Source organism: Gorilla gorilla, chromosome 19 (assembly GCF_029281585.2).
Source record: "Gorilla gorilla gorilla isolate KB3781 chromosome 19, NHGRI_mGorGor1-v2.1_pri, whole genome shotgun sequence".
Taxonomy (NCBI): Eukaryota; Metazoa; Chordata; class Mammalia; order Primates; family Hominidae; genus Gorilla; species Gorilla gorilla.
The window spans coordinates 22438880-22683799 of record NC_073243.2 but is presented as its reverse complement, the minus strand read 5'-3'; the positions used below and the strand labels follow the sequence as shown (position 1 = coordinate 22683799).

Below are 244920 nucleotides of genomic sequence, written 5' to 3'. Positions count from 1 at the left end.
CCCCAGGATTGAGGATCTTGTTATTTCCTTGTTGGCCTCACTTGCCCTCAAACCAAAGTCTGAGGGGAGTTGGTTCCCCAGCTTATCCTTGGTCACAGGCTCCTGATCAGCTGCAAGGGATGCTGGGAAAGTACAGTTCCGGCTTTGGGGCCCCTGCAGAGGGTGGAAGCCTCTACCCGCCTGCAAACATGCATACGACTTGTAGGGACCAAGGGAAACTTCCCCTTCGCCCTCTGAAGGTTTGCTGAAAAATCGACTCACAAAAGGTAGATTAATTGGAGAAAAGGTGTATAAATGTTATTAAAGTGTACTTGGGGGAGAACCACAGAATGATTGCCCACCTCCCAGTGTGGTTGTGAAGCTTACATACCCTACTGGCAAAACAGGTTATGGGAGGAGGGAGAAGAGGAGTTCTGTTGAGGGGACTACTAGGAAGAATGAATGGATCGGGGAACAGAGATGAACTTGTACATTATTTTGTGAAAGAGTTTGTTCAGGTGAGGTTACATTCTTGGTTTACAGAAAAGGGAAGAAAAAAACAATTGTTACTTCTGGTGGGTCTGGATTTTAGGCCGATAAAGGAACTTCACTTTGGGAGAGATGGTGGTGAGCAGGCAAGGTCAGAGAGATCTTGTGGCTCCTTGAGTTCTGTGTGTCAAAGCACCATATGCTGGTCTGAGTGCATTGGTGTTTACAACTAATTGATCACAACCGGTTACAGATTTCTTTGTACCTTCTTCACTCCCACTGCTTCACTGACCAGCCTTAAAAAATAAAAAATAGGCCAGGCACGGTGGCTCATGCCTGTAATCCCAGCATTTTGGGAGGCTGGGGTGGGCGGATCACGAGGTCAGGAGATAGAGACCATCCTGGCTAACACAGTGAAACCCCGTCTCTACTAAAAATGCAAAAAATTAGCCGGGTGTGGTGGCAGGCGCCTGTAGTCCCAGCTACTCTGGAGGCTGAGACAGGAGAATGGCGTGAACCCAGGAGGCGGAGCTTGCAGTGAGCCGAGATTGCACCACTGTACTCCAGCCTGGGCGACAGAGCGAGACTCCGTCTCAAAAACAAAAAAAGACAGGGTTTTGCCATGTTGGCCAGGCTGGTCTCAAACTCCTAACCTCAACTGATCTGCCTACCTCAGCCTCCCAAACTGCTGGGATTATAGGCGTGAGCCACAGAGTAGGCCCTAGGCCATCTTAATTACAATAGTTTGAAAATAAATCTTGGCCGGGTGTGGTGACTCATGCCTGTAATCCCAGCACTTTGGGAGGCCGAGGCAGGCAGATCACCTGAGGTCAGGAGTTCAAGACCAGCCTGACCAACACGGTAAAACCCCATCTCTACTAAAAATACAAAGTTAACCGGGCATGATGGCGCATGCCTGTAATCCCAGCTACTCAGGAGGCTGAGGCAGGAGAATGGCCTGAACCTGGGAGGCAGAGGTTGCGGTGAGCCGAGCTTGTGCCACTGCATTCCAGCCTGGGCAACAAGAGTGAAACTCCATCTCCAAAAAAAAAAAAAAGAGAGAGAATGAGAGATTTCTGCGTATGGTTGGAGGCTCCTACTACCTTAGTATAAAGGCACTGATAAAACAAAAACAAAACACATTTCACAGAAGGAAGCAGCAAGAAAGCTTGCCTGTATTAACCTTGGATGGAAGAAAAAAAAATCTCCCCTGAGAATTTGAAATCAGTCCTCCCATAGTTTGTGCTCAAATGAACATATGCTGCGTGAGTAGCCCAAGAAAATGCCAACGATAGAATCGAAAGGGTTTCTGGGTTGGTGGCACACCCAGGTGCCAAGCAGAAGCAAATACAAATTCTCTCTAGAGGAATGTCACTTCAATCAAAGACTCAAAATTCTCCCACAGATAAAGTTCCAAGGAAAAAGAAAGCAGTTTATGACCCAGCGCGGTGGTTCACGCCTGTAATCCCAGCACTTTGGGAGGCTGAGGCGGGTGAGTCACGAGGTCAGGAGTTCAAGATCAGCTTGGCTAACACGGTGAAACCCCGTCTCTACTAAAAAAAAATACAAAAAATTAGCTAAGCGTGGTGGCTCGCGCCTATAGTCCCAGCTACTCGGGAGGCTGAGGCAGGAGAATCGCTTGAACCCGGGACAGTGAGGTTGCAGTGAGCTGAGATCACGCCACTGCACTCCAGCCTGGGCGACAGAGTGAGACTCCGTATCAAAAAAAAAAAAAAAGGGCGGGAGTGGTGGCTCACGCCCGTAATCCCAGCACTTTGGGAGGCTGAGGTGAGCAGATCACCTGAGGTCAGGAGTTCGAGACCATCCTGACTAACACGGCGAAACCCTGTCTCTACTAAAAATACAAAAAAATTAGCTGGGCATGGTGGCACATGCCTGTAGTCCCAGCTACTCGGGAGTCTAAGGCAGGAGAATCGCTTGAACCCGGGAGATGGAGGTTGCAGTGAGCCGAGATGGTGCCACTGTACTCCAGCCTGGGCGACAGAGTGAGATTCCGTGTCCAAGAAAAAAAAACTTGTTAAGAACAGTGAGAGGCTGGAACTTGCTCCGTAAGTTACTCTCTATCCACACCCCACACTCCCACTAAGCTCTGTCTGATGGAAGTTCCAGTCTGCCCAGGTGTGAGTAAAAAGATAGGGCTGCCTCTCCCCTCAACTCCCAATCAGGGAATACAGTGGACAGAGGCTTCGCCCCACCTATGGTGGGCCAAGAATACTGGAACCCTGATTGTCCTCACCCCAGCTCACTCATTGGGCAGAGGCTCTATGCCAAGGAAAGGCAAGCTGAGAAGATCATGGCTACCACCCCTGCCCAACATCCAGAGTAGTGGCTCAGAAATTTTGCCTAGGGGGAGAGGCAGTGCATAAGAACGTGAAGATCTGACAGTGTCTACAAACAAACTGACTTTATTTGAAATAGAGTGGAGGGAAGATCAAGTCTATGGACGCATGCTAAAATAATGGAGATTTTGGTGATAAACAAATAAGAGAAGGCTGGTAGAATTGGCCCTTGAACAACATGGATTTAAACTGCACAAGTCCACTTATATGTGGATTTTTTTTTTTTTTTTTGAGCTGGAGTCTCGCTCTGTCACCCAGGCTAGAGTGCAGTGGCGCAATCTTGGCTCATTGCAACCTCCACCTCCCGAGTTCAAGCGATTCTCCTGCCTTAGCTTCCCAAGTAGCTGGGATTACAGGTGCACACCACCATGCCTGGCTAATTTTTTTTGTATTTTTAGTAGAGATGGGGCTTCACCGTGTTGGCCATGGTGGTCTTGATCTTCTGACCTTGTGATCTGCCCACCATGGCCTCCCAAAGTGCTGAGATTACAGGTGTGAGCCACTGCGCCCAGCTATATGTGGATTTTCTTCTGCCTCTGCCACCCTAAGACAGCAAGATCAACCCCTCTTCTTCCTCCTCTTCCTCCTCAGCCTACTTACTGTGAAGATATGGATGAAGATCTTTGTGATGATCCACGTGCACTCGATGAATAGTAAATATATTCTCACTTTCTTGTGATACCAGTGGGCTGGAGGAGATTGCCAAATGGCGGTGGGACCTTGACCCCAGCCAGTGTCCAGGCTCTTGACATCGTTGAATTCTAGGATGAGTCAGAAAATAGTGAAACTAAGGAGATGTACCTGCTCAAGAAAGGGGAATACAGGCGTATTCACACGGAGTCTTGAGTAACCAAGTTGGGGACTGCCACCTTTACGGATTTCTTTAACCAAGGGGTGCAATATTCATGAAAATTTCAAAAACAGGTGGAGATTTCTCAGAAATGTGGCGCTACACATTTGTATACGAAATATGGGTGTTCTCAGAACTGTCCCAGCGCTGGTGGGTATGTGTTTAGCATGTTAATGAGCATATAATGAGGTCCTAGGTGAAACCTAGGTTGAACCCAGCACCATGTTGGGCCCAGTCTGTCTTAGCCAGTTTGGCCCACGCCCTGTTTTTTAGGGTCTTATCAGCCCATAGCCCCTAGTCATGTGAAAATGCTGCCTGGAATTTTTTTTTTTTTTTTTGAGACGGAGTCTCCCTCTGTCACTCAGGTTGGAGTGCAGTGGCGCAATCTTGGCTGACTGCAACCTCTGCCTCCCAGGTTCAAGCGATTCCCTGCCTCAGCCTCCCGAGTAGCTGGGATTACAGGCTTCCACCACCACACCCTGCTAATTTTTGTATTTTTGTATTTTTTTTTTTTAGTAGAGACAGGGTTTCACCATCTTGGCCAGCCAGGCTGGTCTTGAACTCCTGACCCTGTGATCCGTCTGCCTTGGACTCCCAAAGTGCTGGGATTACAGGTGTCAGCCACCATGCCCATCCTGCCTGAAATTTTTATTCTCCTGTGACCACCTTGTACTATTCCTGTCTCTTTTATACTTTTGTCTTTTTAATTATACGCACACACACACACACACACACGTATCTATGTTTCTGTTTGTTTAAGAGACAGGGTCTCACTATGTTACCAAAGCTGGTGTCAAACTTCTGGGCTCAAACAATCCTCCTGCCTTAGCCTCTTGAATAGCTGGGATTATAAACATGTACTGTTGTTCCTAGACCAAACTGAGGGTTGGGCTGCTATTTCTTGTGGCCCAGTAATGAGATGCAGATGAACTGGGGAGGAATAGAGTTTTTATTTGTGCAACCGGTTACAGGGAGATGGTCTGGAAATTATCACCAGACAAACTCAAAATTATAAAGTTTTCCAGAGCTTATATACCTTCTGAGCTATATGTCTATGTGTAAGTGTGCATTCCTCTAAAGACATACGTGATTAACTTCTTTATATATATATTTTTTGAGACAGAGTTTCACTCTGTCGCCCAGGCTGGAGTGCAGTGGCACGATCTCGGCTCACTGCAACCTCCACCTCCTGGGTTCAAGGAATTCTCCTGGCTTAGCCTCCCAAGCAGCTGGGACTACAGACATGTGCCACCATGCCCAGCTAATTTTTTTTGTATTTTTAGTAGAGACGGGGTTTCGCCATGTTGGTCAGGCTGGTCTCGAACTCCTGACCTCAAATGATTTGCCCATCTCAGCCTCCCAAAGTGCTGGGATTACAGGCATGAGCCACCGTGCCGAGCTGGTCAACTTCTTTTAATCTGTAACTAAGGTCTGAGTCCTGAAGACCTTCCTCTGGAGCCTCAGTAAATTTACTTAATCTAAATGGGTCCAGGTGCTGGGGTGATTACCCTTATCTTGTTTCCTGCTAAATCATGGAGGTTTGGGGAGTTCCTTCAGACCCCCAGTAAACTTGTTTGTGGAGGCCTGGAGAGTTTCTTCAGACCCACAGTAAAATTTATTGAATCCTAAATGGGTCTTGTTAAGAATTCCTTCATTATTTTGTCATGCTTTAAGGCCCAGGAAAGGCCTAGGCAAAACTCTTGGTGGGCTTTTCTTACGTTCCAGCCTTTGTATAAAGGCACTGGCTTTTAATATTTAACTTAACTACTCAATCAGTACTGAAACAGTTGTTATGGAGGCCTGCATTAGTAAGACCTGGCCTGCCACAGTACCACCACGCCCAGCCCTTATGATTTTATCTGTCACACAGGCTGGAGCTTGGTGGCACCAACATATCCTACTGCAGCCTTGAACTCCTGGACTCAAGTGGTCCTCCTGCTTCAGCCTTCAGAGTAGCTGGGACTACAGGCGCGTGACACCATGCCTGGCAAATTTTTAAATTATTTATAGAGATGGGGTCTTGCTATGTTGCCTAGGCTGGTCTCTAACTCCTAGGCTTGAGCGATCCTCCAACCTTGACCTCCAAAAGTGTTGGGATTACAGGCACGAACTACCATGCCTACCCCATGATTTTCTTAATAGCATTTTCTTTTCTCTAGCTTACTTAATTTTAACAATATAGTATATATATAAAACATAAAAAATACATGTTAGTCTACTATGTGATTCGTAAGTCTTCCAGTCAATAGGAAGCTATTAGTAGTTAAGTTTTTGGGGAGTCAAAAAATTTTTTTCTTTTTCTTTGCTTTTTTAAAATTGAGACAGGGTCTCACCGGGCGCGGTGGCTCACACCTGTAATCCCAGCACTTTGGGAAGCTGAGGCAGGTAGATCACCTGACGTCAGGAGTTTAAGACCAGCCTGACCAACATGGAGAAACCCTGCCTCTATTAAAAGTACGAAATTAGCCAGGCATGGTGACGCATGCCTGTAATTCCAGCTACTTGGGAGGCTGAGGCAGGAGAATCACTTGAACCCAGGAGGCCGAGGTTGTGGTGACCCAAGATCGTGCCATTGCACTCTAGCCTGGGCAATAAGAGTGAAACGCCATCTCAAAAAAAAAAAAAAAGAGAGACAGGGTCTCACTCTGTCACCCAGGCTGGAGTGCAGCAATGGAAACATGGCTCACTGCAGCCCTGACCACCTTGGCTCAAGCAATCTTCCTGCCTCAGTCTCCTGAGTAGTTGGGACCACAGGTGCATGCCATCATGCTGAGCTAATTTTGTATTTTCATAGAGACGGAGTTGTGCCTTGTTGCCCAGGCTGGACTCAAACTCCTGAGACCAGGCAGTGCACCTGCCTCAGCCTCCCAAAGTGCTGGGATTATAGGCACGAGCCACCACGCACAGCCTTTTTCTTTGTTTGTTTGTGTTTTGTTTGCTTTTTTTTTTTTTGAAAAGGGGTCTCACTCTGTTGCCCAGGCTAGAGTGCAGTGGCGTGATCTCAGCTCACCACAACCTCCGCCTCCTGGGTTCAAGCAATTCTCGTGCTTCAGCCTCCCGAGTAAGTGGGACTACAGGCATGCGCCACCATGCCTGGCTAATTTTTGTATTTTTAGTAGAGACAGGGTTTCACTATGTTGGCCAGGCTGGTCTCGAACTCCTGACCTCGTGATCCACCCACCTTGCCCTCCCAAAGTGCTGGGATTACAAGCAGGAGCCACCGCACCCAGTTCTTTGTTTTTTTCATTCTGTTTTTTTTTTTTTTTTTTTTTTTTTTTTTTTTTTGCGGGGTTGGGGAGAGGGAGTAAAAAAGTATACATGCGGTTTTGACTCTGCAGAGGGGTCAGTGTCTCTAATCCTTAGAGACACTGGTTCTTCAAGGGTCAACTCTAGTTTCTCTTAAGAGCAACAAGTTAAGCCATAAGCCAGCTAGATCACCAGAGGGAACTTAACTGATTGAGTGGTTAAGTTAAATATTAAAAGCCAGTGCCTTTTATATTTAAAGATATAAAATAGGGGAAAGATCCTAAGAAGAGCACTCTTGAGGTCAGAACAAAACTCAAAGACTTGCCTCAAAAACCATCCCTGCCAGAAATTAATTGAATCAGATTGTGGAGGAATTTATGCCTCAGGACATTGTCAAAAATAATAGAGCAATCAGCTTGCAGTTAGTGGAGCTTAACAGCTGGGTGTGGGGAAAGAGACAAAGAGAGCCCTGCTAAAACCACTATTATCTTACTGTGACTATAGGTACACTCAAGGCTACATCTTCTGAAGAATGACACCAAAGACTTCACAATGTGGGGGAAATAGACTTCACTAAAATAATCTAGTCAAGTCACTAAGCAAACAAGCAAAAAAACAACAGAAACAAGCCCTACAGAGAGGAAAGAGGAATTAGAGTTGCTAATATATTATTATCATTATTTTGAGATGAAGTCTCACTCTGTTGCCCAAGTTGGAGTGCAGTGATGCAATCTCAGCTCACTGCAACCTCAGCCTCCTGGATTTCAGTGATTCTCCTGCCTCAGTCTCCCTAGTAGCTGGCATTACAGGCACCTACCCACCTTGCCCAGCTAATTTTTGTATTTTTGGTAGAGATGAGGTTTCCCCTTGTTGGCCAGGCTGGTCTTTAACTCCTGACCTCAGGTGATCTGTCCACCGTGGCCTCCCAAAGTGCTGGGATTACAGGCGTGAGCCACCATGCCCAGCCTAATATACTATTTTAAATATCCAGTTTTAGGCCAAAAAAATTATTAAGATTTGCAAAGAAAAAAGAAAGCGTGACATATACACAGGAGCAAAAAAGTAGGCAACAAAAACTGCCTGTGAGAGAGCTCAGACATTTGATTTAATGGAAAAGATTTCAAAGCACTTATTATAAATATGTTCAAATAACTAAGGAAACCATGCTTCAAGAAGTAATGAAAACTAGGCACAGTGGCTCATGCCTATAATCCCAGCACTTTGGGAGGTTGAGGCAGGAGGATCACTTGAGCCCAGGAGTTTGAGAACAGCCTGGTCAACATAATGAGACTCTGTCTCAAAATAATAATAATAATAATAATTAATTAATTAATAAAAATTAAAATTGGCTGGGTGCAGTGGCTCATGCCTGTAATCCCAGCAATTTGGGAGACTGAGGCAGGCAGATCACCTGAGGTCAGGAGTTCGAGACCAGCCTGGCCAACATGGCAAAACCCCATCTCTACTAAAATACAAAAATTATCTGGGTGTGGTGGTGCACGCCTGTAATCCCAGCTACTCGAGAGGCTGAGGTGGGAGGATTGCTTGAACCCAGAAGGTGGAGGTTGCAGTGAGCTGAGATCACACCACCGCACTCCAGCCTGGGTGACAGAGTGAGACTCTGTCTCCAAACAAAACAAAACAAAACAAAACAAAAACAGAAATTCTATGTGTGAAGTGTGAACATATTGACTAAATTCAAAAGGGTGTTATATGGTTTTTCTGTAAGTTGAGCATTGAAATAAAAGCACAACAAGACACTCATAAGGCACTAATCTGCTCTTTAACAAAATTTGTAAAGGGTTATAAAAGGTTTTTGCTCTTTTAAATTTCTGAGTCATTTTAGCAAAATAAATAACTTGTGGTAATTTGGAATTCTATTTCATAACATCAAGTGTTTTAAACCTCTAACATATTTAACAGGCTTCCAGAAATTAAACTTCCATTACAAAATTGCCTTTCCTGATGGCTGGCTTTTGGATGCTGCAGAGGGCCCCTGCAGTATCCAAAAGAGAGGTAAACAGTATTATTTGACAAGTTTAGTTACATGGGATTGCCAAAATGGTGTTCAATCTTCTTTAGGTTATATTCTGGTGAATAATACTAATGTATGTTCCAAAATTGTGTGGGATTTCTAAAATTCTAATGTCTAAAGTATATGCTATCAGTCATAATTAAGGTTGTTAAGTTATTGTAAACCACAGAGATAACCGAAGTTCTTTGTCAATTGTGTTTCTAACTGTAACTACCCTGGACATTTTGTTATTCACAGACAATTGTTGTCTTGTTTTGATCCTTTTCATAAGCTACAGGACTCTGCAGCCATAAAAAAGAATGGGTTCATGTCCTCTCCAGGGACATGGATGAAGCTGGAAACCATCATTGTCAGCAAACTAACACAGGAACAGAAAACCAAACACCACATGTTCTTACTCATAAGTGAGAGTTGAACAATGAGAGCACATGGACACAGGGAGGGGAACATCACACACTAAGGCCTGTCAGGGAGTGGGGGACAAGGGGAGGGAGAGCATTAGGACAAATACCTAATGCATGTGGGGCTAAAAACCTAGATGATAGGCTGGGTGCGGTGGCTCACGCCCGTAATCCCTGCACTTTGGGGGGCTGAGGCGAGCAGATCACCTGAGGTCAGGAGTTTGTGACCAGGCTGACCAACATGGAGAAACCCCATCTCTACTAAAAGTACAAAATTAGCCGGGTATGGTGGCACATGCCTGGAATCCCAGCTACTTGGGAGGCTGAGGCAGGAGAATCACTTGAACCCGGGAGGTGGAGCTTGTGGTGAGCCAAGATCACATGCCATTGCACTCCAGCATGGGCAACAAGAGTGAAATTCCGTCTCTCTCTCTCTCTCTCTCTCTCTCTCTCTCACACACACACACACACACACACACACACACACACCAAAAAACAAAAAAACCTAGATGACAGGTTGACAGGTGTAGCAAACCACCATGGCACATGTATACCTATGTAACAAACCTGCATGTTCTGCACATGTATCCAAGAACTTAAAGCAAAATTAAAAAAAAATAAGCTATAGGACTCTGACAAGTATGCTCAAATATCAGTTTCTGATAACTTTGGAGATTGTGACATTGGCACACAGGAAAAATGTACAGGACTCATGAAGAGCTGAAATGTTCATGAATATCAAGCAAAACAAGAGTTAACTGAATGGACTGAACTAATAGAAAACTGAAGTAATCTTTTGGACTTTTGCTTGGAACATTGCTGATCCTTGTTTCATTTTTCAGAGCCGAGGAAAATTATTAGGAATTATTTACAGCCTTTAATAATTGAGTAGGGTGGCCAGGCGCGGTGGCTCATGCCTGTAGTCCCAGCACTTTGGGAGGCCAAGGCAGGTGGATCACGAGGTCAGGAGATTGAGACCATCCTGGCTAACACGGTGAAACCGTGTCTCTACTAAAAATACAAAAAATTATCAGGGCATGGTGGCGGGCACCTGTAGTCCCAGCTACTCGGGAGGCTGAGGCAGGAGAATGGCATGAACCCGGGAGGCGGAGCTTGCAGTGAGCTGAGATCACGCCACTGCACTCCCACCTGGGCCACAAAGCGAGACTCCATCTCAAAAAAAAAAAAATTGAGTAGGGTATACTCCTGTGAACAAAATTTGGAGCATGTTTGTTTCTCTCTGCCTGGTTCCTCTAGAATTTAGAAACTATCTATGAGTATTCATAACTTATGACAATATAGTTGTTTGTATCAGTGCAGTAAGAATCCACTTTCTTTTGCAACAGGATGCAATTGGAGAAACTGGTTGTTTTACCAAGGCTTTGACTGGAATGGTATGCTTCCCTTTAAGGAGTCAATCTCAATTTGCAGAGCCAATAAAAGTCCCTTGGTAAAACTGGCTTCATGCCCTTGTCTACACAGTCTCCGTACAGGGTTCCTAACCTGCAATGAGTAAAGAATGTCACTTTCCAACAGGCCCAGAAAACACATTCTCTTGGGACCTCAAGAAGAGAGGAGTTTACCCAACTCACAGGTATTTGAGGATACAAACTCATGGCTGGCCTGAGCTTTAAAAGGTCTTATCTGAAATTCCTTGTGGAACAGAGTTCCATCAAAGTCAATCTAAAAGGCCTATGTAGAAATAATTATTTTTGCTGCACTTTATGCAAATAATCAGGCCAAGTATAAGATTAAAGTCGATTTTGCAAACAACTGAGTTCTAACTTGATTTGTTTTTAACAGAAATGAGGACTAGAAGGCTGGGCATGGTGGCTCATGCCTGTAAACCCACCACTTTGGGAGGCCAAAGTGGGTGGATCACCTGGTATCAGGAGTTCAAGACCAGCCTGGCCAACATGGTGAAACCCCGTCTCTACTGAAAATATTAAAAATTAGCCAGGTGTGGTGGTGTGCGCCTGTAGTCCCAGCTACTCGGGAGCCTGAGGAACGAGAATCTCTTGAACCGAGGAGGCGGAGGTTGTGGTGAGCCAAAATTGTGCCACTGCACTCCAGCCTGGGTAACAGAGCAATACTCTGTAAGGAAGAAGGAGAGGAGAGGAGAGGGGAGGGGAGGGAAGGGGAGGTGAGGGGAGAAAGAAGGGAGATGGAAAGAGGGGAGGGAGTGAAGCTGAGCGTGGGGGCTCACACCTGTAATCCCAGCACTTTGGGAGGCCGAGGTGGGTGGAATGCCTGAGGTCGGGAGTTCAAGACCAGTCTGACCAACATGGAGAAATGCTGCCTCTACTAAAAATACAAAATTAGCTGGGCGTGGTAGCGCATGCCTGTAATGCGAGCTACATGGGAGGCTGAGACAGGAGAATCGCTTGAACCTGGTAGGCAAGATTGTGCCATTGCACTCCAACCTGGGTAACAAGAGTGAAACTCCATCTCAAAAAAAAAAAAGATTAAAAAATATATAGAGAGAAATTATATTTCAAAACTTATATATTTGTCATTAAAGTTTAGACTCATTAGTTGTTTCTAAGTTTTTGCCTAAATTTTAAACTAACCCTGTTTATTCCTGTAAACCAACCAGGGATCTCTGGCTACAGCTCAGAAAGAACAAGAGGGATGGGTAATGTAAAAATCTGGATCAATATTCTAGTTCTGAGCAATTATCCTGCAAATCCTTCCAGGTGATGGGAATAAATACAGTGCCCATAACCCAGAAGTTTCCTTTGTAGGAAAGTAAGACCAAGGGAGCTAACCAAAGCCAAGCCTCATGCACCCAAATCCCAGGAAGCATAACTATAGCCACCAGTTATCTGGCCATGTCACAAGACATCTTTTTCTCTCCTTTGTTGGAGGAAGACTCAATCCCACATCTTCACCCTAGCATTCAGCTTATGATAAGGAGTCCACGCAACCCCCCCAAAAAACATTTTTGTCACAAACTCAATTTCAAGCTTCAGGTCAAAGCCCTAGAAAGAAAACTGGATCTGAGGGATCCAGAGGCAGGTGATAATGGAAGGTAAAATGCACAGTGCAGGCGAGCATAATTAATTCCTGCTGATTAAGCCAAGCTTCCCATTCCATGGATAAAGATCATGCTAGTATCTGTGGCATAAATGAGGTCTAGGGAATTTAAAAGCTACTGACAGCAGGGGAGATAGGGCGTATGTGGGTAAGAGTAGATACTCCCACCCCCTAGAACCCCGTTAATATGAGTGAAAACCACTTTGACACCCATGGGTGGGAACCTGTCATGGTTGCTGGGACTCAGGGATACAAGGACAGAAGAGAGAAGGAGTGACACCTCACTTTCTCTCCCTCACGTACTCTGGGTATTTGCTAGGAAGGGAAAGGAACCAGGGACAGACCTGTTCCCCTCTTTCTAGATGAGTAGCCATTCATCTTCAGTCTGTGCCCCTTTCTTTCTTTTTCTTTTTCTTTTTCTTTTTTTTGAGACGGAGTTTCACTCTTGTCGCTGCACTCCAGGCTGGCAGGCTGGAGTACAGTGGAGCAATCTCAGCTCACTGCAACCTCCACCTCCCAGGTTCAAGTGATTCTCCTGCCTCAGCCTCCTGAGTAGCTGGGATTACAGGCGTGAGCCACGGTGCCCAGCTAATTTTTTTGTATTTTTAGTAGAGACGGGGTTTCACCATGTTGGCTAGGCTGGTCTCCAACTCCTGATCTCAGGTGATCCGGCCGCCTCAGCCTCCCAAGGTGCTGGGATTACAGGCGTGAGCCACTGGCCCAGCTGTCTGTGCTCCTTTCGAATGCGTCCTGAACCCTTGGGACTCCTCTGAGGAAAACACCTTCTTTTTTTCCTTTTTTCTCCTCTGTCCTCTCTTCACCGATAGGTAATTGTGTCTCCATACTATGGGACATTCTCCTCAGATGCATCCTCCAAACTGAGAAGAGTTAATTTCCCAAACCTGCTGGGCACGGTGGCTCACGCCTGTAATCCCAGCATTTTGGGAGTCCGAGATGGGCGGATCACGAGGTCAGGAGATCGAGACCATCCTGGCTAACACGGTGAAACCCCCTCTCTACTAAAAAATACAAAAAATTAGCTGAGCGTGGTGGTGGGCGCCTGTAGTCCCAGCTATTCAGGAGGCTGAGGTGGGAGAATGGCGTGAACCTGGGAGGTGGAGCTTGCAGTGAGCCGAGATCGCGCCACCGCACTCCAGCCTGGGCGACAGAGCAAGACTCTATCTCAAAAAAAAAAAAAAAAGAAAAAATATTTCCCAAACCTTAGACTGGTTGGCTTAGGATGGGGCTCAGGGGAGGGGAACCCAGAAGCCTGACATGCTGGTGAAAGGGTAAAAAGGGTAAAGTGGATTTTTTATAAGTCAGGCTTTTGGCCTTCGACTCCTTGTGCAAACCAGTAAAAGGCCTCAGGATTTTTTTTTTTTTTTTTTTTTTTTTTTTTTTGAGACGGAGTTTCTGTCTTGTCATCCAGGCTGGAGTGCAATGGCACAGTCTTGGCTCACTGCAACCTCCACCTGGGTTCAAGCGATTCTCCTGCCTCAGCCTCCCGAGTCGCTGGGATTACAGGCACCTGCCACTGTGCCCAGCTATTTTTTTTTTTTTTTTTTTTTTTTGTATTTTTAGAAGAGATGGGGTTTCACCATGTTGGCCAGGCTGCTCTCGAACTCTTGACCTCCGGTTATCCACCTGCTTGGGCCTCCCAAAGTGCTTGAGCCACCGCACCTGGCCGTTTCTTTTCTTTTTTTTTTTGAGACGGAGTCTTGCTCTGTCACCCAGGCTGGAGTGCAGTGGCACAATCTTGGCTCACTGCAATCTCTGCCTCCCCGGGTTCAAGCAATTCTCCTGCTGGGATTACAGGCACGTGCCACTATGCCCAGTTAATTTTTGTATTTTTAGTAGAGACAGGCTTTCTCCATGTTGGTCAGGCTGGTCTTGAACTCCTAACCTCAGGTGATCCACCCGCCTCGGCCTCCCAAAATGCTGGGATTATAGGCGTGAGCCACCACTCCCAGCCAAGGCCTCAGGATTTTTAAGCTGTCCTTACCCCCACCTTATTTTGCCTTGATACAAGTTTTCTAACAACCTGGTTTGTCTCTTCTCGGCTTCAGGCCATCAAACTCCAAATGGTCATGCAACTGGAGCCTCAGATGATGGCAGCCCCTTTTGCCAGGGACCCTTAGATAGGCCTCTAAGGGAGCTCCGACAGCCATCTTCCCAAAACAGCACCCCCTGTCAGCAGGAAGCAGTTAAGACTGGTCTTGGTCTTTATCCTTATCCTTGTTCTAACAGCAGTTAGATGGACTTCTTTTTTTTTTTTTTCTTGAGCAAAAATATTTATTTATTTATTTATTTATTTTTTATTGATCATTCTTGGGTGTTTCTCGCAGAGGGGGATTTGGCAGGGTCATAGGACAATAGTGGAGGGAAGGTCAGCAGATAAACAAGTGAACAAAGGTCTCTGGTTTTCCTAGGCAGAGGACCCTGTGGCCTTCCGCAGTGTTTGTGTCCCTGGGTACTTGAGATTAGGGAGTGGTGATGACTCTTAACGAGCATGCTGCCTTCAAGCATCTGTTTAACAAAGCACATCTTGCACCGCCCTTAATCCATTTAACCCTGAGTGGACACAGCACATGTTTCAGAGAGCATAGGGTTGGGGGTAAGGTCATAGATCAACAGGATCCCAAGGCAGAAGAATTTTTCTTAGTACAGAACAAAATGAAAAGTCTCCCATGTCTACTTCTTTCTACACAGACACAGCAACCACCCGATTTCTCAATCTTTTCCCCACCTTTCCCCCTTTTCTATTCCACAAAACCGCCATTGTCATCATGGCCCATTCTCAATGAGCTGTTGGGTACACCTCCCAGACGGGGTGGTGGACGGGCAGAGGGGCTCCTCACTTCCCAGTAGGGGCGGCCGGGCAGAGGCGCCCCTCACCTCCCGGACGGGGCGGCTGGCCGGGCGGGGGGCTGACCCCCCCCTCCCGGATGGGGCGGCTGGCCGGGCGGGGGGCTGACCCCACACCTCCCTCCCGGATGGGGCGGCTGGCCTGGCAGGTGCTGACCCCCACCTCCCTCCCGGATGGGGTGGCTGCCGGGCGGAGACGCTCCTCACTTCCCAGACGGGGTGGCTGCCGGGCGGAGGGGCTCCTCACTTCTCAGATGGGGTGGCTGCCGGGCGGAGGGGCTCCTCACTTCTCAGATGGGGTGGCTGCTGGGCGGAGGGTCTCCTCACTTCTCAGACGGGGTGGCCAGACGGGGTCGCGGCCGGGCAGAGGCGCTCCTCACATCCCAGACGGGGTGGCAGGGCAGAGGCGCTCCTCACTTCCTAGATGGGATGGTGGCCGGGCAGAGACGCTCCTCACTTCCCAGACGGGGTGGCTGCCGGGCGGAGGGGCTCCTCACTTCTCAGATGGGGTGGCTGCCGGGCGGAGGGTCTCCTCACTTCTCAGACGGGGTGGCCAGACGGGGTCGCGGCCGGGCAGAGGCGCTCCTCACATCCCAGACGGGGTGGCAGGGCAGAGGCGCTCCTCACTTCCTAGATGGGATGGTGGCCGGGCAGAGACGCTCCTCACTTCCCAGACGGGGTGGCTGCCGGGCGGAGGGGCTCCTCACTTCTCAGATGGGGCGGCCAGGCAGAGACCCTCCTCACCTCCCAGACGGGGTCGCGGCTGGGCAGAGGCGCTCCTCACATCCCAGACGGGGCGGCGGGGCAGAGGCGCTCCCCACATCTCAGACGATGGGCGGCCGGGCAGAGACGCTCCTCACTTCCTAGATGGGATGGCGGCTGGGCAGAGACGCTCCTCACTTTCCAGACTGGGCAGCCAGGCAGAGGGGCTCCTCACATCCCAGACGATGGGCGGCCAGGCAGAGACGCTCCTCACTTCCCAGACGGGGTGGCGGCCGGGCAGAGGCTGCAATCTTGGCACTTTGGGAGGCCAAGGCAGGTGGCTGGGAGGTGGAGGTTGTAGTGAGCCGAGATCACACCACTGCACTCCAGCCTGGGCACCATTGAGCACTGAGTTAACGAGACTCCGTCTGCAATCCCGGCACCTCGGGAGGCCGAGGCTGGCGGATCACTCGCAGTTAGGAGCTGGAGACCAGCCCGGCCAACACAGCGAAACCCCGTCTCCACCAAAAAAATACGAAAACCAGTCAGGCGTGGCGGCGCCCGCCTGCAATCGCAGGCACTCGGTAGGCTGAGGCAGGAGAATCAGGCAGGGAGGTTGCAGTGAGCCGAGATGGCAGCAGTACAGTCCAGCTTCTGCTAGGCATCAGAGGGAGACAGTGGAAAGAGAGGGAGAGGGAGACCGTGGGGAGAGGGAGAGGGAGACCGTGGGGAGAGGGAGAGGCAGAGGGAGGGGGAGGGGGAGGGAGAGGGGGAGGGGGGGAGAGAGAGAGAGAGAGAGATGATGGACTTCTTTAGAGGCGGGAATAACAATGATAGATGCAGGAGGCAGATAAGGGGGTGGGTCCCCAGAGAATCTCCGACCAGCCTACGTACTAGAAGAATGTGGTGGAGCCATGGAAGTTCACGCCGTTTGCATCCAGGTGGAGCCTGGCCTCTTCAGTTCCTGTTTGGTGGCCTGGGATTCAATCTGTAAGGTGGGGGCCTGCTCGCAGGACTGCCCTCTCACTTTGCTGAGAGTTTCTTTCTTTTTTTTTCCTTTTCACCCAATAAACCCCGCTCTACCCACTGTTCAGTGTGTCCGTGTGCGTAAATTTTCCTGGTCGTGTGATAAGAACCTGGTTTTTCTGCAACAGTATCACCTAACAGAAGAAAGAATTACAATCTGAAGATAGATCATAATATTATGCACTCCAAAGAATAGAAATAAAAATAATGAAGAAAAGTCTCGGCACGTTGGCTCACACCTGTAATCCCAGCACTTTGGGAAGCCAAGGTGGGCAGATCACCTGAGGTCAGGAGTTCGAGACCAGCCTGACCAATATGATGAAACCCCATCTATACTAAAAATACAAAAAAAAATTAGCTGGGCATGGTGGCATGCCCGGTGGCACCTGTAATCCCAGCTACTCAGGAGGTTGAGACAGGAGAATCACTTGAACCCAGGAGGCAGAGGTTGCAGTGAGCCGAGATTGCGCCACTGCACTCCAGCCTGGGCAACAGAGTGAGACTCTGTCTCAAAAAAAAAAAAAATGAAGAAAAATAAACAGAGCATCAAAGAAACGTGAGACACCATTAAGCACACCACCATACATGTAAGGGAAATACCAGAAGCAGAGCAGAGAACGAGCAAATAAAAGTCAAAGAAATAATTGGCTGGAAACTTCTCAAACTTACTGAAAAACATTAATGTACAAATCCAAAGAGCTCAACAAACTCTACGCAGAATAGACACAAAGAGATCCACAATTATACATATTAGTTAAAAAAAAAAACTAGGCCAGGCGCGGTGGCTCATGCCTGTAATTCCAGCACTTTGGGAAGGCCGAGGCAGGTGGATCACCTGAGGTCAGGAGTTTGAGACCCGCCTGGCCGACATGGTGAAACCTGTCTCCACTAAAAATACAAAAAATTAGCTGGGAGTGGTGGCACACGCCTGTAATCCCAGCTACTCGGGAGGTTGAAGCAGGAGAATTGCTTGAATATGGGAGGCCGAGGTTGCAGTGAGCTGAGATTGCACTACTACACTCCAGCATGGGTGACAGAGCAACACTGTCTCAAAAAAAAAAAAAAAAAAAAAAAAAGAAGAAACAACCCAAAGTCCATGAAGAAAGAAAATGTGGTATATTCACATACAATGGAATACATGACAACAAAAAGTGATTAATTACTGATATAGGCTACAAAATGTATGAATGTTGAAATTATATAAGTGAAAGAAGCCAATCACAAAATACCACATATTCTACAATGCCATGAATATGAAGTGACCAGAATAAGCAAATATAAAGAGACAGAACACAGGTTCGTGATCACCTAGTGCAGGGCTTGGGGGCTAAACAAAATGAAGAGTTACTGCTAATGTATATGCGGTTTCTTTTTTTTTTTTTTTTTTTTTTTTGAGACGGAGTCTTCCTCTGTCACCCACCCAGGCTGGAGTGCAGTGGCATAATCTTGGCTCACTGCAACCTCCACCTCCCAGGTTCAAGCAATTCTCCTGCCTCAGCCTCCCAAGTAGCTGGGATTACAGATGCCCACTGCCACGCCCAGCTAATTTCTGTATTTTTACTAGAGATGTGGTTTCACCATGTTGGCCAGGCTGGTCTCGAACTCTTGACATCGTGATCCACCCACCTCGGCCTCCCAAAGTGCTGGGATTACAGGCACGAGCCACCGCGCCTGGCTTTTCTTTTTTTCTTTTTTGTTTTGAGATGGAGTTTCACTCTTGTTGCCCAGCCTGGAGTGCAGTGACACGATCTTAGTTCACTGCAACTTCTGCCTTCCAGTTTCAAGTGATTGTCCTGTCTTAGCCTCCTGAGTAGCTGGGATTACAGGCATGCGCCAGCATGCCTGGCTAATTTTTGTATTTTTAGTAGAGACAGGGTTTCACCATGTTGGCCAGGCTGGTCGAACTCCTGACCTCATAATCCACCTGCCCGGCCCCCCAAAGTGCTGGGAGAATTGCAGGTGTGAGCCACTAAGCCCGGCCAGTATATGGAGTTTCTTTTGGGGTGATTAAGCTGTTCTAAAACAGATTGTGGTTGTCATACAAGTCTGAATATGTTAAAAAACCATTGAAATCTACACTTTAGGTGAATTGTATCATATATTAGTTATATCTGAATAAAGCTGTTAGGAAAAGAGAATGAGAGTGAAATAAATATATCATTGGATAAACAAAAGCTGAAAAAGATTAAGACCAACATAACTCATTAAAGGAAATTGTTCGACATGCATCAGACAGAAGAAACATGATCTCAGATGAAAGAAAATTTGAGATGCAAGAAGGAATTAAGAGAAAAGATATTGAAGCCAGGCACGGTGGCTCAGGCCTGTAATCCCAGCACTTTGGGAGGCTGAGGCGGGCAGATCACCCGAGGTCGGGAGTTCGAGACCAGCCTGACCAACATGGAGAAACCCCATCTCTACTAAAAAATACAAAATTAGCTGGGCATGGTGGCTCATGCCTGTAATCCCAGCTACTTGGGAGGCTGAGGCAGGAGAATTGCTTGAACCTGGGAGGCGGAGGTTGCGATGAGCCGAGATCTCGCTGCTACACTCCAGCCTGGGCAACAAGAGTGAAACTCCATCTCAAAAAGAAAAAAAGATATTGATAGATATCTAAGGAAATCTAAACTAACTTTAATAGTAAAATATAATAATATCTTATTTATGAGAATTGTCATAGTACAAATACTAGACAGTAGTTGCATTTAAATGAAAGAAGGGTTCAGAATTGAAGCATTGTAAGATCCTAGTATGATTCAGCAAGAGAGTAACTGTGTTTTTTAACTATATTTTATCTTTTTATTTATTTATTTGATTTGATTGTGATTGATTAGAGACAGCGTTCACCCTGTCACCCAGGCTGGAGTGCAGTGGCATTATTTTGGCTCCCTGCAGCCTCGACCTCCTGGACTCAAGTGATCCTCCTGCCTCAACCTCCCAAAGTGCTGGGATTACAGGCATGAGTCACTGCATCCAGCCTATATTTCTAACTTTAGACTTCAACTTATATAGCTTAAAATAATTTTGGTAAATTTTTAAAAAATAAAATACAAAAAAGAAAAATAATAATTTGGGTAGTCACACACAAAAAATAGACATAAAGCATAGATTTTAAACATATAGTGAGAAAACAATGAAATGAGAAAAAACATTAACCCTCTGAAAGGCATGAGAGGAAAGGAGGAAAAGTGAAAAAGATAACTGTGAAGTAAATAAGAGAGTAGGAAGAAAATCCAAATGTATTAGTCGTCATACTAAATGCAAATAGGCTAAATTCTCCAATAAAAGGACAATTGATTGTAAGAAGGTATAAAAAACAAAAGCCCATGATATACTATTTATAAGAGGCTTAAATGTAAAGATACAGAAAGATGGAAGAATAATATACTTGAAAAATCCCAACTGAAAGAAAAACTGGTGTAGCTATCTCAGATAAAATTGACCCTAAGTTGGCCAGGCATGGTGGCTCACGCCTGTAATCCCAGCACTTTGGGAGGCTGAGGTGGGTGGATCATCTGAGGTCAGGAGTTCAAGACCAGCCTGGCCAACAAGGTGAAACCCTGTCTCCACTAAATATACAAAAATTACCCGGGCATGGTGGCAGGCACCTGTAATCCCAGCTACTTGGGAGGCTGAGGCAGGAGAATTGCTTGAACCTGAGGGATGGAGGTTGCAGTGAGCCAAGATTGCACCACCACACTCCAGCCTGGGTGACAGAGCGAGACTTCATCTCAAAACAAAAACAAACAAATAAAAATTGACCCTAAATTAAAAAGCACTTCTTAAGATAAAGAGGATTGCTACAATGATAAAAGAGTCAATTCACCAGAAAAGTATTAGAATTTTAAGCTGGAATGAACTAAAAACATTAAGCATACAAAGTAAGACAAGTAAGATGAAATTGAAAAATTCGTCAGGCCCAGTGTCTCATGCCTGTAATCCCAGCACTTTGGGAGGCCAAGGTGAGTGGATCACCCTGAGGTCAGGAGTTCGAGACCAGCCTGGCCAACATGGTAAAACCCTGTCTCTACTAAAAATACAAAAAAATTAGCTGGGCGTGGTGGCGTGCGCCTGTAATTCCAGCTACTCAGGAGGCTGAGGCAGTAGAGGCAGTAGAATCATGGGAACCTGGGAGGTGGAGGTTGCTGTGAGCTGGGATTGCACCACTGCACTCCAAACCTGGGTGACAGAGTGAGACTCTGTCTCGAAAAACAGAAAAGAAAAAAAAATATGTATATATATATATATATGTACAAAATAAATCACTCACAGATCAAACATATCAAAATGGAAATTAGAAAATGATTTGGAATAATGATGAGAGAGTTCCATGTATCATAAAAACCTATGGCTTGAGGCTGGGCACAGTGGCTCATGCCTGTAATCCCAGTGCTTTGGGAGGCCGAGGCAGGTGGATCACGAGGTCAGGAAATCGAGACCATCCTGGCTAACACGCTGAAACCCAGTCTCTACTAAAAAATTAGCTGGGTGTGGTGGCACGCACCTGTAGTTCCAGCTACTCGGGAGGCTGAGGCAGGAGAATCGCTTGAACCCAGGAAGCAAAGGTTGAGGTGAGCCGAAATTGCGTCCTTGCACTCCAGCCTTGGCGACAGGAGCGAAACTCCATCTCAAAAATAAATAAATAAATAAAAACAAAAATGAACCTAGCTGGGTGCGGTGGCACATGCCTGTAATTCCAGCACTTCGGGAGGCCAAGGAGGGAGGATCGCTTGAGTCCAGGAGTTCAAGACCAGCCTAGGCAACATAGTGAGACTTTGTCTCTACAAAAAATAAAATTAGCCAGGCGTGGTAACTCACACCTGTAGTTCTACCTACTCAGGAGCCTGAGTGGGAAGATCGCTTGAGCCTGGGAGGTTGAGGCTGCAGGGAGCCAAGATGGCGCCACTGCACTCCAGTCTGGGCAACAGAGTGAAAACCTATCTCAAAAAAATTATATATATTCTCAGGATGAATGAAAAAATGGAGCGAGGGAGAGAAAAAGAGAAGACACATACATACAGTTGATTCTTATTGTTTGTGGATTTAATATTTGCAAATTCACCTACTTCCTAAAATTTATAACTTTAAAATCAATAATTGTGGCCATTTGCAGACATGAGCAAACTGGTGAAAAATTTGAGTCACCCAACGCACACGTTCACCGAGGTTAAACAAGGCAGTGCTCTGCCTTCTAGTTTTCTATTTTCAATCTACTTAATGACATGTTTTTCATAGCTTGAAGGTTTTTGTTATTTTGCCGATTAAAATGTGCCCCCCAAGCCAGGCACGGTGGCTCACGCCTGTAATCCCAGCACTTTGGGAGGCCGAGGCGGGCGGATCATGAGGTCAGGAGATCGAGACCATCCTGGCTAACATGGTGAAATCTTGTCTCTACTAAAAATACAAAAAATTAGCCGGGCTTGGTGGCGGGCGCCTGTAGTCCCAGCTACTCGGGAGGCTGAGGCAGGAGAATGGCGAGAACCCAGGAGGCAGAGCTTGCAGTGAGCCGAGATGGCGCCACTGCACTCCAGCCTGGGCGACAGAGCAAGACTCCGTCTCAAAATAAATAACATAACAAACATAACATAACATAATATAACATACATAACATAAAACATACCATATGAAATAAAAAATAAAATAAAATAAAATGTGCCCCCCAGACCGGGCGTAGTGGTTCACACCTGTAATCCCCAGCACTCTGGGAGGCCGAGGCGGCTGGATCACCTGAGGTCAGGAGTTCAAGACCAGTCTGACCAACATGGTGAAACCCCGTCTCTACTAAAAAAAAAAAAAAAAATACAAAATTAGCTGGGTGTGGTGGCGCATGCCTGCAGTCCCAGCTACTCGGGAGGCTGAGGCAGGAGACTTATTTGAACCCAGGAGGCGGAGGTGGCAGTGAGCCGAGATGGCACCATTGTACTCCAGCCTGGGCAAGAGTGAAACTCCATCTCGAAAAAAGAATGAGAGAAAAATTTGCAAAAATGATTAAGAGCCTCAAAAACCTGTGGGGGGAAAATCAAAAAGTCTAGTAGGCATGCTACTGAATTCTCAGAAGGAAAGAATAGGACAGAAAAAAAGTATTTGAAAGAATGTCTAAGCCAGGCGCGGTGGCTCACGCCTGTAATCCCAGCACTTTGGGAGGCTGAGGCAGGTGGATCACAAAGTCAGGAGATCGAGACCATCCTGGCTAACATGGTGAAACCCCGTCTCTACTAAAATTACAAAAAATTAGCCGGGTGTGGTGGCAGGCGCCTGTAGTCCCAGGTACTTGGGAGGCTGAGGCAGGAGAATCGCTTGAACCCAGGAGTCAGAGGTTGCAGTGAGCCAATATCACGCCACTGCACTCCAGCCTGGGCAATAGACCGAGACGCCATCTTAAAAAAAAAAAAAAAAAAAAAAAAAGTCTAAAAACTTCCCAAGTACGCTAAAAGACAATTTTACAGAATCAAAAATCTCAGGGAAACTCAAACGGGATAAATGAGAAAACTATGCCTGGGCACACAGTGATGGTTAATGTTACGCGTCAACTTGACTGAGTTAAGGAACGCCCAGAGAGCTGGAAAAACATTCTTTCTGGGTGGGTTGGTGAGAGTGTTTCTTGAAGAGATCGGCATTTTAATCGGTAGACTGAGTAAGGTTCTCTTGCACCACCGTAGGTGGGCATTGTCCAATCAAGTGAGGGCTTGGAAAGAACAAAAAGGTAGAGGAAGGGTGAGTCCTCTCCTTGAGCTCAGACATCCAACTTCTCCTGCCTTTGGACCTAGGAGCTCCCAATTCTTGGGTCTTTAGACTCCAGGACTTACACCAGCGCCACCACTGCCACCACCACCACCACCCCACCTCCAGTTCTCAGGCCTTTGGACTCAAGACTGAATTACACCACCAGCTTCCTGGTTCTCCAGATTACAGATGGCAGATTGTGAAACTTCTTGGTCCCTGTAATCGTTTGAGCGAATTCCCATGACAAAACCCCTCATTTTTGCTGTGGGGAAGCTCAAGTAAATAGAAATATATATATATGTATATATATAATCACATATAAAAGTAATGTGATTATTAGCACAGGAAGATATATATCTGTCTCTCCCAGTGGTTCTGCTTCTCTGGAGAACTCCAATATACACACCAAAGCTAAACTGTCAAAAACCAAAGAACCAGAGATAAAAAGAAAATCTTGAAAGCATTTAGAGAAAAATAACACAAGAAATATGATCCCAAAGACTGTGAACTTCTCACTAGAAACTGTGAGGGCCGGAAGATAGGATATCTTAGGGACTTCTCTTTCAGAAGCCCCTCTCCCCCACAAGAGAGCGAGCTGTTCTCTTTCTCTATCTTTTGCATTTAAACCTCTGCTCCTAAAAAAAAAAAAAAAAAAAGTGCTAAAACCAAAAAATGAATCTGTCACACCAGAATCCTATCTCTAGCAAAGATATTCTTTAGGAATGAAGGCAAAATAGACATTTCTAGATAATAGGCCAGGTGCAGTGGCTCACGCCTGTAATCCCAGCACTTTGGGAGGCCAAAGTGGGCAGATCACCTGAAATCAGGAGTTTGAGACCAGCCTGGCCAACACTGTGAAATCCCTTCTCTATTAAAAATACCAAAGTAGCTGGGCATGGTGACGGGCATCTGCAATGGCAGCTACTTGGAAGGCTGAGGCAGTGAGAATTGCTTGAACCCAAGAGGCAGAGGTTGCAGTGAGCCAAGACTGCGCCATTGCACTCCAGCCTGGGCAACAGAGCGAGACTGTCTCAAAAAAAATAAAATAAAAATAAAAATACCTCAAGTAAATCAGAAATGACTTGCAGAGGATGTAGAACATTGATACCACATTAAGGTGCTAATGAAAGGGGGAAAAATAGCCAGCTAAAACTAGCATATTACCAAGTCCTTTTACTTCAGCTTCTGTATTACAACATCTATATAATCTTTTCATTCTTGGTTTGAGGCCAAAATCAAAGTACATTTTTGTTCACTTGTTAGTGACTCAAGAAAAGTGTAGGAAAAAATACCAGAAGAAAGTATGCCTCCTAGTGGTGGGATTATGGGTGATCATTTTTCTCCCTCTGCATTATACTTTTCTACACTTTTCCAAATTATCTATGACAATCAGTAAAACAAGTTAAAAAGCTGTTATGGTCAATATCACCTTAACAGAGGACAAGAGCTGCATCTGTTGACTACAACAAACTCAGTACAGAGCAGTGCCTGGCACAGAGCAGGGGCTGTGCGTGGGTTGACTGTAAGGTACCCTCCCATTTTCCTGGTCCCCTCCCCCTAACAGATCAAGCAGCAGCCCAGGTAGGAGGCAGGGGCCTGGGGGTCCCCTGAACCCCAATGAAGCACTCGATGTACATACTTTTGGTCAAAATTAGTAAACTTTATTTAAACTTCAAAAAAATAAAATAACAGACAAAAGGCAGCTTTAGCTTTGTTCTTCCCGAGGATCAGCTGTAACCACTCACAGCAGGAACTACCCCTAAGTTAAAATACCCTTTACCCGCCCCGCATCAAGCCACAGGCAAGGAAGGATCTTCAATTTGGGGACAGGCAGGGGGTGGGTGGGGTAGGAATGAGAACACCACTGGGCCAGTGAGTTCTGACAGCACGAGTGGAGAACAAGACAAGAGTCTGCATCAGAAACGGGATCCAGAAGTTCACCGGGAGCTCTGCCACAAGGCATTTATGTACAACGGAGCTGGGCTGGGGGTGACGCCCCGTGAGGGAGGCAACAACTGCACAGCAGCACAGGCAAGCTGCCCTGGGCCCTAGCCCGCTGCCGCACCCCACGTGCCCTCAGTTCTCCTCGTCACTGTCATCCGGGCTGATAGCCGGGCTGGTGAGACTGTAGGTGGGGCTGGTGGGCGAGTAACCAGGGGAAGTGGGAGAGTAGGTTGAGCCTTTGGGGGAGGTGGGCGAGTAGGTGGGGCTGGTGGGCGAGTACTTGGGGGAAGTGGGCGAGTAAGTGGGGCTAGTAGGTGAGTACTTGGGAGAGGTTGGGGTGTAGACTGGAGAGGTTGGGGAATAAGTAGGAGATGTTGGGGAGTATTTCGGGGTGGTGGGTGAATAGGTGGGACTGGTAGGCGAGTACTTGGGAGAGGTGGGTGAATATTTGGGACTGGTAGGTGAGTACTTGGGAGAGGTTGGGGTATACTCTGGAGAGCTGGGACTGTAAGAAGGACTGGTTGGGGTGTACTTGGGTGAGGTTGGGCTGTAGCTGGGCGAGCTGGGGCTGTAGCTGGGTGAGCTTGGGGTATAGGTTGGAGACTGTGGTGTGTATCGTGGGCTGGAAGGGGAGTAACTTGGTGAGGTCGGGGAATAGCTGGGTGATGTTGGAGAGTAGCTTGGAGAGGTTGGGCTGTAGTTAGGGCTGGTAGGCGTGTAGTTGGGACTAGTAGGTGAATAGCTGGGTGATGTCGGGCTGTAGCTGGGTGATGTTGGGGTGTAATTGGGACTGGTTGGAGAATAGTTCGGGCTGGTGGGTGAGTAACTTGGGGAAGTGGGTGAGTAGCTGGGGGAGGTGGGTGAATAGCTTGGAGAGGTAGGTGAGTAGCTGGGGGAAGTGGGAGAATAGCTGGGTGAAGTTGGCGAGTAGCTGGGAGATGTCGGCGAGTAGCTGGGAGATGTTGGCGAGTAGCTGGGAGATGTTGGCGAGTAGCTAGGGGAAGTGGGTGAGTAGCTGGGAGAGGTGGGCGAGTAGCTGGGAGAGGTGGGCGAGTAGCTGGGAGAGGTGGGCGAGTAGCTGGGAGAGGTGGGTGAGTAGCTGGGAGAAGTCGGTGAGTAGCTGGGTGATGTGGGACTATAGTTGGGACTGGTTGGAGAATAGGATGGAGAGGTAGGGGAGTAGGAGGGTGAAGTGGGGGAATAAGAGGGACTCTGGGGTGTGTAGCCCCCAGGAGAGCGGGGCTCGTAGGCAGGTGACGTTGGCGAGTAGCTGGGAGACATGGCACCACCTGTGGGGAAGGAGCCAACAAAGGAGATGAGCAATGGACACACTCACCCAGAACTGCGGAGGAAACAAACCTGGCCTGACAGATGGTGACAACTCACCTGGTGAAGGGATGTAGGGGCTTGAGGGACCTGGGGACCCCGGGGAGCCCGGTGTGGGAGACCAGGCAGGGGAGTAACCTGGGCTGAAGCCGCTGGCATCTGACGCAGCGCTGGGAGAGAAGCCGGCTGCCCCTGGGGTCATTCCACTCCCTACAGAGTGAGAGAAGCAAGTTAAGGCCAGAGCTGGAGACCAAAGTCCCCCAATTCTCCCTGCCCCACCTTTCACTAGCCCTCTGCGGCCTTCAGAGTTCCAACAATGGCTACCGTTCACGATCCCAGCTTATCCACCTCCGAACCACCTGGAGGGCCCTCTTCCTGGATCAGGTTACTCACCAACACTGGGGGACCAGGCGCCATAGGCAGGGGTTGCACCCTGGTTCCAAGGTGTCATGGCAGGAGAGATTCCACCCATGGGACTGGGTGCTGAACCAAAGAACATGCCGGTGGCTGCAAAGAGGAACACAGGAAATCGTGATGAGCAAGAACAGCAACCATGGACTGGTGACACCCTCGCACCCACAGCCTGCCCCACCGCCTCGCCGACGCAAGCAGGTACCGCAGTTGGGGCCTCATACTCACGTCCAGCAGCCCCCAGGCCGGGGATATTGGTGGGGATCTCCATGCCATACTTGCACTTCTCTGCATCAAGCAGGAGGTCAAAGCAGCCGGTGCCGGCCGGAGCCAGCTGGCCCAGCATGATATTCTCAGAGACCCCCTTCATGGGGTCACTCTCACCGTGTGCGGCTGCTTCCATAAGCACGTCCACCTGAACAGAGCAGACCAGCCCCATGAGACCCCTCCACACACAGCACCTGACTGTCCCATCACCACAGCCCAGCTGCCCAAAGTGTGTGCCCTTCTTCTCACACTACTCCCTCCTGCCCTATTCAGAAATTCCACTGTTACCGTTTCCTCAAAGGAACACTTCATGAGTGGTCCTGTGTCCTGGCGGTTGACTCCGTGTCGGGTGATGGCCATCAAGTGGCCACGACAGGTCATGGTATCACACAAGAGAGCCAAGTGTCGGTAATTGACATAGGAGCCATCAAAGGAGATGACGTGGTACAGCTCCCGCTCCAGGGCCTTCCGCACGGCTTCAATGCCTAGCACCTGGCACAGGGGAGGGAAGCGGAGGGGAGGGCCAGGACTGAGCAACTCTGCTCTCTTCCCTGCTTCTGTCGCCACCCAGATCCAGGGAGGGTGTCAGGAGCCAGGATATCCCACACTCAGAAATGGAATCAGGCAGAAAAAGTCCTGAGTGGACAGCACAGAATGAGGGGCCTGAGAGCCAGAGATCCACGAAAGGCAGCTAGGCAGCACACACGGGCTCACCGTGAAGATCTCCACAATGTCATTGGACGTGGTGCGTACGGGGTCCACATCCTTCTCACTCAGCACCCGCATCAAGCTCACGCCGTCTGTCTCCAGGATCCACTCCTGCAGGGCCTTGAATTCCCCATCCTCCGTGATGATGATCTTCTTCTTGTTGTCTGTCTGTGGCAAGTGCATGTACACCTGTGGGAAGACAGCGTGCTCAGAGTAGGCAGGGAGGGGAGTGTGGGAGTGGGAGGAGGAAGGCGGTGGCAGAGGGGATGGCTGACCTTGCTGATCTGCTCGATGCCCTGCAGCGTCATATCTGTCAGCATGTTGGACTCGATGCAGCGCAGGAAGACATCATCATCCATCTTGTCCACCACCTCTTCCTCCTGCAGTGAGAGTGAGGTCAGCACTTGGCATCCTCTGGTCTCTTCCCCGGCTCTCTCCTCCAACTACAGCCTCTTTGAGGGCCAAACGAGTCAGTCACCAGGCTCTGCCCCTCACAGTTCCAGTGAGACTTTTTTTTTTTTTTTGAGATGGAGTCTCGCTGTTATCAGCCTGGGCTGGAGTGCAATGGCACGATCTCAGCTCACTGCAACCTCTACCTCCCACGTTCCAGCAATTCTCCAGTGAGACTTTTAATCCTGATTTTACAATATTAAAAGAAGCCTAAAGAAAGGCACCCAAATCCCACCACCCCGTCACAACTTCCACTCTCGTGCAGTCCTGCGCCTAGCGAAGAGGCGGGCTCCACGTACATGTCATATCTTCCCAACTGCTGTACCCGAGCACACACCATTCCCTGCTCTGGCACTTCACTGCGTGTTCATCTAGGCTGCTGCTGGCATGACAGTGATCTCTTCTAATGGCCATATACTGTATTCCATCAAGACCTATCAACGCTTTTATAACTGTTCTCTGACAGCAGTTCAGCAGTTAGTGAGTTCTTCAGTTTTTTGTTTTTGTTTTTTTAGAGATGGAGTTTCGCTTATTGCCTAGGCTGGAGTGCAACGGTGTGATCTTGCCTCACCACAAACTCTGCCTCCCATGTTCAAGCATTTCTCCTGCCTCAGCCTCCTGAGTAACTGAGATTACAGGCATGCGCCACCACGCCCAGCTAATTTTGTATTTTTAGTAGAGACGGGGTTTCTCCATGTCGGTCAGGCTGGTCTCGAACTCCCGACCTCAGGTAATCTGCCCGCCTCGGCCTCCCAAAGTGCTGGGATTACAAGTGTGAGCCACCATGCCCAGGCTGAGTTCTTCAGTTTTTATTACTAAAGCACCAGGTACCAACATGTGCCCAACAAGTATCTCAGGAGCCATGCCCAGGAGTGAAGTCACTGATCCAGCCTTTTCATGGGTCTTGTTATGGCTGTCACACGACTTCCCCTAGGACATAGCAATTCCTACTGCCCAACCTGCCCCCAAGTCTGGCCCCTGCCTCAGGGCTGGGGCTTGTATTCCCTAAGCAAAGCAAGCTGCAGGAGCCTTGGGGGAGGAGAGCCAAGTGACAGCGCGACAGGGAGGCACTCCTATCTCCTATTTCAACACCACCTGTTTTATCTACTCGGCCGGTGCTGTGGATTTTGAAAATCGTTGCTAATCACCATTCCCTATCCCTAAATTAGGTGGGTATGACTGGCCCCTCAATGTTTTTTTTAATTTTTTTTTTTTTTTTTTTTTTTTTTTTTGAGACGGAGTCTTGCTTTGTCGCCCAGGCTGGAGTGCAGTGGCGCGATCTCGGCTCACTGCAAGCTCCACCTCCCGGGTTCACGCCATTCTCCTGCCTCAGCCTCCCGAGTAGCTGGGACTACAGGCGCCCACTACCACGCCCGGCTAATTTTTTGTATTTTTAGTAGAGACGGGGTTTCACTGTGTTAGCCAGGATGGTCTCAATCTCCTGACCTCGTGATCCGCCCGCCTCGGCCTCCCAAAGTGCTGGGATTACAGGCGTGAGCCACCGCGCCCGGCCTTTTTTAATTTTTTGAGATAGTTTCACTCTTGTTGCCTCAGCCTCCCAAGTAGCTAGGATTACAGGCACATACCACCATGCCCGGCTAATTTTTATTTTTAGTAGAGATGGGGTTACTCCATGTTGGTCAGGCTGGTCTCGAACTCCCGAGCTCAGGTGATCCACCCACCTCAGCCTCCCAAAGTGCTGGGATTACAGGCGTGAGCCACCACGCCTGGCCGCCCCTCAATGTTGATTGCATCTTCTTTTCTTTGGTCTCTAACATGATTCATGAGTTTTATGCATGTGACACACTGACTTCTTCTAGGACCCCCATTACCTCTTGCATCTTGTTCTCATCGCTGTTCATGATGCGAATACGGAGCACCAGCTTCTCTGCATTGTCATCATTAAAGATGCAATTCAAGTCGTCACCAAAACCTGGTGGGGTGAGGAGCCATGAGAAAGGCTGCAGCTAAGGGGACTGGCCCCAGCCACTGTCCACTCGCAGCTCTCTCTGAGCAAGGCTCTCTTTTGGCTCCCCGCTCCTCACAGAAACTTTCTTTTCATAGAACCCCTTGGAAAGGTGAAGGGAGAACATTGAGAAGAGAAAGGGAGTGCAGAGGGGACCTGGAGAATTGGAGGATGCCTCGGGGGGGCGGAACTGGTACATGCATGGGGGTGAGGGTGGGTAGCTCTTTGGGGGCTCAAGTGCGGTGAACACGATAGGTGGTAGCCCAGAGAGCGGGGCTCCTGAGCCAGGCCAGCCCTCTTAGGCTTACCAGCATTGATCTTTTCAGCAATCTGCTCCATGGTGAGCTTCCGGTCAGTCATGTGCTTCCGATCCAGCTCCACCCGCAACAGCCAGGGGGAGATTCGGGCCACATCAAAGTCAGGCATTTCATAGTAGACATTCACCCATTCCTGATCCTCTGCCACCACCGTGCTCTGGGGGTTGGGGTCATAGTAGATGGCTGTGTTGGCAGTCACCTTCCTCAACGTTGTATGCTCCAGACGGCACAGAATATCCTGGGAAGAGGCAGAAGTCCATGACACAGGGAACTGAGTAGCTCTAAACGCCTCTTCTAACCCTCCTTATCAAGGGAATCCAAAACCCTTTATTCAAGGGGAAAAGTTCTCCTTTTTTTTCTTTTTTTTTTTTTTTCAGATAGAGTCTCGCTCTTGTTGCCCAGGCTGGAGTGCAGTGGCACAATCTCGGCTCACTGCAACCTCTGCCCCCCAGGTTCAAGCGATTCTCCTGTCTCAGCCCCAACTAGCAGCTGGGATTACAGGCACACACCACCATGCCCGGCTAATTTTTCTATTTTTAGTAGAGATGGGGTTTCACCATGTTGGCCAGGTTAGTCTTGAACTCCTGACCTCAGGTGATCCACCTGCCTTGGCCTCCCAAAGTGCTGGGATTACAGACATGAGCCACCACACCCAGTTGAGTTCTCCTTCTTTTCTTCCGGCCAAAAAGCCCAGCAGTCCTGATCCCTACCTTGGCTCTCTCAGCATCTCGAGCGGACTGGCCCAACAGGAAGACAGTAAGCGAAGGGGTCTTTGGCTTCTTGGAAATGTTGATGAGCTCCTTAAGTCGGGGCACACCCAGCGTCACATTCTTGGCAGACACACCAGCATAGTGGAAGGTATTCAAGGTCATCTGGGTGGCAGGTTCTCCAAGGGACTGCGCAGCCAGAGCCCCCACCATTTCCCCGGGATGCGCCTAAGAAAAAGCTAGCATCAGACAAAGCCAACGCCTCTCTTTCAGTGAATGAGTACGATGCGGATCTGCATCTGGCTTATCACAGGGCCAGGACTGTAATCTTAAAGGACATGGGTAGATGAGTTCGGAAAAGGCAGACAGACTCTAACAAAAACAAAACTCTTATTTGATCATCCCCTTCCTCACACAAGAGCTTCCATTTATAGGACGCCATTTGGCACCTGGTATGCAGCACATCCAAAGAAAGCTACTATACCATCTGAGATCCAAATTTTTTCTTTTCTGTTTTTTTTTTTTTGAGACGGAGTCTCACCGTTGCCTAGGCTGGAGTGCAATGGCACAATCTCGGTTCACTGCAACTTCCGCCTCCCAGGTTCAAGCGATTCTCCTGCCTCAGCCTCCCAAGTAGCTGGAATTACAGACGCGTGCCACCACACCCAGCTAATATTTTTTTGTATCTTTAGTAGAGACGGGGTTTCACCATGTTGGTTAGGCTGGTCTCAAACTCCCGACCTCAGGTGATCCACCCGCCTTGGCCTCCCAAAGTGCTGGGATTACAGGTGTGGGCCTCTTCGCCCGGCCAAGATCCAAATTTCTAAACCTATGTTAAAATTACTCCGTAAATATTCATTTTATAACAGTTAGCTAAATAGGAAGCTCCCCATATGTGTTATGAGATAGTCACATACGAAATTAAACTTAACTGGAATCACAGTATCTAACTTTTTCAGACTAATTTCTTCCATTAAGCAAGTATACATTTAAGGTTCATCACTGGCAAAGACAGAATTTCGTTATGCTGCCCAGGCTGGTCTCAAACTCCTGGGCTCTCGTGAGCCTCCTGCCTCGGCCTCCCAAAGTGTTGAGATTAGAGTTATGAGCCAGTGCATCTGGCTTATCACTGTCTTTTTGTGGCTTGACAGATTTTTTTTTTTTTTTTTTTTTTTTTGAGATAGAGTCTCACTCTGTTGCCCAGGCTGAAGTACAGTAGCATGATCTCAGCTCACTATTGCAGTTTCAACCTCCTGGCCTCAGGTATCCTCCCACCTCAGCCTCCCAAGTAGCTGGGATTACAGGTGCACTCCACCACACCTGGCTAAATTTTTTGTAGAGATGGGGTTTTGCCATGTTGCCCAAGGGTGGTCTTGAACTTCTGGGCTCAAGCAATCTTCCCACCTCAGCCTCCCAAAGTGCTAGGATTATAGACATCAGCCACTGTGCTTGGCTGTCCGTTACTTTTTTTTTGAGATGGTCTCCCTCTGTCGCCCAGGCTGGAGTGCGATGGTGCAGTCTCAGCTCACTGCAACCTCTGTTGCCTGGGTTCAAGTGATCCTCCTGCCTTACCCTCCCAAGTAGCTGGGATAGCAAACATGTACCACCACACCTAATTTTTCTATTTTTGGTAGAGTTGGGGGTTTCACCATGTTGGGCAGGCTGCTGGTCTGGAACTCAAGTCATCTACCTGCCTTGGCCTCCCAAAGTGCTGGGATTACAGGCGTGAGCCACCACGTAGGCCCAGCCTGTTCATTACTTTTTATTGCTGAATGATGTTCCCTCGTATGGACATACCACATTTTGCCTATCCATTCATCAGTGGATAGACACTTGTTTTCACTGCTTAGCTACTGTGACACTGATACGAACATTTGTGTATAAATGTTTGTGTGGCCATGTTTTCTGTTCTCTTGTGTGTGTGTGTGTGTGTGTATAATCTCTCTAGGAATGAAACTGCTGGGCCATATGGTAACTGCTTTAACTTCCTAAAGCAGTTGTACCTTTTCTACTAGCAATGTTTGAGGGTTCTAATTTTTCCACATCCTTGTCAACACTTGTTATTATCTGTGTTTTGGATTACAGTCATCCTAGTGCATGTGAAGTGGCACATCACTCTGGTTTCATTTGCATTTCCCTGATGGCTAATGATGTTGAGTATCTTTTCATGCACTTACTGATCATTTACATGAATAGTACTCTTCTTTGGGGAAACATGTTTATTATTTATTTATTTATGTATTTTTTAGTAGAGATGGGGTTTCACCGTGTTAGCCAGGATGGTCTCAATCTCCTGACCTCGTGATCTGCCCGCCTCGGCCTCCCAAAGTGCTGGGATTACAGGCGTGAGCCACCGCGCCCAGCCTGTTTTTTTATTTTATTACTATTTTTGAGACAGAGTCTCACTCTTATTGCCCACGCTGGAGTGCAATGGCACTATCTCGGCTGATCGCAACCTCCACCTCCCGGGTTCAAGCGATTCTCCTGCCTCAGCCTCGCGAGTAACTGGGATTACAGGCATGGGCCGACATGCCCAGCTAATTCTGTATTTTTAGTACAGACGGGGTTTCTCCATGTTGATCAGGCTGGTCTCAAACTCCCAACCTCAGGTGATCCACCCGCCTCAGCCTCCCAAAGTGTTAGGATTACAGGCGTAAGCCACCACGCCCAGCCAGGAAACATTTGTTGAAATCCTTTGAGACTTTTTATTGTTGACTTTTTATTGTTATAGTCCTTTATATATTCTTTATGTATGGCCCTTATCAGATGATTTCCAAATATTTTCTCCCATTCTGTGTTATCTTTTTACTTTCTTGATAGTGTCCTACGAAGCATTAAGTTTTAAATTTTGATGAAGTCCAATTCATCTATTTTTTCCTTTGGATGCTTATGCTTTTGGTGTCATACCTAAGAATTCACTGCTAAGCCACAGTCATGAAGATTTATTCAAGTTTCCTTATAAGAGTTTTATAGTGTTAGCTCTTCAATTTAGGCATTCTGAGAGTTTTTGTACATGGTATGAGGTAGGAATCCAACTTCATTCTCTTGCATGTGGATATCTAGTTGCCCTAGCACCATTTGCTAAAAAGAGTATTCTCACCCCATTTAATTAAATTGGGACTCTTGCAAAAAAATCAAGTGACCATAAATGTGAGGGTTTATTTCTGGACTCTCAATTCTACTCTATCAGTCTTTATATGTATCCTCATGACAGAAGCACAGTCTTGCTTATTGTAGCTCTGTAGTAAGTTTTGAAATCAGGGAATGTGAGTTCTCCAAACTTTTGCTACTTTTAAATATTGTTTTGGCTATTCTATATCCCTTGCATTTCCATATGAATTTTAACATCAGCTTAATAAATTTCTGAGAAAAAGCCAGTTGGAATTTTGATAGGGATTATATTGGATCTATAGCTTATTTTGGGAAGTATATTAACAATATTAATATTAATATTCAACAATATTAAGTCTTCCAATCCATGAATATGAGAGGTCTTTCATTTAGGGTTTTTTTTTTTTTTTTTTTTTGATACAGTCTCACTCTTGTTGCCCAGGCTGGAGTGCAATGGTGCAATCTTGGGTCACCGCAACCTCCATCCCCGGGTTCAGGTGATTCTCCTGTCTCAGCTTCCAGAGTAGCTGGGATTACAGGGATGTGCCACTATACCCGGCTAATTTTGTATTTTTAGTAAAGGTGGGGTTTCTTCCTGTTGGTAAGGCTGGTCTTGAACTCCTGACCTCAGGTGATCTGCCCACCTCGGCCTCCCAAAGTGCTGGGATTACAGGCATAAGCCACTGCACCCGGCCTCATTTAGGTCTTTTACAATTTCTTTCAGCCATGTTCTATGGTGTTCCCTAATACATTTGTAATTATTTAATTTATAAAAACTGACTTACAGTAAACAGGTTCAGAGGTATGCCTGTAACAGTGCTTTACCCTCTTACTATCCTATACAATCCTTAAAGCCGGTGAAAGCACATTCCAATATCCATAAATCTTTTTTTCTATTTACTCTCTCCAACTCCATTTTTGAGACAGAGTCTTGCTCTGTTGCCCAGGCTGGAGTGCAAAGGAGCACCCTTGGCTCACTGCAACCTCTGCCTCCTGGGTTCAAGCAATTCTCCTGCCTCAGCGTCCTGAGTAGCTGGGATTATAGGCACACGCCACCACGCCCGGCTAATTTTTGTATTTCACCCTTGTTTCACCATGTTGGTCAGGCTGGTCTCGAACTCCTGACCTTGTGATCTGCCCGCCTCGGCCTCCCAAAGTGCTGGGATTATAGGTGTGAGCCACCACACCTAGCCCCAATTCCCTATCTTTATCTAAATTAGACCCTGCACACAGCAGAGAGGGTAGAGAAAAAAAAAAAGAACAATTCTATGTCATATCCCAGTCATGCCACTTACTTCCTATATGACCATCACACAATCCAGTCACTCTCTCCAAGCCTCAGTTTTTGTCTCTGCAACATGGGACTAACAAACCCTCCCCTACTAGGAGTGTATTAAAGCCATGACGGTATAAAGCGATAATGGCCCAAACACAGGACTTGGTAAGGTACAAGCAGTCTCTCCATGAATGAGAGCTATTATTAGGTGGGACAGAACCTACAGAACCTATTCTGTAGGTTGTGGACAGAAGTGGGCTGCTCTTGGAAACCACAGAAGTCAACAGGTAAAAGGAGGAAAAGAAGACTGCTGTGAAGAGCACAACACTCACAATGGCTTGGTTGAACTTGGACTCAATCTCCCCAAGCAGCCAGTCGAAGGCCTCCCCACTGAGCCGAAACTCTTCTGCCATGCGGCGGGAACACAACGTGGACCGCAGGTGGATGTTGAAGAGCAGCGTGGCATTTTCCTGGGCCTGTCGACTTAGTGGGTCATCCCCATTCACAATCACCAGCTTCTTGCTCAATTCCTTGACTCCTGGGGACCAATTAAAGGTGAGGAGATCATTAGACCAGGGCCCAGCAGTCTTCTATCCCCTAGCCTGGCTTGGAGACCCCTAAGCAGGTACTTACCCTCCACCACTTTGATGGGGTGCAGGTCGGAGGGAAGGCGTGGGTTGATGTGGAAGATTTTCTGAGCATTCCAGATCATCCGCAGCAGGTTACAGGGGAGGACGACCTGAGAGAGGGGGGAATGGAGGGAGGGCTGTTTCTGGGGACAGCCATCCAGGGAGGCACATCTCTAGCATCAGCACTTCGACCCACACGCACCTTGCTGTCTCCAGTTGGGAAGATGACCCTGAGCACCTCCCGATCCTCCCGCATCCGCTCAAATTCCCGCTCCAACTCGTTCTGGATGTGTGCGTTGCTCAGCACGTCCTTCACCAGGTCCTCCTGCAGAGTGCGCCGCAGAGCCCTCTCATTGGTATAATCAAAGCGGAACCTGGAAGTGCAAGGGGTAGCTAGTGGACAGGTGGGCTCTGGGACCTTGGTCCCCACAAAACGCACTGTAAGGTTCCCAAAGGTGCACAGCCGACCAGGTACAGTGGCTTGGAGGCAAGAATCCTGGACAGAGAAAAATTCAGGCCCAAGGACTGCCACTGGGACCTGAGTACAGGCCCACCCCTCTGCATCTGCTTTATAATATCAGCAGGGACGAAGTGGTGACCAATCTTAAATCCACCTCCATCCACCACCTCCCCCATGTCACATAGCTGTTTCAGATAGGTGGGGAAAGGATGCTGAAAGGTAAGCTCTAGTGCAAGACACATACCAGGCTATCTCTCTGGAATAGGTATGGGAATACTACTACTCAGGCCCTGAGCCCCAGGGGCGAGAACCACCCGCCTGCCCGCCTCCTCACTTCTTCTCAAAAGCCTTGTTGGAAGGCTTAAGCGTAGCCAGGTTCTGGAACTCAACGCTCTCGCCTGCCAGGCCGTCTTCGCCGTAGCGCAGCTGCACCACCTGGTTGATGGAGTTCCGCACAGTCGCATCGTACTTCACCATCACTGACTCCATGGACTTGATCAGCCGCCGCTGGATGTATCCTGGAGGGAAGTAAGGCAAAAAGGGGATGATAAAGCCCAAAGACCCAGGCTGGGGCCTTAACCTACCTGTCAGAAGAGTCAGCTAGTACTCTCTTTGTCTGAGGCCTTTGAATGCAAACTCAGTGTCTACCACTAGATGGACAAAAAGCCCAGCAGGAACCACTCCCATGGGACAGGCCGGCAGAGCCCCGGAAGCTCTGTCCCTGCACTGTGCAATGCTGCACAGCAATCCAAACAAGGGTGTTTGCCTACTCTTGAGTCTCTATTCTTTCCACAAGGGCCAGAATTATACCCTGGGAATAGGAGCCTGAGCATTTCCACTCCCCACCTGTTAGGGGTTTCTCAGCCTGCAGCAGTCCCTGCTAACAGCCCAAGGAAGACCCCTGAGGAAGGCCTCACCAGTCTCAGCAGTCTTGACAGCCGTGTCAATGAGCCCCTCACGACCCCCCATGGCGTGGAAAAAGAACTCAGTGGGTGTGAGGCCGGCTAGGTAGGAGTTCTCCACAAAGCCACGGCTCTCAGGCCCGTAGTCATCCTTGATGAAGTGAGGCAGAGTCCGGTGCTTGAAGCCAAATGGAATCCGCTTGCCCTCGACGTTCTGCTGGCCGACGACAGCAATGACCTGGGAAACAGAAAGGTGGGGTATACTGAATTCCCTCTGCCTTAAGAATAACAGTTCCCAAAATGTCCCCCAACTCCCGTGATCCTCCTGACCCTAATACATACAAACAAACACCTTCCTTCCTCCTCCCAAACTTCAGAGCGGCCCCGTATGTGGAAAAACAAGGCTTCTCACCTGGGAGATGTTAATCTTGGAACCTTTAGCTCCGGACACGACCATAGACTTGAAGTTGTTGTATTCAGACAGGGATTTCTGAGCAGAGGAGCCAGTCTTGTCTCGGGCATCGTTAAGAATGCGGTTCACCTGATTCTCAAACGTCTGCCGCAGAGTGTTCCCTGGGGTGGGCTCCAGCTCATTGTTGTGTGCCTTCTCGATGACCTGGAGGCAGAGTTCTTGGTGAGACATCAATCCCTACTCTCTGCCCCTTCCCTCTAACCTTACACTCCCTTTGCTCTTGATGATGCTAACTTCAAAGTCCCTGGAAACCCCTTATTCCGTCTCTGGTGGCCTCCCCTCTTACCTCTATTACGTCCTGCTTGGCCTTCTTAATAGTGTTCTGAATGTCCTGGTAAGTCTTAGAATCAGCAATGGAGTCCCCAATGCCAATAGTATGACCTAGAGACAGGGAAAAGCATCAGCAAACCCCTTTGGACCTCTAAGAAACATGGAATGGAATTATAGCCAACAGAGTAGAAGCAGGGGGCACCAAATCCAAGGAGGAAAGAAAGGGATGGAAGGACAGTAAGAAGTGAGAGAATTCACAGAGAGGTCTTGGTACCACGCCTCCATGCTCACCCTCGATGAGGAGCCAGTTGTTAATGACAGTCTGAATGTTGGAGTAGAAGAGGCGAGTGATGTCATGACCCATCTCTAGGTAGGAGATGTGGACCAGGGAGCCAGCTGACGTGCCCAGAGACTTCTTACACAGGATGCCCATGATCAGCTCCCCATTCTCCACCACCACCTAAGGACAAAGCACCCACTCAAGGCCCCTGCTCTGGTCCTGGCTCCCATGTCCAAATTCTGTCCTCACATATCCAGAAGCCAAGCCCTACCTTGGTGTCCCCAGGAGAGATGTGCTTGTAAGGGCCACTGTCTTCATCATCGGGATGGGTGCTGTGGGTACGGATACAATTGATGTGACCAGGTATGATGAGGGAGAAGATCTGCTTGCCTGTCCACAGGGGCCGGGGCTTTAGGATGGCCGGCTGTGGGACCTTCCCATCCCACGTCGACAGGAACATCAGGAGGTTCATCACTTCACCCTGTAAGACAAAGAGTAAGGCAGACAGAAGTCAGAGTGCAGGCCCCACATCTCAGGGATGAGAGAGAAATGTTGGGGAGGTTTCCCTGCCCAAGGGAGAAAGCCAGATTTTGGAGGCAAAGATGGCAGGAAAAGTTTTTTCCAAACTTTAATTTTTTTTTGAGACAGGGTCTTGCTGTTTACCCAGGCTGGAGTGCAATGGTGCAATCAGGGCTCACTGCAACCTCCGCCTCCTGGGGTCAAGCAATTCTCCTGCCACAGCCTCTCAAGTAGCTGGGATTACAGGCACCTGCCACCATGTCCGGCTAATTTTTGTATTTTTGGTAGAGATGGGGTTTCTCCATGCTGGCCAGGGTTGTCTCCAACTCCTGGCCTCAAATGATGTGCCTGCCTCGGCCTCCCAAAGTGCTAGAATTACAGGTGAGAGTCACCATGCCCAGTCCCAAAAACTTTTTTTTTTTTTTTTTTGAGACGGAATCTCGCTCTGTCGCCCAGGCTGGAGTGCAGTGATGTGATCTCGGCTCACTGCAAGCTCCACCTCCCGAGTTCACGCCATTCTCCTGCCTCAGCCTCCCGAGTAGCTGGGACTACAAGCTCATGCCACTACGCCCGGCTAATTTTTTCTATTTTTCAGTAGAGATGGGGTTTCACTGTGTTAGCCAGGATGGTCTTGATCTCCTGACCTCGTGATCCACCCGCCTTGGCCTCCCAAAGTGCTGGGATTACAGGCGTGAGCCACTGCGCCCGGCCCCAAAAACTTTTAATTAAAAATTCATTGTAATACTGAAATTTTTGTTTTTGTTCTTAACAATAAGCATAAATTTCTTTTAACAATTAGGAAATAAGTGAAGGTTAAAATAAAAAAATAAAATTTTAACAAGGTCTTACTTATTTTTCCCTTTATCTTTCCTTTACAGGCAATACCTGGTATTACATGAAATTTTAAGGAATTAAATGGGGAATTAACGCCTTACACCTTTTTGGCCTGAGTTTTCCTAACCCCCTTTTTGTTCGCCCACCAGAAAAGACAATCTCACAGACCACTGCTGGGTAAGTCAGGAAAAAAAACACAGCTCTTCCTCTCTAGCCTCCACCTTGCACCCCAGAGCCCCACTGCCCACTTAAGCCAGGTTTCCATTTGGACCACACACCCGCTCCAGGAAGACGTCTCTCTTGGTGAATTTGCGCACTGCTGTGAGTGTGTCCTGCACAATACCCATGACAGGCCGATTGCTCTGGGGGGTGACAATCATGCGAGGAACCATGGCCAGCTCCTGGATCTCTGCTCGCGTCTCCAGAGACTGTGGCAGGTGCAAGTTCATCTCATCCCCGTCAAAGTCTGCATTGTACGGAGTTGTCACACTACAGTTAAAGAGAAAAGTCAGGGTTGGGAAGATGTCTGCAGCGAAACCTTGAGGAGCCACCCAGCCTGCCCGCCTCCCACCAATTCCAGCCTGCTTCCCTCAGCCAGGGACTGACCTAAGATTCAAGCGAAAGGTAGACCAGGGGAGAATGCGGACCCGATGCCCCATCATGGACATTTTGTGCAGAGTTGGCTGCCGGTTGAAGATAACAATGTCCCCATCACACATGTGTCGTTCCACCTAGAGAGGTGAGAAGGTCTCAGTGAAGGAGGTATCTAAGAATGAAAGGACAATGGACCTAAACTCCTTTGCAAGTCCGGTGCAGTGGCTCACACCTATAATCCAAGCACTTTGGGAGGCTGAGGCGGGCACGTCACTTAAAGTCAGGAGTTTGAGACCAGCCTGGTCAACATGGTGAAACCCCATCTCTACTGAAAATACAAAAACAAGCTGGGTGTGGTGGCGCGCGCCTGTAATCCTAGCTACTCGGGAGGCTGAGGCAGAAGAATCGCTTGAGCCTGGGAGGTAGAGGTTGCAGTGAGCCAAGATCACAGCACTGCATTCTACACTCCAGCCTGGGTGATAGAGCGAGACTGTCTTCTTTAAAAAAAAAAAAAAAAAGTCCTTTGCAAACTGAAAAGAGATGACATCGTGGTGCTAATTCACTTGAAACACTTATTAAACACTCCTCTGGACAAGGCCCTGGGCCAAACACCAGGTTATCAGGGATGAATAACACACAGCATTCACCAATCTCAAGGAACTCAGTCTAGAAGAAAAGCAAGAGAGATTCTGAACATAAAGCCTTCTGCACTGTTCCTCCACAGATCCCTCTTCCCTGCCATATGCAAGCTGCCCCGGGTTTATACCATCCCCACCCTGAATGCCAGAGGCCAACAGCTCCCTGCACACCTGGGCAGCAACAGCCTTTAACAAGACAGTCAAGTCGGGATCCCAATGAACGAGACAGACTCAGATGGCCTATCCCAGCCTGCCCTATCTTGGAAAGCTTTCTGCTCAGGTGGCTGAGAGAGGCCCTGGCGTGCTACGTGCCTTATAGCCGGTCTGCAGGTGAAGGTCACTGGGCTTGGGGTGGAAACGCAAGTCAATGCGATCACCATTGTCTCGGATGATGTACTTGGCGCCTGGGTACTGGCTGTTCCCCCTGCGCACTAGTTCTTGAAGTCTAGGAGGAAAGAGGTGCAATGAACTCAATGCTTCCTAAAATACCCCTGCAGCCACCCTCACCCCAGAGCCCTGAGTGGAAGTTAAACTTCAGAACTTCAATTCCTCCTTGCTCCAAGCCCACGCCCGAGGTAGGAGGAGCAGACTCTCGAAGCCTTGCCACTGAGGCCATGTCTTCCCTAGCCATTCCAGGAAGGGCTTTCCAACGGAGGCACACCTGTCAATGTTGAAGGGGGTGACAATCTCCGCAAAGGTCATGTTGGCAGCAATGGAGCGGGGCACGCCAACCTGGTCAATGGAGAGGTTGGGGTCGGGGGTGATGACAGTACGGGCCGAGAAGTCCACTCTTTTGCCCATCAGGTTCCCTCGCACCCGGCCTTCCTTGCCCTTCAACCGCTGCTTCAGGGACTTGAGGGGACGCCCAGACTTCTGCATGGCCTGTGAGGAAAAAACACAGGGTGGGGGCAATCCAGAAAGTCAGCACTGGGCCCTCTTCCAGAGCTCTGAAGCCTCATGCTAGCCCCCACCCTGGCTCCAATACACAGAGGGGTGGGGAGCATGCTGACTCACACGGGGCAAGCCAGGCAGCTCATTGTCCACCATGGTGGCCACATGGAACTGGAGGAGCTTCACATCCTCTGCAATGACATGGGCCGCTGCGCCATTCTGCTCATTGCGCCGCAGCTGATTGTTGATCTTCACGATGTCAGCCAGTTTGTGAGTCAGGTCATCCTGAGGCAGGAAGTCAGAATCATCATGGTCCAGCCACCACTGCCAGCGCTCAGCAGGAACGTACCAGGCACACAGCACAGCTCTCATCCTCACACCACCCCAGGAGGCATGACTGCCCACTATCATTTATAGATTCAGAAACATGTTTGTGGCCTTTAACCATGTGAAAGGACTCATTAAAGATCATACAGCTAGTAAGTGGCAGGGGAATTTTCAAACCCAGGTCCATCCATCCATCCCCACCTACAAGGCTTCCTCCCTTTAGACACCTCGCCCTCCAGCTAAGAGGCAGAGCCCTGGAGCCACTGACCTGGTTACGGGCAGAACCCTGCATCACAACAGCAGGCCGCACGGAGAGCGGGGGCACAGGCAGCACTGTGACAATCATCCACTCTGGCCGTGCATAGCGGGGCTCCATGCCCAGCACAAAACATTCCTCATCTGAGATGCGTTTGAAGATCTCATGCACTCGCTCTGGACTCAGCAGGATCTTCTTCTCCTGAGAGTCCTCATTAACGTGCTTCCATTCCGCATACAGCTCTAGGCCAGAACGCCGGATCCTGGGCTGGTACCGCCCACAGCCACCATGGCCCTTCCAAGGAGAGACATGGGCCATCAGAGCCCAGAGGGTGGGCCATTTCCCTCTACACCAGGCCAGCCCCTCCTGTTTCCTTCCCTTCCAGTTTCCTCCCTCCAGGCCTCTGACCCCTCCTTCCCAAAAGTCTCCGCCAGCCCCAGCCACCTTTTCTTTGGTCAGATCCTCGTCACCCTCAGGTTGTTCCACACCGAACTTGTTGTCCATCTCCTCCCCACCCTCGCATATGTTTTTGCCCTTGCAAAGGTCGTAGACATGTGTGAGCCGCTTCTTGGGCTGTCCCTTGGACTTAGCCAGGATGTCCTTGATCTTTGGGTTGTTCTGGGGACAGGGCAGAGCAGGGTCAGTTGAAGCTGTCTCCCTGCCCCCTACCAAGCAACCCCCCTCCCAGACCAGAGCCTGTTCCCCACTCACAGAGTCCACAAGCAGTTTGGAGCAGAAGAAGCAGACACAGCGCAAAACTTTCATTGTCTTCACCAGGAAGCCCACGTGAAACACAGGCTTGGCCAGTTCAATGTGGCCAAAGTGGCCAGGACACTCTGTCATGTTTCCTGTGGGACACACACCCAGTGCTTTCCTCCCAGCTCCCACTCATCTCAGAGGCCTCCAGGTGTCGACCGTCAGCCCTAGTTTTGAGGACCCAACCCACCTCCCCTTTGGGATCCCACCTGGCCCCCCAGCACTTACCTGCACATGTTTGGCAGCGGCCAGTCCGCTCAATCACCCCCTGCCTCGGGTCCATCAGCCCCCCAAGCTTGGGGCGGCCTCCCTCAGTCGTCTCTGGGTATTTGATGCCACCCTCCGTCACAGACATTCGCTTCTGCAAAGAAAGAAAGGCCAACAACTGAACAGCGTTCCTAGTTTCTAGCCTTTGTGGCTGGGGAGCTCTGGACTAAGGTCTGGGAAAACCCTGAACTACTTACAGAAGAACTAAGTTTAGCCTGGAGTGAGGGGAATGGGGGATTGGTGTGTGTACACTTCTGAAAAGGCCAAAGTTGAATATCCCAAGTCAGAGGCTTATTCCAGTCACTGAGGCAGGAAAAGCACTCACACTAGATAACGGTCGATCCTGGGTTCCATACAAATCACCTGCTACTGGGACATGAACCCCAGACTTCCATCTGGGTTGAATTCTAGGTCTCTGACATCCATAGGATTTAGCCACAAAAAGAAATCAAAGTTGCTTCAGGAAAAACAAAAAAACAAAACAATGCTTTATTTGTTCCTCCCAAGCAGAAATCAAGCTCATGAATCTGAGATCCTGGCAGAAGCCTCTCTGTACCTGTACCCTTGCCATGACAGCCCAGGTGTTCTGCACCAAGACATGCCCCGCCAACTCAAGCCCCTGATAAGAAACGAGGCACTCAGAGATGCAGTCCTGTTTCTTTTCCCTCATCTTTGTCATGCCCTCCTTCTCAAGGCCTGAACTGCTTGAACCCTTTCGTGTCCAGATGGAGATTTTATTATTGGTTTTGTTTTGTTGTGAGATGGAGTCTCGCTCTGTCGCCAGGCTGCAGTGGCGCAATCTCAGCTCACTGCAACCTCTGCCTCCCGGGTTCAAGCGATTCTCCTGCCTCAGCCTCCCAAGTAGCTGGGACTACAGGTGAACGCCACCACATCGAGCTAATTTTTGTATTTTTAGTAGAGACAGGGTTTCACCAGGGTGGCCAGGATGGTCTCTTGACCTCATGATCCACCCGCCTCGGCCTCCCAAAGTACTGGGATTACAGGTCTTGAGCCACTGCGCCAGGCCAGAGATTTTATTAAAAGACTGGAGAAACAGGTGCTAGAAAAACAGGTTGGTGGAAATGATTTGAAGCAAAAGTGAATAGCTGGAATCCCAAGAAAGGAAGAGCCAGGACTTGATGGGGACATTTCAATGAAGGAAAGGAGGAAACAGAAGAACTCAGAAGTAGATGGGCCGGGTGCGGTGGCTCACACCTGTAATCCCCAGCACTTTGGGAGGCTGAGACGGGTGGATCACCTGAAGTCAGGAGTTTGAGACCAGCCTGGCCAACATAGTGAAACCCCATCTCTACTAAAAATACAAAAAAATTAGCTGGGTGTGGTGGCGGGCACCTGTAATCCCAGCTACTCGGGAGGCTGAGGCAGGAGAATCACTTGAACCCCAGGAGGCGGAGGTTGCAGTGAGCTGAGATCGCACCACTGCACTTCAGCCTGAGTGACAGAGCAAGACTCCGTCTCAAAAAAAAAAAACAATTGTAATGCTATTGTACACTTAGACTTAGTAGACTACAGCATGGTGCACAAGGGCAACCAAAAAACTGCATGTGACTTGCTTTATTGCGGTGGGCTGGAACCAAACTCACAGTATCTCCAAGGTATGCTTGGATACTCATTCTCAACTCTCTAATTCCAGGCCTTACTTTTCTTCTGGACTTTGGGTTCACATATGTAACTACCTACTGAACCCCCTGCAAACATCCCACCAAAAAATCAAATTAAACATGTTTAAAAGCAAACTCCCTTTTCCACAAAAGCTTCTTTTTCCTTTAGTCTCTATCCCAGATTCAGAAACCTATGCTTACCTTTCCTTACCTTCAAGCACAAAACAGTCCAAAGAACATGGACTTAGCTGTCGGGCACCCTTGCTTTGGAATTCTGCCTGTATTACTTATGAACTATGTAACCATTAAGGACTTAATTAGCTTGCTTAAGTCCAGGATGTAATTGGCGCTTTATGAATGGACATTATTATTATTCAGTCATTGACCAGGTACTGGTCACTTTTACCCCCCCTTTTTTTTTTTAAGAAGTCTCGCTCTGTCACCCAGGCTGGAGCGCAGTGGCGGGAATCTCAGCTGGGTTTACACACATAAGCCACCACGCCTGGCCTCCTAAGTGTTTCTTGAATCTTGCCTCTCTTCTCCATCCCCACCACCATTGCCCTAGTTCAGGCCCTTCCTTTGTAGTCTCCAACAGAGCGTTCCTATGGGTCACCGGCCTGTCTCTCTCCAATCCTTCTACATTACAACTGGGGTGCTCATTCTAAAATAAAAACGTGTGCTAAAAATAAATAAAATAAAAATTAATAATAAAATAAAAATGTAATCATTCATACCCTCTTGTCCTCAGACTGACATCCAAACTCAGCAGGACCGCTTCCCAAAAGGATTTTATGATGTTCTCAACCTTCATTTCCCTGATGCTCCACACCTTCCTGTTCACTCCTCAGTAACAATTCCCTGGAGTCGCCTATCACATCCAGCGCAACACGTGCTGCGTTCCTCTGGGGTTTTCTATATGCTAGTGTCTCTCTGCTTGGAATGCTCTTCCCCCTGCAAAACTCCTATTTCAAGACTCGGCTCAGGCACTGCTTCCTCCAGGAAGCCTTTCCACAGCCTCCCCAAAGTAGACAGGCATCCCTCCTCTGTGCTTCCACAGCCCTCTATCACTGCACATACAACAATGCAATAAAATGACCTACGGGGGTCTGTCTTCCCTATAACTATAAGCACCTCTCAGGCAGGCAGAATGCCTCAACCATCCTGAATCCCATGTGCCTGCCTGAAACATGGTGGGCTCCTAACAAATGTCTGTTAAATTGACCTACTGCTTAGGACTCTCCACTGGAGGGAGGTACCCTCAAAAAACTTGGAAAAAGAGAGGTTACCCTCTGACAGTCAAACCAGTAATCCCCTCATAATAGGTCTGATTGGCCACTGCTGGGTAGAAACCAAAATGGTCTACAGATGCAAAGCTGAAGAAGCTCTGCACACCTCTCAGCCTCAAACAGGTTCAAAACTCTCATCAACATGACCTGATGAAATCTCAGGGAGACAGTCCTCATGGATGACTACATTTGCAAAGCTGGAACCTCATCAGCTGCATTGTGTCTGGTGAGAAACATGAAGGGGATTTGCTCACCTTGAATGAGACCAAAAAAAGCAGAAGCAGTTACGTATCTGGCCTCCAGAACAGACACTGCAGAGGGGCCTAAGAGAAATCAGGCTCAACATTTTGAACCTCTTTCTGCTCAAAGTCTATGCCGACCAAGCCAACCACCCTTCTAATGACTAATTCTGCTTTCAGGCTTTCTGAGACCGGGTCAGGGGGTGTCCTAGACAGCAGACACGCATATCCTTGTTAATGAGAAGAGCTATCCCTCCACCACCAAGTTCACGAACTCTCATTTTTTATTTTATTTTATTTTATTGAGACAGGGTCTTGCTCTGTCACCCCGGCTGGAGTGCAGTGGCACAATCTCGGCTCACTGCCACCTCTGCCTCTCAGGTTCAAGTGATTCTTGTGCCTCAGCCTCCCAAGTAGCTGGAATTACAGGTGCTCACCACACTTGGCTAATTTTTGTATTTTTAGTAGAGACAGGGCTTCACCATGTTGGCCAGGATGGTCTCAAACTCCTGGCCTCAAGTGATCCACTCACCTTAGCCTCCCAAAGTGTTGGGACTACAGTCGTGAGCCACCGCACCAGGCCTCAAACTGTCATTTTAAATGAGCCCCCAACCCTTCGGCCAACACTGCTTCTCACTGCCTACAGGATAAAGGTTAAACACTTGAGGGGGTGGCCAGTCAGGCTGGGCTCTCTTTGGGTTCTGCCCCTGAGGCCACAAAACAAAAGGGCTGTCACTGAATCTCAGTAAGTACTCGTTCTCTTTCCTCTGCTTTAGCAAAGCTAACAAGGTCCTTATTACAATTTGGCTTCAAGTTGCTTTTACAGCTTTATTTGGTACCACATTCTCCTACCCACCTCCCACATTTATGTTCTAAATACAATAGATTTCTCAAATTTCCTTTTGCTTCACACACCCCCTTGGGAGTAAACTTCTATTTATTCTTTAAGACCCAGTTCAGAGGTCACCGCCTTATGAAGTCTTCTCTAACTCTTCCTAGTCTTACGCACACCCCAGCAAGGTTCTCAGCCCAATCTTAATTACTTGGTGACGCATCTGTCTCTCTCATTGGACTGTAATCCTTGAGGGCAAGGGTCATGTTTTCTCTTCATATCCTCAGCACCTAGCACAGTAACCAACATATGGTTGAGGCTCAGTAACTATTTGCTGCATACATAGGAAATCCCTCACAAGATTATAAGTAACTTGAAAACAAGGATCATCTTCTGACTCATCAATGTAGCCCACACTCTACCTAAAAGAATACATTACTGACCAGGCGCAGTGGCTCAAGCCTGTAATCCCAGCACTTTGGGAGGCCAATGCAGGCAGATCACCTGAGGTCAGGAGTTCGAGACCAGCCTGGCCAACATGGTAAAACCCTGTCTCTAATAAAAATACAAAAACTAGGCCGGGTGCGGTGGCTCATGCCTGTAATCCCAGCACTTTGGGAGGCCAAGGTGGGTGGATCACAAGGTCAGGAGTTCGAGACCAGTCTGGACAACACAGTAAAATCCCGTCTCTACTAAAAATACAAAAAAGAAATTAGCTGGGTGTGGTGGCGTGCTCCTGTAGTTCCTGCTACTCGGGAGGCTGAGGCAGAAGAATCACTTGAATTCAGGAGGCAGAGGTTGCAGTGAGCACAGACTGTGCCACTATACTCCAGCCTGGGCAACAAAGCTGGAGTCCATATCAAAAAAAAAAAAAAAAAAAAAAAGAACAGATTACTGCTTTAAATCCTCATTTAAATAAGTCAGGGTATAAATAAGTTATGCATTCCATGGTAGACAGTTGTTTTTAATGAATAGGGGTCAACTACTGTGAAAGAAATCCAACACCCTCTTTCCCCAAAATTTTGTGCACACGCTGGTACAAAGCTCTAGTACCAACCCGCCTTGTAACCTTCCCCTCACCTAGCAACATCTAAATCCATCTTCTAACAGCAAGGACAACAGCTCTATCTCAAAGCCAATTCAAACAGCCCTCTGTACCTCCACACACTCTGACCCCTAAGACTTCTGTAAAACACTTTAGCCTAAAATACCACCTGTTTCACAACAGGAGGCCCCTTACTCACCCTTGCCCATCCTTCTACCCAAAACGGAACCATCTGTTGGTCCCTCAAAACACAGACATCGTATAAACCGCAAGACATGCAGAGCACTATCAAAGCCCAACAATCCTACACCCCAGAGATGACTGTGGTAGAGCTTTGTCAACAGTGCCCCATACTTTTATTTGTTGTTATTATTCCATCTTGGGTCAGTACAACCTCCGCCTACCAGGTTCAAGTGGTTCATATGCCTCAGCCTCCCAAGTAGCTGGGATTACAGGCACCCACGACTACACCCAGCTAATTTTTATATTTTTAGTACAGACGGGGTTTCACTAGGCTGGACAGGATGGTCTTGAACTCTTGACCCTCGGTGATTTGCCCGCCTTGGCCTCCCGAAGTGCTGTGATTACAGGAGTGAGCCACCGTGCTCAGCCCATTTGTTATTATTATTTTTTAATTGAGATAGGGTCTTGTTGTGTTGCCCAGGCTGGTCCTGAACTCCTGGCCTCAAGTGATCCTCCTGCCTCAGGCTCCCAAAGTGCTGGGATTACAGGCATGAGCCACGGCACGCATTTTTCTTTTCATGCTTTAAAAAAAACGTAAATACGTTCCCACTTTAATATAAGGCCTTCACTCTGCATACTTTTGAGTAACTTTTTCATTTATCCATAGATTCCCTAACATTATCAACAGCCCACAGTCCCCTTACCATTTCAGTAACTCTCACAGCACTTACTAGGTCAAAAGAGAGCCACAGCCGAGCGCGGTGGCTCACACCTGTAATCCCAGCACTTTGGGAGGCCAAGGTGGGCATATTACTTGAGGTCAGAAGTTTGAGACCGGTCTGGCCAATGTGGCGAAACCCTGTCTCTACCAAAAATACAAAAATTGCCGGGCATGGTGGCGGATGCCTGTGATCCCAGCTGCTTGAGAGGCTGAGGGAGGAGACTAGCTTGAACCCAGGAGGCAGAGGTTACAGTGAGCTGAGATCTCACCTCTGCATTCCAGCCTAGGCAACAGAGCAAGACTCCATCTTTCAAAGAAAAGACAGCAATTTATTAAGCACCTAGACCCAAACAACTTAAGCATTTATGTCCTAGGAACTTACTAGCCATTTGAGAAAATACACACAAGTTGAAAATACTATTAATATATTAAAACAAAATAACATTTTTATTTCTTTACCAAATAACCATCTCACTCACTTATGGCGCCTGTTAGGCACTGCACCTCTCAAACCTTGGAATCAGACTAAACAGCACCACCTTTATTTCTTCTACAAACTGATTTTTGCCTGTACTTAGCAACTGCTAAAAACCCAGTTTCACAAAAATATGACATTATAGAAAGGGATTTGGCACCATCTAATGTTGAAACAGAACTACCAGGAACTAGGAGTTCCAGGGTATCTGACAAATGTACCTGTGTTTCTCTTGGAAATTTAAAATACCTCACTGTGCCCACCGTGTGCCACGGTGTCTCAGGGCATCAGCACAGTGTGGGACCCTATTGGGAAGTTCCTCTCTTACACTGTAAGAATACACCCTAAGTTATTCAACAGGATTCCTATTAGTAAATACCGAGTAATTTATAATTGTCACTTTCAAACAATGTTGCAATAAAAGTCCTTCTACATCATCTATGCATATTTGTCCAATTATTTCATTCACTTGTTTATTCAACTAATTTTTATTACATGTCTATCATGTGCCAGGCACTACCTGAGATACAAAGGGAACATGAATAACACAAAGTCCCTCATGAAATTCATTCTCTAGCAAGGAAGCAAGAAACAGAAAAACTAATCCTTTCTGGAGTGACAGGCTGTGAAGGAAAATATAGCAGAGAATGATCAGAGACAACAAGGGCAGGGCGGGGGATGCTATTTAAACAGAATGGTCAGGGAAGCGCTCCTAAAGGTATGACATCGGCCAGGCGCAGTGGCTCATGCCTGGAATCCCAGCACTTTGGGAGGCAGAGGAGGGGGATCGCTTGAGCCCAGTTCACCAGCCTGGGTAACATAGTGAGAACCCATCTCTACAACAAATTTAAAAATTAGGCATAGTGGTATGAGCCTGTTGTCCCAGCTACTGAGGTGGGGGTTGGGGGTCTGTCTGAGGTGGGAGCATTTTTTTTTTTTGAGACGGAGTCTCGCTCTGTTGCCCAGGCTGGAATGCAGGGGCGCAATCTCGGCTCACTGCAAGCTCCACCTCCCGGGTTCACGCCATTCTCCGGCCTCAGCCTCCCAAGTAGCTGGGACTACATGCGCCTGCCACCACGCCCTGCTAATTTTTTGTATTTTTAGGGGAGACGGGGTTTCACCGTGTTAGCCAGGACGGTCTCGATCTCCTGACCTCGTGATCCGCCCGCCTCAGCCTCCCAAAGTGCTGGGATTACAGGTGTGAGCCACCGCGCCTGGCCTTTTTTTTTTTTTTTGAGACAGAGTCTCACTCCGTCACGCAGGCTGGAGTGCAATGGCACAGTATCGGCTCACTGCAACCTCCACCTCCCAGGTTAAAGCGATTCTCCTACCTCAGCTTCCCTAGTAGCTGGGACTACAAGGGCGTGCCACCACACCTAGCTAATTTTTGTATTTTTAGTAAAGACAGAGTTTCACTATTTTGGCCAGGCTGGTCTCAAACTCCTGACCTCGTTATCTGCCCACCTTGGCCTCCCAAAGTGCTGGGATTATAGACGTGATTGAGCCTGGCCAGGGAGCATCTCTTGAGCCCAAGAGGCTGCAGTGAGCTGTGATCGAGCCACTGCACTCCTGCCTGGGGGACAGAGGGAGACCCTGTGTCCAAAAAAAAAAAAAAAAGATATGCCATTTCAACACAGAACATACAGACATAAAGGAACAGGCATGCAGAGCAGAGGTCTGAGCAATGTTGTTCCAAGCAGGAGGAATAGTGAATAATAAAGTCCTTGAGGTGGGAATAAGCTTGCAGTGTTAGAGGAGCAAGCAGTCAGCGTGGTTCAAGAAAAGCAAAGAGGAGACTAGTAATGAGATGGAGAAGCAAGCAGGAGCCAGATAAAACAGCACTTTATAGGTCAGAGTAAGGAGTCCTGAAACCTCTGGAAAGGATTCTATGAAGGGAAGGGATGAAGAGATCTCTCTAGCCTGTTCTAGCTGTTCTTACAAACTGTAGGAAGACCAATTAGGGCTCTATAGCACCCCACAGGAAAGATAACAATAGGGTGGAATATGGTGGGACATGGTGGTGGAGATGGTCATAAATGGCTGGATTCCAGGCATATTTTGAAAGGTAGAACTGACACTCTGGCAGATGGACTAAGTGGAGATTGTGAGAAAGAGAATCAAAGATGGCTTTTAGATTTTCGGCCTGAGCAAATGGATGAATGGAGAAACTATTTAATGAACCATGCAAGACTGGGAAAGGGGCATCATTGAGAGGAGAATTAAGCTTTTTAAACCTAAGGATGAATTTTTATAAGTGGTAATGCTTGATCAAATGATTTACATATTAAAAGGTTGATAAAATTGTTAGACCAGAGGCCGGGCATGGTGGCTCATGCCTGTAATCCCAGCACTTTGGGAGGCCAAGGCGGGCGGGTCCTCTGAGGTCAGGAGTTCAAGACCAGCCTGGGCAACACGGCAAAACCCCATCTCTACTAAAATACAAAAATAGCCAGGCATCGTGGCACACGCCTGTAATCCCAGATACTTGGGAGGCTAAGGCAGGAAAATCGCTTGAACTCGAGAGGTGGAGGTTGCAGTGTGCCAAGATCGTGCCACTGCACTCCAGTCTGGGCAACAAGAGTGAGATTCCATCTCGAAAAAAAAAAAAATTGTCAGACTATCCTCCAAAAAGATTATACCAATCTGTCTTTCTACCAACAATGTATAAGCATGTCTATTTCCCAATATTTTTGCCAGCAGGGAAAAAAAATCAGATGAGAAATAATTTTATTTTAACCTGGATTTCTTTTATTAGAAAGTCTACTCTTTGTTGGCCATTTGCACTATTTCTGTGAACTGCCTATTCATCTCCTTTACCCATTTTTCTAGTAGATAGGTACTCTCCTTACTGATTTGTAAGTGTTCCTTGTACATCAATAAATTTAACCTTGTCTGCGTAATTGCAAATACTGTTTCCTGATCTGTTTTTCAGCTTTGCCACAGTGCCTCTATAAATAGAAGTGGCTCTTATTTTTATGTAGTGAAATCTGCCTTGGTCTTCCTTATGTATAACCTTTAGCTCATTTTAGGCACTCCATAAAATTTGCCTATAATTAATCCACTACTATTAAGGACTTCTGTCTCTGGTATCAGCCCTGCAAAAGCCTTCTATTTTTTTTCTAGTGCTTTATGGGTTTTTTTAGGTTTAAGTCTTAACTTCATCTGGAACTGATTCTGTGGAATGGTGTGAGGTCAGGACGTTCTGACTCCTGACATAGCTGAACTTTCTCCCAGCAAAAATGGTCTCTATCCACAAACAGCCAATTAACTCCATTCTTTCCAGCCAGTGGGCTCCTCTACTTAGCGCCACAAGGGAAAAAGTCCAAGTCACCAATAGGTCTCCCCTAGGGCTGCCCTCCTCTCTCTGGTCTCTCCTCCTCTCGCATCAATTCTTCATAGAGCAACTACAGCAGTAGTTTTTTCAAATGTGCTGTCACTCTGTTTATAATTGTCAACGACTACCTACTGAAAATGGAATTAAGTCCTGACTCCGTACCATAATATACAATATCCCATGCTTCTCCAGCCTATTTCTGTAACACTCTTCTCTCATCCACTAAACCTCAGCCACACCGGCCGCCTTTCACCCTGGAGGACAAGCCCAAGTTCATTTCTCCCTCAGGCCCTTTGCACTTGCTATTTCCTCTGCCGGAAAAGCTCTCGCCATCCAAACTATGGCTTCGATGACTGGCTGCCTCTCATCATTTGGGTAATGTCTTCTAAGACAGGCCTTCCCAGACCCTGACACCATCCCATCTAAAGTAGCCCCACCTCGACGGGTGCGGTAGCTCACGCCTGTAATCCCAGCACTTTGAGAGGCCGAGGCGGGTGGATCACCTGAAGTCAGGAGTTCAGCCATTGCACTCTGGCCTGGGGAACAAGAGCGAAACTCCGTCTCAAAAAAAAAAAAAAAAAAAAAAAAAGGACGGGGGAGAATCACCTCAGGGCAGGCGTTCGAGACCACCCTGGCCAACATGGCGAAACCCCTCCTCTACTAAAAATACAAAAATTAGCGGGGCATGGTGGCGCATGCCTGTAATCCCAGCTACTCAGGAGGCTAAGGCAGGAGAATCGCTTGAACCCGGGAGGTGGAGATTGCAGTGAGCCGAGATCGTGCCATTGCACTCCAGCCTGGGCGACAGAGCAAGACTCCGTCTCAAAAAATAAAATAAAATAAAAATAAAAAAATAAAGTAGCCCCAGCTCAGTGACTCTCCATGGGATTACCCCTTTTCACTCTATTCGAGACAACTGCCATTAACTGAATTATCTCCTTCATTGATTGTATTCATGTTTACTGCTTGCCCTTTCCCACAGACAGTGCTCTTGAAGGTGGGGCCCTGGTCTGTCGTGTTCACCTCTGTAACCCGAGTCTCCTGTGTCTTCAACAGAGCAGGTGCTCAGTTAACATTTGTATTAACAGAAGAGGAGGAAGCTACCCGGGTTTGGCTTCTTAACCAAACTTGTAAAGACTCCCTAGGATTCGTCTGATCGCCTTTAACGTCGGTAACTCTGGAGTGTGAAATCAGTCATCCTTCTCTCCCTCCTTCTCACCCTCCAGCCAGCCCCCCATCTCGGACAAAGCGCTAAGCCTGCTCAACTCTTTGCAAAATATAACTCTGGGAGGCCCGAGACTGGCGCCTACACGGCCTTGGCGCTGCTGAGCCATGCTCCTGGCCCGTCACCCATAAGCAGCGAGAAAGCGCCAAGTTTCCGCAGCCCCCGTCCAGCCCCGCCCGCCAGGGGAGGAGGGAGGAAGGGGAGGACAGAGCCGCTTACCAGTTCATCCGGACTCAGGACTCCGAACTGGACTCTCTTGATGGTGCGCAGCGGGCATGCGCTGTCCCCCGAGGGGGGGCCACCCCCGTGCATGGCGGAGGCAGGCGCGCTGCGCAGGCGCAAACCTCACTACAAAAAGCCTGCGCCGCCTCCGCCTAGGTGCTCAGACCTCGTCAGGGCGGCCACCGGGAAGGACCTCCCCGAGTTGGGAGGAAAAAGCCGGAGGAGGGGAAGGTGGGGGAGGGAAGGAGGCGGGGAAATAAGGAGCGAAAGGAGCCCTTCTTTCCCTTACCGGAAATTTTTCAGCTCCCAAAAAGGAAAAAAAAAGAAGGGGAAAGGAAAAGGTTTTTGGGGGAGGAAGAAGAAAAAGGGTAACGAATAAATAAGTAACCGGGCTCCTGAACGGCAGAGGTTACGGCAGTTTGTCTCTCCCCCTTCCGGGAGCCGCCTTCTTCTCCAACCGTCCCGGCCGCGCTCTCGGCGCTTCTGAGCAGCGAACTGGCTGAACGACGCTTCTTATAGATTCGCCCTTGCGTCCCCGCCCCTTCCTTTCCCGCCCTCCCTTGCGCTACGGGGCCGCCTGCGCAGGCCCGCAAGGGGTGCGAGCCAGAGTCGTGGGTCAACCCCCCGCTCGCTGGTTGGGCGACCTTTTGAAGTGACAGGGAGAGAAGAATTTTTTTCTTTAATCCCACCGCCTCTCCTCGCTGCTCCCTTCTGCACTGAGGCTTAAGGTTTGAAGACTCGAGGGTAAAATTGGGCCGCTTTCATTCTAGTTTGGACAACGGTTTCATCTTCAGCAAAAGCCTCTCATTCGTAGCCCCCCCCAGCTGGAAAATGGTCTGCTCTGCGAATCGGTAATGGCGGCGGGGCGGGGCGGGTCCTCCCGGGGAAGGGCGGTTGCTCATGAATATGCAGTTCTCTTGCTGAATATGCATGAACAAACCAAGATGGCGGGACCAGTGGCTTGTCCGGAAGTAGCCGATGTTTGTCAAACGGCCCCCGGAGACGGGTGGGCATCTCCTGGCCTGTAATGCCGCGCTGTACCGAGCCATGATTCTAGATCCATGGCCTGAGCCTCTCGAAAAGACTTCAGCTGGGAGGCCTGCTCTAGAAGGAGGGTGGCCACTGTCCGGGAGAGATCACGGGACCGCGACAATCCGAGAAAAGCAGATTAGCCATGGGGCGGGCCACGAAAGTCCTGGGGGATTTGGGGTCAAGGCATCTGAACATTAGGAAATCCTCCACTTTGTAGAATATTTCAGGAATAAAATGGGGGGCGGGGATCCCAAGGGGTTCTCCAATGAGAACGGTCGTAGGACTTTCCACTCTCCCTCCAAAGCAGAGACGACACCACTGCAAGCCACATTCAGAGTAATCCTTGTTTGATGTCAATGTCACGTCACCACCCCAAGGGGGGGGCACAAGCACGAGGAAAGGAAACCTTCGCCGTGAGGGGAGGGGTGGGGAGGCACGCTCCCCTCCCCCAGCGCAGCTGCTGGCTCTGTCTTTGCCGGAACACTCCAGCCCCAATGCTCTTCTCTTTGCTGCTGAGTGAAGTCCTCCCCGTGGCCCACGGCCTCCCTGCCTCAGCCCTTTGGATCTGCTCCTCAGACTTTACCCCTTAGTTATGCCCTGATTCCAGGACCCAGCCTGGACTCCACATCCCTTGGTCCCAGGCTGGCCCCAGGTCTTCCAGGTAGTCCCTCTCCACCAAGTCCCCAAGTCACCCTTGACTCTGAGAGGTATCCCTCTCCCACACCAGTTCTTTTCCAGTCACTTCTCCCATGTTTGTCTTCAGTCTTTGCCTCTATTTATCCCTGTCCCTCCCAACCCCCGGGCTCCCAAGTTCTATCTCACTCCTCCACCTTCCCTTCCCTCTCACAGCTGAGGTTCTGGGCTGTGATGATGGCAATGCTGCCCAGCATAACCCCTGCCCCCACGATGTCAGAAGGTGCCACAGTCTCATGGAGCATATAATACTGCAGTATAAGGGCCACCACCACCTCGGAATGCAGGACAGTGCACACCAGGGCAGGGTGGGCCTTGGTGACCGCATAGCCCACACATGTGAAGGAGACCAAGGCGAGGATCCCCACTGCCCCCACACAACTCCAACTCAGGAGGTCACTGGGCAACACGGGGGTCTGCAGCACAAAGAGGCCTGGCACAGAGCCCAGCAGCCCCACCAAGCCAGATAGGAAGGCCACTGTTGGGAGGCAGGAGGGAAAGTGCAAAGAACGATAGACCAGAAGCCCCAGGGACAGCGCCAGGCCTCCCACGAAAGCCTGCACATAGCCCAGGGCAGTGTAGACACCCGTGATCCCCTCCTGTAGTGTCCAGAGTCCAGGTCCCACAATGATGATTAGTCCTAGGATGCTGCCCAACAGTCCACACCAGTCGTAGCCACTGAGACCCTGGCTCTCAAGGCAGAGGGTGAGGACGGCGGAGCAGACGGTGGAAGAACCTTTGCGAACAGTGGCAGCGTTGCCAGCGGGCACCACCTGAACCGCACTGTAGGCACATCCAATGCTGAGGACGTTGAGCAGGGCATAGACGCAGGCCCGGCCTCGGATGTCAGGAGGTCCCAGAAGGGGGTCGCCACGCAATTTAAGTAGCAGGGCAATAGGGAGGTGGAAGAGGCATCGAGAGATGAGCAGCTCCAGCGAGGGCAGGTTGGAAGCCTGGTAAGCCATACGAGAAAGGGGGCCCACGAAGCCAGCAGGCAGGCCCCCACCCAGCAGGGCCACCAGCAGGCCATTGGTGGCATCAGAGGGCTGGCAGCGCTGGTGCCAGCGGAGGCTGGGTGGAGCGGAGGGCGGCGATGGGTGTATGGAGTCAGGCGGGTTCAAGTAGGGGTGACTGCCAGCCTGTTAGGGAGAAAGGAGCTCAGGGTAGACAGCAGCCACAGCCCAGGCGACCTGGGGCAGGGCAGATGCCAGGATGGGGTCTGGGACCCTGTGGGACTGTACAGTGTTGGGCTATTTTGCTGAGGAACTCTTGGGAGCTAGAAAGGGCCTAAAAGATGAGTGAGATGTTATAATGTGGGCCTGGAGCAGGAAGCAAGGAGTGAGCAGTCCTGGAGCATCGTTTCCCTGGGTAAGTTGTTCCTGGGAGGAGAAAAAGGACCCAGGATGCTCTCTTGGATTGAGGAAGGGGAGGAAGCCTCAGATGCTATGCATCTGTATGATGCCACAGGTTCCAGAGACATCTGGGTACACCATTATGAATTCTATTTGTGGGTATCTCTGAGACAGCTAAGTTTTAGGAAAGGAGGGGAAATGGAGCAACCAGGAGCTATAGGGAGGGAGTACTGGGCCCCTGGCCCCCACACTCACCATCTTTCCTTGGACTTTCTCCTCTCCTCCTGGCTCAGGGAGCCTGGGCCCCTCAGAGCTCCAGCCACTGTGACCTGGTTGGAGTGGGGGTGGGGTTCTTCCCTGGAACTCTCCTGAGGTGGTAGCACGCCTATTTTCCCACTGAGTCCAACTCTGCTTCTTTTCTTTCTTTCTTTCTTTTTTTGTTTGCGACGAAGTTTCCACTCTTGTTGTCCAGGCTGGAGTGCAATGGTGTGACTCATCTCACTGCAACCTCCACCTCCCAGATTCAAGCGATTCTCCTGCCTCAGCCTCCCAAGTAGCTGGGATTACAAGAATGCGCCACCACACCTGGCGAATTTTTTTTTTTTTTTTTTTTTTTTTGAGACGGAGTTTTGCTCTTCTTGCCCAGGCTGGAGTGCAGTGGTGCAATCTCGGCTCACCGCAACCTCCACCTCCCGGGTTCAAGCAATTCTCCTACCTCATCCTCCCAAGTACCTGGGATTACAGGCATGTGCCACCACACCCCGCTAATTTTTTATTTTTCATAGAGATGGGGTTTCTCCATGTTGGCCATGCTGGTCTTGAACTCCTTACCTCAAGTGATCCACCCCACCACCCCCCGCCTCCCAAAGTGGTGGAATTGCAGGCATGAGCCACCGTGCCCAGCCCAACTCTGCTTCTTTTCTATTTATGTCTCCATGACTCCAAAGTTTGTCTGATTCTTTTATTCTTTTTATGGCTAGCTCTGTGGCTTTACATTAATTTGTTTATTTATATCTTGCATGGTTTCAGAGAGGTTTTTTGTTTGTTTGTTTGTTTGTTTTTGAGACGGAGTCTGTCTCTGTCGCCCAGGCTGGAGTGCAGTGGCGAGATCTCGGCTCACTGCAAGCTCCGCCTCCCAGGTTCAGGCCATTCTCCTGCCTCAGCCTCCCGAGTAGCTGGGACCACAGGCGCCCGCCACCACGCCCGGCTAATTTTTTTGTATTTTTAGTAGAGACAGGGTTTCACCGTGTTAACCAGGATGGTCTCGATCTCCTGACCTCGTGATCCGCCCACCTCGGCCTCCCAAAGTGCTGGGATTACAGGCGTGAGCCACAGCGCCCAGCCTCAGAGAGGTTTTAAGGCAAGGAGCTGTGAAGCCTGGCTCCTCCATCTCCTTAGTTTTTAATTTTCCAGCACCAGGGAGGAGTTCTTGGGATTGTCCCTGTGGAGTTTCAGGAATGTGTTTTTCCTGTGTGTGCTTCCACCTGGTGTTTTGTTGATACTGTCCCCAGAGGCCGACACCAAGGCCTCTGCATTTATGTTCATGTATACAGATGTGGATCTATCTGCTGGTAGGGACAAAGTACCCAGCCAGCTTCATGTGTTCATTTGCGCTGGTGGTCGTTCATGTGTGCCCCGTATGCAGGGCCAGGGCCTTCCTTTTCCGCGGCCTGCTGAGCTTTCCTGCGCATTCCTGGAGAGGGTGTGTGTGTGTGTGTCCAGGGCTGGTCCTCTTTGAGTGTGCCGACCCTGGGTCTGTGAGTCCCACCGGGCCTGATTATGAGTCTGCCATGTCATGTCTGCACCCTGAGAGCCTGTGTGTTATGCTTTCAGGCAGTGTGCACCGCTGAGTGAAGGGCGTGCAGGAGGAAGGGCGGAGGGAGCCCTTTCCCTGGGGGTCGGTGGTCTTGCGCCCCTGCCGGGATGCTGCAGCCCGGCCCGCGCCCCGCTCGGTGTCCACCCGCCCGGTGGCCCAGCGCGGCGCAGTGTCCTGCCGCGGGGATCAGTCCTGGGGAAGGCCGTCGGGCGCTCGGAGCTTTGTGTCGGTGTCGGCTGTGCTGCGCCGGCCTCCTCTCGGCGGCGGCGGCGGCGGCGCTGGGGGGGGACTGTTTCCGGGGGTGGGGGTGGGGGTAGGACCGGGGCGGGGGGAGCGGATGATGTCAGCGGCGGCGGCGGCGGCGGCAGCGGGGCCGGGCCGGGGCCAGGCGCTGGGGGGGCCAGGGCCGGAGCTGGAGCCGGAGCCGGAGCTGGAGGCGGGCGAAACCGGAGCGGCCGGGGGCGGCCACGGTGATGAGCCGGGCCTGGCGGACGCGGCGCCATCGCAGTCAGGTGGGCCCCGGGGCGAACTGGGCAGGGCCAGGGCGGACCGGAGCCAACTGCCAGGCCCCCTCTCCGCTGCCCGGCGCCGCGGGAGCCCCGACCGCGCCCCGCGCCCAGACCGCTCTCCTTTGGGGTTGACCTGGGGGCGCAGGGGTCGGGGGCTGAGCCTGGCCCCGCCCCCGGGCGCGCACGACGCTGGGGGGCGACTAAGGGGGCCCTGGTATGGCGTCCGAGCGAGGGGCAGCCGTGGGACGCGATCGCCTGGGGCCGTGGAAGGGGAGGCGCTCACTCCCTCTTTGAAGGGTTAATTCTGCAGCCTAATGGCCCCCTCCCCCCGTGGGGCAGATTGGGGGTGGGGTGGGGCGGGTGTGAGCCCGGGCAAGCGCTGCAAGCTGCTGGGAGGGTGATGGCGTAGGAGCCAGGCAGAGAGGGGGAGGGGTGGGCCGCCGAGCGCCCCAGAGTTGGGGTGTGCGGGGTGCGCAGGGCGAGCTGGGGCCCCGGAACCGCCGCGCCGTCGGGGCAGGGTTGTGGCTGTGAGTCTTGGAGATCGTGTGTCTTGTGCTGTGTGGTGGGGCAAGGTAAACCTCTCCTGGGCACCACCGTTTGCTGGCAGCCAGGGGTCTGGGTAGGGCCCTCCCTGGGCCATGGAGATAGAAAGCCAGGAGGGGTGTCCGGTGTTGTGGGGCAGAGTTACAAGACGAGCCCTGTGGGTTTGGGTGACAGATGGGTATTCTGAGCAGGGCACAGCATGCTGGGTGCAGAGTTTGTTCGATGTGGGGCTGTATGTTTTCTACAGCATGTGTTTTCTCGCATGTGTGTCTTGTGCTGCACCTATGACCTGTTTATGAACTGTTTTCTGCAGAGCTGGCATGCTGTATGTGTTGCGGAGGGTGCCAGGATGCAGTGTATGTGCCCTTTTGGAGGGGGCGGTTGTGGGCCTTTGAGTCAGAAGGCGTCACGTCTGGGTCCCATTTCTGTGGCCCTGCTGAGGTGTGGTCCAGTGGTGAAGAGGGCGATGGATGGGTTTGCGTGTCTGTGATGAGCGCGTTGCATGGGGACTGCGCGTCTAGAACTCAGATCCCAAAGATCATGAGAGGAGCGAGGAACCCCGGGGTGTGTCTCAGGGGCCCGTGGGTCAGTTGGCACTGGTGTGAGGGGCTCGAGGTGGAATGCGCCAGTTGTGTTTATGGGATCATGGGCAGCCAAGCGAGGGGAAGGTTGTGTGTTTGCAACATTCTCCACAGGATTCTTTTGTGACGTTGTTTGTAGGAGCCTGTCCGGGCTGCTGAGCTGGGAGGCAAACTGGTCAGAAAACACATGTGGGGAGGGAGGTGGCGTGACAAGGGCAGTGTGGGCCTCAGACCCAAGAGGCCAGCCGCAAGCAGGCTGTGTGTGCGTGCCTGCCGTCTGTGTGCTTAAGTGGCGGTGGGGCTGCGGAGGGGATTTGGTATGAGGAAGGCGGGAGATAAATGCAGGGTAGCCCATGGAGGCCGGCGGGAGGCATGGGGGTTGTCAGATGGCCCAGCTAATCTTTGCAGGGTCTGTATGTTTGCCCCTCACGAGCCTGCCCAGCGTGTCAGGGTCACTCGGAGGAGAGGCTGGGCGGCCACAAGGGAAGTAAGCTTAGACAGAGAGGCTCCTTGGCCATGTTTATGTAAAGGCTGGGTGTGACTCTTGTCACTAAAATGGAAAAAAGAAACGTGAAGTTTTCAGCCTCCTCCTGCTTCACCCTCTCCCTCTCTCTGCCCCCCTTGTGGGTATCTCTGACGCACACTGGGCCCCACTCCTGCGACGGTGGAAGGGCCTCAGAACGGAATTCGCTCACTAGGCAGATTCCTCAGAACAGGTTTTCCTCACCTTTGGGGACTGGGCCCTTCTAGGGGTGTGTGTGCAAGTGCATTCCAAGCCTGCACACCACTGTCTACTGTGCCCGGCCCCACTGGAAGGATGTGTGTACGTGGGGGAAGGGAGGGTGCTGCGGACAGGCCCTCCGGCATGGGGGGCTGGGAAGGGGTGGCCGCCGCGGGAGCCTGCACAACAGGTGCACAGTGACGGTCTGGTGAAGAGAAAGGAGCCATGGTCCAGGGCTGAGGAGCTCTGGCGTCTTTACCGTTCCCTCACTGGCACTTGATCTGAAGGAAGCTCAGTTCCTCATCTGCAGAATGGGGCTGATTACCTGCCCTGCGTATCTTCCAAAAGCACATGGGAAACGGACCCGGAAAGTGGCTATAGTCTGGGGGCTGTGCCTATGCCAGCGCCTGTCAGCCCTCCCCCAGGACTGGGAATTCCCTTCTTGGGGCTTCGCTGATGATAATGGCAGCACACACTTGCTTAGCACTGACCGTGCACCAGCCTGTTCTCAGGGCACTTATATGTGGCCACTCTGTCCTCAGAAGAACACCCTGAAATAGGCACTCTAATTACCTCCCTTTTTCAAGTGAGGCAGCTGAGGTCCAGAGAAGTTAAGTCATCTGCCCCAAGTCACTTAGCTAGTAAGAGGTGAAGCTGTATTTGAACCCGGGCAATCAGGTTGAAGATCTTGTACTCTTAACCACTGTACTCTGCTGCCTTCTGGAACATTCAGTGGATGGTCCTTTCTGTGCAGCTCCCTCCAACACTCTTCTCCCCAGTTGCTGCAGAACTTAGCATTTGCAGCAGTCCATTTCAGAAGACCCGGAGGCTCAGGGATCCCCAGCTGAGGGCATGAGAACCTGAGTCTCTGCTGCTGTATAAGGTGGATGCTGGCCATAGGAGCACAAAAGGTTGATGAGTCAGAGGAAGGAGTGATCGTTCTCATCCTGTGGATCAGGGAGGGCCAAGAAGGAGGTGGCCTTGGAGTTAGATCTTAACGTTTTGGAGGGATTTTGACAAGCTTGGGGAAAGAGCATTTCTGGCAGAACAAGCCAGCACAGGCAAAGGCGTGAAGGTATGGGTCATGTAGAAGCTGGAGAGCACACTGGGTGTCTGGGGTTTTGTTCATTTGTTTACAGACGGGGTCTCAATATCTTGCCCAGGCTGGACTCAAACTCCTGGGCTCAAGCAATCCTCTAGCCGCAGCCTCCTGAGTAGCTGGGACTATGGGTATCTGCCATCACGCCTGGCTCACACTGAGTACTGTGTGTTTGAAGAGGATAACACAAGGCAAGATTAAAAAGGAAGATTGGAGCTAGACCAGAGCCCTTGACTGCCTGGTAGAAGAATTTGAACTTTCTTCTAGAGTCAGTGGGGACCAGTGGAGGTTTTGAGCCCAGGAGTGATAGTCCTGAACTGTGGTTAGGGATGTTGACCCTCAGGGGGAGGAGGGCTGGATGGAGGAAGGTAAGCCTGGAGGCCAGGGGATAGCTGGGAGGCCATAACCTTGGACCATGTGAGTGTTAACAAGGACCTGAGCTATCAAAGGGAAGATTTCCAGAGCCATTCCCAAGCTCGGCGGCGATTTCAGCCACACTTGATGACTGCTGGATGTGGAAGTGAGGGAAAGGGTGGAGTCAGACATGACACATTTAGCACTTAGCACGTGAGACCTTGTGCGGTGGTTTATGTAACCAGTTGGCGGGCCATAGGCCTCTTCAGGGCCAGGTCTAGCAGTATGGCAGAGGGAAAGATTGAGCATCTGGGGTCAGCTGGGCCTGGATTCGAATCTTGACTGCTGCTTACAAGCTATGCGACCTCGAGTAAGGTATATCCCTCTCTGAGCCTCGGTTTCCTCTTCTGTAAAATTAGAATAATATGGCCGGGCGCAGTGACCCATGCCTGTAATCCCAGAACTTTGGGAAGCCAAGGCAGATGGATCACCTGAGGTCAGGAGTTCAAGACCAGCCTGGCCAACATGGAGAAACCCTGTCTCTACTAAAAATAAAAAAACTAGCTGGGCGTGGAATCCCAGCTACTCTGGAGGCTGAGGCAGGAGAATTGCTTGAACCCAGGAGACGGAGGTTGCAGTGAGCCGAGATCACGCCACTGCACTCCAGCCTGGGCAACAGGATAATATAAAACCTATTGTGGGTGGCTGTACTGAGAATATCATTAAATGAGGTAATGTGTGTGAGGCCCCAAGAAGAGTATGAGGCAAATTGTGAGGACTCCAGAGTGGTCAACTTATTTATGGTTTCTTTTAATTTTTTTTTGAGACGGAATTTCTCTCTTGTTGCCCAGGCTGGAATGCAATGGCATGATCTTGGCTCACTGCAACCTCCGCCTTCCGGGTTCAGGTGATTCTCCTGCCTCAGCCTCCCGGGTAGCTGGGGTTACAGGCGCCCGCCACTACGCCCAGCTAATTTTTTATTTTCAGTAGAGACCGAGTTTCACCATGTTGGCCAGGCTGGTCTCACCATGTTGGCTAGGCGGGTGGTCAATCCCTGACCTCAGGTGATCCACCTGCCTTGGCCTCCCAAAGTGCTGGGATTACAGGCGTGAGTTGGCCATACCTGGCCTTTTTTTTTTTTTTTTTTTTTTTGAGGCAGAGTCTCACTCTGTCGCCCAGGCTGGAATGCAGTGGCGCAATCTCTGCTCGCTGCAACCGCCACCTCCCCGGTTCAAGCAATTCTCCTGCCTCAGCCACCTGAGTAGCTGGGGTTACAAGCATGCACCACCACACCCAGCTAATTTTTGTATTTTTAGTACAGATGGGGTTTCATCATGTTGGCCAGGCTGGTCTGGAACTCCTGACCTCAAGTGATCTGCCCGCCTCAGCCTCCCAAAGTGCTGGGATTACAGGTGTGCGCCACTGTGCCTGGCCCAGAAGTGGTCAAGTTATAATTGTCATCCCTATCTCCAGGCCAACTCAGTCCAGCGTGGATGATGGCTTCCGTCCTGGAGGATGGACTTTGAGGACAGGTTCATTCATTTACCAGTTTTTTTGTTTTGTTTTTACCACCTATTACGTGCTAGGCCCTATTCTAAGGACTTCAGATACGGCAATGAACAAAGCAGACAAAATTCCCTACCCTTGGCCGGGCGCTGTGGCTCACACCTGTAATTCCAACACTTTGGGTGTCCGAGGCGGTGAATTCCTTGATCCCAGGAGTTCGAGACCAACCTGGGCAACATGGTGAAGCCCTATCTCTACTAAAAATACAAAAAATTTGCTGGGCGTGGTGGCATATGCCCGTAGTCTCAGCTACTTGGGAGGCTGTAATGAGAGAATCACCTGAGCCTAGGGGAGGTCAAGGCTGCAGGGAGCTGTGGTAACACCACTGCACTACGGCCTGGGTGACAAAGCAAGACCTCATGTCAAAAAAAAAAAGTCTGGCCATGGTGGCTCATGCCTGTAATTCCAGCGCTTTGGGAGGGAGGCCAAGGCAGGTGGATCACCTGAGGTGAGGAGTTCGAGACCAGCCTGGCCAACATGGTGAAACCCTGTCTCTACTAAAAATACAAAAATTAGCCGGGTGTGGTGGCATATGCCTGTAGTTCCAGGTTTTTGGGAGGCTGAGACAGGAAAATTGCTTGAACCCAGGAGGCAGAGGTTGCAGTGAGCCGAGAGAGATCGTGCCATTGCACTCCAGCCTGGGCAACAGAGCAAGATGCCATCCATCTCAAAAACAAAACAAAACAAAAAACATTCCTACCTTTTACCCCTTGGAGCTTATGTTCCAGAGATAAATAAGAAATAGGAGCTGGGCGCGGTGGCTTTCCACTATGATCCCAGCACTTTGGGAGGCTGAGCTGGGCAGATTGCTTGAGACCAGGATTTCAATACCAGCCCTGGGGAACATGGTGAAACCTCATCTCCACAGAAAATACAAAAATTAGCTGGGCATGGTGGCAGGTACCTGTAGTCCCAGCTACTCAGAAGGCTGACAGGTGAGAGGATCATTTGAGCCCAGGAGGTTAAGGCTGCAGTGAGCCTCAATCTCACCACTGTAATGCAGCCTGGGCAACAGAGCAAGATCCTGTCTCAAAAAAAGATAAATAATTGACCAGGCTCTGTAATCCCAGTACTTTGGGAGGCTGAGGCGGGCAGATCACCTGAGGTCAGGAGTTCAAGACCAGCCAGGCCAACATGATGAAACCCCATCTTTACTAAAAATACAAAAATTAGCCAGGCCTGGACAGGCGCGGTGGCTCATGCCTGTAATCCCTGCACTTTGGGATGCCGAAGTGGGCAGATCACAAGGTCAGGAGATGGAGACCATCCTGGCTAACATGGTGAAACCTCGTCTCTACTAAAAATACAAAAAATAATTAGCCGGGAGTGGTGGTGGGTGCCTGTAGTCCCAGCTACTCCGGAGGCTGAGGCAGGAGAATGGCGTGAACCTGGGAGGCAGAGCTTGCAGTGAGCCAAGATCGCACCACTGCACTCCAGACTGGGCGACAGAGCGAGACTCAGTCTCAAAAAAAAAAAAAAAAAAAAACGTGGTGGCACGCGCCTGTAGTCCCAGTGACTCGTGAGGTTGAGGCAGGAGAATCGCTTGAACCCGGGAGGCGGAGGTTGCAGTGAGCCGAGATTGTGCCACTGCACTCCAGCCTGGGCGACAGAGCTAGACTCTGTACCCCGCCGCAAAAAAAAAAGAGAAGCAGTTGGGCCAGTTTCAGTGGCTCGTGCATGTCATCCCAGCACTTTGGGAGGCCGAGGCAGAAGGATCACTTGAGCCCAGGAGTTCGAGACCAGCCTGGCCAACATAGAGAGATCCAATCTCTACTAAAAATAAAAAATAAATTAACTGGGCATTGTGGTGTGCACCTGTGGTGCCAGCTACTAGGGATGTTGAGGTGGGAGGTCATGAGAGCCTGGGAGGTTGAGGCTGCAATGAACCATGATTGTGCCACTGCACTCCAACCTGGGCAACGGAGTGAGACCTCATCTAAAAAAAAAAAAAAAAAAAAAAAAGAATGGCCAGGTGCAGTGGCTCACTCCTATAATCCTGGCACTTGGAGAGGCAGAGGCGGGCAGATCACTTAAGGTCAGGAGTTCAAAACCAGCCTGGCCAGCATGGTGAAACCCCACCTCTACTAAAAATACAAAAAAATTAGCCAGGCTGGGCGCGGTGGCTCATGCCTGTAATCCCAGCCCTTTGGGAGGCCAAGGCAGGTGGATCACGAGGTTGGGATTTCAAGAACAGCCTGGCCAAGATGGTGAAACCTCGTCTCTACTAAAAATACAAAAATTAGCCGGACGTGGTGGCAGGCGCCTGTAATCCCAGCTACTCGGGAGGCTGAGGCAGGAGAATCGCTTGAACCCAGGAGGCAGAGGTTGCAGTGAGCCCAGATCGCACCACTGCACTCCAGCCTGGGTGACAGAGCTGGACTGTGTCTCAAAAAAAAAAAAAAAAAAAAGTGTTACTAAGTGCCAACGAGCAAAATAAGGTAGGGTTGGGAGATAGGAAGTTTTAGAAGGTGGGGAGTGGCCAGGGAAGGCCTCAGGAAGGTGGCTTCTAAGTCAAGGCTTAAAGGAAGTTGGGGTTCACTGCATCAGGCTATCTGGAGGAAAGAACATTCCAGCCAGAGGGAACCGCAAGATGTAGGGCGTGTCTGGTGTCCATGCTCAGATCCCCACCTCAGTGGCACATCTGAGGTCACACAGGCACTGAAGAGTAGAGAAATGGTAAGAACAAACAAATAAAAAACTCTAAAACCACAGAGCCACCAAACCTACCAGGAAGCCCAATTTGTGCCTTTTTTTCTTCACTACTTCTCCCCACCATTTTCCAGGACTGAGTTCTACAAACTAAATATTGCCAGTTGTTAGCTCATTTAATCTTTACAACAACCCCACAAGGAACTATTAATTGTCCCCACCGTATGGACAAAGAAACAGATACAGAGAGGTTAAGTAACCTGCCTGGGGTCACATAGCTAGTCTTTTCCACTTCCTACAAGGCCTTGCAGGGCAGTAGCCAGGATAGGGCAGTTTAACTCAAGCTGCGTCCAAACGCTGGGTTGGCTAGCACCAAAACCAGAGGCAAATAACCCCATCACTACCTTCCTTCTACCTGAAAGGGAGGAGTTTAGAGTATTTGATTTCTCTAAACCTGTTGTCTCACTGGCCATTTTGAGTGTTGAAATGAGATGATACAGATAAAATGCTTAGCATTATACTTTGCACATCATAAGTATTTCAAGCCTGGGCAACATGGCAAGACCCCATCTCTACAAAAGTAAATAAATAAATTAGCCAGGCATTGTGACATAAGCCTATGGTCCCAGATACTCAGGAGGCTGAGGCAGGAGGATCATTTGATTCCAGGAGGTCCAGGCTGCAGTGAGCAACGTTCACACCAGTGCACTCCAGCTTGGGCAACAGAATGAGACCGTGTCTCAAAAAAAAAAAAATTTTTCATAAATGGCAGCTACAGAGACCATGATGACAGTGATTGTGTGTGATCTCTAAGGGCCAGTCCAGCATTGGGTGTCTCTAGTTCTAAGAAGCCCTGACAGGTCTCGTCCAAGTACTGCGATAGTCAGCACACGGTCACACATGCATAGCCCACCACATATGGTTGTGCAGGTTGGCAGGCCCAGCCAATGGGGTGAATGGGGACTGGAGGCAAAGCTTGACTCTGCCCACCTACACAGGGCTGCTACCTCCTGGAGGAAAGAACCTTGCTTCTAATTTTCAGAAAGGCACCCAGGTAGGATATTTGTGCCCTAGTGGGTGCCATAAACACGTCCTTCGTTAATATATGGTGAAGTCATCAGGAACACAGGCTTTGGAGCCAAACTTCCTGGGATCAGATCCCAGCCCTGCTACTAGCTGGTCATACGTCCTTGGGCCAGCTACCTAGCATCTATAAGCCATAATCTGACATTTTATTTATTTATTTTGAGACGTTTCATTCTTGTTGCCCAAGCTGGAGTGCAATGGTGCAATCTCGGCTCACTGCAACCTTTGCCTCCTGGGTTCAAGTGATTCTCCTGCCTCAGCCTCCTGAGTAGCTGGGATTACAGGTGCCCATCTCCATGCCCTGCTAATTTTTTATATTTTAAGTAGAGACGGTGTTTCACCATGTTGGCCAGGCTGGTCTCGAGCTCCTGAACTTCAGGTGATCCATCCACCTCGGCCTCCCAAAGTGCTGGAATTACAGGCATGAGCCACCATGCCCAGCCTATTTTATTTTTTTGAGACAGGGTCTTGTTCTGTCACTCAGGCTGGAGTGCAGTGGCATAATCATAACTCACTGCAGCCTTGAACTCCTGGGCTTAAGGGATGCTCCCACCTCAGCCTCCTGAGTAGCTGGGACTATAGGTGCACACCACCACACCTGGCTAATTTTTGTATTTTTTGTAGAGACCAGGTTTCTCCATCTTGCCCAGGCTGGTCTCGAACTCCTGAGCTCAAGGGATCCACCTGCCTCAGCCTTCCAAAGTGCTGGGATTACAAGTGTGAGCCACTGCACCCAGCCCATGGTCTGTCATTTTATTTATTTATTTATTTTTTGAGACAGAGTCTCGTTCTGTCAACAGGCTGGAGTGCAGTGACGCAATCTCAGCTCACTGCAACCTCCGCCTCCCTGATTCAAGTGATTCTCCTGCCCCAGCCTCCCGAGTAGCTGGGACTACAGGTACCTGCCACCACGTCCGGCTAATTTTTGTATTTTCAGTAGAGAGAGGATTTCACCATGTTTTTCAGGATGGTCTCAATCTCTTGACCTCGCGATCCACCCGCCTCTGCCTCCCAAACTGCTGGGATTACAGGTGTGAGCCACCGTGCCCGGCCTATTTTTTATTTATTTTTATTTTTATTTTTTGAGACAGAGTCTCACTCTGTCACCCACGCTGGATTGATCTCCATCCAGCGTGATCTCGGCTCACTGCAGCCTCTACTTCCTGGGTTCCAGCGATTCTCCTACCTCAGCCTCCCAAGTATCTGGGATTACAGGTACCCACCACCATGCCTGGCTAATTTTTTTTTTTTTTTTTTTTTTTAGTAGAGATCACCACATTGGCCAGGCTGGTCTAGAACTCCTGACCTCAGATGATCCGCCCGCCTTGGCCTCCCAAAGTGCTGGGATTACGGGCGTGAGCCACCGTGCCCGGCCTTAAAGAGGGAAAGTGGCCAGGCATGGAGGCTCACGCCCATAATCCCAGCACTTTGGGAGGCCTAGGTAGGCAGGTCACAAGGTCAGGAGATCAAGATTACCCTGGCTAACACGGTGAAACCCTGTCTCTATTAAAAATACAAAAAATTAGCCAGGCATGGTGGCGGACGCCTGTAATCCCAGCTACTCAAGAGGCTGAGGCTGGAGAATCGCTTGAACCTAGGAGGCGGAGGGTGCAGTGAGCTGAGATTGCACCACTGCATTCCAGTCTGGGCGCAGAGCGAGACTCCATCTCAAAACAAATAAATAAAATGTAAAAAGAGGGAAAGCTAACTGCTACCTTTCAGGGTAGTGATAAGGAACAAATGAGGTAATCCAAATAAAACACTGACTCTTGGGGTCCCAGTGAGCCAGTGGTTATCATGGAAGCAAGTGGGAGGCCTGAGCATCAGCCCATGAATGCAGTGAGGCCCCTTCCTCAGGATGCCTGACCTATCTGAAATTCACCAACTGACAGGGTAACACTTGACCTAGAACCTGATCAGTCCCTGGCAGACAGGGTTGTTAAAACTTTGGAATATCATCCCTGTTTACCATCTTCCTTCTTCCCATCCAGGAGAGGTGTCAGGAAAATATTTTGGGGAATGTGAAATGGGGTATATGTGGGGAAAAGGCCTTTGAGTCCAGATAGTATGAGTGATAAATGAGAAAGAACATTTTTCAGGGGATGGGAATTGTATGAGGAACTCCTGATGCCGGACACCTCTGAAGACACGTGGCCCACGGCATACGGAAGGACACCCTCAAAGATGGGTGACAGCTCCCACGCTTTGTGGAGGGCAGAGGAGAGGGTCCAGAGAGCTCTGCTCTCAAGTCTGCGGGCCTGGATCTCTAAATAGGTGCCGCCTGTCATTACCAGCGCTGTGTGACTTTGGATAAGTCTGGCTTTTGAACTCAAACCTTCAATTGAAAAGAGTCTTCAAGGCCCTGATGGTGCCTGCAGGGGAAGGTGGCTGCGCGGTGCTTTCTGTGCTGCTGACTGCCTGAGCTTGCGTTTCAGTTGTCTGCTCTTCCCTTTGTTTTTTGGGGTTTTTTTTTTTTTGAGACGGAGTTTTGCTCTTGTTGCCCAGGCTGGAGTGCAGTGGCGTGACCTCGTCTCACTGCAACCTCCAGCTCCCAGGTTCAAGTGATTCTCCTGCCTCAGCCTCCCAAGTAGCTGGGATTACAGGCACGTGCCACCACGCCCGGCTAATTTTTTTGTATTTTTAGTAGAGATGTGGGTTTCACCATGTTGGTCAGGCTGGTCTTGAACTCCTGACCTCAGGTGATCCACCCCTCTTGGCCTCCCAAACTGCTGGGATTACAGGCGTGAGCCCCCGCGCCCGGCCTTGCTCTTCCCTCTGGACGAGTCTCCCAGCAAGAGGTGAGGTAGGAGTTGTGATTCTGCCGCTTTTTAAGTCCAGATCCCTAGGGCATCAGGTCTCTGAGTAAGGCGTGGGACCAGGCCTCCTGGTCTTGTGGCCTTTCCAGTGCCCTCCAGAGGCTGGAGCAAGCTGGCAGTTGTGTATGGGTCAGTGGTCTTCAATGGTTGCCTGGCAGCTGCGCCAGAAACCCCCTTCTAAGATTTATGGGGCTGGAAGGATGTGAGGGTGTCCTCTCCTAATTTGAATATCTACCAGCTTAGGTCCAATTTTTAAAAACTCACAAATTATTTTGATATGTAAATGAGACCATTGTGATAAATGACAACATGCAAATCTTTGACTTCCTCTGAGCCCTGGAGATTGGGCCAAAGGGACTTGAGAGTGCTGTGACAGGTTTCCCTGAACCTATGGACTGGACCTGTGCTACTATATTGTTTGGAGGTGAATTGGGAATATGCAAATTATCTTGTCACTGTACTTCTCTGGGCCCGCAGAACAAGGCTTTGCAATAATCTGCGTGACCTCCCAGGTTTGACTGGACACAGCTAAACAAATAACCTGGCAGAGGCTCCGGGGAGGGGTCTGGGCTCACCCAGGTGTCCTCTCTGGCCACAGTACTGCACCCCTCCCTACTTCCTGGGGGCTTTTCCTCTCACTTCCCTCCCTGAGGACCCTCTCCTGCTCCTCCTCTAGGTTCCCCTGACATAATTTCTGTTTTTCCGCAGAAGGAAGAGGCCCAGGAGAAGGGACTCGCTGAGCCACCCCCCGCCCCACTCCATGTTGGCTGTGCTCTCAGGTGAGAAGGTACCCAGAGGCCTACAGTGAGGAAAAAGTAGACCCAAGGCAGCAGGCCAGCAGGGGCGGCCATTTTGTCTAGGCTGGGGAGTTCTGTGAAATGGCTATCAGGAGTTGTGGAGCTTCCTCCTCCTTCCCATGAGAGAGGTTTGCCTCACTTACATCTCTAGTCTGTGACTTCAGAGGTCATGACCCCTTGACCTTCACCATGACCTGAGGTATCTCTGGCCTCTTCCAGCCTCAGAAGTGAGTTAGACATACTGGTCTTGGATGCTGGCCAGACTTGGGTGGCTAAGGGCCAACCCCTGACTTCTGTGACCAGAAGTGATTCAGCCTTCCACTAGTTTCTGACCAGCAGCTCCTGATCCTCTCTCTGCCTGATTTTAGAAGCCCCTGCCCTCTGCCCAGCCTCTGAGACTCTACCCGGCCTCTTCTCCCACTGTCTAGGCTGGCACCATGCCCCCCCCTGCAGAGGTGACGGACCCGTCCCATGCCCCCGCCGTCCTGCGCCAGCTCAATGAACAGCGGCTCCGTGGCCTCTTCTGTGACGTCACCCTCATAGCCGGAGACACCAAGTTCCCTGCTCACCGCAGCGTCCTGGCTGCTTCAAGTCCCTTCTTCCGAGAAGCCCTGCTCACTTCAGCCCCACTGCCCCTCCCACCAGCTACTGGGGGCGCCGCACCCAACCCTGCCACCACCACAGCTGCCTCTTCCTCCTCCTCCTCTTCCTCGTCTTCTTCCTCTTCTTCCTCCTCTGCTTCTTCTTCTTCTTCCTCTTCCTCTTCCTCTCCCCCTCCAGCCTCTCCCCCTGCTTCTTCCCCACCCCGGGTCCTGGAGTTGCCAGGAGTCCCAGCAGCTGCGTTTTCTGATGTCCTCAACTTCATCTATAGCGCCCGGCTCGCACTGCCTGGTGGTGGAGGGGACGGGGCAGCTGTAGCAGAGATTGGAGCTTTGGGGCGCCGTCTGGGCATCTCCCGCCTTCAGGGCCTGGGGGAGGGAGGTGATGCCTGGGTACCTCCTACCCCAGCCCCCATGGCCACCTCGCAGCCTGAAGAGGACAGCTTTGGGCCCGGGCCCAGGCCAGCTGGGGAGTGGGAGGGTGACAGGGCTGAGGCCCAGGGCCCTGACTTGCAGTGCTCCCTGCCCCGGCGGCCCCTCCCCTGCCCCCAATGTGGAAAAAGCTTCATCCATCCCAAACGGCTGCAGACCCATGAGGCCCAGTGCCGACGAGGGGCCAGCACTCGGGGGTCTACAGGGCTGGGAGCTGGGGGCGCTGGCCCTGGTGGTCCTGCAGGGGTGGACGCCTCAGCCCTGCCTCCACCAGTGGGCTTCCGAGGGGGCCCCGAGCACGTGGTGAAGGTGGTGGGCGGCCACGTGCTGTATGTGTGCGCGGCCTGCGAGCGTTCCTACGTGACCCTGTCCAGTCTGAAGAGACACAGCAATGTACACTCGTGGCGGAGGAAGTACCCCTGCCGCTATTGTGAGAAAGTGTTTGCTCTGGCGGAGTACCGCACGAAGCATGAAGTGTGGCACACGGGGGAGCGCAGGTGAGTGATCCAGGCTGGCGGGTGAGTGGCTGGAGGCTGGCACTCAGCGATCATAGGAACAAGGGCGGCAATGGGTGGGGCTTGGGGCCTAGAAAGTTATCCTGAAACTAGGCTAGCTGCAGTAATCCCAGCACTTTGGTTAGCTGAGGTGGGAGGATCGCTTGAGGCCAGGAGCCTGGGACGAGCCTGGACAACATAGAGACCCCATCTCTGCAAACAATTTTTTTTCTTTTTTTTTTTTTTTGAGACAGAGCCTCTCTCTGTAGCCCAGGCTGGAGTGCAGTGGTGCCCTCTCGGCTCACTGCCACCTCCGCCTCCCAGGTCCCAGTTCAAGCAATTCTGCCTCAGCCTCCCGAATAGCTGGGATTACAGGCATGCGCCACCATGCCCAGCTAATTTTTTTTTGTATTTTTAGTAGAGTCAGGGTTTCATCATGTTGGTCAGGATGGTCTTGAACTCCTGACCTCGTCATCTGCCCACCTTGGCCTCCCAAAGTGCTGGGATTACAGGCGTGAGCCACTGCACCTGGCATTTTTTTTTTTTTTTTGAGACAGAGTCTCGCTCTGTTGCCCAGGCTGGAGTGCAGTGGCGTGATCTCGGCTCACTGCAAGCTCCACCTCCCAGGTTCACGCCATTCTCCTGCCTCAGCCTCCTGAGTAGCTGGGACTACAGGCGCCCGCCATCACGCCCGGCTAATTTTTTGTATTTTTAGTAGAGACGGGGTTTCACCACGTTAGCCAGGATGGTCTCAATCTCCTGACCTTGTGATCTGCCCGCCTTGGCCTCCCAAAGTGCTGAGATTACAGGCATGAGCCACCGCGCCCGGCGGCATTTTTTTTTTTAAGACGGCATTTTTTTTTTTAAGACCGAGTCTCGCTCTGTCCCCCAGGCTGGAGTGCAGTGGCGCAATCTCAGCTCAGTGCAACCTCTACCTCCTGGGTTCAAGCGATTCTCCTGCCTCAGCTTCCCGAGTATCTGGGATTACAGGCGCGCGCCACCACGCCCAGCTAATTTTTGTATTTTTAGTAGAGACAGGGTTTCACCATGTTGGCCAGGCTGAACTCCTGACCTCAGGTGATTCGCCAACCTCGGCCTCCCAAAGTGCTGGGAGTACAGGGATGAGCCACTGCGCTCAGCCTCTACAAGCAATTTGAGAATTAAAAAAAAAAAGCCATCCTGAGGCCCCTGCTCACCACCACTCACCGGTCTGCTTCCCTCCAGCCCCAGTTCCTTCAGCTGAGGTTTTGTTTTTTTTTTTTTCTTGTTTTGACAGAGTCTCACTCTGTCGCCCAGGCGGGAGTGCAGTGGTGCAATCTTGGCTCACTGCAACCTCGCCTCCAGGGTTCATCAGCTGAGGTTTGTTAGGGCCTCTTTGTGCCATGTCCTGGCTTGCTGCTGTGGGGAAGGCCTAGAAGGAAAGAGAAAGCTCCCCTCACCAGAAAGGACTGTGGCAGCACAGGCATGTCCGGGAGTCATTACACTATTCCGAGCAGGGCCTTGTGTTTCCACGTGGTGTCCCTGTTCGTAAGTCGTTTCCCCATTCTGCCATTTGGGCTTGAGAAGAAGGCTCCGTGAGTTAGGCTGCGTCCCAGATGGAATAGCTGAGGCCTAGAGTCTCACAGCCAGTGGAGGCACTGAGCTCAGACGGGCACCCTGCACTGAGGCTGGCCTGGTGAGGGAGGCAGCACAAGGCTACGGGAGTCACAGGTTTGAGTGCAGGGTGTAGGAGGACCTGGGAGGCTTCAGGGCCCTTGACTCAAGTGGCCGTGTTCCTGCCCTATTCCATGCTGTCCTGACCCAGGTACCAGTGCATCTTCTGTTGGGAGACCTTTGTCACTTACTATAACCTGAAGACCCACCAGCGAGCCTTCCACGGCATTAGCCCGGGCCTCCTTGCCAGTGAGAAGACACCCAATGGAGGCTACAAGCCCAAGCTCAATACACTCAAGCTCTACCGCCTGCTCCCCATGCGGGCAGCCAAGCGGCCCTACAAGACCTACAGCCAGGGAGCCCCGGAGGCCCCCCTTTCTCCAAGCCTCAACACACCGGCCCCTGTGGCAATGCCAGCCAGCCCACCACCTGGGCCTCCACCTGCCCCAGAGCCTGGCCCTCCACCCTCTGTCATCACTTTTGCCCACCCAGCCCCCTCTGTCATTGTCCATGGGGGCAGTAGCAGTGGTGGAGGGGGGAGTGGGACGGCCAGCACAGGAGGGTCCCAAGCCGCCTCGGTTATCACTTACACTGCTCCCCCGAGGCCACCCAAGAAACGAGAATACCCACCTCCTCCCCCTGAGCCTGCAGCCACACCCACCAGCCCAGCCACAGCAGTCAGCCCAGCCACCGCTGCAGGGCCAGCCACGGCCACCGCCACGGAGGAGGCCAAGGGCCGGAATCCACGGGCTGGAAGGACTCTGACTTACACAGCCAAACCAGTGGGCGGGATTGGTGGAGGTGGGGGTCCCCCCACGGGGGCTGGCCGGGGCCCCTCTCAGCTGCAGGCTCCACCTCCACTGTGTCAGATCACTGTGCGAATAGGGGAAGAGGCCATCGTCAAACGCCGCATCTCAGAGACTGACCTGCGTCCTGGGGAGCTGAGCGGAGAGGAGATGGAGGAGAGTGAGGAGGATGAAGAGGAGGAGGACGAAGAGGAGGAGGAGGAGGAGGAGGAATCAAAGGCTGGTGGGGAGGACCAGCTCTGGAGGCCCTACTACTCCTACAAGCCTAAGCGCAAGGCTGGAGCTGCTGGAGGTGCCAGTGTGGGGGGCAGTGGGCTGCCCCGAGGCCGCCGGCCACCACGTTGGAGGCAGAAGCTGGAACAGAGGAGCTGGGAGGAAACCCCAGCGGCCGAGAGCCCAGCGGGACGTGCCCGCACAGAGCGGAGGCACCGATGCGGGGACTGTGCCCAGACCTTCACCACCCTGAGAAAGCTGCGGAAGCACCAAGAGGCCCACGGTGGGGGCTCCCACAGCTCCCGGGCCGGACGGAGGCCCTCCACCCGCTTTACCTGCCCCCACTGCGCCAAGGTGTGCAAGACCGCAGCTGCCCTGAGCCGCCACGGGCAGAGGCATGCTGCTGAGCGGCCCGGGGGCACCCCAACCCCTGTCATTGCCTATTCCAAGGGCAGCGCTGGCACCAGGCCCGGGGATGTCAAGGAGGAAGCCCCCCAAGAGATGCAAGTCTCCTCATCCAGCGGTGAGGCAGGTGGCGGGAGCACTGCTGCTGAGGAAGCTTCCGAGACCGCCTCACTCCAGGACCCTGTCATCTCAGGGGGTGAGGAGCCCCCAGTAGTGGCAAGCGGGGGCAGCTATGTATACCCACCTGTGCAGGAATTTCCACTGGCCTTGATTGGGGGCGGCCGGGAACCTGGTGGTGGCAGGGGAAAATCTGGGAGTGAAGGGCCAGTGGGGGCTGGTGAGGGGGACCGGATGGAGGGGATAGGGGCTGCCAAAGTCACTTTCTACCCTGAGCCCTACCCGCTTGTCTATGGCCCCCAGCTCCTTGCCGCCTACCCTTACAACTTCAGTAACTTGGCCGCTCTCCCGGTTGCTCTCAACATGGTCCTACCTGATGAGAAGGGTGCGGGGGCCCTTCCCTTCCTACCAGGGGTCTTTGGCTACACAGTGAATCCTCAAGCAGCACCCCCTGCCCCACCAACACCACCTCCCCCAACTCTTCCTCCACCAATTCCCCCTAAGGGAGAAGGGGAAAGGGCAGGGGTTGAGAGAACCCAGAAGGGCGATGTGGGGTGAACCCTGGGGCTCAATCCCCCTTTCACCAGATGCCACCCTCCCTGAACCCCCCACCACTACCAGCTCCCTGGCCTCCCTGCCCCTTGGGAGCCCCTTCACACTCTTGTGCAGGGACTTGGGGGCCCCTGGAGCTCAGGGGTCAGGCTGCTTTGTGTGAGATTGTAGTTTTCCCATCTCCTGGGAGGGGATCTTTCGAGGTTCCCCTCTCAATCTTCCTCCAGGGAATGGCCTCCATGAGGGGCAGGGCCAGCTTCCATCCCTTCTCCAGCCCTTGGGGCAACTGAGCAATATACTTAACCTGAATCTCTACTCACAGCCCCCACCAGCTCTGAATGTCTAACCTGCTCCCCTGATTCGTAAACCTAGGGGAAACCATCTCTCTCACCTAATGACCCCCCTTGTTCTGAAGCTTTCTCTAAGCCCTTCCCAGTTGCTTCCTAGCACATTCCATTCTTTGTGGCCCAGGGCCTGGACCAGACCATTGTGATACCTGACCCCGCCCACCTGGGAGTGTGGCTTTGGGTTTCATCCTTCCCCAGCGTGGGTCTCTACGTCCCCGTTTCCCTTGCATCAAGACACCTTCCTCGGCTTCCATGCCTTTGGATCTTCCATGTTCCTCCCCATATTCCTGGACTTCGGAGATGGCCTCTCCCAAGCCAGGTCAAGGAGGTTTGGGGGAGGGTTGCCCCTCTGCCCCTCTGCCCCTCTGTTCTGTGGCTGAGCACTTTCCCAGTCCAGGGCAGGGAAATACTGGCCCTATCTTGACCCCCAAATCCAGTGAGCTCCAGATTCTTCCAAGGCAAAAGAGGTAAGCAGATCACACCTCTTTCTGCCTCTACATATGGCCTATTCTGGGCTAAACCAGATTTGGGGGCCAAGAGGGAAGAACTCCATATGGGATGGAGAAGGGAATCTACTTTCTCCCTGTTTTTTTTTCCTGATGGTTTCTCCCAGACTAGACCAAATAGCCAGAAAAATGATAGGGGTCGGATGGGTGGGTAAGCCCAGGATTTGCACATGACCTTCCATCCTTACCTGTATTCCCATCTCCCCAGTGTCACTCCCCTCACCAATCACTCCAGATGGTTTTGGGGGAACCATTCTACTCTTCTGGTGGGCTTTGGGGTATCCCCACCAACTTTCCCTTCAAAATAGCACCTTACACCCCATCTTTGACTCAGTTCCCCACACCCAAAGATCCCAGCCTAGGGATGGGGTACAGGGACTTTAAATAGTCCCTAATCCCTAATTTGCACTAGTTAACCCTGGTCAGGGTCCCTGTATTTCCTTCCAGTGGGGGAGATAAAGAAATGTTTGCTCCTAGTTCTCTTTGAAAACTGGGCCTCCCTGCTCTGTGATTGGATAAATATTTCCCATCCCACCCACCTCCCCCCAAAAAATAGCTCACAAGGGGAGAGCCAGTCTGGGGGAGCAAATTTGACAAATGGGAATTAGAGGAGTGCAGTTTTAAAAGGAAAAGTTGCTGTCATCAAAATGGCAGCCTTTTCCCCAGCTACTGTTTTTGGGGCCAAGATGGCTGCCCTAGCAGCAATCACTGCCAAGGGCAAGATCATGGCTTTTGGAGGGAGGTGAGTTTAGGGAGGGCCAGGACCATCCTCCTACCCCTCATACCCTCCCAGCATATACAAAAGGGGAGGTTTTAGACAGGCTCCCTGAATGTTAACCACAGAGGAGTCACTCCTTCATTCCTCCTCTGTCTCTTTGCACTTTTCTTGGTCTTGGCCACAGCCTGAGTGACGAATTTCCTACTGAATGTACCAAGTTCCAATTTTTAAGGGGGGGAAAGGTTTCAAATGGGGAAAAACACACACAAAAAAATCACTAAAAATTCCCACAAATCTTGTTTCTGGCACTTTAGAAAAACTGCAAAAAATACATAATAAAGAATACATATATATATATCTACACACAAATTATATATCTATCTGTCTATACAGCGGAACCACAAGAGAGACTGAGGAAGGCCTGGAGGCAGGGGCAGAGGTGATGACAGTGCCCCTATATCCTTAACCCCTACTCCTCTGAGGCAAACAGGCATGGGAAAATGGAAGGGTTGAGGATGGACCGGAGAATTGGAACTTTAGAATAGGTCAAAATTCCAAAACCATGGACATTTTTTTTTGGGAGAATTGAGATTGTAGACATTTTTTTTTTTCTTAAATATGATCAAGGAAAATAGCTTCCAGAATGTGGTGGTTCTGGGCAACAAATGAGATTGTGGCGACGTGGAGATTAAAATATATGTATTTGAGCTGGGGAATTTGAATATTGTGAGTTTCAGATGTTGGAAATTTGGGATTTTGCAGTTTTGTCTTTTGAAAATGATCAAGTCTTGTCAGTTCGTGCCCTCTTTCCCCATGTTCCCTGGGAAGACGGGTGGTGGCAGAGTGAGAAGGCCACTGGTTCTGTGCCGCAGCACGCAAAATTTAGAATTCTACAGACTAGCTCTATACGTAGTGAGGACCCAGATTTAGAGAAACTGACCAATATTTATCTCCGCATTTGTGTGTGTGTCCAACTCTGTAGGCCAATAAACCAACAAGACAAATGAACTGTGCTCCACAGTGGGATGCCAGGTGCAATTATTTGCGTGGCTGGTGGGTCTGGGGGAAAGGAACGTGCTAACTTTGTCCCACAGGGATCCCTGCGAGTTGTGGCCCAATGCTCCCTGTTTGGACAGCAACTTCCAGCAGTTGAGTAGTTGAGTGAGGGCTTGTTGACTGTAGGCTCAAGCTGACTTTGGCCCAACATCCAGCCAGAAATATTAACAGTCTAGTTCGTACAACCTGCTGGGCGTGAGATCTCTATGTCCAAAATGGCCCTGCCTTAAACCAGGTCTAACCTTCCTTCCAAATTGAAAGAAAACTGAGGCATAAAATGTGTGATGGCCATAAGAGACACAACCTTTCTTTTTCCACTTGTAGCTTCCCCATTGGCTTCAATTTGTTGCCCCCTGTATCTTTTCTAGTGTTATGGAGGGATGGGCAGGTAAACTAAGTGACGTGGGTCAGGTGTACAGGGGCTTTGAGGAATTATGGTATGAATAACTTGACCAGAGTGGCAGCCACTAAGCTCTAGCCAAGTTGTTGCCAACAGGGGAATCAGGCCTGGTGTTACTATAGTTTGTTGTTGTTGTTGTTGTTCGAGATGGAGTTTTGCTCTTGTTGCCCAGGCTGGAGTGCAGTGGCACAATCTTGGCTCGCTGCAACCTCTACCTCCCAGGTTCAAGCGATTCTCCTGCCTCAGGTTCCTGAGTAGCTGGGATTACAGGTGCACGCCACCACATCCAGCTAATTTTTGTATTTTTAGTAGAGACGGGGTTTCAGCATGTTGGTCAGGCTGGTTTCGAACTCCTGACTTCGTGATCTACCTGCCTCAGCCTCCCAAAGTGCTGGGATTACAGGCATAAACCACCACGCCCGGACTACTATAGTTTTTAAAATTATCTTTGAGGCTGGGTGTGATGGCTCATACCTGTAATCCTAGCATTTTGGGAGGCCGAGGCATGTGGATCACTTGAGCTCAGAAGTTCAAGACCAGCCAGGGCAACATAGTGAAACCCTGTCTCTATAGTTTTTTTTTAAATAAGATTATTTTCAAGAGAAGCCAAATTTCTCATGAAATATTCACATTTTAAAAGCAGTGAACTAGTAGCCAGGCATGGTGGCTCACGCCTGTAATCCCAGCACTTTGGGAGGCCGAGGCGGGCAGATCACGAGGTCAGGAGTTCGAGACCAGCCTGGCCAACATAGTGAAACCCCATCTCTACTAAAAGTACAAAAATTAGCTGGGCATGGTGGTGTGTGTCTGTAGTCCCAGGTACTCAGGAGGCTGAGCCAGGAGAATCACTTGAACCCGGGAGGCAGAGGTTGTGGTGAGCCGAGGTCGTGCCACTGCACTCCAGCCTGGGCAACACAGCGAGACTCTGTCTCGAAAAAAAATAAAAAATAAAAGTAGTGAACTAGTTCAAATTTAAAACTGTGCAGGCCAAACAAAAAACACACCGTTGCAACCTCTGATACATATCGCATAGTGCTTTTTTCCCATCTCCTGTGATCCCCAGACAATCCTATAGGGCATATGCTATCATTAGTTTCATTTTACAGATGTGGAAACAAGTACAGAGCAAGCTAGTGGCCTGTGTGAGCACCAAGGCTGGAACTTGAATGAAGGCCTTCAAAACGCTTGTTTTTTCTCATTACCAATGCATGCTTGTAGAAATAACTTTTTTTAATCCCAGAGATAGTACACATTACAAAACAAAATAAATTACAGAAAGGTAAAAAGAAAACGACCACAAGACCCAACATGCAAACAATAAGCGCTACTTTATTTCTACTTTTATTTTTTTAGAGACAGGGTCTCACTATGTTGCCCAGGCTGGTCTCAAACTGTGGGTTTCAAGTAATCCTCCCACCTCAGCCTCCTAAGTCACTGGGATTACTGGCCTGACCGACCATGCCCAGCTTATAAACATTATTAATTGCTGTATTTACTTCCGGAAATTTCTTTCCCCTATTCAACAAATGTTAAGCACTTACTATAGGTCAGCACCTGTGCATGGCACTGGGGATGCTGCAGTGAACAAGACACTTTTTTTTTTTTGAGATGGAGTTTCACTCTTGTTGCCCAGGCTGGAGTGCAATGGCGTGATCTTGACTCACTGCAACCTCTGCCTCCCGGGTTCGAGTGATTCTCCTGCCTCAGCCTCCCTAGTAGCTGGGATTACAGGCATGTACCACCACACCTGGCTAATTTTGTATTTTTAGTAGAGACGGGGTTTCTCCATGTTGGTCAGGCTGGTCTCAAACTCCCGACCTCAGGTGATCCGCCCGCCTTGGCCTCCCAAAGTGCTGGGATTACAGGCGTGAGCCACCGCGCCCGGCCAAGACACATTTCTTGACCTCATAAGGCTTATAATCTAGTTCCTGTTCTTTGTTCTATTTCACTGGCGACCTAGGTGTTGATACCCAAAAGAGCTGCTTCAAGATCCCAAAGAGTAAATCAGATGATACTGCATTTCAGGTGGGTCCAAGACACCTGCCTACCCAGCCCTCAGTCCAATGCAGTCCCCAGAAACGAAATAAGAGGCCCAGATTCCTCGTGAAGGAGTTAAGAGGCAGAGAAGGATAGGGCTTGACAGTATCACCAAACTCTCACTTCAACTGGCAGAGGGCCTGGGTCTCGACCCTCCAGTCTTCAAGGAAAGGGGTCTGGAGGGGGCAAGTGGTACGTGGCGTCCAGGAAGATGACTAGGGTCCCAACGCTGGTGAAGATGATGAAAGTCCACAGGAAGAGGCGGTCCACTACCATGGCCACAAACTGCCAGTCCTCCTTCAGCTGTGGGTAGGCAAAGGAAACTTCCTGAGCTCTGGGCCCAGACCCCCAGGGAAACCCCCCCATTTCCCCGCCCGGTACCCGCCTGAGTCCTCCTACCACTGGTTTGAGGCAACAGCCGGGAGCGCCAACAGGAGGGCGAGACTGCAGGCGATGCATGGGCGTAAAGAACCAGTAGGTAAGCAGGGGGTGGGACCAAATGAGGGAGAGGTCCAATCAGAAACGAAAGCGAGGCCGGGCGCGGTGGGTCACGCCTGTAATCCCAGCACTTTGGGAGGCCAAGGCGAGCGGATCACCTGAGGTCAGGAGTTTCAGACCAGCCTGGCCAACATGGTGAAGCCACGTGTCTACTAAAAATACAAAAATTAGCCGGGCGTGGTGGCGCGCCCCTGTCGTCCCAGCTACTCGGCAGGCTGAGGCAGGACAATCGCTTGAACCCGTAGGCGGAGGTTGCAGTGAGCCGAGATCGAACCACTGCACTCCAGCCTGGGCGACAGAGAGAGACTCTGTCTCAAAAAAAAAAAAAAAAAACCAAAAAAAAAAAAAAAACCACAAAAAAAAAAAAAAAACAACGAAAGCGAGTGCTGGTGCGGAATTTGGGGGTGGGGCCAAGGTCGCCTAGGCCTGGCCTTGTTCCACCCCCGTTGGACATACCGCATCGTGGTCCTCCTGTTCCTGCAGCTGTCGAGCGATGTAGCTGATAGAGGAGACGACCTCCCGTAGCTCCGGAAGCAGGGCCACAGCCCGGTTTGGACCATCGATAAATCGCCGCAGATCAGGGGCAGGCAGTTCAGGCTGGAACCTGGAAGAGGAGTGACTGGCCACGCCCAAACGCAAAGACAGCCAGTGCCGGCGACCCAGGCCCCGCTCCAGCTGCCTCCAACAACTTGCCAGTTCTCAAAACCCGAGAGCCCTTCATGCTTTTCCCTCCAGCAGTGATCTCTCTAGCCTTGTGCAACTTCTTCCACCGCCTCTGTTTTAGTTCCCACCTCCCCTCAAAGTGAGCAGCAGGAGTACTACAACTCCCATGATGCTCAACCACAGCGTCTTCCGGGAGCATGGGCCGCTTCTTCCGCACACTCTTCTGGGAACTGTAGTTCTCCCTCTCCCTTTTATGTGGGTAACGGGCGTAGTCCTACCTATTGGGTTTGGGGAAGAGAAAATCACTTGGCGGCTTCCGGATGAAATATTCATCTGTTCCCCGACCCCAGTCACTTCCTGGAGAAGAACAGTGAGGGGGCTCCGGCATCAGGTCTCTCTCGGGTTTGGGCCTTTTTAGACGCAGGTACAGCGGAAGTTTGTGAATGAAGATCTGCAGAGTAGAAGAGGCGTATTGGTGGGGGCTTTCATGCTTTCAGACCAGAAGGGAAACAGCCAACCAACCCACTCCACATGCCCATTCCCGCGCGTGAGTATGTGCGTGCATATTCTTCCACAAACGAGCTACACAAGGAAATGCAGCCACACAGACCTAAGAGCTCTTTAGTGGGTTGGGCCTGTCGCGGTGGCTCACGCCTGTAATCGCAGCACTTTGGGAGGCCGAGGCAGGTGGATCACCTGAGGTCAGGAGTTCAAGACCAGCCTGGCCAACATGGTGAAACCCTCTCTCTACTAAAAATACAAAAATTAGCTGGGCGTGGTGGCGGGTGCCTGTAATCCCAGCTACTTGGGAGGCTCAGGCAAGAGAATCGCTTGAACCTGGGAGGTGAAGGTTGCAGTGAGCTGAGATTGTGCCATTGCACTCCAGCCTGGCCACAGGAACAAAACTCCATCTCAAAAAAAAAAAAAAAAAAAGCTCTTTAGTGGGTTGGGAGGTATCCCAACTGGAAAGAGAGGGCTTCCAATCTGATAGTACCTAACCCTAAGAATATTTCCCTGGGACCCGAGATGGGCAGTATTGATGAAGAGAGTATGGGATCTGCGAAATGATAATGATGGGGGCCAGCTTAACTGTGCAACATTTCAACACTCAACAAGCTTGGACACTTCAACACTCTGCCACATAGCTATAGTTCTCCCTATGGTCTGTAAAAGGAAAATTGGGGTTGGAGGAGGAGATCTTTCTTACCTGACGGACCCAAAGGGGCATTTGGTGGGTGTGGGGTGAGCGGTGGTGCAGGTTGAGAACCACGACACTAAGGATGACTGAGAAGGTGACGAGGACCATGGTAAACATGAGGTACTTGATAATAATGGGTACTGATAGTGAGGTCTCAGGTACTTTGTCAGCCAGCAGCAGCAGGAACACAGTAAGGGTCAGCAGGGCAAAGATTGAGAGCCCCATCTTCTCTCCTTGGAGGGCAGAGGGGAAGAGAGAAGGATTAGACTTGCCTGAAGGAAAGCTCTATGGCATAATCAGTGATCATGTTTCCAGGCCATTCAAAGACAGATTTCTACAGCCAGGCACAGTGGTTCACACCTGTAGTCCTGGCACTTTGGGAGGCCAAGGTGGGAGGATTGCTTGAGCCCAGGAGTTTCAGACCAGCCTGAGCAACATAGGGAGACCTCTTTTCTACAAAAACAAATTTGAGGCTGGGTCTTGCTCTGTCACCCAGGCTGGAGTGCAGTGGCATGATAATGGCTCATTGAAACCTCCACTTCCCAGGCTCAAGTGGTCTTCCCACCTCGGCCTCCTGAGTAGCTAGGACTGCAGGTGCACGCCACCATGCCCAGCTAATTTTTGTACTTTTTGTAGAGACAGGATTTCACCATGTTACCCAGGCTGGTCTCAAACTCCTGAGCTCAAGTGATCCACCCACCTTGGCCTCCCAAACTGTTGGGATTACAGGCGTGAGCCACTGTGCCCAACCTCTACAAAAAGAAAAAAAAAAAAATTAGCCAGGCACAATGGCGCATGCTTGTGGTCCCAACTATTTGAGAGGCTGAGTTGGGAGGACTGCTTGAGTGTGGAAGATGGAGGCTGCAGTGAGCTGTGATGGCACCACTGAATTCCAGCCTGAGCAACAGAGCAAAACTCCATCTGAAAAAAAAAAAAAAAAAAAAAAAGACAGGCTTTTGGAAGGGCCATCTGCATGTAAATCATTCCTACATCTGTATGTCCACCCTGGACTTCTCCCCTGAATGCCAGATATATATCCATCTGCCTACTCAACCTCTCTTGGATAGTTGGATGTCTAATAAATATTTCAAGCTTAACATGTCCAAAACTGAGCCGGGTGCAGTGGCTCACACCCGTAATCCCAGCACTTTGCGAGGCCGAGGCAGGCGAATCACCTGAGGTCAGGGGTTCGAGACCAGCCTGGCCAACATAGTGAAACCCCATCTCTACTAAAAATACAAAAAATTAGCTGGGCATGGTGGTGGGTGCCTGTAGTCCCAGCTACTAGGGAGGCTGAGGCAGGAGAATCTCTCGAACCCAGGAGGCAGAGGTTGCAGTGAGTCGAGATCGTGCCATTGCACTCCAGCCTGGGCATCAAGAGCAAAACTCCATCTCAAAAAACAAAAGCAAAAACAAAATGAAACAAAATGTCCAAAACTAAATTATCTTACTACCAAAGCTACTCCTCCCATAGTCTTCCCTATCTCTTATGTATTTATTTATTTTTAGACAGAGTCTCACTCTGTCACCCAGGCTGGAGTTCAGTGGCGTGATTGCGGCTCACTGCAACCTCTGCCTCTTGGGTTGAAGCAGTTCTCCTGTCTTAGCCTCCTGAGTAGGTGGGATTACAGGTGCATGGCACCACACTTGGCTAACTTTTTGTATTTTTAGTAGAGACAGGGTTTCACCATGTTGGCCAGGCTGGTCTTGAACTCCTGACCTTAAGGGATCTGCCCACCTTAGCCTCCCAAAGTGCTGGGATTACAGGCGTGAGCCACCGCGCCTGGCCTATACCTACTTTTAATTGCATGCAGATTAAGCAATGGATTAGGCAGAAATTTCTAGGGAAAGGGCAGTAACTTCTGTGTCATCAGGTGATTGCCAAAGGGGTGGTAACTCCCAGGTGTTTCCACGGCAATGGTAAACTGACATGGCACACTCGTGAGTATGTCTTATGGAAAGCTGCATCTGCCCTGTTCCTGTTCTAGCTGGTCCTCAATTTGGTCTGGAGTCGAGTCCCACCTCCTACATCACCACCTTGCTCTAAAGCACATTACCTTAGGTCTGAATTATTGTAAAGCCCTCCTAACTGGTCTCTTTGCTCCATCCTTTTCTCCCATGCTGACTGTTCTCAACCGAGCAGCCAGACTGATTTTGTTAAAATATAAATCAAGCTGGGTGCGGTGGCTCACGCCTGTAATCCTAGCATTTTGGGAGGCCGAGGCGGGCAGATCACCTGAGGTCAGAAGTTCGAGACCAGCCTGGCCAACATAGCGAAACCCCATCTCTACTTAAATTACAAAAAATTTAGCTGGGCATCGTGGTATGTGACTGGAATCCCAGCTACTCGGGAGGCTGAGGCAGAATAATCGCTTGAACCCGGGAGGCGGAGGTTGCAGTGAGCCAAGATCGTGCCACTGCACTCCAGCCTGGGTGACAGACAGGGACTGCATCTAAAAAAAAAAAAAAAAAAAAAAAGAAAGAAATAGAATCAGATCATATCATTCCTCTTTCCAGAACCTTCCATCTCCTGCATGAAAGCAGGGGTTGAGGGGGCTTCCAGGGCTGGGGTGGCCCTCTAGGACAGCCTGGTGTGGGTGGCGGCGGGGCTGTGGCCTCAGTGGCCCTGACTGCTGAGCATGTGGCTGAGCTTGCTGGAGTGAGGATGTCCTTGGGTGGGGGCATGGAGGACTGGCCCTGGAAGCTGCTCCAGGCCCTGGAGGGCCCAAGATTAAACAGCACCTGGCAAGAGAACCTTGCATAGCTGTCTCCAGGTTGGACAGGTGGGGCTTCAGGCCTGGAGATAAGGGCACACCAGGCCATGGTGTCCTGGACCAGAGAGCCCTGGACACCTGGGCTGCACCTGACAGAGCTGTGCGTGTGGCCTTCCTGGGCTCTTGGTGGCCGAAAGACCAACGTTAAAAAACATGACAGGCTGGGCGGGGTGGCTTACACCTGTAATCCCAGCACTGTGGGAAGCCAAGGCGGGTGGATCATTTTAGGTCAGGAGTTTGAGACTAGCCTGGCCAACATGGAGAAATCCCATCTCTACTAAAAATACAAAAATTACTCAGGCATGGTGGCGCATGTCTGTAATCCCAGCTACCGGGGAGGGAGGCTGAGGCAGGAGAATTGCTTGAACCTGGGAGGTGGAGGTTGCAGTGAGCCGAGATCGCACCACTGCATGCCAGCCTGGGAGACAGAGCAAGACTCTGTCTCAAAAAAAAAAAAAAAGAAAGAAAGAAAAGAAAAGAACCTGAAACATCCACCCAACACATGCCCCAGTGAAACTCACTTGCCTGTTCTAGCATGCCCAAGGCCATAGCAACTCAGACCAGAAGGCCAAGGGTGTTACTCAGCATCAGTGGTTCTGGGCCTTCCTGGGTCTAGAGTCCCTTAGAAACGCAGCTGGTTATGGTCTATAGGTCCTTCCCATGAGCTCCTTGACTTCATCTCCTACTGCTTTCCCCTCTGCTTACTTCATTCAGTTCTACTGGCCTCCTTTCTGTTTCTTGAGTACTCCTGACCTCAGGTGATCCGCCAGCCCCAGCCTCCCAAAGTGCTGGGATTACAGGTGTGAGCCACCACGCCCAGCCTGCTTTCCTTCTTTAGACCAAGGATTTGATGGCAGAGAGGAGGAAAGCATGTTTTGAATACCAGAGTTAAGGATATCAGGTCTCTGAATTAGACTGCCACTGACCCAGGTTGGAATTGCAACACTGCCCCTCTCTAACTGTGTAATGATTTCAGGCAAATGACTTAAACTCTTTCAGCCTCTTTATCCTCCACTGTAAAATGAGAATGACAATTCGTTACTTACCTCACAGGATTGTTGTAAAGTTTAGAATTAGTACATGTACCATGTTAAATGAATTACCTTATAGCAAGTGTTCAAAAAAGAAAAACAAAAAACAACCCAAAACCCAGTGCTTACATAGAACTTACTGGGTGCCAGGCATAGTTCTATTAACTCTGTCAATCCTCAAAATAATTCTAGGCGGTAGGGACAATGGTTGGCCCACTTCCAGATCAGGAAACTGAGACACATAGGGATTAAGGAATTTGGCCAGGTGTGGTGGCTGACACCTATAATCCTAGCACTTTGGGAGGCTGAGGCAGGTGGATCACCTGAGGTCAGAAGTTCAAGACCAGTCTGGCCAACATGGTGAAACCCCATCTCTACTAAAACTACAAAAATTAGGCAGGCATGTTGGTGGGCACCTGTAATCCCAGCTACTCAGGAGGCTGAAGCAGGAGAATCGCTTGAACCCAGGAGGTGGAGGTTGCAGTGAGCCAAGATCACGCCACTGCATTCCAGCCTGGGCAACGGGGCAAAACTCTGTCTCGAAAAAAAAAAAAGATTAAGGAATTTGCCAAAAGTTATCCTATTTTGCTGCCTCCTAAAGAAATGTTGACTATTACTATTATTTATTTATTTATTTATTTTTTGAGAGAGTGTCTGTCTCCCAGGCTGGAGTTCAGTGGCGCAATGTCGGCTCACTGCAAGCTCCGCCTCCCAGGTTCATGCCATTCTCCTGCCTCAGCCTCCCGAGTAGCTGGGACTACAGGCGCCCGCCACCACGCCCGGCTAATTTTTTGTGTTTTTAGTAGACATAGGGTATCACCATGTTAGCAGGATGGTCTTAATCTCCTGACCTCGTGATCCGCCCGCCTTGGCCTCCCAAAGTGCTGGGATTACAGGCGTGAGCCACCGCGCCCGGTGGCTATTACTATTATATATTGCCCAGGGAGATAGGAGGTTAAAGAACTAGTGGGGGCCGGGCGTGGTGGCTCATGCCTATAAGCCCAGTACGTTGGGAGGCTGAGGAGGACAGATCGCTTGAGTTCAGGAGTTGCAGACCAGGCTGGGCAACATGGTGAAACCCTTTCTCTACCAAAAATACAAAAAAATCAGCTGGGCATGATTGTGGGCGCCTGTGGTCTCAGTTACACAGGAGGCTGAGGTGGGAGGATTGTTTGAGCCCAAGAGTTTGAGGCTGTAGCAAGCCATGATCACACCACTGCACTCCAGCCTGGGCAAAAGAGCAAGACTCTGTCTCAAAAAAAAAAAAAAAAAGAAAAGAAAAAAAAAGGCCGGGCGCTGTGGCTCACGACTGTAATCCCAGCACTTTGGGAGGCCGAGGCGGGCGGATCATGAGGTCAGGAGATCGAGACAATTCTGGCTAACACGATGAAACTCCATCTCCACTAAAAACACAAAAAATTAGCCGGGCGTGGTGGCAGGCACCTGTAGTCCCAGCTACTCGGGAGGCTGAGGCAGGAGAATGGCGTGAACCCGGGAGGCAGAGCTTGCAGTGAGCCGAGATTGCACCACTGCACTCCAGCCTGGGTGACAGAGTGAGACTCCATCTCAAAAAAAAAAAAAAAAAAAAAATTAAAGGAGTAGTGGGAGTCTGAAAGTGGGCAGGGAATGTTGGGAAAGGGAATGGGAGAGCTATCTAAGCCTGGAGGTTTGTGGTTCAGAGGAGTAAAGGCTTTATGGATTAGAGGCTAGGACTCCTATTAGGAAAGAGTTCCAGTTTCACTGAGCGGAGGAAAGGTGGCAGTCAACGGGAGGCAGAGCCTGGGCGGGATTGCTGAAGCCCAATCTATGATGCTTTGGATTGGCAGGAAAACCCTGCCTGGATTAAGGATGAAGAGGAAGAAGCTGAGCCAATGACAAAAGAGTAAGGAGCCCCTTCCCCCATTACCTGCATCTGGTGGCAGGTAGAAGACGAAGATGGCCAGAAGAGTGATGAGGATGCATGGGGCAATGACGTTGACCAGGTAGAAGAGAGGCTTGCGGCGGATGATGAGGTAGAAGATGACTTCCTGGCGCTGTCCTTCCCTCCCTCCCCTAGGATCGCCTGGAGGCTGGATTAGCCGAGAGGGCTTGTGGATAATCTCCCATTGGCCATTCTCTGGGGATGAGCAGAAGGAGGGGAACACAGATGTGGGAGCTGTCCTGGTTAGTGCCAGGTATGGCTTGCTCTGCCACAGCCTAGACCTGAGAGGGCTGACTTTGATGAAACTAGCTGTGAAAACTGGGCTGAGTAGCCCATCTCTAATAAACTTGGGCAAGTCTCAATTTCCATATTTTTATTTATTTATTTTGAGACAGAGTTTCGCTCTTGTTGCCCAGGTTGGAGTGCAGTGGCGTGATCTCGGCTCACTGCAACCTCCGCCTCCCAGGTTCAAGTGATTCTCCTGCCTCAGCCTCCCAAGTAGCTGGGATTACAGGTGTCCGCCACCACACGTGGCTAATTTTTTGTATTTTTAGTAGAGACGGGGTTTCACCATGTTGGCCAGGGTGGTCTCGAACTCCTGACCTCAGGTGATTTGCCCGCCTCCACCTCCCAAAATACTGAGATTAAGTCGTGAGCCACTGCGCCAGGCCCTTTTTTTTTTTTTTTTTTTTTTTTTTTTGAGACAAACTTTCACTCTGTTACCCAAGCTGGAGTGCAGTGGCGCCATCTCGGCTCACCGCAACCTCTGACTCCCAGGTTCAAGCGATTCTCCTGCCTCAACCTCCCAAGTAGCTGGGATTACAGGCGTCTGCCATCATGACTGGCTAATTTTTTGTATTTTTAGTAGAGACGGGGTTTCACCACGTTAGGCTGGTCACGAACTCCAGACCTCAAATGATCCGCCCGCCTCGGCTTCCCAAAGTACTGGGATTGCAGGCATGAGCCACTACCCCCGGCAATTTCCATACTTTTAAAATGTAGATAGCCATACCCATCCTGCTGACCCCACAGGGCTATATTGGGCATCACTGACAGTATATTTATGAGTCCGTTAGAAGCTGGAAATGATAGAGCCCATGGATGTAGGAGCCATGCCTACTCACCAATGAAAGTCCCTTCATGAATGTGGATTTCCTGATGCCCTTGCCCGTCAGGACCCAGGCATGTCTGCAGGCTGACCTCCGAGCTGTCATAGCTGTAGGAGCTGAACACCATAGTGCAATTCTGCCAGTCGAAGGGGAAGTAGGTGACCTGGATGGAGGAGAGAGTCACTAGAGCTGCCAGAGAACCAGTCAGCGCTGGTGGAGTTTGGGAGGTCTTTGGGGAGGGCACAGAGAAGGGGAATCATGGAGGAATTGGAGCGTTATGAAGGGAAGCCATTAATGGGGGAGGGGTGGGGAGGGCGGTCACTGAGTAAGACTAGAAGTCAAAGAAAGTGTACAGAACACTCAACGGAAAACCAGGAGGGTAGACGAGGTGAGGGTCATGGGGATTAGATAATGGGGGAAGGATGAAGGATGGGAGTCGCTGGGGAGTCAGGATGTCTAAGGAAAGGGAGGATTTGTAAGAGCTCCTTCAGCTTCCAATGTGGAGGCCGGAAACCTGGATGCTGCAGCTGCTGCGATAGATGCCCGGGGGTTGCCAACGCACGGAGCCGTCGGAGGACACCACGACGCTAATGTCCAGAGCCACGTCAAAATTTCCATCATTGCTGCAGAGAAGGGATCTCATCTGGGATCAGGCCCCGCGCCCGGAGGCCCCGCCCCCCGAGGCCCCGCGCCACCTCCCGGGCTTTGGAAGTTCTCCTACTTGTTCAGTAGCACCACGTCAGGGAGCCACACGGATTCCGCCGTGATGCGGAGCAAATCGATGCCGTCGTGCTCCGCAGGGTCCCAGCTCAGCCTGTAGTCAGTCCACTCCTAGTGAAGCAGAGGCTGAGGGGCTGCCCCGGGTTGGAGGCCGGGAGGGATTTGGGATTTCCAAAGGAAGCCCAGGAAGGGAGTGCAAGGAAGGGGAGCAGGACAGGCATAAACTGTGGGTCAAGGGGCCGGGGTTCTGGCTCTGGCTCCGCCTTCACTCGCTGGGATCCACATCAGCTAATTTCCCTTCCCCCGCACCGGGTTTCAATATTTTACTCTGTAAAAATGAGGAGGCTGCAGTAGCTAGCCTCTAAAACGGTTTTCAAACTGCAGTTTGCAATCCTTTAGTGGATGGGGAATGAAATTAGCGGCCCCAAACCAGTGTTTCAAAAATTAGAATGGGCCAGGTGCAGTGGCTCACGGCTGTAATCTCAGCACTTGTGGAGGTTCCCCCCGAGGCTGGTGGATGGCTCGAGCCCCCGCGTTCAAGAACAGCCTGTGCAACATAGTGAGACCGCATCACACACACACAGACACACACACACACACACACACAAAATTGGAATTAAAAATGCATGGGGTGCAACTCCTGTAGTAAAGTTAAGTGTTGTTTCCTCGAGCTTTTGCTTTAGTTATAAACGTGTTATTTAAAGTCATGATGTAAAAAATATTCTTACTGGGCTGGATATTCAAGGAAATTGTCAAGGCAGAGGGAAGCCCTTTCCCACCCCGCGGGGTCTCCATACCAGGTCTAAGTACACCTTTGTGCTCATCTCTTCATCCTTCTCGTTCTAGAAGGGAAAAATTTAAGGGGTAAAGGTGAAGTAGGGTGGAGAGAAATGAGGGGGCTCGGGGGGCCAACCTCTCTCCTGGGAACACCGCCCCCTTTTTCTGAGCCCCACCCTCTCGGGTCCAAGTCCACCTCCCAGAAGCGGCGTTAGTTTAAGACCTGCCTCTATCTCAGAAACACCTCTTCCTGCCGTCTACACTCCCAGCCTATCAACCTACCAGACCCGCCCCTGCCTAGCCCTCCGCCTAGCTCTGTCCCGGGCCCTGCCTTCAGCTCATAATCCACCCAGCCCCGAACCTCCACCCGCTGCCATTTATTGACCCCTGAGCACCAAGCTCCGCCCCACCCTGGGCACTCAGGACTCCTGTGGCCCTACTTCGAGGTCCGTCCCCCAGCCCCTGCCTCGTCCCCAGCTCCACTTTAAGGTCCGATCACAGGTCCGTCCTTCACCCTACCCGGTTCTACTCCAGGCCCGTCCACCACCCACGGCCAGAGCTTGTCCATTGGTCTGATTTCGATCCAATCTTCACCAAAGGCTGGTCCATCTCAGCCTGGTCTCGTCCCAGGCCCCGCCCCCAGCCAGTCCCCGGTCCGGCCTTGCCTAAAGCCACGCCCCCGGCCGGTCGGCTGGCCTGACCTCCACCCCCCGCGCGCCCTCACCAGGCTGATGAGTTGCGCCAGGATGAGACCAACGCTGACCCTGACACGGTCTCCCACCTCCCGCGCTGGCCGCACGGAGCTATCATAGCCAGAGAAAAGTTTCTCCCGGAGTCGACCCTCCGCCTCCGAGCCGCGGACGCCTGGGGAAGGAGAGAATAAGTGCAGCCCTGGTGCCTGGCCACGACCGCTGGCCCCGTCACTGCCCCTTCGGGGCCTACACTTACCTGGGGCGAGCGGCGCCCCCAGCGCCCCCAGCAGCATCAGCAGAGCCCCTGGGGTCATAGCCTGGCGGCTCGCTCAGTGACTTCACTCAGAGAGTCGCTGGGACCGCCAGCACAGGGGAAGTGACGAGGAGCCCGGGAATGTGCACCTGTTGCTGGGGGACAGCCGCCAGCCCACCCGCCCCGCCCCCGGGACTTGATCCTGCCTCGAGCAACTGCCAAGCCCGCCACCGACAGATGACAGACAGCACTTCAGTTGTATAAATCGTCTTTAATTGAGAAAGCTGGAGTAGAGACCCGATCCCCTGGGAGCAGTGCCAGGAGTTGGGTGGAGACTAAGCGGGGTTTGTGTGGGTGAGGGGCATCTACTCCTCTTGCAACAAGCCAGAAGTAGAACAGCCTAAGGAAAAGTGACCTGCCTTGGAGCCTTAGTCCCTCCCTTAGGGCCCCCTCAGCCTACCCTATCCAAGTCTGAGGCTATGGAAGTCTCCCTCCTAGTTCACTAGCAGGTTCCCCATCTTTTCCAGGCTGCCCCTAGCACTCCACGTTTTTCTGAAAAAATCTAGACAGGCCCTTTTTGGGTACCTAAAACCCAGCTGAGGTTGTGAGCTGTAAGGTAAAGCAAGTTCTATCCAATTAGAAGCTGTTGGGGCGTATGAGGTCTGGAGTGCAAGAGGCCTTCACCCTTCTTGGCCTGACCTGTAGGGGAGAAGGGTGAGACTTATTGCTGAATTGGGGTCTCCTCACTGGGAGGGTCAAGGCTGTATCCATTTGTCCCTTTTATTCAGGACATATTACTCTAAGGACCTCAGCTTTAAAGGGGACCTGGAAGGGATTCCTGCTGAGGTAGCTAAGTATTCATGTCCACCCAACACAGATGCAGGTTCAATCATGCCATAATTTTGACCCCTCCCCCATCCCAGCTTCCCTACTATGAGCCAGGGATCCTTCCAAAATTCCTCTGCCCTTCTCCAGACTCTGTCTCCCTGGCACGACCTCAGCTGGGTTGAAGGAGCTAGAAACTGCATGTAAAAATAAGCTTAGCATTCTACATGGAAGAATCATATTTTTAGAGAATTATCTAGGAAAAACAAGAAATGGTTCTTGATTCATCCAGAACTGTTTTTATGAATCATAGCTGGGTCTTTTCCAGAACTCATCCGTAATAGGTATCACTCAAGAAGGTGGGAGGGTGGGGCTAGAACTTACTTAGAACAATAATATGGCTATACAGGCCCCAGCTCCATCCTGGGTAAAAGGGCTGAGAGTCATGATCTATGTCCTAGAGCTAGGATTCAGGGGGAAGTATGGCTCCATAAAGCTCTAGAATTGGGTGTCTCTGGGATAAGAAGGTTAAACCCGTGGTCATCTGAGACTGGTTCCAGTTCAGGCCAAAGCCAACAGCTAGACAAGGCCCAAATCTAGCCTCTTTCTACTTGGAAACCAGGGGTCCATCTGAGTCAAGGACAGAAGCCTGACGGATCCACAGAAAAGGCTGGCAGCATGCCTGGGTTCCGGCACAGAGCCCTAGTGCAGAAGTGGCCCTGGCGAGGGTGTCCAGTGTTCCAGAATGTGTCCAGACCAAGGTAGAAGGTAGAGTAGGGAAAGAAGGACACATGAATCCTGAGCTCCAGTGAATCTAGAAATGGCTCAGTGGCAATAAAAAGGGGCACAGGACTCCAGGAACTGGCTGAGCCGGGGTGGGAAGTGTTTATGCCCTGGCTGTCCATGTGGGAACTCCCAGCGCCATCTCGGGAAAAGGCATGGGGTTGTGTGAGTGTGGAAAGAAAGAAGTGATCAGCCAGGACCATCTTCAGACATCCCCCTCTCTGACTCCCTCCTAGGCCCAAAGATCTAAGGGTCTCAGCAGCCTCGGAAGTCACAGCCAGCCCCTAGGCTCCCTCAGGGTAGAGCATCTAGTGGGACCTGGCTGCTCAGGGCATGTGTGTGGCAGCAGGGGTGAGAGCAGGACTGGGAGACAGGTTGTGGTGGTGGCTGGCTCACTGGGAGTACAGGGAACCTCCAGTCCAGGGACTACATTTCAGGGGGCAGGGGGACTGAAGGGGAGGCCTCGGGGACACTGTGGAGAGAAGGCTCCCGGTACACGGCCACTGTGAAGGGGAGAAAGAGAGGAGCAGGGAAGGAGAGTTAGGCACAGAGGGACCCAGGCAGAACCAGTGCTCCGAAAGGGCTCCCTTCCCGTACATTCAACCTCCAAGAACCCCAACCCCACAGGAGGACCGCACCCAAACCCCCAAAGGGCAAAGCCTTCCTGGCTTGATCTGTCACAAAGCGTCCTCTTATCACTTGTAGCCTGAGCTGTCTGTCCCTAAATGTCCATATCAAGGTCAATACCCTCTCCTGTGGCCCACATTTTCTTGAGTCTATACCCACCCTCCAGGAGCTTGGGCAGAAAGTGGGCAGCTGCCTTGGTCTTCTTAACTCGGTTTCCCTTCATGACCTGGCCCTCCTTGTCCAGGCCGAGGTACCAGGCCCGGCCAGAACGACGCTGGCGGTAGAGAGCAGAGGCGTACAGGACGTAGTAATTCTCAAAGACACACTCCTTAAAGCGACACTCAGCTGTGAAATGCGGCTAAGGAGACAAAGACCCAGAAAGGTGCACAAAGACAGAGAGATAAAAAGACACATCACTGGGCAGAAAGGAGCTCATGGAAAGCACAAATCCGTACGTTTTTTGGGGGAGGGGGAGGACAACTTCTGAGTCCATGTAGGACCTGGGAGCAAAGGGAGGACAAGGAAGAGGGCTGAGGGCTAAGAACTAGGCTCTGGGCCAAGCACAGTGGCTCATGCCTATAATCCCAACACTTTGGGAGGCCGAGGTGGGTGGATCACCTGAGGTCAGGAGTTCGAGACCAGCCTGGCCAACATAGCAAGACCCTGTCACTATTTAAAAAAAAAAAAAAAGAACTAGACTTTTAGGGGTCTTGCAATAAGATTCCTTCTCTCCACTGTACTCCCAGTCTCTCACTATCCCCTATCCTGGATGACTCTAGGGAAGTGAGTAATGACAAAATCTGGAGGAGGTGGGATAAGAAATAGGGGCCCTAAAAGGCAGAAAGAGTTGGACATTCAAAGAACCTGGGGCTGTTTTGGGGGTGTGCAAGGAGTGGGGACTGCAGAGACCCTAGAGGAGCTGGTCTGGAATGGGCAGCGATGACAGGCCATCAGCAAAGCTGGAGGGAGGAGTCCCGGGCAAAATGTCTGTAGTTGAGGAAGGTTGTCATTCCCTCAAGGGACAAATTGAGGAAGGGGAGTCCCCAGTATTTCCCAGCCACTCAGCCTCATTGTCTCACCGAACTGTAGAGCAGTCCCTCAGCATTCATGGCCATGTAGTGACCCAGCTTGGCGCTCTGGATGGTGACCACACGGAGGCCCACAGGGATCAGGTTGAAGTGGGCTGCAGGTGGAGAGAGGGAGCATCAATACCCAGGCCTCTGACCCTCACCTGAGCTCCCCTCATCCCAGCTCCACTTTTTCCCTTAGAGGTCAGGAAGACGATCAATGGCAACAGAAGCTGAAGAGGGAATAGGATTGTCATCTCCTGTCCCCATTCTCCCCCTTCCCACCCTGTGGCCAGCTTCCCCTCTCACTGAAGGAGCTGGTATCCTCTGGGGTGCCCTGGATGCTTCCGTCGGGATTCGCCTGGAGGTAGAAACCCTGGCGGCAGAACAGTTTGGTGACGATGCCTTTGAGCTGAGGCTCTGGAGAGAGAGACATTCATCTTTGAAAATGACATCTCTGTTCCCAGAAACATTCCTACACTTGGCAGGATTAGAGGGAAGAAAGGAGAATGAAAGGAAGGAAGAGGATCCCAGGGCCCCAGCTCTCTTATCCTCCAAGCACGCTCTCTCCCACCTCTCTTTCACTCCTGGGAAAACTGGTGTGGGTCCCTTCTGTTTCCTATAACCAGGAGCTTTCAGTGTAATTTATTGAAATTTATTTAAATGCCTTAATTCCTACCCTACAGCTCAACCAGAAGAGGGAAGGAGTGGGGGAGGAGGGAGGGGAGAGATATATCAAAAGGCAGGGACAGAGGGAGACCAGCAGGGGTACTGAAGGGGCAGCGTGTTTGCGAAGGTGGGGGATCTTGGCAGCAGCAAATTGACCACAGGGTAGGGGCTCTCCCTCAGGAGTGGGGGTGGGACTGGGCCTGACGCTGACTCAGCACCTGCTGCGGCTGCCGCTAGCTTGGCGAGAGCCTTGCGTTGGCCCAGCGCCGGCCTGTCTGACACTGACCCATCTGTCTGTCTGTCTGTCTGTCTGTCAGTCTGCTGGCTCCCGGGGGCCCAGTTCTCCCTGAGGCTCAGCCTCTCCCCTTCGGCCAGGTAACTCGCCTGGGGTAAGGGGGACCTTACCAAGGATATGGGGGGTGGGAGCTGAGGAGATGGAGAGGCAGGCTGAGTCACGTGGGGGCCCGGTCCTACTCAGAGGGTGGGCTGCGGATTGTACCACTATGGGCAGCCGGTGGCGCGGGGAGGAGGGCGCGAGGTGGCTACCCTTAGGGGAGCTGGGAGCGGGCGGGAGCAGAGCCAGAGGGACTCCCTGACTGTCGTACATGGACGGGGACCACATTCTAACTCTCACAACTCTCCTCCCCCATCGCTTGCTCTCTGCCGACTTCCCTGTCCCCCCTTGTAGGTGGTACGACCCCCGAGTCGGCGCCCATCTCTAGCCGTGAACTGTGTCTGAGTTCCTGCCAGCGTAGGGTCCCCTGAGCCTACGGGACCCGATTTCGGAGTGGCGCGGGGTTATGGGAGGGGTGCCCAGCTCCGTTCTTGAAGCGCAGGTCACAGGAGGAGGGCGCATAGAGGGCTGGCTGGCGAGGTAGCTGCAAGGACACCCGAGGGAGAGCTGGGGAGATTGGCTCGGAGCCAGCAGAGCTCGACCAAGAGGAACCGAGCCCAGGCGTGGAGGAGCGGGAGAACCGGGGCGGGCGGGGACTGGGGGGGCGTGCGGCTGGAGCTGCAGAAATCCTTGGGGTGACCCAGGCATCTGGAAACCCCCGGGCCCCTCCGCTCCAGATTGAAAGAATCGCGAGAACCGGCACGTAGGCGGAGGACGATGGGGGTGGGGACTGCTGTGTTGGGAAGGGGGGACGAGCAGGAACTGCGAGGCTTTCGGGGGGCCTCAAGCCTTCCCCTTGACCTCGAAAATAAGGAGACTCCGGGTTATGGACAAAAGAGAAGGGAAACTGAGGCACGGTCTGGCAGGGACTTTGTCGTCCTGGCCCACCCCCTTCCACTTTCGGGGAGCCCCTCAGCCGGGCCCTATTCTTCAGAGTCCCTGGCCTCAATCTCCCAGGCAGAGAAACCTCTGGCCGGGAGACCCCGCCCCAGCCGCACTCACCCGGGCCGCGGTCCGGCCGCGCGGGCCGCCCCCTGCACAGTCGCACCTTGGACAGCAGGATGAGGAGCTGCTTCTGGCAAAGGGACTTGGTGCCGCGGGGACACACGCGCCGCTGCGCCGACACCGGCCGGCTGCCCCCGGGCTCGCGGACCTCCCGCTTCTGCCGGATCAGGCTACTGGCCAGCGCCGCCATAGCGCCCCGGGAGGAGACACCCCCAAACCGGCAGGCGCCCGGAGCGCGCTGGGCTCCCCCAGAGGAGCCCGCTCACTAGGGCATGCTCTTGACGCTCAGGCCCCGACTCGCTGCCCCACCCACAGGACCTGAGGATAAGCCCCAGACCCTCCCCACGTACCCCCCTCCACAGCAGCCAGTTACCACCCGTGGGCCCAGTGCTGGCTCCACCAGATCCAGCAGCCTATGTACTCCTCAGTGGATCCCACCCTCGAGTTTTGCCTCCTATTGAAAACGTCCGCTTTCCCTCCTCTCCAGTGTCTGTCCTCACTTCACCTATCCCAAAGCCAAGACCCACTAAATTTCCAAGACGTGGTTTAAATTTCTTCAGGCACCTTTCCACTGTATTTTGGGGCACACTCCTGCCAAATCCACTCTTGTAATCTACAGGGTGTGGGACTTTAGCTTTGGGGATATTCCCTCATCCCACCCCTACTGGGGCACTGCCAATGTCAGGAAGGAACCCAACCTTGGTGTTTTTTCCTTTGCTACACTCTAAATGGAGGGGATCCCCCGCTTTTTTCACTGAAATCCCCCCAAAATATGTCTCAGAATATCCAGGTTGCCCAGGTTCGGTAAGACAGGGCTCCCAGACCCTCTGGCTGGATAATACCTTTTTCACCAAGTCCCCCCCATGTCTAGTAGCATAGAATTCTAGCGGCCAAGACCCTTTCTTCACCTTCACACCCTCCGCTCCTTTTGAAGTCACCTCCAAATCCACCCTTCCTAGTGGATACACCAGGTAGTTGTCTGGAGGGCCTTCCGCCACCTCAAAATGAGGAGCATCCGTGTTTGTTTTTGTTTTTGTTTTTTTCTCCCCTGGCTGCCCCTTAAATTTTCTTGGGAACAGCTGGTGCTGTTTAGATCCCACGCCCTCCAATCTAACCAGCCCCCCAAGAGAGGAGTGCACCCACGTTGTCACCAGTCCCCAAATGTGAACAGGCCCCCTACAAGTCAGAGCGGATCACAGCTTCCTGCTACAGGGATTCCTCGTCCTCCCCGGGATTGCCTATAGCACCCCCTCTTCCTTTCCCCGACGCCCCTCAACCTGTCCTGTCCTGTTGATCCGGCGACGGGTGGCGCTGGCTTCGGCTCCAGGCTCCTCCCTCCCTCTCCCCCGCAAACGGAGTTTCCCCCCACGCCCGGCTAGGCGTCCTGGACCCTCGGGAAGGAGTGAGGGTGTCTCTGCAGAGCTCCCCGGTCCGGCGAAGTCAGAGCACTGGGCCGGTGGCTGGACCAGGCAGAGCGGCGGCAGCGGCAGCGGCTGTGGGAAGCTGAGGCGGCGGCGGCGGCGGCGACAGCAGTTCCCCCTCCTCGGAGAGCCGGCCCGGGGGCGGGGCAGGGGGCGGAGACGCTGGGAAATAGGAGGGTGAAGCCGGGCAGGAGGAACCCCGGGGTTCCTTGGAGGTAGAGAGTGCGGACTGTGTCTTACAAGCAGGCAAAGCCGAGGCAAGGCCGCACGTCTCAGCCTTCAGAGGAGGAGGGACAGGAAGGCCTCCTGAACGCACCCCTGGGTAGGAAGGAGAGGTTGGGCCTAAGGGAGATGGAATGGCGGATGCTGGGAGAATGGAGAGAGACCCTACTGGCCGGGATGTTAGTGAGCAAAGAACCGCACGAGTAAAGTCGGGGAAGAACTGGAGAGATGGAGGATGGGGGGTGGTGAGATCCAGCCTTGGGCGAAATCCGGCCTCCTTCATATCTCTGCCTTTGTGTGAGCCAAATTGATCAGACCCTGGTCTCCATAACTCCTTTTCGCGTTTGGTCAGCAAATATGTTTCTCCCATTTCTATTGGCCCTTAAGAGAAATGACCAAAAGAACTGGGGACAGACGGTTTCTGGAAGCTGCCCCTGGGCGGAGTGCTGGCCACAGATGTGGAGAATAGCGAGGCTGGAATGGGGCAACTTGTGCGGGGGCAGGCGGGTGGGCGTAGAGGAGGAACCAACAGGGAGGCCTTCCAGAAGGGGGGCTTCAGGCCCAGGGCACACAGTCAGTCCCCCTGGCGAGGGGCGAGCAGAGCCCCCCACGTCCCGCTCGCCCACAGAGGCACTTTCCACTGGTAGGAACAGCGTCTTTAATGGGCCCCGCCCCCCAGGCCAGCCAAACCGCCCCCCTTGCGGGCCACTTTGGCCTCCTCCACCGCGGCACGGAGGGCCCGGGCTGGGTCCCCGCGGAGCCGGGCCAATTCTCCGAGCAGCGCAGCGGAGTCGTCCCCCGTACGGAGCTGTCGGCCGTTCAGAAAATAGTGAGGCAACGTCCCGGCCTCGAGCACTCGGCCCAGCTCGTCTAGCAGCCCGAGGCAGCAGGCGCCCGCATTTTCTGGCCGCGCCAGGTAGAGCGCAGGCAGCCGCTCGCACGCCCAGTACAGCAGCGTCCGCAGGAGGTAGGGCGCCGCCGCCCGGGTCCCGGCCACCAGCGGGCGCAGTAGCGCCTGGGCCGCCGCGTGCGCCTGCAGCAGCGGCGCTGGTATGCGCGCTTTGAGCGCCAGCTCCTGGCGGGCAAAACAGAGCTGCCAGGCGGAGGCGCACGGCCGCTCGGTGCCGCCACCGGGCACCAGGTAGAAGGAAGCCGACTCAGAGGCCAGCGGACCAGCCCACGAGTGGCTCCGAGCCCCCTCGGGCCAGCCCGCCACGGACACCACTGGGATCAGGTCGAAGAGCAGGAGGCGGCGAGGGGGCTCAGGGGTAGCCAGGAGGACGGTGGTGAAACCCGCGTGGCGAGCTGCGTGCACCAGACGCGGAGCACCCGGGACAGGGATCAGAGACTCGGCGACCGCCGCCAGCGTAGCAAAGAACCAGGCAGCCACCTGGGCGGAACATAATGTGGGCCACGCTTCCCGAGCCTCCGACGGCTTTGGGACTGGGCTTTCGACGGCTGCCTTGGTGACGTCACTACTCATTGTTTTCAAAGGTGCGGTAGAGCCAAGGTCGACGACGTCATGCTGAGGCGACTCGGACGCTGAAACGTCACTATGTGATTTTTCCAAAGACACTGGCGCCTCGTGCTCAGTGACGTAGCTGTGCGGCTGGTCCACAGAGCTTTGCCAGTCCTTGGAACTTTCTTCGCTCTCCGTTCGGTGGATCGAATCACGTGCTCCTGGGACTGGGGGTCCTAAGCAATCCTGCCACATCTCCCGGATGGGGGTTCCGCACACCATCTCTGGGAGGCAGACCTGTGCGTAACAGGATTCCAGGTCCAGTTGCAGTTCAGTGCCGTCCAGTGAAAACATGGGCACTAGGAGTGTGAAGCCGGCATCGTAGTGAGGTCCCCGGGCGTAGGGACCCAGGGGTGCATGCCCCAGATCCAGGGAGCCCTCGCGAATCCCACCACGAAGCAGCAAGAGCTCTGCCTGGGGAGGAAAGCGAGGGTCCCGGTGGTGAACTAGACCTAAAAAAAGGGAACGGATCGTGAGGGTGTCGCCCAAAGCCGGGGCGGGGGCGGGGGCGTGGTGAGGCTGAGAGCTGTGAGTTCCCAAAGGCAAGTAGGGTTACTTACCAAGCAAAGAGAAGACAAAGTCCTTGGCCCGGAGGAGATCGGCTCCCGGCTTGGGCCCGTCACTCCAGCTCTGCTGCACACCCAGCTCCTGGATCAGCTGGGTCAATTCCTGCAGCTGCGCCCCGGAGCAGAAGTCGATGTCCGTGAGCGGCCGAGCTGGGGCCGGGGGCGGCGGGCCCCACCAGGGGGCACTCCCCCAGACTGCGGAAGCCATGCGGTTCTATCGCTTTGGGCTACGGAAAACACGGAAGGGAGGTGGCTTTGCTGCCACAAAGTCGTCCCCGTTCTTCCCTCTTCCTGAGGCCGAGCGAGTGCCCCAGACACAACCTACAAATCGGTCTGTAGATGATGGGTTCTAAATTTAGTCCTCAAAATGAACAAATAAATACCCCTTCTATCCTGGCCCTTTTCTCATATGCAGGTCCCCGCCCCCATGAACTGGTTCACCGGACTCAGCAGGTAAAAAGTAACTGTTGGCTCCTCCTACGGAATGCAGTAGCCAGCCTCCGCCGCCGCCCCTTGTCTACCTCCCTTTACCTCTTTTTTGGAAGAGGCTTATTAGTCTGCGGCTTCCCCCTTATGGGAAGCAGTAAGGGTGGGGAGCAGAAATAGATTCAATAGGTTACTTCTTCCTGATGCCCACGTGGCCACGCCCCTACATTTTCGGCCACGCCCCTTTCTGGAGGCTGTCGAGGTGGTTTCTGCCGGGTCGGGTCGCCAGTCAGAGCTCAATCACTCCTTTGGCCCTGCTGAAATACCGCGTTATCCTGGGAGTTGTAGTTTCCCGCTCTACTGGGGCGTAGTAGCCACGCCCCCACATCCTTTCCTGTTCCGCTGAAGTAGTGCCTGATGGAAGTTGTAGTTCCTCTGGAGACAGATTATTCTGTCTCTTTTCACACCCATATCAACCCCACTCAAACATTCCTTGGGGTTTGAGAGGGGTAATAGGATGGCTCTGAGTCGCAAAAAATAATGAGGGATGGGCCGGGCGCGGTGGCTCCCGCCTGTAACCCCAGCACTTTGGGAGACTGAGGCGGGTGAATCACCTGAGGTCAGGAGTTCAAGGCCAGCCTGGCCAACATTGCGAAACCCTGTCTCTACTAAAAATACAAAAATTAGCCGGGCGTGGTGGCAGACGCCTGTAATCCCAGCTACTTAGGAGGCTGAGGCAGGAGAATCACTTGAACCTAGGAGGGAAAGGGTGCAGTGAGCTGAGATTGTGCCATTGCACTCCAGCCTCGGTGATAAGAGCGAAACTCCACCCTAGGGCCTGGGGAGAGATAGGGACCCCTGCATCCCTGTGTGATACAAGAGCCCCGGTCACTTAGATCTACTAGGGTTCTTCCATGCAAGTATAACTTCCTCATTTTGGGGATGAGGAGAGTACCGCCTAGAAAGGTTACACAGCTGAGCCAGGGAGGTGCTGGAAAGGGGTTCCCTGACTGGGTGGGGTGGGGGGGTGCATCTTGGAATCCCAAAGGTGGTAGTGTTAGGCAGGAGCACACAGATGGTGACCCAGAAATGGACGTTTGACTCATAGGAGAGACATACATGTTAGTGATGCCCACCTCAGCTCACTGCTACCTGAGTCGTGGCAGGGAAAACACTTTGGGATCTCAAATTTTTGTTTTGTTTTGTTTTGTTTTTGAGACTGAGTCTCGCACTGTTGCCCAGACTGGAGTGCTGTGGCGCAATCTCCGCTCACTGCAACCTCCACCTCCCGGGTTCAAGCAATTCTCCTGCCTCAGCCTCCCGAGAAGCTGGGATTACGGCACCTGCCACCATACCTGGCTAATTTTTTGTATTTTTAGTAGAGACAGGGTTTCACCATGTTGGCCAGGCTGGTCTTGAACTCCTGACCTCAGGTGATCCTCCCACCTCGGCCTCCCAAAGTGTTGGGATTATAGGCATGCGCCACTGCACCCGGCCTGGGCCACGACTTCTTACATTCCTTCTGCCCTTGGTCTGTCTCCAGGACGGGATAGGCCTAAGTCCATGGATAAGATAATTAAGGAGGACATCTAGGAAAATTAGAGGGCTGTAAAAGAAGAGACTACCCAACTGTAGAGATCAATTTGGCAAGCCCAGGACTCAGGGGTTCCTCGTCACTGACAGAGAGCTTTTCTCCTTCAGCAACGAGATTTGGGGTCCCTGGGAGAAGTGAGAGCACCAAAGTAGCCCAGAACTGTTCAAGTAGGTTCCCGTACACACACATCTGGCTGTGACCCAAGAGGCCAGATCAGGAGAACTGGAGACTGGGCTCTTTCTCACAATCTGGAGTAACCAGGCATCAGACATCCCTGCATCTCACCTCCTTCCCAGAGGGTGGCTTCCGAGGCACTCTAAAAAGAACTAAGTTCTCTGGACTCTGTGGAAGCTTTGAAGATGTTAAGAATGGGTGACAAGGAATAGTTCCTCTAAACTCTAAAGCATGGCTCTCCAGTATAATTTTCTGTGACGATAGCAATGTCCTGAGTTGGTCCTGTCTGATACAGTAGCCACCAGCAGCCACCTGTGGCTGTTGAGCACTTGAAATGTAGATAATGTGGCCAGGCGCCCTGGCTCACGCCTGTAATCCCAACACTTTGGGAGGCCGAGGCGGGTGGATCACTTGAGGTCAGGAGTTCGAGACTAGCCTGGCCAACATGGTGAAACCCCATCTCCACTAAAAATACAAAAATTAGCTGGGCGTGGTGGTGCACGCATGTAATCCCAGCTACTCAGGAGGCTGAGGCAGGAGAATCGCTTGCTTGAACCTGGGAGGCAGAGGTTGCAGTGAGCCGAGATCGCGCCATTGCACTCCAGCCTGGGTGACGGAGCGAGACTCTGTCTCAAGAAAAAGAAAAAAAGAAAAAGAAAAGAAGAAAATGTAAATTAAAATTAAACAAAATTTAAAAATCTGTTCCACAGTAACATCTACTTTTTTTTTTTTTTTTTTTGAGACAGAGTCTTGCTGTGTCACCAAGGCTGGAGTGCAATGGTGCGATCTCGGCTCACCACAACTTCCGCCTCCCAGGTTCAAGTGATTCTCCCTGCCTCAGCCTCCCGAATAGCTGGGATTACATGCATGCACCACCATGCCCGGCTAATTTTTGTATTTTTAATAGAGACGGGGGTTTCACCATGTTGGCCAGGCTGGTCTCGAACTCCTGACCTCAGGTGATCCGCCCACCTCGGCCTCCCAAAGTGCTGGGATTACAGGTGTGAGCCACTGCACCAGGCCTAATATACATTTTAATAGCCACATTTGGCTAATGGCTAGTGTATGGGACAGAGGAGCTCTAGGGCCTTGAGGATAATGGGCTTAGCTATGCAGCTATGGAGGAGAAACAGGGACCTGTCCTCAGCGGCTTTGTGGGTGGCCAGCATCGGGGATGGGCTGGGGTGGATGTCCTCAAACAAACACAGAACATTTCTCTCGCCTCTTTATTCCTGATGCACTTTTGTCCCCTCTTTGTCCAAGGTTCTCATCACATTCTGATATCCCCACTCCTTGATGGTTTCCCCGAGTTGCTGGGTGCCTCTTGACGAAGGTGCCTAGGAGACAGAGCTTCACACTTGTCCTTGCCCACTGCCAATCGTCTCTGACGGGCATCAAAAACCACATGCCCTGCCCGGGTGCCTGGTCCAGGGCAGTGGGACTTCCAGTTGATATGGGTAGGCACAGACATCTGATGATAGTTCTGGTAGCCTGAGGGAACTGTATCCACAGGGCGGTACGCCCCGTGCTGGCTGCCTGCCTGACAGGAGGATGACTGCAGCTCAATTAATACAGGTACCTCTGAGAAGGTCTGCAGGTCACTGGAGACCACTTGGGCCTTGGAAGGGCAGGAGTTCTGATTGAGTTGGACACGAGCCCAGAGGACGTGCCGCTGTGCGTCCTCCTTCTGAGCAGCCTTCTCAGGCACAGATGACTTCATCAGGGACAGTGTGGACTTTGAGGTCTGAAGTAGGGACAAAAGCTGGACAAAATCAGAACCTAGGGCAGGGCTTGGGTTCTTGCAGAGGCTGGGATCTGGGATGAGGCATGAGTTCTTGTAGGGGCCAGATTCCTGGGTAAGGCCTGAAATCTTGGGGAGGCCAGAGTCTTGGACAAGGGCTGGGTCTTTATGGGGGCCAGGATCTTGATTAATTCCTGGGCACTTGTGGAGATTAGAGTCTTGGCTATGTTCTGAGCTCCTGTAAACTCCAACATCTTGGGGAAGGCTAAATCTTCTTTCAACTTTAGTGGCTTGGGTAAGGCTTGGGAGGTTGGAATCTTGAGTAAGGCCTTTAACTTTGTGGCCACCACAATCTTGGATAAGTCCTGGATTCTTGTAGTCTCCTGAGTTTTGGGTAAGGCCTGAGCACTTCGGGAGGCCAGAGGTTTGGACAAGGCCTGGGCTCTTGTGGAGACAAGATTCCTGGATAACTCCTGAGCTCTTATTGACTTCAGAGTCTTGGGGAACATACGGACCCTTCTGTGATCCAGAATCTTCAGTAAGGCCTGCGGTACTACAAACTCCTGGATCTTGGACATTGCCTGTATTCTTGTGACCTCCAGAATCTTTAGAAGAGCCTAGGTTCTTTTGGTGGTCAGTTGCTTGGGAGAGATCTTGATTTTTGTAGATCACAGTCTCTTGGTTTGGTTCAAGATTCCTATAGATTCCAGAGTCTTGTGTAAAGCCTGAGCTCCTCTGAAGATCAGAAGTTTGGGTAAATGGTGTTTTCTTGTGGAGGCCAGGGGGTTGGGTGAGACATGGGCTCCTAAGAATACCAGCTTCTTGAGTCAGACCTGTGTTCTTTTGGGGGTGGGAATCTTGAGTAATGCCTGAATTCTTGTGAAGACCAAAGTCTTGAGAAGGGCTTGGATTCTGGCAGAGATAAGAATCTTGGGGAAGGCCTGGGAATTCATGTAGGCCTTGATTTGGAGCAAGACCTGGGTTCTCGTGGAGGCCTGAATCTTGAGTAAGGCCTGGGTTCTTGTAGAGGTCTGGGTTTTGGGCAAGGTCCAGATTCCTGGGAACTCTGGAGTCTTTTGAAGGGCCTGGGGTCCTTTGAAGGCCAGAATCTTGGGTAAGGCCTAGACTCTCATGACATTCAGGGCATTGGGGTTGGATCAGGGGTTGGGAAATGGTGGCGAACAGGGAAGGGATGGGGAATTGGGAAGTGAGGATGGACTGAGGAGACTCGGAGGTTGGAAGAACAGTAGGGGTTTGTATTAAGGTGGAAGGCCTCTGATGGTTGGTGGGTTGAGGAGGGACAAAGGATCTGGGAGGAACGAGAGGCAGGGAAAGAGTGAACGGTGGAGGAAGGGTGCACACTGAGCTCTGGGCAGTGGTTGCAGAATGAAAGCAAGTCTTGGCACATGCAGTATCCCGGGAGTAGGCAAGGAATTTGGGGTAGAATGGAGCCTGGGAGTCTGTGTTCTTCTCAGAACTGCAAGGATGGAAGCTGCAGTAAGGGGAAGTCTTGGTCTGGAGGAACTTATCTTTGGCATCATCTGAGTTCTTCCATTCCATATTCCTCAACTCCAGGTAGCCCAGTATGGATCCTGCAGGAAGCTTGGCACTATCCCCACTGCATTGCTTTGTTTGCTCAGATACGCCAGAACTCACCAGGTCCTGACCCTCTTGGGGCCTGAAGAGGGTAGCCAAGTCTTTTCTTGAATACTCAGGGTTCTGGGGGCTGGACATATGGAAGAAATTCTGCTTTGCCCTGCGGGCATCATAGACCACATGGCCAGTGGAGAGGTCATGGCTGGAGGCAGGTGGGGTAGAGGGTATAGGAGTTATGATAGGGGCAGGGGTGGTGGCAGGGACAGGATCAGGGACAGGAGTGGTAGTCAGGGCCATGACCAGTGCTGGAGCAGGGGTGGGGGCAGAGGCTGGGACAGGGGCTGGTGCTGGAGCTAGGACAGGAGTAGTGGCTGGGGCAAGAGTTCCGGGAGGAGCTGGGGCAGAGGTTGGGACAGGAACGGAGCTGCGGACTAGATGAGAGTGGTCTGGGATATACGCTGGGGCATGGGCTGAGGTGTACTCAGGGGCATGGGCCTGGGGGTGGGCTGGGACAGGCATAGGAGCCTGGGCTGGGGCATGGGCTGAGGTGTGTTCAGGGCTGTGGGCCTGGGAGTGAGTATGCTCAGGGGTGTGGGGCGGAGAGTGGGTTTGGGCCTGGGCTGACATATGGGCTTTAGTGTGAGCTGAGGCCTGGGCTGGTGTAGGGGCTGGGGTGTGAGCTTGGATGTGGGCTGGCGTCTGAGCTGGGGTAGGGGCCGAGGTGTGGGCTTGGGCCTGGGCTGAGGTGTCCTGGGCCTGGGAGTGGGTGCCCTCGGGGGTGCGGGCTTTGGAGTGGGTCCAGGAGTGGGCAGGGGTGTGCACAGCGGTGTGGTCCATGGAGCGGGTCCAGGGGTGGGTTGGGGTGCACACAGGAGTGTGGGTTGGGGAGTGGAGCTGGGCCTGAGCTGGGGCCTCGGCTGGGGCACAGTCTGGGGTCTTAGTCTTGCTCTCTTGGGGCAGGTGGCATGGACCCGTGTCCAACTTTCTCATCTTTGGGAACTGGGAAGATGTCTCTGGGCTGGAGAGCAAGGAGGCTTGAGCCTTTGAGGCTGTGACCTGAGGGGCTTCTCCCCCGCCCATCATCCCCGCCTTGTACAGTCCCCGTGCAGACTCCCTGGGAACGCCGGCACGTCCACATTTAGGGGGCATGCAGCAGCACGCAGAAACCTTCTCATCGTTCGTGTCTGGTATCCAGGAGTCAAGGTGGTTAACGCGCCTGAGCAGGAAGCCTGGGCGAGGACGGACGCGGGAAGAGACTTTTGAGCACAGGTTCTTGGGATCCACGGAGGAGCAAATACATATGGGATGGCTGCCGCTGGGCTGCTTGTCTGCAGGGAGAGGTAGGATGGGGACAATGCCCGGGTTCCCTAGGGACTAAGAACTGGGCCAGGGATAGGAGAAAGGGGACAGGCCCATATCCCTGGGAGCCCATACAGGGGCCCACTCACCTTTGGGGAAAAAATGACGGAAAAGAATCCGCAAGGAGCTCTTCAGATGCTTCCAGAGCTGAAGGGAGTGGGAGGGCGGGTGAGTCCGGAAGCAGAGTGAGCCCCTAAGTCCAACTCTTATCTGGCCACACCCCAACAGCCCTCCCACCTCAGCCCCTTCAAGACCCCAGGGCTCCCCCAACCCTGCTACCCAGATCCTGCCCTGACCAGAGTCACCACATTGATCCACACGTTGAGCAAGATGAAGCTGCCCAGAAGAAGAAGAATCGAGTCTCCTAAGTCCTGGCACTTCCTGGGGTTGGTGCCAGAGCACACCTGGGCCCCATGATAGGCTCGCTCACCCATGGCCTGGGGTCCCAGGACTGCCTGGGCCCCCGGCCCTCACACAGTCACTAGGAGCAAGACTCCTGTTGTTGGGGAGGGGGTGGACTGAGTCATAATGAGGCAGGTGGTCAGGGTCACAATGAGGAACTTCGAGGAAGAGGAGGGCCCAGGGTGGAACTCTCTGGTAACCAGGTTTGAGTAACCAGGTATGGACAGGCAAACAGGGTCTGGAAGCCAGTGATCCTCTCCTGTTTCTCCATCGTTCTCTACTGCTGGGTGACTCACTCACTCTCATTCCATCACTCCTGCAGTTTCTTTCTTTCTTTCTTCCTTTTTTTTTTTTTTGAGATGGATTCTTGCTCTGTTATCCAGGCTGGAGTGCAGTGGTGCGATTTCAGCTCACTGCAACCTCCGCTTCCCAGGTTCAAGCGATTCTCTGCCTCAGCCTCCCAAATAGTTGTAGCTGGGACTACAGGCATGCACGACACCTGGCTAATTTTTGTATTTTTCGTAGAGATGCGGTTTCTTTTTTTTTTTTTTTCTCAGCTCACTGCAACCTCTGCCTCCCGGGTTCAAGTGATTCTCCTGCCTCAGCCTCCCAAGTAGCTGGGACTACAGGTGCCCGCCACCACATTCAGCTAATTTTTTGTATTTCTTTAGTAGAGACGGGGTTTCACCGTGTTAGCCAGGATGGTCTCAATCTCCCGACCTCGTAATCTGCCCACCTCAGCCTCCCAAAGTGCTGGGATTACAGGCCTGAGCCACCGCGCCCGACCAAGACGGGGTTTCATCATGTTGGCCAGGCTGGTCCCGAACTCCTGGCCTCAAGTGATCCGGCCTCCTAAAGTGCTGTACAGGTGTGAGCCACCGCACTCGGCCACTCCTGCAGTTTCATTTCAGAGTCCTGAACCCTTTACCTCTTGACCACACCAGAGACTGGGAAGACCTCCGCCTCAGAGCCCTGAGGAAGGCATGGCTGGAATCCAGAGCCTTGGCCTGGTCCTGTACCATGTGCTAAGTAAATCCCAAAGAGCTCCACTCAAGACACTGAGTTCAGAATCCAGACCTGATCCTTGCTGGAAACAGGAAGAATAAAGAGCCCGGGTGGTTGTCGTCAGCCAGTGCAAGAGCTACGTAGTGCACGGTGCAGACCAGGAGGGCCTGCTGGCAGCCGCGTGGCCACTAAGCCAAGGGGTGCCTCACACCAAGAAGGGGACACTAGTTTCTCATTTCAGGAAGCCAAGGGCAGGGACCCAGGCTGGCCGAAGGAGTGGCACTCCCACGCTACAGACCACCACAGTGTTTCCTGGACTTTGTTTCTCTTTATTCCTCTCCCTCCATGCCCTGCCCCACACCCCACATCCGCCTGCTGGTCAGTTGAGTTTCTCGGTCTGGCTCCTGTGCAGAGAGGGCCTCAAGGTGGAGGTGGAAGCCGGTGGCAGTGAGCTGGACCTGGCTCTGCTCTTCTGCACCTGCCGCTTCAGCTCCAGGCTGTCGTACACCTGGTAGGTGGCATTGCCCCCTGGATTCCGGCTGAGTGGGACGAACATGGTCGGGGGACGGGCGGGATCTGCAGCCTGGACTTTGGGCCGGGGCTGGGAGGAATGGGGGACCAGCACTGAGCTTGGAGCTGGGGTCCGTTGGTGGGAGGCCTCGTCCAACACCGTGAGGGAGGCAGAGATTTTCAGAGGACGCCGGGTGGGCAGAGCCTCAGCCCAGTCAGCTGCCCGACGCCGCACCTCATGGGGGTCCCGGGAACTGTAGCCCAAGGGTTCCGTGGATGGGTGGGGACTGCGGTGGGACTGGCCATAAGCGTGACCAAGCAGGCTCTGCCGGTGGGACTGCGGGGAGTGGTGCTCCCGGCAGCCCTGGGCCTCAGGCCAGGCGTTCCGGGACACCAAGGCATGAGGGCGCTCAAAGCCCTCCATGCCACGACGCCGCTGATCCCGGGAGTCATACAGCATCCAGCCCACTGAGGGGTAAGGGCTGTGCCCCACGGTGACCCAAGAGGGGTTAGGGGGCAGCCGGTGGGGAGGTGGTGGAGACGAGGCCCACTGCTCAGCCTCCACATTGCCCCACAGTCGGGACTGGGAACCGTGGCGCCCACAGGACTGCAGCCTCAGCTTGGACTTGGCCTCTACACGCTTGGGCATGCAGCGCAGCTCAGGTGACAGGTAGAGAGAGGGTGGTGGCAGACTGGCCAGGATACCACCCTGGTGGCCCCACAGCCCCACATTGGAGGGCAGGCCCGCTGTCTGATAAAACCTGCCCCAGCCGCGACGTGGGTACTTGGGATGCGGGAAGGGCAGGTTGTCCTCCTCCTCCAGGTAGGAATCTGGGTCCTCCTGATCAAAGAAAGGCACTCGGTATAGTTGTGACATCTTTTGGTTGCGATGTGGGTTACGGAAGACTGAGCGGCTATGGGGGATTTGTCTGTAGTTCTGCGGCCGCTGCTGGTGGTTGCAGCAGCGACGGCGACAACGGCGGTGGCGGCGGCGGCGGCGGTGACGAAGACAGCGAAGAAGACTGCTGCCGTGATGGTTGGAGAAATGGTGGCAGGAGAAAGAGGAGTACTGCGTGGGTCGGGACATCTTCACCTGCACAGGGTCCAGGATGCAGTGGATGTGGACATCCTGAGCCTTGTCTGAGGGACCACTGGGGGGACTTTCACTGGCCTGAATTTCATCTGGGGAAGGCAAGAGTCCATGAAGTCAGGGCAATTGTCAGAAGAGCTCAAGGTTGGGAACACTGGGGCCTGGGTTTCTAGGGCCATTGTCAGGGGTGGGGATGGGGGTCCCCTACCTCTCCAGCAGCCACACTTACTTTTCTGAGTAGCCCAATCAATCATCTTGTCTAAGGCGTTCTGGAGTCCATGCCACATCTGGGGCAGGGTGGAAGAGAGTGAAGGCCAGGCCCTCCGTGCCCAGCACCACCACCCCTGCCCCCGCCCCAACCTAGACCGCACCTGCAGGTGGAGATGTAGGCTGCAGCTGGCTCCCACCCTTGGCCCTGTTCACCCCCAGAGGTAGTCCACAATCATCACTGACCATAGTTGCCACGTTGATGCCAATGTTGACAAGAACGATGAGGCCCAGCAGCAGGAGTAAGATGTCCTTGGCATCGTGGGGGCTTTCTTGGTATTGATTGCAACATCTCATGGTGTTATGCCATAGCTGGTTTTCCATGGAGGGGGGGTCCTAGGGCCACCTGGGCCACCCCCCTCTGCCCCCACCCCCGGCCCCAACCCACACTGCACTCATGCCAATCCCCGGAGATAACTACAAGCTGGTAAGGGAGCCAGGTCACAATGAGGCGAGCTAGCGAGAGTCACAATGTGGAGGTGGCAGCTTTTATCCATTCTGCTGGCCCCTTCTACCGCCATCTCCACCCTTGGCTCCTACTTGGTGGAGCCCGGTCCCCAGATATCCCAGATCTCAGTCTGCTCCTCTATCTCCACGAGGTTTGCTTAACCCCACAGCTGGTTCCTGAGCTGAAGATAGGGAAGTTAGAGGCTGGCACAGTCGTCACAGGGTTGAAGCATGCATAAGATATGTCCTGTTTCATTGTTCTTTTGAGACATTATGGCAACTTACATAGCCTGTTGGTGTGCCTTGCCCCATGGTTACTTTGGGGCCAGCATCTAGGGTGACTAGATGGGCGGGTGACACTGCGTCCCCTCAGGCATCACCCTGCTGTACCAGCCCCTCCCTACTCTGCCCATTTCCCTGTCAAAAGTCCTCTAGCTCCCATCTCTGCCCAAGTCTTCCTGGCCAGACTCCAGCCCTAGGTGTTGGTGGTCCTTGAGCCCACCAGCCACTTCGTCACACTGATATCTGACTCACTGAGGTGGCTGCCTCTGCTGGGAACCAACCCCAGCCATGGTTTCTCCAACCTAACCACCTGCACTCCCACCAACCAACCCTTACTCCAAGGTGAAAAACAGTTAAGCTACTAGCTGAAGAAAACCCGAGCTGGGCGCGGTGGCTCATGCCTGTAATCCCAGCACTTTGGGAGGCTGAGGTGGCTGGATCACCTGAGGTCAGGAGTTCCAACCTGGCCAATGTAGTGAAACCCCGTCTGTATTAAAAATACAAAAATTAGCTGGGTGTGGTGATGCACACCTGTAGTCCCAGCTACTCGGGAGGCTGAGGCAGGAGAATCATTTGAACCCAGGAGGTGGAGGTTGCAGCAAGCTGAGCTCTCGCCGTTGTACTCCAGCTTGGGTGACACATCGAGAATCTGTCTCCAAAAAAACAAGAAAGAAAGGAAGGAAGGAAGGAAGGAAGGAAGGAAACTTGCTGGGCGCAGTGGCTCACGCCTATAATCCCAGGCAGGTGGACCACCTGAGGTCAGGAGTTTGAGACCAGCCTGGCCAACATGGCGAAACCTCTACTAAAAACACAAAAATTAGCTGGGCATGTTGGTGGGCGCCTGTAATCCCAGCTACTTGGGAGGCTGAGGCAGGAGAATCGCTTGAACCTGGGAGGTGGAGGTTGCAGTGAGCCGAGATCGCGCCACAGAAGTCCGGCCTGGCTGACAGAGTGAGACTGTCTCAAAACAAACAACCCAACAACAACAACAACAACAAGAAAACCACATGAAATTAATAAAGCACAAAATACATGTAATTGTTAATATACCAAAAACAGTGTTTGACTTAAAACAGGTGCATCACTGGGGTCTGTGGTGCCCTGGAGACTGCAAGCCATTTGTTTACACAGTGAACCACTCAGCAGAAAGAAAGGCCAGTGAGCATATCCCATCCAGCCTCCAAACACAGAGTAGATGCAGAGTAGATTCAAATTCCACTGAATGGAATCCGTTGAAAATGATCAGTAACGTTAGTTGAATGAGAGAAGTAGGGCCATTTGCAAACGGTCCGTCTGCTCACATTCCAGGAATCTGTCTAGAGTGGAAGGTGAAGTCCAGCTCCCTCAGCCTGGGCTCACGCACACAGCTGCTTGTTCTCAAGTGGTATGTGTGTGCATGTGCGTATGATCCCAATTGTGTAGCAGAAAGGCAGGGCCTGAGTTTCTCTGTTTCTCAGTTTCTGAGTTCACATGGTGAACTGGGGAAGGTGGGAGAGTCTGGTGGGTCAGGCTGGCTCTGCAGCAATGGGATGGAGCATCTGAGGCCATGAGCTTGATCCTCAGTGTCTGTGTAACCATGAGCAAGAACCTTAGCTTCTCTGAACTTAGTCTCCTCACTGGTGACATGGTGAGTTAATCAAAGGAGTGAGGTCACAGAGAGCTGTGATGTTACAGTGAGGTACCTCTTGAGGGGGGCCCCAATATTTCTCCTTTTTTTTTTTTTTTTTTTTTGAGATGGAGTCTCGCTCTGTCGCCCAGGCTGGAGTGTAGTGGTGCAATCTCGGCTCACTGCAAGCTCCGCCTCCTGGGTTCACGCCATTCTCCTGCCTCAGCCTCCCAAGTAGCTGGGACTACAGGCGCCCACCACCACGCCCGGCTAATTTTTTGTTTTCATATTTTTAGTAGAGATGGGGTGTCACCATGTTAGCCAGGATGGTCTCAATCTCCTGACCTTGTGATCTGCGCACCTCGGCCTCCCAAAGTGCTGGGATTACAGGTGTGAGCCACCACGCCCGACCTTTTTTTTTTTTTTGATGGAGTCTCGCTCTGTCGCCCAGGCTGGGGTGCGGTGGCGCCATCTTGGCTCACTGCAACCTCTGCCTCCCAGGTTCACACCATTCTCCCGCCTCAGCCTCCCAAGTAGCTGGGACTACAGGCGCCCGCCATCACGCCCGGCTAATTTTTTTTATTTTTTATTTTTTATTTTTTATTTTTTAGTAGAGACGGGGTGTCACCGTGTTAGCCAAGATGGTCTCGACCTCCTGACCTCGTGATCCGCCCGCCTCGGCTTCCCAAAGTGCTGGGATTACAGGCGTTAGCCACTGCGCCCAGCCAAGGGGGCCCCAATATTTCATCCTCTGCTCCAATCCTGCTTAAGGGTATAGGACCTTCAGGGTGACTGGGGAACTGTGAAGGACTAGACGCCCTCTCAGCCATCCCTCCCCAAATAAACCAGGGCTTACGTGGGAACCAGGCCTCACCGGTGGCTGCAGCCTAACCCTGGGCTCTGGCAGGCACCAGCCTTCTGAGGAGCTAGGGCCATGGAGATGGAGATCTCTCCTCTAGTGCACGACTGCCTGGGGACCTGGGGTAGAATTTAGGGGCTTCTCTGTGCACTAAAGAAAACAAGGTATTAACTGGGCGTGGTGGTGCCTGTTGTCCCAGCTACTCAGGAGGCTGAGGCAGAAAGACTGCTTGAGCTCAGGAGGTTGAGTCTCCAGTGAGCCATGATTGCACCACTGCACTCCAGCCTGAGTGACAGATCAAGACCCTGCCTCAGGGGAGGGGGAGGAAACAGTCCGGGCACAGTGGCTCACGCCTGTAATCCCAGAACTTTCAGAGGTTGAGGCAGATCGATTGAGCCCAGGAGTTTGAGACCAGCCTAGGCAAAGTAGTGAAACCCAATCTCTACAAAAAATAGTGGTGCGGCTGGGGCAGGGTGGCTCACACCTGTTATCCCAGCACTTTGGGAGGCTGAGGCGGGCGGATCACCTGAGGTCAGGAGTTCAAGACCAGCCTGGCCGACATGGCAAAACCCCATCTGCACTAAAAATACAAAAATTAGCAGGGCATGGTGGCACACGCCTGTAGTCCCAGCTACTCAGGAGGCTGAAGGCAGGAGAACTGGTTGAACCTGGGAGGCAGAGGTTGCAGTGAGCCAAGATTATGCCATTGCAGTCCAGTGTGGGTGACAAGAATAGGACTCTGTCTTAAAAACAAAAACAACCCCCCCACACGCAAAAACCAACCAAACAAACAAACAAACAACAACAACAAAGTAGTGGCCCATGCCTGTAGTCCTAGTGACTCAGGAGGCTGAGGTGGGAGACAGTTGGGACTGCAGTGAACTGTGATTGCACCACTGCACTCCAGCCCGGGCAACAGAGAAGACCCTGTCTCAAAAAATAAAAAAAAAAAAAATTGAAAACAAGGTAGAGGCAGGTAAGAGCCTTGGAACCCAGAAGGGCCTAGGAAAGGCTGAGGACAGGGACAGGCCTGTGGGGCAAAAGGTTAATGAGGGTCCTCAGGGCTCAGGGCCCTGTGGCTAGGGAGAGCATTCTCTTCACAGCCACAGCTTCTAGGTGCTGTGTGGGCCCTGGCACCCCAACACCACCACAGATCACCTCCTCTCTCCTTTTTATTTTTTCCAGTCACCTCCCAGTTAGGGAACGGTACACCCAATTCTTGCTTGTCTCCTCGGCAGTGCTGGATCCAGAGGCTAGGGGGTAGCAGCGGGACAGGGCCTCCACCTCCCGGGTCAGTTCCCAAAGCCGCCGTCTCATGTCCCGGGCATCATACACTATTCGGCCTGAGGAGCGGTGCTGGGAAAATTCAGGGATGACTGCTGGGCCCAGGGTGGGAGCTGGGACAGGCTGGTACTGAGCCGCCTCTGCCTCTGGCACCGCCCCCTCCCCACCGTTCTTGTGGCTAGGAGCCTCAGGGCTGGGAGGTGGGGGGTTCACAGGATACACATAGGCCCTTAGGCCCAGCTCGGACCGTATGCCTGTTTTGAGGGGCCTTTCCTCTACGGTAGGCTGGAAGCGGATGGTCTGGGGAGGGGGCTCTGAGGCATCCTGAGACCAGGGAACCCAGGTCCCCTGAGTGTGTTGGAAGCCTTCCCAGTCCTCAGGGACATCCCAGTGGTAGGAGCAGATGGCTGGGTACTGATGAGGCTTCTCGTCATCAGTGTCAGGAGCCCAAGCTACTGGGCAGTGAGCCCAGCGTGTGGGAGAGCCTCGACGGCGATGGCGGTGAGCTGGGGGCGGGGTCACAGTCATGATCACAGGGTCCATGGTGCACCGAAGATGGACTGCAGGGGAACTCTGCTTCTTAGGGGGCTGGGTCTGCTTTCTGAGTGATGATGACTTGGGAGCTTCTGTGGATGGGGGAGAGGTGAGACTAGTGGGGAGGCCAGCTCCTACAGGCATGGAGAGGCAGGGCCCAGGAAGGGCAGCCACACAGCTATGGTGTCTGAGAGGGGCGAGCAAGAAGGGAAGGGGCTAATTTAGGGCTGAGGCTAGAGCACTTGGTTTCTGCCCCTCCTATGTCCCAGCCCCCAGACCTCTTACCTTTCTCACAAATGGTATCATGGAACACTTGGTATAAGACACCACGGAATCGGCTCCAGAGCTAGGTGGGGGAAGACACAGTGATCCCAGGTAGGCCCTGGCCGGCAGGCCTGCCCCCCACTATCCCACCAGCTCCCTCCCATCCGGCCCCACCCTGACCAGGGTCACTATATTGATGCTAATGTTAATGCAGATGATGAGGCCCAGCAGCAACAGGACAGAGTTGCCCAGGTCCTGGCAGCTGTTGCTGTTGCAGTTGTGATACGAGGCCCACTCGGGCCTCGGCTGCTCAACCATGGCCATGGGGTCCCCAGGACCACCGGGGCCCTTACGCCCCCAGCCCACCGTGCCGACAGTGTCCACTGACTGCCTGCCTGTCCCTGAGGGTCTTGGGAGTGAACGGGTCACAATGGTGCCAGGCCACTCCCTTCCAGTGTGCCAAGGGGCTACCCTGAGTCCTGGACCCGTGGCTGACCCTCTCGCCTGAGTCCAGGCCTTGGCAGAGGCCATGCCTCTCACCTCACATACCTCTGCTGAGCTAGCTGCCTACAACCAGCCCACTGGGCCTCTGGCCTGTTTGACATCTGCCCCCATCAGCCTTTGTCCTTCCATTATAGAACGACACCAGGCTCCAGTCTCGGCATAGACACGGGTCCTGACATTCATTTGCCAAACAGACCCATTACCATGGCAACCAGACCCCAGCACCCACTCCCCCTTCCTCTCAGACCTCAGAGCTGGTCACTGAAAAGAACCCTCCTCCCTCGTCACTTCCCCAGGGCTTGTTTCTTTAGAGACCGCCCTCCCCACAACAGAGCAGGCACAACCAACAGTTAAACTTTTATATTTACAATATTCTCTTCATCTTTTGCCAGGTTTAAAAATGTGTACAGAGCCGCAAAGGGTTGGGGTAGGGATAAGGGATTGTCGGGATTGTTTTGGGGAGAGGAGCTGGGCATTGGAGTCCGTGGCTGAATCATGGGGTCCCCCAGCCCCCCTCCCATGCCCCAATTCTGAGGGCATCTGTCTACAGGGTTCAGGGCCCAGGTCTCTAGCATTTGGAGGGCATGGCTGTTTGGAGAGGAGCTAGACCAGGCAGGGGAAAGGATCAGAAAATAACTAATTTTCCATGGATGGAGGTAGGAAGAGAAGGGACAGTCAAGAGGCAAAGTTCTGGGGACTCAAGACCAGGGATTCTGGATTTGGGTGTCAGTGGAAGACAGCACCCCAGCCCCTATTCAAGTTTGGCACTAACACCCCACAAAATGCCAGCAGATGAGGACTCTCCCCTCGTCCACTGTGTCCCTTAAGCCCTTCCAGACATCATTCTTTTCCCAGATGCCCAAGCCCAAGGCCCTCCGGGGAGTCACCTCACACATTTCAAATTATTCCTGCTGGTGTCTGCCCAAGCCCTGTCCCCACTGCCCCTCCATCTGTTCCCCAGCACCACTGACCTCATTCTCCCAACCTGTCCGGTGAGACCTTTCTCCCCACTGCCTCCCTCCACCATTCAAGGCTCCTTTCTTTCAGACAAGGAGGGGGCGTGGGTCAGAGGAGGGTGGTCAGCTGAGGAGAAGGCTGGTCTGACACTGAGATGGGGACAGCTTCAAAGAGGGGGACGGAGATGAAGGGGAACGGAGAACTGAGGCAGGGTGGGGGAGACATGGTGAGGAGAAGGGGCACAGGCGGGAGCCCCCTCACCTGCCACATCCCTCGCCCTGTATCCTGCTTGCCCTTAGTTTCCCCAGCCCTGCCTGGGACTGGGAAATTCTCGGCACATTTGGGGAGTCTTTCCGCTCAAATCCACCTACCCAGTTTGGCACAGATGAGCAATGCTCCGAGGCCTGGGGAAAAGGCTGTCCTCGGACCACAGTGAGGGCTTTGGTCAAACATGCGTGGCCTCTGCGGGGGGGCACGTTGCCACGCCCCCTCCCCCCAACTCGGGAGCAAGGGCCGGGCCTCCCTCGGGGTTTGTTCACCCTCCTCAGCTCCTGTCAATTAGAAGTCTGTGCTCACCTGCCATGTGAGGAGGAACTGGGTGCTGGGCCTGAGGCCTGGGGGAGGCAGGGAAGTGCTGGGAAGAGAGGGGCTGTCTGCCTGGGGAAACACACATCCACATGCAAGAACCTGTTTCCACTCAGAGAAATGTGTCCTGGACCACGGGAAAATAAGCTTCCAGGCAGCATCGGGATGCGTGGACTCCTCCCTCCCCCAGCAGGAAATCTGTGTCTGTCCTCTCTGGAAGGTGAGGGCCTCCCCGGCAGAACGTGCTTCATCTGACTTGTGCCAAGGGGGGCGTCGGGGGGAACATGCTTCGCCGGGGTGGTGGCAAGGGAGGCAGGGGCGAGGGGGCTGTGATTTCCTCGCTGCTTCCCAGGCTCCATCCTCTGTGGCCTGGTGGCCAAGGGTCACTGTATGTGAACACACCACTTCCAGGGTCTCCAGGGGGAGGGAGAGGGGAGGAGGTGGGAGAAGGGATGGGGGAACAGGATTCTGGGGTACAAATCCCCACAGAAATTCTTTGAGGGGGCCAACATGTGTCCAGGGTGGCAAAAAAAAACCTCACCCTGCACATGGGAAAACACACCCCATTGTGAGAAAGCACACCTCCACGCGGGAAAATACCACATTCCACACACCAAAGACTGGTGTCCCAATGGGGGGGGAGAAAACGCCCCCCAGTTGTTCAAAGGCCCAGATCCAGAGAAGAGACTGGGCTTCTCTGCGTGGGAAAGACACGCATCGCAGGGAGGAATCCCATGTCCACCTTAGCGCTGCTGGATGGCGTGTGACGACTCCACAGGAGAAAAGCCAGTTGCCAAGTCCTCCTCCCTGCCTTCGGAGTGGCCGGGCCAGGGAGGGCCGGGGAGGAGGGCCTCCCCACCCGCCCCCTATACCCGAGTGGTGGAGTGAGGGTGGGGTAGCGTGTTGTTGTGGCTGGTAGCGGTGGGAGGGGGCGGGGGGAAGGGCCCGAAGGGATGAAGGGAGGGGGGCGGTGGGGGTGGCGGTGGCCCCAGGCCACTGGGCAGCAGGGTCAGGGCCCCGGGGGCCAAGAGAGGCACATCGTCCGGTGCCCGGCGCAGGGCCAGGGTGTAGTCGGGCGGGCAGGCAGGGCGCAGAGCCTCGGCAGGGTCCGCCCCGACGCCACCACCCCGCTTCAGCTGCAGTGACACCAGCTCCTCCTCTGGTGGCAGCTCACGGCCCGCAGCGGGGAGCAGGGGGCCCCCACCAGGCACGCCAGAGCCTGAGCCGCCAGGTGGGCTGAGCCGCCTGCACCGCAGCTCCTGCCGCCGGTCCCGCTTGTAGTAGAGGGCAGCAAAGGCCAGGATGTTGAGGAAGAGGAGGGAGGCACCCACGGCCACAGTGACGCTCAGCTCCGTGGAGTAGTCCCGCGAGTCCCCGGGGAAGCGGTCGTAGGCCCTCGGGCCAGGCTCCGGCTCGGGCTCGGGAGGCAGGGTGGCAGGCGGCGGGGGCCGGCGTGTGCCCGGGGCGCCGGCGGGGGGACGAGGCGGCCAGCGCGTGGCGTAGGGAGGCAGGCGCGTGGTGGTGGTGAAGAGCTCCGTGTGCAGGTTGTGCAGGTGGGGCACGAGCTCCAGCCAGAAGGCCACCTTGTTGGCGCGGTAGTTGTCACGCACACGTGGCTTCAGGCCTATGTGCAGATACTGCTTCTCCTTGCTGTTGAATTTGCTCCACACCACCTCCTCGAAGCGATTGGGCTTGGTGTGGATGAACTTGGTATCCTGCGGCACCGGCTGGTTGGGGTCCCTGTGGGCACAGGAGGGCAGGGAAAGGAGGAGTGAGGGCAAGGCTCTGAAGGAGGGTGGATGGCAGTGGGCAGGGAGACAGACAGAGATGCAGAGAGACAGGGGGACAGCAAGAAAGCCAGAGAAAAAGTCACAGAGGCAGAGAGACACAGATGGATATGAAGAGACAGAGAAACTGCCTGTCTCTTCAGGCAAATAGGCAAGTAGGGATGGAGACAGACTGCCAGAGACAGCCAGAAATGCGGGCAGAGGGGCAGGGACACACACAGAGATAGCCAGGGAGAAGCAGAAGCTGAGCCTGAATGAAACACAGACAGGGTCAAAGACACGGGAGGGACAGCCAGAGACAGAGACACAGCCAGGCTGAAATCAGCCAGCAGCCAGAGACAGTGAAAAGTAAGCAGACAAAAGAGAGCAGCAGAGGGAAGTGGAGAGCTGTCAGTGGATTTTCAGAGAGACAGAGACAGAAGTAAAGAGACACACAAACTCTTACACACACTCAGACACACACACCTGAGCAGTCAGCCAGAGGTGCAGAGCCCTAGGGGGGTCGGGCAGGGGGGATCAGGCAAGGAGGAGGGAGAGATAGACGCCAAGCCAAAGCCACTGAGTGGGCCCCCAACTCCCCAGAAAGGACAGCCGCTTCTCTGTCTGATACTGCTGAGTCTCCAACGCTCAACTCAGTGCCTGGCACAGAGGTGTCTGGGTTGGTTTCACTCGAGCAAGAGGGCAGGCCAGAGTGAGTGCCTTAACAGAGGAACAGCGGCCATGTGAAGTAGGGAGGGCCCCGCCCAGCCCCACCCAGCCCCTCAGGCCCTCACCCAGTCTTGGCGAAGTTGGTCCAGTAGGTCATGACCACGGCACTGAGCATGACGTCATTCTTGGAGAAGTTACAGGGGAAGAGGTCGGTGGCACCCACCATGGGCACGCCAAAGACATAGGGCAGTTCATCCCCGTGCGCCGCATCTGCCCACTCAGGCCGGCCCTCCGCCTGGCAGTGGTGGTAGAAGGTGTAAAAGTAGACGGGAGACTGGTAGTCGGCGTGCAGCTTGGCAGTGGCCACAGCTGGTGCCACCCATTGGTGGTCAGTAAAGAGCGCCAGCAGGGTTTTGCGGCGCATTTCGCCATTGTCCCGGTCGGCCCAGTCTGTGTACATAAACTTGATGGTCTCCCGAAGCACATCCTTGCCTTCCGGGTAGCCATACAGGTTGTCCACAAAGTTGGAGACAGTGAAGTCAAAGGCGCTGGCAGACACACCGTCCTCGCTCTCTGCAGAGTCCTCCACGAACTTGAGGCCCTCTCCCTGGTTGACGCCGATGAGCATGTCGTAGTTGAGGAATTCTCCCTGCTGCATGAGGATCTCAGGGTCATCGGGGACCACGTCGCCATCCACCACGGGCCCAAAGGCGATGTGGTAGCTGGGGAGAAGGGGTCAGGGTCTCACCACCTGCTCACTGGCCTCCTCTTGGCCTGTGGCCTGCTAAGCCCACACACAGATGCTTCCCTCTACCTGCAAGACCCTTCTTCCCTACTTGAAATCCTCCAATGGGTCCTTTGGGAGATCTGGCCTCTCTGGAAGTCATCCCAAAGCACTTCACGGCACCCTGTGCTCACCTGCTCTGTCTGAGCACCTCCACTGAAGGAAGGCTTGCAAGAGGAGGCCACTTACTGGGGGCCAGAAGCCCATCTCTCCTTGCCAAATGGTATGCCCACAGGCACCTCTCACCTCAGCCTCCTTGGAACCAGCAAGGATAGTGAAGGCCTGGACCCAGCCCTCTCCCACCCCATACCGGGCAGGCTGCACGTCCTGGTCCACCAGCTCCCGGGAGGGCTTCCGGCGCAGACACTCCACAGCTTCAGCGCTGTCCTCTCGGTCACAGCCCACCTTGGCTGCCAGCAGCCGCGTGTACTTGAGCGGCTGGTAGTTGACAGACCAGCTGGAAATGGCGGTGCCACTCTGGGCGATGGCCTTCTGGAACAGCCCTGACGGGACAGGCAGACCTCAGGCCAGGCTGTGAGTACCGGCCTGAAGGAGAGGGGGGAGTTGGCAGGGTTGGGAAGGGTGGAACAGGCTGGGACACTGCTGGTACCTTCTGAATGGTGGGAGAGGATCAGAAGGTTGACGCAGGAGGCCCCTGCCCCGGAACCAAAGATGGTGATACGCTCGGGGTCGCCCCCAAAGTGGGCGATGTTTTCACTGAGCCAGCGCAGGGCCTGGATCTGGTCCAGGAGCCCATAGTTGCCTTTTGCAGCCTGGTCCCCGGTGCTGAGAAAACCTGGGAGTAGAGAAGAAGAGGGCTCCCTGGAGGTGTCACAGCGCCCCTGCCCCCTTTCTGGGCAGCTCAGTCCAGCCCAGAAGCCATTCTGCTGGATGTGGAGGAACCCTGCCCACCAGGCCCACCTCCCAGACTCCCCCGAGCCCCAGAGTTGGCTGCCCACCCTCACCGAGCACCCCAAGACGGTAGTTGAGCGTGGCTACAATGACGTTGCCGTAGGCAGCCAGGACTGAGCCATCGAACATGTTTCCGGTCCCCTCCATGTAGGAGCCGCCATGGAGAAACAGCATCACAGGCTTCTTCCCAGGGTCACGGATATCTGTGTGGGGAGGGGGTGGGCAGGTGGGCCAGGGGGTCAGGGACAAGGACACAGTCAGACCGGAAGCAGCACCGCCCAGCTCCCAGGCCTGCTGAGGACTGGCCTGGAGCTCAGGGGACATGTCACTCCCATCCCTGGGGGGCAAGACCGGATTCCCCTCCTCCCTCCCCAGCTAGCCCTGGCAGACATTCCCTCCCCACCCTCTGCCAGCCTTCCCCGCGGCACTTCTCCAATGCAGACTTTCCAAGAAACCCCGTAGAGGCTGGGGGTGGGCAGTGGCCCTCCTTAGGGCATCTGCTGGATCCAGGGAACCCCCAGCACCCCCGCACACAGCACATCTCCTTCCTGTCCCTGGGAAGAGCAAGCTCCCGAGGCTAGAACTGGAGCTGGAGCTGCTGGGAGGGTCCTGGCGTCTCCTCCGACTCAGGCCTTGGGCCTCCACTCCACATGGTACCCTGGTCGGTGGGTGAGGGGTGCCAGGCCTAGGGTCCCTGGTCTGTGGGTGAGGGGTGCCAGGCCTAGGGTCCCTGGGGCTTGGTCTCCTCCCCGCCCTAATTCCTTTCTAGGTCACCTCCCCAGTCACCATGGCAACCCCCAGCCTAATTACTGTGGCAGGAGGAGGAAGAGCCTGCTTAATGAAGCCAGGGTGCAGCTTAGTTTTGGACACCCCCATACTGGCCTGAGCCCTGGGTTCTGCACTGGGCTCCTTCCCGCCATACCCCCTGAGGATCCCCTGATCACTGCCACATGTGATCAGGCCCTTGAGTTGCTCCACATTGGACTGAAGGGTGACTAATTCCAGAGGAGGTGGGAGTCTGAGAGTGCTTGCCAGGGTCCCTGAGGCTACAGTATCCTCCCCTGCAGCTCCCCATGATTCAGCCATAGTGCTAGGGCTGGGGTCACCCCTGGCCCACAAGCCCTCCTCTTTCTTGACACTGGCCCTCCCTGCTAGCCTGGACACTCAGCAAACCAAAGCCAGGCCTGGGCCTCCACAGCTGGTCCCCAGCGTCTCTGTCCACCTCCCTCATCCTGGTAGAAACATCCCTCCTGCCAGAAGGTCAACCTGAAGGTCACTAAGACATTCTCCTTGACCTCACAGACAGCTTCCTGCCTCCCATCCCTAAGACCCCCTGTGCAGCCCCCATGCTCCTGACTGCTTCCGCCAGAGCTTCTAGGTGGGCAGCACCCTCGCTGGGTTCTCCTCAAATCCTGTCCTCTCCTTTGCTCCTGAACCTCAAGTAACCTCCCAGCACTTTCAGGCCGGAATCTCCTTCCCTCCAAGGTCCTGTCCTAATTGTCCTCAGTTTTCCCATCCTCACCCCACCCCTCTCCCAGTGTGAGGGGAGGAGGGGTCAGAAAGGGAAGGAGCAGGAAGAGGGGCTGGGGCGACAAGAATTCAAAACCAACAACAAAAACAGGATCAAGAAAGAAGAAAGAAAGAAAGAAAAAAACAACCAAAAAGCAAGAAGCTCTCGGGGCAGATTCAACAAGAAAAGAAAAAACAAAAAGATCCATTTTGGAAAAAAAGAAAAAAAGAAAAAAATTCTTTGCATTTTTTTTTTCAAAATTTTGTGGTGAAACTTCAAGATATTGGGCCCTGTTTTAAAAAATTGTCAAATTTCTTTAATTCACTTCGAATGTTTGCGTTTTCTGTGTCTGACAGGCTTTTGGAAATTGCGACAGGCTTCTGATGTTTCAATGGTGTCATCAATTTGCCAACTTTTAAATTTTTTTTGAACTGTTGTTTTGCTCCAATTTCAAATTGGTTTTTTCAAATGTTACATTTCACAAGTTTCAAAACCATCCAGATTTCTTTCAAATTCTAAACATTTTAACCAATTCTTTTGAATTTTATTTTTCTGACATTCCAATTTCTTTTTGTTTTTCAGCTTATTTTCACCATGTTTAGCTTTTCTGGCAGGTTTTCTACTGGGTCCAACATTGTTCAAATTTCGTTTGAAGTTTTCATAATTCTTTTTTCCAATTATTAAACATTTTTCTTTTCTTTTCTTTTTCATTTTAGTTGGGAGAACGACTGAGGGGCCTTGAGGGCTGTGGGGACATTTAGTGAGGGGCAGGGCCATGAATGTCCTCTTATAAGCAACCACATGCAGCAGCGGGATTTTTAAATCTACCTGTGTCTGGCGGATTGAGCGTCGCCTCGTCACGTTTTTTTGTGAGCGGACCTAAGACCGGGAACACAAAACAGAGAAAAAAGGACAATTTTGTGGGGAAAGATGGGGGTCGGGGGGAGGTGGTGGATGGGGAGGGGAGGAGAGAAAGCAGAAAAGGGGAGGGTGGGGGAGGCAGAAAAAATAAGCCAAAAAAAGCAAAATTTGTTTGCAAGAAAAAGAAACCAAGAAAAGAGAAAAACGTTTCTACAACCCAATTTTGTTCCCCTCCCCAGAAAAAGTCATGCCCCAAAGAAAAGGCTGGTTTTGGGGGGGTGGGGTGCCTGAGTGGGCTGAGGCCTGTCTTAAGACATATCGACTTGGCTGGAAAGGTTTTGGCTTGTCGATGTGTTTGCTAATTGCTGGAAATGAAACAGTGTTAGAGGTGGGGTGGGAGGGGAGGGGAAGCCCACCCAGAGCCCCTGGGAGACCAAGGCCAGCTTGCCACCCAGGCCACCTCTCAGAAGGCCCCCTTCAGGGCCAGCGAAGCACCTGCCTGCCGCACCCCACAAGGCTGTAGCGAGGAGAGACTGCCGCAGAAAAGACTCTGCTTCCCTCTGGACCACTCTGCAGGGCAGAGAGCAGGACAGGGTTGGGGGGGCAGCCTGCCCCACAGCTCAGCCCCAGAAGCCTTCCGCTCCCCACTGGAGGGCTATGGGAAGGTCAGCTGGGGCTGCCCGCCCGCTACCCAGCCTCACCACCAGCACTTCTCGTCTATCCGCACTCACAGGCCTGGCTTCTCACCCCAGCTCCCCAGTGTGGGCAAAGCAGGGAAGGGGGTCATCAGGTCTTGCCCTCCGCTCCAGCTCAACCCTCCGCACTCCCCCCAACCTCGTCCCTTACCCAGGCTTCCTCTCCTCCCCGCAAAACGGTGAATTTCCCACCAGGGCCACCAACCGCTGCCTCCCCTGCCCCTGCTCCACTGCCAAAAAGCACCCCTTCCCCAACGGCCGAGCGGGTGGTTCAGTCCACAGATAGGGAACGAGGAACACAGTGCCCTGAGCCAGCCTGGCACACAGGTGCTAGCAGGTACCGGGAGCACCAGGTTCGCCCAGTGTCAGGGCTTCTTTCAGATTACGGGGTTGGTCAGGGGCGAGCTGGAGCCCAGAGGCCTGGGGGTTCCCCGAGGCTGATTGGTTTTTCCTCAATGGCACAGGGACTGGCACGTGGGTCAAGGCCAAGGATGGGTCAAGGCCAAGGCAAGCTCTGGAAGGCGTCTCCTAAGTGGCAGTGATGGCCCCACGGGGACCCACTGGGAACAGGGCCTCTTCTTTGTGAGAGGATGGGGTGGGGACAAAGTGAGCAAGGCATGTGTGCACGTGAGTCCATGAAGCGCGTGTGTGTGCGCGCGCCTGAGTCAACCTCTTCCTCCCAGAGCTGGTGTGAAGATTCAGTGAGATCACCTGAATGTGTCAGGCCCCAGGCAGGTCTGCAATCAGCAGTGGCTAAAAATACAGAAGGTGTGGGCAAGGGTGGTGTGGGGGCAGGGGTGGACAACTGTGTGGAGGTGTTGGGGTGGACAGTCCATTGGTGACAAGTGCTGGGTGGATGTTTCACATGGAAGGTGACGAGACAGCACCCATGAGGGGGCCCTGGGTTGTGCAGAGCCTGTGTGAGAGTGGGAAGTGCTGGGATGGGCAGCCCACATGGAGGTGCTGAGGTGAAGGACTCATGATGGGGCAGGCGCTGGGATGGCAGAGGAGTGTGGTGTGCACAGCTCTTCTGTGGAGGGCGTCGTACTGGGGGGCACGTGGGGCATGTACTGGGATAAATGGCTTATGGGGAACTAGGGTGCTTCAAATTTGAATAGGATTAGAGTAGATGACTCTCTGTGCATTGTGTGTATGGGTTGTGGGGAGGCGTGGTTTATATGGAGAGGGGTATGGCTAGGATGGGGGATACAGGGTGAATGGTCCATTTGCGAGGTATTGGGATGGACATGGGTGGGTGGAGGTGCATGAGAGGTTCTGTGCTTGGCAGGGGGGGATTCCGAGTGCAGGGGGCATGGTGTTGGAGTACTTGTTCGGTGAGTAGGGTGCAAGCTTGCCAGATGTGTTTTCACCACCTGAGGTCCGGTGCAGATGATCTCTAGGTAGGAGTGGGGTAAACAATGATTGAGGAGTTTTGGGGTTGTTGGGGACTGTGGTGTGAGGGGCCTGCTGAGCACGCGGCCCAGGCTCGCAGGTTACTGGATGTGTGGATGTTCTTAAGGCACGTGATCTATATCCAGGGATGCTGGGGAGCACAGGTGTGTGTGGGTGACACGGTACATAGTTTCAGAGATGTACTGGGTGTGTGTGTGATATGAAAGTATTGGGAATTGTGATTGTGGGGTGCTGGAGCACAAGGTCAGTGTATAGGTTGGTTGGGTGATGATTTAAGCGTGGAGTAGTTGGGATTTGCGGTCTGTTTTGGGACTTGAGCATATGCTGTGGAGGTGCTGGGTATGTACAGGGTACATTAGGAGCTCCTGGGTACCAGGCCTATGTGTAAGGTTGCTGGAAACATGGACTGTGGGAAGCGTGGTGGCAGCGGATGGTCTATACGCAGACGCTGCCATGTTTTGGAGCGGTAAGATGGGTGTCAGAAGAGCCATGCGGGGTGCGGGGGGGTGTTTGTGAGGCTGGTCTGCTGCGATGGCTGGAATCCACCTATTGCACCCTGTTCACACTCTGGAAGGTGTTCTGATTAGTCTTGGAGTGCTGAGGATGGAGGGTGGAGAACTGTCCAGAAGGAATGTGCCAGGGGCTATGAGCAGTCCTGCAGTGAACAAGAGTTCATTAAGAACAGAAGTTCAAGAGCCCCAGGGAAGATGGGTGGGCTGTGCTGTGAGTGGAGGGGCCCTCAGCAAGGAGCTTCCCTGATCCTTCAGGGGCGTACAGGAGTCAAGGGAGAAGAGAAGGACATCGGTACCACTGCCAAGGTGCTCAGCTCAGGCAAGGGGCTCAGCTCAGGCAAGGGGCTCTGGACATGATGTGATAGATGGAAGGCAGCCCTCGCCGGCCAGGGGGAGAGGGAGAGCCTGCGTTGTCCTTGGGGTGCAGATGTAGCTAACCTGGGTATTCTGCCAGGAACAAGCCCAGGTCTGGCGGCAGGAGGCGGGGCAAGGTTGGAGTGGGTGTCTGAGCAGAGGATGGATCACCTGATTCCCCCTCCGTGGCCAGGTTGAGATTAGCTGGCAGACTGTGCCTCTTTGGGGAGAGAGTGGGTGAGCCTAGTCCAGTGCCTGCCATCCCCACCATGGCCCCCCATGGGCATAAAGAACTTAAGGAGCGGCTGTCTGCAGGGTGTGTGCCTGGGACTGCCTGGAGGCACCCTTACAATCCTCAGGGGGCACGTAGAGGTTGCAGGGACACTCCGTCCCTCACTGCCCCCACAAAGGCCCAGCTCTGAGCCCTAGAGCGGTGCCAGTGCCTGAGGGTCTGCATGTGCGTTTGTGGGCTGTGTCCACGGGGTGCCCGGCTTTGTGCCCGCGCCCTTACCGTCCTCGGTGGGCACGTAGAGGTTGAGGTACAGGCAGTCCTCGCTCTGGTTCTGCACGTAGGTGGCGGCCGCCTCCAAGTTGTCGGTGAACCACACAGGCAGCATGATGGCGGGCAGCGCCCCGTGCAGGTTCTGCGGGCAGGCGGGCGGCAGGGTGGTGGCGTTGCGCACGCCGGGCCACGAGGCGGGCGCCTCAGGCGGCTGGAAGCGGCGGGCGCCCAGGGGCGGCGTGGCGTAGGGCACGCCCAAGAACTGCACGACGGGGCCCAGGATCTCGTTGTTGAGCTCGCGCCGCACACCGCGCACTCGCCCGTAGGCCGTGTTCACCACCGGGAAGCGCTCCTCCCCGAGGCTGCCGAGGCCCAGGCCGGGGCCGCCCGGGGCGCCGCCGCCGCCGGGACCCCCTCCCCCGCGTTGAGCCCCCGCCAGCCCCACCAGACACAGCGCCAGGAGCCACATGCTGATCGGGGGACCCCCCCTCCCTCCCCGGGACCCTCCCCCCTCGGAGAGAGAGAGAAGGGGGGGAGAGGGAGGGAGGCCCCCCTCGCCCCAGGAGGGAGGAGGGGGTGGGGGAAAGGAGGGAGGAGGGGGTTGGGGAGGGACCTGGGTTAGACTGGACAGAGAAGGGGTCTGTTCCTCTCCATGGAGGGGGCACGGGGTGGGGAAGGGGAAGGACGTGGGAGAAGGTGAAGGCAGGCCCGACCTGCGGGAGGTGGAGCGAGAGGGGCAGGGCGGCAGGATACAGACAGACGGACAGACAGAAAAATACAGAGGTGGAAGAGGGCAAGGGAAATTGGATGGGGCAGACAGAAAGGAATGGGGAAACAGAAGAGACAAGTGGTTAGTGACCTGGAATTCAGACCAAGTTGCCCCCTTCTCCCACCCACAGGCCCCCTGACACCTCCCCACTCCCACCTAGCAGCCCTTCTCCCCTCAGCAGACGCCTAGGTTGGGGGTGGGGCCCAGATGTGGTTCAAGTCCAGGACCCAGCCAGAGGAGAGGCGTGTCAGCTCTCCAGACCCAGCATGCTCCCTTCCAGCTGATGTATCCCTCCCAGGCAGGTTCTCCTCAGGGACTCAGGAGTCCCAGCTCCCACCTCCCTGGGAGGGAATGAGGTAGACAAGGAAGAGAAAACAAAAATACCAAGTCATTAATTAGCTGGAAGTGGCAGGTTTGTTTATACGTGTTAATTACTCCTGAGCTGTAATTTCATGGCGCTGAACCCCCACCCCAGGCCAGACTCAGGCCTTTCTTGGGACTGCACAAACCTAGCACCTTATCCCCACTTCAACACACCATTCGCTAAGGATTTGTGCTGCCTGCGACCCCTCTCTCCCCAGACTCCATTTCCTCCGTCAGAAGTTGGGGTACCTTGAGGCTGGGGTTAGAGTAGGGAGGGGACGCTGGAGGGGCAAATCCAGGGACAGATGCGTGATCCTGCAGCCGGTTGCCGGGTGACGGGATGCTGCCCCGCAATGTTACCTCGGCAACGGGCTGCAGCTTTAACCCTGGAGGGGGGTTCTGGAGGAAGATGGGAAGGGGCTGGCTTGGTTTGGGGGTCCATTCAGGGCATGAAGGGGAGGGCAAAGGTGTGAGTCAGAATGCAAGAGTTCCCCCCAACCTTAACATAGAGGAAGAAGTATATATGTTGAGAGGAAGGGGAGATTGGGGGCACCAAGAACGCTAAAAGCTCTGCCTGTTGGCCAATCAGAGCCTAGCCTTAGTGACCAGGCCTCTGGCTTGGGAGAGGGGGTGCTGAGGTGGGCTTGAAGAGACATCACAGGAGCCTACTGACTGCCCCCCTCCAGCAATTTCAAGCAACCTTGGACCCCACCACCTTTTCATCTTTGCAAGCCATTGTGACCCATGTCCTGGGGGCAACACTTAGCTTTCTTCTCTTCCCATCCCAACCCATCCATTCACCTACCCTTCCCCTTGCCGCCCCCCCTACAGTTGCTGCTCTGATGCCTGGGTGCTCAGGGCAGCAGGGGCCAGCCAAGGGAGAAGATCAGACCGGAGGGGCAGACACCCAGGTCATTTCGGCAAGCCCCCCCCCCCCCCGCCCCCCCACCAGCCGCCAGAGCTGTTTGCTGACGCGGGGTTTTCAGAGCCAGGCGCCAGCCCGCGGGTGGCTCTCTGCAGGTGTCAATTTATTCCAGAGATGAGGACACAGGAATCCTTACCACACACACCCAGTCATGCCCCCTGCCTTTCAGCTTCTCTAAGGCTCCTCTATTCCTCCATCACCTGGAGGTGGCTCTGGGCTGATTCCCCCAGGGTCTCCTTTTCCTGTGCCAGACTGGGCTCAGCTACCATGGCCTTGCTGCCCCCTCCCCCTCCCCACAACAAGATCTGTCTCAGTCACCCTCTCCTCTTGAGGGTACTCTGGGCCCCTGGCCTCCTCCCACCAGCCAGCTCCGCTCCCTCCTTCCCTCCCACTGGAGGCCCCCCCATCTCTCTCCTCTCCGTAGTGCTCCCTGAGAGCATCTTTTCTGGGCCTCTTCCAGCTTGCTCCAGCTCTTGCCTTCAGTCTCTCACCCTCGGTCTTTTTACATCTTTCTCTTCTGTATCTCTCTCCTTGGTGTTTCTCATTTCTTTCTCTCTCCTCCAAATGCCTTCCCCAAATTTCCCCCTTAAGCCTTCTGTCTCTCTCTCCTGTCTTTCCCCATCACTGTCTCCCCCATTTTCTCTCCCCATCTCTGTCTGCCACATCTTGCTCCCTCCTCCTTCTCCCTATCCCTCTGCCTTCTCTCTCCATTCCTGCCCAGGCCTGACTCCCCCAGCCGGGGAGAGTTGAGGGACGGGGGCTCAGGCCGCAGGCCCCCCCTTCCTGCAGTGGTGAAAATGGCTTGGCCGGGAAGGGGAGAAGGAGGGGGAGGGGGAGATGGGAACACACGGGGTCTGTGGGCCCATTCAAAGGATCATTCATGGACTGGAGAGAGGCAGAGACAAAGAGACCAAGACGCAGAGACACGGCGAGAGCATCCCTAGGCGGAGACACGCAGACAGAGCAGGCTGGGGGAAACCAGGCGCAGGGAGGGAGATGGGGAGAGGGAGACCCCAGTGGACCGCCACGCAGCCCCCTCCACCGACCCGGCTTAGGTCCTACCTGGCTCAGCCCTGGGGCCGTGGTGCCTCCATCCAGGGCTCCGAGTGGGGGGCGAAAGGCCTTCGGGAGGGGGCGGCGGCCTCTGAGCCCCCGCGGCCCCGCAGGCCCAGCCCCCGCCCGCAGCGCCTCACCCGGCGGGGGAGGGGGATCGCCCCAGCCCCGGGGGGCGGGGCCGGGATCCAGTCGATCCCCGGGAAAAGGAGAGCTAGGGGATGGGATCAGGGGGAGCCCGAGAACAGGGAACCCCGCAGTAGGGACGATAGAGAAAGGAGGGGGCAACGGGACAGGACTAGATTGAGGATCCGCTGGTTCCGTGGGCCGGCTTCGAGAGACCAGAAGGCGGTCCAGGCGGAGGATCCTAAGGATCGGGTGCTGGAGGAGGAGTCCACGTTAATCCCCAGGGGCCCGGGGCCCGGGAGCGCAGGATCCGCGGTGCAGGGGCAGGGATCCAGCCGGAATCCTCGGGGAGGGGGAGGGATCTAGTCGATCCCGAGGGCGGGCGGGAGGGGGAGGTCCGGGGAGTCAGAGGAGGGCGGGAGCCGAGTCCAGAGCCCCGGGGCGGGGGTCAGCGCGGATCCTAGGAGGGAAGGCGGGGGTGAGGGGAGGCTTCAAGGGACGCTCAGCAGCCGGGAGGCCCGGACTCCTGGCTCCGCGCGCCAGGGCCCGCCCGCCCCGCGTCCATCCCAGCCCGAGAGTGATGATCCGCCGGCGGAGCAGCCGCAGCAGCCCCGCGCGTCACCGCGCGGCCGCCTCCCCCGCCCCCTGCCGAGAGAGCGGCGCACACCCCCCGCTCGCACCCGCCTGCCCGCCCGCCCTCCGGAGAATGGGGGGATTGGAGATGGTGGGAAGAGGCGGGAGTGGACAGACGGACAGATGGACGTAGCGGGCCAGGGCAGGGTGGAGACATTCCACCGGATCTCCCACCCTCAGGGCTCTCGCGGTCTCGGAGGGCTGGGGGGGGGTAGAATATCTTAACTACAGGGGGCGGGGCATCATACAAAGAAGGCGGAGCCTTCAGACATGGGGGAGGGGCCACTTGTGCAGTGGGCGGGGTTTACTGGCAATAGGTGGGGCTTTGCTATCTTTGGGGCCGCCTCTTTTTGGTAGTGGGTTTGATTTGAAGCTGAACAGGAGGAGCCTGTGGAAAAAGGGGCGGAACTTTGAGAGAAGACCGGGATCTTTGGAAATTGGCCGGAGCGTGGGGGTGGGGGATTCGAAGAGGCGATCAACTTGGAAAGTGGGCCAATCCGTGACGCAAATCCCCTAGTCCCGCCCTCAACCCCGCCCCCCCACTGCTTAGCTCCTCTGCTCCTAATTGGTGCTGGTTTCTCCGCCCGCCAGACGTCTTCGCCACTCTGCAGCGGTTTTACAAAGGCTGGTGAAGAGCGCAATGCTGAAATGAACACGGCCCGGATTGGGCGCCTGTGAACCTTATTTGCATGGGCGGCCGGGATTGGCTGGCCTCTTGGGTGGCCTGGGCGGCGTTGGTCCGGTGCGTCCTGTTCTACAGCTATGGCCGGGCCAGCTGCAGCTTTCCGCCGCTTGGGCGCCTTGTCCGGAGCTGCGGCCTTAGGCTTCGCCTCTTACGGGGCGCACGGTCAGGGGGCTGGGGACGAAGATGGGACTGTGCTTGGGGCGTCCTCTGGGGTTTGCTGCAAGGGCGTAACCTGTGGGAGGTGCCCGGCCTCTCGTTTATCAGACAGTCCGCGGAGCCCTAAACCTTTTAAAGTCCCCCAGCTGGGTCCAGTTGGTTCCCAGTACTGCCCGAGCGTGTTCCCACCAATCGGAAGCTTCCTGGGGTGGGGGGGGTGCCCTTTCTCGCCAATGTCCACCTGGGTCCCCCCGGATTGGGGGCGGTCACGGCTGGCACTAGGACCGCTAACCTTTGCTTCTTTTCTCCACAGGCGCCCAATTCCCAGATGCCTACGGGAAGGAGGTGAAGTAACTGCGCTGGGGCTCCCTGACTCGTGGGTCTACGAAGGCACAAAGTCTGGGGTCCCTGGGGGAAGTGGGCGGGGAGAGGGTGGGGCGAGCCGCGGATCTCTGGAGCAGCAAAGGCCAAAGGCTCTGTAAGCCAAAGGCCTGGGATCAAGCTGGGACTTCAAGGGTGGGGTGGGGGAAGGAACTTTGGTCCCTTGTGTCATCAGGGGATCTCAGGACCTGTATTGCCTACGATATCCCTTCGTTTCTGTTTTTCTTACAGCTGTTTGACAAGGCCAACAAACACCACTTCTTACACAGCCTGGCCCTGTTAGGGGTGCCCCATTGCAGAAAGCCACTCTGGGTAATCTTTCCCTGCGCGTAACCCTGACCAAGCCCCACACGCTCCCTCTCAGCCTGCCCTGTTCTTAACAATCCTGTTTTCTGTGCTGTGTCTCCTTCAGGCTGGGTTATTGCTAGCTTCCGGAACGACCTTATTCTGCACCAGCTTTTACTACCAGGCTCTGAGTGGAGACCCCAGCATCCAGACTTTGGCCCCTGCGGGAGGGACCCTGCTGCTCTTGGGCTGGCTTGCCTTGGCTCTTTGAGCTCCCTTTTGCTTAATTACTGGGTTTTCTGGGCAGTTTTTTTTTTTAAAGAGTTGGAGTAAGAAGAGGATTAAAAAGGAAAGGCAAATAAACTTTGGAGTCTTTGTTCATCTAACCTCTTGGAGGAGGAAGGGTGGGGATTCAACCTCTGAACTCCCTCCATTTCCTAAGACTTAATCAGTGAGCCTTAGGTCTGGGGATTCTGGTCACTTTAAGTTAACTTATTATAATGTTCTTACCCTGGTGGGCATCAAAGTCATAAAGAATGCTTGAAATAACACAGATTCCTACTGAAGCACTCTTTCAGGCCTGAGAATCTGTATTTTAATAAGCTCATCTTGTGGTTCTGATGCATACTACATTTTTAATTTTATTATTATTTTGAGATGGAGTCTTGCTCTGTCGCCCAGGCTGGAATGCAGTGGCATGACCTCGGCTCACTGCAACCTCTGCCTCCCAGGTTCAAGCGATTCTCCTGCCTCGGCCTCCTCAATAGCTGGGATTACAGGCGCCTGCCACCATGCCCAACTAATTTTTTGTATTTTTAGTAGACACGGGGTTGTGCCATGTTGGCAAGGCTGGTTTTGAACTCCCGACCTCAGGTGATCCACCTGCCTTGGCCTCCCAAAGTGCTGTGATTACAGGTATGAGCCACCACGCCAGGCCTGTTTTTATTTTTATTTTTATTTTTTTGAGACAGAGTTTCACTCTGTTGCCCAGGCTGGAGTGCAGTGGTGTGATTTTGGTTCACTGCAACCTCCACTTCCTGAGTTCAAGTGATTCTCCTGCCTCAGCCTCCCAAGTAGCTGAGATTATAGGTGCATGCCACCATGCCTGGCTAATTTTTGTATTTTTAGTAGAGATGGGGTTTCACCATATTGGCGAAGCTGGTCTTGAACTCCTGACCTCAAGCAATTCACCCGCCTCAGCCTCCCAAAGTACTGGGATTTTAAAAAATTACTATAGGGTCATGGTTTTCAGCCCTGTTGTTATCAGCACCCACTTACTCTAGAAGTGAGGATTAAGGCAAGGCAGGATAGGAGTGTCATTAGTTACAAAATACTTTGGGGTTCAAAGCAGGGACAGATCATGTATTGGGGATCAGAAAATGTGTCACAATGCTTGAGATGATCCTTAAAGGAGCTCTATTGTATCGAAGAAACAATGAACAAAGAACAAGATGGAGATGGGAGGGGTTTGGAGAAGCAGGAGTCTTCAGTGTGGGCTGAGTTCGAGTTAGGTAGGAAAGGAGTGAGAAAAGGTGGCAGGGCAGGCTGGAGTGTCAGTCACAGCATGTAGAGAACTGTAAGATATTTAGTGGGGACAGTATTTATTTATTTATTGTGACGCAGTCTTGCCCTGTTACCCAGGCAGGAGTGCAGTGGCACGATCTCAGTTCACTGCAACCTCCGCCTCCCGGGTTCAAGTGATTCTCCTGCCTCAGCCTCCCGAGTAGCTGGGATTACAGGCGCCCGCGACCGCGCCCAGCTAATTTTTGTATTTTTAGTAGAGACGGGGTTTTGCCATGTTGGCCAGGCTGGTCTCAAACTCCCGACCTCAAGTGATCCACCTGTCTCAGCCTCCCAGAGTGCTGGCATTACAGGTGTGAGCCACTGCTCCTGGCAGGGACAGTATTTATTAAACCAGCGTTGATCATGCGTCAGACACGTTACAAGGAAGATCAACACTGAGGGAGACAGATATCCCCTCCCTCAAGGAGTTTCCCATCTAGTAGTGGAAATGGACCTGAAATAACTAAACATTTATAAAATTTGCAAAACATGTATCATTACAAATTGTGCTGCATGCTGAAAGGAAAGGAACAGAGAGGACCCTGTGCAATGGCTCAAGCCTGTGATCCCAACATTTTGGAAGGCGGAGGTGGGAACATTGCTCGAGCCCAGGAGTTCGAGACCAGCCTGGATAACACAGGGAGACCCCTGTCTTTACAAAAATAAAAAAATAGCCAGGCGCGGTGGCTCACACCTGTAATCCCAGCACTTTGGGAGGCCGAGGTGGGCGGATCACAAGGTCAGGAGATCGACACTATCCTGGCTAACATGGTGAAACCCCGTCTCTCCTGAAAATACAAAAAAAAATTAGCTGGGCATGGTGCCAGGCGCCTGTAGTCCCAGCTACTCGGGAGGCTGAGGCAGGAGAATGGCATGAACCCAGGAGGCAGAGCTTGCAGTGAGCCGAGATAGTGCCACTGCACTCCAGCCTGGGCGACAGAGCGAGACTCCGTCTCAAAAAATAAATAAATGAATAAATAAATAAAAATAAAAATAAATAGCCATGGCCAGGTGCGGTGGCTCATGCCTGTAATCCCAGCACTTTGGGAGGCCGAGGCGGGTGGATCACGAGGTCAGGAGATCGAGACCATCCTGGCTAACACAGTGAAACCCCCGTCTCTACTAAAAATACAAAAAAATTAGCCGGGCGTGGTGGCGGGCGCCTGTAGTCCCAGCTACTCCGGAGGCTGAGGCAGGAGAATGGCGCGAACCCGGGAGGCGGAGCTTGCAGTGAGCCGCGATGGCGCCACTGCACGCCAGCCTGGGCGACAGAGCCAGACTCCGTCTCAAAAAAAAAAAAAAAAAAAATAGCCAGGTGTAGTGGATTGTGCCTGTAGCCTGCAGGCCCAGCTACTCGGGAGGCTGAGTTTGGAGGAACATATGTCTGGTTCCTGACTCATCTTTTTTTTTGTTTTGTTTTGAGTCAGAGTTTCGCTGGTTGCCCAGGCTGGAGTGCAAGGGCGCGATCTCGGCTCACTACAATGTCCGCCTCCTGGGTTCGAGCAATTCTCCTGTCTCAGCCTCCCAAGTAGCTGGAATTACAGGCATGCGCCACCATGCCCGGCAAATTGTGTATTTTTAGTAGAGACAGGGTTTCTTCATGCTGGTCAGGCTAATCTCAAACTCGCGACCTCAGGTGATCTGCCCGCCTCGGCCTCCCAAAGTGCTGGGATTACAGGCATGAGCCACTGCCTGGCCTCTGACTCATCTTTAAAATGAAGAAATATTGTGATCTAGGAGTGTACCTCAAATTATGCCACCTCCCTGGATATACATGCTTCATTGGCTCCCCTTTGCCCTCAGAAGACAGTACAACATCTCTGCACAAGGCCCTCCACCATTTGGCCCTGTCATCCTTCTCACAATCCTCAGGCCAGCCCCTAGGAATTCCTTCAGGTCTCTAACACACTCTCTTGCTTCAGGGAAGCCTGGAAAGCTGCTGTTACAGGAGTCGGGAGCTCAGTAGAGACTAGTGTCCGTGATAGAAATTCTGCAATTAAAAGTATGCAGATTGTAACTAGAGATACGGAATGAGATGAAATTACCTAAAATCTTCTCATTAGAGAAAAAATCTGCACACTTTTAAAAATGCATACCGGCAGGGCACGGTGGCTCACACCTGTAATCCCAGCACTTTGGGAGGCTGAGGCATGCAAATCAAGAGGTCAGGAGTTTGAGACCAGCCTGGGCAACATGGTGAAACCCTGTCTCTACTAAAAATTTAAAAAATTAGCTGGGCGTAGTGGTGGGTGCCTGTAATCCCAGCTACTCGGGAGGCTGAGGCAGGAGAATCGCTTGAACCCAGGAGGCGGAGGTTGCAGTGAGCCAAGATCATGTCATTGCACCACTCCAGCCCAGGCGAGAGAGTGAGACTCTGTCTCAAAAAAAAAAAAAAAAAAGCATACCTTCAGGCCAGTTGCAGCAGCTCACGCCTGTAGTCCCAGCACCTGTAATCCTGGGAGGCTGAGGCAGGTGGATAACATGAGTCCAGGAGTTCGAGACGAGCCTGGCCAACATGGTGAAATGCCGTCTCTACTAAAAATACACAAATTAGCTGGCGTGGTGGTGCGTGGTGCTTTTACCCAACTACTTGGGTGTCTGAGGCACGAGGATCGCTTGAACCCAGGAGGCGGAGGTTGCAGTGAGCTAAGATCGTGTCACTGCCCTCCAGCCTGGGCAACAGAGCAAGACCCTGTCTCAAAAAAGAAAAAAATGCATACCTTCAGAAAAATTAAGTATGCCCTCAATATATTATACAGATTGTACTATATAAAGCATACACAAAAATAGAAATTAAAAATGATGATAGCTGGGTGCAGTGGTGTGTGCCTATAGTCTCACCTACTCAGGAGGCTGAGGCAGAAGGAGCGCTTGAGGTTAGGAGTTTGAGACTAGTGTGCTAAGATCAAGCCTGTGAATAGCCACTATACTCCAGCCTGGGCAACACAGCAAGACCCCATCTCAAAAAAAAAAAAAAAAGAGTGACTTAAACTTTTCAATGACTTACTTACTATTGCACTGCAAATAGATTCCAAGTGCCATACCACTGTCTCCAAGGCCTGCACTGGCCATCCGGGCTTTGTGATTCTTTGTCACTACATGGCATCCACATTGCCAACCCACCACATTTTCTTCTGCCTCAAGATTTTGAGCTGCTCTTTTCAGCCTGTTTTGCAGTTATTCTTTGTGCCTAGAATACACTTCTACACTTCGTGCAAGCTTAGTTTAGCTTCAGCAGGATCACCTTGGTGAGGCCTTCCACATCTGAAGGGGCACACCCTCCACCCTCCAGCTGTTCCACTGCCTCTCTGTGCTTTTTCGTTTTGTTTGAGACAGGGTCTCGCTTTGTCACCCAGCTGTAATGCAGTGGTGCCATAAGGACTCACTGCAGTCTCCATCTCCCAGGGTCAAGCAATTCTCTCACCTCGGCCTCCCGAGTAGCTGGGACTACAGGTGTAAGCTACCACGACTAGCTAATTATTACTTTTTTGTAGAGATGGGGTCTTGCCGGGTGCGGTGGCTCATGCCTGTAATCCCAACACTTTGGGAGGCCGAGGCGGGCAGATCACAAGTTCAGGAGTTCGAGACCAGCCTGTCTGGCATGGTGAAACCCAATCTCTACTAAAAATACAAAAATTATCTAGGTGTGGTGGCAGGCACCTGTAATCCCAGCTACTCAGGAGGCTGAGGCAGGAGAATCACTTAAACCTGGGAGGCCATTGCACTCCAGCCTGGGCAACGAGAGCAAAACTCCATCTCAAAAATAATAATAATAAAAAATAATAATAATAATGTGGTAGTATGTGCCTGTAGTCCCAGTTTGAGGATCCCCAGGTATGAGGATAGCTTGAGCCTAAGAATTTTGTTTTGTTTTTGTTTGAGACGTAGTCTCGCTCTGTCGCCCAGGCTGGAACGCAGTGGCGCAATCTCAGCTTGCTGCAGCCTCTGCCTCCCGGGTTCAAGCGATTCTCATGCCTCAGCCTCCTGAGTAGCTGGGATTACAGGCATGTGCCAACCACGCCTGAGCAATTTTTTTGTATTTTTAGTGGAGACGGGGTTTCACTGTGTTGGCCGGGCTGGTCTCAAACTCCTGATCTTCAGTGCTCTGCCTGCCTGGGCAGGGTGGGATTAGAGATGTGAAGTGCTGGAATTAGAGATGTGAGCCACTGTGCCCGGCCGAACCTAGGAGTTTGAGGCTGCAGTGATCTCTGATGGTGCCACTGCACTCCCTCCTGGGTGACGGAGCAAGACCTCAGTCTCATAAATAAATAAATAAATAAATATGCTGGGTGTGATGGCCCACACCTGTAATCTCAGCACTTTCGGAGGCTGAGGCAGGTGTACTGCTGGAGCCCAGGAGTTGAAGACCAGCCTGGGCAACATGGCAAAACCCCATCTCTACAAAAAATACAAAAATTAGCTGGACATGGTGGCACATGCCTGTAGTCCCAGCTAGTCGGGAGGCTGAGGTGGGAGGATGCCTTGATCCTGGGAAACAGAAGTTGTAATGAGTGGAGATCATGCCACTGTATTCCAGCCTGGGCAACAGAGCAAGACCCTGTCTCAATAAACAAACAAACAAACAAACCCTTAGAGGGGACCTCCAGAGTGGCCCAAAGGGGCTGGGTGCAGTAGCTCATGCCTGTAATCCCAACAGTTTGGGAGGCCAAGGTGTAAGGATCAGTTGAGGCCAAGAGTTCCAGACCGGCCTGGCCAACATGCAGAAACCCTGTCTCTACTAAAAATACAAAAATTAGCCGGGTGTGGTGGCTGTAGTCCTGGCTGCTTGGGAGGCTGAGGCAGAAGAATTGCTTGAGCCTGGGAGGTGGAGGTTGCAGTGAGCCAAGATAGCACCACTGCACTCCAGCCTGGGCGACAGAGTGAGACTCTCAAAAAAACAGAAAAGCCAGAGTGACCCAAAGGTCCAGTGGCAGAGCCAAGGCTGGGTCTGTAGGCTTCTTCCTCCCAGTCCAGTGCTCTCACTGCATTTCCATCCTTCACCTCAGGTGGCATCTAGGGCACAGGGGGAACCTCCACATGGAGAACCACTGCAGTACGTCTCACGTCTCTTCTCTGTCCAGACCCTCCAACACTTCCCATCTCAGGGTATAATTCAGTGGACTAAAAGGCCAGGCGTGACCTGGCTTCTTGTGACCCCTCTGACCTTCCCCTCATTAACTCCATTCTAGTCTCACTGGTCTTCTGCCTCAGGACCTATGCCCTTGCTGTTCCCTCTGCCTGAAACACTTACCCAGTAATCTGCACAGCTCAGTCCCTCATTTCCTTTAGGTTCTGGGTCAACTATCACCTTCTTTCTTTCTTTCTTTCTTTTTTTTTTTTTTTTTTTTGAGACGGAGTCTTGCTCTGTCGCCAGGCTGGAGTGCAGTGGCAAGATCTCAGCTCACTACAACCTCTGCCTCCCAGGTTCAAGCGATTCCCCTGCCTCAGCCTCCCGAGTAGCTGGGACTACAGGCGCCCACCACCACACCTGGCTAATTTTTTTGTATTTTAGTAGAGACGGGGTTTCACCATGTTGGCCAGGATGGTCTCTGTCTCCTGACCTCGTGATTCGCCTGCCTGGGCCTCCCAAAGTGCTGGGATTACAGGCGTGAGCCACCGCGCCCGGCCTAACTATCGCCTTATTGGTGATGCCTAAATAAATATTTATTTATTTATTTTGAGATGGAGTCTCGCTCTGTTGCCCAGGCTGGAGTGCAATGGCGTAATCTCGGCTCACTGCAACCTCTGCCTCCCGGGTTCAAGAGTTTCTCCTGCCTCAGCCTCCCGCATAGCTGGGACTACAGGCGCCCGCCACCACACCCGGCTAATTTTTGTATTTTTAGTAGAGATGGGTTTTTGCCATGTTGGCCAGGCTGGTCTCAAACTCCTGACCTCAGGTGATCCGCCCACCTCGGCCTCCCAAAGTGCTGGAATTACAGGCGTGAGCCACCGCGCCCCGCCACGATCTTTCTAAAACACACATTTGACCTTCTTTGTTCTAAAAATGTCTCGGTGGACTCCTCGCTGCTCGTGGGGCCAAATCGCAGCTTCCACACAACCCGCCGTGTATGTGGACTGCACTCCGTTTCTAAACTCATATCTTGCGCCGCTCAGCCAGTGGCCCCCAAGGCGGGGCTGGTCCCGGCTCAGGATCCGGTCGAAGAGACTCATCGCGGGGGTCTTTTCTGACCGCGCTTCCTCCTCTGGCCCTCCAGGCGGCCTGAGCACGCTCACTGACACCGTTTGGCGGCCCGTCACCCGCGTGGCTGGGGCACCTGCAGAAACTGCTGTCGCTGCGAGGTGCCCGTGTGGGTCACCGCTGTGCCAGGGAGAAAAGACGGCGAGGTCGCCCCTGGGAGGCAGAAGGCGAGCCAGGAGCCAGTCCTGGAAGCCAATGAGTGAGGGTGAAGGGTGTTCCGCTGCGTCAGCGAGGCCCGACTGCCCTTGGGAGGAGGAGCCCAGGGGCCAGCGCGGCGCGGGCCGCCCTCGCCTCCCACCCAGGGCGCTGAGCACGCACGCCGCCGGCCTGGCGGCGTTCGCGGGGCCGGGGACCAGCCGCCGCCTTCTCCAGGCGCTCCTACTCTCTGGGCATCTGCAGTCCGAGCGGAAGGGGCGGGAACGCCGGCGACGCCGAGGAGCAAAGCCCACGATCGGCTTCCCGGGGCAGCGGACGGCCGCCTTCCTCCCGGCGCAAACGCACCGCCCAGGAGGGGGCGGGCCCGGCGGGTCGGGGGGCGGGCCCGGCGGGTCGGGGGGCGGGGCCGGGGTCCGAGCTCGGGCCCTCCTCCGCCTCCGCCAGCTCCTGTGAGCTGCCGAGTGCTAGGCACCCGGGCTGTTCTGGGGGCTCCAGGTGAGCGGGGGCACAGAGGGGTCAGGGAGACCTCCCTCGGGGTGGGGCTGTCGGTCTGACCGCGGGTCCATCTGTCCTGCCGTCGGCCCACAGCCTCCTCCGCAGGATGGGAGAACAAAGGGAGGGGGCGGTTCTGGGGCCCCCGAGGGAATCCAGGGTCCCAGGTACCCGGTCCCGCCCACTGACACTTGGGTTTCTCCCCGAGTCAGAGGCGCCGCCCAAGAGACCCTGGGCCGGCGCCGGGCGCAGCTGCCTCTCCGTCTTTGTGTCTGTCTCTGTGTCTGTCTGGCTATCTCCGAGTCTGCCTCCGCTTCCAGAACTAAGCCACCCAGACACCATCATCCCGAAAACCCCAGCCCTTCTCCCATGGCAGGTAAGTGCGCGCAAGTCCGGGGGTCTCCGTTATACCCCCCACGGACTTGGGAGCCGGGTTTGAACACATCCTCCCGGAATGTGCTCGGACTGGCTGGGTGGGGCCCCTCCCTTCCTTCCGGGGAACCTCCACCCTGCTCCCCTGCCCCATCTTTCTCTGCCTCTTGCCACCACGTTTCCCCCGAAGCCTCGCGGCCCATGGGCTGAGGAATAAGGGGATGAGGTCTTGAGTCCCTTTCTAATCTATCCTGCCCCCACCGCTTTACAGGCTACTTGCCCCCCAAAGGCTACGCCCCTTCGCCCCCACCTCCCTACCCTGTCACCCCTGGGTACCCGGAGCCGGCGCTACATCCTGGGTCCGGGCAGGCCCCAGTGCCCGCCCAGGTACCTGCCCCAGCTCCCGGCTTCGCCCTCTTCCCCTCGCCTGGCCCCGTGGCCTCGGGGTCTGCTGCCCCCTTCTTGCCACTGCCAGGGGTGCCTTCTGGCCTCGAATTCCTGGTGCAGGTGAGTGGGAAGGAGGGAGGGAGGATGACTGGGATGGGACCTGGGCGTCCAGATGGGCCAGCTGATGTGCGCGCCGCTCCTCTCTTTCCAGATTGATCAGATTTTGATTCACCAGAAGGCTGAGCGAGTGGAAAGTAAGTAGAAGGAGTGGGAGGTTGGACCTCATGATGGTGGCCCGGATGGTGGGCTCCTGGGCGCGCGAGGCTCTACGAGTCTCCCCGTGTCACCCCGGGCAGCGTTCCTAGGCTGGGAGACCTGTAATCGGTATGAACTGCGCTCTGGGGCCGGGCAGCCCCTGGGTCAGGCGGCCGAGGAGAGCAACTGCTGCGCCCGTCTGTGCTGTGGCGCCCGCCGGCCGCTACGTGTCCGCCTGGCCGACCCCGGGGACCGCGAGGTGCTTCGTTTGCTCCGCCCGCTGCACTGTGGCTGCAGCTGCTGCCCCTGTGGCCTCCAGGAGGTGGGCGGAGGGAGGGGGCCGGGAGGGCGGGCCTTGGCGGGGCGGGACAATGATGAGGTCCACCTGAGATGAGGCCTGGATCAGGTGGGAGTGGGCAGGTGGGGATGGGAGGTTTAGTGAGGGCCAAATAGACAGATGATAGAGCTGGGACCCCTGCCTCCACAGTGACCCTGTCTGCTTCCCACTCCCAGATGGAAGTACAGGCTCCACCAGGCACCACCATCGGCCACGTGCTACAGACCTGGCATCCCTTCCTCCCCAAGTTCTCCATCCAGGATGCCGATCGCCAGACAGTCTTGCGAGTGGTGGGGCCCTGCTGGACCTGTGGCTGTGGCACAGACACCAACTTTGAGGTATCAGGAATACTAGAGGCTCTTGGGACCTTCGTAAACCAAGATGGTGCTTCCACAAGGCAGGATAGTTAACACTAAGGTCAAGACCCTGAGCTTAGCAATCCAAATCCACTGTGACTCCGACCGCATTTGTAGCATTCCTCCATTTGGAAATAGGATGGCCCTGTGCTCTTATAAAAGCATAACAACGAGGATTTCATCTTTTTTTTTTTTTCCAAGGCAGAAGAATTTTTTCTTAGTACAGAACAAAATGAAAAGTCTCCCATGTCTACCTCTTTCTACACAGACACGGCAACCATCCGATTTCTCAATCTTTTCCCCACCTTTCCCCCCTTTCCATTCCCCAAAACCGCCATTGTCATCATGGCCCGTTCTCAATGAGCTGTTGGGTACACCTCCAAGACGGGGTGGTGGCCGGGCAGAGGGGCTCCTCACTTCCCAGTAGGGGCAGCCGGGCAGAGGTGCCCCTCACCTCCCGGATGGGGCGGCTGGCCGGGCAGGGGGCTGACCCTCCCCACCTCCCTCCTGGACGGGGCGGCTGGCCGGGCAGAGGGGCTCCTCACTTCCCAGTAGGGGCGGCCGGGCAGAGGCGCCCCTCACCTCCCGGATGGGGCGGCTGGCCAGGCGGGGGGCTGACCCCCCACCTCCCTCCCAGACAGGGCGGCAGGCTGGGCGGTGGGCTGACCCCCCCACCTCCCTCCCGGACGGGGCGGCTGGCCGGGCTGAGGGGCTCCTCACTTCCCAGTAGGGGCGGCCGGGCAGAGGCGCCCCTCACCTCCCGGACGGGGCGGCTGGCTGGGCGGGGGGCTGACCCCCCCACCTCCCTCCCGGACGGAGCGGCTGGCCGGGCAGAGGGGCTCCTCACTTCCCAGTAGGGGCAGCCGGGCAGAGGCGCCCCTCACCTCCCGGACGGGGTGGCTGGCCAGGCGGGGGGCTAACCCCCCCACCTCCCTCCCAGACGGGGCGGCTGGCCAGGCGGGGGGCTGACCCCCCCACCTCCCTCCCGGATGGGGCGGCTGGCCGGGCAGAGGGGCTCCTCACTTCCCAGTAGGGGCAGCCGGGCAGAGGCGCCCCTCACCTCCCGGACGGGGTGGCTGGCCAGGCGGGGGGCTAACCCCCCCACCTCCCTCCCGGACGGGGCGGCTGGCCAGGCGGGGGGCTGACCCCCCCACCTCCCTCCCGGACGGGGCGGCTGGCCGGGCGGCGGGCTGACCCCCCCACCTCCCTCCCGGACGGGGCGGCTGGCCGGGCGGGCGGCTGACCCCCCCACCTCCCTCCCGGACGGGGCGGCTGGCCGGGCGGGGGGGCTCCTCACTTCCCAGTAGGGGCGGCCGGGCAGAGGTGCCCCTCACCTCCCGGACGGGGCGGCTGGCCGGGCGGGGGGCTGGCCCCCCCACCTCCCTCCCGGACGGAGCGGCTGGCCGGGCAGAGGGGCTCGTCACTTCCCAGTAGGGGCGGCCGGGCAGAGGCGCCCCTCACCTCTCGGGAGGATTTCATCTTAAGGAGCAATGCTGATTATTACAAGTGGCCCTGAGATGGGCAGAAAAAAAATCTAAGGCCAGCCTGGATTTGGGGTGAAGGATGATTAAGTCTGTGTGGGCTGGGCCCATGTGGCTGCTGTGTATGAGTTTGTGAGCCCAGGCCCTGGAGCAAGCACGATTTTAACATGTTAACATCCTGTGGCCTGCCCTGCTAAAATAGAATCCAAATGCCCCTGCCATTCCGAAATCCAGTATATCCTTCTCACTGTGCATTCCTGTCACCAGTCTGGAAGCTAGAGATCCCAAGTGGCAAGAATTTCAGAGTGAGGTGAGGCCTGGGAAGCACCTTGGTTTCTAGAAGACAAAGGCACTCCACAGACCCTTGAGTTCTTTTTTTGTTTGTTTTTTGTTTGTTTGTTTTGAGACAGAGTCTTGCTCTTGTTGCCCAGGTGGGAGTGCTATGGCATGATCTCAGCTCACTGCAGTCTTTGCCTCCCAGGTTCAAGCAATTCTTCTGCCTAAACCTCCCGAGTAGCTGGGATTACAGGCATGCGCCGCCATGCCTGGCTAATTTTATATTTTTAGTAGAGACGAGGTTTCTCCATGTTGGTCAGGCTGGTCTCGAACTCCTGACCTCAGGTGATCCACCCACCTCAGCCTCCCAAAGTGCTGGGATTACAGGTGTGAGCCACCGCACCTGACCGACCCTTGAGTTCTTTAAGGGATAATTGCTTGTGCAGATAAGGGAGAAACAACAGGTATAATCCAGTATACTTTCCAACGCTTCTAATGAGGTACCCTACCTAAGGTTACTTTGCAAAAATGAGTCACCTTGGTAGCCAGAGGGAGATTCCGTGATGGGAACCAATTGGGAATAAGATATAATAACTGCGTGATCTCCAGATGGGAATGTATAGGCTGTGGGGTGCTCATAGGGCCAGTGTCCCTTTTACATAATTATAAATGGTCCATACTTGGGGCTGTACCCTTAGGACCATGGCAGGAAGTGCCCCAGAGCTGTAGGACAGTGCAGGAAGGGGATGGGAATGACACAAAAGGAAATCACTGCAGTTCTAATCACTGGAGAATGAGCACAGGAAAAGGACCAGGAAGTCACGGGGAGTAACTACCCATATCAGCAGAGCCTGTTGCTGTGTGGCTCAGAGAAGCCAGTGGAAATTGTGGTCCTCAAAGGCTACTTACTGCTGCCTCTCTCCACAGTAGATAGGCATGTATCCCTCTCTAGATGAGGCTCTCATGCAGTGCTGGGCAAGGCCCTCCCCTACTCTGCAGACTAGAGAAAAGGTACTCTTCGGGGTAGACATAGCCTTCTAGGAGCCTTCTTGATTGGTGAAGTACAGCCAGAATTCCAGTAGCTTTCCTTGCCCTTTTGGCCAGGTTACTTTGTGTAGGGCACAAGCTGTGCCAATTGTGAGTGGCAGGGGCATTGGGAACCAGAGCAAACCTAGCAAACAGCCATACCCTAAGGGGGCTGGATTGTCATGCTTCCATTTCTCCCACCACTGATGTTCAGTTATGTCATGCGTCGCCTTTCGATAGCAGCAGATCTGAGTCTGAATCCTAATTTTGGGTATAGACTCAGCGTGATCTAGAGTGCGTCAGTTTCCCCAGCTGTCATACTCTGTGATGGGAACCAGTTAGGAAAGCGATCACTCGGTGACCATTAGAGGGGAAGATTCACTGAGTGGAGACCCTGCAAATTCATACGTGCGGCTGTGGGAATGAGACTGGAGCAGGTGAGACTGGCTGCCTCCTCCTCAGCTGGGTCCTTCCTCCCTCCCTGATGACAGGTGAAGACTCGGGATGAATCCCGCAGTGTGGGCCGCATCAGCAAGCAGTGGGGGGGCCTGGTCCGAGAAGCCATCACGGATGCCGATGACTTTGGCCTACAGTTCCCGCTGGACCTGGATGTGAGGGTGAAGGCTGTGCTGCTGGGAGCCACGTTCCTCATTGTGAGTTGGCTGCCCCTGCCCCCACCTCCTGCCTGTCCTTTGCTGTCATTTGAAGCTTTATGCATTTCCCGGCCTCTTGCTAGGGGAAAGTCAGGGATAGGTGTTGGGGGGGTTGAGGTTCTAGAGCTGGCCTGTGACAGCCAAGCTGGGCTGGCCCAGCCGGATCTCCCATTGACAGTGGCCTCCTCTTAGGACTACATGTTCTTTGAGAAGCGAGGAGGCGCTGGGCCCTCTGCCATCACCAGTTAGAGGCCACCATGGTGTGAGGAGACCATCACCTTGACCAGAACTCCAGATGGTCACCTGCCCTGGCCCCTCCTCTGGGCAGCCCCTTTCCTCCATGTACACTGCAGGGGACAGAAGGGGGGCCCCATCCCTACCCTACTCCCTGGCCGCCTGCCCCTGTGGTTCCCAAGGAGGGGTATGTATGAGAGCCCTCTCCTGCTACCTCCCACCACTGTCCCAGCAGTCCCTCGGCACAGAGGCATATCAGCTTTCACACTTTCCCCATGCACTCCCTCCCACCCCCTTCCAGGGCCTCTGCTCCAAAGGAGGCCTCTGGAACCCAGGACTCTGGGGTTTTACAAGAGGGCTGGGGTGTGGAAGGGCAAGCTGCACCAAAGACGGTGGATACAGCCACCGCCCCCCACCGCCGCTGCCTAGCATCTGCTTGGCCAATTAGTTCAGCCTCAGACCATGGCACTTTGAGGGGGTCTCTACCTCCCCATCAACAGCTGCAGGGGGACCCCAGTGCTAACTTCCTCTCCCACTAGGGCCCTGCCTTCAGCTGGTGCTTGCTGCGATTCCTGTGCCTTATGTAACTGCCCTTCCTTCCCTTGCCCTAGGAAAAAGGCTGCATCTTTATATGTTACATTCATATAAACTTTGTAACTTTTTGGACATTGAAAGATGTATGTAATAGGGGAGGGTAGAAGCAGTTGGTATGGGAAAAAACAAAGGGGAATGTGAGAGCTGGGCTGGGGCAGGGACTAGTCCATCTCATAATCCATACTACCAGCATCAAACGTCCTTGAGTGCAAGAGAGCAATCGTTATCACCCACAGTGGCCCTGCACAAAACGAAGGCAGTTTGGGCCTATACCCCAAGTCCCTATGGTGGCTTCCATCATCCAGGATGGCTGCCCTGCAGAGTCCAGTGTGGTAGCTGATGGCAGTTCAAGATGGCTGTTCACATGGTCCAGTGTGGCCCCTTGATCCTCTCTAGCGTGTAGAAGCTTCCTCTGCATATGATGTATAGCAGCTCTTTTCCTCCAAGTCCTCTTGTCTGAGAATGTAGTGGGCAGACTACATCCTTCTTGGCCCAGCCAAAGGAGCTTCAGCCTTCAGAAGCCAAGGAGCATGGGAGGGAGGAGACATTTGCCAGTGCCCAACTCTGGGCTCCTCCTCCATGTGCCTACAGCAGGTGGGATCTCCCCAGGTGGAACGTCTACCCTCGTCGGGACCTTGTTCTGGTTCCGCTTGGTCCCATGTGGCCAGGCCCTCAGGGGCCTAGGCTTTTCATGCTGGTGTCCGTGCCCGCAGAAGCTGAGCTCAGGGCCTGGCTAGGACATAGCGGCTGGCAGCTGAGAGGTCCCACTGGTAATGCTCCAGGATGCGCCGGCAGTCAGCTCTGGACCGGCTACTCAGGTGGAAGAGCTGATCTACCTGTGGAAGCAGGAGGGTGGGTTGCAGCTGACTGCCAGGCGGCAGGGGCAGGAGAGGAGGGACCCCAAGAGAAGGGGCTGGCTTTACCTTGAGGTTCCGGATGGCAGAAACCACATCTCCCCCAGTGGCTCCTAGTGCTGTCTGGCACTCCTGGTGGGTGACCCCATGCACACTCAGCTCCACCTGTGACAGACAAAGCCTCACTCAGGCCCCTGCCCCTGCCTGTAGCCCCTTCTGGACACCAGGCCATTTCAGTGAGACCTCACCTCCATAATCTTCCTCTGCAACTCAGGATCGGGCAAGAGGCCTCCAGAGAGGGCAGCGGCTTTACTGGCTCCAGGCATTCCCATGGGGTGATTGTGTGGGGGTTTTCTTTTGGGCCAGGGAAGCCTCTCCCTAGAGGGCTGGCTGGGCTGAGGAGAGCTAGAGGATAAAGGTGGGCGTGGAGGCAGGCCTGGAGGTCCCTGGGGCACAGCTCTGGCTTGTCGAATTTCAGGGGGGCTTGAACCACCCCCTGTGGGACGAGGACCGAGGGATAGAACTGACTCCAGACTCCTGGAAATGCCTGCACAGTTGAGAAGGAAACAACTTGAACTCGGCTGGCTGCAGCCTCCGCCTCCCGGGCTCAAGCGATCCTCCCACCTCAGCCTCCCGAGTAGCTGGGACTATAGGTGCCTGCCATTATGACTGGCTAATTTTTGTATTTTTGTAGAGACGGGGTTTCGGCACATTGCCCAGGCTGGTCTCAAACTCCTGGACTCAAGCCATCCGCCCACGCTGGGCTCCCAAAGTGCTGGGATTACAGGCTTGAGCCACCATGCCTGGCCCCACTCTCCGTCTTCATCTGTGCTGGGCTGGATGGTTTTGCAAGCATTTGCAGATGAGCTAGCCAGCCCTGTCCCTGGGTGGTTCATGTGTCAGGTGGGACAATAAGACAGATGGGCAAATGGACACCAAGGCCTAGGCGGAGGGCCCAGAGAACTCAGAGCTCAGGGCCCAGAGTGTGGAGGTGCTCTTCAGAAGGGAAGGCAGGAGGGCTTCCTATCTTTTAAGATTCCACAGTATAGGGCCGGGCGCAGTGTCTCACGCCTGTAATCCCAGCACTTTGAGAGGCCGAGGCAGGCAGATCACCCGAGGTGGGGAGTTCAAGGCCAGCCTGGGCAACAGGGTGAAACCTCATCTCTACTAAAAATACAAAATTAGCCGGGTGTGGTGGCACATGCCTGTAGTCCCAGCTACTCGGGAGGCTGAGGCAGGAGAATCGCTTGAACCCGGGAGGTGGAGGTTGCGGTGAGCCAAGATCACGCTACTGCACTCCAGCCTGGGCAAAAAGAGTGAAACTCTGTCTCAAAAAAAAAAAAAAAAAAATAGATTGCACAGTATAGCTAGGATGCCAGCAGACAGAATTCAGAGGAAGGAAATAATAGATGCAAAGGCATGGATTCAGGGCAGGGGGTCGGAATTGAAGGGCTGGTCTTGATCTCCTCAGAGACTCTGGAGTCCACTACACCCACCTTTCATCCTCTCCAGGGGCATGTTCCTCCTCTGGCCCCGTGCTGGGGGCGCATCCCAGAGATTTGCCTTCTTTCTGTCTCTGTCGGAGAGGGATCCAGTTCATCCTCCACACCAACTCTCCCCACCCCACAGATCAATATACCCTCCCAAAAAAACTCACAGGGGAACCCAGGAGACCCAGGGCCCAGGGTGGAGGCTGCAGCTTCACTCTGGTCCTGTCCACAGGCTTCCCTTCCAGAGAAGCTCCTGGACCTCATCAGTTCTCCCAGCCAGCCCCTGCCCCCACCCTTTCAGGTCCTCACCCATCTATGCTTCCTGGGTGTTGATCTCCCCGGGCAGGGGTGCCTCTGTGGACTGGACGGGTGGCTGGCAAGCCCCCCGCATCTGCCAGCGTCACCGCCGAGGCTGGGAAGCTGCCCACTTTGAAGGTGCGACCATTCTGGCCCTTCCAGATTGTGGAGTCGGGGCTGTGGAAAGAGGAGCTGGTAAATAGGATGGGAATAAGGGCAAGAGTTAGGGCTGGGCCCTGGCCCACAGTTAGCTCACTAGGCTATGTGCCTTGGAGCCGCATCTGCCTGGAGGAAGGGAAGCCTTTTCCCTAATGCAATAAGGCTCTATGGGCCAGCAGTGGCTCCAGCAGGGAGGCCAGGACCATGCTGGAGCTTTCAGGACCCAGTGGGGAGAGGAGATGAGACAGAAGATCAGGGTTCAAGGAGCTGGAGAGAAGCAGAGAAGGGATCAGGAATTAGGCTGGGAGGGTATCCTCCTCCTGAGGGTGCTTGGGAGGTGTGGGACTGTCACCTGCCCTCGATGACTGTGATGGGGTCACCAGTCTCCATCCTCAGGGCGCCTGGCTCTGTGACATCCCTCACACAACATCCTTCCGAAGGCCCGGCCTGTGGAGACAAGAGGAAAGGGTGGCTGGGCTTGTGGCCCGAGTCAGAAAGGTAATATGGGAGCAGGAATAAAGAGGAGCTCCGCTCTGTGTGTCGTCTGTGCTGGGCCCAGGGTGGGACTCTCCCTGTCCCCCCATTGTAATTCAGTGAGGGAGGCAGACCTGGATCCCATAACAAACAGGTCAGGGCTCAAGGAGCAAGAGAGGAGGGCCCTGGCTCTACCTGGGGGGACCAACAGGAGCATCATCCTGTACACTGCTTTCACTCCACATCCAGGCCTGTCAGATCAGCCTCCCAGGCCCCTCTGGGAAATTTCCACTCCTCTGCAGCCCCACCGCCTCTACCCTCATCCAGACCTCTTCATCTCCCTTCTGCTTCACAGCCACTGTTGCCTACCTGGTCTCCCAGCCTCAGCATCATCCCTCTAATCCATTCTTGCGCCACATCAGAGTGCCGTCATGGTGAGAGTGGCTTGTAACTCCCCTGCCTAGTAGGCTTCCCTGGCTCCCAAATGCCTTCAGAGTAAAGACTAAACTTTAGTGGTAGAGTGTAGCAGCTTAGGGAACAGCTCTGAAGTCAAACTGACTGGCTCAAATCCCAACTCCTCCACTTACCATGTGACTTTAGGCAAGTCGCTTAAACTCTCAGTGCCTCAACTGCCCATCAGTAACATGGAGATAATAATAATTACCTCATCCAGGCCGGGCACGGTGGCTCATGCCTGTAATCCCAACACTTTGGGAGGCCGAGGCAGGTGGATCATTTGAGGTCAGGAGTTCAAAACCAGGCTGGCCAACATGGTGAAACCCCATCTCTACTAAAAATACAAAAATTAGCCAGGCGTGGTGGCAGGCACCTGTAATCCCAGCTACTCGGGAGGCTGAAACAGGAGAACTGCTTGAATCCAGGAGGTGGAGGTTGCAGTGAGCCAAGATCCCACCACTGCACTCCAGCTAGGGTGACAGAGCAAGACTCAAAATAAAATACTACTAATAATAATTACCTCATCCAGTGGTTGAGAGCATTAAATGAGCGAATCTGCATAAGCGCCCATGTAAAGTGCACAGTGCAGTGTCCTGCACAGGTCAAGTGCTCTACGTGTTAGCTTAACACGCCTTGCAAAGCCCTCTATGACACAGCTCCTGCTCTCTCTGCGGCCTCATTACTTCTTCTTCTTCTTCTTCTTTTTTTTTTTTTTTTTTTTGAGACGGAGTTCGCTGTTTGCCCAGGCTGGAGTGCGATGGTGTGATCTCGGCTCACCGCAACCTCTGCCTCCCGGGTTCAAGCGATTCTCCTGCCTCAGCCTCCCGAGTAGCTGGGATTACAGGCGTGCACCACCACATCCAGCTAATTTTGCATTTTTTAGTAGAGACGGGGTTACTCCATGTTGGTCAGGCTGGTCTTGAACTCCCGACCTCAGGTGATCTGCCCACCTCCGCCTCCCAAAGTGCTGGGATTAGAGACGTGAGCCACCGCGCCTGGCCTGCGGCTTCATTATTTCTATTTTCCCCTCCCACGCTGAGCCCTTCTCTTCCTCTGCGTGTCAACACGACTGCAACTGAGTGCTGTCTCCTCTATGCCCCTTTCCTGGCCCAGACACAGACCCCAGCCTTTCAGTCTGCATCTGTGTAGCCCCAAGCTGCCTCCCCAGGGCTCTGATCTCCCTGCAGGAAGGGACTGCATCTGTTTTGCTCAGAGCTGAGTCCCAGAGCCCAGCACAGACATCTAGATGTGTTAGTCTTCTCATGGAACCCTGGGAGAGCGAATGGAGGGAAGAGGGACTGTGTATCTGGTGAGGTCGGGGGTTCCCACCTCTTGCAGCAGCCCCTCCAGGTGGGAAAAGCTAGGCCGGTCGGCAGGGTGGGGGGCCCAGCAGCGCAAGGCGAGGGAGTAGAGGGCCCTGGAGCAGAGGGGAGGCCTAGGCAGCCGGGCTCTGTCCTCCAGCCGCTGCAGGATGAGGTACGGTGGGACCCCGGCCCAGGGTTCCTCGCCCCCGGAGAACATCTCCCACAGCGTCACCCCAAACATCCACACGTCCGAGGCAGACGAGAAGGCTCCGTGGCGCAGGCTCTCTGGGGCACACCTGCCGAAGGAAGTGGAGGCTGAAAGGGGCGGGACACGTGCTCCTTGGCGGCTCACCTTCCACGGAGCACCCCCGAGTGCTCCCATCTTTCACAAAAGTCCTCTTTGCCTAGGAGGATAACCCTTCTGGTCCAAGCCTCCCTCAGAAGCCCGGCCCCCTCCGATCTCCCTCGGCTGCTGCCCTCCGGATCCGTCCGGCTCAGAGCCCGACCGCCCGCGGACCCGCGCTCACCAGGCGTAGGGGATGGGGCGGGGCCCGCCCATGACGTAGCGGCCCCGGGCACCGCCCAGAGGCCGCACCAGCCCGAAGTCAGCCACCTTGATGGTGCGCGGCGACGCCAGCAGTAGGTTGCGCGTAGCGAGGTCTCGGTGCACCAGCCCGCGGGCCCCCAGGTACGCCATGGCTCCCGCCAGCTGCCGCAGGAAGAGGCAGAGCAGGGCCACGAGCAGCGGGGGTGTCGGGGCCGGGGCCGTTAGGCGCGCGTGCAGGGAGCCCAGTGGCGCCAGCTCCATCACCTGCAGGAGGGAACACCGCGCCGCGTGAGCCGGACCCATTGGACCTTGGCCGCCCACGCTCCTGCCGCACGGCTGTCCCGGGAACCAGCGGCTGGATCTGCTCACCATCTGCAGAGGCTGGCCCAGTACAAGGCCGTGCAGACGCAGCACGTGTGGGTGCTCCAAGTTCATCATGACCGATACCTCTCGCAGGAAGTCCCCCAGTTCTGTGCCCATCGGGCCTTCGGGACCTACCCGGAGGGACTTGACAGCCACTGGGACCTGGAGGTGGGGGGAAGCACCTTTAGGCATTGCGGGCATGAAGAACAGAGGGGGCAGCTGGCCTGGATGAAGCGGGCTCCCTGGACACTCACACTCTTGCCACTGGGCAGCGTCCACAGCCCTCGGTGCACCACACCGAAGCAGCCCGAACCCAGCAGCTCCCCTCTGCAAACAGCACCCTCTGGAATCAGACACTTGAGGCCCCCCTCTGGCTCAGGGAGGTGCCGTGGGCTGTCCGAGGGTAGGGTGGGCTCCTTGTGCTCAGGGGCAAAACCTCCAAGGATCTGAAACAGGGATGGGAAATCCGGTATGCAGAGCCCTTCGCCCCCCTCCCTGCCCCTCAAGCCACCTCATTCCCAGGCCCAAGCTGCCCACCTACAACACACACCTTGTAGACCCAGTTCTTAGACTTAGGCCCAGAACGTAGCCTTTTCAGAGCTTCGGACAGTCTGCGCTGGGCTGCGGGAGGCCAGAATCAGGGCTGGGGTGGAGGTGGGGGTGGGGAAGAGTGCGGAGAGACTTACAGGGAAGAAAAGGGCTGGAAGAGGGTTGTGGTGGGGGAAGGCAACTGATAGGCTGTGGACAGAGAGACCAGGGCCTCAGGGCAGGAGTCCCTCACCAGGCCGGCCCATGCCAATGCCGTCCAGGTCCTCAGGCTTTACAAAGTCGAAGTGCTCTGGCCGAGTGACATTAAGCTCCTCAAGGATGGGCCAGTAAAACTGGGCCAACTGGATGTCCCGGAGCAGCTTCAGTAGCCACAGGGAGCCGGCCTCAGGAAGCATGTCTGGAGAAGGAGTTCCTAAGGATGATGGCACTCTCCTTCAGATGTTCAGCTCAGGGTAGGCCCTAGAGAGATCAGGTCTCCAGCTCCACCTGCAAGTCATCAGAAACACTCAGGTACAGAGGCAGGGACACAGCAGAGACAGCCAGGATCCCTGCCACTCACGCACACAAATCCCAGGTAGAATGTTCCCTGTGCCCACGGCATCCGGGTACTCTGTCCCTTCACCGCTGAGTAACCTGCCCTGCTCACACCTGCAATTTTAGCTTACTGCCTGCTCCTACTACAGACTCCAGGTATGTTACCATCCTGACTCTGAAATATCATGGCACATCACACACCCGGACACCCAGAAACACTGCCCTTTTAGACCTGAGCTACACAGTGGCACAAACTCACTCATACACACCTGAGACATCTCCCTTCCTCCAACATGAGACATCTCCCTTCCTCCAACATGAGACATGTTTGCCTACCACACACACTGGAGATGCTCAGATATGACAACCACACCATACCTCAGACATGTAGGTAGAGCACGCACACACATGAAGGTACACTGCCTCCCACATGCTGCCACACACACACACTGAGACCTACAGATATACTGCAAAACATGGCCGAGACTCCCAAATACATGTCCTCTTTTTTTTTTTTTTTTGAGACGGAGTCTCGCTCTGTCATCTAGGCTGGAATGCAGTGGCGTGATCTCAGCTCGCTGCAACCTCCACCTCCCGGGTTCAAGCAATTCTTCTGCCTCAGCCTCCCAAGTAGCTGGGACTACAGGCGTGTGCCACCATGCCCAGCTATTTTTTGTATTTTTAGTAGAGATGGGGTTTCACCATATTGGCCAGGCTGGTCTTGAACTCCTGACCTCGTGATCTGCCCGCCTCGGCCACCCAAAGTGCTGGGATTACAGGCGTGAGCCACTGCGCCCGGCCGATATATGTCGTCTTAACGCTGAGACATTTCAGCATGCGGCCACAAAACGCCCAGGCTCATCTATGTCCTTCCATGAGATGTTCCTTGTACATACGTGTCACATCCATGGGACATGGCAGTTCACTGCCTCCAAACACCTAGATACACTGCCCCACACGGCTAAGACACAAAGGTCCATATGAACACAACACACAGACATCGAGGTACAGTGTGCACACAGCATACCTGAGCTATGGGGGCATAGGGACCCCTCAAGCCAAAAGAGGTCCACAGTCATTGCCTCTCCTCCACCGGAGGCAGCAACATTTGAAATCAAATCAGGCACTTGTGATGGCCGCTAGGCTTAGGTGCTGCCTATGGAGCCACTGAGGCTGTCAGGTACACAGTCCCACACCTACCTGAGCTCAGCCCCAGGCACAGATGCCTGCTGGCAGCCTGAGTCACTCGGTCTAACTTGGCTTCAAGGCAACTCCACCAACCTTTGTTAAATAAGGCTCTGGGCCTCTGGGTACTGGCAGCCTGCTCACACTTTCCCTAACACACACCTGGACCCGTCCCTTCCCCTACATTATAAGCAAGGAGGAAGAAGAGGATCGAGGCTGGGCCTAGTTGGAAATGCGCAGGTGGACTCAGAACCGGGCGTGAGCAGGGTTGGGTTGGGAAGGAGAAAGCCCAGGAACCTGGGGGACCCGGCCTTGCGCGCTCGGTGGGAAGCGGGGAGCGCAGAAGGGAGACAGGAGGAAGCGCGGCTGCGGGAGGGAAGGACGCAGGAGAAGAGGACAGGCCTAGCGCCCCCAGGACGCGCCCCCAGCGACGGCTGCTCCGCCGGCCCTCCCCAGCCCGGGCCCCCTGCTCGGTCCGGACCCTCACCTGGTCAAGGCGGAAGCGGCGACTGCGGAACCTCCCAGGCTGCCTGGGCTAAATCCGAGGAGGCGGGACAGGAGTAAATCCCGCGGAGGGCGGGGACCTGGCCGCTGGCCCGGGGCCGGCGAGGGCCGCACCCCGAGTTCCCTAGTGGGACAAGGTGACGGTCCCCAGGGCGACTGGCGGCCCCTCCCTCCACCAGACCAGATCGCCCCGACTGTGAGAAGCCCCCTTCCCTTCTCCTCTGCTCGTCTTCCTTCACGTCTTTCCAGCCTTCTCCGAATAGCTTCCCAGCCCTCCCCAGACTTCACTCCTCTGTCTCTGTCCCCCATGCCCTCTCGCCAAATCCTTCACCTCTCAGCCAGGACCCTACCTCTTACATGAATAAGCGCCCGATAGAGCTCTCCTGTCCACGCACAGGGAATATAAGGCTAAATAGGACACAGTTCCTGCCCCATGGCAGGGGGTTCAGAGCTTCCTAGCAGGCTTTACTTAATGAACCCTGGAATGGGGCCAGGGCAGAGAGATGTTGATGCTGGTACGGTACGGAGAGTTGGCCCTGGCCTAGACAGAGTCTACAGTTGAAGCTGTTGTTGATCGCCGGCAACATTCCATGCCTAAGGGCACGCTTCCCCATTACTGACACTCCTGGGCTTCCTTCCAGCGTAACGCCTGCCCTCCATGCAAGCTCTGCAGAACCCAGGGTCCTGCACACTGCTACCTAGCCTGTGGCCACTGGGACTCAGTCCAGGACCTTGAAGAAGGCCCTGAGGAGGACCATTTGTCTCTGCTTCTCTCAGGGGTCCTAGAGAGGAAGCTGCCAGTCTTAGGACATCTAGTCTGTCCCCTGTCCCAAGGAAGGACGTGTGAACATAGCAGCTGCTGTCCCAAGGGTCCCTTGGAGAGAAAAGCCCTCCTGGTCTTGGTAAACATGTAGGATGTTTGATCCCAACTGCCACCTCCGCGTTTCCCAGCCTCGGGTCCTCTTCTTCCTCCTTGCTTATAATGTGGGGTAAGGGAGGGGTCCAGATGTCTGTAAGGGAAAGTGTGAGCAGGCAGCCAGTACCCAGAGACCCAGAGCCTTATTTAACAAAGGCTGGTGGAGTTGCCTTGAAACCAAGTTAGACCGAGTGACTCTCAGGCTGCCAGCAAGGATCTGTGCTTGGAGGCCAGTCCCTATGTGGATCCTACGTGGGATAGGAAAATCTTCATAATGCTGTTCCATGGTATTGTTTTCTTGCCGATTCTTTTGCCCTCCAACCAGGATTGCTCATCACACTATAATTGTTACTGCACATCTACGATCCTTGATAGAGGTTCTGTAGCTCCACAGGGTAGGGGCTGGGCCTGGCTTGTTCATACTTGTGTTCTAAGTACCTAGGACAGTGTGGGCATATAATAGGCCTGATACATGTTGGTTGTAAAGAAGTCTCCTCAGTCTAATCCTTGTTGTGTAGATGATCTCTCTTTACTCCCTGCTTTTAAGATATCATTGGTGTTTTGTAGTTTTGTCACAATGTATCTAGATATTTATTTATTCTATTTATTCTGCTCAATATGTTGTATTTCCTGTATGTATGAATTCACATCTTTTATCGTATTTTATCATATTGGAAAGTTCTCAGAAACCATCCAGATATTATTTTTCCTCTGTCGTCTGTGCTCTCTCCTTTGCCAACTCTGATTAGGAGTGTTCTAGACCTTTTCATTCTGTACTCTGTGTCTTTTAACCTGTCTCCTGTATCTTTCATCTCTTTGTGTCTTGGTGATACATTCAGGTAATCTCTTCCAGTCTGTCTTCCAGTTCACTAATTCTCTCTTTGGTTACATCTGATGTGCTGTTTAATCCTTACATGGAAGGGTTTTTAAATTTTATTTTTTGGTTGTTGTTATACTCATATGAAAATTACTCTACTTGGCCAGGCACAGTGGCTCACACCTGTAATCCTAGCACTTTGGGAGGCTGAGGCGGGTGGATCACGAGGTCAGGAGATGGAGACCATCCTGGCTAACACGGTGAAAACCCCGTCTCTACTAAAAATACAAAAAAAAAAAAAAAAAAAAAAAAAAAAAATTAGCCGGGCCTGGTGGCAGGCGCCTGTAGTCCCAGCTACTCGGGAGGCTGAGGCAGGAGAATAGCATGAACCCGGGAGGTGGAGCTTGCAGTGAGCTGAGATTGTGCCACTGCACTCCAGCCTGGTGACAGAGTAAGACTCCATTCACCCTGCCCCCCCCCCAAACACACACAAAAAGGATTAAAAAAAAAAACAAAAAACAATGATCACTTTACCTGCTCTAGATCTTATAAATGGAGTGCTTATTCAGTTTTTTTGTTTTTGGCTTATTTCACTCAACATAATCTTTTTGAGATTCATCTATGCTGTTGTGTATATTAGTAGTTATTTTTTATTACGAAGTAGTAGTCCATTATATAAATATATTACTTTTCAAATCTAGTATCCTAATGATGGATATTTGAATTATTTTTATCCACTGGAGTTTTTTTTTTACAGCTTTATTGAGGTATAATTGACATTCAATAAACTGCCCATATTTAAAGCCTGTGATTTGATAAGTTTTGACAAATGTGTGCACTCATGAAACCATCACCATAACCACAGTAATGAACATATTGCCACCCCTAAAGTTTCCTTATGTCCCTTTGTAATCTCTTCTGCCCCTCGTTCCTCAGACAACCACTGATCTGTTGCCGTCACTCTAGACTAGCTTGCATTTCCTAGAAGTTTATGTAAATAGAATTGGACAGTATGCATTCTTTTTTGCCTGCCTTCTTTTACTCAGAATAACTATTTTGAGATTCATTCATGATATTGTATGTATCATCAGTATTCATCCCCTTTTAGTGCCGAGTAGTATTCCATTGTATGGATGTATCATAATTTGTTTATACATTCACCTGTTGATAAACATTTGGGTTGTTTCTAGTTTTCACCTATTATGAATAAAGCTGCTGTGACCACTCATCTTTAAGTCTTTGTGTGGACATATGTTTCCCCTTGTCTTTGGTAAATACCTAGGAGTGGAATGTCTGGGTCATAAAATTAGTATGTTTGATTTTTTTTTTTTTTTTTGAGACAGAGTCTCGCTCTGTCACCCAGGCTGGAGTGCAGTGGTGTGAACTCAGCTTACTGCAAGCTCCGCCTCCCAGGTTCATGCCATTCTCCTGCCTCAGCCTCCCGAGTAGCTGGGACTACAGGTGCCCACCACCACGCCCGGATAATTTTTTTTGTATTTTTTAGTAGAGACGGGGTTTCATCATGTTAGCCAGGATGGTCTCGATCTCCTGACCTCATGATCCGCCTGCCTCGGCCTCCCAAAGTGCTGAGATTACAGGCATGAGCCACCGCGCCTGGCCAGGTATGTTTAATTTTTTAAGAAACCAAAAAAAACTGTTTTCCAAAGTGGTTTTACCATTTCATTTCATTTATTTATTAAAATTAAAAAAAGGTTTTTTTTGAGACGGAGTTTTGCTCTTGTTGCCCAGGCTGGAGTGCAGTGGTGCCATCTCGGCTCACTGCAACCTCTGCCTCCTGGGTTCAAGTGATTCTCCTGTCTCAGCCTCCTGAGTAGCTGCAATTACAGGTATGTGCCACCATGCCCAGCTAATTTTTTGTATTTTTAGTAGAGACGGGGTTTAATCATGTTGGCCAGGCTGGTCTCGAACTCCTGACCTCAGGTGATCCACCCACCTCAGCCTCCCAAAGTGCAGGTGTGAGCCACTGTGCCTGGCCAAGAAAAAATTTTTTTGAGACAAAGTCTCACTCTGTCGCCCAGGCTGGAGTGCAGTGGTGCCATCTTGTCTCACTGCAACCTCCATCTCCTGGGTTCAAATGATTCTCCTGCCTCAGCCTCCCGAGTAGCTAGGAATACAGGTGCGAGCCACCATACCCAGCTAATTTTTGTATTTTTAGTAGAGATGGGGTTTTGCCATGTTGGCCAGGCTGGTCTTGAACTCCTGACCTTAAGTGATCTGCCCCCCTCAGCCTCTCAAAGTGCTGGGATTATGGGTGTGAGCTACCGCGCCTGGCTATTTATTTATTTATTTATTTGAGACAGAGTCTCGCTCTGTCGCTCAGGCTAGAGTGCAGTGGCGTGATCTCGGCTCACTGCAAGCTCCACCTCCTGGATTCATGCCATTCTCCTGCCTCAGCCTCCCGAGTAGCTGGGACTACAGGTACCCACCACCACGCCCAGCTAATTTTTTTTGTATTTTTAGTAGAGACGGGGTTTCACGTGTTAGCCAGGATGGCCTTGATCTCCTGACCTCGTGATCCACCCGCCTCGGCCTCGCAAAGTGCTGGGATCACAGGTGTGAGCCATCACACCTGGCCTATTTATTTATTTATTTTTAGCAAGAAAGTCTCACTCTATCAACCAGGATGGAGTGCAGTGGTATGATCATAGCTCACTGTAGCCTCAAACTCCTAGGCTTAAATGATCCTCCCACCTCAGCCTCCCAAGCACCTGAGGCCATGGGTGCATGCCACAATGCCTGGCTAATTTTTTTTTTAATTTTTAGTAGAGATAAGGTCTCACTGTGTTGCCCAGGCTAGTCTCAAACTCTTGGCTTTAAGCAATCCTCCTGCCTCTGCCTCCCCAAATGCTGGGATTACACATGTGAGCTGCTGCATCCAGCTGGTTGTACCATTTCAAAGTCTTCCCAGCAGAGTATGAAAGTTCCAGTTGCTCTACATCTTCAGCAACACTTTCTAATTTTAGCCATTCTAGTCAGTGCCATAGTGATATCTCATTGTGGTTTTTTGTTTGTTTGTTTAGATGGAGTCCTGCTCTGTCGTCCAGGCTGGAGTGCAGTGACATGATCTCAGCTCACTGCAACCTCTGCCTCCCAAGTACAAGCGATCCTCCTGCCTTGGCCTCCCAAGTAGTTGGGGCTACAGACATGTGCCACTATGCCCAGCTAATTTTTGTATTTTTAGTAGCAACGGAGTTTCACCATGTTGGCCAGGCTAATCTTGAACTCCTGACTTCAGATGATCCACTTGCCTTGACCTCCCAAAGTGCTGGGATTACAGGCGTGAGCCACTGCACCCAGCCATCATTTTGGTTTTACTTTGCATTTGTCTAATGATTAATGTGTTGAGTATCTTTTCATGTGCTTATTTGCCGTCCATGTACCTTTATTTATTTATTTATTAGACGGAGTCTCACTCTTTTGCCCAGGCTGGAGTGAAGTGGGGCAATCTTGGCGCACAGCAACCTCCGCCTCCCGGGTTCAAGCGATTCTCTTGCCTCAGCCTTCCGAGTAGCTGGGATTACAGGCACACCCCACCATGCCTGGCTAATTTTTGTATTTTTAGTAGAGATGGGGTTTCGCCATGTTGGCTAGGCTGGTCTCGAGCTCCTGACCTTAGGTGATTCACCCGCCTTGGCCTTCCAAAGTGCTGAGATACAGGTGTGAGCCACCATGCCTAGCCCCTTTTATTTTCTTAACAGTGTCTTTGGAAAATAAAAAGTTTTAAATTTGGGTGGAGTCTAATTTATTCATTTTTTTCTTTTAGTGCTTTTTATGTCATATTTAAGAGTATTTTTGGGGGGCTGGGCATGGTGGCTCACGCCTGTAATCCCAGCACTTTGGGAGGCCGAGGTGGGTGGATCACCTGATGTCAGGAGTTCAAGACCAGCCTGGTCAACATGGTGAATCCCTGTCTCTACTAAAAATATGAAAATTAGCTGAGTGTGGTGGCACATGCCTGTAATCCCAGCTACTTGGGAGGCTGAGGCAGGAGAATCCCTTAAACCTGGGAGGTGGAGGTTGCAGTGAGCCGAGATTGTGCCACTGCACTCCAGCCTGGGCGACAGAGCGAGACTGTCTCAAAAAAAAAGAGTTTTTCTTAAACTTCAGCAATTACATTTTTCATGTCATTTTTTCAGCCAAAGATACTTTTGTCTCTTTAATGTCCCTGGTCATCTTTTATAGTCTTCTGTTGCTTTATTATTTTTTAAAAAATTAATTAATTGTGCCAGGAGCTGTGGCTCACATCTGTAATCCCAGCACTTTTGGGAGGCTGAGGCTGGAAGATCGCTTGAGCCTAGGACTTTGAGACTAGCCTATGCAACCTGATGAAACTCTGTCTCTACAAAACATAACAAAAATTAGCCGGGCATAGTGGCAAGCACCTGTAGTCCCAGCTACTCAGGAGGCTGAGGCAGCAGAATTGCTTGAAACCAGGAGGTGGACATTGCAGTGAGCTAAGATCCTGCCACTGCATTCCAGCCTGGGCGACAGAGCGAGAGCCTGTCTCGAATAAAACCAAATAGTAATTAATTAATTGTTTCGGCTGGGTGTGATGGGTCATACCTGTAATCCCAGCACTTTGGGAGGCCCAGGTGGGAAGATTGCTTGAGGCCAGGAGTTCAAGACCAGCCTGGGCGAAATAGTGAGACCCCTGTCTCTACAAAAATAAAATTAAAAATCAGTCAAGCCTGGTTGCATGCACCTGTAGTCCCAGTTAGTTGGGAGGCTGAAGTGGGAGGATCGCTTGAACCCAGGAATTTGAGGCTTCAGTGAGCCATGATGGTGCCATCACACTCCAGCCTGGGCCACAGAGCAAGAACTTGTTTCAAAGAAAAAAAAAGAAAAAAAGAGAGAGAGGAGCTATACTGCCCAGCCCAGGCCGATTCAAACTCCTGGACTCGGCCCAGCATGGTGGCTCATGCCTGTAATCCCATCATTTTGGGAGGCAAAGGCGGGAGGATCACTTGAGGCCAGGAGTTTGAGAATAACCTGGGCAACAAATGATTCTCTCACCTCAGATCAACCTCCTGAGGAGCTGGGACTACACCACAGGTGTGTGCCACCGTGCCCAGCTTTCTTTTTGTTTTCTTTTTTCTTTCTTTCTTTTTTTTTTTTTTTTTTGGACAAGGTTTTGCTCTGTGGCCCAGGCTAGAGTACAGTGATGCGATGTGATCATAGCTCACTGCAGCCTCAAACTCCTGGGCTCAATCGATCCTCTCACCTCAGCTTTCTAAGTAGCTCAGATTACAGGCATGCATCACCATGTCCACCTAATTTTTTATTTTTATTTTTGTATAGATGGGATCTTGTTGCTTTCTCATTTTTCATTTCACATTCTCTCTTTTGGTTGTTGTTGTTTTTTTTTTTTTTTGGTTTTGGGAGTGTGTGTGTGTGTTTTTTTTTTTTTTTGAGACAGTGTCTCACTCTGCCTCCCAGGCTGGCATGCAGTGGCACGATCTCGGCTCATTGCAGCCTCTGCCTCCCAGGTTCAAGGGATTCTCGTGCCTCAGCCTCCTAAGGATTACAAGTGTGTGCCACCACGCCTGGCTAATTTTTGTATTTTTAGCAGAGATGGGGTTTCACCATGTTGGGCAAGGCTGGTCTTGAACTTCTGACCTCAGGTAATTCACCTGCCTTGGGCTCCCAAACTGCTGGGATTACAGGTGTGAGCCACCACGCCCAGCCCTTTTTTTTTTTTGAGACGGAGTCTCGCTCTGTCGCCCGGGCTGGAGTGCAGTGGCGTGATCTCAGCTCACTGCAACCTCTGCCTCCTGGGTTCAAGCGATTCTTCTGCCTCAGCCTCCTGAGTAGCTGCGACTACAGGCATGCGCCACCTCAGCCTTCCAAAGTGCTGGGATTATAGGTGTGAGCCACCGCGCCTGGCCCCTTTTTTTTTTTTTTTTTAAATAAGTAGAGATGGAGTCTCATTATATTGTCAAAGCTGGTCTCAAACTCCTGAGCTCAAGCAATCCTCCTACCTCGGCCTCCCAAAGAGCTGAGATTGCAGGCATGAGCCACCATGCCTGGCCTATTCCACATTTTCTTTTCTTTTCTTTTTTTTTTTTTTTGGAGGTGGAGTCTTGCTCTGTTGCCCAGGCTGGAGTGCAATGGCGCAATCTCATCTCACTGCAAGCTCTGCATTCCCGGGTTCAAGCCATTCTCCTGCCTCAGCCCCCCAAGCAGCTGGGACTACAGGCGCCTGCCACCATGCCCAGCTAATTTGTATTTTTTAGTAGAGATGGGGTTTCACCGTGTTAGCTAGGATGGTCTCGGTCTCCTGACCGCGTGATCCACCTGCCTTGGCCTCCCAAAGTGCTGGGATTACAGGTGTGAGCCACTGCACCCGGCCTCCACATTTTCTTAATTCTTCATTCATAGTTTTGTTTTTATTCCAATTTTCAATATCCTTACAGATCTAAATTTACAGTCGTTGTTTCTGCTGACTCTCATTCACGGTGGATTGTTTCCTTGTGTGTCTATGATTGTGAAATTATATTACATTTTATTATATTTTATTTTCTCTTAGAGATAGGTCTTGCTATGTTGCCCAGGCTAAAGGGCAGTGGCTATTCACAGGCACAATTATAGTGTCCTGCAGTCTCAAGCTCCTGGGCTCCAGGGATCCTCCTCCTCAGCCTCCCGAGTAGCTGGGACTATGGGTATATACCACTGTACCCAGTTTAATATTATATTTTATTGATCTTAATCTGTAGGAATTCCAAGTGCCTAAATTTGAGATGTTTTACTCCAGAGAGAAATTTCATTTGCTTCTGCCAGATGCCAGAGGTTGCAAACAACTTGAGACAGTTTTACCTTCTTTCAGGAGTCCCAAATTAATGCAGGAGTCTCAGTTCAGCTTCCTTACCTTGCAGTGGGTTTACAAATCAGTATGCGATCCTCCCGCCTCAGCCTTCCAAGGAGCTAGGACTGCAGCTGCGCACCATGAGTACTGTCCGAAGCAGGTTCTCAGTTCATGTTATTAGGTGAATAAGTCCATAAAATAATTAATGAAAGCAGTAGCTCTCATGTAAAAAAGAACTGAGGTGGCCTTGGGAATGCAAAGAAGTGGGTGAATGTTCTCACTGGGCTGAATAAAACCATGAAGGCAGACTTCATGAGAGAGGCAGAAATGGCTGGGCAAGGTGGCTCACACCTGCAATCCCAGCACTTTGGGAGGCCGAGGTGGGTGGATCACCTGAGGTCAGGAGTTCGAGACCAGCTTGGTCAACATGGTGAAACCCCGTCTCTACTAAAAATATAAACATTAGCCGGGTGTGGTGGCGGGCACCTGTTATCCCAGCTACTCAGGAGGCTGAGGCAGGATAATTGCTTGAATCTGGGAGGCGGAGGTTGTAGTGAGCTGAGATTGCACCATTGCACTCCAGCCTGTGTGAAAAGAGCAAAACTCTGTCTCAAATATAAATAAATAAATAAATAGGTAGTAGCACTTGAGCTGAGCCCTGAAGGACAGGTCAGATGTTGCTAAGCCTTCTAGGCTGAAGGGATGGAATGAGCAAAGTCTAAGTTCTTGGTAGGAAAAACACAGTCGTTCCATGAGCTTCTTCAGGGAAGAGCATGTGAAATCTGACTTTCCTTTGAACACCCAGTGTACTCTGGGAAGTACTAGAGGTCATCTGAGAATTGAATGAACGTGAGGCTAGGGCACATGGGGAGAGATGAAGGCAGATGTAGCCAGAGAGGCGGGAGCCGGAGCAGGCATTGATTCATCCCTCTAGCAAACTTTGACTGAGCCTCTACTCCGTGCCAGGTTCTGGGAACCCAGGTGAACAAGCAGACACAATCTCCCCCAGGGGAGCTTCATTCTAGAGGGCCTGCAGAACATGGTAAGGAGCTTGGGCCTTACCTGAGGGCTCTGAGGAGTTGTCTTACACAGGAGAGTGACAGAATCAGCCTGCTGTGGAGACCGGGAGAGGGCGAGGGGGAAGCAGGAGGTAAAGCGGAGGGGCGCTGACCACTGGATTAGGAGAGAGAGACTGGCCTGCCGAGGCCCTGCTTATGGAGTGATAAAAAGGAAAAAAAAAACATGTTTTAATACTCTCACATACCATTGTGACACCAAATGTGTGGGTTTTTCCCCCGTGCCAAGCAATTCTCCAATTCTCTGCAGACATCAACTGGGTGTCCTATAATTTAATTCGGTTCTGGCACTCAGTACCTAGTTAGTGCAGACCCCTATTTAAGGGCTCATTCTCACAGACTGCCCCTGACTTCAGATGCCAACTGCTCCTCCGAGCCTTCTGTCCTTCTCACTGACCAGTTAGAACTCAGGGGTCCCCACGACCCCTACCTTGTATTGAATAATTTCATAGAATGGCTCATAAAACTGAGGGAAACATTTACTTACATTTACCAGTTTGTTTTAAAGGATATTACAGGGCAGCCAGGGTGGCTCACGCCTGTAATCCCAGCACTTTGGGAGGCCGAGGTGGGCAGATGGCTTGAGCTCAGGAGCTTGAGACCAGCCTGGGCAACGTGGTGAAACCACGTCTCTACAAAAAATACAAAAATTAGCCGGGAAAAAAGGCCAGCCGCAGTGGCTCACACCTGTAATCCTAGAACTTTGGGAGGCCAAGACGGGCAGATCACTCGAGGTCAGGAGTTCGAGATTAGCCTGGCCAACATGGTGAAACCCCGTCTCTATTAAAAATACAAAAATTAGCCAGGCCTGGTGGCACATGCCTGTAATCCCAGCTACTCAGGTGGCTGAGGCAGGAGAATCGCTTGAACTCAGGAGGCGGAGGCTGAAGTAAGCCAAGATCGCACCACTGCACTCCAGCCTGGGCAACAGAGTGAGACTCTGTCAAGAAGGAAGGAAGGAAAGAAAGAAGGAAGGAAGGAAGGGAGGGAGGGAGGAAGGAAGGAAGGAAATTACATCACAAAGGATACAGATGAATAACCAGGTGGATGAGTTGCTTCCAGCAAGGTTTGCAGGAGGGGTGTGGAGCTTCCGTGCCCTCTCTGGGCATGACATCCTCCCAGCGCCTCCAAGCCTTCTCCAACCTGGAAGCTCTCTGAACTCTATTGTTTGGGGTTTTTATAGAAGCTCCATTATGTAGCATGATTGATTAAATCATCGGCCTTGGTAATTGAACTCACTCTTCAGCTCTCCCTGCTACGTGGAGGCTGGGGAGGGGGGTTGAAAGTTCCAACCCTCTAATCACATGGTTGGTTCCTCTGGCAACCAGCCCCCATCCTCCAAGAGTCACCCCATCAGCATCAGCTCAGGTATGGTTGAAAGGGGCTTATGAATAACAACAGATGCTCCTGGCACCACTGTCACTCAGGAAATTCCAAGGGTTACAGGAGCTCTGTGCCAGAGACCAGGGTAAAGATGAAATATATATTTCTTATTATATCACAGCATCACAGATGGAGGGGAGGCCGAGGAGACGGGTCACCGTGGGTTGGACTCCAGGCTCAGGTCCCCTTCACCCTATCTTGCCCCAGCAGGAAACCGGAGGCGGAGACTCAAGCCTGCTTTTAGTTTGGGCTTGGGAAAAAAAATCCAGGGAATTAGAAGCCTTTTTTTTTTTTTTTTTTTTTGAGATGCAGTCTCGCTCCTGTTGCGCCTGGCTCACTGCAACCTCCACCTCCTGGGTTCAAGCGATTCTCCTTCCTCAGCCTCTCGAGTAGCTGGGATTACAGGCACTGCACCACCATACCTGGCTAATGTTTTTTGTATTTTTAGTAGAGACAGGGTTTCGCCATGTTGGCCAGGCTGGTCTTGAACTACTGACCTCAGGTGATCCACCCGTCTCGGCCTCGCAAAGTGCTAGGATTACAGGCGTGAGCCACTATGCCTGGCCTAGAAGACTTTTTATTTCTCCCCTTCTTCCTGTTTATTTCTTACTTTTTTTTTTTTTTTCAAATGGAGTCTCGCTCTGTCGCCCAGGCTGGAGTGCAGTGGCATGATCTCAGCTCACTGCAACCTCTACCTCCCAGGTTCAAGCGATTCTCCTGCCTCAGCCTCCCAAGTAGCTCAGACTACAGGCACCTGCCACCATGTCAGACTAATTTTTGTATTTTTAGTGGAGACGGGGTTTCACCGTGTTGGTCAGGCTGGTTTTGAACTCTTGACCTCACCTGCCTCAGCCTCCCAAAGTGTTGGGATTACAGGCATGAGCCACCGCAGCGGCCTATTTTTTACTTTTGGATTTAAGTTTCTCCCATCCCCACCATAAAGAGGGTGGGATGTGGGGGAAGCACAGCCTGGCCATCCTAATCGCCGTTAGGGAGCATCTCCTTCAGGCTGGAATGCAGCACCCATTAACACTTAAACCTGGAGACCCAGATGGGGCACCGCCCACTCCAACTGCCCTTCCCTAACCTCCGCCCTGCCCCGCAGGCTCTGCATCTGGGAATGAGGACCACATTCACAGCAGCAGGGCCAATTCTTCCCCTACAGGGGAAGATAAGCAGAGAGGGTACTCGGCTGCCTGGCTGCCCTCACCACCTTGGATGGGGGTGGGATGGGAGAAGCACAGGTTGAGTGAGGCCCATTCCTGTGCAGAGGCCTCTCCATGCCAGTGAGGAACTACATTAGTACCTCCTTAGCTTCTCCTTCCCTGCTCTGATCCTGAGATCACCCAGCTCTCCCCCTTCCACCTCCCACAAGCCAGGCTTTCAACAGGGGAAAGCACCTCAGCATCTTGGCTCGCTCTCCCCTGAGCCTCTGCATGGCTGTTCCCTCTGCTGAGAAAAGTCTTCCCAATCTGGCCTACTCTTGTCTCACTTGCTAAATGCAAGACACCTATCCCTGGCCGGGTGCAGTGGCTCACGCCTGTAATCCCAGCACTTTAGGAGGCTGAGGTGGGTGGATCACCTGAGGTCAGGAGTTCGAGACCAGCCTGGCCAACAGAAACCCCGTCTCTACTAAAAATACAAAAATTAGCTGGGCATGGTGGCGTGTGCCTGTAATCCCAGCTACTCTGGAGGCTGAAGCAGGAGAATCGCTTAAACCCAGGAGGCAGAGGTTGCAGTGAGCCGAGATCACGCCACTGCACTCCAGCCTGGGTGACAGAGCAAGACTCCATCTCAAAAAAAAAAAAAAAAAATTAGCTGGGCATGGTGGCGGGCGCCTGTAATCCCAGCTACTCAGGAGGCTGAGGCAGGAGAATCACTTGAATCTGGAAGGCAGAAGTTGCAGTGAGCCGAGATCGTGCCACTGCAATCCAGCCTGGATGACGGAGTGAGACTCTGTCTCAAAAAAACAAATCAAAACAAAAAAAACACCTATCCCTGACTGCTCTGGTGTCTTCCTCTGCACCTCAAGTCCCCCGTGCTTTCCTGTCATTGCACTCATCACTCTGGTAGAATTTGCCAGTAACTTGTCTCCCCTGCTAGACTCTAAGCTCCAGGTAGCCAAGGACCTTATCTTGCCCGGCCATTATTATGTCTCCCCTGTTCAGTCTATTGCCTGACTTACATGCTACGTGCTCAGTGACATTTCCTGAACGAATGGATGAGACAGAGTCATCTGAATTGAGTGAAGGAAAGGAGAGGTTTGTAATTAAGAGCTCCTGTGCCGGAAGTGATGGGAATGGCAATCTCCAAACCTCACCAATAAGCACTCTTCTTCTGAACCCATCCATGAGGCCCTCCCACTTTGGTACTCCCTGGCCCTGCACAGTCGCCTCTTCCCAGACCCTTGGGTACACCCTTCCTGTTCTTTCTTTTTTTTTTTTTTTTTGAGACAGAGTCTCACTCTGTCACCCAGGCTGGAGTGCAGTGGTGTGGTCTAGGCTCACTGCAAGCTCCGCCTCCCGGGTTCACACCATTCTCCTGCCTCAGCCTCCCAAGTAGCTGGGACTACAGGCACCCGCCACCACGCCCGGCTAATTTTTTGTACTGTTAGTAGAGACGGGGTTTCACTGTGTTAGCCAGGATGGTCTCGATCTCCTGACCTCGTGATCCACCCGCCTCGGCCTCCCAAAGTGCTGGGATTACAGGCGTGAGCCACTGTGCCCGGCCCACCCTTCCTGTTCTGTCACCCCAACTTCATCTCCTAGGACCCTGAGTTCCCATCCATCCTTTCCCAATTTGCATTTGCTTCACTTGTGTTTACAATCATCAGCGCACCCCCTTGTACGTATCTGCTGTTTTGCTTTCCAAAGTGGAAGCTCTCTCGTGCCCACCACGTTCCTTCAGGCTCACAGTGCATCTGAGATGCGTGACAGCACAGTGACTTAGGCCTCAACACTGGATCTGCCTGCCTGTGTTCTATCCAGCTTTACCACTTAAAAGACTGTGAATCTGAACAAGTTACTTCTCATTTCTGTACCTCTGTTTCCTCATCTACAACATATGTCTATTAGGAGCATCTACTTTATGGGGATATTGGAGAAGTAACTGTGTCCACATGTGCGGTAACCAGCCTCCAAAGTGGCTGCGGCTGCAACACCCCTCCAGGTATTCCTCCTGTTGTATAGTCCCTTCCCACAATCAATGGGGCTCATCAGTGTAATCAATGGGATTCCCATAGTACCTTCCCACAATGAATGGGGCTCATCAGTGTAACCAGTGGGATCCCCAGAAGGGATGGTGAGTGACTTCTGAGACAAGCCGTATAAGGCAGCATGGCTTCTGTCTGGCTCTCTTGGATCACTCCCTCTGGGGGAAGCCAGCCACCATGTCAAGAGGACACTGAAAGCCGGGCATGGAGGCTCACGCCTGCAATCCCAGCACCTTGGAGGCCAAGGCGGGAGGATCACTTGGGGTCAGGGGTTCGAGACCAGCCTGGCCAACATGGTGAAACCCTGTCTCTACTAAAAATACAAAAGTTAGCCGGACATGGTGGCAGGTACCTATAATCCCAGCTACTCGGGGGCTAAGGCAGAAGAATCGCTTGAACCTGGGAGGTAGAGGTTACAGTAAGCCGAGATCACACCACTGCACTCCAGCCTGGGTGACACAGCGAGACTCTGTCTCCAAAAAAAACTGCTTAGACTGTCTGACACGCTGTCTCCGTACACATTAGTTATCATTAACTCCATTTTGCAGGCAGGAGGACTGAGGCTTAGGTTGCTGAAGTAATATCCCCCCGTGCACATGGCTAGGATGGACCCGGCCAGCCATGTCATAAACCCAAGACATTTAGTGCCATGTCCTAGGCTCCTTTTTCTGTCCCACTGAACCAGCTATCCGTTTTGAAGAAATACTACCTAGTGGCATAAAAAACACTGTTTGGGCCGGGCGCGGTGGCTCAAGCCTGTAATCCCAGCACTTTGGGAGGCCAAGGTGGGCAGATCACGAGGTCAGGAGATCGAGACCATCCTGGCTAACCCGGTGAAACCCCATCTCTACTAAAAATACAAAAAAATGTAGCCAGTCGTGGTGGCAGGCACCTGTAGGCCCAGCTACTCGGGAGGCTGAGGCAGGAGAATTGCTTGAACCTGGGAGGCGGAGGTTGCAGTGAGCCAAGATTGTGCCACTGCACTCCAGCCTGGGAGACAGAGCGAGACTCCGTCTCAAAAAAACAAAACAAACAAACAAAAAACACTGTTTGATCATTGCCCTGGACTTCTTGAGTCAGGAATTCCAGCAGGACACTGTGGGGTTAATCTCTGCTTTACAATATCTGGTGTCTTGGAAAAATAAAAGTCTGGGGGTAACTGGACATCTGGGGGCTGTAATATCACTCATATGTGTGGCAGGAGATGCTGGCGTTTGGCTGGGACCCCTCATATGGACTCTTCCTGAAGTCTGGGCTTCCTCAGAGATGGTGACTAGGTTCCAGAGTGAGTCCCCCAAGAGACAGAGAGTGGAAGGTGCCAGTTCCTTAAGGCGTGGGCCCAGAAAGTGGAGCAGTGTCACTTCTCCCACATTCCATTGGTCAGCCAGACACAGAGCCCAGATTCAAGGGAAGGATCCATAGAATCTGCCTCTCCATGGAAGGCAGGTCAGAGAGGATTTGGGGGCCATTTAAAAATGTTTCTGCACCCATAGCAGCCTCCCTTGTTTGGGAGGTGCTCAGAAATACCAGCCCTGTAGACCATATTCCAGTGGGCTGGCTTTATGTGCACAGAAAGAAACACAGGCCCGGTGCCGTGACTCACGCCTGTAATCCCAACACTTTGGGAGGCTGAGGTGGGCGGATCACTTGAGCTCAGGAGTTCAAGACCAGAATGAGCAACATAGTGAGACAGTCTCTACAAAAAAATTTCAAAATAGCTGGGCGTGGTGACATGTGCCCATAGTCCAGCTACTTGGGAGACTAAGGTAGGAGGATTGCTTGAACCGGGGAGGCCAAGGCTGCAGTGAGCTGTGATTGCACCAGTGCACTCCAGCCTGGGCTACAGAGTGAGGCCCTGTCTCAAAAAATAAATAAATAAATAAAATGCTTGGGACTGTGTCCCACATATACTGGCACTCACTCAGCATTAGCTGTTATAATATCTTGTTTAAATATATGCCTGGCCGGGCGCACTGGTTCACACCTGTAATCCCAGCACTTTGGGAGGCCAAGGTGGGAGGATCACCTGAGGTCAGGAGTTCGAGACTAGCCTGGCCAAAATGGTGCAACTCTGTCTCTGCTGCAAATATAAAAATTAGCCGGGTATGGTGGTGCACACCTGCAGTCCCTGCTACTTGGGGGGCTGAGGCAGGAGAATCGCTTGAACCCGGAGGGCAGAGGTGGCAGTAAGCTGAGATCACGCCATTGCACTCCAGCCTGGGCAACAAAGTGAGACTCTGTCTCAAAAAAAAAAAAAAAAAGAAAAAAGAAAAAAGACATGCCCTAGCTCTCTTCCTTGCCTGCAGTTTATAGACCTGGCTTTTTTTTTTTTTTTTTGAGACAAAGTCTTGCTCTATCTTCAGGCTGGAGTGCAGTGGCGTGATCTCAGCTCACTGAAACCTCCGCCTCCCGGGTTCAAGTGATTCCCCCACCTCAGCCTCCTGAGTAGCTGGGACTGCAGGCACGTGCCACCACGCCCGGCTAATTTTTTGTATTTTAGTAGTAGAGACAGGGTTTCACTGTGTTAGCCAGGATGGTCTTGATCTCCTGACCTGGTGATACGCCCGCCTCAGCCTCCCAAAGTGCTGGGATTACGGACGTAAGCCACCGCGCCCGGCCTGGCCTCTATTTACCCTGACATTCCAGGCTCTCCATCAGCAGCTCCCACTTGTTGTATCTGCTCCTCAGGCCAGAGCTGTTCAAAGGTAGCCCTACCTGGAATCTCCACTTGAATGCCCCTGCCCGGGCATCTCAGATTCCGTATGTTCAAGCTCACCTTCCTCCCTGAGCCCATCACTTCTCTGTGACCTCTCTGGAGCTTCATGGCAGCACCAACTGTACCCTGGACATTCTCTTCCTTCTTCTCTTCCTGCCATGCCCACATGCCCACTTCTCATCAGTAAGCAAGTGATCTACCTGTGTAATACTTCCTGGAATCTGGCCCCCACATGTCCCTGTGGCTTTATCTCTCAGCACTGCCCACCCAACGCACCCCCCACGGCCATAGTGAATCACCTGTAGCTGCCCAAACACCTCCTGCTTTTTCATCTGTCATTGCCCAGGCTTGTCCTTATACCTGGGATGTCTTTCTCCTTTGGCTCAGGCACAACCTCTTCTGAGAATCCTTCTCTGAGCCCCTGGGGGTGTCCCTTCTCTAGACATCCCTCAGCTGTGTCACATCAAGGTGGTGGTGTTTCTTTACCAATCCATCTTCCCTCCAAACCATGCCCTGCCCTATTAAACCACCAGCTAACAGGTTTTTTGTTTGTTTGTTTGTTTTTGAGACCGAGTCTCGCTCCATCACCCAGGCTGGAGTGCAGTGGCATAATCTTGGCTCACTGCAACCTCCTACTCCTGGGTTCAATAGATTCTACTGCCTCAGCCTCCAGAGTAGCTAGGATTACAGGCACCTGCCACCACACCTGGCTAATTTTTGTATTTTTAGTAGAGATGTGGTTTCACCATGTTGGCCAGGCTGGTCTCAAACTCCCGACCTCAGGTGATCCAACCACCCTGGCCTCCCAAAGTCTGGGATTACAGGCATGAGCCACCGTGCCCACCCACCTAGTGGTTTTTTATCTTTGTTTCCACAGTGTTTGGCACATGGCAGACTCCAGGGTGTGTCCTTGACAACCCCAGCCCCTTCTCTGAACCCTTGTGATATAAATTCCTCTAGTAAGCTCTTCATGAGCATGTGGCATGAGAGGTTGGTGGAGTTTGTGTTTCTTTCTTCTTTTTTTTTTTAAGACAGGGTCTCACTCTGTCACCCAAGCTGGAGTGCAGTGGTGTGATCTCAGCTCACTTCAGCTTCGACCTCCTGGGTTCAAGCGATCTTCTCACCTCAGTCTCCTGAGTAGCTGGGACCACAGGCATGCGCCATCACACCCAGCTAATTTTTTTTTTTTTTTTTTTTCTGAGACGAAGTCTTGCTCTATTCCCCAGGCCGGAGTGCAGTGGCGCGATCTCGGCTTGCTGCAACCTCCGCCTCTTGGGTTCAAGCAATTCTCCTGCCTCAGCCTCCCAAGTAGCTGGGATTACAGATATGTGCCACCATGCCCAGTTAATTTTTGTATTGTTAGTAGAGACAGGGTTTCACCATGTGGGTCAGGCTGGTCTTGAACTCCCGACTTCGTGATCCACCCGCCTTGGCCTCCCAAAGTGCTGAGATTACAGGCATGAGCCACTCGCCCGGCTGACACACCCAGCTAATTTAAATTTTTTTTTTGTAGAGATGGGAGTCTCACTATGTTGCCTAGGCTGGTCTCAAACCCCTGGGCTCAAGCGATCCTCCTGCCTCGGCCTCCCAACATGCTGGGATTACAGGTGTAAGCCACTGTGCTTGGCCTCAAGCATTTTATATTAGCTTATTTAGACTTCACAGCAATCCCATAAGGTAACTACTACTGCATTTCACTGAATTTATCATGAATTGTAATATATCAATTGTAATATATACTATTATTTTATTTTTTAATATTTAAATTTATTATTATTATTTTTTTGAAATGGAATCTTGCTCTACTGCCCAGGCTGGAGTACAGTGGCGTGATCTCAGCTCACTGCAACCTCTGCCTCTCGGGTTCAAGTGATTCCTCTGCCTCAGCCTCCTGAGTAGCTAGGATTACAGGCACCTGCTACCACGCCTGGCTAATTTTTGTATTTTTAGTAGAGATGGAGTTTCACCATGTTTTTCAGGCTGGTCTTGAACTCCTGACCTCAAGCAATCCACCCGCCTCAGCCTCCCAAAGTGCCGGTTTTACAGGTGTGAGCCACCGCGCCCTGCTGATATACCATTATGTTATATACTGCTAAGAAAAAAATACTATCCACTAAGCCATGGCATACCTTCAGTTTAAGATGCACTCTGACTTCAGAGATGTTCAAATGTAAACAGATTAAAAATGTTATATAGAGTCAATAAAATACATTTACTGCATTTAAAAGATGAGGAGGCGAGGTGTGGTGGCTCACACCTGTAATCCCAGCACTTTGGGAGGCCGAGGCGGGCGGATTGCCTGAGGTCAAGAGTTCGAGACCATGCTGGCTAACATGGTGAAAACCCGTCTCTACTAAAAATATAAAAAATTAGCCCGGCGTGGTGCTGGGAGCCTGTAGTCCCAGCTACTCGGGAGGCTGAGGCAGGAGAATCGCTTTAACTAGGGAGGCAGAGGTTGCAGTGAGTGGAGATCGCGCCACCGCACTCCAGACTGGGCGACAGAGCGAAACTCCATCTCAATAAATAAATAAATAAATACATAAATACATAAATAAATAAATAAAATAGAGAACACAGGCACAGAGAGGTTAAATAACTTGCCCACGGTCCAGTAAGAGACAAAGCCAGGATTTGATTGAAACCAGGCAGCCCAACTCCAAAGCCCAAATTCTTAATCATTATTTGATGTGGGGCTGGGGGTTGTGAGCAGTGTGGAGTTTTTAGGGAGGCCAGCGCGGCCGCCGAGGGTGAAGTGCATTCCAGGAGAGCAGGCAGTCTGGTGGCACCTCTGGGAGACTGGGGTCCACTGTGAGAGGGTTCTGGGTGGGCTGGGGCTATGGAAGGATGGGACAGACAGGATAGAGATCCTTGAAAAATAGGCAGGACTGGCCGGGCATGGTGGCTCAGCATTTTGGGAGGCCGAGGCGGGCGGATCACTCGAGGTCAGGAGTTCCTGACCAGCCTGGCCAACATGGTGAAACCCCGTCTCTACTAAAAGTACTAAAAAAATTAGCCAGGCATGATGGCGTTGCCTGTAATCCCAGCTACTTGGGAGGCTGAGGCAGGAGAACTGCTTGAACCTGGGAGGTGGAGGTTGAAGTGAGCCGAGATCGGGCCATTGCACTCCAGCTTGGGCATTGCAGCGAGACTCTGTCTCAAAAAAAAAAAAAAAAAAAAAAAAGAAAGAAAGGAAGGAAGAAAGAAAGAAAGGGAGGGAGGAAGGAAGGAAGGAAGGAAGAAAGAAATGGGCAGGACTGGTTGGCCTCCTGAATATTGACTGTGAAAACAAGGATGGCTCCAAAATGTTGAACCTGGAAAGAGGGGACAGCGGGGGAGGGTACGGGCACCTACTGCCGTCCAGAGCAGGCAGGAAATGTGGCTTCCCATCCCTTCTTGGTGGGTGGATACTCACTAAGTCTTTGTCAAATGAATGAATGAATGAGTTGTATGATCTTGGACAAGTTATATGATCTTACATGATCTCTGGGTCTCATTTTTTTCATCTGTTATATGAAAGGATTGGAATTGAATGTGTAAAACAAAAAGAGAGATACTTGGCTGAATGCAGTGGCTCATGTCTGTAATCCCAACAACTTAGAAGACTGAGGCAAGAGGACTGCTTGAGGCCAGGAGTTTGAGACCAGCCTGGTCAACATAGTGAAACCTTGTCTCTTAAAATATATATATTTTTTTAATTTTAAAAATAGGCTGGGTGTGGTGGCTCATGCCTGTAATCCCAGCACTTTGGGAGGCCGAGGCAGGCAGATCACCTGAGGTCAGGAGTTTGAGACCAACCTGGCCAACATAGGGAAACCCCATCTCTACTAAAATACAAAAATTAGCCGGGCATGGTGGCAGGCACCTGTAATCCCAGCTACTCAGGAGGCTGAGGCAGGAGAATCACTTGAACCCAGGAGGCAGAGGTTGCAGTGAGCTGAGATCATGCCACTGCACTCCAGCCTGGGCAACAGAATGAGACTGTCTCAAAATAATAATAATAATAATTTTTAAATTTTTAAAATATATATATTGAAAAAAAAGGGAGAGGTACGGTTGGTGCAGTGGCTCACACCTTAATTCCAGCACTTTAGGAGGCTGAGGTGGGTGGATCACATGAGGTCAGGAGTTCGCCACCAGCCTGGCCAACATAGTGAAACCCCGTCTCTACTAAAAATACAAAAATTAGCCGGGCGTGGTAGCGGGTGCCTGTAATCCCAGCTACTTGGGAGGCTGAGGCAGGAGAATTGTTTGAACCCGGGAGGTAGAGGTGGCAGTGAACCAAGATCGCGCCATTGCACTCCGGCCTGGGCAACAAGAGCGAAACTCCGTCTCCAAAAAAAAAAAAAAAAAAAGAGAGAGAGAGAGAGGTACTACCGTGGAAGGGGTAGGAGTTCTTCTCCCCATCCTTAGGACCTCTCTGGGTACCCCAAACAATGATTCTAACCCTGGCTGTGGGTTACAGTAACCAAGGCCCCATATAGGACCACTTATTCCAGAATCTCTGGAGCTGGGGCCAAAGCACAGCTAGTTTTAAGGCTGCCCAGGTGGTTCTGATATGCAGCTGGCTGAGAACGCTTACCCTGGAGCCTCGAGGTACCCAGTTTGAAAACCCCTGGGCTAGGTAAGGGCTGGAATCCCTGCCAGGCCTAGGCACTCAGACTGTGCCTTGTGGTTGGCAACAGGCCTCTCTTCTCATGTTCCATGTCCCACGTTCCATTCCCAAACCAAAAATTCCTGATAGGCAGGGGACAAAACACCAGGGTTTCTCAACCACGCTCTGACATTTTGTTTCTTTCTTTTCTTTCTTTCTTCTTCTTCTTCGTCCTCTCCTTCTCCTCCTCCTCCTCCTCCTCCTCCTCCTCCTTCTTCTTCTTTTTCTTCTTCTTCTTCTTTTTTTTCTTCTTCTTCTTCTTCTTTTTTTTTTTCTCCTATCTCCCTTTCCTGGTAAACACTGACATTTTGGACGGGATAATTCTTTGCTGTGGGGACTTTCCTGTGTGTTGTGGGATGTTTAGCAGCATCTCTAGTCTCTACCCACCAGAGGCCAGTAGCACATCCCCCCAGTTAAAACAATCCAAAACGACTCCAGATGTTGCAAAATGTCTACTGGGGTGCAAAATCACCCCCATCTGAGAAGCACTGTGCTACTCTGAGAGTCTCCCATCCTTCCTCTGCCCTCCCCAGTTGCAGACAGAGGCTAGGCAGGGGCAGAGGCCATGAACAGCAAGTTTTACTTAGGCCTGGCAGGATGGAGGCCTCTGAGGGAGGCCAGGGTTTCAAACTGTTAACACGATGGAGGGAGGGCATGCCCGCGAACCCACTGATGTGATCTCACTCTAGTGGGGTGAGTTTTCCAGAACATGCATTCCCGGATTCCCCATCAGTCATAGGAGGGCCTGGAATAGCTTCTGGGGCAGATGCCCCCGCTTTCCCGGAACAGGCAGAAGGGGGTGTGGGTGTGGTGGGAGTGGCGTAGGGGATTCTTTCCTTCTGTAGATATTTTCCTGGCATTGTTGACAGCCATGTGATTGGTTGAGGGCTGGAGGGGAGGAACTTTCCAGCTGTGGGTGCCTGGGTTCCCGGGAGGCCATCTGACACTGGGATTGTGGGGGATCTGGGTTTTTGGGGATTTTCTTGTTTTTCATTATCTCACCAAGCAGAAGCAGAGATGTCTGGGTTTTAGGGTCTGGAGACTGTCTTTGGAGCTGGGACTAAGGGGCTGGCTGGTTCCCCTCCAAGGGATGTGGAAGTTGTGAGTGCATACCCCTTAGAGCTGGAGGCTGGGAGGTTTTCAGCGTCTTCACAAGCCACTTTTTGCTTGGAGGTGGTGGGACCTGAGGGAAGACGAGGGTGGGAAGCCTACGGGAGGGGCCTGGGAGGGACAGAGGGAGGGAGGATGGGTGGTGGAAGGCACTGGGCGGGGTAGGATTCCTGCCTTTATCCCAAAACTCACTCCACCAGGAGGCTCAGAACACCCAGAAGCAGGAAAGCTCCGAAGATGGAGAGTAGCAGAATCTTGGCTTCCCAAAGATCCTGACTTCCTGCAGGGAACCCAGGAGGCAGTGAATGATTCTGGGACCCACACGCACCGACGGGGGGAGCCCAAGGGCTCAGGGATCTGGGCAAGGTGGGGTGGGGCCAAGATGGGCGTGAGGACCTGGGAAGCAGCGCTTTCGGGGCCAGCAGGACACCTCCGTCCCCTTGCAGGTGGAGCAGTTGTACAGCGTGGTGCTGCCCCCTGCAGGAGACAGCAGAGGCAACGCTGGGGAGTGGAGGCTGGGCCTCCACCCTGCCTGGTACCCAGCTTCCTCCTGCAGCTGCCAGGCCCTCCTCTGACACCCTGCAGGCCCCAGGTCCTTGCTACCCCTTTCCTTTCCTACTCACGGCAGGTGGGGGGACAGAGAGCTGAAATGAAAGACAAGGAAGGGGTGGGGGTGTGAATGGATGAGCTGCTCACCACACATTCCTTTGGCTAAGACCCTAGGCTCCCCTTGAGGCCCATCCCGCATCGGTACCTTCTCTGGTGTACTCAGGGAGCTTGGTCTTTCGAAGCCAACTCCAATATGAAGGGAGCGAGGAGACAGCCTCTTTGATCTCTGGGGAGGCAGACAGCAGCTCCGTTTCCCTGGGCCTCGACGGGGCCAGTTCCCCCTCTCTTCACCCAGCCCCACTCCCTGATCAGCCCTCCTGTCTCTACCCCTCCACCCTTCCCTGCCCACCCCAACCCCTGTCACCCTTCCCTCTCCTTGGTGTCCTCCCAAGCCCCTAGGTCACTCTTTCCTCTTGACCTCACCCATGACCCTCAGGACTCTGTGAGTCTTCTCTGTGACTTTGTTCATGGACACCTCATCTGTGGAGATGGGCAAGGACCAGCGATTCCCTCATCAGCCCAGGTTCTGGGGTCTCTCCTGACTTTCCCGGATATGGAGCTCTCTCAGAGGGAAAGGCCAGCATGTCAAGAAAGGGCCACAGATGCAGGGCACAGCTGGAAGGTCACATGCCACCCTCTGGGGGTAGGGGGGTGAGTGCTTGCTGGGCCCATCCCTGGATGTCTGGTCCTACCTAAGGCAAAGGCCGAGAAGTCCGGGGAGGCCCCACATTCCTTCTGCCTGGCCTCCATCTGGCTGCAGAGCCGAGCCAGGCGGCCTGACAAGTCGTGGGCTGGGAGGCGACAGAAGACACAAGCCTGGGCGGCTGCCAGGAAAACCCCGCCTAGTGCCAGCCTCCACATGAGGACCACTGGGGGATGGGGCGGCGCTGCCCCAGCTGAGCCGAGGAATGCTCTGCAGCCCTGGCTCCAGCCCTTGCCTGGAGGTTCTAGAATGTTCCAGAACAATGAACAATGGCACTGCCCATCCTCAGCTGGGGTAAAGCTGGGGCTCAAGGAACTGGGGTCCAGAAGGCATCTCCAGCAGGTGATGGGCAGAGAAAGCAGGGCTTCTGTTGTGAGGGGACAGCACCCCCAACCTGGCCCTCAACAGCCTTCACAAGTTTGTGGTTCCAAAAGCAGTTTTATTTTTCTTCTTGTAAATCATGACCAGTGAGAAATAATGTGTGCTAATGTGTGCCCCCCCCCCCCCCCCCAGTGAAGAAGCTGTGCATGAGTATCCCACCCGCTCTGGGACCCAGAAATCCCATCCCTTCCCATCTCCTCCCCCACTGTCCCAAACTCTTCATCTCCTCTCTCTGCCCTGGGCAGCCTTGGGCCTTCCCCAGCTATCTCCTAGCAACAGGCCCATGGTTGCCTCAGCAACCAAGAGTTCCATACAGGCCTCAGAGGCCCAGCTAAGCCCAGTGACTTCTCTTACCTCTCACCGGGAAGATCCCAGTGACTCAAACCCCAACAGGCCCCTCCTGGCTACATGGTGATGTATATACATGCGTGCACATAAACACACACACACACACACACACACACACACACCCTGTGATTAAACTACTAATTGTCAACCACCTCACAGGTATACCACAGACACACCCTGTGCCAGAAGAGTCGCTAGGCAACCCCAAACAGGCCTGGACATGCGGACATCACAGACACTGTAGTCAGCAACACAGATATGAACCAGGATGCCAGGGACCTATACATCAGTCAGCCACACGGGCTGATATGCACGCACACATGAAGAAAGGCCAGGACCCACAGATACTACCCTCTTCCCCCTGGCCAGCCCTGCCATCAATATGGGATTCTTCCAGATGAGGGAGCTCCAGCCCCATTGCCATGGGGACTGTCCTAGCTCCCATACATCAACCTAGGGTGGGTTGTGGCCTTTCTGCCTCCCTCAGTAGATGGCTTGGAACATAGCAAAGAACTCCTCTTCCGATGTTCCAGAGTGTTCTGGCCTCTCATTGGTCAGGCCAGGCCAGGCCACCCAGCTTCAGGAGGAGAAGCCACGGTCCAAGAGACCGCATTGGGAAAATGCAAAGTCCTCCCTTTTCCCCAGACCTCAATATCCTTCCAGGGTTTGCTAGGTCTAGTCTGGGTAAAGAGATGTTCCCCCCTTTTCCAAGCCCTTAAACACTGAGCTCCAAATCAAGGAGAGACTGGAGGTGCTCAGCCTTAGGCAAGAACAAGCTGAGAGAACCTTCCCTACCCCTCCCAGGGTCAGCACAGGTTGAGACCTTCTGGACCACTTGTGAGTCCTTGGTGGGCTCAGGTTTGGGAATTCCTGCCCACATCTGAGCTCCAGTCAGGTGCAGGAGAGTCCCGACTCTCATAGCTCCTGAAGCAGAGCTGGAAAGAGGCTTCAGGGGTGCTAGTACCCCATTCTCTCTCCTCCCCACAGTCAAACTGAGAACAGCATCCTCAGTGCCGGACAAAGCGCAGAGACCTGGAGTTGAGCAGGTCTTCGGGGTCGGGGAAGACAGAGTCTAGTCGGAAGCCGTGCTCAAGAGCCACCCGCAGCACCTCCTCCAGGAAGCTTGGGGTGCCCACCACCTCCCGCCGCTCTCCTGGCCCCCCAGTCCACAGCGGCTGCAGCCCCAGTCTCCCATACTCCACCTCGGGGAGTTCCACGGGGCGGGGGGCCCACTCCAGATGAAAATGTGGGCTCCCCTCTGCCCTATCCCCACTGGCCACACCAAATCGGGCCCGCAAAGCACCTAGACACTCAGAGTCGGTGCAGAAGAGGTTGGCTCGGAAGGTGTCCACCTGGACGGAGCTCAGCTCATAGTGATGGGGTCCCCGGCGAGCAGAGAAGTGCACCAGGCGGGGGCTGACATCTACATCTGCGTGGAGCAGGGCAGCTGTGGGTGCAGGGGTCCCCTGAGAGGCCTCCAGTTCCCGCAGCGCGTCCAGGAGGGGCCGGATCTGGTAGAAGTCAGCCTCTGCCCTGAGCAGCGCTGTCTCTCCGTACCCACGGGGCAGGTCCAGGCGGCCCAGCCTCAGGAAATTGAGGATGTGCCGGAAGGCCTTGCCATCCCGGTCGATGAAGTAGTGGCCGCCTCCTTGGGAATTGAGGTTGGGGGGCATGGGGGTGCCGGCCCTAAACATGGCCCCCAGCATAGAGTCTGGGAAGCGGGTCAGGGTCTCCAAAGTGGTGGAATATAGTGTGCCCCCCACATTCAGGGTCACGGGGCCCCCAAAGGAGGGGGGCGAAGAGGGCACAGGAGGAGGAGAAATTTTGGGAAGTACAGGAGACACCGAAAGAAAAGAAAAGGCAGAACTTCCTGGGTGTGTGCAGAATTGGGTCGAAGCTGTCAGATTCGCTGGGTTGGAGGCACAGGTGGAGCACACGCAGTAAGGTTTGGGGCTCACCCCGGCTACTTTGGTGGTGGATGGGGAGGTGCTGTCAGGACACAGAAATCCCCAAAAGGTTGAGAGAAGAGATGAAAAGAGCAGAGGGCAGCCAGAGAGGGGAAGGGAGCTTGAGGTCTGGACGTATCCGATTTGGGGTGGTCAGCGACACCCCTCTGTGGTCTTCAGACAGTGGGTTTCCGGAATCCAACCAGCAGGTGACGGTGGCGAGCACAGGGCCGACTCTGAAGGGATGGCCTCCGAGACCCCGGGCAGATCGCTGCCGCCGTGGACGAGTCCAGCCAGGGCTCTGGGGCCACTCAGAGGCCTGGCCTGGCTGCCGGCGCGGGTCCCAGGAGATGGAGGCGGAACTGACGGGAGCGGATGGCGGAGCCCCCTTGTATCCGTCGGGGAGCGACGATGCGTGCTCAGCCCGGGCTGGGAGTGTCCGAGGGCTCTGATGGAAACAGCCAGGAGTTTCGGGACCCGGCCGCGCCGCCTTCCCTGGGTGTCGCCGCAGCCGCTGAGGTCCTCTCCGCCCCCAGGAAGTGGCCTAAGGGCAGCGGCCCGGGGCCCTTTAAGAGACAGCCCCGCCCCTTGGCGCCCCGCCCCCGCCCCCGCGAGGCTCGCGCGGCCCGGGCGGAGGTGGGAGGCTGGAGGCGAGTCTCGGACGCGAGAGACTGGGCGGACTGGCTGGACTGGCAGACGCTGGCAGGACGGGGTGACTCAGGCACGTCGCCCCGGATGTGGCCACGACCGCCCCGCCGCCGCTCAGGTGTGCCCGACCTCACGTCTGCAATTCGGCGGGGCTGGAGCCTCTAATCCCACCGCTCAGAGCCCGAGGCTCGGCCGGCCCAACCCGGGAGCCGAGTCCCTCCCAGCGGCTCCCCCGGGGAATTCCCGAGGGGGCGGGTGCTGAGCCGCCGCATTCCGGGGATGCCTTCCAGCTGGGGTGGCCCGGGCGCGCTCTCTCCGCGGCGGCGCGGGGCCAGCGAGCCCCAGGGCCAGCCCCACCCCTCGGCAGGACTGGGCTGGCCACGTCGCCCCAGCCCGAGAGCCTCCGCCCCGCAGCGCCCGGCGCTCAGGCCGCGGCCGAAGCTGCCGCCTCGCTCCCCGGAGTCGCACCTTGCTGGACTGGAGCTCGCAAACCCCCAGCCGCTCCCCGCACCTCGGGAGCCGCAGCGCCCAACACCCTACGGGCCCGAAGGTGGCGCCCAAGAAGTGAACCAGAAGGGAAGAGCGAAGCACGGAGGCTTTAATGGCAGAGGGCCCGGTGGCGGGGAAGGGAGGGAGGCGCGGGCCCCGTGGGCCTGGGGTCACAGCGTGTGAAGGTCATGACTGCGCCGGCTCAGCTTCTCCGGGTCGTCTGACGCCATGAGGGAGAAGTCGCGGAAGATGTCAAGATACGTCTCATCTCCTGGGGGAGGGAGGAAAGGCCGGGAGGCGGCTGGGCCCCAGTGCAGAAGGGCAGGATCCGGCGGTTGGGGCCCACCTGGGGACCTCGCGCTCCGAGCCTGGGTGGGAACGTGCGCGCCGCGGGCACTGCGCCAGCACCTATGCCTTGCCAGGGCCTGGCACGTCGCATGCGCCCAATACGCATTTGTTAAATAACGGAATGAATGCAGCTGGGCACTAGGGAGAGAGGTCACCGTGGACCAGAAGCCCAGAGTTCAGGTGTTGGGCCTGGGGGGTGGGGTGGGTGTATTCTTTACCTGCCTGCCCCTGGGCCGCTTCAGCCTCCCTCATCTTTGCCAGTCGTAGCCTGAAGAGGAGGGAATTAAGAAATGAACGACACTATCTTTGGCCGGGCGCGGTGGCTCACGCCTGTAATTCCAACACTTTGGGAGGCCGAGGCAGGCGGATCACGAGGTCAGGAGATCGAGACCGTCCTGGCCAACATGGTGAAACCCCGTCTCTACTAAAAATACAAAAAATTAGCCGGGGGTGGTGGCGCACGCCTGTAGTCCCAGCTACTCAGGGGAGGCTGAGACAGGAGAATCGCTTGAACCCGGGAGGCGGGGGTTGCAGTGAGCCGAGATCGCGCCCCTGCACTCTAGCCTGGGCGACAGAGTGAGACTCCGTCTCAAAAAAAAAAAAAAAAGACTATCCTCACCTCCCCCACAACTTCCCATCCTTTGAGCTGTGTTGCGTTCCGTTCATCTGCCCCCACCCCCGGGGTCACGTCTAGTGCTAAAAAAGATGCCTGACAGCAATGTTGATGGGCGAATGACGCCTCTCAGGGTGGGCTAAGCATCCTTGCACCCTGCCCGCCCTCCCGCCTGCCTTCTACTCCACGTCCCAGTGCACACTTGGCGCAGCCTTTCTCGAGCCTGGCCCCGGCGCTGGCCCAGCCCCTTCCCGAGGCCCCACCGCGCAGGCTTCTGTTTCGGCGTCAGCCCCGCCCGCCCGAACGTGGGTGGGCGGGGGTGGGGGGAGTCCCGGCGCCAGCGCCAGCCCCGCCCCTTCAGGCATTCTTACAGGGTGACGATGTCAGCGTTGGCTGTTTCCATGGCGATGGTCAGAGGGTCCCTGCCTTCGGAGTCTCGAGCCCCCAGATCAGCTCCCCGTTTCAGGAACAGGCAGGCGAGCCTGGAGAGAAGAGCCAGGGTCAGCCGGCCGCCCAACTTCTCCCAGCCTTCCTCCCCATGCCATCATCCCTACCCCGTGTGGCCAAGAATGGTTGCGTGGTGCAGCGGGCCCCGGCCCGCACTGTCCGCTTGGTTCACGTTCGCCCCGTTCTGGAGGAGAAACTCACAGGCCAGAAGAGAATTCTGCATGGAGAAGTCGAGAAGGGGGGTTGAGGGTGGCATCCCTAGTGGTGGATTTCAAGATGTCTTAGGGTGGCGCCAGTTCAGAGAATGGGAGGGTGGAGTGTGGTAATCAGGAGTGTGGAAGGGGTTACAGCTAACTGTAACCAAGCTAGGCTTGGCTCTAGCTCTTTGCATGTATTCATATATAAATCCATAGTACAAGCTTATGAGGTATGTTACTATTTTACAGATGAGGCTGAGAGGTTAATAACTTGTTAAAAGTCTCCTGTAGGCCGCGCGCAGTGGCTCACGCCAGTAATCCCAGCACTTTGGGGGGCCGAGGCGGGTGGATCACAAGGTCAGGAGATCCAGACCATCCTGGCTAACACGGTGAAACCCTATCTCTACTAACAATACAAAAAATTAGCCGGGCATGCTGGCTGGCGCCTGTAGTCCCAGCTACTCAGGCAGCTGAGGCAGGAGAATGGTGTGAACCCGGGAGGCGGAGCTTGCAGTGAGCCTAGATCGCACCATTGCACTCCAGCCTGGGGGACAGAGCGAGACTCTGTCTCAAAAAAAAAAAAAAGTCTCCTGTAAGGGGTGAGAGCCTGGGTTCAAACTCAGGTTCTCTGCCTCCAAATCACACACTCTTAGCAACCAGTCTCTATTGTTGATCTCTCCCTATGGGTGGAGGCCCTAGGGAACAGGTGGTGGGAAAAGGAGGTAAGGGCAGGGCCCAGAGTCAGGAGTAGGTGTCAGAGCCCTAGGGTGGGGTGGAGAGGTCGGCAGGGCTCTTACAGCAGCTGTGGCCTGGATCAGCGGTGTGGCATTATCTTGGCCCCCATTGACCCAGTTGACATCAGCTCCATGGGCAAGGGCATCAGCCATGGTGGGAAGAGATGGAGGATGCCCAGACGCTCGAAACAGTAGGGCCCCAGGGTGCAGGCTTCCCAGGTCCTCAGAGGGGGGCTCTGTTCGGGGGATTTGGTTCTGTTAGGGGAAAGCAGCTCCGAGTCTGGGAAGAAAACCCTCAGCAGTGCCCCAATGCTATAATGGGACAGGTCTCTTCTAAATGATGGGGAGCTTGGGACTGTGGAGGGAATAGAGTGATGCAGGTGTGGGTATGTGTAAGTATGAGTATGCATGTGTATGAGTCCCTAGGGTGTGGGGGAGAGACGGCATCATCACCTCATCCGGTCCAACCACCCCGACTGCTGGGATGACACAGGTGAGCTGACTGCCTGACACTCGGCCTCAGCTCTCAACCCCTGACGCTCCAGCCAAACCCACCCCCTCTCTCTCTCCTTTTCTCATGCTGTTGGCACCCCTTACCCTCCCTGCCCATGCCCAGCCCCACATTCCTTCCCATTCTTAATGTCACACTCCACCGTAACCCCTGAAACGGCAGTCCGGTCCCTCCCACATTCTCCAGCGGAAGGCCTGGGCTTCACACTCTGTGCCTCGCCGCGCTACCTGGCACGGTGCCGAGCACACAGCAGATGCTCAATGAATGCCCAACCAACCCTATACCTGGCTTGGATCTCAAGCTCCCTGGCCAGGGCCTGATGGAAGGCTTTGGGGGCACAGGAGGCTGCCCCCTTGGGGGCCCCCGGCCACCTCTTCGCCCTCGAATCTCAGGCAGCTTGGTCAGGAACTTCTTCTCCACGTATTTAGCGTGAATCCAGGCCTCCTTCTCCTGCCTGTGGGAGGGGAGAAGCAGGCAGTCTTCCCTCTTCTGCTCCAGGGGTCCCCCATTCCCCTGGGAGGCTAAACCCCAAGCTCACCGGGAGCAGCTGGGCCCTGGTTTCTTCACTGCCATGGCCTCCACGCGGGCCTCATAGATCTGGTTGATGACAACATTTCCCAGCTCACACATGAGCTTCAGGAGGCCCAGGCAGAGGCAAAGACAGGGAAGGTGGGGGTGAGTGACTCCTCAGGGATCACGCCCCTGCACCCCCATGTCCTTGCCCCACCCCAAGTTCTTGCCCCCAATCTTCACAATACCCTAAGTTACCTTCACTAGTTCTGGCTCCCATGAGTCAAGGGTCAGAGACCGGACTTTGGAGAAGTGAACACCAAGGCTCCTGGAGGGCCAGAGGGGGAGGTTCAGGCCCTGTGCAGGGGGGCAGTGGCCTGGGGAGCTGCTGCTGCTCCTGAAGACACTGGGAGGCAAGGCTGGCATGGGGGCCCGTGCAGAGGTGCTGGCCCAGGAGGCAGGGCAGCTGCGGCCATGTAGCCGCCATGTAGCCTTGACCTGGCCCTGGCAGGACCCTGCCTCGTCACCATTCCTTCTTCCTTAGGTTTCATTTCAAGGCCCTCATCACTCCAGCCACCTCCCTTCTCTAGTGACACTTTGGCCTGGACAACCTCTCCCATGTCACCTCCCTTCCACCACACTGAGGTGGGGGGGGCGAGGGCCTTAGACACTTGCTAAGGCCTCATGACCGTTTCTCTGCCTAGTCTTCATTGGCTCCCCCACCCTCAGCAGCCTTGACCCCACACTTCTTCCAACCAAGCCAACAAATTCTGGGTATCCCCCAATTCTGGCCAGACTAGGACACAGAGGGGCTAGGCCCGCCTGGGACCAACTGGCACCCCAGAGGCTTGGGCCCAGGCCTGGTACCCAGTGACAAAGCCAGAAGCTAAGAGAGGAAGCCAGGACAGGGAAGGAAGAGGGGCCGGTGTGATGTGCTCTCTGTTGGAGCTGCACTGTGGCCCGAAGGAGTGGGGCTCCCGCATGGGCCTTGTGGAGTAACCTGTGGATGCCGGAACACTGAATGCAGAGGGTGACACCAAGGTTGATGCTGGCCCACTCCGGGGCTGGCTCCCGGCAGTCGCAGCACTGGGCATTGCCATCCACACTCTGGACCTGGGCCACCACGTGCCCGACTCCCCCAGGCTCCCTTCCCCTGGCCATTCCACCAGAGCCCAGGGTGGCAGCAGAGCCTATGGCCAGGTGTCCTGAGCCCTGGGGGAGAGAGGGGAAGAAAGGGTGGCCAAGGGGCCTAGGGTAAAGGGTGCCCCATCTCCACAGGCAGCCTGGCTCCGCACCCCCAGGTTAAGGTACCTGGCCTGGACCCCGGGGGCTGTCATCAAGGCGAGCCTGACTGAAGGCAGAAGCAATGCTGCTCTGCACAGCACTGACCCACAGCTGCAGGAGGCGCTCTGAGTCAGCCTGGAGGAGGCAGGACCTAGGTAGGAGGGTGAGGGAGATGGCAGAGGGGTCTGAGGCCTGGGAAGCAAAGTGGCAGGATGGGCAGGCTGACATTCAGCCAGTATTCAACCAGTTCCAGTTGCATTGAAAGACTTCTGTACCAGTTGGTAGCATTGAAAGACTTCTGTACCAGTTGGTAATATTCTCCTAAATATCCCCCATCACCCTGTACCCTCTTCCACAATGGCCCCCCAGTCCAGCCGCCAAAGAATTAAAGTCTGGAGCTGCATGGGGGGCCTCCATTGTGGTGGGCCCTGCCTTTCAGATTGGCAGCTGTTTAGATATATTAGAGTATCACCCCTGGGGATTGCACTCACTTGCTGGTGGACACCACCTCAAAGCAGAACCGCCTTTCTGAGTCAGGGCAGAGTTTCACTGTGCAGAGACGAAGGTCATCCACCACCACAGTCACAGGGTCCTGGCAGGATAAGGTGATAAGGGGCCAGATGTCCAGCTGCAGGCAAGAGCTGAGTCTCCCTGGGGCCCAGGCATCCAGGACCCAGGTCCACTCACCTTGTACTTCTTCTGGTAAACCAGTTGGTTGCTCTGAATGGTGAACCAGCGTCTGTAAGAGAAGGAAACCATTACAGACATGGGCAGCTTTAGGATGAGGGACGGAAGAGAGGCTGTGCCTTTTGCCCATGAGGATCTTACTGAGAGGACAGACACCTGGGCTGACTGTTCCACGAGACATTCCAGAGAAGGGTGGACAGTTGTGCAGATTGGAACATCTAAAGGACGCTATTCCTATCTTGGACAACCCAAATTTCATATAGTTATGAAGACAACCTTCCAGCAGATGGCAGTAAAATTCTTTTTCTAATAAAACGTCTATTGCTACAATTTAAAAAATACTATTTAGGCTGGGCTCACACCTGTAATCCCAGCACTTTGGGAGGCTGATGGGGGCGGTGGATCACCCGAGGTCAGGAGTTTGAGACCACCCTGACCAATATGGTGAAACTCCGTCTCTACTAAAAATACAAAAATTAGCCAGGCGTGGTGGCAGGCGGCTATAATCCCACCTACTTGGGAGGCTGAGGCAGGAGAATCGCTTGAACCCAGGAAGCTGAGGTTGCAGTGAGCTGAGATCGCACCACTGTGCTGTGGCCTGCGCAACATAGCGTGGCTCCATCAAAAAAGAAAAAAAAGAAAAAGAAAAAAAGAAAAGAAAGAATCTTGGGGGCCAGGTACAGTGGCTCACGCCTGTAATCCCAGCAAGTTGGGAGGCCGAGGCGGGTGGATTGCTTGATGTCAGGAGTTTGCGACCAGCCTGGGCAACATGGTGAAACCCTGTTTCTACCAAAAATACAAAAATTAGCCGAGCGTGATGACACACGCCTGTGGTCCCAGCTATTTAGGATGCTGAGGACGGAGGATCACTTGAACTCAGGGGATAGAGGTTGCAGTGAGCCGAGACTGCGCCACTGCACTGCAGGCTGGGAAACAGAGTGACACCCCCATCTCAAAAAAAACAGAAAAAAAAAAAAAAAAGAAAAAAAAGAAAAAAAAGAGTATCTTGGGGAAGCAGCTCCATTTTCTAATTTGTACAGAGATCCCATGTGGGCTAGCAGTGGCCCTAGAAGGGAAAGGAGTCAAGTCACAGCATGCCACCATCCTGTTCCAAACCCTATAGCGGCTCCCAATTGCTCTCAGAGTAGACCCCAAATCCCTACAAAAATCTATAGGGCCCTATAATGATTCATGCCCCCATTAGCTCCGATTTCATCTCCTGCACATCCTCCTCCCTCACTCTGTCCAGACCCAGGGCCGCCACCCTGCTCTTCCAACTCCCCAACTATCTCAGGGCCTTGGCACTGGCTCTTTCTTCTGTCTAGAACTTTCTTCCCCCAGATATCCTTCAAGTCTTTGTTCAAAAGTTACCTTCTCATGAAGCCCACACTGCCCAACTATTTAGAACTGTAACCCCTACCCAGATCCCCACATCCCTTGCTTTATCATCTTTCTCCTATAGCAAGCACTATCACCTTCTAACATAGCACGTAATTTACATACTAGGTTTATCCTCTGTCTTTGCTGATGGAATGTAAACTCTACTGAGGCAGGGGGATTCATCTGTTTTTCCTTGCAGTGCTTAGCGTGCTATTACCACTCGAAAATACATCATTGGGTGGGGCGGGCTGATTGGGGGTGTCCTCTCCTCACCTGCTCCAGGTCTTAAATGCGTTGCTGGCCCGTTTGAAGAGATGTCCTTCCATCACCAGGCCACCAGGCCCCTCTCTTAAGCTTGGTTCTGGCTCCTCCCCACCCAGCTCCTGGAGGCACAAGAGGATCAAAGGGCAACTGAGATGGGCAGAGACCAAGGCCATAGGCATCTGCCTCCTGCCCACAGCCCTAGCCCTTACTTTCTGCTTTTTGAAATATTTTTTAAAATTTATTTTTAGAGACAGGATCTTGTTCTTTCACCCAGGCTTAAGTGCAGTTGTGTGATCATAGCTCACTGCAGTCTTGAACTCCTGGGCTCAAGCAATTCTCCCACCTCAGCCTCCTGAGTAGCTAGAACTAGAGGTGCATGCTACCACACCAGCTAATTTTAAAATTTTCTGTAGAGATGGAGTTTCACTACAATGCCTAGGCTAATCTTGAACTCCAGGCCTCAAGCAATCTTCCCACCTCAGCCTCCCAACATGTTGGGATGACGGTCGTGGGCCACCGCACCTGGCCCCTCACCTTCTGTTTCAGCAGCACGTGTCTCTGCTCCATGTCCCTCTTCTCTCGTGCTGAATTCAAAACCAGCTGGTGCAACTGGGCACAGGAAGGGCATCTCAGATGTCCAAGGCCCCCCAGTTAGGAGTCCCTAACCTCCCTCTACCACCTGCTGTGCCCTGGGGCCCCACCTGGGCGCCCAGCTCCTTTCGATACTGGGACAGCCGGCTCAGCTCCTCGTGGCCCTGCTGGAAATGGGTAGCCTGGGCCTCCACCAAACGCAGCACCTGGGGGACAAGGCGGGCAGTGGGCAGGCTGAGGAAGAACCCCTCTCCCTGTTCCCTTGTGCTGGCAGCAGGCTCCTCTCCACCCTGCCCTCACCCCCGCCACAACTCACAAACTCCATGATGTCAAACTTCCTCTTGTCCTCAATCACGTTGATCTGAGGACGTAAAAAACCCCAGATCAGTCTTGAAAACACAGCACCCCTTCCCACTGCACATTGGGGACCCCCCAGCCTCGAGGTGACACCTGAGGCTCTGGTACCCCAGGAAGACAGATTGGGGCAGGCACCTGCAGGGCATAATCCAGTGCCCGTCCCCGGTACCCAGCTCGAGCCGTCCTCAAAGCAGCTCCTGCCTCTTCTGCCTCCTGGGCCCGGCGCCTGGGAACCTCTGCGTTGTGGGTCAGGGCAGCCTCCAGGCTCTCAGCCCCCCGCCAGAAATCCCGGCGAGCCTCTCGGAAACCCCGCAGACCTCTGAGGATGGGAAAATAACACAGAATCGCAGCTAACACCCACCTGCCCCAGCAGAGCATTCCCAGGGTAAAGCCCTCATGTCCTTTCAGTTAGTCTCTGCAACGTGGGAAACCCAAGGTGATCCCTGGGACGGAAGTCAGGACACCAGAAACCCCCAATCTCACAACTCCGTCACTGGGGAGGCTCCTGTGGCCATGGGAAGAGGGCGGCAGGGCTGGTTTCCGAGAAATAAGGCCCCCTTCTCTCCCATCTCACTCCCCCTTTAAAAAATTTTTTTTGTTGTTGTTGTTTTTGTTTTTGAGACCGGGTCTTGCTCTGTTACCCAGGCTGGAGTACAGTGGCACAATCATGGCTCACCACAGCCTTGACCTCCAGGCTCAAGCAATTCTCTTGCCTCAGCCTCCCAAGAAGCTGGGACAACAGACATGTGCCACCACGCCCAGCTATTTTTTTTTTTTTTTTTTTTGAGGCAGAGTCTTCGCTCTGTTGCCCAGGCTGAAGTGAAGTAGTGCGATCTTGGCTCACTGCAACCTCCACCTCCTGGGTTCAAATGATTCTCCTGCCTCGGCCTCCTGAGTAGCTGGGATTACAGGCACCTGCCACCATGCCCGGCTAATTTTTTTTTTTCGTATTTTTTAGTAGAGCCGGGGTTTTGCCATGTTAGACAGGCTGGTCTCGAACTCCCGACCTCAGGTGATCCGCCCGCCTTGGCCTCCCAAAATGCCGGGATCATAGGCATGAGTCACCGCGCCCGGCCTAATTTTTGTATTTTTTGTGGAGACAGTTTCGCCATGTTGGCTAGGTTGGTGTCGAACTCCTGGGCTCAAGCAATCCTCCCGCCTTGGCCTCCCAAAATGTTGGGATTACAGGCATGAGCCACTGCGCCCGGCCCCATCTCACTCCTTGACCAGGGTCTGGATCTGCTGCTGCAGTGTGTGTTGGGTGGCATCTAGAAGCTCCTGAGGGAAGGAGAAGTTGGTAGACTGGGGTCAGGACCACAGGTGACCTGGCCACCACCCCCACAATCCTTACCTTCCCCTACTTACCGCATGGCTGTCCAGCTTGTGGTTCAGGCTCACGGTGAATTTTTCCAGACACTCCTAGGCAAGAAGAGGCACAGAAAGAGTACCAGGCATGGGGTGGCAGCACCCTCCCGACTCGAGACCCAGCCTGCTACGGCTATCATGGACAGCAGCCCAGCCCTGCTGTGGCCTGGAACCTGCAGACCCCAGGCCAGCCCTCCTCTTCCACAGCATCACCTCCTCATCCCAGACCCCTTCCCTCCCAGATGCAGACCCTCCGCATACCGCCATCATGGGCTCTGGTGGACCCAGGCGGGCCAGGTCACAAATGCCGACAACGAAGGCACGGCTGGCAGCAAGGTAATGGCGCCCACTTTCCAGGAGACCAGTGCCCAGTTTCAGGAGCTGGGAAAGAAGGAGGGTAACAGGGAGCTGTGCCATCACCTGGTGATGCCCCCACACCTGCCCCACTTCCTCTCCCCTTGCCCAGGGCGGCGCTCCCCTATTCCTGCCTGGCCTCACTGCCCTCCAGGCTCATCCAGCTCTCCCTGTATCTAACACATACCTGCTGTGTTCTCATCACTGCGTCTTTGCTCCCACTGCCTTGGGCCTGAAACCCAATTCCTGCCCATTCCTCTCAGCCTGTCGCCAACACCTCTGTCAGCCTTACCTCCAAAACATCTTTCCCTGTCCACTCGCACATATCTCTTCCTGCCCTGCCTATCTGCTTAGATCCAGAGCTCCGTGGAGATTCCTGTATGGTCTGGATGCTCTACCTGGTTGCTATTAAATTCTACAGTATTGGCCGGGCGTGGTGGCTCACACCTGTAATCCCAACCCTTTGGGAGGCCAAGGCGGGCCAGTCGCTTGAGCTCAGGAATTCAAGAGCAGCCTGGGTAACATGGTGAAACCCCATCTCTACTAAAAATTCAAAAATTAGCCAGGCATGGTGGCACATGCCTGTAATCCCAGCTACTTGGGAGGCTAAGGCAGGAGGACTGCTTGAACTCGGGAGGCTGAGGCTGTAGTGAGCTGAGATGGCACCAAGTGCCTGTAATCCCAGTTACCTGGGGGGCTAAGGCAGGAGGACTGCCTGAATCCGGGAGGTCAAGGCTGCAGTGAGCCGAGATGGCGCTACTGCGCTCCAGCCTGGGTGACAGACCGAGACTCTGTCTCGAAAAATAAATAAATAAATAAAATCTATAGTATTTACTGCTAGGAGTTGTCCCATTCTGTGCTCACTGCACGTTCCCTCATAAATATTAATCCATCATCTAGACCACGGGTCAGGGCCAAGAGGAAATGCCGGGGTACTCCTGGGGCCCATCCTATCTGGCCCTTTTGACTGACAAAGAGACTTGATAGGCCAGGCAAGGTGGCTCAGACCTGTAATCTCAACACTTTGGGAGGCTGAGGTGGGTGGATCACCTGAGGTCAGGAGTTGGATATCAGCCTGACCAACATAGTGAAACCCCATCTCTTTTTATTTTTCTATTTTTGAGACGGAGTTTTGCTCTGTTGCCCAAGCTGGAGTGCAATGGCATGATCTTGGCTCACCACAACCTCTGCCTCCCAGGTTCAAGCGATCCTCCTGCCTCAGCCTCCCGAGTAGCTGGGATTACAGGCGCCCGCCACCACGCCCGGCTAATTTTTTGTATTTTTAGTAGAGACGGGGTTTCACCATGTTGACCAGGCTGGTCTCGAACTCCTGACTTCAGGTGATCCACCTGCTTCGGCCTCCCGAAGTGCTGGGATTACAGGCATGAGCCACTGCACCTGGCCTGACCGAGATCAAATCTTATCAGACATCACCATGGGTTGTCTGTGACAAGGTACAAGGATGTTCACAAATCACTGTGTGCATCTGAGGACTCTGTGTCTAGTTTTTTTCCTTACCATCTCAGCCCCTCCCCCTTAGATGAGTAAGAAACTTTCATAACACTGGACTAGTGACAGACTGGGACATCTGTTCAATAGAACAGTACTCAGTAATAAAAAGGAACAAACTGTTGATATGTGCAACAACTTGGATAAACTTCAAGAGCATTCATCTTTTAAAAAATTATGATTATTTTTAGAGTTGAGGTCTCTGTCGCCCAGGCTGGAGAGCAGTGGTGGGATCATAGCTCACTGCAGCCTTGAACTCCTGGGTTCAAGGGATCCTCCAATCTTAGCTTCCTGAGTAGCTGAGACTACAGGCACACACCACCATGCCTGGCTAATTTAAAAACAAAACAGAACATTATTTAGAGACAAGGGTCTTGCTATGTTGCCCAGGCTGGTCTCGAGCTTCTGGCCTCAAGCAACCCTCCTACCTTGACCTCCTGAGTAGTTGGGATGACAGGCATGAGCCACCACACCCGGCAGCAGCATTATTCTGAGCGAGGGGGGAGGGGGAAGCCAAATCTCAAAGGGTCACATAGTGTATGATTCTATATATGGAACATTCTGGAAATGACAAAAGTAGAGAGATGGAGAACAAATCAGTGGTTACCACAGATTAAAGAAGTGTGGGAAGAGTGTCGGGTACCACTGTAAAGGAATTCCTTGTGTCCATTGGTGTGTGGTGATGGTTAAAGGAATCCATACACGTGATAAAGTACCACAGAATTATACACAAAAACACCAAAAAAGAGTATATGCAAAATGTAAAATCAAAGTAGGATCTATAGAGTTTATTTATTTATTTATTTATTTATTTAGAGACAGAGTCTTGGTCTGTCGCCCACGCCGGAGTGCAGTGGCACGATTTCGGCTCATTGCGACCTCCGCAGGCTGGAGTGTGGTGGCGTGATCTCGGCTCACTGCAACCTCCGCCTCCTGGGTTCAAGCAATTCTCCTGCCTCAGCCTCCTGAGTAGCTGGGATTACAGGTGCGTGCCACCATGCCTGGCTAATTTTTGTATTTTTAGTAGAGATGGGGTTTCACCATGTTGGTCAGGCTGTTCTCGAAGTCCTGACCTCGTGATCCACCTGCCGCAGCCTACCAAAGTGCTGGGATTACAGGCGTGAGCCGCTGAGCTTGGCTAGAGTTTATTGGGTTTTTGTTTGTTTGTTTGTTTTTGTTTATTGAGACAGTCTCACTCTGTCGCCCAGGCTGGAGTGCAGTGGCACGATCTCCACTCATTGCAAGCTCCACCTCCCGGGTTCGCGCCATTCTCCTGCCTCAGCCTCCTGAGTAGCTGGGACTACAGGCGCCTCCCGCCACACCCGAATAATTTTTTGTATTTTTAGTAGAGACGGGGTTTCACAGTGTTAGCCAGGATGGTCTCGATCTCCTGACCTCGTGATCCGCCCACCTTGGCCTCCCAAAGTGCTGGGATTACAGGCGTGAGCCACCGCACCTGGCCGAGTTTATTGTTAATTGTAATGTGACACTATTAATTTCCTGGTTTTAATAATGTACTAGTGTTGTATAAGATGTCACCACTGGGGGAAGCTGGGTGATGGGTACATGAGACCTCTCCTTACTAGTCTCCTGAGTCAATAATTTACTCAAAATAAAAAATTCAGGCCAGGTGTGGTGGCTCACACCTGTAATTCCAGCACTTTGGGAGGCTGAGGTGGGAGGATTACTTGAGGCCAGGAGTTCCAGACCAGCCTAGGTAACATAGGGAGACCCCATCTCTACACAAAATAAAATTAAATTTAAAAAAGCCAGGCATGGTGGCATATGCCTGTAGCACAGCTACTGGGGAGGTTGAGGAGGGAGGATCACTTGAGCCCAGTATTGAAGCATCTGGGATCACAGCTGTGGCCACTCCATCCAGTCCATTGTTTAAAATTATTATTTGTAGGCCGAGTGCGGTGGCTCAAGCCTGTAATGCCAGCACTTTGGGAGGCTGCGGCAGGTAGATCATTTGAGGTCAGGAGTACAAGACCAGCTTAGCCAACAAGGTGAGACCCTGTCTTTACTAAAAATACAAAAAAAAAAAAAAATTATCCAGGTGTGGTGGTGCACACCTGTAATCCCAGCTACTTGGGAGGCTGAGGTAGGAGAATCACTTGAACCTGGGAGGTGGAGGTTCCAGTAAGCCAAGATCGCACCACTGCACTCCAGCCTGGGTGACAGAGCGAGACTCCATCTCAAATAAATAAAAATAAAAATAAAAGTATTATTTGTAGAGATGAGGTCTCACCATGTTGCCCATAAAACAATGTTGCCCACTAAATTTGTGACAATTTGTTACACAGCAATAGAGAACTAATATATAGTATGCAAATACATAATGTGTCAGAGGTAAATGTTGCAGAGAAAAGTAAAGCGAAGTAAGGGGAATGAGAGAGCATTTGAGTGTGTATTTGTGTGAACATGCTGTTTGATAGAGTGCTCAGGGGACACCTTACTGTCTTGAATTGAAACGTTTCACTGGTTTGTCTTCCAGTCAGCCTTTGGGCTCCGTGGGAGCAGAAATGATCTTGCCCTCCCTGAATGCCCAGGGTCTGGCACAATGCAGGAGCTCAAGAGCAGAACAAGGAAGTCCAAAATTAAGTCTTTTTTTTTTTTGACACAGAGTCTCGCTCTGTCGCCTAGCCTGGAGTGCAGTGGTGCGATCTTGGCTCACTGCAACCTCCTCCTCCCGGGTTCAAGTGATTCCTCTGCCTCAGCCTCTTGAGTAGCTGGAGCTACAGATGGGTGCCACTAAGCCTGGATGATTTTTGCATTTTTAGTAGAGATGGGGTTTCTCCATGTTGCCCAGGCTGGTCTAGAACTCCTGACCTCAGGTGATCCATTCACCTTGGCCTCCCAAAGTGCTGGGATTACAGGCATAAGCTACCATGCCTGGCCCAAAAGTAAGTCTTGTTTTCCAAGATCCTGAGCTTCTTGTCGGTACAGAACCACCTTTTTTGGTTCTCTGCAGTCTCAAAAATATCTCCCCTACACAATATTCAATAATCCCTGGGATGCATTCTGTGTCTCCAGCTTTCTCCCTGGCCCTACCCCTCTCAACCTAATCCACTCCTGGGTCACCTCTCCATGTCAGGGTCACCTTTTCCAGACGGGTCTCCAATTCTGACACTTCGGCTTCCACCAGCTCAATAGAGGCTCTGGGAAAGAGGGGGTCATGGGAACAGAGCTTGGGTCCATCTGGTCTGTCTGCCTCATCAGGTGGGATGGAGTCGCAGGGCGATGGGTACGGAGGAGAAAGCTGCAGAGTTGAGAGGCTCGCCCCCCACCCGCCTACTTGTGCTCTGCCCGCTCTGCAGTCTGGGAGCTACCACAGCCCAGGCCAGAGCAGGAAGGGTAGAAGGAGGGTGGATGTGGCCAGGGCAGGAAGTTGCTAACCGCCCCAGAGCAGGTGCTGGGGGAGGGGCAGGGGTCCCACTGAGAGGCCAGAGGGAATGCCAGCTCTAGGGGTGAGGGAAACTGCAGAGGCCAGGAGGAGCATGCAGGGGCAGAGAGCATTGGAGTACCCTGCTTTCATAGCTGGGGTACCACTTTGGCCCACAGGCTTGCTCCTGCCTCTTAGAGGCCTGCTCCCTGGAAGGAGATCTGGCCTGGGGAAAGGTGTGTGTGTGCGCTGGGGGTGTTAGACTTTCCCCTCCTTAGCCCCCCAGACCAGTTCACACTTACCGGAAACGGGGTGAGTCCTTGAGACACTCCTCGAAATCCAGCTTGACCGTCATCTCAGCTTGCCTGCTGTGGGGCCAGCGGGCCCTGGAGGCCGGGCACCTGGGGATGCAGGTGGAGGCACTTTCTGTCCCAGGAAGGGGAGATGATGGGGAAGGAGGAGAGGGACCTCCACGGGGAAGGGCCCGGGGGCACAATTCCTTCCCCAAGGGGAAAGGGGTGTCCTAGGAGGAGCTCTCACCCCACACTTCCAGGCAGTGCTGGGAGGGGCAGGGGCGGGGCCTGGGCGGAGGATGGGGGCCTGAGATCAGAGAAGCCACAGCCCCGCCCTCAGAGACGATCTGCCAGCTCCTTCCTCCTGGGGCTCTAGCCTCTGTTTCTTTCTCTCTTCGTGGTTGTCTTGGGGGCCTGGCAGATCTAGGTTCAAATCCCGGCTCTGTCACTTAGAGGTTGTGTGGCCCTGGACGAGCTCTCTGATTCCTCAGTTTTCTCATCTGGAAGATGGGAATGATAACCCCTTCCTCCAGGGCTGTACGAAGTGAAGAAGGTGATAGCAGTAAATTCATGGTTCACTAAATTTATTTATTTATGAGACGGAGTCTCCCTCCGTCGCCCAGGCTGGAGTGCAGTGGCGCGATGTCGGCTCACTACAACCTCCGCCTCCTGGGTTCAAGCAATTCTCCTGTCTCAGCCTCCCGAGTAGCTGGGACTACAGGCTCCTGCCATCATGCCCGGCTAACTTTTTGTATTTTTAGTAGGGACGGGGTTTCACCTTGTTGGTCAGACTGGTCTCGACCTCCTGACCTCAGGTGATCCACCCACCTTGGCCTCCCGAAGTGCTAGGATTACAGGCGTGAGCCACCGTGCCCAGCTGGTTCACTATATTAATTGCATCAGTCATTGTCATCCTGCTACAGCTTGGGCCTTCTCGTGATTCTAGGCTCCTGTGGAGTCCAGTACCCCGGACTGCTCCCAGCTTTCTTCGTTTTGCCATCATATTCATGGTTCCTGTGTGTGAACTCCCCTTCCTCCTCCCCTCTCCTCAACGACTGAGCAGTCCCAGCCTGAGCACCCGATTCACAGCTCCCAGACTCTTGCTCTTCTGCTCTTTATTTCTATTCATAGGGTGGTCATGAAGGGAAGATTGCCCCCACACCGCCCCTAATGAGCCCCATTTTCCATTGTTTGCTTTCCTTTTCTTGAGTCCATCGAAGTCCCAGGGTTTCATCTGGAGAGAAGAGTTTGAGTTCATGGCTTTCTCGTAGCAGGCATGAGATCTTGTCCATGTGACTCTGGATCCCCTAGAACCTCCCCACTCAGCTCCTCTACCTCCCTGGCCAGTGTATGCATCCCCTTGCCTCTGCCCAGGCTCAGTGTACCAGGCTGTGCTTGTTCTGGCTGGAGGAGTTGGGGTTGCTTCCACTCTCCCTCTCTGAACTCCTTGGGCTTTGCCAGCTCAGCCCCCCAGCCACCAGCTGGACACTACTCGAGACTCACTGTCTTTGGAGGACAGAGAAATACCTGGAGTGGGGTGGCATGGCAGAGAAGAGTGAAGGAGGAGGCGTGGAGCTAGTGGGTGGTGCCAAGCTAGAGGGGTCCCAACCGTTTCTGAGTCTCCCTGGTTCCTTGCCTGTCCAATGTGGACCTTGGACTTGAGGCTGTTCAGGGCCTCTCCTTCCACCTGTTGCTGATGTACTGGCCTGAAAGAATTGGAGGGCTGGGAGATGGGAGCTTGCCAAGAGACAGCCCCAGGGAGATGGTGGCCTGGTGCCCTCAACAGGCTGCAATGGTGTCATTGTCGCCATCAGGGAGCTCTCTGTGGCCTTGTGATCCCTAAAGGGGCCTCCCATGTGGTCCAGTAGGTGGACTTCAGTGCTTACGGGGTTCTCAATCACCTAGGTCAAGCTTGTGGAGCCTAGAATCAGGGATCAGGGCTGGGGTACCCATCAGGCTGTGCGTTCCCAGCCCTCCTGCCCCCTAGGCTGGCCTGCCCAGGCTCTCACCATCCTGATGCTCATCTTCCACGTCCTCTACAAGCTCTGGGTGGGAGCAGGACCTCAGGTATAGTCCTTTGCCATCATATTCCTTGTGCTGCAGAGCAATCTCCTGCCCCAATATGATAGTGGCCACAGATGGGGTGACTGGTTTCTGCAGGTGGAGGAATCTGAGGAATCAATCAAATGAATCCAAGTCTTCTGGCCATCTGGTGTATCCATGCCTCCCAGGTGCCTGTTGTGGGCCCTCACCAGAGGGGAGAAGCTCAGGCCCCAGATCCTCATCTCACTGACTTATCTTACCCTTCCCATTTTAGAAAAACTTCAGTGACCGCTCCACCTACCCCCATGGTTGTCTCGGACTTTTGTTTATTTTTTTATTTATTTTTTGAGACAAGATCTTGCTATGTTACCCAGGCTGGAATGTGGTAGTGCCATCATCGCTCACGGCAGCCTCAAACTCCTGGGCTCAAGCTATCCTCCCACCTTAGCCTCCCCAGTAGCCTGGACTACAGGTGCACGCCACCACACCTGGCTAATTAAAAACAATTTTTTTCTTTTTCTTTTTTCTTTTTTTGTAGAGACGAGGTCTCCCTACGTTGCCCAGGCTGGTTTTGAACTTCTGGCCTCAAGCAATCCTCCCAAAGTGCTGGGATTACAGAGGTGAGCCACTGGGCCTGGCCAACAAATCAGCCCCCAATCCGACTTTCTGTTCCTCAACAGCCAATAATCTCCGGGGACTATCCTGAGTGGGGTCCTTCCTCCAGCTGCCCTCTTTCTTCCCTGGGGTTACTTCCCAGCATTACCTCCCTGTCAGGCAGCAGAGTCTTGGGCTGATAGCCACTGAGGAAGACAGACTGTGGTAGAGAAGTGAGGAACGGGCTCTGGAATACAACCCCCTCTAGTCCCTGGAGCCCCCCCATCGCTAACCCTCGGCTTCAAGGATGTGCCTCCAGGCCTGGCTCATCTATGGCTCCTCCGGCTAGTTCTCCTGCCAAGCCTCTCTGCACAGGCCTGGGCTCTGGGTCCAGCATCACGCCTTGACTGCCACCGCTGATACTGATAATACCACCATTGTCATCCTCATCCTCTTCATCCTCCAAGGGCTGGTTTTTCTGAGCCTTGAGAAACTTCCCTTTGTCATAGTGTGCCTTGCGGCGCTTGTCAAAGTCGGTGGAGTCTGTGACCATGGTGAGAGCTTGGCTTTCCCACCGCACTCTTGCCAAAGGCTCGCTCCACCTCCCCCTTTCCATTCAATCCACAACCTTCATCTCATGTTGTGGGCGAAAGATTACCTAGGTGCCAAGGCAAGAGACTGAAGGCACAAACTGTTTCAGTATAATAAAGAAATAGTTAGAATAAAAATAGTCATAATACAAATTAGATATAGAGATGATCATGGACAATTATCAATCATTATTATAAACATTATTAATCATTAGGTTTTAATATTACTGTTTGTTGCATTACTAATATAACCTAGGAATAACCGGCGGGTATAGGGTCAGGTGCTGAAGGGACATTGTGAGAAGTGACCTAGAAGGCAAGAGGTGAACCTTCTGTCACGCTCGCATACAGGCCGCTTGAGGGTTCCTTGGTCAAGCGGTAACGCTAGTGCCTGGGAAGACACCCGTTACTTAGCAGATCGCGAAAGGGAGTCTCCTTTCCTTGGAGGAGTCAGGGAACACTCTGCTCCAGCAGCTTCTTGTGGAAGGCTGGATATTATCCAGGCCTCCCCGCAGTCATCCGGAGGCCTAAACCCCTCCCTGTGGTGCTGTGCTTCAATGCTCACGCTCCTTGTCCACTTCCATGTTCCTCCCTTACTCCTGGTTCCTCTTTGAAGTTCGTAGTAGAGAGCGGTAGAAGAAATAGTGAAAGTCTAAAGTCTTTGATCTTTCTTACAAGTGCATAGAAGAAAACGCTGACGTATGCTGCCTTCTCTCTCTACTTCGGTTACCTAAAAGGGAAGGGCCCCCTGTCCTGTGATCATGTGACTTGCTGCACCTTGTCAATCACTTAGAAGATTCACCCTCCTTACCCTGCCCCCTTGTCTTGTATGCAATAAATATCAGCGCAACCAGTGGTTCGGGGCCACTACCGGTCTCCGCGTCTTGGTAATCGTCCCCCAGGCTCAGCTGCTTTCTCTTTATCTCTTTGTCTTGTGTCTTAATTTATTACAATCTCTCGTCTCTGCACACGGGGGGAACACCCGCTAAGCCCCATAGGGCTGGACCCTACATCATGTATCTTGGAAAAGTTGTCTGCAGGCCCTGAGCTCCTGTCAGCACAGTCCTGGCAGAACCTGGGGCGGATACTGTCCATCATGGCAATCCTGAAGGGGCAGGAGACTAGTTGGGGGCATCAAGAGAAGAAAATAGCAATGGGGACAGGTGGTAAATGAGGCCAAATTGGCGGACCCCTGCCCCCATCCAGGCCTGATGGAAATTGTAGCAGCTCCCACTGCGGGTGTCAGAAAGCAGACCCGCTGCAGACCTGAATTCAGGGCTGAGGGAAGGAAGAGGCCCCATAACCCGGCTGATCTCTGGCAGGACTCTTACCTCTCTGCCAGCACTCCAGGATTCACTGAGCAGGAGGAGCCGGCAGAGAGGTCCTCAAAACTGTCCCGCAGCCTGCAGAGGAGGGGGAAGCAGTGCCGGGAGGTGGGTGTCAGGCAGTATCCAGTCCCTGAGGCGCTCTGCCTCCTCCACCTGTCCCCTCCTTTAAATAGAGAAGAATCTCTGGACTGAAGGGTTGGGGCTGACGGCTCAGCACCTGTGGTAGGGAGTGTTGGGCTCATCCACCATCATAAATCCATAGTCCTTGTCAGCAGGGTGGTAGGTGGCCAGGATATTCATCTCGTCCCAGTGCTGAGACTTCCTTCTGGGGCTGGGGGAGGAGACCTTCTAGTGACCCCCCCATAGGCCTCCCTCATTTTCCCAGTCATTCAAAACAGTTTTGTTTTTGTTTTTGTTTTTTGCTTTTGTTTTTGTTTTAAGATGGAATCTTGCTCTGTTGACCAAGCTGGAGTGCAGTGGCACAATCGCAGCTCACTGCAACCTCTGCCTCCCGGGTTCAAGTGATTCTCCTGCCTCAGCCTCCTGAGTAGCTGGGATTACAGGCGTGCGCCACCACACCTGGCTAATTTTTGTATTTTTAGGAGAGATGGGGTTTCACCCTGTTGGTCAGGCTGGTCTTGAACTCCTGACCTCGTGATCTGCCTGCCTTGCACTCCCAAAGTGCTGGGATTACAGGCGTGAGCTACCCTGCGTGGCATTCAAAACAGTTTTTGTTGCTGTTTGTTTGTTTTTTGAGATGGAGTCTTGCTCTGTTTCCCAGACTGGAGTGCAATGGTGTGATCTCAGCTCATTGCAACCTCTGCCTCCCCGGTTCAAGCCATTCTCCTGCCTTAGCCTCCCAAGTAGCTGGGATTACAGGTGCCTGCCACCACACCCGGCTCATTTTTGTATTTTTAGTAGGGACAGGGTTTCACCATGTTGGCCAGGCTGGTCTCGAACTCCTGACCTCAGGTGATCTGCCCACCTCGGCCTCCCAAAGTGCTAGGATTACAGGCATGAGTCACCACTCCGACTCAAAACAGGTTTCTTATACCCCCTTGTTGAGGCTGGGGATGGGGTCAGACTTAATGATAATCACAGTCCTGTGCAGCCACGGTTTATGGGGCACCTGCTCTTCTCCCGAAAGCCTGGAACCTCGGACTTCCCACTCAATTGCCCTCACCTACTCTAACTCTTCATTCTTAAGGCTCTGCCCCTTTCCTTCTGGCTCCCACCCTCCGGTGTCCTGAACCCTCCCGACTCTGGGCTGCCTGCCCGCAGAGCTGGGCTCCTTACTTCTCCACATTGGGGGATTTCTGCATCAAGTTGGAGCTGTTCTTTCGTAGGATGCTCTGGGGCCGGTCCTGTTGGGAGTTTTGGGGGTTCAAGCAAGTTGGCCCAGAGTGCAGACTGCACCCGGGGCTGTTTACCTCTTGCCCTGCAGGTCCCCCAGGCCCGGGGCTGGAAGCCCTGGATACACTGGTTCGAGGCCCGGGGATGTTGAATCCACCAGGGTTCCTGCCAGACCCAAGGCTGTGGTTCGCAGCCTCCCTTGGGTGCTGACTGGGCCCGGAACCAAGGACCACTATCCCCCCGGGGGGACAGCTTGAACCAGTACTGCGAGTTACGGAGCCCCCTGAGTGCACGTGGGGCCCAGAACCGTGAAACAAGACTACTCTGGAGGGCTGCCCAGCGCCTGCCTCGACTCCTGTGACCGCTGCGGGCACTCCTCTGGCTGCCCCTCCAGGGGAATCCCGGTTGAGGCCGCCAGCAGCTCCTAGGGACTCCACCTTCTCCATGGCCCCACTGGGGGGCCGCTCTCAGCGATCCTGACCCGCCTCCCGGCTCCACGTAGCCCCGCCCCTGGCCCCGCCCCCACCGCTGCCGGCGGGGGATGCTCGGGCTCAGTCCCGGGCCCACTTCTCCCCTGCTCCCGAGCTGCGGCGGGCGGAATCAAGACTATATAGAGACTCGGGCTGGGGGTCCCTTCGCTCGCCCCCTTTCCTTTGTGTCCCACCCAAAGATTTTCTTTGTCTGGGCAATTTGTTCCCGCCCTTCTCCATCACCAGCCTCATCCAAACCAGCCAATCCCAGTCAGGGGGCCAGGCCAGGAGCTTCGATTGTGACGTCACGGTCCTCCAGCCTGAGCGTGAGCTTCGGGGAGTTGGGCAGGGGGCTTGTTAATAGCTCTAAGGGAGATCTTTTGGGGTCATCAACGCTGTCGCTTGAAACTGCCTGTCGGGACTTCTTTAGACTCTTTGTGGTCTTAACATGGAATAGTTTGGTTGAGTTGGAGTTGAAGCTGGGCTTGACTTGAAATATCAGCGAGCTTCCCCCACCCCCGCCAGTCGGCTAGCTCAGCCAATCAGGAGAGGTGTGAGGCAAAGTGGAAGGATTGCGGCACTGTTGCAAGACACTTCGTCCTCAGTCGGGTGGCGGGAAGAGACTTTCACTACCGCTTCTCTGGGTCCTCCAGACTCGGCTCACGCTGCTTTGGAGCCTGCATCCTGAGGGGAGACACCCCCTCTTGCCGTAAAGCGAGTGCTTCAAGGTGTCACCTCCTCCTAGCGAGGGCGGGGTCGTCGGTGCCGCTGTCGCAAAGCAGAAAGTGTTTGGGCTCCAGCACCCCACCGTCGTAAAGATGCCTGCGGTGGGCGTGTCTTTCTCCCACTGTCGCAAAAGCTCCCTGCCCAGGTCTTCGTCCCCCTCGGAGCCGCTCCGTCACCTCGCTATGCCGTAAAGCGAGGCTCCCGACCCGTGTCCTGTTCTCACCGTGGTCGTCCCCAGCGCCTAGCGCGGGCTGCTTCATTGCCCGGCAGTGCCGTAAAGCATACCTGGCCTCAGCGCCCCCCCCCCCCCCGGTCGTATCCCTCGGACTGTCTGCCCGACGCGGTTGCCACGGTGCCGCCAAGCGCGGCTGTCGCGCTGCCCCGGTGTCAGCGGAGATGGCGGCAGGGTCGGGTGGGAGTGGGGGCTCTGGGGGAGGCCCTGGACCGGGGCCGGGCGGGGGTGGCGGCCCCAGCGGGAGCGGCTCAGGACCGGGGTCCAACGGGGGTCTGGGCAGCGGCGGGGAACTGCACCCGCGCACTGGGCGCTTGGTGAGCCTGTCGGCCTGTGGGCGTACAGCGCGGCGGCAGCAGCCGGGCCAGGAGTTTAACCACGGGCTGGTGTTGAGCCGAGAACCCTTGCGCGATGGACGCGTCTTCACCGTCCGCATCGACCGCAAGGTGCAGCGCTGGTACCGCGGAACAGAGATGTAGAGGGTGGTGGGAGGCGTCTAGAAGGAGACGGGGTAGGACAGCCAGGGTAGCCCACATCGCCGGGCACCGAGAGGGAACAGAAAGACCATAGAGCACCAGGGGGCGGTCAGGAAGACAGCATGAAGCAGAAACATTGAGTTTGAAGAAGACATTAAGAGCTTGAGTTTTCTCAAGATCCAGAACCAGGGAAGGGACACGAGGGCTAACCCACTAGAATGGCTGGGAACAGACCTCCTGGTACAATTTCTTGGGCATGGAGGATGGAGAGATGTCAGAGATGTGATGGCAAGTGAAGAAAGATGCCAAGGAACGAACAAACCTAATCCCAGCACTTTGGGAGTCCGAGGCGGGCGGATCACTAGAGTCAGGGGTTTGAGACCAGCCTGGCGAACGTGGTGAAACCCCGTCTTTACTAAAAATACAAAAATTGGCCAGGCATGGTGGCGTGCGCCTGTAATCCCAGCTACTCTGGAGGCTGAGGCAGGAGAATGGCTTGAACCCGGGAGGCAGAGGTTGCAGTGAGCCGAGATCATGCCATTGCACTCCAGCCTGGGCAACAGAGTGAGTGAGACTCCGTCTCAAAAAAACAAAGAACAAACCATTGAAGGACAGAGGCTGTGCCAGAAAGATAGGTGAGGAGAAAGATCCAGGGTGAGGGAGGTGTGTGTGATTCAGTGAAGAGGCCAGGCTCACAGAAAAAGAACTTGGAAGGAGATTGAATCTGGGTAGAGCCTGATCTTTGGAGAGAATTAGGCCAGGGGAAAGGAATGAATGATACACAAGAGCAAGAGGTGTGGGTATAGGAAGTAGGAGAATTTGGATGGTTGGAGAGCCATAGAGACTAGGAAAGTTAGAGGAGGCAGGAGGTTGGAACCAAGGCATTTGTGCTTGGCTTGGAAAGGAGTGGTTTAGTAAACACTGAGTAGAGAGCAGAGTTGCTAAAGGAAAGCCCAAATAATTACCGAGACGGAGTCCAGAAAATCACTGTCTGCATCTCTGGATTAGTGTTCCAAGAGACAGAAAGCCAGCTAGCTGTCTGAGAGGTGGGAAGATATGGTGGCCTGTGGAATGGGGGGTGGCCCATTCTAAGCCTCTGTCCAATACCCCTATCCCAGGTCAACTCCTGGAGCGGCTCCATTGAGATTGGGGTGACAGCGCTGGACCCCAGTGTGCTGGACTTTCCAAGCAGTGCCACAGGGCTGAAGGGGGGCTCGTGGGTAGTGTCGGGCTGCTCTGTGCTGAGAGATGGACGCTCTGTGTTGGAGGAGTATGGTCAGGACCTGGACCAGCTTGGTGAAGGGGACCGCGTGGGCGTGGAGCGCACAGTTGCTGGGGAGCTTCGGCTCTGGGTGAATGGGCGGGATTGCGGTGTGGCTGCCACAGGCCTGCCCCCTCGTGTCTGGGCCGTTGTGGACCTTTATGGCAAGTGCACCCAGATCACCGTGCTACCCCCTGAGCCAGGCTTCAGCCCCCCTACTCCCATCCCCACACCTCCCCTCGAGCCCTTGGCCCCCACTGAAGACTCTGCCATGGCTGAACAGGGGACCTCTGCAGATGAAGGTGAGAACACAGCTAGGGCAGTGGTGGTGGGGTGGGGACGGAATGGGGGAAATAGAGTGACAAGACAGGCTGGGTGTGGGCAGGGCCACCCTGATCCCCAAGTCTGTTGAATGGGAGAGCAGGAGCTAGAGGATGGGGGGTTCTCCTGGCTATGGGCCGTGAAGCAGGGACTGAACCCTTATTCCCCTCCCATCCCATCTGGTCCCCAGCCTTCATGGTGTCCCCAGCGCAGGCCCGGCCGGAGACGTTTCCTAACAGCCTTGAGTCGCATAATGGTGAGGGCTTTGGGGAGGCCCTGGGAAGGGGAGTGGGAAGTGAGGTGGACAAGGGAGGGCCCTCAGGAGAAGGGGTAGGGAGAGAGGCACCAGGTCTGGGGGTGTAGAGCCTCATCCCAACTTCCGAGCTTCCTTCTTCCATCCTGCTGCTATAGACTTTGCCAACATGGAGCTGTCTGAGGTGGTGAGCAACACCATCCTGTCTGCCTACAATGGAGGGCTCCTGAATGTGAACCTGAGCTCCCCACCGGCAGGGGAAGGCCTGGGATCTAGCGGTGCTGCCACCTCGCCCATTCTCACTTCCAACGATGCCCTGCTCTTTCATGAAAAGTGCGGGACCCTCATCAAACTCAGCAACAATAATAAGACGGCTGAGCGCCGGCGGCCCCTGGATGAATTCAACAATGGGGTTGTCATGACCAATCGCCCCCTTCGGGACAATGAGATGTTTGAGGTGTGCAAAGTCCTGTGGTCTGGTTGGCGCCTTATCCCTGGGAGCTAAAGATGGGGATTGACCCTTGGTGCTAGGAGGGTGGGCCCTGGGGAAGAACCAAGGGCTGAAGGTCCCTTTCTGCATTTACATTCCCTGCTTCTCCCTTCTGTCCCTCAATGCCAGATCCGTATCGACAAGCTTGTTGATAAGTGGTCAGGCTCCATTGAGATTGGGGTCACCACCCACAACCCCAACAGTTTGGAGTACCCAGCCACCATGACCAACCTCCAGTCAGGTACCAGCCCCGGGCAGGGGCGGGGGTGCAGGCCTGGTGTTGCTGAGGGGAAGGAAGCCCTGTACCCGAACCCAAGTGTCCACTATCACCCAGGCACCATCATGATGAGCGGCTGTGGAATCCTGACGAATGGCAAGGGCACCCGCCGGGAGTACTGCGAATTCAGTCTGGATGAGTTGCAGGTGAGGGTGGGGCACAGATCCCTGGGCCACTTTCAGCAGAGCCACAGGTACTCTGTGTTCCTGCCAGGGCACCAAGCAGGGTCTCCTATGTGACCTAGAGGCAGTCCCTGTATCTTCTACCTAAAGGTTCCTTCCTAGAAGCCTGAGTTGCCCAAGAGTTCAGCACTCAGATTTTGGAGTCAGATGGTTGAATTCCTCTTACTGTTTTCCCATTTGTAGTAGCGAACCGGGGCAAGAAGCTTATCCTCTTTGATTGCTCCCCCACCTCCTGCAATCTCTAAAATGAGCCTACGAGTAGTACTTATTTCATAGGCTGAGACTTGTAGAAGCTGATGTCTGTGAGGTGGTTTAACTCAGTGCCTGACTCACGTGGAGCATTGACGAAATGTGGAAATTGTCATGTCTGGAAAACAAGGACCCAGGACCTGTCCTCCAGGGTGGTCTGAGACTCTCGCGAATACCTTCCGGAGTTGTTCCTGTGTGGAGTGGGGTGCTGAGCAGGCCTCAGGACTCCTCTAAACTGTTTGTCTTCTTTGATTAGGAGGGTGACCACATTGGCCTCACAAGGAAGTCCAACTCTGCCCTACACTTCTTCATTAATGGTATTGATCAGGGTAAGGGCCGCCCAGAGAGAGCCTCTGGGCCGGGGCTTTCGGTGGGGCTGGGACTGGGGGCTGTACCTCATCCTCCTGCTTCTCTTTGGTGCTTGGCCTCCCTGTGTTTGACTTTCTCCCCTCATTCTCCCTGCCCACTCCCACACCCCCGTACCTTCCTGCCACAGGAGTGGCAACCCCCTTGACGCCCCCAGTGGTGTATGGTGTGGTGGACTTGTACGGGATGGCAGTGAAGGTGACCATCGTCCACAATAACAACCACAGTGACCGTCTCCGCCGAAACAACGCCATCCTGCGGGCGCTGTCCCCCGAGGGTGCTCTCCGCCGTGCTGCCCCTGCCGCCCAGGCAGAACCTGAGCGCCTGCTCTTCCACCCCAACTGTGGGCAGAAGGCAGCCATCACCCACGAGGGACGCACTGCCCTGAGGCCCCAGTATGGCCCATGGGGTGGGGAGAAGCCTGAAGAAGGGATTCTAATGGGAGGGGGGGCGGGGCAAGGAAGTGGAAGGCAGAGGGAGCCTGGCGGGGGCAGCTTCCTGGAGGTTGAGCTTTAGTTCTTTGGCTTGGGGCAGTGAGTGTTGGCAGGCATTGCTGGGCTAAGCCTTGGCACATTGAGAGCGTGTGTTGGGGATCTGACTCTCCACTTGCTGTGCCCTCAGTGCCACCGATGACTTCAATCACGGCGTGGTGCTGAGCAGCAGAGCCCTGCGGGATGGAGAGGTGTTCCAGGTGCGCATCGACAAGATGGTGGACAAATGGGCTGGCTCCATTGAAATTGGTGTCACCACCCACAACCCTGCCTACCTCCAGTTGCCCTCCACCATGACCAACTTGCGCTCTGGTGAGCTCCCAGGAAGGGCAGGGACAGGATAGGGTTTTGGGGGGAAGCTATCCCCAAAGCCCTGGCACTTGTTCTGCAGCTCCTTTTTCACTTGTCACTCTTATGACCACTCATTCAGTGGCTAGAGAGTGTCCCGTGGGCAGGGCTGTGGCTGTCTTGGAAGCTGCAGAGTTTTCTTGTCCTGCTCAGGGAAGAAATCTAGTCGTCAAAGAAAAGGCAAGGTGGACTGTGGGCTTGGGTGTCCTGTGGGTGCTGCTGTGGCAAGGAGAGGAGCCCTGCATTTCCCCTCATGTCCCCTCCTGCTCCTTGTCCTCCCAGGGACCTGGATGATGACTGGGAATGGGGTGATGCACAATGGGACGACCATCCTGGATGAATATGGGCACAATCTGGACCGCCTCAAGGTGGGAAAGTGGGTGCGCCGCCTGGCGGCTGCAGCGGGCATCACAGACACCGCGGGGCTGATGCAGGACCAGCCCCGGCAGGAACTCTGCCTGACTCCTCACTCCAGCACCCCCTTCTTCCAAGGCAGGGGACACGGTGGGCGTGGTACGGCGGGAGGACGGGACTCTCCACTTCTTTGTCAATGGGATGACTCAGGGCCCTGCTGCCTGGAACGTGCCCCCGGGCGTCTATGCTGTCGTCGATCTCTATGGCCAGGCGGCCCAGGCCACCATTGTGGACGACGTGGGTGAGGGCCGGGCTGGGCTGGGGCCGGGGGTTAGGGTGGCCTTGGGAGGTCTGAGAGACACCTAGAGACCTGATGGGTGATGTCCACTTTTACAGAGGTGGCTCCAGTTCCTGAACCACTTCCTGAGGGGAACAACCAGGTGTCTCCAAGCTCTCCGTCCTCAGGGGCCGGGGGCTCTGACCTGCGCTTCCATCAGCTGCACGGCAGTAACGCAGTCATCACTAATGGGGGCCGCACCGCCCTCCGCCACAACTGTCGCAGCGAGTTTAATGACGCCATCGTCATCTCCAACCGGTCAGTCTCTCAACTTTCATGTTCCCACCTTCCTCCTGCCCAGCCTCAGCCACGCAAGTAGAGCCTCTCTGATCGCCAGTCTCCTGGCAGGGCCCTGCGGGATGGAGAGCTGTTTGAAATTGTCATTCAGAAGATGGTGGACCGCTGGTCAGGCTCCATTGAGGCTGGTGAGGGGCGTCTGTGTGTGTTGGGGGCTGTTGGATGTCTGTGCCTTGGGGATCAGCCTTGACTTACCCCTGCCTCCTCCCAGGAGTGACTGCTATTCGGCCTGAAGACCTGGAATTCCCCAACACCATGACAGACATTGACTATGACACATGGATGCTGAGGTTGGGCTTCCTGCTTTGGGGACCAGCTTGGGGCTGAGTGGAGCTGGCTGGGATCAGGGAAGCAAGGTTTGGGCCTATGGTATCTGTGGGTAGTGACAGACCTAGGGGATCTACCTGTCCCCTCCCCTTGAATTCTGGGAAGTCCTGCCCAGGCCCACAGGGGCTCAGTCCTCCTTCATCTTAGGCAGTTCTTGCTTTTTCCTAAGGGGATCCCAGGGACAGAGGAGATAGGATTGGGCCTTACACCCAGATCAAGACACCAGCCCAAGACATTGGAGGGTTCTGACAGACAGGGAGTGGGCAGGGGCCAATGTGAAGTTGAAGTTGGCAGGCTGACTCACCCCTTCTGCCATCCCCCCAGTGGTACAGCCATCATGCAAGACGGTAACACGATGCGCAACAATTATGGGTGTGACCTGGATGCGCTGGGCACAGGTGCACGCATTGGCATGATGCGAACTGCCAAGGGCGACCTGCACTACTTCATCAACGGCCAGGACCAAGGCGCTGCCTGCTCGGGCCTGCCTCCGGGTAAAGGTGACTATGTGGCTTTCAGCCTGCCATCCTCAGCCCAAACCACCTGGCTGTCAGGCTTCTGACCTTCCCTCTCCTCCCCAGAGGTGTATGCGGTAGTCGATCTCTATGGCCAGTGTGTCCAAGTGTCCATCACCAATGCTACCGGCCCCATGGACAACAGCCTGGCGACCAGCAACACTGCCACCGAGAAGTCCTTCCCACTGCACTCCCCAGGTGCGGCAGCAGGGCGGGGGCTGGACGGGCTCTGCTTGCCTGCTGTGCACCTGAGGAGTAGGGCTTCCAGGTTAGAGAGGTTCTGCAGAGACGGTTGGCTGGGGTAGCTGCCGGCTCCAGGGAAGGGACAGCCCACGGTGGCAAGCAGCCAGTGAGGGGGAGGTTACACCTGGTACTTAGAGCCTGGACACTTCCCTGCCACCAAGGGGCCAGGACACCGTAAGCTGAGCATGCCAGGTTTGGAAATGGGCCTTGCTGTGGTGAAAAGAGGTATCAGGGCCGGGCGCGGTAGCTCACGCCTGTAATCCCAGCACTTTGGGAGTTCAAGGCAGGTGGATCGCTCGAGCACAAGAGTTTGAGACCAGCCTGGGAAACATGGCGAAACCCCGTCTGTACCAAAAATACAAAATGTAGGCAGGTGTGGTGGCATGCACCTGTGGTCCCAGCTACTTGAGAGGCTGAGGTGGGAGGATCGCTGGATCCCAGGAAGTCGAGGCTGCAGTGAGCCACGACTGTGCCCCTGCGCTCCAGCCTGAGTGACAGAGCGAGACCCTGCCTCAAAAAAAATACAATAAAGAGGTGTCAGGAGGCCCTGAGGTGTAATGGCAGATGGCAGATGGGGCATTGGCGTCCCCATTTCGTTTCATCTGAAAGCTTTGCTCTGTGTTCTGCCTGAAGCTCGCTGCCCCAATCCTACCCCTTCTACTGGTGCCATCTTTTCACAGTGGCTGGCGTGGCTCACCGATTCCACAGTACTTGCGGCAAGAACGTCACTCTAGAGGAGGATGGCACGAGGGCATTGCGTGCCGCTGGCTATGCTCATGGCCTTGTCTTCAGTACCAAGGAGCTGAGGGCTGAGGAAGTCTTTGAGGTAGGCCGTAGTGATGTGACAGAGGGGCTGCGAGGCCCGTCACGACAGGGCCAGCTCATGTTTTCTCTGTCTCATAGGTGAAAGTGGAAGAGCTAGATGAGAAGTGGGCAGGTTCCCTGCGGCTGGGGCTGACCACACTAGCACCGGGGGAGATGGGACCCGGGGCAGGCGGTGGTGGCCCAGGGCTGCCTCCTTCCCTGCCAGAGCTCCGGACGAAGACCACTTGGATGGTATCCAGCTGTGAAGTGAGGCGTGATGGGCAGCTCCAGAGGATGAACTATGGCCGGAATCTAGAGAGGCTGGGGGTGAAGTGGCTGGCTCCAGGGACAGAGGAGGGGTTGGGAGTGGAGGTGGCAGGGAGAGGTGGGCTGAACATCGTCTGTCCTTGTCCTACCTCGGTCCTAGGTGGGGAGCCGTGTGGGTGTTCGTCGGGGGGCAGATGACACGATGCACATCCTGGTGGATGGAGAGGATATGGGGCCTGCAGCCACTGGCATTGCCAAGGTAGACCTGAGCGCTTCCTTGGGTTCTGGGAGGATGGTTGAGGTCTTCTGCTGATCTCTGATTTTCTGGGTCTTGTGTGCCTCCCAGAACGTGTGGGCTGTGTTGGATCTCTACGGGCCAGTCCGCAGTGTGTCAATTGTCAGTTCCACGAGACTGGAGGAGTCAGAAGGCACCCAGCCTCCTTCCCCCAGTTCAGACACCGGCAGTGAGGGCGAGGAGGATGACGAGGGCGAGGAGCATGGCCTGGGAGTAAGAGGCTGCAGCATGGTCTGTGCACATGGATGGGCAGTTGCTGGGCCGTTGGATGCCAGGCCTTTTCTGGGTTCTCTGATCGTTGGGTGGAGGCTCACACTCAGGGTCTGTGCAAACTCCAGTGGGGTGGGTCAGTCCTGGCATTGGCAACCCATGCAGCTCAGTCCCTTCCTCCACACCAGGGCCAGAATGAAGTGGGTATTATACCCACCACCCTCGAGTTCCTGGAGAACCATGGGAAGAATATCCTTTTGTCTAATGGGAACCGTACGGCCACACGGGTGGCCAGCTACAATCAGGGCATCGTTGTCATCAACCAACCTCTGGTGCCCCAGCTGCTGGTCCAGGTGGGTTCTCCCTCCCTATCCCCAGCTTCTCTTGCTCCACAGTGACCCATGGCCAACCCTCCTGAAAAAAGGCCTTTTTGTGTGGAGAAAAAGCAAGCAAGCCACTTGGATGAGCTTCCTAGGCTTTTATTCATAGCCTGTAATGGGGGTCATCAGTCAGTTACCACGAAGTCCCTACCTGGTGATTGGTGAGGGAAGCAGTAGGGACAGGCTGGAGGAGTCCAAGGGAAATGCCTGATCCTATATGTGGGAGCAGAGAGGGCTTTCCAGAAGAAGGTGCCTTTTTGCTACAAACTGAAAGATATGTGAAAGTTAGCCAGGTGAGCCCGGGTGCGGTGGCTCATACCTGTAATCCCAGAACTTTTGGAGGCCAAGGCAGGCGGATTGCTTGAGCTCACGAGTTCGCGACCAGCCTGGGCAATATAGTGAAACTCTGTCTCTACAAAAAAAATACAAAAATTCTCCAGGCATGGTGGCACGAGCCTGTAATCCCAGCTACTCGGGAGGCTGAGGTGGGAGGATCACTTGAACCTGGGAGGCAGAGGTTACAGTGAGCCGAGATCACGCCACCGCACTCTAGCCTGGGAGATAGAGCAAGACCTTGTATCTAAAAAAAAAAAAAAGAAAAAAAGGCCAGGCGCAGTGGCTCATGCCTGTAATCGCAACACTTTGGAAGGCCGAGGCGGGCGGATCACGAGGTCAGGAGATCAAGACCATCCTGGCTAACACGGTGAAACCCCGTCTCTACTAAAAAATACAAAAAATTAGCCGGGCGTGGTGGCGGGCGCCTGTAGTCCCAGCTACTCGGGAGGCTGAGGCAGGAGAATGGCTTGAACCCAGGAGGCGGAGCTTGCAGTGAGCCGAGATCGCGCCACTGCACTCCAGCCTGGGCAACAGAGCGAGACTCCGTCTCAAAAAAAAAAAGAAAAGAAAAGAAAACTAGCTAGGTGAAGGAAGTCCTAGGAATAAGAATCCTTACAGATCCTTACAGAGGCAACAGCAAGGTCAAGGCTCAAACAGCGTGTTTTTTTTTTTGTTTGTTTGTTTTTGTTTTTTTTTTTTTGAGACGGAGTTTAGCTCTTGTTGCCCAGGCTAGAGTGCAATGGCGTGATCTCGGCTCACCGCAACCTCCACCTCCCGGGTTCAAGCGATTCTCCTGCCTCAGCCTCCCAAGTAGCTGGGACTACAGGCATATGACACTACGCCTGGCTAATTTTGTATTTTTAGTAGAGACGGAGTTTCACCATGTTGGTCAGGCTGGTCTCAAACTCCTGACCTCAGGTGATCCACCCGCCTCAGCCTCCCAAAGTGCTGGGATTACAGTGTGGGTCACCGTGCCCGGCTGGCGGTTCTTTTTTAAAAAAAAAAAAAAAAAAAAAAAGAGGGAAAGAAACAACTAAATTAGCGTTTTCTGGTCCTTCCAAGCATAAGAAAAGGCAGCATCCCAGGCCACATTCTGGGAGGTGCAGTATTCCCTCCCTGGCTGGGGTGGGGAGCCTGGTTCTTCCCAGGAGGCTGTGATTATGGAGTAGTTCTTTCTTCCCCAGGTGCGGATAGATTTCCTAAACCGACAGTGGACATCTTCCCTTGTCCTGGGAGTCATCACCTGCGCGCCTGAGAGGCTCAACTTCCCTGCTTCTGCCTGTGCCCTCAAACGGGCAGCCTGGCTGCTGCGGGGCCGTGGGGTCTTCCACAACGGTCTCAAGGTGAGTAGGAGCCAGAGAGAAGGAACGGGACCAGGCCTGTGAGTAGAGAAGGGCTGGCCAGAAGGGAGAAGTGGGCCCCTAGCCTTGGAGGTAGGACCACAGGTGTAAAAGGGGGACGGTAATGGGCAGGCAAGGGCGAGTAGCATTGCCTGGTCAGTCTTAGGCCTGCTGCTTCCTGCGGTGTCCCTGCCATTGAGAATGTGCCAGTTTTGGGGAAGGGGAGGGGCTCTAGGTAACTGCAGTGGGAGGAGAACCTCGGCAGTGGGCAAGCATGGAGGCAAAGCCAAGGCACTGGCAACAGGAAGCAGAGCAAAGGGCGGGACAGCTGCTGCGGTGGAGTCTGACCTCTGGAAGACAGCCTGTCTCTCCTCCCAGATCTGCGAGAAGTTTGGGCCCAATCTGGACACGTGCCCTGAAGGCACCATCCTGGGACTGCGGCTGGACAGCTCTGGGGGGCTGCATCTTCATGTTAATGGGGTGGACCAGGGGGTAGCTGTGCCAGATGTGCCCCAGCCCTGCCACGCGCTTGTGGACCTCTATGGGCAGTGTGAGCAGGTTAGTGGCAGTGGGGGCAGAGAGGAGGGGTGCCTGAGAGTCTGCGCCGTCCAGGACAGGGGAAATCTCTGTTCCAGGGAGGGATCAGCAGGCCCTGGGGTCTGACCAAGCTCTGTCTGACTACCCTCTCCCCTGCAGGTGACAATCGTGAACCCTGAGCCAGGGGCTGCCAGTGGGAAAAGTGCTGGAACCCAAGGGGACATGGAGAAAGCAGACATGGTGGACGGTGTGCCAGCCCAAAGGGACCCAGCTCCTGCCCCTACTCCCCCGCCCTCACCCTTCTAGCCCAGCTCCTGTGACCTGTGCCCCTCTGCTCCCTCAGGTATCAAAGAGAGTGTGTGCTGGGGTCCACCACCTGCCGCTAGTCCTCTGAAGAGCTGCGAGTACCATGCCCTTTGCTCTCGCTTCCAAGAACTCCTGCTGCTTCCTGGTGAGTCCCACAGTCCGTCAGAACTGACTTCATTCCCAGGGCCAGGCCTAGAGCCTTGGAGAGCAGCTGGAGGGTGCCACTGTGGTTGAGATCAAGGGTGGGAACCACAGCACCAAGCCTGCTACTCACTGTCCCGCAGAAGATTATTTCATGCCTCCGCCAAAGCGAAGCCTGTGCTACTGTGAGTCTTGCCGGAAGCTGCGAGGAGACGAGGCCCACAGGCGCAGAGGGGAGCCTCCCCGGGAATACGCACTGCCCTTTGGCTGGTGCAGGTTCAACCTCAGGTACATATGGGCAAGGTCATGCCTTTCCCCTACTGTTTTCCCCTGGAGAAACGGGGGTCCCAAGAGGGTGCATGGAAGAAGTAATAGAACTTCCTGTCTAAGGAAAAACCAGGAAGTGCCAGGAGCTTCCTGTCTAAGGAAGAGCCTCGTGAAGCTCCTCCACTGGGGAGTCAGTGGCCTTCGTTCTATCTGCCCCGCTTGTCCACCTCCTAGAGTGAATCCCCGCCTGGAGGCTGGGACACTAACCAAGAAGTGGCACATGGCATATCATGGGAGCAATGTTGCCGCTGTACGGAGAGTGCTGGACCGAGGGGAGCTGGGAGCAGGTACTGGCGAGCAGGCCCATGCAAGGTGGGCTGAGCCTGGGGGGCTGTGGAGGAATAAAAAGGGCTATCCTGACCCAGTTCTCCTCCCAGGTACTGCCTCCATCCTAAGCTGCCGTCCTTTGAAGGGAGAACCTGGGGTAGGGTTCGAGGAGCCTGGCGAGAACTGTGCACCTCCTCGGGAGGAGCAGCCCCCTCCTGTGCTGCTTTCCCCCTCCCTTCAATATGCTGGGGCGGAGACCCTGGCCTCCAAAGTGCAGTGAGTACTGGGAGGGGTGGGGAGAGATCTCCAGGGGCTCGGATGGAGAGGGCCCCAGCGCAGCCACTGGGGTCTTCATGATTTGCCCTCCCCTTTTCTCATCTCGTCTTGCTAGCTGCCAGCCTCCAACTCAGCCCTTTCTTCATTCATTGAACAAATACTACTTATATACTCTTCTAGTGGGCAAAAAAAGGAATCTTGCTCTTGTGGAACTTCTGCCTTTTCTCTCTATAATGTTCATACGTAATAAGTATTATTTATTTATTTATTTTTATTTTTATTTTTATTTTTTTTGAGACGGAGTCCTGCTCTGTCACCCAGGCTGGAGTGCAGTGGCGTGATCTCACTGCAATCTCCACCTCCTGGGTTCAAGCGATTCTCCTGCCTCAGCCTCCTGAGTAGCTGGGACTACAGGCACGCACCACCAAGCCCGGCTAATTTTTGTATTTTTAGTAGAGACGGGGTTTAGCCATGTTGGCCAGGATGGTCTCGATCTCCTGACCTCGTGATCCGCCCACCTCGGCCTCCCAAAGGGCTGGGACAGGCGTGAGCCACCGCGCCCCGCCAGTATTTAGTATTTTTAAAGGTAATAAGTAAGGACTATGGAAACAGAAAGAATGGGGCGGAGACAGCAGTGCGGTTGGTGTGGGCATCCTAAGAAGGTGGGAGAGATTCGAGCAAAGGCTTGAAGAAGGAAGTGAAGGGTGTAGCTGAGCAGGCTTTGGGAGGAAGAGCATTTCAGGTAGAACAGCTAGAGGGAAGTTCCCATAAGGTGGGAGTATTTCCTAGGTACAGCAAGGCTTGTGTGGTTGGAACAGACTTTGCAAGGGGGAGGTGATGGGGCGAGAGGCTTCACTCCCTTATTTTTTCTTGTCTGACAGATTCCGGGACCCCAAATCCCAGCGGACGCACCAGGCTCAGGTGGCGTTCCAGGTGTGTGTGCGCCCTGGCTCCTACACCCCGGGACCCCCTTCCGCTGCCCTTGGAGAACCTCCTGACCCTCACTTCAGTCCAGCCGAACTTGAGTGGGTCACTAAGGAGAAGGGGGCCACACTCCTCTGTGCCCTGCTGGTACGGGTGGAATGAGGGGTGAGACACCACTACTACAAGCACAGTCGGGCCGCGGGCCCATGGACTCTGAGTGGCGACTGCCTCCACCTCATTCCCGTGACTCGTGGCATGCGCAGGTGCTGGAGCTTGGCAGCCGCGCAGGAGCATGTAGGCAGGCTCTCAGATGTAGGTGGCAAGTGGCACAGCTCCATGTCCGGAGGCCCAGCACTCCGTCTGATGGGAGGAGCCGTGGGAGCCCAGCTCCAGGCCCTGGTACCCCTCTTCATGCACTGATTTGGGGAACATGACTCCCTTGTACTCCCCTACCCCACATCACTTAATTTATTTCCGTTTTTGTTTCTGGTTACTGTGAATCCCAGAGGAGTCTCTCCCTGTGCCCACATGAAGCTGCTTTTTCCGGGGCCACCGGGCGGGAGTGGGGAAGGATGGGCGCACGGAAGATGGGGGCCTCTGTACAGTTGTTACTGACTCTGATTTCTAAGGAGCCAATAAACACCGTCTCAGAGCCTCCGCCTCGGCCTCTCTCTCGCGCGCCCCTCTCCGGAGCCCGCGTCCCCTGGGGTGCCACCAGGTGGGCCCGCGAAATTAAAGAGAGCTGAGGATGCCAAGGCCAGTCTGCAGCGCTCGTCGCTCACGTTCCCGGCGACGGGGTTTGTACGCCGCGGGCACCCGTCGCAGCGCGCTTCCGCCTTCTTTCACCTGTGAGGTCGGCCGCCGCCGTGACTCCGGAAGGACTCGGCCGGGCCGCCGGATGTGACGCAGGGGCCAGGGCGCGTCGGAGCCGCTGAGAAAGCGCAGAGAAGGCGGGTAGGAAGGGCCGGCGTCCGGGCTGGCTGGGCAGGGAGCGTCAGCAGCGAGCCGGGGACCCCGGCGCCGCCCGCGCGCGGTGGGGCGGGGGCTGCGGTCCCGGCCGGGTGGCGGGCTCCTGGGACACGTGACCGGGGCGGCGAGCGGGCCGGGCGGACGGGCTTCCGCCTGGGCCGGGCGCGGCCCCCTCTGAGCGCCCGCCTCCCCGCAGGCCCCGTCTGAGGTCTGGCAGTCAGAGACAGCCGGGCGCCCACGGCCCGAGCGCCCACGGCAGCACCATGCCCGCACTCCTGGAGCGCCCCAAGCTTTCCAACGCCATGGCCAGGGCGCTGCACCGGCACATTATGATGGAGCGGGAGCGCAAGCGGCAGGGTGAGCCGGGGCCATAGCAGGGGGACGCACGGCCCAGAGTGGCTCCTGTACCTCAAGGCTGGCCTCAACCCACCGGCCAACCAGCGCGCCCGCTGCCGAGCGCAGAGGAGGGAAGGAATAGCCCCGTTGTGGTGGGATTTAAGCGTCCTGTTCTACGCTCCAGAACCCTTGAGATGGGAAGGACCTTGGAGAGCACCTGATAAAGCCTTTCCGTTCCCTATTGCCGCGATGGGGAGCTTGTCCCCTCGAGGCAAAGAGCACACAGGCGTGTTGGGATGACTGGGTTTTGCTGGTCTTCAATCTGTAACGTTGGAATTGTTTTCACTACCCTGCCTCTTCTTCATTCTGCCTGATTCTGCAGAGGAGGAAGAGGTGGATAAGATGATGGAACAGAAGATGAAGGAAGAACAGGAGAGAAGGAAGAAAAAGGAGATGGAAGAGAGAATGTCACTAGAGGAAACCAAGGAACAAGTAAGCAGTCCCTTGAACTCTCCCAGCTTTGATTTCTTCGTTTGACTCTCCCTGCCTTCATCTTCTTTTCCCACCCCATCCCAGATTCTGAAGTTGGAGGAGAAGCTTTTGGCCCTACAGGAAGAGAAGCACCAGCTTTTCCTGCAGCTCAAGAAAGTTTTACATGAGGAAGAAAAACGGAGGCGAAAGGAACAGAGGTGGGATCAGAGTGCTAAAAACTGAAATGGGGGCCAAGTGGAACTGGGATCAGGTAGTAAAAGAACCAGTGTTTAATGGCAAAAGAGAAGGCATCTGTCCTTGACTTTGACCTGTCTTCCTTTCACTCCAGTGACCTGACCACCCTGACGTCAGCTGCATACCAGCAGAGCCTGACTGTTCACACAGGAACTCATCTCCTCAGCATGCAGGGTGAGGACTAAAGAAACCACCTGATGGAACCAGCCTTCTTGGAGGTCACAGCCTCCCATTTCAGCATCATGAAGCCCTTCTCCCTTTCTAGGGAGCCCTGGAGGACACAATCGCCCAGGCACCCTCATGGCAGCTGACAGAGCCAAACAAATGTTTGGACCCCAAGTGCTTACGGTGAGAGTAGGATTGGGTGCCTAGCCCCTAGTACTTCCATCTGTGCATCCTTGCCACCAGTATTCAAGTCACAAACATATCAAGAACTTAAGTTCAGGGGGAAACAGGGCATACAGATATACACAAGTCACTGGGTTTCAGCTTTCAAGGAGTTTGTAGGCGAGTTCTCATTCTCCTTCCTTAGACCCGGCACTACGTGGGCTCAGCAGCTGCTTTTGCAGGGACACCAGAGCATGGACAATTCCAAGGCAGTCCTGGTGGTGCCTATGGGACTGCTCAGCCCCCACCTCACTATGGGCCCACACAGCCAGCTTATAGTCCTAGTCAGCAGCTCAGAGGTGAGTAATAGGAGGGATGGGGCTTGGCCTTCCTCAAGGTCAAAGGAGGAATGCCATTCAGTAAAAGATTTTAATGGCTCTGTCTTTTCCTTCCTCAGCTCCTTCGGCGTTCCCTGCAGTGCAGTACCTATCTCAGCCACAGCCACAGCCCTATGCTGTGCATGGCCACTTTCAGCCCACTCAGACAGGTGATAACATCCCATGCAGGAGCTCTAGCTCTTGGGTCCTCCCCTCCCTGTTTCATTCTCGTCTCACATGCCCCTCTTCCCCACCTAGGTTTCCTCCAGCCTGGTGGTGCCCTGTCCTTGCAAAAGCAGATGGAACATGCTAACCAGCAGACTGGCTTCTCCGACTCAGTGAGTATGGCACCTTGGGAGGTCAGGGTTAGGGATATGTTAAGGGGAGCTTCAGTATGCCTCAGGCCCTGACTCTGTTTTCTGCAGTCCTCTCTGCGCCCCATGCACCCCCAGGCTCTGCATCCAGCCCCTGGACTCCTTGCTTCCCCCCAGCTCCCTGTGCAGATGCAGCCAGCAGGAAAGGTAAGAATGGTAATACAATTTACCTGTCAGAATCCCTACACTAGGGATCCAGAAAAGCAGGATTAGGTAGGACAGGTGGCCCACATCATCTGGTTTTTCCTTCCTCTTTGGGGGTGGTTATCAGTAGGGTATTAAGTGGAAGGGAGAGTACGCCCAGTGACAAAGCCCTCTTTTCATCAACACCACCAGTCGGGCTTTGCAGCTACCAGCCAACCTGGCCCTCGGCTCCCCTTCATCCAACACAGCCAGAACCCGCGATTCTACCACAAGTGACCATCAGATTATATCTTCAACACCACACCCCCCACCCCATCGTGGGTGAGGGTACCCCCCATGTGTCCCAGGCCAATAAAATCTACCTGCCACTGCCCCTGGCTGCTGCTGTTTGTGTTGCCTCCCACCCAACTGTCTGGAATAGGTCAAGGTTGCTTGGAGGGTGGGGGGGATGGCTGGCAGGTCCACAGCAAGTCAAAGTGATAGACAGCGGGTTCCAGTGAACTCAGTGGCAGAGTTCAGTCTTTTTGCGGCTTCCAGATATACCCATTTAATTCAAATAAGCAGCTGAGTTGGGGGCTTCATATTAAACTTGTAGTTTTATTCAGGTTTGATTTTAACAAATGTGTCGGGGAGAGAGCCCGCAGGGAAGGGTAAAGCCCATGGGGGCAGGGCCCTCCCAGATGCCTGAGGAGGGGGCAGGTCCCCTCCCCTCTCCTCCTCTTCCCTCCCCATCTAAAGGGGTTTGGGGAGAGACACAGGCAGGCGAGGGGGCTGGTCCCCAGTCTGTTGGGGTGGTGCTCAGGGTAAAGGGCTATGGGCAACAGGGGACCAGACCAGGGATGAGTGGGGAGGGCACAAGGACCATTTGCCAGAATCCACCGCTTTCTGATTCCAGATTGAATTAAAAAAAAAAAAAAAAAAAAAAAAAAAAAAGACTAAACCACAAGCAGCACCCACCCCCTTCTCCCCCACCAGGGCTGTAGTGTGAGGGGAGAAGAGGAGGGCAGCTTCACCAAGGCCACAGCTTCGCTCGCTCCTGGCCAAGGGAGCTAGGTGAAGGGCAGGGGCTCCCCGACAGATTGAGGGGGTGGGGAAAACCAAAATAAAACGTCAAATAAATCGTGTAGGAGGAGTCCAGCCTAGGACCAGGCCAGAGCCAGGCCAGGCTCGGGGAGGGGGCCTCTGCAGGTTCAGAGGATCACTGCTGCCACCACCGCCACCCTAGGTAGGAGAGAGAAATTAGTAAGACAGGATAATACCTTCAACAGGAAGGATAGGGAGGACAGGGCCAGGCTAGGGGCAGAAAGTAAGCCTGAAACAATTAAGACTACAGCAGCTCTGCTGAGGACAACAAAATGTGAAGGGGACAGTGAGGGATTTGTCACACTCACCTGGGAGCCAGTTATTTTGCCATGGCCTTGATTGCAACAGCTGCCTCCTCTGTCATGGCAGACAGCACCGTGATCTGGAGAAGCAAGAGGGATAGCCAGGAGATGTCTGAGCTCAGGAAGAAACGTACAACAAAGCTGAGCACAAAAGCAGGGAGGGAGGCACCATACCAGGATCTCTTCTCCACAGTCGTACTTCTGCTCAATCTCCTTGCCAAGGTCTCCCTCAGGGAGACGAAGGTCCTCTCGTACCTCCCCGCTGTCCTGGAGCAGTGATAGGTACCCATCCTGGATGCCAATCAGCTGGGGGCAGATAGGGAAGGAGGCTGAAGGCAGTAGGCCCAGGGAGGCTGACATGACAGTAAAGGCTCTGATAGACAAACTGGACTGATAGCAAACTAATACCAAACACCCTCTCCTGCCATTTCCCTCCTCTCTCCCAGCACAAGCTCTCCTGGTCAGTCCCTATCCCCCAACCCCTCCCTCCACCATAAACCGCTAACCCATCCTCATCCAGACCATCTACATACCTGGAAGTCATTCCTTTTGATGTTGGGGACATCCATATTATGAGTTGACGGGCAGATATCTTCATATTTCTTCCCAGTAAAGATGTCAATACCAACCAGATGGACCTGTATGTATGCATCACAAAGAGAAACCCAACCAAACTCTAAAACGGAGGAAATAAAGGCTCAAATTGACCTTGCCTGATGAGGGAAGTCAGACCACATTGCTGGGGCAAAGACTGGAGTGTTGGAATTGAACCAGTCAACTCAAGAAACAGTAAAGCCTCTTAAAGAAAAAAAACAGAGGCTGAAAAACCACCGTTGAGATTGGGGTTGACAGCACAATAGGAAACTGCATGGCAGGCTTGGAGAAGACAGTTACCTCGATAAAAGATAAGATGCTAAGAGTCTAGGGGAGTGGGAGGAGTCTGAGGAAAGGCTTCGAAGAGTTTTCCGGACACCAGGAGAAGGAGCTGAGAAATTGGGGAATAAGGAAGGTAGAAGGGAAAGGATAAGAAACTAAGAAACGTGAAAGAGCTGAAGAAAAGGACTTGCAGGGAGATCAGAAATAACTGTAGCTAGAAAATAAGGAAGCCAGAAGAGCACAGAGAGGGATCCAGACACTAGAGAATAACCCAAGATCAATGTCAAGTCAAAAGATGGAAAAACTGATTAAGGAAAAACACCACAAGAAATTCAACAAGAACGAATCAGGTTGAAATTCTAAAGAGACAGGAAAAGTCTGAGGTGATGAGGGAAGTGCTAGCAAGAATGTTAAAACCCATGAAAGCATGGAGGCTCAAGGAACCCAAGGAGAGTGGGATGGGGCAGGTAGGGGCAGTTTGATCCTGCGTCAGAGTTCCAAAGGGAAAGCTAGAACTGGGGAACGAAGCAGCAAGGTGACCTGAAAGCTCAGAATTGACGCAGGAGTCCCTCCAGGGGAAGGCGTAGAATTGGAGAAACCCTGGGCAACATGATGGAAGCAACCACTTAACAACGGCTCAAGGGAAGAAAGAAAAAGTGAAAACCAAGAATAAGGAAGGAGCAACTGAATAGCTAGAGCATAAAGGCCTATGAATTGAAGAGATTGGCACAAAGCTGGAGAAACGGAGGGACTGCCAGAGAATGATGCGGGGACAGAAGGGTAACCACAGAAGAAGCTGAAGACTGGGGAGCAGGTGTAGTTGTCTGAATGGGTATGAAGGCTGAGCGCTAAACAAAAACAGACAGTAAAAGCAGAGTTAAAGGAAAGTCAGCACTGTTGGCAGCTTGCTGCTGGGAGCGCCAAGGATACTGGAGGCATGGGGAAGGCAAGATGCAGAGGTGAAATTCTAACCTTGGCGTGGCCGTGCTTGCCAGTCTTCGAAGTAGACATCTCGACGATCTTACATGGCCGGCCTTTGAGCACCACAAAGCCATTCTTACGTAATGCTGAGCACTGCATTGGGAAGGTGGCTGAGGCCCCTGCATCTCCTGTCTCGAAGTCCAAGTCATCTGCCATTTTAAGAGGCTTCGATTCCAACTAGAGCCAAGAAGAGAACTGAAGTGAATAAGCATGGAGGTCAACAGGACCTCCAATCTATCCCATTTCTCTCTAGAAACATTTTCCCAACTCTTTATTCCATTACCCACCTAAAATAAAGTCAAAGTTCCTGAACTTAAAATACTGACTGGGCTCAAATATACTCAAGAACTGGTGTGTGTATGGGAGGGTGGAATAGCTGGTTTCTCCCCCATAAATCAAAGCTAAAGTGGTGGCTTGGGAAAGGAAGGCTCTAGGGAGCTGGAATGTCAAATCTCAGAGATGAGAAAAGGCCTACTTCCTGGGAGGGGGGAGGACTCAGGTGTTACTTGCCACTGAAACCAACCACCCCTCTTCCCCACATATAGCCAGGGCTATAATTAGGTGAGCAGCTATGATCCAGCAAAAGGGCAGGGCTAATTGGGGGGGGGAGGGTGGAGACCGGAGGACAAGGCCCCACCCATCTGTTACACTGCCCCCCCCCCCCCATCCACACACAAACCAGTCACTGCTACAGGAAACCACAAGGCCTCTTTGGGGGATTCCCGCCTCGCCAACATGCACTTGCAACAAGACAAGGGGGAGAAAGCAAAGTTGTTTCCGAAATGATCCCCCTGCCAAACACCTCGATCTTGGTTCCCAAAGAGAACCCAGGAACCCAGCCTCTCCTGGAAGGCCCTCCCACTTTTCCCAGGATGCATCTGTCCTGTCGGCTTTTCAGGCCGGGCCAGTACAGTCAGTAGAAAGTGGGAGAGGTGGGGGGTGGTGAATGACAATAAAATGAAAGCAAAAGGTTGGTAGTAGTGAGTAGTAGAAAATCATACTAGGCTAGTAGAGTTAAGGACTTCGAAACCGTGGAACTCCCAAACCAGTTACAACAGGAAGACAGTGACAAGGTGAAGAACGCCTATCACGGTGGGAAACTCATCTGCCTGAGGCTTTTAGGCGCTGTCCACCCGGGCCGACAGAAAAGTTGGGCTCCTGTCCAAACGCCCTGTTTCCCCATTTCTCCGGCCTCCCAGCTCGAAGGGGTGCCACTTACACCTGGCTGACCGCCACACTTCACAGGAGGGTTTTTCAGGAAAGCTCCTGGGGCCCTTGAGGTTGGGAAGCGCTAACATATGCCTGCAGCAGGTCCTCCGGGGTGATTAGAACCCGAGCCTCCGGCTTCTCCCACTCCTCAAAATCTCAGGCCCCCTCGGAACCCCCGCGAGTACTAGCTCTCCCCGCGCTAGGGGCTGCCGGCTCCTGCCGACCATGTGGCCGTTCCGGGCTTCCGGTGGCCGGGACCTGGGGGGAGGGGTCCCCGCGCTGCCATGCGGCCCCGGTCCACGCTTGGCCATGCGGCCTGCGACCCCGAGGGCAGCCTCCCGTGGGGGGCACTTCCGGTGCCGCGGCCGCCCCCTCCTCAGAGACTGCGGCAGGCCGGAGCCACGCCGCCTCCCCTCCCCCCGGCCGTCCGCCAACCCCCCCCATCATGCCCTCTCACCGAATAGCCCCCTCCCCCACCTCACGTGGCCGCGCTGCGCCGGGTCCTCAACGGCCCAGGTACCCTTGCCCCGGGGGGCCGATCTGGCCCCTGGCCCTCGCCCCGGCGTGGCCGCCTGGCGGCCTCTCCCACGTGGCTGCCTCGCGGCTCGCCGTCCCCCGCCCTGCGTCGCTCCAACGTCACCGGGCCAACCCCAACCGTCACCCCGCGCGCCAACCGGGGCGCGCGCCCGCGCCTCTCCTCACCTCGCGCCGCTCTCTGGCCGAACCCGTGCGGCGGCGGCCGCCGCTCCCCTCTGCCCCCTCCCCGACCCCCGCGCAGTTCCATCTTCTCCCAGGCCCAAGCCAAGGTATCGCGCACACGCGCCCTGCCCGCTCTCACCTCGCGCGAACGCACCGACTCGACCCCGTTCGCTCGCCGCGAGCCCAACCGCTGCCTCCGAGCCCGCTGCCGCCGCCGCCGCCGCCTCTACCGCCGCCGCCGCTGCTGCACACGGGTCTTAGTACGCAGGCGCCGACTCCCCACTGACCAACCAAGCAGCCCTATGACAGCCGCGCAAGCGTGCTATCTATCTCCTCCGCCCTCCACCCCCGCACTGCGCAAGCGCACACACCCTCCCCATCTCCACCCTCCCTCCCACCTACCCGTTCAATGACGCGCATACGTGACCCCGCCCCTCACAAACCCTGAGCGTTTTCAACTAATCTGCAACGCGCAGGCGCACCCGGTTTTTTAATCTCTTCAACCTCATCTTCCCTCCCCTTGATAGACCGCTCGTCCTACCGGGCAGTCCTTGCGCCTGCGCAATAAGGAGCCCTGCACTCCACACCCTCTAAAGGAAACGCCTGGGTCGCAGAACGCATGCGTGTTCGGAATCCTAAACGCCCCTTCCACCTCAGACGCCGTCTGTACGCCAGGCGTTGAAAAGACCACGCCGCTAGATCACTTGTCTCGTCTACAACGCATGCGTCTCAGGATACGCCCCACCTCGGCTTTAACTGGACTTAAACGACTCACACGTTTCAGAAAACTTGCTCTGTGGGGTGGGCGCCTTGTCTTGGAATCGGTCCCCCCAGTTCCACACATGCGCGGGAGATGTCTTTCCGCCCCACTCTTCTAGCGCGCTAGTGTGGTCGGGTTCCCACCCATCTCGGCTTCACTTCTCTAAATCGAATGCCTATGCTCTGCCATAGAGTTCACCCGAGAAGATAGAGCGGTCCTGCGGCGGACACCATCTTCTTTAAACCGTCAGTCCGTATTGGTCTCTATGGCATCCATAGAGGCCATTCGGCTCTCAGGTCCTCAGTAAAGAAACTTAGATGGTATTACTGTGTTTTCCCCAACTGTGCTCTGCGGTTCCCCAAAGTATTGTCTACGAGGTCCCTTAGAAAAAATTGTCTATAAAAATGAGTGGTGGGCCGGGCGCGGTGGCTGACACCTGTAATCCCAGCACTCTGGGAGGCCGAGGCGGGCGGATCACCTGAGGTCGGGAGTTCGAGACCAGCCTGACCAACATGGAGAAACCCCGTCTCTACTAAAAATACAAAATTAGCCGGGCGTGGCGGCGCATGCCTGTAATCCCAGCTACTCGGGAGGCTGGGACAGGAGAATCGCTTCTCCTGTGGAGGTTGCCGTGAGCCGAGATTGCGCCATTGCACTCCAGCCTGGGCAACAAGAGCGAAACTCAAGTCTCAAAAACATAAATAAATAATACATAAATAAAATAAAATAGTGGTAGGCCGGGAGCGGTGGCTCACGCCTGTAATCCCAGCACTTTGGGAGGCCGAGGCGGGCGGATCACAAGGTCAGGAGTTCAAGACCAGCCTGGCCAACGTAGTGAAACCTCCGTCTCTACTGAAAATACAAAAAAATTAGCCGGGCGTGGAGGCGGGCGCCTGTACCAGCTACTCGGGAGGCAGAGGCAGGAGAATCGCTTGAACCCAGGAGGCGGAGGTTGCAGTTAGCCGACATCGCACCACTGCACTCCAGCCTAGGAGACACAGCGAGAGACTCTGTCTCAAAAAAAAAAAAAAAAAGTGGTATGTTAGATTACATTGACATTGTCTTAATCATAGGAGACCATGAAGCTGGAGACGAGCTATCTTCCCAACTTTATTTTCTTTGCCCTCCCTCTCTCCGCCCCCCATTTCGCTTTTCCCGAAACTTCGTAGTCTTCTTCCAATTCCTGGGTTTCTTGCACTACCTTCATGGCTGCCTTGTTGGATAACAAGACTGAAACAAGCGGCCAGGCGCAGTGGCTCACACCTGTCATCCCAGCACTTTGGGAGGCCAAGGCGAGCAGATCACTTGGGTCAGGAGTTGCAGACCAACCTGGCCAACATGGTGAAACCCCGTCCCCACTAAAAATACAAAACTTAGCCGTGCGTGGTGGAGCGTGCCTGTAATCCCAGCTACTCGGGAGGCTGAGGCAGGAGAATCGCTTGAACCCAGAAGGTGGAGATTGCAGTGAGCCGAGATCTCGCCAATGCACTCCAGCCTGCACGACAGAGCAATACGCCATCTCAAAAAAAAAAAAAAAAAAAAAGACAGAAACAAGCGACCAAAGATCTTGGGATCTCATCCTTCTTTTGTGTCTTTAAGGAATTACTTCAGATAGCTCTGCCTTAATTTTCTTCCCATAAAATGAGAATAATAATGATGCCTGAACTTCCCAATTTTTCAGGACGTTGCAAAAATTCTGCAACATGGGTTGGGCATAGTGGCTCACACCTGTAGTCTTAGCTTTTTGGGAGGTCAAGGTGGGAGGCTCCCGTGAGGCTAGCAGTTAACAGACCAGACTGGGCAACATAACAACGGCCCATCTCTACAAATAAAAAATTAAAAAAACAAAAACAAGAAAAGCTCAGCTCAGTGGCTGGTGCCTGTAGACCTAGCTACTCTTTCTTGGGAGGCTGAGGTGGAGGGATAGCTTGAGTCTAGGAGTTCGAGGCTTCATTGACCTATAATCCCCACCACTGCACTCGAGCCTGGGCAACAGAGAACCTGTTTCTTAAAAAAGAAAAAAAAAAAGTCTTGTGACACGATACATGTGAACTGCAAACACTAGATTGAATTACTACATTTGTGTAGCCTGTTATGCTAACCCCCAGCTACTTCCCCTCAATTTTCTGAAATTCATGCCCTTTCCTTTGTAAAAAAACAAAAACAAAAACAAAAACAAAAAAACGCAAACAACTTTGTGAGTACATTGTTCAAAAGTCCCACACCTGCTTTTCTCAAAGCAAAGTATTTATTGTTCATGTGACCCAGCAATTCCACTCCAACGTATGTATACTCCCAATGAATTAAAAACAGGTACTCAAAGAAAATCCGGGCCGGGTGCGGTGGCTCACGCCTGTAATCCCAGCACTTTGGGAGGCCGAGGCGGGCGGATCATGAGGTCGGGAGATGGAGACCATCCTGGCTAACACGGTGACACCCTGCCTCTACTAAAAATAAAAAAATTAGCCGGGCCTGGTGGTGGGCGCCTGTAATCCCAGCTATTTGGGAGGCTGAGGCAGGAGAATGGCAAACCTGGGAGGTGGAGCTTGCAGTGAGCTGAGATCTCGCCACTGCACTCCAGCCTGGGCAACAGAGCAAGACTCCATCTCAAAAAAAAAAAAGCAAATCCGGGCATGTGAGTGTTCATAGCAGCAGTTATTCACAGTAGCAAAAAAGGTGGAAAGAACCCAAATGTCTGTCAATAGATGAATGGATTTTTAAAGTGTGGTATATCTATACAGTGGAATATTATTTAGCCATAAAAAGAGATGAAGTACATGCTATAACTGGATGAATATTGGAAAACATTTTGCTAAGTGAAAAAAGTCAAGATGCAAAAGGTCACATATTCTATGATTCCACTCTTAGAAAACATCTAGAATAGCTGGGCGCAGTGGCTCACGCCTGCAATCCCAACACTTTGGGAGGCTGAGATGGGTGGATCACCTGAGGTCGGGAGTTTGAGACCAGCGTGACCAACATGGAGAAACCCCATCTCTACTAAAAATACAAAATTAGCCTAGTGTGGTGGCGCATGCCTGTTATCCCAGCTACTCAGGAGGCTGAGGCAGGAGAATAGCTTGAAGCAGAGGTTGCAATGAGCCGAGATCATGCCGTTGTGCTCCAGCTTGGGCAACAAGAGCAAAACTCCATCACACACACACAAAAATTAACCAGGCGTGGTCATATGTACATGTAGTCCCAGCTACTGGGGAGGCTGAAGCAGGAGGATTGCCTGAGCTTAGGAGTTCAAGGCTGTAGTGAGCTGTGATCACACCACTGCACTCCAGCCTGGGTAACAGAGTAAAACCCTGTCAAAAAAAAAAAAAGAAGAAGAAAAGAAAAAAACAGAAATGTTGTACATAAATGTTCAAAGCAGCATTATTACTTTTTTTTTTTTTTTTTTGAGACGGATTCTTGCCCTGTCACTCGAGCTGGAGTGCAGTGGCACGATCTCGCTCACTGCAACCTCCACCTCTCCGGTTCAAGCGATTCTCCTGCCTCGGCCTCCTGAGTAGCTGGGATTACAGGCGCCTGCCACCACGCCTGGCTAATTTGTCTATTTTTGGTAGAGACGGGGTTTCATCATCTTGGCTAGGCTGATCTTGAACTCCAGACCTCGTGATGCACCCTCCTCGGCCTCCCGAAGTGCTGGGATTACAGGCGTGAGCCACCACACTTAGCCTGACCTTCTTTCTAATTTACATATTGGGCATTTCTCTTCTGTTCACATAGAAGTTTCCTTCTTGGGCCAGGCGCGGTGGCTCACGCCTGTAAACCCAGCACTTTGGGAGGCCGAGGTGGGCGAATCACGAGGTCAGGAGATCGAGACCATCCTGGCTAACATGGTGAAACCCCATTTCTACTAAAAATACAAAAAATTAGCCGGGCGTGGTGGCATGTGCCAGTAGTTCCAGCTACTCGGGAGGCTGAGGCAGGAGAATCACTTGAACACAGGAGGCGGAGGTTGCAGTGAGCTGAGATCGCACCACTGCACTCCAGCCTGGGCGACTCTGTCTCAAAAAAAAAAAAAAAAGAAGTTTCCTCCTTGAGAAATAATTCGGCCAGGCAAGGTGGCTCACGCCTATAATGGCAGCACTTTGGGAGGCTGAGGCAGGTGGATCACAAGGTCAGGAGTTCAAAACAAGCCTGGCCAAAATGGTGAAACCCCATCTCTACTAAAAATACAAAAATTAGCTAGGCGCAGTGGCAGGTGCCTGTAATCCCAGCTACTCAGGAGGCTGAGGCAGGAGAATTGCTTGAACTCGGGCTTCAGAGGTTGCAGTGAGCCAAGATCCTACCACTGCACTCAGGCCAGCCTGGGCGACAGAGTGAGACTCCACCTCAAAAAAAAAGAAAAGAAAAAGAAAAGAAAACAAACAAACAAAAAAACAAAAAAATTAGCCAGGTGTGGTGGCGCATGCCTGTAATCTCAGCTACTAGGGAGGCTCAAAAAAAAAAAACACACAAAACAAAACAGAGAGAAATGATTCGGCCAGGCACGGTGGCTCACGCCTGTAATCCCAGCACTTTGGGAGGTCGAGGTGGGCAGATCACCTGAGGTCGGGAGTTTGAGACCAGCCTGGCCAATGTGGCAAAACCCCGTCTCTACTAAAAATACAAAAATTAGCCAGGCATGGTGGCACATGCCTGTAATCCCAGCTACTCAGGAGGCTGAGGCAGGAGAACTGCTTGAACCCGGGAGGCGGAGGTTGCAGTGAGCTGAGCTTGTGCCATTGCACTCCAGCCTGGGCAACAAGAGAGAAACTCTGTCTCAAAAAAAAAAAAAAGAAAGAAAGAAAGAAAGAAGGGAGGGAGGGACGATGGAGGGAGGGAGGGACGATGGAGGGAGGGAGGGAAGGGAGGGCGGGCCGGGCCCTGTGGCTCATGCCTGTAATCCCAGCACTTTGGGAGGCTGAGGCAGGTGGATCATCTGAGGTCAGGAGTTCGAGACCAGCCTGGCCAACATGGAGAAACCCCGTCTCTACTAAAAATACAAAAATTAGCTGGGCACGGTGGTACATGCCTGTAATCTCAGCTACTTGGAAGACTGAGGCAGGAGAATCAACCCGGTAGGCGGAGGTTGCGGTGAGCCGAGATTGCACCATTGCACTCCAGCCTGGGCAACAGGAGCGAAACTCCATCAAAAAAAAAAAAAAAAAAAAAAAAAAGAAAAGAAAGAGAGAGAGAAAGAGAAAGAAAGAAAGAAAGAAAAGAAAAAATTCAAACACAATTGATTGGGTTCTAGCTTGTCTTAAAGACATACACATTTATTTCCTACTTCCTTGTGGTTACACCCACTTACCATGATTAGAATTCAGATATTATTGAAAACTGCCAGGCATAGTTGCTCATGCCTATAATCTCAGCTATTCTGGAGGCTGAGGCAGGAGGATTGCTTCAGGCCCGAAGTTCAAGACCAGCCTGGGCAACAGGACTCTCGCTCTGTTACCCAGGCTGGAGTGCAGTGGTGCAATCTTGGGTCACTGCAACCTCCGCATCCCAGGTTCAAATGATTCTCCTGCCTCAGCCTCCTGAGTAGCTGGGATTACAGGTGTGCACCACCACGCCCAGCTAATTTTTGTATTTTTAGTAGAGACAGGGTTTCACCATGTAGATCAGGCTGGTCTCAAACTCCTGACTTCTGATGGTCTGCCCGCCTTGGCCTTCCAAAGTGCTGGGATTACAGGCATGAGCCACTGCACCCGGCCTGCCACAGGGATCTTGTATGTCTAATTCACTACGATACCTTAGCACGTTTTAGCACCTGGCACACAGTAGGTGCTCAATAAATGTTTGTTGAACAAATAAAGGAATATGCATATTTTATTGTAAACTATGTGAAATATTTCTAGAAGGTGACCCACACAGTTGCTAACCAGCGCTGAGATTATCATGATAGTTACTGGTGCACTTGTCTCCCAGTCCAGATGGTCAGAGGAAAGCACTCAAGAAATCTCAGTGAAATTAATTCAAATAGGAAACTATTTCTGAAACTTTTAGAACAGAAGATTTAGTATCCTGAGTACTGAGATGTACAGAGATGGTTGAAGCCAGGCACGGTGGCTCATGCCTATAATCCTAATACTTTGGGAGGCCAGGGTGGGTGGATCACTTGAGCCCGGGAGCTGGACACCAGCCTGGGCAACATGGTGAAACCTGTCTCTACCAAAACTAGAAAAATTAACTGGGGGTAGTGGTGTAAACCTGTAGTCCCAGCTACTCCAGAAGCTGAGGTGGGAGGATCATGTGAGCCTGGGAAGGTCAGGGCTGCAGTGAGCCGTGATTGTGCCACTGAACTCCAGCCTGAGCAACAGAATGAGACCCTGTCTCAAAAAAAATAAAAATAAAAAATAGAGTTGGTTGAATAGTAGTGCTGTCTGCTAGACCTTTGAGGGCGGAAATGTTCTCTATTTGTGCTAATACAGTATCCATGAGCCTCATATGGCTATTGAGCTTTTGAAATGTGGCTGGTGAGACTTAGGAACTGAATTTTAAATTTTATTTTAATTAAACTGAAATAGCCACATGTAGCGATGTCAGCAAGACTGGTCAGGAGGCAGTGCTTGAGACCTGGGTGGGTAGGGTGGCAGTGGGTTAGATCTTGGGCCTTTCGATTTAAGCTAAAGGGCTTGAGCTTCACCTATGAGTTTTCAATGGGAAGTCACTGGAGAGTTTTAAGCAGGATAGAACATTTCATTCATTCCTACATTTGCTTGATTTTTTGCTTTTTTAACACCCCCAACCCCATTTACTTCCCTGCTCCTCCACAAGCAATTACAATGTTGCACATCTTTTGGTTTTGATATACTCTGAGAGACATGGTTTGTTGTTTGTGGGAATGATTCTTTTTATGTATGTCATATCATTGTATATGTTTTTTTGCTTTTTTTTGAGACAGGGTCTGGCTGTGTCACCCAGGCTGGAGTGCAGTGGCAGGATCCTAGCTCACTGTAGCCTTGACCTCCCAGGCCCAAGCAATCTTCCCACCTCAGCCCCTCCCAAGTAGCTGGGACTACAGCTGTGTGCCACCATGCCTGGGTAATTTTTTAAATTATTTGTTGAGACGGAGTTTCCCTATGTTGCCCAGGCTGGTTTCAAACTCCTGGCTGCAAACAGTCATCCCAAAGTGCTGGGATTATAAGTGTGAGCCACCGCCCCCAGCCTGTTGTATATGTCTCATCCTGTTTCTTACCCTTTTTCTCTAAGTAATGTGTTTTTAAGATGCATCCTGGCGGCCGGGCGCACTGGCTCACGCCTGTAATCCCAGCACTTTGGGAGCCCAAGGCGGGCAGATCATGAGGTCAGGAGTTCGAGACCAGCCTAGCCAACACGGTGAAATCCCATCTCTACTAAAAATACCAAAAAAAATTAGCCAGGCGTGGTGGTGGCACCTGTAATCCCAGCTACTCGGGAGGCTGAGGCAGGAGAATGGCGTGAACCTGGGAGGTGGAGCTTGTAGTGAGCGGAGATTGCGCCACTGCACTCCAGCCTGGGCGACAGAGCAAGACTCCGTCTTAAAAAAAAAAAAAAAATTAAAAAATTAGCCGGGCACGGTGGTTCACGCCTATAATCCCAGCACTTTGGGAAGCCAAGATGGGTGGATTGCTTGAGGTCAGGAGTTTGAGACCAGCCTGGCCAACATGGTGAAACCCTGTCTCTATGAAAAATACAAAAATTAGCCAGGTGTGGTGGCATGCACCTGTAATCCTAGCTACTCAGGAGGCTAAGGCATGAGAATTGCTTGAACCTGGGAGGCGGAGGTTGCAGTGAGCCAAGAGCATGCCACTGCACTCCAATCTGGGCAACAGAGCGAGACTCCATTTAAAAAAAAATTAAAAAATTAGTCAGGCATGGTGGCATGAGCCTGTAGTCGGATCACTTGAGGTGAGGAGGCTGAGGTGGGAGGATCACTTGAGCACAGGAGGTCAAGACTGGAGTGACCCCTGGTCATGCCACTGCACCCCAGCTGGGGTGACAGAGCAAGACCATGTCTGGAAAAAAAAAAAAGTTCACTGCCATATTATTTGTTGTGGTTGAGAATTGGAGGTGCCATGGGTGCTCCTCAGTGGAATTGTGAGCAGGTAAAATGTGGCACAACTCATACTGCAGAGCATGGCGCAGCAATAGCTTTGATCATCATAGAGCATGGGTGGATTTTGAACCACATAGTACTAACTGCAAATAAGATCAGAACGAAATCTATAACAAGATGTTATTTAGGGAAATTGAAAATGCACACAAAAACATACAGCAGATAAGACAAGGAGGTAGAGGCTGGAGAAAATGTCAAGGCTTTGACAGAGTGCTAGCCCAGCCTGCAAAGAGGGAAGGACAGTGGAAAGAGCAGCTAAAGAATAAATGTGTGGCCAAGCGCAGTGGCTCACGCCTGTAATCCCAGCATTTTGGGAGGCCGAGGTGGGCGGATCACTTGAGGTCAGGAGTTTAAAGCCAGCCTGGCCAACATGGCGAAACCCCATCTCTACTAAAGATACAAAAATTAGCCAGGCATGGTGGTGCACACCTGTAATCCCAGCTACTTGCGAGGCGAGGCAAGAGAATCACTTGAACCCAGGAGGCAGAGGTTGCAGTGAGCCAAAGTGCGCACTGCACTCCAGCCTGGGCAACAAGAGCAAAACTCTGTCTCAATCAATCAATCAATAAATGTGCCAGCCGGGCACGGTGGCTCACGCCTGTAATCCCAGCACTTTGGGAGGCCGAGGAGGGCGGATCATGAAGTCAGGAGATCAAGACCATCCTGGCTAACACAGTGAAACCCCGTCTCTACTAAAGATACAAAAAATTAGCTGGGTGTGGTGGTGGCGGGCTCCTGTAGTCCCAGCTACTCAGGAGGCTGAGGCAGGAGAATGGCGTGAACCCGGGAGGCAGAGCTTGCAGTGAGCCGAGATCGTGCCACTGCACTCCAGCCTGGGTGACAGAGCGAGACTCTGTCTCAAAAATAAATAAATAAATAAATAAATAAATAAATAAATGTGAGAGGATAAGATGGACAGTGTGGGTATGAAACACTGTTGCTGGTGGGAAATAAGAGAGTAGTTATTAGGACAGAGAAGAGGTAAACTCTGATTTGGGCTGCAACAAAAAAGTTGGAGTGAAAAGTTTCTGGGAGTAGATGGCACCAGGGGATAGAGGTGACATCATCTTTTCTTTTGTTTCTTTCTTTCTTTTTTTTTTTTTTGAGACAGGGTCTCACTCTGTTGCCCAGGCTACAGTGCAGTGGTGTGAAGAGGGCCCACCACAGCTTGGACTTCCCAGGCTCAAGTGATCCTCCTAACTCAGCCTCCTGAGTAGCTAGGGTGCACCACCACATCTGGCTAATTTTTTTTTTTTAAGTTTTTGTAGAGACAGGGTCTTGCTATGTTGCCCAGGCTAATCTCAAACTCCTGGGCTCAAGCAATCCTCCCACCTTGGCCTCCAAAAGTCTTGGGATTACAGGCATGAGCCACCGCACTCAGCTGACACCATTTTTTCAATCGTTCAAATATTATCTCAGTTTGATCACACAAATCTTCACCTTTATTGTGCTAAACCTGGGCCTCCAGGAAGACTGTTCTACGCAAAATGACTGTGGATAAGTGGTGATGACGTAAACTCAGTGAGGAGGGAGAATGGAGGGAGGAAAAAGAGAAGCTTAGACTTGGATTCACCAAATTCCAGAAGGCTGAGGAGCTGTTGGCTGGAGAGACTCCCTGACTTGGGCATCTGGCAGAAGGTGGGAGGGACTCAGGAGTGGAGACACAAATTTGAGAGCCATCAAAAAGTGGTCACCAAAGCCAGGGAAATGGATAGAACAACTAAAGAAGGGTTGTCTGGGTGCGGTGGCTCACATCTATAATCCTGGCAGTTTGGGAGGCCGAGGTGGGTGATCACTTGAGGTCAGGAGTTCGAGACCAGCCTGGCCATCATGGTGAAACTCCATCTCTACTAAAAATACAAAAATTAGCTAGGCGTGCCTGAAATCCCAGCTACTCTATCTCAGGAGGCTGAGGCAGGAAATTCACTTGAACACGGGAGGCAGAGGTTGCAGTGGGCTGAGATCGTGCCACTGCACTCCAGCCTGGGTGACAGAGTGAGACTGTACCTCAAAAAAACAAATAAAAAGAGATGACAGGAAAACATGGCCTAGGAAACAGTGGGGTTGCAGAAGGAGAACAAGCATAACAGGAGAGGTGTGAGGTGACAGGGAAGGCTGGGTTGTGGAAGCTGTGGCAGGAACACTTCATTTGACGGAGTCCAAAGGGAACCAAAGCCATCCACTGCATGTCTCAACTGAGAAGGGACAGTGGGGCATTGCTGAAGCTGTCGCAGTGGAGTGATGGGGCAGAAACCAGATTTGGGTTGGTGGGTTGTGAAAGAAAGTTGAAGTAAACACAGCAAAGACTGGTTTCAGGAAATCTGTTGTTCAAATAATGGAGAGGTACAGGGCAATAGTCGAGAAAGCAGGATTTTGTTTTGTTTTGTTTTGTTTTTTGAGACGCAATTTCACTCTTATTGCCCAGGTTGGAATGCAATGGCATGATCTCGGCTCACTGCAACCTCTGCCTCCCGGGTTCAAGCAATTCTCCTGCCTCAGCATCCCAAGTAGCTGGGATTACAGGCATGTGCCACCATGCCCGGCTAAATTTTTATATTTTTATTAGAGGCGGGGTTTCACCATGTTGATCAGGCTGGTTTTGAACTCCTGACCTCAAGTGATCCTCCCGCCTTGGCCTCCCAAAGTGCTGGGATTACAGGCATTAGCCACCACGCCTGGCCTGTTTTTTATTTCTATTTTTGAGACAGGGTGTCACTCTGTCACTCAGGCTAAACTGCAGGGGCACAATCACCACTCACTGCAGCCCTGACCTCCTAGGCTCAAGCAATCCTCCCACCTCAGCCTCCCAGGTAGCTGGGACTACAGGTGCATGTCACCACCTTCAGTTAATTTTTGTATTTTTTGAAAAGACGGGGTCTCATTATGTTGCCCAGGCTGGTCTTGAACTCCTGAGCTCAAGCAATTCTCCTGCCTTGGCCTCCCAAAGTGCTGAGATTACAAACATGAGCCACTGCACCCAGCCTGTTTTTGTTTTTAAGTAATGAACAAAACAGTCAGGTAAAGAACACTTCAGGTGAGCAGGAACTAATGGAAAGGAAGCGACAGAAAAAGAAGGAAGCCTTTTCACTAGAATTCCTGGAGCCCTTGTTATCTATAGTACTTAAAAATATTTAAATAAGCAGAAAATTATGGCCAGGCTTGGTGGCTCACACCTGTAATCCCAGCACTTTGGAAGGCCAAGGTGGGCAATGGCTTGAGCCCAGGAGTTCACCTAGGGTGAAACCCCCTCTCTACAAAAAGTTCAAAAAAATTATCCGGGCATGGTGGCATGTGCCTGTAGTCCCAGCTCAGGAGTGGGCCAGTTAACTACAGGTGGGAGGTTGAGATGGGAGGATCACTTGAGCCTTCAAGGTGGAGGCTGTAGTGAGCTGAGATTGTGCCACTGCACTCCAGCCTGGGTGACAGAGTGGGACCCTGTCTCAAAAAAGAAAAAGAAAGGCTGGGCGCAGTGGCTCACGCCTGTAATCCCAGCACTTTGGGAGGCTGAGGCAGTCGGATCACGAGGTCAGGAGATCGAGACCATCCTGGCGAACACTGTGAAACCCCGTCTCTACTAAAAATACAAAAGAATTAGCCGGGCATGGTGGCAGGCGCCTGTAGTCCCAGCTACTGGGGAGGCTGAGGCAGGAGGATGGCATGAACCCGGGGGGTGGAGCTTGCAGTGAGCGGAGATAGCACCACTGGATTCCAGCCTGGGCAACAGGGCAAGACTCCGTCTCAGAAAAAAAAAAAGAAAAAGAAAATTACATGCACAAATCCTTCAACTGAAGAGGACAATGAGCTGCATCGCTCCGTGGTATCTGCGAATTCTCCTCCATGGGGATGGAGAGCACATAGCTGTTGAGCTGTTGCCAGTGTAGCTGTTGTTTCAACAGCCAGGAGTACATTTCCCTGCAATGCTCCCACCTCTGGTCTCCTCACATCCTCACATTTTCTCTTCTTTTCTATTCTTTCTTTTTTATTTTTTTGAGATGGAGTCTCGCAGTGTCGCCCAGGCTGGAGTGCAGTGGCGCGATCTCAGCTCACTGCAAGCTCCGTCTCCTGGGTTCACGCCATTCTCCTGCCTCAGCCTCCCGAGTAGCTGGGACTCCAGGCACTTGCCACCACGCCCAGCTAATTTTTTGTATTTGTAGTAGAGACGGGGTTTCACCATGTTAGCCAGGATGGTCTGGATCTCCTGACCTCGTGATCCGCCCACCTCGGCCTCCCAAATTGCTGGGATTACAGGTGTGAACCACCGGCGCCCGGCCACTTTTTTTTTTTTTTTTTTGGCAGAGTCTCACTCTGTTGCCCAGGCTGAAGTGCAGTGGCGCAATCTCAGATCACTGAAATCACTGCAACCTTTGCCTCCCGGGTTC

At 53.2% G+C, this 244920-nt stretch overlaps 19 protein-coding genes across 62 annotated transcripts; 5 read left to right on the top strand and 14 right to left on the bottom strand.

Moving 5' to 3' along the window:
- Positions 1–25351: 25351 nt before the first annotated feature.
- Positions 25352–55975, bottom strand: POLR2A (RNA polymerase II subunit A). Its single transcript, XM_004058486.5, has 29 exons — positions 55472–55975; positions 44252–44384; positions 43979–44115; positions 43712–43885; positions 43280–43561; positions 42808–42969; positions 42455–42675; positions 42106–42238; positions 41168–41292; positions 40840–41050; positions 39480–39689; positions 39220–39388; positions 38945–39039; positions 38599–38802; positions 38202–38424; positions 37619–37802; positions 37027–37198; positions 36829–36934; positions 36528–36733; positions 31812–32036; positions 31093–31339; positions 30651–30751; positions 28644–28748; positions 28375–28557; positions 27949–28152; positions 27622–27808; positions 27376–27489; positions 27043–27192; positions 25352–26945 (listed from the first exon to the last, which is right to left on the bottom strand). Exons 1-29 carry the CDS (start codon positions 55562–55564, stop codon positions 25789–25791), a joined length of 5913 nt encoding a protein of 1970 aa, XP_004058534.2. The 5' UTR covers positions 55565–55975; the 3' UTR covers positions 25352–25788.
- An 87-nt stretch (positions 55976–56062) lies between these two features.
- Positions 56063–80948, top strand: ZBTB4 (zinc finger and BTB domain containing 4). Of its 7 annotated transcripts, none has more exons than XM_004058485.4 (4): positions 56063–56325; positions 73000–73070; positions 73517–74616; positions 76418–80948. In XM_004058485.4, exons 3-4 carry the CDS (start codon positions 73526–73528, stop codon positions 78363–78365), a joined length of 3039 nt encoding a protein of 1012 aa, XP_004058533.2. In that variant the 5' UTR covers positions 56063–56325; positions 73000–73070; positions 73517–73525; the 3' UTR covers positions 78366–80948. The 7 variants fall into 7 exon arrangements, with proteins under 7 accessions (XP_004058533.2, XP_004058532.2, XP_063556655.1 ...); XM_004058484.5 differs by lacking the exon at positions 56063–56325 and adding an exon at positions 60691–60879; XM_063700585.1 differs by lacking the exon at positions 56063–56325 and adding an exon at positions 60903–61090.
- SLC35G6 (solute carrier family 35 member G6) lies at positions 56833–60096 on the bottom strand. The gene is made up of 2 exons (XM_063700903.1): positions 59968–60096; positions 56833–58338 (listed from the first exon to the last, which is right to left on the bottom strand). The coding sequence occupies exons 1-2, from the start codon at positions 60094–60096 to the stop codon at positions 57325–57327; spliced, it is 1143 nt and encodes a 380-aa protein (XP_063556973.1). The 3' UTR covers positions 56833–57324.
- Positions 80949–82598: 1650 nt separating the features above from the next.
- On the bottom strand, positions 82599–95187 carry CHRNB1 (cholinergic receptor nicotinic beta 1 subunit). Of its 3 annotated transcripts, XM_031003348.3 has the most exons (11): positions 95063–95187; positions 94839–94978; positions 94135–94179; positions 93339–93448; positions 93132–93240; positions 92633–92780; positions 91494–91703; positions 85792–86015; positions 84863–85035; positions 84378–84525; positions 82599–83726 (listed from the first exon to the last, which is right to left on the bottom strand). In XM_031003348.3, exons 1-11 carry the CDS (start codon positions 95118–95120, stop codon positions 83586–83588), a joined length of 1506 nt encoding a protein of 501 aa, XP_030859208.3. In that variant the 5' UTR covers positions 95121–95187; the 3' UTR covers positions 82599–83585. The 3 variants fall into 3 exon arrangements, with proteins under 3 accessions (XP_030859208.3, XP_055223354.2, XP_030859209.2); XM_055367379.2 differs by lacking the exon at positions 91494–91703 and having other exon boundaries at positions 95063–95162; XM_031003349.3 differs by lacking the exons at positions 94839–94978; positions 95063–95187 and adding an exon at positions 94634–94740.
- Positions 95188–95310: 123 nt separating this feature from the next.
- On the bottom strand, positions 95311–102600 carry FGF11 (fibroblast growth factor 11). Of its 2 annotated transcripts, none has more exons than XM_004058481.5 (5): positions 100427–102600; positions 98671–98781; positions 98374–98477; positions 97454–97652; positions 95311–97170 (listed from the first exon to the last, which is right to left on the bottom strand). In XM_004058481.5, exons 1-5 carry the CDS (start codon positions 100617–100619, stop codon positions 97094–97096), a joined length of 684 nt encoding a protein of 227 aa, XP_004058529.1. In that variant the 5' UTR covers positions 100620–102600; the 3' UTR covers positions 95311–97093. The 2 variants fall into 2 exon arrangements, with proteins under 2 accessions (XP_004058529.1, XP_055223353.2); XM_055367378.2 differs by lacking the exon at positions 100427–102600 and adding an exon at positions 99436–99639.
- A 113-nt stretch (positions 102601–102713) lies between these two features.
- On the bottom strand, positions 102714–104872 carry TMEM102 (transmembrane protein 102). The gene is made up of 2 exons (XM_004058482.5): positions 104152–104872; positions 102714–104043 (listed from the first exon to the last, which is right to left on the bottom strand). The coding sequence occupies exons 1-2, from the start codon at positions 104363–104365 to the stop codon at positions 102731–102733; spliced, it is 1527 nt and encodes a 508-aa protein (XP_004058530.2). The 5' UTR covers positions 104366–104872; the 3' UTR covers positions 102714–102730.
- Positions 104873–107563: 2691 nt separating this feature from the next.
- SPEM3 (SPEM family member 3) lies at positions 107564–111528 on the bottom strand. Of its 2 annotated transcripts, none has more exons than XM_019013192.4 (3): positions 111344–111528; positions 111137–111194; positions 107564–111016 (listed from the first exon to the last, which is right to left on the bottom strand). In XM_019013192.4, exons 1-3 carry the CDS (start codon positions 111479–111481, stop codon positions 107622–107624), a joined length of 3591 nt encoding a protein of 1196 aa, XP_018868737.4. In that variant the 5' UTR covers positions 111482–111528; the 3' UTR covers positions 107564–107621. The 2 variants fall into 2 exon arrangements, with proteins under 2 accessions (XP_018868737.4, XP_018868738.4); XM_019013193.4 differs by having other exon boundaries at positions 107564–110917.
- A 1234-nt stretch (positions 111529–112762) lies between these two features.
- Positions 112763–114718, bottom strand: SPEM2 (SPEM family member 2). 2 transcript variants are annotated; one of them, XM_004058480.5, is made up of 3 exons: positions 114508–114718; positions 114284–114341; positions 112763–114146 (listed from the first exon to the last, which is right to left on the bottom strand). In XM_004058480.5, the coding sequence occupies exons 1-3, from the start codon at positions 114643–114645 to the stop codon at positions 112834–112836; spliced, it is 1509 nt and encodes a 502-aa protein (XP_004058528.5). In that variant the 5' UTR covers positions 114646–114718; the 3' UTR covers positions 112763–112833. The 2 variants fall into 2 exon arrangements, with proteins under 2 accessions (XP_004058528.5, XP_018868736.4); XM_019013191.4 differs by having other exon boundaries at positions 112763–114057; positions 114508–114588.
- Positions 114719–118669: 3951 nt separating this feature from the next.
- SPEM1 (spermatid maturation 1) lies at positions 118670–120252 on the bottom strand. Of its 2 annotated transcripts, none has more exons than XM_055367376.2 (3): positions 120147–120252; positions 119619–119679; positions 118670–119520 (listed from the first exon to the last, which is right to left on the bottom strand). In XM_055367376.2, exon 3 carries the CDS (start codon positions 119475–119477, stop codon positions 118701–118703), a length of 777 nt encoding a protein of 258 aa, XP_055223351.2. In that variant the 5' UTR covers positions 119478–119520; positions 119619–119679; positions 120147–120252; the 3' UTR covers positions 118670–118700. The 2 variants fall into 2 exon arrangements, with proteins under 2 accessions (XP_055223351.2, XP_004058531.5); XM_004058483.5 differs by lacking the exon at positions 120147–120252 and adding an exon at positions 119778–119995 and having other exon boundaries at positions 118670–119425.
- Positions 120253–120446: 194 nt separating this feature from the next.
- On the bottom strand, positions 120447–135701 carry NLGN2 (neuroligin 2). Of its 6 annotated transcripts, XM_055367372.2 has the most exons (9): positions 134741–135700; positions 132547–132731; positions 131631–132334; positions 128113–128163; positions 125828–125977; positions 125473–125658; positions 125173–125365; positions 124204–124800; positions 120447–123383 (listed from the first exon to the last, which is right to left on the bottom strand). In XM_055367372.2, the coding sequence occupies exons 3-9, from the start codon at positions 132088–132090 to the stop codon at positions 122510–122512; spliced, it is 2511 nt and encodes an 836-aa protein (XP_055223347.1). In that variant the 5' UTR covers positions 132091–132334; positions 132547–132731; positions 134741–135700; the 3' UTR covers positions 120447–122509. The 6 variants fall into 6 exon arrangements, with proteins under 6 accessions (XP_055223347.1, XP_055223345.1, XP_055223348.1 ...); XM_055367370.2 differs by lacking the exon at positions 132547–132731; XM_055367373.2 differs by lacking the exon at positions 132547–132731 and having other exon boundaries at positions 131631–131763; positions 134741–135698.
- A 498-nt stretch (positions 135702–136199) lies between these two features.
- On the top strand, positions 136200–137360 carry TMEM256 (transmembrane protein 256). Its single transcript, XM_004058479.3, has 4 exons — positions 136200–136337; positions 136645–136676; positions 136944–137024; positions 137125–137360. Exons 1-4 carry the CDS (start codon positions 136253–136255, stop codon positions 137266–137268), a joined length of 342 nt encoding a protein of 113 aa, XP_004058527.1. The 5' UTR covers positions 136200–136252; the 3' UTR covers positions 137269–137360.
- Positions 137361–145284: 7924 nt separating this feature from the next.
- Positions 145285–151458, top strand: PLSCR3 (phospholipid scramblase 3). Of its 6 annotated transcripts, none has more exons than XM_031003391.3 (8): positions 145302–145410; positions 145620–145783; positions 146051–146286; positions 146378–146420; positions 146523–146743; positions 146935–147096; positions 150389–150550; positions 150743–151458. In XM_031003391.3, the coding sequence occupies exons 2-8, from the start codon at positions 145777–145779 to the stop codon at positions 150797–150799; spliced, it is 888 nt and encodes a 295-aa protein (XP_030859251.1). In that variant the 5' UTR covers positions 145302–145410; positions 145620–145776; the 3' UTR covers positions 150800–151458. The 6 variants fall into 6 exon arrangements, with proteins under 6 accessions (XP_063556654.1, XP_030859251.1, XP_030859252.1 ...); XM_031003392.3 differs by having other exon boundaries at positions 145303–145410; positions 145616–145783; XM_063700584.1 differs by lacking the exon at positions 146051–146286 and having other exon boundaries at positions 145285–145410.
- On the bottom strand, positions 151443–160317 carry TNK1 (tyrosine kinase non receptor 1). The gene is made up of 13 exons (XM_019013189.4): positions 160078–160317; positions 158104–158357; positions 157873–157943; positions 157577–157768; positions 157329–157484; positions 156940–157223; positions 156438–156708; positions 154531–154625; positions 154032–154196; positions 153729–153808; positions 152481–152779; positions 152302–152397; positions 151443–152214 (listed from the first exon to the last, which is right to left on the bottom strand). The coding sequence occupies exons 2-13, from the start codon at positions 158264–158266 to the stop codon at positions 152101–152103; spliced, it is 1986 nt and encodes a 661-aa protein (XP_018868734.1). The 5' UTR covers positions 158267–158357; positions 160078–160317; the 3' UTR covers positions 151443–152100.
- Positions 160318–181975: 21658 nt separating this feature from the next.
- TMEM95 (transmembrane protein 95) lies at positions 181976–184469 on the bottom strand. Of its 5 annotated transcripts, XM_055367361.1 has the most exons (8): positions 184099–184468; positions 183830–183886; positions 183552–183632; positions 183421–183441; positions 183194–183274; positions 182990–183077; positions 182801–182870; positions 181976–182575 (listed from the first exon to the last, which is right to left on the bottom strand). In XM_055367361.1, the coding sequence occupies exons 1-7, from the start codon at positions 184265–184267 to the stop codon at positions 182837–182839; spliced, it is 531 nt and encodes a 176-aa protein (XP_055223336.1). In that variant the 5' UTR covers positions 184268–184468; the 3' UTR covers positions 181976–182575; positions 182801–182836. The 5 variants fall into 5 exon arrangements, with proteins under 5 accessions (XP_055223336.1, XP_004058522.1, XP_055223339.1 ...); XM_004058474.5 differs by having other exon boundaries at positions 182249–182870; XM_055367364.2 differs by having other exon boundaries at positions 182255–182870; positions 182990–183069; positions 184099–184469.
- Positions 184470–184527: 58 nt separating this feature from the next.
- On the bottom strand, positions 184528–187764 carry KCTD11 (potassium channel tetramerization domain containing 11). The gene has a single exon (XM_004058471.5). The coding sequence runs from the start codon at positions 186542–186544 to the stop codon at positions 185846–185848; it is 699 nt and encodes a 232-aa protein (XP_004058519.1). The 5' UTR covers positions 186545–187764; the 3' UTR covers positions 184528–185845.
- A 245-nt stretch (positions 187765–188009) lies between these two features.
- On the bottom strand, positions 188010–209118 carry ACAP1 (ArfGAP with coiled-coil, ankyrin repeat and PH domains 1). 3 transcript variants are annotated; one of them, XM_063700579.1, is made up of 24 exons: positions 209006–209118; positions 208602–208669; positions 202760–202858; positions 202176–202233; positions 197471–197590; positions 197210–197263; positions 197064–197122; positions 195980–196163; positions 195804–195848; positions 195598–195693; positions 195431–195505; positions 194906–195015; positions 193253–193304; positions 193057–193157; positions 192593–192716; positions 192282–192493; positions 191540–191609; positions 191310–191404; positions 191056–191225; positions 190324–190496; positions 189437–189546; positions 189254–189364; positions 188488–188537; positions 188010–188192 (listed from the first exon to the last, which is right to left on the bottom strand). In XM_063700579.1, exons 1-24 carry the CDS (start codon positions 209102–209104, stop codon positions 188092–188094), a joined length of 2436 nt encoding a protein of 811 aa, XP_063556649.1. In that variant the 5' UTR covers positions 209105–209118; the 3' UTR covers positions 188010–188091. The 3 variants fall into 3 exon arrangements, with proteins under 3 accessions (XP_063556649.1, XP_055223331.1, XP_055223334.1); XM_055367356.2 differs by lacking the exons at positions 208602–208669; positions 209006–209118 and adding an exon at positions 202998–203030; XM_055367359.2 differs by lacking the exons at positions 202176–202233; positions 208602–208669; positions 209006–209118 and having other exon boundaries at positions 202760–203039.
- A 1081-nt stretch (positions 209119–210199) lies between these two features.
- Positions 210200–223940, top strand: NEURL4 (neuralized E3 ubiquitin protein ligase 4). 11 transcript variants are annotated; one of them, XM_063700574.1, is made up of 29 exons: positions 210208–210532; positions 211681–212125; positions 212335–212400; positions 212556–212854; positions 213017–213128; positions 213222–213310; positions 213852–213924; positions 214092–214356; positions 214583–214764; positions 215083–215168; positions 215293–215455; positions 215551–215749; positions 215840–215916; positions 216000–216078; positions 216440–216609; positions 216697–216828; positions 217554–217699; positions 217777–218004; positions 218105–218203; positions 218291–218470; positions 218638–218802; positions 220350–220508; positions 220884–221063; positions 221202–221289; positions 221386–221493; positions 221633–221777; positions 221880–222103; positions 222194–222359; positions 223241–223940. In XM_063700574.1, exons 1-29 carry the CDS (start codon positions 210251–210253, stop codon positions 223443–223445), a joined length of 4812 nt encoding a protein of 1603 aa, XP_063556644.1. In that variant the 5' UTR covers positions 210208–210250; the 3' UTR covers positions 223446–223940. The 11 variants fall into 11 exon arrangements, 10 of the variants coding, with proteins under 10 accessions (XP_063556644.1, XP_063556643.1, XP_063556645.1 ...); XM_063700573.1 differs by having other exon boundaries at positions 216440–216615; XM_055367342.2 differs by having other exon boundaries at positions 210209–210532; positions 218291–218452.
- Positions 223941–224125: 185 nt separating this feature from the next.
- Positions 224126–227469, top strand: GPS2 (G protein pathway suppressor 2). 3 transcript variants are annotated; one of them, XM_055367347.2, is made up of 11 exons: positions 224126–224237; positions 224449–224609; positions 224971–225080; positions 225165–225277; positions 225409–225488; positions 225580–225662; positions 225847–226000; positions 226099–226188; positions 226277–226356; positions 226444–226539; positions 226729–227469. In XM_055367347.2, the coding sequence occupies exons 2-11, from the start codon at positions 224516–224518 to the stop codon at positions 226810–226812; spliced, it is 984 nt and encodes a 327-aa protein (XP_055223322.1). In that variant the 5' UTR covers positions 224126–224237; positions 224449–224515; the 3' UTR covers positions 226813–227469. The 3 variants fall into 3 exon arrangements, with proteins under 3 accessions (XP_055223322.1, XP_055223323.1, XP_055223324.1); XM_055367348.2 differs by lacking the exon at positions 224126–224237 and adding an exon at positions 224238–224316; XM_055367349.2 differs by lacking the exons at positions 224126–224237; positions 224449–224609 and adding an exon at positions 224612–224719.
- EIF5A (eukaryotic translation initiation factor 5A) lies at positions 227114–232610 on the bottom strand. 4 transcript variants are annotated; one of them, XM_055367352.1, is made up of 6 exons: positions 232462–232610; positions 229770–229955; positions 228455–228559; positions 228096–228227; positions 227928–228001; positions 227114–227757 (listed from the first exon to the last, which is right to left on the bottom strand). In XM_055367352.1, the coding sequence occupies exons 1-5, from the start codon at positions 232528–232530 to the stop codon at positions 227939–227941; spliced, it is 555 nt and encodes a 184-aa protein (XP_055223327.1). In that variant the 5' UTR covers positions 232531–232610; the 3' UTR covers positions 227114–227757; positions 227928–227938. The 4 variants fall into 4 exon arrangements, with proteins under 4 accessions (XP_055223327.1, XP_055223328.1, XP_063556651.1 ...); XM_055367353.2 differs by lacking the exon at positions 232462–232610 and adding an exon at positions 231826–231994; XM_063700581.1 differs by lacking the exon at positions 232462–232610 and adding an exon at positions 231465–231623.
- Between the last annotated feature and the right edge of the window lie 12310 nt (positions 232611–244920).

Bases quoted from the DNA above. Each gene is read 5' to 3' on its own strand.
- POLR2A (XM_004058486.5), bottom strand. From the start codon at position 55,564: ATGCACGGGGGTGGCCCCCCCTCGGGGGACAGCGCATGCCCGCTGCGC. The intron at 43,562-43,711 runs GTGGCTGGGGCT...TCTCCTTGGAAG, and splicing joins AGGATCTGACCAAAGAAAAG to GGCCATGGTGGCTGTGGGCG. The intron at 39,690-40,839 runs GTGTGTGGTCCA...TTTGTCTTACAG, and splicing joins GAGACGTCTTCCTGGAGCGG to GGTGAAGTGATGAACCTCCT.
- SLC35G6 (XM_063700903.1), bottom strand. From the start codon at position 60,096: ATGAACATAAATGCAGAGGCCTTGGTGTCGGCCTCTGGGGACAGTATC. The intron at 58,339-59,967 runs GTGCTGGAAAAT...TCTCCCTAACAG, and splicing joins ATCCCAAGAACTCCTCCCTG to GCTGGCAGTCACCCCTACTT.
- ZBTB4 (XM_004058485.4), top strand. From the start codon at position 73,526: ATGCCCCCCCCTGCAGAGGTGACGGACCCGTCCCATGCCCCCGCCGTC. The intron at 74,617-76,417 runs GTGAGTGATCCA...GTCCTGACCCAG, and splicing joins TGGCACACGGGGGAGCGCAG to GTACCAGTGCATCTTCTGTT.
- CHRNB1 (XM_031003348.3), bottom strand. From the start codon at position 95,120: ATGACCCCAGGGGCTCTGCTGATGCTGCTGGGGGCGCTGGGGGCGCCG. The intron at 86,016-91,493 runs GTAATGGGGGAA...CTGCCCTCCAAG, and splicing joins CTACCTGCCACCAGATGCAG to GAGAGAAGATGGGGCTCTCA. The intron at 83,727-84,377 runs GTATGTCCAACG...GCCTACCCACAG, and splicing joins AACAGGAGGACCACGATGCG to CTGAAGGAGGACTGGCAGTT.
- FGF11 (XM_055367378.2), bottom strand. From the start codon at position 99,637: ATGTACGACAGTCAGGGAGTCCCTCTGGCTCTGCTCCCGCCCGCTCCC. The intron at 98,782-99,435 runs GTAAGGTCCCCC...CTCTCTCTCCAG, and splicing joins TCCCACCCCCCATATCCTTG to AGCCTCAGCTCAAAGGCATC. The intron at 97,653-98,373 runs GTGAGACAATGA...TTGTCTCCTTAG, and splicing joins AGGGACTGCTCTACAGTTCG to CCGCATTTCACAGCTGAGTG.
- TMEM102 (XM_004058482.5), bottom strand. From the start codon at position 104,365: ATGGCTTCCGCAGTCTGGGGGAGTGCCCCCTGGTGGGGCCCGCCGCCC. The intron at 104,044-104,151 runs GTAAGTAACCCT...CCCTTTTTTTAG, and splicing joins CTTTGTCTTCTCTTTGCTTG to GTCTAGTTCACCACCGGGAC.
- SPEM3 (XM_019013192.4), bottom strand. From the start codon at position 111,481: ATGGGTGAGCGAGCCTATCATGGGGCCCAGGTGTGCTCTGGCACCAAC. The intron at 111,195-111,343 runs GTCAGGGCAGGA...CACTCCCTTCAG, and splicing joins GGATCAATGTGGTGACTCTG to CTCTGGAAGCATCTGAAGAG. The intron at 111,017-111,136 runs GTGAGTGGGCCC...CTCTCCCTGCAG, and splicing joins CCGTCATTTTTTCCCCAAAG to ACAAGCAGCCCAGCGGCAGC.
- SPEM2 (XM_004058480.5), bottom strand. From the start codon at position 114,645: ATGGAAAACCAGCTATGGCATAACACCATGAGATGTTGCAATCAATAC. The intron at 114,342-114,507 runs GTCAGTGATGAT...ACCCTGCCCCAG, and splicing joins GCATCAACGTGGCAACTATG to ATGTGGCATGGACTCCAGAA. The intron at 114,147-114,283 runs GTAAGTGTGGCT...TGCCTTCCCCAG, and splicing joins TGATTGGGCTACTCAGAAAA to ATGAAATTCAGGCCAGTGAA.
- SPEM1 (XM_004058483.5), bottom strand. From the start codon at position 119,921: ATGGCCATGGTTGAGCAGCCGAGGCCCGAGTGGGCCTCGTATCACAAC. The intron at 119,680-119,777 runs GTCAGGGTGGGG...TCCCCCACCTAG, and splicing joins GCATCAATATAGTGACCCTG to CTCTGGAGCCGATTCCGTGG. The intron at 119,426-119,618 runs GTAAGAGGTCTG...CCCCATCCACAG, and splicing joins TGATACCATTTGTGAGAAAG to AAGCTCCCAAGTCATCATCA.
- NLGN2 (XM_055367372.2), bottom strand. From the start codon at position 132,090: ATGTGGCTCCTGGCGCTGTGTCTGGTGGGGCTGGCGGGGGCTCAACGC. The intron at 128,164-131,630 runs GTAAGGGCGCGG...TCCCGGTCTTAG, and splicing joins CTACGTGCCCACCGAGGACG to GTCCGCTCACAAAAAAACGT. The intron at 125,659-125,827 runs GTGAGGGTGGGC...CTCTACTCCCAG, and splicing joins CTACCGTCTTGGGGTGCTCG to GTTTTCTCAGCACCGGGGAC.
- TMEM256 (XM_004058479.3), top strand. From the start codon at position 136,253: ATGGCCGGGCCAGCTGCAGCTTTCCGCCGCTTGGGCGCCTTGTCCGGA. The intron at 136,338-136,644 runs GTCAGGGGGCTG...TTTTCTCCACAG, and splicing joins CGCCTCTTACGGGGCGCACG to GCGCCCAATTCCCAGATGCC. The intron at 137,025-137,124 runs GTAATCTTTCCC...TGTCTCCTTCAG, and splicing joins ATTGCAGAAAGCCACTCTGG to GCTGGGTTATTGCTAGCTTC.
- PLSCR3 (XM_031003391.3), top strand. The intron at 146,744-146,934 runs GTGGGCGGAGGG...TCCCACTCCCAG, and splicing joins GCCCCTGTGGCCTCCAGGAG to ATGGAAGTACAGGCTCCACC. The intron at 147,097-150,388 runs GTATCAGGAATA...CCCTGATGACAG, and splicing joins GCACAGACACCAACTTTGAG to GTGAAGACTCGGGATGAATC.
- TNK1 (XM_019013189.4), bottom strand. From the start codon at position 158,266: ATGCTTCCTGAGGCCGGCTCCCTGTGGCTACTGAAGCTGCTCCGGGAC. The intron at 157,944-158,103 runs GTGAGGGACTCC...GGCCTCCCGCAG, and splicing joins CATTGGCATGGGCCGGCCTG to CCCAGCGCAGACTGTCCGAA. The intron at 156,709-156,939 runs GTGAGCGCGGGT...TTCCTTCGGCAG, and splicing joins CGCCCCATCCCCTACGCCTG to GTGTGCCCCAGAGAGCCTGC.
- TMEM95 (XM_055367364.2), bottom strand. From the start codon at position 184,267: ATGTGGAGGCTGGCACTAGGCGGGGTTTTCCTGGCAGCCGCCCAGGCT. The intron at 183,442-183,551 runs GTACCGATGCGG...CTTTCATTTCAG, and splicing joins CCCTGAGTACACCAGAGAAG to CTCTCTGTCCCCCCACCTGC. The intron at 182,871-182,989 runs GTGAGTTTTGGG...GTCTTCCCTCAG, and splicing joins GTTCTGAGCCTCCTGGTGGA to GTCCCACCACCTCCAAGCAA.
- KCTD11 (XM_004058471.5), bottom strand. From the start codon at position 186,544: ATGCTGGGGGCCATGTTTAGGGCCGGCACCCCCATGCCCCCCAACCTC.
- ACAP1 (XM_063700579.1), bottom strand. From the start codon at position 209,104: ATGGAGAAGGTGGAGTCCCTAGGAGCTGCTGGCGGCCTCAACCGGGAT. The intron at 197,591-202,175 runs GTGACCCTGACA...CTTCTTTCCCAG, and splicing joins TGGAGACCCGTCTGGAAAAG to CTCCTGAAACTGGGCACTGG. The intron at 197,123-197,209 runs GTAAGTAGGGGA...TCCTTCCCTCAG, and splicing joins ACAAGCTGGACAGCCATGCG to GAGCTTCTAGATGCCACCCA.
- NEURL4 (XM_063700573.1), top strand. From the start codon at position 210,251: ATGGCGGCAGGGTCGGGTGGGAGTGGGGGCTCTGGGGGAGGCCCTGGA. The intron at 215,750-215,839 runs GTCAGTCTCTCA...GTCTCCTGGCAG, and splicing joins GCCATCGTCATCTCCAACCG to GGCCCTGCGGGATGGAGAGC. The intron at 216,079-216,439 runs GTTGGGCTTCCT...CCATCCCCCCAG, and splicing joins TATGACACATGGATGCTGAG to TGGTACAGCCATCATGCAAG.
- GPS2 (XM_055367347.2), top strand. From the start codon at position 224,516: ATGCCCGCACTCCTGGAGCGCCCCAAGCTTTCCAACGCCATGGCCAGG. The intron at 225,663-225,846 runs GTGAGAGTAGGA...CTCCTTCCTTAG, and splicing joins TTGGACCCCAAGTGCTTACG to ACCCGGCACTACGTGGGCTC. The intron at 226,001-226,098 runs GTGAGTAATAGG...TTCCTTCCTCAG, and splicing joins TCCTAGTCAGCAGCTCAGAG to CTCCTTCGGCGTTCCCTGCA.
- EIF5A (XM_055367352.1), bottom strand. From the start codon at position 232,530: ATGTGTGGAACTGGGGGGACCGATTCCAAGACAAGGCGCCCACCCCAC. The intron at 228,560-229,769 runs GTTAGAATTTCA...GCATACATACAG, and splicing joins GCAAGCACGGCCACGCCAAG to GTCCATCTGGTTGGTATTGA. The intron at 228,228-228,454 runs GTATGTAGATGG...ATCTGCCCCCAG, and splicing joins TCAAAAGGAATGACTTCCAG to CTGATTGGCATCCAGGATGG.